This window comes from Tamandua tetradactyla, chromosome 11, assembly GCF_023851605.1.
Source record: "Tamandua tetradactyla isolate mTamTet1 chromosome 11, mTamTet1.pri, whole genome shotgun sequence".
In the NCBI taxonomy this organism is placed as follows: Eukaryota; Metazoa; Chordata; class Mammalia; order Pilosa; family Myrmecophagidae; genus Tamandua; species Tamandua tetradactyla.
The window spans coordinates 39,843,881-40,078,590 of record NC_135337.1 but is presented as its reverse complement, the minus strand read 5'-3'; the positions used below and the strand labels follow the sequence as shown (position 1 = coordinate 40,078,590).

General features: G+C 38.0%; 4 protein-coding genes and 1 pseudogene across 20 annotated transcripts; 3 read left to right on the top strand and 2 right to left on the bottom strand.

Annotated features, from left to right (window-relative positions):
* Window positions 1-21,829: 21,829 nt before the first annotated feature.
* Window positions 21,830-58,774, bottom strand: MCOLN3 (mucolipin TRP cation channel 3). Of its 5 annotated transcripts, XM_077120426.1 has the most exons (14): window positions 58,394-58,774; window positions 57,465-57,535; window positions 55,493-55,722; window positions 42,070-42,237; window positions 36,969-37,143; window positions 36,060-36,144; window positions 35,886-35,982; window positions 32,199-32,298; window positions 28,775-28,887; window positions 28,545-28,694; window positions 26,108-26,209; window positions 25,888-26,010; window positions 24,803-25,009; window positions 21,830-23,054 (listed from the first exon to the last, which is right to left on the bottom strand). In XM_077120426.1, exons 3-14 carry the CDS (start codon window positions 55,718-55,720, stop codon window positions 22,920-22,922), a joined length of 1,683 nt encoding a protein of 560 aa, XP_076976541.1. In that variant the 5' UTR covers window positions 55,721-55,722; window positions 57,465-57,535; window positions 58,394-58,774; the 3' UTR covers window positions 21,830-22,919. The 5 variants fall into 5 exon arrangements, with proteins under 5 accessions (XP_076976541.1, XP_076976539.1, XP_076976540.1 ...); XM_077120424.1 differs by lacking the exon at window positions 57,465-57,535 and having other exon boundaries at window positions 58,394-58,771; XM_077120425.1 differs by lacking the exon at window positions 57,465-57,535 and having other exon boundaries at window positions 36,969-37,122; window positions 58,394-58,592.
* LOC143650095 (uncharacterized) lies at window positions 58,662-64,968 on the top strand. 8 transcript variants are annotated; one of them, XR_013159361.1, is made up of 5 exons: window positions 58,662-58,905; window positions 61,888-61,976; window positions 62,861-63,035; window positions 63,697-63,752; window positions 64,502-64,968. XR_013159361.1 is itself a non-coding variant. In XM_077120429.1 (3 exons), the coding sequence occupies exons 1-3, from the start codon at window positions 58,928-58,930 to the stop codon at window positions 64,651-64,653; spliced, it is 363 nt and encodes a 120-aa protein (XP_076976544.1). In that variant the 5' UTR covers window positions 58,662-58,927; the 3' UTR covers window positions 64,654-64,968. The 8 variants fall into 8 exon arrangements, 1 of the variants encoding a protein (XP_076976544.1); XR_013159358.1 differs by having other exon boundaries at window positions 58,662-59,575; XR_013159359.1 differs by lacking the exon at window positions 62,861-63,035 and having other exon boundaries at window positions 58,662-59,575.
* Window positions 64,969-66,102: 1,134 nt separating this feature from the next.
* On the top strand, window positions 66,103-66,548 carry LOC143649114 (protein FAM136A pseudogene; annotated as a pseudogene).
* Window positions 66,549-80,204: 13,656 nt separating this feature from the next.
* Window positions 80,205-168,730, top strand: DNAI3 (dynein axonemal intermediate chain 3). Of its 6 annotated transcripts, XM_077120418.1 has the most exons (23): window positions 80,207-80,731; window positions 92,152-92,250; window positions 92,661-92,699; window positions 104,861-105,042; window positions 105,641-105,745; window positions 107,596-107,745; window positions 108,361-108,560; window positions 114,640-114,756; window positions 117,017-117,207; window positions 120,483-120,607; window positions 122,585-122,674; window positions 126,649-126,735; window positions 127,592-127,720; window positions 134,658-134,731; window positions 138,535-138,679; window positions 139,524-139,611; window positions 147,429-147,547; window positions 151,256-151,319; window positions 156,010-156,140; window positions 158,009-158,213; window positions 159,975-160,066; window positions 161,726-161,848; window positions 168,438-168,730. In XM_077120418.1, exons 2-23 carry the CDS (start codon window positions 92,166-92,168, stop codon window positions 168,579-168,581), a joined length of 2,685 nt encoding a protein of 894 aa, XP_076976533.1. In that variant the 5' UTR covers window positions 80,207-80,731; window positions 92,152-92,165; the 3' UTR covers window positions 168,582-168,730. The 6 variants fall into 6 exon arrangements, with proteins under 6 accessions (XP_076976534.1, XP_076976533.1, XP_076976535.1 ...); XM_077120419.1 differs by lacking the exon at window positions 114,640-114,756 and having other exon boundaries at window positions 80,205-80,731; XM_077120420.1 differs by lacking the exon at window positions 161,726-161,848.
* Window positions 168,731-192,101: 23,371 nt separating this feature from the next.
* Window positions 192,102-234,238, bottom strand: SYDE2 (synapse defective Rho GTPase homolog 2). Its single transcript, XM_077120417.1, has 7 exons — window positions 233,494-234,238; window positions 223,171-223,860; window positions 217,489-218,585; window positions 213,098-213,224; window positions 204,744-204,925; window positions 202,326-202,557; window positions 192,102-195,729 (listed from the first exon to the last, which is right to left on the bottom strand). Exons 1-7 carry the CDS (start codon window positions 234,221-234,223, stop codon window positions 195,230-195,232), a joined length of 3,558 nt encoding a protein of 1,185 aa, XP_076976532.1. The 5' UTR covers window positions 234,224-234,238; the 3' UTR covers window positions 192,102-195,229.
* Between the last annotated feature and the right edge of the window lie 472 nt (window positions 234,239-234,710).

Below are 234,710 nucleotides of genomic sequence, written 5' to 3'. Positions count from 1 at the left end.
GCACGGATCCTGATGTGAGCGCACAGGAAAAGAAAAGCTAATGGCCTTTCTTTCGTGTGGGGAAGCTCGAGGCAGCCTCGTCTTCCGGGAATGAGTCGGCCTGGCTCCGGGCGAGGGTTCCGAGGGATGGCGCGGCCCGCGCTGCGCGAGTGGCGGGACCGGGTGAGCCCGGGCGCGCCTAGCCGCAGCCGTGGCTGCTCTTGGCTCTCGGCTCAGGCAGCGCAGACTCCCGTCGGAACAAGACTATGGTTCGCCGGGTCCTGAATCTTGGAGATAAGGATCGCGTGCACGTGCCGAAATGCCACATTCGGCTGAAGGTGATGTCGACTTAGCCGCTTATTTACGACGAGCAGGCTCTTCCCTAAGGAGTGGTGTCCCTACTCTTCACCTGGTGAACAGTTCAAGGCTGTCTGGCTCAGCAGGTATTTGAAAGGTCTCTGGGTTTAGCTAGGCCAGAGAATTATTTTAAAATGCATCTCCAAGTAGAAGCAATTGGACAGAACGATGGTTAAAAAGCATATATATATTTTTAAATCTTTACTTTGAGACATGATGGAGAACTTTACAGTTACACGTGGGAAAATAAGACATGATCACGATTTAGAATAAAAGCACATGTTTGACCTTCTTTGGAAATTCACTTACAGCGGGCTATCAGGCAAACATGCCTTGTTTTAGAGCGCCTTTCATCAGAGGTGCCCACTGGGTAGAGACAGGCTTGGAAGATCCCTTTTGCGTAGTCATCGGTCCTGCAGGTTGGCGACACAGTGATGTGGTTAGTTTCCTGTTTAGAAAAGCAGGGGAAATATTAAGTGCTGCTCCTGGGAGGATGTGGACTCAAGATGGAGAGCAGTACTATGGCTTGATTGGGGAGTGTTGGAGATATGATTTTGATGCTGAAGAATTTTTAAAAGGCTTTTTCCTTCAAAGGAAAGCCACACGAAGGGACATACCTATTAGATCCAAAATTCCTGTGCTGTACTGAGGACAAACAAGCCCTTTAGAAGGAGATTATGAACTGGGATAATGTTCTTTGTATCAGCAAACTTCACTTTATGAGAGTCTTGAAAAACCAGGCCAATTCTAGTGAATAACTTCCCAATGAATAGTTAAAAAGTGACTTCATAGTGAACGTATTTATTAAGAACATCTACCATGTGTAACATTCTGTGCTTCAAATGTGTCAGAAGTAACCCCAATGACTAGGTTCCTGGGTTGATGTATTATGTTATCTCACTGAATGCTCAGCATTCTGTGTTCTGGTATATCCCCTTAGAAATGGCGAAATGGTTTCAGAGAGGTTTAAATCACGTCCCTGAGGTCACTCCCAGTGTATGTAGCAGGTCAAAGATTTCAATTCAGGCGTGTGTGTCTCCAACGCCTTTATGCTCACCACCCTAACACACTGATACACACATGATTAATAAACACTACTTCCATTCAGTAGCTTTCAGAATCTAGTTGAGGAGAGATTCACGTACCTCAATAGCTGTAATTGGAGATGCACATACTAAAAGGTATAAAAGTATCATTTGGAGGAACGCATGATAAGCAAATTATTATAAAATACTGAAGAGGGAGAAATAGTTTCAACAGCAAGACCTGGGAATCTCAGACTTGAAAGTACACTCCCATCATCAGGGGATCTTATTGAAGAAACTCTGATTCAGAGGGTCTGGAGTAGGATTTGAGATTCTGTGTTTCTCACATACTGCTGCTGCTGCTGCTGCTGTTGTTACTTGTCCATGTACCACTTTTTAAAATTTATTAGAGAAGTTGTGGATTTGCAGAACTTCTAAAATATAGGATTTCCACACCCTACCCCACCACCAATACCTTGTATTGATGTGAAAGATTTCTTACAATTGATGATAGCACTTTTTAAATAATTGTGCTATTTTTTATAAGAGTAATAGCCAGCATCAATTGAGAAATTCTGTGTCTAAGCACTGCATGAGGCAATTCACATGGATAACCTTATTTAAAACGCCCAATATATAAGCCTGTGAAATATGTCCTATTCAAAATTTTTGTTTAATTAGTGAAGTTGTAGGTTTACAAAAAAAACATATAAAATGTACAGCATTCCCACATACCCTTGTGCTGATTTGAAGTTCTTATGTACAGAAAAAAGCCATGTTTTTTAATCCATCCCTGTGGGGCAGGCCTATTGTCAGTGGGACCTTTTGGTTCAGTTGAGATGTGACCCAGACCATTCAAGGTGGGTCTTAATCCTATACTGGAGGCTTTGATGAGAGCACAGAGAGAGAAACACCAGGACACATTTAGGAGAGAGCTTAGAAACACCCAGAGATGCTAAGAAGGACCCACAGGAGCTGAAGGAGAGAGCCTCTGAAACCAGAGCCAAGGAGACAAGGACCAGCAGCTGTTACCATGTGCCTTCCCATGTGACAGAGGAACCCCCGATGCCAGCAGCCATTCCTCAGAGAAGGTATCTTCCTCTTCCTGCCTTAATTTGGACATTTTCATGTCCTGAAAACTGTAAATTTGTAACCTAGTAAATCTCCATTGAAAAAGCCAACCCATTTCTGATATATTGCATTACAGCAGCTTTAGCAAACAGAAGCAACCCACTATGGTTGACACGTTGCATTAGTGTGGTACCTTTGCTACATTCGATAAAAGAACATTAAAATTGTACTATTAAGTATAGTCCGTAGTTTACATTAGGTGTTATTTTTCCCATATACCACCCTATTATTAATACCTTGTATTAGTGTTGTACTTTTGTAATAATTCAGGAAAGAACGTTCTTATACTGAATTATTAACTATAGTCCATCTTCTACAATAGGGTTGCCTGTGTTATACTGTCCCATGTTTTATCTTTTCATTTTCATTTTAGTAAAACATCTGAACTAAAAGTATCAGAAGATAGAATGAGGTTAGATAATGGGGGAACTGATGCGAAATTTGTGTAGAATTTTTAAATAAGGGTGATTGGAAATGTATAGAAGTAAGTGATTGTAGCAGATTATTGTGTGTATAAATAACAGTACTTATTTATGTGTATAAATAACAGAATTGTCTGCATGGTGATGGTTGAAAGGGGAAGTTCAGGGACATGTATATCACTAGAAGGAATGCTAGAGGATGGAACAAGGAACTGTTTAACATTGTAAACCCTGTTGTGGATGATGAGGGTGCAAATATGGGAATGTTCTTTCATGGATTAGAACAAATATATGTCACAACTATAAGGTGTTGGTGATAGGGTGGTATATGAGGGAAAATGAAACTAATACAAACTATAGGCTATAGTTAACAGTGATATGTTTTGTTTGTTTGATTTGGTTTGGTTTTTGGTGGAGTTGCTGGGGAGCAAATATAGTTAACAGTAATATCTTACTGCATTTCCATCAGTTGTCACAATGGTACAGCACTGAAGCTAAGTGATATGGGTAAGGTATATAAAAGACATGGGGTTTTCTTTTTGGAAATATGAAAATGTTCTAAAATTGATTTTGGTGATGTTAGCACAGCTCTGAGAGTCATTGATTGTATACTTTGGATGGACTGTGAATAAAACTGTTTTTAAAAATAAGAAGAATAAAAATTGGTAAAGTGAATTAGTAACTTTAAGATTTCATATTTTTTCTACACACTTGCAAACCGCCCCCCAAAGTTTTTCTTTACAGTGGTATACCCATAGATATGCTTTTGGTTGCATTTCTAATTTTCTACTTAAAAGTATTATGATGTTTTACTTTGGGCTTTTTGTTTCTTAAACAAATGAGTGCACCTCCTCCAGATGTCTACTCAAATGTTATCCTCTTAAAGAGACCTTCCCTGACTACACTATTTAAAATTGCACCCCCTTCACACACACATCTTTCTCTAACCATTCCATATTTTTCTTCTATGGCATTTAACCATCTGTAATAGCACAGAGAGGCAAACTGATGGGAACTATGGGAAAGCACTGAGAGGCATGGCGAATAGAGTAAGAAAGTTTGATGTCTAATCAGAGTCCCAGTAAAAAAATCAGAGAGGGAATGGGATAAAGAAAATATTTACTTGATAATAGCTGAGAATTCTCCAGACTCGATGAAATATACCAACTCACAGGTTGAAGACACCCAGCAAATCCAGAGCAGATTAACATCAACAACTAGGGGACCAACAACAGACCTACACTTAGATTCCCCATAGTGAAATGAGATAATACCAAAGAAAAAGAGAATATTTTAACAGCAGCTAGATAAGCTTTATGATAGATTGGATTATTGTTCTCAGCTCTTCATTGATTCCCATTGTAAAACCATACACCATGTATTCTGCGGGTTCTCTCACTTTAGGCAAAGTACACTTCCCTGCTTCATTGATGTTGGGTTTAACCACTAGCTTTAGAGGTCTTAAGTGTACTTACCTCATCAGACTTGCCCCTTGAACTCCAAGTAACTGCTGGCCCAAGGAGAATGACGAGAAGTGTGGAGAAAAGCTGAACTCAACCTGTAACCTGGACCCAAACCTAGCCAGTAGCCTAAAACAGAGTTTCCCCCTGAACCCACAAGCAAGAAAAGTAAACATTTGTTTTTTGAGTCGTTGGGTTTTCGTGGTGGTTTGTTACACAGCATTATTGTGGGTGAGGAAACCGCTACACCCTGAAAAAGAGCAATGAGACTTACCCGGATCTCCCCAGCGCCACCCTAGCAACAAGGCAGGCCGGTGGAATACATCTTCAAAGTGCTCTGAGAAAATTATTAATCAACCTAGAACTACATCCTGTGAAAATGACCTTTCAATAACACAACAAAATAGATAAATAAAAGCAGATTTGGCAACCAGTAGACCCTCACTATAGAATATTCTAAAAGAAGTACCTCTGGACAGAAGAGTAGACATGCATCTCAGAAAGGTCTGGAGGGATGAGGAATACAGAAAGTGGTAAATATGTGGATAAATGTAAACAAATATTGACCACATAAAACAATAAAAAGAACATCTTGTAATGATCAAAAAGAAAACAAGGAAGTTTGAATTAAACATACATGATTGCTAAAGCATATAATTCAGAAGGGAATGAATGGAATTTACATTCTAGAATAAGGTAAAGATATTGATTAAATTTAGAAAGTAAGTATACATGTTATAATTAGTAGAGTAGCCCCTAAAAAATAAAATCAGATTATATGAATTCCAAATTATAAATGAGAATAAATAAGGTAAAGAAAATATACAGTCAATGTAAAATAAGGCAAGAAACAAGAGAAAAAGAAGTAGAAAAGGCTGGACAAATAGAAAGCAGAAGAATAAAATGGTAGCTATCCAACTGTATGTTGTTTATAAGAGACCCATCTAAATTAAAATACAGAAATGTTTCAAAGTAAATATTCAGAAAAAGATATGCCAGGCTAATTTTAATTAAAAAAATTGATATGGCTCTGCTAATATCAGAGAAAATAAACTTTAAGGCTAAAAAGCCTTACTATCAATAATTTTACCACTAAGACAGAAACATGTTATATTTGAGTACTCAGTAATAGCTTCAAAATATATATTCTAGTTTGCTAGCTGCCAGAATGCAATACACCAGAAACGGAATGCTTTTAAAAAGGGGGATTTAATATGAGGCTAGTTTACAGTTCTAAGGTGGTGGAAATGTTCAAATTAAAACAAGTCTATAGAAATGTCCAAATTAAGGCACCAACAAGAGGTTACCTTTACTCAAGAAAGGCTGATGACGTTCAGGGCTTCTCACTCCACTGGAAAGACACATGGCGAACATGGTGATGTCTGCTAGCTTTTTCTCCAGGCTTCTTGTTTCATGACGCTCCTCCAGAGATGTTCTGGCTATGTGGGCTCTCTTCAAAATGTTTCCTCTTTTGAAGGAGTCCAATAAAATAATCAAGACCCACCTGGAATGGGTGGAGTCATTTTTCCATCTAATTACAAGTTAATATCGACAATAAGGTGAGTCACATCTCCATGGAAATAATTTAATCAAGTTTCCAGCATACAGTACTTAATAGGTTTAAAAGAAACAGATGCTCCCACCAGATGGGATCAGGGTTAAAACATGGCTTTTCTAGGATGTAAATCCTTTCAAACCAGCACATACCACCCTCTGGACCCTAAAAAAGGCATGTCTTTCCTATATACAAAATACATTCATTCCATCACAATATGAGAAATCCTTAAACCATTTCAGTGACAATACAAACACAATACAAGGTTAAAACAAGTACAAAGTCTCATTGAAGTCAGCTACAGGCATGGATAGTCCTTACGCAAAATTCTCCTCTCTGGCTCTGGACCTGTAAAAACTCAGAACAAGTTATCTGCTGCCAAAATACAAAGGGGGAACAGTCATATATATTTCCATTTCCATAGGGAGAAATTGGAAGGGATACAGGGATCATCAGACCCAAGCAGTTTTGAAAACCTGCAGGGCGAAGTCCATTAGAATTCAAAGTCTGAGTCATTTATCTTTGGGGCTTTAGAAAGCGGCAGCCCCACCCTTTCCAAGGGATTACACAATGGCCGGCCTCTCTCTCTGAATGCAACCTTGGGGGGCATTGGGGAGACCGCTTTTTTTCTGGGCTCCACCTTCTCCAAGCCTCGGGCTGCACCCAGGCTCTCTACCATCTCCAGGACACACACTCTACACTTCCATGTGGTGGCAGCCAGGCTCTCCCCAGTCCCCAAGGAATGTGCTCCACCCTCTCCAAGGCCTAGAGGCGGTACCACTCTTCCACAGCAATGAGGTGGAAGACCCATCCTCTGCTTTTGGGGCAAACTCACTCTCTCCAAGTACTTGGGTGGGTCCACTCTCCTGGTCCAAGGTTTCTTGACTCTCGATTTTAGCTCCCATAGTTCTGCCTCTGAAGTTATTTTTCCTCCAGTGTGTCCCTTCTCTGTCCCTCTCAGTCCCAACTGGCAGTTGTTCTCTTTATACAGATCCTGCAACACTTTCTTTGGCTTTCTATGCAGTAGTCTTGGATCGTGCCCATCAGCCAGTCCCATGGGTATTATCAGGTCACTTCCCAACAAGTCAGTAGGTTTGAAAATGGATACTTTAAATCCTTCCCCTTTTACCCCCCAAATTGTGAGGGAGCTACTGGAGAATTTGATCTCCTTTGGGATGTGGTTCACAGAAGATCGGGCTGCCCCAGTGTCTACCAAAAATGTTTCCAAATTTGATAAGAGCTTTTTCACACTCCTCATCATAGGGATCTCCCTCTTGAAGGGAGTGCAAATTGTTTTGCCTGAACAGGCATTTGCTTGGTTAAGGCAGCATCAGTGAGTCTCTGAGCTAGCCCTCTGGGACATGGGATAATGTAACATCCAAGTGCTGTGAGTACACCAGTTACGATAATTAAAGAAATTAACATAGACAGTGCCACCCCTTTCCAATTCCCAAACCAGCTTTCTAAGCATCCTGTGAGCAGGTTAGAATTTTCCACCGATTCTTCAGATAAGGCCATTAGGCCTTGCAAAGCTTTGGTGATATTTACATCTGGGATTGTTTTATAGGGGATAAATGTACAACACCTACCCCCAACCTTGACACAAATTACCTCCCGTTTCAGCTAGCATCATGTTTAGGGCCTTCCTATTCTCCCATGTCATTTGGCTAGTAGCATCCAACTGCTTTGCTATTCCCTTAACTATTTCCCTTTGCTATTCTTTGGTGTTATGGGTAAATCTTTGCTGATCCACATTTTTGTTGATGGTGACTCACCAGAATAAGCATGATTCAAACCCTGCAACTACTTGATTCTTAGCCTTAAACTCATCTTGGATTCCCTGTGGCACCCCTATACTGTCTAACTAAATTCAGTCATCAAAGGAACCAAATAAGATTTTTTTTCTTTATTTTTCTTTGAGTTAGAACTTCCTCCTCCTTTTCAAATGTCAGGGCAAATGGGATAATTTAATCCATCCCACCCAGGCATTTGTATCTCTATATCCTGTCTCTATTTCTATGGTTTGCTTCGAATTTTCTACCCTGACCATCCTGACAATTTTGGGATCGGTCTGTATTGGGGAACTAACCTCCAGCTAAGTGTCCTTAGGCGCTACTGAAGAGTTAATTGGAGAGGGCATTGTAGGTGTCAGGGAAGGGACTTGTATCCTGAACTTTCCCAGAGGGTCCCTTCCAGTCTGCTCAATCAGGGGAGGTGGCCCTGTTTGAGCCCAAATTGAATTTCCCACCCTGAGTGGTGATATTGATTTTGTCTGCCTTCTTGATCATACAAGAAGTTACATACAGGGTTGTACTGAAGATCTTGGCAGGCTGGTGGGAGATTTCTTTTGTAAAAGGTTATTTTTTCTTGGAGATGCCACCATATTTGTGAACCTCAACCACCGGCTGCAGTCCACCCCTTATACTGGATAGTCCACCACACAAAAACCCAGGAGTGGCAAGGCCCTTGTGACTGAGGAGAATATTTGGGATCGCTTACTGGATCTGGACACAGGTACTTGTTTTCCCAACTCAATTGCCATTGACTTTTTAAATATCTGCAGTTTATTACTTGGCAAACATCAAACTGTATGGTTTGGGATTCTAAACCTCAGTTGCATTCACTACCAATTTAACAAGGCTTGTTTCATCCCCAATTTGGAAGATTAAGACTAATATAACTATCCTCATTTTAAAATTGGGCCTCAGATCCCTCCTCGGTCTTCCTTGGGTAAGACTCTTCTTCGACCAGGGTTACTATTAACTATGTTAGATTAAAATACAGAATCCAAACCCCAAATCCCAAAGCCCCTTCTACCATTGCAACTATGGTGTCTTTAACATAATTTTTAAAAGTTCCAAAGTTGTATGTGAACAGCTTAATTGAACACCACAAGTACATGGAACCTTGAGTAGGGCGTGGGATTTTGCAGGTTTGTCCAGAGTGATACCTCAATAAATTCCAGAGGGATTTGAACAGTGAATAAAAAAGTATTTGCAAAGTCCCCTTGGGGAATTGATGAGAAAGGGGGGAAATTCAGCTTCCCCAAGTGACGAATTCTTGATATTCTAACAAGCAGTGGGGACAACAAAAGCAATATGCTGAGCCCCCAACCTTGGGGTTTCTTCATATGAAACTTAACCACACAAAGGATAGGCTAAGCCTACTTAAAACTAAGCCTCTTTTGTTGCTCAGATGTGCCTTTCTCTCTCAGCCAACACAACATGCAAACTCACTACCCTCTCCCTCTGTACGTGGGACATGGCTCCCAGGGGTGTGGATCTTCCTGGCAAAGTGGGACAGAAATCCTAGAATGAGCTGGAACTCAGCGTCAAGGGATTGAGAAAACCTTCTTGACCAAAAGGGGGAAGAGAGAAATGAGACAAAATAAAGCATCAATGGCGTAGAGATTCCAGAGTCGAGGGGTTATCCTGGAGGTTATTCTTACGCATTAAATAGTTATCACCTTTTTAGTTAAGGTGTTACATAGAGGTTAGAGGGAGCTACCTGAATGTAGAGCTGTATTCCAGTAGCCATGTTTCTTAAGATGATTGCGTAATGATATAGCTTTCACAATGTGACTGTGTGATTGTGATAACCTTGTGTCTGATGCTCCTTTTTTTTTTTTTTTTTTTTTTTTTAAAGGAAAGACAGAGAGAAGGAAGGAAGGATAGAAGGAAGGAAGGAAGGAAGAAAGGGAAACATCTTTTTAAACATTTTCTTGTTTTATTGTATTTTGTTTTTCCGTTTTTTGTTACATGGGCTGGGGCCGGGAATCGAACCGAGGTCCTCCGGCATAGCAGGCAAGCACTTTGCCCGCTGAGCCACCGCGGCCCGCCCTGATGCTCCTTTTAACTACCTTATGGACAGATGAGTTAAACATATGGATTAAAAATAAATAAATAGGGCGGGCCGCGGTGGCTCAGCGGGCAAAGTGCTTGCCTGCTATGCCGGAGGACCTCGGTTCGATTCCCGGCCCCAGCCCATGTAACAAAAACGGAGAAACAGAATACAATAAAACAAGAAAATGTTTAAAGATGTTTCCCTTTCTTCCTTCCTTCCTTCTTTCTATCCTTCCTTCCTTCTCTCTGTCTTTAAAAAAAAAAAAATAAATAAATAAATAAATAAATAAATAAATAATAGGGGGAACAAATGTTAAAATAAATTTAGTAGATTGAAATGCTAGTGATCAATGAAAGGGAGGGGTAAGGGATATGGTATATATGAATTTTTTTCTGTTTTCTTTTGATTTATTTTTCTGAATTGATCCAAATGTTCTGAGAAATAATCATGATGATGAACATACAACTATGTGCTGATAAAAAAATAAAAATATAAATAAATAAATAAATAAAAAAGCTCCAAAGCTGGGGTTATTTCCCAGGAATCAGACTGCATAGTTGGGTACTTACTGCTCAGGCACTGTTCTTTTCACTCTGGTACAGTGAGTCCAGCCTCTCTCTGCCATCGGGGGGCCATCTCAGCTGTCAACAGAACTTGATAGGGTCCTTCCCAGACCAATTGGATTTGGACTCTTTCCACAATTTGATGAAGACCCAGTGCCTGGGTTCATGTTGATTCACCAACCTCAACAAATTCAGGTGGTGGGATCTGGGCCAGCAAACCAAGGTGCCTGAGGGACGACAGGGTAGAGGACAAAGCCAGTACATAATTCTTAAGGGAGAAGTCCTTTGCAAAGTCAGCTACTGGGCCTTAGTAGAGACTGAACGCTAAAGCATGGACCACCAAATTACCGTGAGACCTGAGTTGCCTATCATGAGCTGGGTTTTGTTTGACCCACCAAGCCATAAAGTTGGGCATGCACAGCCACACTCCACCATAAAATGGAAATAATAAATAGGAGATAGAGCCAGAGCAAATCCTGAAGGCACAGTAAGTTACATGAGGAAGTGGTCCAAATGCCCATAGTCTGCACTCCTACCACATTACCTTCTCTTTCCCAGACCATAGCTATGGCATCTTGGGGAGTTCCTTACCATGAGTTGACTGAGGATGAGAAAACTTGGTCCTGGCTTACAGATGGTTCTGCACAATATGCAGGCACCAGCCGAAAGTGGACAGCTGCTGCACTACAGCCCTTTTCTGGGATGTCCCTGAAGGAAGTGGTGAGGATAAATCCTCCCAGTGGGTGGAACTTGGAGCAGTGCACCTGGTTGTTCATTTTGCTTGGAAGGAGAATTGACCAAAGGTGTGTTTGTATACTGACTCTGGGCTGTTGCTGATGGTTTAGCTGGATGGTCAGGAACTTGGGAAAAGCATGATTGGAAGATTGATGACAAAGAGGTCTGGGGAAGAGGTATGTGGATAGACCTTTCTGGGTGGGCTAAAAAAAAGAAGATATTTGCGTCCCATGTGAATGTGCACCAGAGGGTGACTTCAGCAAAGGAAGGCTTTAATAATCAGGTGGATAGAATGATCCGTTTTGTGGATACCAGTTAGCCTATTTCCCCAGCAAATATTGTCATTGTCCAATGGGCTCATGAACAAAGTGGTCAGGGTGGTAGGGATGGAGGTTATGTATGGGCTCAGCAACATGGACTTCCACTCACCAAGGCTGATCTGGCTACATCCACTACTGAGTGCTCAATCTGTCAACAGCAAAGACCCACACTCAGCCCCAATATGGCATCTTTCCCTGAGGTGATCAGCCAGCTACACGTAGCAGGTTGATTACATTGGATCACTTCCATCATGGAAGAGGCAGTAATTTCTTCTAACTGGAAAAATACATACTCTGGATATGGGTTTGCTTTCTCTGAGCACAATCCTTCTTTCCAAAACTGCCATCTTTGGACTTATGGAATGCCTTATCCATTATCATGGTATTCCACACAGCATTGCTTCTGATCAAGGAACACACTTCCTTGAATGAAGTGTGGGAATGGACACATGTTCATGGAATTCTCTGGTCTTACAATGTTCTCCATCATCCAGAAGCAACTGGATTGATAGAATGGTGGAATGGTCTTTTGAAAACTCAATAACAGTGCCAATAGAGGTGACAATAGCTTGAAGGGCTGGGGTGATGTTCTCCAGGAGGCCGTGTATGCTCTGAATCAGTGTCCACTGTATGGTGCTATTTCTCCTATAGCCAGGATCCATGGGTATAGGAATCAAGAGGTGGAGATGGGAGTGGCACCACTCACTTTTACCCCTAGTAATCCACTAGGAAAATTTTTGCTTCCTGTCCCTGCAAACTTGACCTCTGCTGGTCTACAAGTTTTAGTTCCAGAAGGGGGAGTGCTTCCACCAGGAGAAACAACAATGATTCCATTGAACTGGAATCTAAGACAGCCACCTGATCACTTTCGACTACTCATGCCCCTGGATCAACAAGTCAAGAAGGAATTTACTTTACTGACTGGGGTGATTGACCCTGACTATCAGGGGGAACTAGGACTGCAACTACACAGTGGAGATAAAGAAGAGTTTTCCTAGAATATAGGAGATCCCCTAGGATGTCTCTTAGTTCTACCATGCCCTGTGATTTAAATCAATGGAAAACTGCAACAACCTTGTTCTAGTTTGCTAGCTGACAGAATGCAATATACCAGAAACAGAATGGCTTTTGAAAAGGAAATATAATTAGTTGCTAGTTTACAGTTCTAAGGCCAAAAAAATGTCCCAATTAAAGCAAGTCTATAAAAATGTCCAATCTAAGGCATCCATGGAAACATACCTTGGTTCAAGAAGGCCGATAAAGTTTAGGGTCTGTCTCTCTAGTGAGAAGTCACATGGTGAACACAGTCAGGGTTTCTCTCTCAGCTGGAAGGGCACACGGCGAACACGGCATCATCTGCTAGCTTTCTCTCCTGACTTCTTGCTTCATGAAGCTCCCCGGGAGGCGTTTTCCTTCTTCATATCCAAAGGTCTCTGGCTGATGAACTTTCTGCTTCATAGTGCTGCAGCATTCTCTGCTCTCTATCTCAATCTCCTTTATTCTCCAAAATGTTCCCTCTTTTATAGGACTCCAGAAACTAATCAAGACCCACGCAAATGAGTGGAGACACATTTCCCCCAATCGAGCTTGACAACCACTCTTGATTGGGTTACATCTCCAGGGAGATGATCTAATTACAGATTCAAACATACAGTATTGAATAGGGATTAGTCTGCCTTTACAAAATGGGATTTAGATTAAAACATGGCTTTTCTAGGGGGCATACATCCTTTCAAACCAGCACAAACCTAATCCAGGCAGGGCAACCAGTCGCTCTGAAACTTCGAGTGAAGGTTTGGATCACCCCACCAGGCAAAGAACTAAGGCCAGTTGAGGTGCTTGTTGAGGATAAAGGGAACACGGACTGGGTAGTGGAAGAAGATAGTGATAAATGTGAACTATGACCATGTGGCCATGAGAAACAAAGACTGTAGTGGTATGAATATTCTTCCTTGCTTTGTAATTAGTATCTATGTATTTACACATGAATCAAATATCTGTTTCTTTTTTTATTTTATCCCCTTTATCATATGACAGAAGCTGTTTTGTTCGTGGTATAGTATTTAAGTTGTAAGATATCAAGTTTAAGAGTGAATATTACCCAAGGACTTGCACCCTATTCTGGAGAGATGTAATGCATTTCTAGTTGTATGCAGGGCAGTTGAGTATTGTTAGGCAAGGAAAAAAATGTGTCTGTTATTGTTTCTTATTCAGAGATTAAGTATGGTTTAAGGTGATGTATATAGCTGCCAAGTTGACAATGTCATGGTGGACTGTCATGGTCAGGTTCATGTATCAACTTGGTCAGGTGGTGGTACCCAGTTGTCTAGTTGGGCAAGTGCTGGCCTTCTGATGCTTTGAGGACATTTCATAGATTCAAATTATGACAATGTTGGCTGCATCCACAGCTGTTTGCTAATCACTGGAAGGCTTTGAAGAAGGATTCAGAAGAGACAATCACTCTTTCTGCTCCAGCCAGCCAGCCTCTCCTGAGAGTTCCTTGAGGACCTTCTTCGGAGCTGCCAGCTTGCAACCTGCCCTACAGATCTTGGACTGTTATATCCCCACAGTTGTGTGAGACAGTTTTATAAATTTTATATTTACATATATCTCCTGTTGATTCTGTTTCTCTAGAGAACCCTAGCTAATACTATATATGAAGCAAAAATTGGCAGAATTACAAATTGCAAAATCATAGTATGGATTTTAACTCAAAATTATCAAATAAACAAATCTTCCTTCCCTACCCCCACCCCCACCAAAAAAAAAAAATCAGTAAGACTGTAAAAATTCTAAACAGTACAATGAACAAACTTGACCTAAAGGATATATTAGAAACCAACTATGAATACACATTCTTTTTAAGCACACACAGAACAAACATCCCAATAGAAAAATGGGCAAAAGTCTTCAATCGTCACTTCTATCAGGAAAATGTGTTCGGCCGATAAATAAATGAAAAGATGCTCAGCAGCACTGAAATCACATAACCACCAAATCAGCTAAAAGTTGGAAGTCTGATAATATCAAATATTGACAAGGTTGTAAAATAATGAAAACTCTCAGAAACAGCTTGCAGAAGTGGAAATTGGCATCTCCTTTCAAAAGTAGTCTCACATTTTACAACATTCCCTGCCAACTCTAACATGCACATGCAATTCTACTTCTAGGTATTTACCATAGAGAAAATCTTGCTCAGAGGCACAAGGAAACACATACAAGAATGTTCAGAGCAGCATTGTTTGTAATTGCCAACATTGCAAAAGCATGGAGCTGTGGAATGAATAAATAAATACATCTATTCCAAACAATGGAACAGTACACTGACATGGCAATGAATAAACTACAGCATACATAACAACAATAAACTACACCACAACAAACTCTTGAACAATACAAATAAAGTCACGCAAGAATACATACATTGTGATTTTATTTTTATAGATGTCAAAAACAGTAAGGACTTAATATTTTGTTTAGAGCTATATACAAAGGTGGCAAAACTATAAAGCAAAATGAAGGAACAATTATCACAAAGGTCAGGACAAACTATGGTGGGGAAGGAAAGGAAGATAATCCTGTAAGGATCCAAAGAGAGTATGAAACTCATTGGCAAAGAAAAGTCTATTATATAACCTGGGTGGTGGTTACATTGCAATCAAGGTAATGGAAGGAGTTAGAATCTTCACTGAATTCCCCAGTGAACAAGTTAGAGTCTTTAAAACCATGTGCACATTACCTAAACAATAATAATAACAACTATTTGTAAGACATCCTGCTGATTTCCCAAAGCTGTTCTGAAGACTGGACAGCATGGTATCTGTGAGGTTGTTTTGCAATGCAAGTATACTCTGCAGGTTCAGGATGAGATCAGAGCCACATCTGAGGTCAGAACCCTTGAGGAGGTGAAAGCTATAGGAAAAGAAAGAATGAAATAGTCATCTTGGCCAGTGAGAGAATGAAGAGACAAGGAAACAAAAAAGAATCTCCAGGTAGTTTGAGTGACCATTTGAGGTTTGTGGCTATGAAACCAGTCAGATGCCTTTGTTTTAAATTTTTCAACAGTAATGTTTAGCTGCTCAAGTTCAGGTGAGGAAGAGGCAACTAGTTGGAAGACAGTAAATAAATTTTTTTTCAGGAGAATAAAGTGGAGAGAAGGGGATAGGGCTGCAAATGGTATTTGTAAGGGAGTGATTGTGATGAGCCAGATATATGTGAGTATGGTTAAGGCGGGTAAGGATGGGAGAGGGATGTACAGTGAAAATCGTGGGTTGATGTTCTGAAGGTTTCAATGAGAGCAAAGAATTGTTGCAACGTGTATACTAAGTAATTGAGATTAATTATAGAAAGTGGTGATCAGAGGAGAATGCACAAAATTGCAATTTGGGAAGTGATATGGATGACATTGTGCAAGGAGTGCCTGTGGGAGAAGTGAGGTGGGGATAGAAAAAGGATCTTCAGGAAGCCAAGTTCTTCAGAGACTCATCCTCAGGCTTGTGACTACAACTGACAAGGAAGACAGTGAGCGCCAAGCTCAAGTTCTCATGAAGGAGGTGTAGGGCCCAGAGCTCAGTAGATACAGGAACAAAGGAAGGCAGATGGCAATACAATTATTTGTACAAAAGAACCAGAAGAGCTGGGGTATTTGAAGGAAGAGTAAAAAGTTGATTTCAAGTGACAATGGGCACTAGTGATTGCAAAATCAGAGCAAAATGATGATACAAGTATTTCACATTTATCATTTAAAACTGAAACACTGCTATCAATTCCAGAATGTTATTAAAAATTAGCTATGGCTGCCATTGACTTCCACATTTGTGCCAATGATGTTCCATTTGGGAGGGGATAGAGCCAGGGCTGAGGTTCCTCTCTTCTGAATTCTTGAGTCTCTTCAAAGGTGATGGGCATGAGGGCTCTAGTTTAAATAAACTGTCCCAGGGAAGGGAAGTTCAGGGCTTAAAAACTGGAGCTGGTCTTACAGGAGAAAAGGAGAGAAAGGAAAGAGTTGTAGATGGAATCTAGTCCTGGGAAAGGGAAGTAGTTGGGCTCCAGGGGAGGGATTGCCGATTGCATTGGAAACCTGTTTTCCTTTTTCCCTCCTTTCATACACCCTATGGTAGCTTTGGAAGAGTAGGTCATTTTCTTCTCAGGGTTGAACTTTGTCTTAAAATATTATTAAGAAAACAGAAATTTGTTAAGGCTTCACAGTTCTGTAGAGGGATTAATATCTATATTTAGCTTACTTCCTCTTCATCTCGTGGTAATCCAATGATCTAGTTGCCTGGACTGTGTTTGCCTAATTCAAGATTTTCCTCAGTCGTTGGATAGTTGACAGTTGGTCTGAAGTTTCTGTGCATGCATTTCACACCATCAGCCCACGTAAAATACAGGGAGGATGACAGATCATTCCTGAATGTCACGCAACACTCTGATGGGAGCTACATGAGAATAAGTATAACAAAGACTCTAACTCCATTTTGTGATGTTTGACTGATGACAATTTTTAAGCCTTACCCTTCTCTTGTGTCCCGTATCTGGACAAACTGATAAGAAAGCCAGACGCTCCCTCCCATGGTGTCAATGGGAAATTCAGAGAACTCAAGTCCCTGCCCACAAATGGGAATCCCTACCCTCGCCCACACCTTAACCACCATAAATCCCAATCCTACTCTCTCAAGCCATTTCTGGACGAGCTCTCCCTGGAAAGCCTTATTATGTAATTAATAAATCCTCAATATATGTTCGGTGTCACCGGTCTCAACATCTAAGCCAAAAAAAAAATTTGGGGGGGTGGGTCTCTACTAGTTCTGAAGAATGACCCCAAAAGTAAGCCTAAAAATGAATTAAAAAAATAGAATAAATGGCATACAAAACAATAATCCAGCAGGAACAAGACCCCTGTCTACCACCCCATCCCCACTCCAGTTCCCAGCAGCAACTAACTGCCGTCACCTCACTCTAGCCAGCGTAGATTACCTAAATACTTTGAGCTGTCCAGGTGTAACTTCGTAGCTGAGTACGAAGGCAAAGTATTTAACCCCCAAACCTTTGTTTCCTTTCATGTAAAATAAGGATAACACCCCAACATCACAGAGTTTGTTGGGATTAAATTTTATAAATCAACATATATTAAAGCACTGAGCCTTGTACTTGAGAGTAAAAGTGCTAAACAAACTAATAAATAAATATTCATTTCACTGAAAGCATACCATGAAACCTACTTATTTTCATGACGGATGATTACCTGTATACCTTTTATCACCTTACATGATTATTATTGAAGTCTCTGTGATACACTGAATAGCAGCTCCACAAAGATTTCACATCTTAACCCCTGGCCCTGTGAATAGGTTACCTTACCTGGGAAAAGGGATTGTGTAGGGTAGGGACGATGAAGTTAAGAATCGTGAAATAGGGAGATTATCTTGGATTATCTGGGTGGGCCCAATGTAAATACAAGGGTCCTCTAAAGAGGAAGGCAGGAGATCAGAGACAAGAGATGGTGAGGTGTCTGCGTGGGACATGACTCCCAGGGGTGTGGACTTTCCTGGCAACGTGGGACAGAAATCCTAGAATGAGCTGAGGCTCAGCATCAGAGGATTGAGAAAATCCCTAGAATGAGCTGGGACTCAGCATCAAAGGATTGAGAAAACCTTCTCGACCAAAAGGGGGAAGAGTGAGATGAGATAAAATAAACTGTCAATGGCCGAGAGATTCCAAACAGAGTCGAGAGGTTATCCTGGAGGTTATTCTTACGCATTATATAGATATCACCTTTTAGTCAAGATGTAATGGAGAGGCTGGAGGGAACTGAAAATGTAGAGCTGTGTTCCAATAGCCATGTTTCTTGAAGATGATTGTATAATGATATAGCTTTCACGATGTGACTGTGTGATTGTGAAAACCTTGTGTCTGATGCTGCTTTTATCTACCTTGTCAACAGACAAGTAGAACATATGGAATAAAAATAAGTGATGGGGGAACAAATGTTAAAATAAATTTAGTTTGAAATGCTAGTAATCAATGAAAGGGAGGGGTAAGTGGTATGGTATATATATATATTTTTTTGTTTTCTTTTTATTTCTTTTTCTGAATGGATGCAAATGTTCCAAGAAATGATCATGATGATGAATATGCAACTATGTGATGATATTGTGAATTGCTGATTATATATGTAGAATGGAATGATCAAAAGTTAAGAATGTTTGCATTTGGTTTTTTTGATATTTTAAGAAAAAAAATTAAGATTAGTTTACCAGAGTTGCTTTGATAAAGTACCACAGACTAGTTGGCTTAGAAAAAAAAGTAAAAAAGATGGTGATGGCAGGAGTAGAGATTGCAGAGATGTAGCCACAAGCCAGGGGATGCCAGCAGCCTTGAGATGCTGGAAGAGGCAAGGAGCAGATTCTCCCCTGAGATCCTCAGGAGGGACCAGGCCTGCTGGCACCTTGAGTTCAGTCAGCTAAGACTCGTTTCAGACTTCTGTCCTCCAAAACTGTCAAATAATAAACTTGTGCTGATTAAGACACCAGGCTTGTGGTAATAGAAAACTAATATAGTCTCTATCTGTAGTTTCTTTGCATTTGAGTCTTCTCCAATCATTCTTTAGATAACATGTTTGATATGTGTGAATATTCTATATTCAGCTGCTTACTAGAAATGAAAGTTATACCACCTTCATTCATACTGTTTACAATCATGCAGCCAAAAGTCAATCTTAGTATCTCCTGCACGGGAAACTGAGCCTGAAGCTAATACTGCCACATGCAGCTCTGTAAAGAGGGACCATGGCCATTACTCCACAGACCACATCTTTATGCTCTCCCCCACCCCTCAGCCTCACTCCACAATTCAAAGCAGCATCATTCATCCTGAAAGTACTAAAACATTAACAGAATTAGATAGAAGTGTCATCACTCGAAGTCTGATCTTCTTCTATGAGGACTAGAAATTTGAAGGAACAGTCTTTGGTCACACATCAAAAAGAAAATACTAAAAGGAAAGTTAAAATTCACCAAATTGAAATTCAAACCACTTAAAAGTTAAAGCTAATTTATTCATGAAAATCTGCACACTGGCCTTTGATAATTGTAATTTCTTCCATAAAGTATAAGGAAATGCTTAGAAATGTGTTTTCTTACAGAGTAAAAGCATTTTTATTTCATTGAATATGTCAATAAAATGTTGTTACTGTTAATTTTTCTATTCTTTTCTAGCAAAAGAATAAACTAACAGTGGGAGGAGAATCAAGTAAGGATTCGTGAAATAGGTTTCTAAATTTAATATTTGTGCATGTATATCTGAATTTAAATATACAATTTTGATATGGTTATGTACTTTAAATGTTAGTACTTAACATTAAAAATGAAATAAAATACTGAAAGATCCAGCTAAGTTAAGATATGAATTTAATTAAAATGGTGTGCTGGAACAGAACAGATTAAAACTCAGTATGTATCACATATCTTAGAGCTTTATTAAAGTGATAGAAGAAAATAGCATTTGAATTGTTTGAAGAATATGTGGCATCAGCAGAATCAAAGATTATCTAAAAATGATCATAACAAACAACAGAAATCCTAAAATGTCTGTGTTAATATCTATAAACCTACCTATGTGGGGTTTTTCTTTTGACTAGTGAGCAATAGAAGGCCAACTTGAACCTGATCCTTATGAACAGTCTTGAACGTGTAGCCCCAACACCAGGACTTATCTGCTCTTGGTCCAATTCTGGGCCATGCCACCAACATGGGCCACTTGCACCAGAGTCAACTCGTGTGCTTGCTAAAAGTGCAGATTCCTGACCTCCACCTCAGACTTGACAGGTTAGAATCTCTGGTGGCATTCACTAGAAATTGTGCACTTTTGATAAGATCTCCCAGTGACTGTTATGCTTACAAGTTGGAGAATCATTATGTGGGGTGGATGGGGCAGAAAATCTGACTTCCAGACAAATTGGCATTACCAATGAAAGTCCAGAGGCCGGTCTATCCTGAGAGAAGAAATGCCCTCCATTCTCATTTCATTCTTAACAGCTACCCCAACATTCCTTATGCTACAATAAGAAGAACACTAAAATGACTGGACCATAATTTATCTGCCTACCTCGATCAAACCAATGTACTGGTTTGGGGACGTGCTGGATTGCAAAAGCTGCCAGGTTGCAATGTACTAGAACTGAAACGACTTTTAAAAAGGAGCATTAATAGGTTACAAGTTGACAGTTCTAAGCCTATAAAAATGTCCAAACTAAGGCATCCAGGAACAGATACCTTGATTCAAGGAAGGTCAATGGGTCAGAAACACCTCTGTCAGCTGGGCAGTCATATGGCTGGCATCTGCTGGTCTCTTGTTCCTAAGGTTTGATATCTTCAGCCTCTGTTCTTGCGGGGGTTCCTCACTTTGCTTCTCCACAGCTGGCTTTCATTTCTTGGCTTCCCTTGGCTCTCTCCAGTTTCTGGCTTGCTTAACATCTCATGGCAATATCTGCTCAGCTCCAAGCATTTCCAAATATTTGGGCATCTGTGTCAGCTCTGGACTCTCTTGGCTCTAAGACTTCTGTCATTTCTGGCTCTCTCCAAAATATTTCCTCTTTTAAAGGATTCCAATAAACTAATCAAGACCCACCTGAAATGGTGGTGTCATATCTCCATCTAATAAAAAGCTCACACCCACAATTAGGTGTGTCACATCTCCACAGATATAATCTAATCAAAGGCTTCCAACCTACAGTGTTGAATTAGGATTAAAAGGAATGGCTGCCCCTACAAGATTGAATCAGGATTAAAACCTGGCTTTTGTGGGGAGCATAATATTTTCAAGCCAGCACATACAGTTCAAAAAAGTTAGTGTAGTGTCTTTCAGGAAATAGTACAGCTATTCTTTCCTGGGCATCATTACTAAAAATTATACCATGGAATTTATCAGGGACACCTGCCACAATGAGAAAGCTTGGAAAATCAGGAAAGAGACATGAAGGCACCAAGCTTCTGGTCGTAATTCCATAGCAAAAATATAATGACTCCAGGGCAGAGCAAAACTCCAGCCCCAACACGTGGTCACTGGTTTAATAATTCCACTGAAGTATTAACACTATTCTAAAATTCTCACAAGGAGTCAAGAAAAGGACTTCTCAGATAACATGATTTCAAAATTCACATTGCATACCAGTAAATTCTAGAAATGATTGTGCTACGAATATTAGAACAAAGCCAGAAAAATACTCACCTTGCGTTAGATTTTTTTAGTTTTTAAAAGCCACAGGTAATACAAAAATAGCTTTCATCCATTGTAAAACTTCAGATTTTAACATCTGAAGTCATTTTTATGAACATTATTATTATTAAATACTAAGATTTCAGTGTCTTAGGCCAATGTTCATTTGGCACTTAAAACAGAGATTAAAAAATCAGTTTTTTGCCAAAAAAAAGAAAAGAGAGTTTGTTTTATGAAAACCTTTATTGCACATCATTGAATTTGTTTCTATTTTGATAAACTGCACCCAAAACAAAGACTGATGTTGTCAAAATCCCTGCAACTTCCAATCAGCAGCCTGCAAGGAAGAGAGATTAAGAACTTTGTTTCTGGGTCATTTTAAGGCACACATTGCCCACTTCTTCAAATGTTGAACATAATCATTTTCCAAAAATGTTTTCTATGTAAGTTATACAACATTTCCCTGTGAAACGACAGCCTCTGGCCCAAAGTGCTACTCCCCTGTGCCCTGAGACTGAACGAGCCTACAGAGGGCATGGTACAATACATGGTTTTCACAAGACTAATTAAATAATCATTGTTGGAACAAATATACAATTGGTATGCAGTTTATTTCCATATAAATATAAGATACACTTTCAAATTGGTACTTTTGAAGTACTGAAAGAAGATAAAACTTTTATAAATGAATACTAGAAAACCTGATCCCCTCCAGAACTAAGAGCAGAACCAAATAGCAATTGTCCTTCAGAAACAAATACTGGACAGTTAGCTGGTAATTGTTGTTTCTTTCTTATCCTATCCTTTAAGATATGATTTTATCTTAAAAATCATTTATTTTTAAAAATGCAATGATTACTAGATTACAGCAACCACCCCACTCTCTCAGTGACTTATCTGAAGTCACTATCAGACTGTGGATTGTTTTTACTGATGGCACAAACACAATCAAGGGAATAGATGGACGCTAGAGTGTAAGTGCCAGAGTAGAGATGGATAAAGAACATATTCTAAAGCTATGACAAACAAGAAAGAATAAGAATCCAGTAGATCTCACCAAAGTTTTTTAAAAACAAATCCAGGATAAAGTTGTAAAGACATTAAATATTGCTTTCAAACATATAAAGAGTTCGAGATGAAATCTAGATATCCATTGGTTCAAAGTGAGAGTTGGTCTTTGAATATATTATACCTGATTTTAAAATATTCATATAATCTCCCAACTCAGCTACACATTATATTGTTCTCTAAAACACAGATAGGCTTGATGGCTTTTTTTATTTGCATGGGCAAGCACTGGGAATCAAATGATAGCTATTTTTTACAACAGCAGAATATGGATACTGCATGGTCGTTTTGTAATTTGTATTTTCCAGAGTTGGGTAAGTCTTTGCACTCTGACATAAACATACGAAGTTCAGACTCTGGGAAGCCATCTTGTTGGTAACGCTGTACAGAAGAATAAAAATAAAAGGCTCTCATTAATAAGTCCCTTGAAAACAACATTACTTCGAATTCAAAATGGTTCATTTGGCAAGGGAGGGGATCATACTTGTGGGATAGTTTAATCATATCCAAGTATTTTCAGGCAGCTGTACCCACTAGAGCCTGACTTAGGTTTTGGCTGAGGCAAAGTGGGTCTGAGATTCTGCAGTTACCTCTTGGGTTCTTTTCTCCAGGTGTGGTTCAACTCCAAATAAGCATACTGAGTCTAGGGCTGAGCCCTCCTCCTGGGGAGAATCAGGCCCATCCCATCCCAAGAAGCTCATCACCGCTGTGCCCCACAGCCCTGAAACACTGAGACCAGTTTGAGGTGGGCACCTCGAATGGAACCTGGTTCAGGCCACAAGAAGCCCAGATGATCCAGGTTAACAGTGGTGGGGCGAGGGGCTGGCAGGTGGGCTACCCAGCCTTCTCCTGAAGACCCCAGCCCAGCCTATGAAGCTCCTGGCCTGTTCTAGCTGTCTTGACAAAGATGTAAAGGTCGCAGAGGACATTTTCAGCCTGAACAGGCTTTCAGAATCTCTCTTCTGAGCTGACAGGTTGGTTTTAGGGTCTTTTAGGGCATGCCCTGACTAGAAAGGATCAGAAGTAATTTAGCCTACCCATTTGCCAAGTGCTCTGAGTCCATGGAAAGAGGTTAACATCCTAACTACAACCATATGAGTCAGGTTTGTGTCACTGAGAGCTGCCAACTATGACTCTTTTAGAGATTTGGGGTGTCAGCCACAAATAACTTATAGTCTTCAACACACAGAACTATTAAAGCACCATGCGGAGGGATGTGGACAATTACTACTCTACTCTTTTTCTTGCCTTGGTGACCTGGAGCACCCATCCACCAGGCAAGCACTGAGGAGAGGGAAGGGGACAGTCAGTCCTGGAAGTCTGGCTCAGGAAGAATGAAGACAGGCCCTGGCACCATGAGTAAGGTTTTCATATTAGCTCCAAGCCATGGCCTTCTCTTTAACCCTGGAGTCGATCACATGGCCTCATGTTTCATTCCTTCTCTCATACCCAGAAAGCAAAGTCCCCAAGTAGAAGTGTTTATACCAGCATTATATCTAACAGTGTTAGGTTATAAGAAATTTAAATATATAAGGACATTTATCCTGTCTTTTCATATTTCAAAGGACTCAAACTGATTTTTAAAAATATCCCATATTGAATACAATCTGAGTGACAACAGTTTCTCAAATCTAATTTATTTCTGTATAAAGCATGCAGGATTAGTATTTGGCAAGGTGATCTCTTTACTGTTCTGGAATCTGACCTTCTTAGGGTTAAGCCATGCAGGAACTTGGCAAAGAATAAAGGTTCATTTACAGCACATAACCAAAGGAAAAGGCAGATTTTTCTTTGTAAAAATTGGACTAAGAAGTTCCCCACAAAAAATTTGGACTTGTGAAATGCCATCTGTTTTACTCACCCTATTCCTATTGACCCTTATAATTCTATAAAAAGGTTAGAAAGCTTGTTTGAAAAAGCATACCTGCTTAGAGACAAAACTTTCAGCATTGTAGAAATTATATTTCTCCTTAATTTCTTGTTTCTCAGTCTCTAAAACTGAGTTACTTTTTCCCTACCTTGAATAAATTTATATTCTATAAACTCTTCCCCATCTTAGGTACTAAACTTTATCGCTTCTATACAAATTCTAGAAGACTACTGCTACTTATGACTCTTGATAAACCTACCTTAATTGTTTCATATGTGTCAGTGATTAGTGCAATGAAGAGACTTAAAATCATATATATAAAGAGGCTGATGAACGAGTAGAGGTAAACTCTGCTAAACAGCCAAACCAAGTAACTTTTTTGCTGCATATTTGCAAATGTGGCAAACATGTCATCTCCATTTATCAGAGAAAAAAGACACTCGGAGACTATGTTCAGAGAACGGAACTGGAAAAAAAAAAAGGGAGAAGTTCATTTCAATCTACATTCCTTCCATAGGAGACTTCATTCACAAAACCATATAAAAAATAATGGGACCCAGTATCCCATTAACTTCTTTCACATGAAACCATATAAAAAATAATGGGACCCCAAATTCCATTAACTTCTTTCAAACAAATAACCTCAGGCACATAACATGGATAAGCCTACTATTTCTTCTCTAGACAAGCAACTCCTTCTCGATGCTTCTAAGAAGAGTCTGAACAGAAGGCAGAAAGGGTCAGCTTGAACCTGCAGCACTTTTCTGAGTCAAACCTTAACCTTCCTCTTTGCCCCCATAGAAAACACTTATACTGACATAGTTTCTACAAAAACATCCTAAGATGTCTGTACATTTATTGTGTTAAAGTTCATTCCTTTAAAGATAATTATTTTTGAGACAATAATTTTATGCTAGTGCAAAATTTTTCAAGTATTCTCAAAAAGCTTTTCCCTATATTGTGTTTTTTATAAAGTCACATTTTGTGAAGGCCGATCTAAATAACCTGTTTTAGAATATATTGATAAATCACGTGGCCTAAACTTGATTTCGCTTGTAATAAAAAGTATTTAATCATCTGACATAAACCAAAAAGTATGTGAAGCAGTTGTGTGGATCAATTATTCACTCAAGTTGGTCATTCCTAATCAGTTTAAAAATATGGTAATTTAAAATATGATTTTAAAATTAGTTTTAAACTGGGTTTTAAAAAAATCAGTTTAAAAACATTTCAAGGGAAAAAAAAAACATTTCAAGGCTGAATAACAAAACAGAAGTTCATTTTTAAAAGCCACCAGCATGCTTTTAAGAGTTTAATAGTATCAGGAAAAGAGTTTCTCTGTACCTTCTCGTGGTAAGGCCCCAGCACAATCCATCCACAGAAGCAATATCCTAAATAAATCATAGCCACACAGCAGCAGAATCTGACAACGATGGGCAGTGCTACCTGGAGGGTCAGAATAAGGAGCTGGGGAAGTTAAGAGAGGTCATTAGAATCGCTCTCTCCTCCAGCCAAGGCAAGTGTGGTAACTCTGAAAAGCTTGGAAAGCCATGGAATGCCTTACATTGTACTTCTGAAAGAAACTGAGGTATCGGATGACTCCAAGCCACACAAGCATGGTAGAGGTCCCAAGAAGTATGCTACAGACATCATAACTTGTTAGGCTCTGAAACAGAGTGGGGGTAAAAATCAGATTATGTAGTGGAAATTCATTCAGGCAAGAAATATTGAGAAACTATGGACCAGGCACTGTTCCAGGGAGAAGCAGTGAACCAAGAGACAAAACTCCCTGACTTCAAGGGGCTTACAGTCTAATGGGGCAGAGAGAGACAACAGAAATAAATTAATGAAACATTCGGTACACTAGTTGGTGATAAGAATTGAGGAAAAAGTTAGGTAAAGAGATAGGGAAGGGTTATAGGTTTTTCAGTCTTAAATAGGGTAATCAGGAAGATCTCACTGAGAAGGTGGCATTTGAGCAAAGACCTGTGAGAGTGAAGGAGCAAAGCAAGTAAAAATCTAGGGGAATCCAGGAAAAGGGTTCAGCAGGCACAAAGTTACCAAGACAGAAGGGTGTATGGCAAGATAATGAGTTTGGCAGATGTGGCATGAGTGATGGGAAGAACACGAGGTGACAAAGGTTGAGAGGGCCTTCTGTGTATGTTGACAACTTTGTCTTTTACTCTGAATAGGGTGAGGAGATTTGAGAACTTTCAACAGAGGAGTGAAAAACAGTTGGCTGCTGTGGTTGAGAATATTATTGGGGGAGTGATGATGATAGCAGGGAGGCAAGTGAAGAGGCCATTACAATGATACAGGTGAGAGCTTATGGTGGCTTGGAACAGGCTGATAATAAGATGATTTCTGGAGGCAGACTGACAGTATTTCTTCTTAGATTAGATGTAGGGGAGAGGAGACTAGAGAAAGAGATGTGTCCAGGATGAATCTATGGTTTTTTACTTGAGCAACTGAAAAGAGTTGCTATTAATAAAAATTAGAAAGCCTATGGGAGAGGTGGGTTTGGACTATGGAAGTGGGGATTTTAGAAGTTCTGTTTTAGAGATGTTAAACTTGAGAGGCCAAGTAAACATACAAGTGGAGATGTGGAATAGACAGTCAGATATTTGAATCTGGAGTTAGGGAAGAATTCCAAGCTGCAGATATAGATTTGGGGGATCACTGGCATATAGATAATATTTAAACCATCAGATCACCGAGACAGTGAGTGTAGAGAGAAAAAGAGAAGATTTCTATGAACTATCATGTTAAGAGGTTGGCAAGATGAGGAAGAACCAATAAACAGAACTCGGGAGACCAGCCAGCAATTTGTGAAGATAACCTGGTAACTGTGGTAGCTAACTGAAAAAGGTCCAAAAAGGGAGTGATCAACAGTGCTAAATGCAGCTGATAGGTCAAGATGAGGATAAATAACTGATTATTGGAGTTAGCAACATGGAGGTCCTTGGACCTTGATAAGAACACTTGGAATTGAAAACTATTCCGATGATACACACTATAGCCACATGTGGTGGCAGCTGCTTGATGTTGACCTAAACCCTTTCTCTCCTTCCTGGGTGCATGTCTGGGCTTCACTCCACAACTCCCCTTGAAATTAGCAGGGACTTAGTTCTTTCCAGTGGGATATGAACAGAAGTGCCGTCTGCCGCTCTTGAGCCAATGCCTAGAAGACTGTGGAGAGCTTCTGCCACACCGCATTTCTCCCTCCCATGGGTGGCAAGAGAAATGAGCTCCTATCTTATTTGAGCCATTGCATTTTGGGGACTCTGTCCAGGAATCTGAGCTATAACAGGCTCCTCAAGTGATTCATACTCATACTCAGGGACAGTCAAGGCTAGTCACATAACATTTGAACAAACAATTAGTTACCTGATCTTTGTTTTGGGGGCGGGGGGGAAGGTTGATTTCTGGGTTGGGTTAGTCCCAACCTAAAATTGACTTTCTGTAAACCTACCACTATCATAATAAAAACAAATTTTTAAAATAGGTAACCCTGTAGCACATCAATAGAAAAAGTGAGAAAATGGGGAACATTCTTACATTGAATTACAGAGGAAACAATTGCAAGCACTCACATTTGTACCTTTACTTCACTGTGCATTCCACTCCACTCTTTTTGTTGAGACTCTAACATTTCTTGTAAGAGTTAAAATCCTCTTACCCTAGTCAACCTTGTAACTTGGAGAGGTGCCAGAATTCACAGGCCCCACACTCAGAGCTCTGATTCTGTAGGTCTAGAGTGGGGCATTTCTAACAGGTATCCACATGATTCTGATATAGTAGCTTGTGGATCACACTGAAAAATTCCTCTTAAGAAGCTTCTTGGCCAGATTTGAGAAAATTACTGCTACTGATTTTCAGGTTTACTCAGTACAAGGTTTGGAAGAAGTCATTTACTCTGAAAATTCTCAGACTGTGGAAAAAAATAATTACTATTAATCTAAATCTGACACCAAAATGACATGAACAGAACAATATTTTACCTTAGCTTCAATTTCCATTTTCAGAATTGATCCAATGATTGTCAACATATCACTAACAATAATCATAATGTACCATCCATTGACAAATTCCATTTGATCAGAAGCAGAAACTTCTTTCTTATAATGCAGGAGGAAAAATTGGACAAATTCCTTTAGAAAATAGAGGAGAACCATAATAAATTTCTCTGTCCATCAAAATGTCAGAATTTCTAGAAAGCAACACCCCCTACCTGCTGAAGCTGGAATCCTTTGATCACAGATCGAAAGCAGAGCATTAAGGAGGCCAAGCACGTCAGGATGACAAAGCCATCAAAGATCATTGTGTAATGAGTGTTCTTCTGAGCTGGAAGGAAAAAAGGATTGCCTACTATGTAGTGGGACCTCAATAGGGTGACACCTTGTTTTTAGGATAATTTAGGTTATGCAAGTATTCTTTTCACAAGGGCGGCACATAGAAGCAGCACACTGATAACCACTCGAATTTTGTATTCAAGTTAGTATTTAGAGAAGAATTTCAGTCCTTCTTGTAAACATCACCACAACCATCAATCAAAGATCTAATTATCAGCCTCTAGTCTTTCTATACCCTACCGAAATATATCTATGGAAATATAAAATTTTGTTAAGCACCCATTCTACGCCAGACTTCTTTCTAGATTCTGATGATACAGTAATGAACAAGAAAAATAAGATAAATAAAGCCTCTAATTTTATGGAATTTCTATTCTATGAAGAGAGACAAAGAGGCAAATGAATAAAATACTTTCAGACAGAACTAAGTGGAATAAAGAAAATGAATAATAAGAACTAACATTTTTGTGTTGGGTAGTTAATATTTGCCAGGCAGCATTCCAAGTACTTGTATTAACTTATTTAATCCTCCACAAAACCAGTGAGAGAGGCAGGAAAATCCCCAACTTGAAGGTGAAAAAACTGAAGCACAGAGAGATCATATAATTTGCTCCAGGATAAACAGCCCGGAAGTAGCAGAGTCAGGAATGAAATTTTGGCCACCTACCTCCAGCATCCATCCCTCTTTATCAGTGGTTCTCAGCATCCCTTGGGAAGGTGTTAGAAATGCAAAATCTCAGGCCCTACCCCAGAACTACTAAATTAAGAACTCTGTTTACAAGTCCTCTAGATAGAACTAAAGTTTGAGAGCCAATGCTTTGTATAATGGAGGATGGCGGGGAAGGGAAGAGAGCCTCATTTACATTGCATAGTAAAATAAGACTTCATTGAGGAGAACTAAGTTTTAACTGAGACCTGAGTGACAAGAAAGAGCCACTTTTGCAGTAATTCTAGAGAATCACAAGTGCAAAGGATTGGCTGGCTGGCATGGGGGTAGCCAGGTGAAGAGAAACAGGCAGATACCTCAGCCCATCATACACTCTGCTACTGAGCTTGGATTTATTTAACGAGTTAGACTGCTCTATACTGATAAATAAAAGGAGAAATACTTAAGTTTATTTCTGAAATGAAGCACCCCTTTCATGTTTGCCAAGTGGCATCTAACTGCTACACAAATGTCTAAATCTACTTTAGAAAATTTTAAAAACCAAGAAACAAATATTTGAGGGCAAGTGTGTGTGCCAGGCTTTCACACGTGCTCATTTTCCTACTCTATAGGGTATGGGAAAATAGTACAATTTTTACAGCTAATGAAACAATCTGGGCAAAACAAAAGTTCGTGATTAGGGGGATAAGAGGTATGGAATGTTTTAGGTTTTATTTTTAATTTTTATTTCTTTTTCTGGAGTAACGAAAATGTTTTAAAATTGATCATAGTGACGAATGTGTAACCGAGAAATCAGGATCTAAGGGATGATTGCGATTGTTGAATCATTATATAGATATTTCTTTTTGCTTTTTGGTATTTTGGAGTAGACAAAGGGAAATAACCTGAAACCTCTGAACTGTAATCCAGCTGCCTTGATCTCTGACAATGATTGTATAACCCTTATCTTCTGCCCCTGTGATTGTAAATACCTTGTTACTAACCTTCATTTGTACCCAGATATCCAGTTTTTCAACTTAAGAATCTTGTAATCACTAAAGACAGCCCCGAATATTTATTAATGAAGGGTCTTGGGTCAGCCCAGAACTAATTTACCCCAAGTCCAAAGTTATTCTTGAAAATGGAGACTGGATCTAATCAAAATGGGCCCACCTGACATGCACAGGAGCTTAGACTTTAACCTACAAGTCACCTATACCTCATTATAATACTCCACCATTTTCTTACCTGTGACTAAGCATGTAATCAATCTGTGAATGCTCAATAATGAGATCATCTCTAATTACATCATGTGGGGTCACTGTGCTCATTATCCTAAACCCTGCCCATCTTATCTCTAATAAAACTAATAGAATTACTGCAGTTTGAGAAACAGATTTTGGGCTGCTAGGCCATCTGCTCTCCTACTATGAGCCTAGTAATAAACTCTTTCTCTCTTTGAAACCCAGGTGTCTCAGGAATTGGTTATCGAGTGTGTCAGACAAAAGAACCCACGGCCTTTATCTGGTAACAAATGCAACTATGTGATGATACTGTGAGCCACTGATTGTGTTCTTCTGATGAATTCTATGGGATGTGAATATATATCAATAAAATTGCATTAAAAAAAGTTTGTGGTTCAAGAGCCTCATATATTTGAAGTTACTCATTAGTGAAAGAAATATGACAATGAAGACATTTCATTTTTATTAACTCTTACTATCTCATTAATACTTCTGAACTTGGCAAATCAATTAGTAGGAAACCCTAAAGCTAGGATTATCCAAGTCTGGTCTGAATAAGGCTTACTTATCCAATTTTAGGCCGTATCCCAGACCAACTCATTATCTCATATTCAGTTGAGAAAACTGCATTTTAACAGGTAACCAGAATAATTCTTCTGCTCACCACAATCTGAGGACCTAATCTTTAGGTCCAGAGCAACATACCATTAAGTCTTATATGAAGGACTAGAAAATAAGATAAATTCTATTTGTTTTTTCCAGTTGAACACCAAAATTCTCAACTGTATTCAGTCAATACCTGAATTCTTGTCTATTTCTAGGAATAGGCCCTTTCCTCATCACTCTACTTTTTAACCTGGATGGAAGGCAATTATAATATGTAGGATGCTTTAAGGTCAAATTCTACTTGACTTCTCCCTGGCTGTATAAACGAGGCTTAGCTTCTGAGCCTCAATTTCCTCATTTGTAAAATAAGGATACTACCTATCTTGAGGATATTCTAAAATATTAAATGTAGATGGTGGGCAGACCACAGTGGCTCAGCAGGCACAGCTCTGTTCCCGGTGCCTGCCCATGAAAAAAAATGTAGATGAAAATACTTATACAACATACACTCAATAAATATTGGTTTGGGTGTGTATGTTTTTTTTAGTGAAGGACTCAGTATTTTTTGGTAAGGAGTGGGAAGGTGAGGCACATGGAGGAAGTAGGGAAAATTATTTCAATTACTAATAACAGTGTATTTCCTGGAACGGCAAGTATCTACAATGAGTTAATCCATTTATAGAGAATTGGGGACTTGGGAAATATAATTATTTCATTTGATGTTTCACATTAACCTGTGCAGTAATTTAATAAACATTTTACATTACTTAATAAGCATTCTGAGAAAAAACAAAGTTCATCACTTACTTGATCCAGACACATGCCAGTCTTCACATTCTCTGATGGAAACATCACTATCTAAACTTATTTTAATTCTTCCACTATGAGCCATATTGTCAAATATGATCTGTGAAGAACAGAAAATGGGTCAAAAACACATCATAGTTTTTGAAGTCAGTATACCCTGTGCATTAATTAGAAAGCAATCCTTTCAAGGGAGCAGAAACTCCTCATCCTGACCTGTCGCTAACTCTATTCAATAATTGGTGGCTCCTTTTACTTCTCTGTGAAATGAGAAGGTTGCTAGATCTTGAATAGAAACCCTGTGTTTTGTACCAGTCCTGGGCACTTTATAAAAACAAGGGTTTTGTGGGTTTTTTTAGGCTAAGTACTCTTTTCTAGGCTGAATACCTCTAGATGCCCATCTGGCATGAGCAAGAATTGACACAACTACTTTTTGCCAGCACCCTGCCTGCTCAGTAATGAATTTTTAGAGCTATTGTACTTCTTACTGACTCAGAGTTTTATTATTTCAGTCTTGAACTTCTTCAATTTTCATTCTGAGTCTAGATTTCTTAGTGTCTGTTATAGATTGAACCATGTCCCCACAAAGATCTGTTCAAGTCCTAACCCCCAGTCCAATGGATGTCATTTGTAAACAGGATCTCCGAAGATCCTATTAAGAAGAGGCTAAATTGAATCAGAGGAAGCAGAGGAAATATGGGCACAGGAGGAGACAGAGAGATGGCATGTGAGGAAGACAGACACACTGATGCGAGCAAACCACCATCAGAACACAACAGACTTCAGAGAAAGCATGGTCCTGCCAACACTTTGATTCTGGACTTCTAACCTCCAAAACTGTAAGACAATAAATTTTTGCTGTTTAAGTCAGCCAGTCTGTGGTATTTTGTCACAGCAGCCTGGCAAACTAACACAGAAACTCTGGCACTACATGTATCACAAAGGACCTAGGATCTTTTTCCAAGGATAACCTCAGGACACCAGGAAGACTATCCTGCTTCTTGTGCCAGGCACCAATCAGGACAAAGCTACATGAGGCCACCTCCCATAGGCCTTCTAGTGTATAGCTCCCCTCCCTTTTCCCCACACAGGAACAGGGAAGACAAGAAAATTACTCTTTTCTTTTTTTTGCCTTTCTTGCTCAAAAATGACCCCCAACAGAAAGCATAGAATTGATAGGCAGTGATATTGAATGTCATTATATCTGATTCTCATTTGCTCAGGAAGCTAAAGGAAAGACCAAGCCCCCCAGGGCCAGTGGGCATGTGAGTTCTGGTCTCCAGGCTCTGCTCCACCAGGCCGGAGCCGCAAAGGACAAAGTGCCTTAAAGCCCAGTCCCCCAGAGGTGCAGCGGGAGGCCCACTGGCCCTGGGTGCACTAGCGCCCAAAGGAACCCCGGGCCTGGCCTGGCCTTGGGAAGCAGGCAACCTGAGGACACCCACCTGGCAGGACATGCCCGCCCCCGTGGGGCCGGGCTGGAAGGAGGCGGGCACCATGCTCTGAGGCAGTGGCGTTTGGTTGGGGGGCTGGCTCCCATCATGGTGGTCCCTGCCCTGCCTTTCCTCGGTGGTTTGGGGGCAAGGACAACATTGTCAAGCAGGTGGGTGTTAATTTTGCTTCACAGATGACAAAACTGAGGCTCAACCAATTAAATAATTTGCCTAAAATCCCATAATCAGTTCAAATCTAGGTTCTTCTGATTCCAAAGTCCCTGCTTTTTATGTCAAATGTATTATCTCTCAGTTGTTTATTTATGACAATGAAGTTACACCAATGGTTTTCACTGTTAAACCACCTTTTAGGATATAGGCTCTACCACAATTCTATGACATGCACTGTTAAATCTACAATGCCAGAGAACTAGCTTAGGATGATTCTACAATAATGGTGAAAATATTTCAAAGCTGCATGAGGCTAACAGGCCAGGTTCCTTATATCAGTGTATCGAGTCATCTGAAAGGGTCTGGATTTCAAAATTGTTTCATTTATTTATTCAACAAATATGTGAGTCACATTTTTTGAGGGATGCAAAAATTAATAAAACAGACCCTGCCTTCAAGGAGCTTCCAATCTAGCAGAGTTGACGATAAACACCTAGAAACCCCGAAAACAAAGGAGAAAGTGGTAAGCCCATACAAAATACAAAAGCAAACAATCAACCAACAAACAGTGAAGTTCAGAGCACATGTTTTTTTCTGAGGAATCATAAAAGGGTTCATGAAAGAAGTAACAGTTAAGCTAAGCTTTGAAGGATTATAAAACATTCAAAAGGTAACCTGTCTCAAATTCAAGACAGAAAAAGATAGAAAGTAAGGAGATGAGATGAGACTATGAGTGATAGCTCAAGTTTTAAAAATCATATAACACTGATAATTTGATCCTGGCTAATATCAGAACCAAAGTGCGTAATCTAATTTAAAATAGTTTTAGAGTATCAAGATAAAAAATAGCTTTTACTGCCTAAGTGATATGCATTGTTATTAGGTTTACTGTGTTCTGAATATTTTTTTTTAATTTCAATCTTTGAAAAGTTTATTTTTCACATCCAGTAGTGAGTATCAGGGACAGAGTTTTTATCACAAGCTACTGCTGACATACTAGAAATCTGGATCATATGAAGGCACGTTGGATGTCCTGCCTATGACCAAGCAGTATTAGGTTACTGTTCTGATCCTCATGAGATGTTGAGCTCACATGAGAGGCATCCTGTACTCTCTAGAGAGCATTAGGAGCATTTGCAAGTCCTCGGAAGAGGTCTGGTGGGCTGGAAGGGGAGACCCAGAGCATTTAGAGGTGGTACAAGGAAAGCACTCTGAACAATAACCCAAGCATGCAAATATCTAAGTTGAGGGAACTTAGTAACAAGCACTGCTGGCAATGACCTTAAAGCCACGGGCTGCAATGAGCAGACTAGAAGAACATACAACCTCTGTTCCTCGTATCGGAACACCTACTCTGTGCCCAGTACTGTTGTTGGTCCCAAAGACACAGCAGTGAACCAGACAAGGTCCCTGCCCTCATAGAACTTACACTGTGGTACAGAAGACAGATGATTTACAAGTAAGCGAGTCCTTATAATAAAATAGAGCTAGCTATATTGTGGTGGTTGGGAGCTGTGCGTATCCCCAGGAAAAAGCATGTTCTTAAACTTAATCCTTTCTTCTGGGTGTGGACCCCTTGTAAACAGGATCTTTTGATGAGGTTATTTCAGTTAAGGTGTGGCCCACCTTAATTACAATGGGCCTTATTCTTATCACTGGAGTCCTTTATAAGAATGAAATCCAGACAGAAAGCCAAAGTGGGAGCCACCAGACAATTGAAGATCAGTGGAACCCAAAACAGAAGGGAGAAACCAGGAGAAGCCAGCTTGTGCCTTGCCAAGTGACAAGCTAAGGATCAAAGATCATCAGCAGCCAGTCCCAGAATGCCAAAATCTTGGGGGAGAAAGTATCACCTCAGTGATCCCTTGATTTGGACTTTCTCTTAGCCTCAAAACTATGAGCAAATAAATTCCCATTGTGTAAGCTGAACCATTGCATAGTATTTGCTTAAGCACCAAACTTGATGTTTCCATATTCAAGTGGAAACATCCTATGTACCTGATCAAATGTTAATACAAGTGTATGTAACAAACCAGATAAAGCTGCTTTACTCCAGACCAGAACCAAATTCAGCCCAGCCCACACTTACAGTCAGAGTGAAGTCATAACAGTCGGGAAGCTCGTGATGACGGACTGTTTGCAGATTAATGGCCTTCAGTTTAAACTGAAGCTCCACTGTTAAAAGTCTAGAAGACAGGAGACTTTAATACAGTGGAAATACATATACCCAAGCATAAGTTACACTCCCATCTGCTTCCCTCACCTGTGAAAGTCCAACGTTAAGTTGAGCTTTTTTTCTTCTAGTGTTCCAATGTGAAAAAGTTCATCTGGCTCTACAAAGAAACATTCTGCCATAGAAAAGAATAAAAACATCATTAAACACCTAAAATAAAGAAATTAAACAGAATTTTGAAAGAATAATACACTCAAGACTAGATCTTCAAATTTTAGTATTTTTCTGAATTAAGATTTTAAAAGCTAGATATTAAGACCAGTAGTGAGAGGGCTTAGCTTGTTTTTAATGTTTCTGGAGTAATGGGGGGGGGGGCAGGTAGGCAGGGTGGTCAGAGAAAGATCTGAACTTTATCTCATTAATGTTCCATAGAATGCTGCCTTCCTGTCTTTTTAAGCCTAAACATTGAGCCCCCCCTCCCTTTTTTGTATACTAAGCATAGGATTTGAAAAACCTGCAGTGCTGAAGACAAGATTTTCTAGAGTTTAAAGGATCTATTTTTTAAAAAATGTGTTGACGATTTTTCCTCAATAAACACTTTAAAAAAATAGGAAGATAGCAAGCATCTTAGAAAGTACTATAATCCTTTACTATTCCTCAAAACTCCCAGTGCCTATTGTTAAAAATATTTGAAGACTCATTTTTTAACTCAATACGTAAACCAATATTTTAGGTACAAATTGCAAATTAAGACAGGTAATAACAACAACAGAAAAATACTTTTTTTTTTTTCGGATAAAACACTTTTGACTAAGCTTGCCTTGATGAGTTTTTTTGTGAGGATTCATGAGTTATATACAGTAAAGGGCTTATTCCAATGGCTGGGGCATAAAACTGTACCCTCACAGCACAGTCCAAATCAGGGTTTTTAGACGTGTAATTTTTAAGTACAAATCAAGGAGTTAAAGATTGAAGTCCCAGCTTATAGAAGAACATCACCCGTTTCAATTTCTGGATCAATGTCAAAGGTATCGTTGCCAGGGTAGATGTTTCCTCGCTTGTAGAAGTACTGACAGATGGCCATAGCGGACTGCTTGCTCCCCTTGCTCTCATAAGCGTGGTTCCCGACCGAGATGTTGCAGAGCTGCAGGTACTTCAACCAAAAAGAAAAGGGCTATGGGAAGTGACGTCACCGCCCCGCCCCCCAAACGGGAAGGTTCCCACCTCCCCAGCGCTGATGCGCAGAGGCAGAGGGCACAACGCCTCCTAAATGACAGTCCTGGGATCAAGTCTCAATTCTGCGACCCTGGGTAGGTCACAAACTTTCTGAATTTCGGGTTCAGCCATCTCTGCCAAAGCAAAGCCTTAAGTAAACCGCGTATCTCTGAGGTCCTTTCCTACTTTTAAGGAATTGTGTTAAGAGCTGATTTTCACTTTCAGTGTGGGTACAGATTTTACTTGCCTGTGAACTATTTCTTAGAGGGCCTATTGTTCAGAGTTTTGTTTTACTTTAATTACTTTAAGCTAAGAAGTGGAATATAATTGTTCAAACTAACAAAACCTTTTTTAAAAAGTTTATTTAAGTCATTGCAAGATTTGCCTCCACACATTTTTGTCTGCTCTCTGCTCAGATACTACCTTTAAGGCCTTCCCACATCACCTCCAGTCATTTGCTCTACCTGCTTTATTATTTCTTTCCTACAGTGCTTATAACCAGATGACAGATTATATACTTGATACATTTATTTACTGCCTGCCCCTTCCTATTAGAATATGAGGTTAGAGGCTCAGTTTCTTTGTTCATTGCAGTTATCCCCATGCCTAAACGCTGCATGGCTCATAATAGAAATGGAGTAAATATTGGAATGAATTAATGTTGGTCTTTGCTCATGTATCTTAGAGTCTCTCCTTTACCGAAAGCTCTCCAGTGTCTTCCTGTCTCACCCAGAATAACATTCAAGTCTCTCTTCCCTGGCTTACAAGCCCTGTGAGTCCTGGCCCTGCCAGCCTCTCTAGTTCTACCTCCGCCTCCTTCCCTCACAAACGTCCCAGCCACACCTGCCTCCCTTGCACTTCCTCAAACACATCACGTGTTTCCAGCCCCAGGACCTTTGCTGTTGCTATTCTTTCACCCTGGAATATTCTTCCTGCAGACTTCTAGTGCTCAGAGAGGCTGCTCCTGACCACAGCCAGGCCAGAGTTGCTGCCTTATGCGGCTTTGTTTTTCTCCATAGCACTCAACACTATCTGGCTTCCAGAACCAATTTTTTTTTTTAGTTAAACTTGTTTAAAGTCCATCTCTCCCTTTGGAATAGGGCAGGGAATTTATCACATCCACTGCTCTAACTCCAGCTTTTTAAACAATATTTGGCATGTAGGAGAGGCTGAAATATTTGTCAAATTAATGACGATGTAAAAAAAATTATCATGCAATAGTAGTTCTTCATTTACTGGAGCTAATCTATGCACAGCAAGACGGTAAATTTCCAGCATAAGATACATGATTATGGCATTAAGGCTTTCTGTTAGCATTGGGATTGGGGAAATGAGCCAGAAATTGATGCTAATACAATTAAGCCACATCTGTTTTTGAACAGAATTATGTCCTACAATTTGTAGGAGAAAATAATAATATAAGGCCAGAGAGATTCAGTTTTGAGATTTTGGTTTTCCATGCAGGGAAATAAGCATAGTAAGGATTTCTAAAGTTACTCTGAGCCAAATTGGTAGTGTTAATTTTTTGTGTGAGGTAGGGGAAGGTAAGAGGTAAGAGATAATTCATCAAATTAAAAAAGAAGATTAAAAACAAACAAACAAAAACCTGTGTGTTAAGAAAGTACCAAGCGGACTAGAGTGCCTGGAACGTGGAGTGGGGGTGGGGATAAAACTGAAAAGGCAGCAGGGATCACAAAGTTCAGATTCATCCCCATGATGGGGCCCTGTAGCTGTCTGAGTTCCCAGGCTGTGTGCAGCTATCTCCACAGGAATCACTTAAAGATCTGAACCTCCTGAACTCAGAAAATTATGTGGCTTCAACCCTTTATGATCCTGAAGCACAAAAGGTTTGAGGTCCAGGGCTGCAAGTATTTGCTAACATAGTAAGCTATGCTCCAGTCATAGACTTCCTTGCACTCTTAGTAAAGGCTCTTTGTGAAGGTGTAAGAACCTAGCAAGAGCTGGATGTTCTGAACCAAGTGGTGGGGCTCTGTCCAGCTAAAGGGCTGCTTTGGAGCTCACGTCAAAGGATTCTGGGGAAGGACTGTGGTATGAGACTATGACTGTAAGGTACTTGACATGTGGGATTGGCAGATGAGACTGCACAGGGGCACTTAAGAGCTGTGGCCTGTGTGATTTTAGTCAGGGACTAGCCATCTGTCCCCTCTTGCCTCTGTAGCTCTACCTTGCACACAGTTCCCTGGGTCCCAGGTCATCCTTTCAGTGATAATATATATATATATTTAACATTAAAAGTCTTATCTGAGTCATGTGGCATCAAAAGTAAAGCAGACTGAAACCAATTGCCCTTTTGTTATACGTTGCTTGTTTGTGGTCCTGCTGTGATTACCTGATACTAATCCATAAAAAGAACCTTTTGTGCTCATTAAGTCATTCACAAATATCTGAGAGCCTGTTATGTATCTCTGCCTTCACAGAGTAATATATCAAACTCTGTGGTGCTGTAGGTGCATGGGTGGTTCAGTGGTAGAATGCCCATCTGCTATGTGGCCCATGCACCCAAACAAACAAACAAAAAACTCTTTGGCACTGAACACTGTTCTTTCTGTTTATACATATAAATCATGAGCAATACTATGCAATCGGATCAGTGATTTCAGGTGAATTCTTTAGGAAACAGCCAAGAGGTGGTAGGTCATGTGGGTGCAGAAGGAGGAATTTATCAGTTACGCTTGCATTGCAGGAGCAAATTACTCAAGGACCCTGGGGCTTTTAAACCTAAGCAATTGACCAGAGCGAGTAACAGGTCTGGGAAGCAGGTAATAGAGGTGGGGGGTTGCAGGGACGAATATGAACATACTTTGGGCAGAGTTATCTTGAGGTGCCAGTGAGCTGGCAAGCTGGAGTGTGAGCATCTGTGCCAAAGCCACCTCATCCTGTTGATGGCTAAAGCTGTGTAGTGAAAGTACAGTTTCTGCAGGAAAAGGGCAAACCTTTGAGGACTGTCCAAATTGAAGGGGCAGATGAAAGAAAAGGAACCAGTAAAGAAACCAGTAAAAATTACCCAAAAATGACTTCAGAAATAAGAGAACGTCAAGATGCAGTATAAAAATAAAACTAAGTAGGTCAATGACATTCAAATACCTAAGCTTATATAATAAAAAGTGATGCTGTTATGATCACAGTATTGGATCTGGATGAGCCCTGGAGATTATCCATTTATATGACATGCTGGGGCTAAACTCTTCAGGATAGCTAATTAGTCGTCATTCAGATATCTCTAAGGAATGAGATGCCACTGTCCTACTTGTGAATTTCTTTGATGAATGTCACCTTAACTAGCAAGATGTTTCCTTAGAGCAAACAAAGATCCTTCTTGCTTTAATATAAGTTCATGTTTTCCCTTTTCAGTTCTTTAAAAGCATGGAGAATAACTGGCTTCATTGGCCACCACAACTCCTGCTTATTTGTTAAAATTGTGGTCAGGGATATATTTGCCTTCAGCCAAAGGAAGACGGTAGAGAAACACCTGCTCCAGGAAGATCACCCCAATTAATATGATCTCTTTATACACTGGGATGAGGAATCTACATGAGGTCCTGTAAAGAACATGGAAATTTGACAAAACAACATGGTCTTAATATTAAAATTATATTTTATAGACTGAGTTCAGGCCTAGTAATAAGGGTGAAGATATTTTCTAAAGAATTTGGTGGACCATTTTCCTCTTCCCTCTACCCCAATCTCCCAAAACAACAAACTACCAATTTGCCTTAGAGTAGCTTTAGAGAAACATGATGCACTTAAAACAAAAATCTCAAAACTGAATCTCCATCATTATGCTACTTTCCCCCTTACAAATCTATTTAACAACGTATACAGTCTACTTCTATTACTGCATATTTCTGTTGTGTTTTCCTAATCCTAATGCATCAGAAATCCTTGGTGTCATAAATACGTATTACTGGGCGGGCCATGGTGGCTCAGTGGCAGAGTTGTCACCTGCCATGCTGGAGACCTGTGTTCGATTCCCAGTGCCTGCTCATGTGAAAAAAAAAAAATAGATGTATTAATGTATGTCCAGCAGTTTACCATCTTGCATACACAGATTATCTCTAGAAATGAAAAGCCACTATTGCACTATAATTATTTTCGGACAAAAAGTTATACTAATTTTGAAATGTGGTCTGTGAACTAGCCTAAGGTGGGAGAACTGACTTTGAGAACAGTTTCGACAATATTTGCAAGATAAGAGATTTGGAATTTTGAAAAAGTACTGTTTATAGCAAAAAAAAAAAAAGATTAGCAAATCAATACACATTGTCTTGATTTTGTCTTTAACTGTACTAAAAACAACCTCACTCTTTTTGGTCAGTCAATTTTAAATCATTGTAATTTAGGACACGGAAGCCTTACTTATTTTTAAAATGTATTTGCAGGTTTTGGTTGCTATATATATTCTGCAAAGTTAATATTCTCATTGCTTGTTAAAAGCCCCTGAAAGGAACCTAATGATAGCTTACAATTAGCGTCATGGTTAGTGATTTCAAATCTTCGAGGCCCCCCTGCCAAGTCCTAGCTTGAATCCTTTTAATTAAGTCTTGAATGTCTCTGTCTGTCACTGAACAAAAGCTTTTCTCAGATTCTAGTTTTGTAAAAACTTGTTGGCAGTTTTTTCACATGGGCAGGCACCGGGAAACAAACCCTGGTCTCTGGCATGGCAGGCGAGAACTCAGCCTGCTGAGCCACCATGGCCCTTGTTGGCAGTTTTTAGAAAATCTGTTTAAAAATGGTTTTATCCATTAGTCATTTCCAAGCAGCGACGTTCATCCTTTATACTTAAATGTCAGTTTCTACTGTGTACATTGCTAACATTTTCCCAGTCTGTCCCTTCTCCAAAGTAAAGAATGTGCCCCTGGCTTACCTGGTTCACTGCGAAGTTGATCTGATCGTATACCTCACTTTGTGTGTACACTGCGTATGTGTCATCGATTTGGTCTACGTATCCTTTTAGGAAGAGGTGTTTGAATGAGAGAGTGTTTTCTTCTTTGAAAGCTACCACCATCTGATTACTTAGCCCAAAAATGACCAGCTTAAGAGGAAAAAAAGGAAAAAGTAAGCGGGTAAAAATTAGTTAAGATCTCCATAAATAGTGACAAATTAATGATTTGAGATTCAATGTCTAATTAAACAAAAGATCTCCATAAATGGTGACAAATTAATGATTTGAGATTCAGTGTCTAATTAATCCTGAGTACATTCAATAGAAATGAAACTTTTTCTAGCTGTAAATTAACTCGTCTTTAAAGATAAGGTAGTTTTATAGTATTAACACTTAAAAAGGTGGCTTTGTACATTTCAACCTTTATTTTCACATATCATCTCACTTAATACCTGGCCCCCTACCCCCAAAAGCTCATCCTTTAGTTCTTAGAAGCTCAGAGAAACCAGATCACCTTGGCTAAATGGATGGGAAGGGTTCCTTAAGGAAGGAAGCACAATGTAAAAGTCCCATAGGATGTGCCGAAGCTGGGTAGACGGCATTTGAAGAGTGTAGAGTAGAATTTAGCAGTTTGGAGGAACTTGAATTGAACCAGCATGATTAGTAGAAAACTAAGAAAAGAACATGAGCAGAAAAAGTACAGGCTGATGATATAGAGCTTGAATGGTACATAAAAGAATTTAAATCGAATTTTGTAGGACTCTGAGGAAGGTTTTGGAGCAGATGGATAATATACTATAAGAAATACCCTAAATAAGTCCAAACTGTGTTCATAGGTCTAATTACCAAAATTGTGGCCATAGACTAAAAATAGAAACTATCCTTTCAATTCACCTCTAAATTCAAATGTATTTAACATAACACATCCTTAATATTCATGCACATTTGACCTCAGAGTTTTATGTGAAGCTCAGTTGTTCACATACAAAAAAGTTGTTTGACTTCACTGCTGTCATATTAACGTAAGCCCTTTCAGTCATACCCAAAACCTCACTTTACTCCACCTCCCTTTCACATTCTCCTCTCTCTCTCTCTCTCACATACACACATGCATGCACACATGCGCACTGTAAGTTCAGAAAATATGCTCTGACTGAAAATGGATGGTAATTCATATTTTAAAACTTTAAAAAAAAAAAAAAGAGAGTGAGTACACTCTAACTGAAATCCCAGAGTGAGACCGGGTATATTTTACATGGAAGGAGGATACAACAGTGAGCATCTATCTATATGTCATACACTATTCCAGAAGTTTTCCTCATAATAATCCCACAAGTTAGGTCTTCATATATCCATTTTATAGATGAATGCATAAATGCTCCGGGAGGTAAATAATTTTTTCAAGTCACATCACTTGCAAGAGTATGGTCAAAATGTGAACCCAAGTCTGACACACTAATCTAACTCTACTCATCACACTACACAAAATAAACCAAGGCCTGATCAGGGAAAACTTGTGATAGATGACCTGAACCCCGATAGGTCAACTCTGTCCAGCCAGTTTCCAAGGAGCTTCTTTAAGTTAAAAGTCCTCATTTAAATCCCAATAAAATGTAGCTTAATATTCCAGGGATTTTAAGTCAATTGAAACTGGTGACCAAAAGGCCTCCAACGAATTCCCAAATATGTTCTTACCAATTTATTCAAATATATGAGTACCTCCCACATGCCATTAGTTGGTACTGAGGATATAACGGGAAGACAGTAATCATGTCCCTTGAGGGCCAAATGGGAAACACAAGTTAACAATGGCAGAAAGAAATTGCTACAATTCAGACTGAACCAGGGAGTGGCAAAAGGAAATTTTTGGTAGGGTGGCCTATCAATGTAGACATCTTTCATTTGCTGCTGCAGACACAGAATCTCCAGCTTAACAGAGAGACCTCTTTTTTTTGTCCCTGAACAGAGAAATTTGTCACTAAGTCAGCCTGATTTGCTCAATTACAAAATTGCCTTTTTGCAATATTTGCTTTATCATTCAAATATATACTAAGGAAGCATCACAATTAAGAAGCCCTTGGTTCCTTTAAAAAAACTTACCTACTGCAAAGTTTATATTATGGGTAGCACATTACCTAATTTAACTTGTATGGTCAGTTTAGATAAGTCCAAGGAATCCTGAATAGGGTGAGAGATCTTGTTGGTTTGTCCAGGTTTGTGTGATGCCCTGGTATATCTCAGAGTAATTCGGGCAATGAACAAAAAAGTATTTGCAAAGTCCCCATAGGGGACTGGGGTGAAAGGAGGAAATATTCAACTTCCCCATCTGAGGAATTTCTGATATTCTCACAAGCAGTGGAGACAACCAAATCAATAAAGTGAGCCCTTGATCTTGGGGTTTATCTCTATGAAACTTATCCCTGCAAAGGATATGCTAAGCCTACTTATAATTATGCCTAACAGTCACCCCCAGAGAACCTCTTTTGTTACTCAGATGTGGCCTCTCTCTCTTTAAGCTAACTCAGCAGATGAACTCACTGCCCTCCCCACCCCCGCCCCCATGTAAGACATGACTCCCAGGGGTGTAAATATCCCTGGCAATGTGGGACAGAATTCCCTGGGAAGAGCCAGGACCTGGCATCATGGGATTGAGAAAACCTTCTTGACCAAAAGGAAGAAGAAAGAAATGAAACAAAATAAAATTAGAGTGGCTGAAAGAGTTCAAACAGTTGAGAGATTATCCTGGAGGTTATTCTTATGCATTATATAGATATTCCTTTTTAGTTTTTGGTGTATTGGAGTGGCTAGAGGGAAGTACCTGAAACTGTTGAACTATGTCCCGGCAGTCTTGATTCTTAGAAATAGAATAAATGCAAGTAGGCCTACCCCAAGACACATACTAATCAGTCTATCAAATGCTGAAAAGAAGCAGAAATCCTGAAAGCAGCAAGAGAAAAGCAATCTACTACGTACAAGGAAACCACATAAGACTGAGTTCAGACTACCCAGTTGGCACTATGGAAGCAAGAAGGCAGTGGTATGACATATTTAAGATCCTGAAAGACAAAGACTTCCAGCCAAGAATTCTGTACCCAGCCAAATAGTCCTTCAAAATTGAGAGGGAGATTAAAATATTCACAAACAAACAAAGGCTGAAAGAATATGTTAACAAGAGACCGGTTCTACAAGAAATACTAAAGGGAGTTCTGCCAACTGAAAAAAATGGCAGGAGAGGGAGGTCTGGAAGACAGCACAGAATTGAAGAGTACCAGTAAGGGTAACTTAAAGACAAAAAGAGAAAGAGAGAAAAGATATATAAATCTTACAAATAAAATCCAAAGGATAAGATGGTAGATTCATGACATGCCTTTACAGTAATAACTTTGAATGTTAATGGACTAAATTTACCAATTAAACAATACAGATTGGCAGAATGGATTTTAAAATATAATCTAGCTATATGCTGCTTACAAGATACTCATCTTAGGCACAAGGATACAAATAGATTGAAAATGAAAGGATGGAAAAAGATGTTCCACCCAACTTGTAACCAAAGAAATCAGGAGTAGCTATACTAATATCAGATAAAATAGACTTTAAATATACAGGCATCATAAGAGACAAAGATGGACACTATATATTAGTAAAACAGACAATTAATCAAGAAGAAATAACAATCATAATGGTCTATGCTCCCAATCAAGGAGCTCCAAAGTACATGAGACAGACACTAGCAAAAATTAAGGGAGCAACAGATGTTTCAACCATAATACTAGGAGACTTCAATACAACTCTCCTGTATAGACAGAACAATGAGACAGAGGGTCAACAAAGAAATAGAGAACTTAAACAATTTGATAAATTAATTAGACCTAACAGACATATAGAGGTCATTACACTCCAGAACACCAAGATACACATTCTTCTCTAGTATGGAACATTATGGAACATTCTCTAGGATAGATCATATGCTGGAGCACAAAGCAATTCTTCATAAATTTAAAAATAATGAAATTATTCAAAGCACTTTCTCTAATCACAATGGGATGAAGCTGGATCTCAATAACAACCAAAGGAGAACTTTCACAAATATATGGAGATTAAACAACACACTCTTAAAGAACCAGTGGGTCAAAGAAGAAATTGCTATAGAAATCAGTAGCTGTCTGGAGACAAATGAAAACAAGAATACAACATATTAGAACTTATGTGGTGTGGGAAGGACTGTGCTGAGAGGGAAATTTATTGCCCTAAATGCCTGCATTAAAAAAAAAAAAAATCAAGAAAAAGCAAAAATCAAGGACTTTAACTGCTCACCTGGAGGAATAACAGCAAACTACCCCAAAGCAAATAGAAGAAGGCAAACAACAAAAATTAAAGCAGAGTTAAATGAATGGGAGGACAAAAGAAAAATAGAAAGAATCAATAAAAGCAAAATAAGGCTTTTTGAGAAAATCAATGGGACACTACCAAGGCTGACAAAAAAAGAGAGGATTCAAATAAACAAAATCAGAAATGAGAGGGAAGTCATTATCACAGACACTGAAGACATTAACAAAAATCATAAAAGGATACTATGAACAACTACACACCAACAAATTAGACCACTTAGATGAAATGGACGAATTCCTGGAAACATACGAACAAGTCACACTGACTCAGGAAGAAATAGAAGATCTCAACAAACCAATCACAAGTAAGGACATTCAATCAGTCATCCAAAATCTTCTTAAAAAGAAAAGCCCAGGGCCAGATGGCTTCATAGGGGAGTTTTATCAAACATTCCAAAAAGAACTAATACCAATCCTGCTCAAATTTTTCCAAAAAAATAAGGAAAAAGGAACACTACCTAATTCATTTTATGATTCTAACATCACTTTAATACTAAAACCAGGTAAAGATGCTACAAGAAAGGAAAGCTACAGGCCAATTTCCTTAATGAATATAGATGCAAAAATTCTCAAAAAATTGAATCCAACGGCACATTAAAATAATCATACACCATGACCAAGTGGGGTTTATACCAGGAATGCAAAGATGTTTCCACACAAGAAAATTAGTTAATGTAATACAGTACATTCACAGATCAAAAGGGAAAAACCACACGATCATTTCAATTGATGCTGAAAAAGCATTCAACAAAATTCAACATCTTTTTCTGATAAAAACACTTCAAAAGGTAGGATCAAAGTTTACCTCCTCAATATGATAATAGACATATATGAGAAGCCCATAGCCAGCATCATACTCAATGGTTAGAGGCTGAAAGCTTCCCCCTAAGATCAGTAATGAGACAAGGATGCCCTCTGTCACCACTATTATTCACCATTATACTAGAAGTTCTAGTGAGAGCAATCAGGCAGGAAAAAGAAACAAAAGACATCCAAATTAGAAAGGAAGAGGAAAGCATTCATTATTTGCAGATGATATGATACTATATTTGGAAAATCCTGAGAAATCTATGAAAAAGTTAGTTGAGCTAATAAATTCAGCAAGGTGTCAGGTTATAAAATTAATGTGAAAAAATCACTGATGTTTCTATACACAAGGAATGACCTAACTGAGGAGTCAATTAAGGAAAAAATTCCATTCAAAATAGCAACTAAAAGAATCAAGTATCTAGGAATGAACCTAACCAGAGATGTAAAGTACTTGTACACAGAGAACTACATAATATTGGTAAAAGAAATCAAAGAAGATCTAAATAGGTGGGAAAACATTCTGTGCTCATGGATAGGAAAGTTAAATGTAGACGTTAATTCTACCTAATTGATGATCTACAGATTCAATGCAGTACCAATCAAAATTCCAACAACCTACTTTGAGGACTTGGAAAAGCTAGTTACCATATTCATTTGGAAGGGAAAGAGACCCCAAATAGCTAAAAGCATCCTAAAAAAGAAGAATGAAGTGGAAGAATTAACACTCTCTGATTTCAAACTTATTACAAAGCCACAGTGGTCAAAACAGCATGGTACTGGTACAAAGACAGAAGTATCAACCAATGGAATTGAATCAAGAGTACAGAAATAGACCACCAAACCTGTGGTTAACTGATCTTTGACAAGGTCCCTAAATCCACAGAACTGGGATAAAAAAAAGTCTTTTTAATGAATGGGTATGGGAGAACTGGACATCAATAGCCAGAAGAATGAAAGAGGACTGTTACTTTACACCCTATACAAAAATTAACTCAAATTGAATGAAACACCTAAATATAAGGACCAGTATCATAAAGCACCTAGAAGAAAACGTAGAGAAACATCTTCAAGACCTAGTAATAGGAGGTAGCTTCCTAAACTTTAAAACTGAAGCACAAGCAACAAAAGAAAAAATAGATAAATGGGAACTCCTCAAAATCAAATGTTTCTGTGCCTCAAAAGTCTTTGCTAAAAAGGTGAAGAGGCAGCCAACTCAATGGGTGAAAACATTTGGAAATCACAAATCAGACAAAGGTTTGATATCCTGAATACATAAAGAAATCATACAACTCAACAACAGAAGATCAAGCAACCCAATTATAAAGTAAGCTAAAGATATGAATAGATATTTTTCTGAAGAGCAAACACAGATGGCTAAAAAAGGCACATGAAGAGATGTTCATTTTCATTAGCTATAAGGGAAATGCAGATCAAGACTACAATGAGATACCACCTCACTCCTATGAGAATGGCTGCTACTAAACAAACAGGAAACTACAAATGTTGTAGAGGATTTGGAGAAATTGGAACACTTATGCACTACTGGTGGGAATATATAATGGTACAGCCATTATGGAAGACAGTCTGGTGATCCCTCAGAAAACTAAATATCAAGTTGCCCTATGACCTGGTATAAACTAGAAGAGCTGAAAGCAGTGACACAAATAGAGATTTGTACACCAGTTCATAGCAGCATTATTCACAATTACCAAAAGATGAAAACAACCCAAGTGCCCATCAACAGAAGAGTGGATTAACAAAATGTGATATATACATATGATGGAATATTATGCAAGAGTAAGACAAAATGACATCCTGAACTACATGACAAGATGGATGAGCCTTGAGGACATAATACTGAGTGAAATAAGTCAGACACAAAAGGTAGATACTATATGACTCCACTTTTATGACCATGATAAAGGTAAAATCAAAGGCTTATAATACAGAATATAGGGGACCTAGACACACATGGAAGCTTGAGATGGGTGAACAGTTAGCTAATGAAGTTGAACTTAACTGTAAGGGAATAGATGGACATGAAGGTGGCTCACTAGTGGGTCTATAAGTAATATTACCATATTGAAGGTGAACATGATTGAAGGAGGTTGTATATACTCATGTGTCCCCCTGATTAAAACTATAAGTTCTTGCATGAACTACTGCAAAGGTATGAATCTTGTAGAAAGACTGTATAATTTCAGGGTATTTGGGGAAAATACTACTGCATGCTATGGACTGTGTTTAACAGGAAAACAACAACAGGATTGCAGCAATACCAAGGGTACATAATGGGGGGAGGAACAAGAGTTAGGGGGAGGTTTGGATCTTCTACTTGGTGAGGGTGTGTTTATTAGCTATCTTTCTCTTGGGAACAATGCAATTATCTAAAATTGAGAATGTTGATGGACTTGACTTTGGACGTTATACGTGAGTCCCAGTAGATGGAGGTAGCTGAAAGATGCACTGACTGAGAAGTAGATTGGTGAACGATGGTGTATATGTATGACTGAACATTGTGCTGCTACAAAAAGGAACGAAGTTGTGAGGCATGCAACAATATGAATGAACCTGTGGAACATTTGGTGAGGCAAAATAAGCCAGAAACAAAAGAGCAAATATTGTATGGTCTCACTTAGGAAATACTTATAAGAAAACTGGGGCCTAATTGTAAGCTCCTATAGCAGTCACATTTAGCCTGGAGTGGAAATTGTTATTCTAGATTTTGAGGGGGCTGTTTTATATGTATATATATATATATATACATCCTAGTATTTAGAGATAAGAATGAAGCTGATCAGGTCAGGATTAAGGTAATTCACAATACAGGGGTGAGGAGGACATTGCATTTTAAAACTTAATCTACTCTTTGAGACCAAAGAAAGAAGTTTATTTTGTTCAGAACCTAAATTTTCTGTAGTACATAATCTAACTCAGACTGTCTGGATTGATCATTTAAACAACCCAAACACATGGAGCCCAGAATAAGAAGGAGGGCCTTTAATCCTGTATAGCTTAACATAATGCCTGGATATATCCCAGAGTATATTAAGCAGATAATCAGAAAGTATTGGTAAAGTCCCTTGTGGGATGGGAGAAAAAATAGGGAATTAAACTTCACCACCAGGGAAACCCTGAATACTATGTCAAACATTAGGGACACCCAAATCAATGATCTTGAGGTTTGCTCCTGTGAAGCTTATATATGTAGCAGAGAAGCTTAGCCTACGTATAGGTATGTCTAAGAGTCACCTCTGGAGGACCTCTTTTGTTGCTCAGATGTGGTCTCTCTCTCTCTCTCTCTCTCTCTCTCTCTCTCTCTCTCTCTCGCCCAACTCAGCAAATGAAACCATTGCCCTCCTCCCTACGTGGGACATGGTATCCAGGGATGAAAGTCTCACTGGCAGCATGGGAGACGACTCCCAGGTATGAGCCTGGCCCTGCACCATGGGATCAACAATGCCATCCTGTCCAAAGGGGGAAAAGAAGTGTAACAAATAAGATATCAGTGGCAGAGAGAATTCAAATAGAGTTGAGAGGCTACTCTGGAGGTCACTCTTATGCAAGCTTCAGTTAAACATTGCTACCTTTCATAACTTGCCAAACCCTAATCAAGACCATTCCAGCCAATCCTAAAGAATACCTAGGGCATTATATAAGATTCTACAAATTTGCCATGCATTAAGGTAACTTTTCAGAAACCTACAATCTCCTGATGGGTTCCTGGACTAAATAAGTGCTGAAATGCAGAGGGGCCAACCTCTCCATAACATCAACTAGTTCAGTCCCCTACCCCATATGATCAACAGTAGGAATACATGAAATAGTTAGAATGGGCATAGTCCAAATACCCCTAAAGAATGGGAGAAAGATCAAAGTTGATGGTGGAGTTATACAGAGAAAGTAGGGCTTAACAAATGAGTATGAATCATTCTATTGATATTTCTTTGGTCTTCAGTACCTTAGAGCAACTAGATGTTAAAACCTAAAATTGTGGAATTTTAACCCATACTAATCTCTGAAGTCTGTTCTACAACTAATTGTTGTGATATACTATGAAATTTATTGCCTTTTTGTATATATGTTATTTTTCACAAAAAAAAGAAGAAAAAGAGAGAAGGAGTTTACAGAGAAGATAGGATTTAGCAAATGAGTATGACTGCTGAATCATTATATTGGTATTTCTTTTGGTCTCCAGTGTGTTGGAGTGGCTAGAAGAAAAATGAAAATGTAACCCACATCACACTTTCAAATCTGTTCTATAAATACTTGTTAAAATGTACTCAGAAACTTATTGCTTTTTTGCATATATGTTATATTTCACAATTTAAAAAAAGTTAAATAACTAATGGGGGGACAAAATGTAAAATAAATTGGGTAGATGGAAATATTAGTGGTCAAGGAGAGAGGGGAAAAGGGGTACAGTGTGTATGAGTGTTTTCTTTTTTTTCTGGAGTGATGCAAATGTTCTAAAAAATGATCATGGTGATGGATACACAACTATGTGATGATATTGTGAGCCATTGACTACATCAAGTATGGACTATATGTGTATGAAGATTTGTCAATAAAGATATTTAAGAAAAAACTTACCTATTGCCTTTTACATGGTTATTCATACCTGGCTTAATATTTTAAACCATTGGCCAATTTTCTTCTTGACCACACTACATGCATACTAGACAGGAAGATTAGCTGTGCTCCCCAGAAGATTAAGGAGTATTCAGGGAATATACTTAGAGAAAATAATCCTGGATTTTCTCTTTTATCCTAGTCTTCTCCTTCTGGGATGCCATGGTGCATATGTTTATGCACTTCATGCTGTCATTCAATTTCTTGAGACCCTGCTTATTTTTTTCCATTTTTTTTCTCTATCAGCTTTTCTGTGTTTAGGATTTCAATAGTCCTATCTTCTAGTTCACTAATTCTTCCTTCTGCCTGTTCAAATCTGCCATTGTATGCTCCCAGTATATTTTTAATCTCTTCTAATGTGCCTTTCATTCCCATAAATTCTTTCTTTTCATACTTCGAAATTCTTCTTTATGGTCACCCAGCATAAATATCCTTTACCTCTTTAGCCATATTTTCCTTCATCACCTTAAATTTATTTGTTTGAACATCTTTGATTACTTATTTCAAAATCTGTGTCTCCTCCAAAGTTTTAATTTGTTCCTTTGGGCCATATCTTCCTGTTTCTTAATACAGCTTGTAATTTTTTGCTGATTTCTAGGCATTTGATTATCTTGATGGTTTATACTGAAGGTCAGTTTCTCTGGTTTGTCTTGGTTTATTCCTGATTGGCTGTGTGTTAAGGCTCTTCTTTGATACTTGGTTCAACTTATTGTAGACCTGTGGAATTGCATATGTTTAACTAATGAGATTTTTTTCATGTTTCTTCCGATTCTTGTCCTAGGTAGGCATTGCAGTATTTGAGCAATTGTTTTACCCCAAGAGAAAGTTTCCTTTTCTATGTTCCTTTTCCTTTTCTGTGTTCCTTTTCCAGGAGTCTTGATCTGTTCTGTTTGTTTTTGTTTTGCCTCTCTAGTTTTTTGTTTGCTTGTTTTTGTGGTTTTTGTTTTTGTTTTTTTACTCTCCTTTTATTTCCTCTAGCTGCTTTTGCCATGAGGGCAGATTCTGGGAGAAGGGTCACCTGAGAGAAGACTTTCCCAAGTAAGCATTTCCCAGCCAAAACAGGGCCAGGGGCCCATGAAGGGAGTGCAGACCAATTCCAAAGAGCCCTGGGGGGAGAGGGTCAGGAAAGACATGAAAAAGTCTTTTGGAAGCTCCCTGAAGTTACGCTTTCCTGATCAGTCCAGAAGATGACATTTTTTAGCAAACATTTTCTGCAGCCCTAAAAAGACCCTGTGTCTTTACACCTCCACTGCCTTCACGCCTGTCTGGGGGTAGGGTTGAAATAATGGCCACAGCAGTCCCTGTCCAGGGCAAGCTAAAATAGCAGTTCAGCGCTGGGACCCAGTGATCTAAATTAGTTAATTGAAAGCTGTGATCACTACTTAGTCATACCCAATCCCATCCCCCTCCTGTTCTTGGGAAAGAGGGTCCCTCTCCATCTGCAGCTCAACTCAAGAGTGGGGGATGGGTGCTGGCAATTTACCGTAATTTTTTACCTCAGTTTTTCATTTATTTGTCCTGCTTTTCCTTGAATGCTATACAGTGCTTCCCTGGCTTCTGGAACCCCAGAACAGTTGTTTCAGACAGTTTCTGCCTACCCACTAGCTGTTTTTGGAGGACGAGTGATTCCTGGAGCTTCTCTGGAAGTTCTATAATCCTGGATTTTAATCCCAGCTCTATTCTTCTAGTTTCCTGACTATTTTACCTTTCTTTTACCTCAGTAAACTTCAGTGTTCTCATCTGTAAAATGGGGATACCTCAGATTTGCTTTAGAAATAAACATGACAATACCCATAAAATATTTAGTCGGTATGCAGCAAATATTCACGTGGTACTCAATAAGTAAGTAGAAAATGTTCATTGCAATTGATACAGGCTTTTCCCCCTTACTTATAAGAAACAGCACAGAAAACCTGCTCTGTTGTAATGCATCATATTACCATCTGAAAGTTTAGAAGTTCAATTCTAACTCTCCAAACACTATACCAAGAATCAAATGACCATTTTCATGGTGATGCATCAGAAACAGAGTACTTGCCTCTAAAGTCTGAATTCTGCTGTGAAGCATACCCACTGCCATGTGGCTTAATATATATATAAATATGTTTTTTTTTCATTAGAGAAGTTGTAGATTTAGAGAACAATCATGCATAAAATACAGGATTCCCATATACCATGTATTATTAACATCTTGTATTGGTGTGGTATCTTTGTTACAATTGACGAAAGCATGTTTTTATAACTGTACTATTAACTACATAGCCCATGTTTTAAATTAGAGTCCACTGTTTGTGTGGTGTACAGTGCCATGGATTTTTAAAAAATTCTTATTATATTACCATATATAAAACTTAACATTTCTTCTTTCAATCACATTCATATATATATATGTCTGAATGTTTCTGAATGTGATATATATATATCAGTGCAGTTAATTATGCAGTGCAGTTCATTATGTTTAGCCATGTGGCATTTTTAAAACTGTAAATTCAGGTTCTTCCTCTGTAAAATGGAGTGCTTGTATTTATACAGTTGGAATGCTGTTGGAATTAAATGAACTAATGTATTCAAACAGAGGAGAGCTCAAATGTTTGTTTCCCTTGACACAACATCTAGAATTAGGAATTTAAGCAGGAATTCTAACAACTTTATATGATTGTAGAAATCATTTGAACTTCTAACATTTATAAGTATTTGCTCTCCATAAGCAGTTTAGATGAATGATTTCAGGGTTTTTGAAAAACTTGCTCCTTCAATACCAGTTGTTCATTTACTTATGCAATTTTTTTCACTAAGTTATTGCATAAGTAAACTTCCTAAGTTTCTAGGAAGAGAAAGCAATAAAAACAGACCTATCACAACAAATTTTTTCCTGTTTTAAAATCTGCTTTTATTTTTGTCCCTTTGCTTTTAACAAGAAATAACTACTCTCACTAGCAGGAAGACATATCTTCACAAGAGTAAGTCACGACCAGTATGTATAAAGAATCACAAAATATGGTTTCCTCCCAAAAATGTTTGAGATACCAAAGAAATGAGATTCAAAATATCCCTCTGAAGAAAAATGAAATTCAGTATTTCACTAGCTAATGCCACTCCTTTCCTTAATTAACTCTACATTCTTCCGTGGCATGACTCCCATGATCACGTGCCTGTATCCAATCATTTGCCTGTGACAGAAACCTTGAAGTTTCTGAAGAGAAGGAGATTTCCAGGGAACTAACTGGGAAGGAAAAGAAAGTCCACTGGTTGGCCAACGGTTAGTTTCCATGGCTGATTCAGAAACTTTCAGCTACATGTCTCTATCGAAAGCAAAATATTAAAATTTAACTTTTCTTGAAAACTAATAATATTATATGATTAAATTATAATGTAGTGAAAGGTGAGGAAAAAAAGTAAGGAAAAAATACCATCTTCTTTCATCGCTGTTGAAAAGAGAAGAGTTTAAGACAGTATGTTTCCCTGTTTATTGTTTCCCATTATGCACAGTTAAAACTCATAAAACCGCTATTCATATGTCCTCTTTGCTATTAAAAGATGCCTTTGCCAAACTCATGATCTGAAATGCTCACCTGTATTGTCACCATTGCAATTTTTAGAATTTGTATGACAAGTTTCCATGGTTTTCTACCTCGAGCCCAGAACTTCTCACAAGGATTCATAAAAAAGAATTTGAGTTTTCGCCTCATTTGGTCTTCTAATAGGAGCTCCTCAGAGATGGTTGTGGGCTGGTTAAAATTGCAGTGATTTTCCTCTTCATGAGAGCTGCAGTTAGTTATAACTGCCTCAGGATTTGCCATCTCTAGGAAGAAAGAAAAATAGTTTCCATTCAGTAAGTAAAGGCATGCCTCCATATTCTTTGCTGCTGCAGGGTAGTTGAAGAGGCCTGAACAAAAGATTTAGTTTCAAATAAGCGCCATTGTTCTAAATTGCATTTTAGAAATTTATAGAGTCAATTAGAGTTACAAGATATCATTTTCTTAGTTGTTTCAGTTGCTAAGTGAATTTTCACCCACTTGAAAGTTACCAAAATTTAAGGGCTGCTCCTATTAGTAAAAGATTATATATGTGTATGAGTCTGTGTGTGTACAGAGAGAGAATGTATTTGCTCTTCTGATGAATTCAGCAACAGATGTAGTTAGAGCAGAGATTATTGACCTGAGAGCCCAGTAAGGGTTTCAGAGGGTTAGTGGACACTGAAAATGCAACCTTTTGTATTTATGTGGATATAGGCATTTTTTCTGGGAAGAGACTAAACCTTTCATCAGATTAGGAAAAAAAAAAAACCGGCTTCAAATCATTGAGTAAAAAGGTAGCAGGGTGGGCTACAGAATCAAAATCTGGCTTGTTTTCTTGTTCTACTCCTTGCTACATCTGTGACCTTGGGCTAGTTACTTGGACTCTTTGAGCCTCAGTTTCCACCTCTACAAAATGGCAACTACTACCATGCCTAGCCTTTTTATATCTGGAGGAAGATTAAGTAAAAATGCAAATAAAGCCTTTGTACACGGTTTAAAAGTAGGGGTCACCTATGCTAGGGCCATAACAGACAGAACAACTTCCTAAAGAGCCAAAGAGTATCACAAGGGGCATGATGGACCTTGTAGGGCTTAACTTTTCTATAAAGGGGAATGTGGAGTCACAATTTAAGGCAAATTCCAGCCAGCCACATCACTTGTATTTACTTTGTATTAAAACAAATATATATATATGCTTCACTATATATCACATTTAACTTTTCATATCTTTGTACTTCATATCTATTATTTCCTTTGTCTCTTTGAAGAGGGTAGAATGTGATTTTACTGTCTTTACAGTGAACTCTTCCAAAATTACAGAGAAATTACTCCAGACACAGGGAATGTAATTTGGATTTTTTTCTCAGTCTAACATGATACTATGAAAATATTGAAAAATAAAATATGCCAAGCCACCAAGGAGTGTAGAACCCTTCCATACAAAATGGAAAATATATGTGCTATTTTTACAATAATTTGTATTCGGAGGTGGGCGAATGGATTTCAACTTATATTCATACAATATCTAAATCATTGTTTCGGTACCACACTGCTTTCCAAGTCTAGAATCCTAGTTTTTCTTCAGATTCAAATGTTCTTAGCAAACATCTCCAAACAATAGATATTGACTATGAAAACTAGCCATAGAGAAAGTTTTTCTTTTGATTAATAAAAAGATTTATAACATTATTACCCAGTGAATGAAGCATAAGACATCATATACCATACTTACAAAATAAAAGAGTTGTTTTATTAGTGTGTGCTAAAATGCCTGTCAGAGTATGAGTGCAATAACTCTTAGCTAGAAACATGAAGGAGAAAGAAAAAGTTATCGAACCCTAAAGATTTTCACTCAGAGTGTTTTATCCCCTTCTTCAAAATGGTATAATGTTTGAACCGACACTTCAAGAGAGTGCATCTATGGGACTTAAAACGAAGAAGATTTGAGGTCCATTAAGTGCTTTCCATATTGATGTAGGGAAAATTAAATTTTAAACAAATCAGCCACACACGGTGAAACACTAACCTACAGTTGGAACAAAGAGAAAATAGCCGACCGCCGGTCATTTCTGCAGTCCATCACGCCAAGTTGTTACGCTGGAAGCAAAACATTTCATTCACAAGGACGACCACTGAATTTGCTGCGCACGTGAGCTTCGCCGCGTCACAGAAGCCCCTCTGAGGGTGCAGTTTAAAAGCTGCAAGCTGTGGGGATCCCTAGCTGCGAAAGGAATCCGCGCCCCCAGCCCTCCCACGCAACCCCGGGGCGCTGCGCTCACCTGCAGTTAAGACACGGATCAGGAGACTATGGAAGAATTAAGCATACTCTTAGATCCGACAAATGAGTACTCGGAGGTTATTTATTCAGGGTGGTCAGAGTTTTAATTTGATTGCTCGGCAGACAATTAGAGAAGGCCAGGGAATCTATGTAAATAGCCTCACTTTTAGCAACAAAGTCACGCAACCTCATTTCTTGAGAAGCACTTTCCTACTTCAGCAGACCCAAAACTCCAGTTTCTTTTCTTTTTTTTTCCTTTCATACTGAATATAGACTGCTATTTTGTGCCGGAAAGAGAGGAAGGCTGCAGCGATTATCCAGAGAGATCGGCCTGCCACACCCGACCTCTGTACCCAGGGGCTGTCCCTTGAGCGCTTTCGAGGACGGGACCCGGGCTGGAGACTGGTTTCAGTCAGCGCGGGGACCCCGACTTACCCGCCTCCCCCATCTCTAATAAATGGACAATCCGACTCAAGAGAGGCTGACTGAGCCCCCAGCCACTTGAGGGTGGCCTCCTGCTCCAGGAACCCTGTTTTTGGTCTCCCGGTGAGCGGCAGCCTAGGCTGAGACGGCGGGTCGCCGCCCACCCACCGACCGCAGCTTCGGCGCGAGGCTGAGTCCCACGCTGACTGGGCGCGCGGGGCCCCGACCCCCGGCCTGCGCTCGCGGGCACTGACCTTCGGCGGGCTGCGGAGCCGGGGCGGTGCGGGAAAGCTGTATCTCGCAGCCGGCCCCCACCTGTCTTCCTTCCATGGCGCGGACCGGAGGCCCCGACCCTTTCGCTCTGGATCCCGGAGGGCTTGCGACATCGCCGTCCCTCCCTGCGCGCGGCTGGCGCCGTTCCCACGACACCCGATGCCTGCGGGCAGCGCCCGGCGCGCTTGGCCTCGGCTCACCTGCAGGACGCCGAGAGGCCCCGCGCAAGAGCAGCCTCAGCCCCGGCGGCGCGGGAGGCGGCAGGTCCTCTCAGCGACGCCGGGAAGCGGCTTTCCAGAGCGCGGCTCTAGCAGCAGCTCAGGCTCGGCTCAGCCGGACGCCGACGCGACCCCGGCTGCCGCGAGTCGTCGCGGGTGGCCTCTACCCCGACCCCCAGCCCGCAGCCCGCCCCGGCAACGCTCACTCGTGACCCTCCTCCCCAGTTCTCGGGTTCCCTTCCACGCCTCTCTGGGGCTGTCTTTCGGGAAGGCAGGTAGGGCGAGGAGGTCGCCTGAATGAATCCGGCGCTGTCGCGGTTCTCAGGGCATTTCTCCAACCCCATCCCGCCCTTCGCCTTTCCCATGAACGGCCCTCGCAGTCCGCCTCGGGTTTGCTGTAGTTGCTGGGAGAGGCGAGCCTGGGTCTCCCTCCATCCCCGCAAGGCCTCGCGGTGAGGTGCACGTGCGTAGGCTCGGGCTTCAGCCCAGTCAAGGGGCCCGCGGCTCGTGGCGGATTCCTCTCGGACCGACGTGGGGGTTAAACGCGATGTCGGGATGTAAAGCGTCTGGTTCCAGGGTGCCTGCTCCTCTCTTGGAGCCTTATCATTCTGAGCTGTGCGTTCAGAGTGAGATCATGACGGCTGTTTTCAAGCGTTGAGCCTTGTACCCTTCTTTAGGCCTTTTCATTTCAGAGAACTGCTATGGGATTGGTGGACCATTGACTAGACTCTTCTCGAGACTGGGTGCCGGGGTGGAAAGGGTCCTGGAAAGCTCTCAGAAAAAACATCTGTGAATGGAAATACCTATTTCTCAAGTATTTCTATTAGCCTCTTCATGTATTCTTTTAAAACATTAAACCCTAGCTTCTTCTTTATCAGAAATGGATCAGAACCTGATTAATTTTAATTACAACCGCTTTGGATTGAACTGTTTGTCTGGCCACAGGTAAGTTTGTGAAGTCACTAAATTTCCATAGCAAGGTGTTCTAGTCTGTTAGGCTGCCAAAATACAGGTACTGTGAAATCGGTAGGCTTTTACAATGGGAATTTATTAACCTACAAGCTTACAGTTTTGAGGCTGAGAAAAATGTCCATATCAAGGCATCATCAAGCAATGCTTTCTTCCCAAAGACAGACTGCCTGCGACCGTGGACTCCTCTGTCACATGGCAAGGCACATGGTGGCATCTGCTGGTCTCTCTCTTCTCTTCTGTGTTTCTTTGCTTTCAGCTTCTGGCTTCCATGGTTTTCTCTGTTTCTGTCTTCCTCTCCGGAAATATCCTGTCTATAAAGGGATCCAGTAAGAGGATTAAGACCCACCAGGGGCATGTCTCCATTGAAATAATCTAACCAAAGGGTCTCACCCACAGGAATGGAGTAACTTTAAGAACAAGATTTTCTGAGGTGTACCTAACAGCTTCAAACCATCACACAGGGCATTCCTGAAATTATATCAAGAGTTGTAAGGCGTTTTATAAAGCTTTTTCAAATACTAAACACAGTTTCTATGGATAATTTCTAGATGGAAACATCCTTTCTTACATGGGGTACCAGAATTTATGCCATTCATTAGCCTAAATCACAAGTGCTGTGAACAAGCAGGAACTCAAAAGGATGAAACTGGCATACTGGATTCTCAAGTGCAATTTGGAAAATACAACAATCTCTAGTGCCTATATACCTCCACACAACTTAGCACTATCTCCTTACTGCAACAGTGATGTCATCATAGCCAATGGGAGCTTAAGTGCTTGGTTGCTCAGGAACGATCTGAACTTTGGATATGTTTGCAGATATAAATGATGACCCTCACATAACCCTAGTTAAAGTTAAGTAGACTGGGAAAAAATGCGTTTTTCAGGGCTTCATTTCCCTGTGATGTCACTCTGTCACCTGAGAGAGTTAACTTTGCCACCTCCCCATCTCCTGTATAATCTAATAAAAGGAGTTGTGGATTTTAATTCATATGATGCATGTAAACTACCCATTATTGTTTCTAGCATATGCTGTCTGTTTATAAACAGTAACAATTTTTTTTTCTTTTTTGGGAACTAAAAGTTCATCTTGGAAGAATATCCAAGTATATGAAATATTTTAGTTGTTATTTTTTAAAATTTAGAAACCCACTGGAGCTTACTTTTAGCAAAATCGTATTTGATGCATACCAAAAGATGCATAAGTTATAAAGCATAATAATAATTTTACTTTTAGGATGAACTACCACCAATTTGAGAACCAGGACTAATAAACACAGAGCTACCTGTGTTCCTCTCCATTATCCCACACTCTTACTTGCCCACCCAACCTCATATCCCCAACTGCTTTCCTGCTTTTGGTGTTGATCAACCCTTAATTTTTTTCTCTTAGTATTTAATTTCATATATATATAATAAATTTCTTTATTATTTATATGTATGCAGGCTTCTGTAATTTGCTTTTTTAATTTGACATTGCTTCTTGGATCTATCCATTCTGTTGCCATTTTGTTGATTCATTTATTTTCTCACCTGTATAAGTATTGCATAAGTATATAAGGATGGCAGAAACTTCTGCAACTTCCAACAAAAGCTTTTGACACCAACTGAAATTTTGTATAACTCAATTCAATTCAATTCAATTCTGACTTCTAACTACCTGGAGTTAGGCAAGACTCCTCAGAATAAAAGCAGTCCTCTAACGAGGACTTCATCAGTACTTTTATCAGTCGTAGCAAATATCAGACCAGTGCAAGGTGTTAAAAATAGGGTGATAAATGGGAATTTCCTTCCCTTATAGAGCATTCCTCAGACATACTGCAAGACATTATAGGTATTGCAGGTTTCAAGATTATTTTAAATCCTTTGGATATCAAGGCAACCTCAAAGTCCAATATCGGCTAGTAACTCTCAAATGGAATTTTTCTGGACCAAAGTCCCAGCAATTATTGCTTGGAGGCACTCACAAGCTTGTGACATAAGTCCGAGGCTGTGTTCCACACAGGGCTATTATACAGAGAATCTGTCCATGTCAGCACTCCAGTTCCTATTCTGTACTGTTTAAAACAAATGACATAGTGATCTCAAGCTATCTTATCAGTTTCCATTTAGGGTTTCCACTTAATATTGGCTGAAGGGCAGATTTACATGCCTTCTGTTTTAGGGGAAACATTCCTCAGTCATATGCAGCATTCATTCCCAAAATACATTTAAGTGAGGGAGACACTACTACTCTGTGTAAAGTCTGTTCAAACATTCCAGTTTTCACCCTCTTTTATTATCAGACAAAGGCTGTGGATTCTTTTACTTGACGTGCTTCATAACCAATTCCTGAGATACCGGGGTTTCCAAGAGAGAAAGAGTTTATTAAAAGGTTCGTAATAGGAGAGCAGAGGGCCTAGCGGCTCAAAATCTGTCTCTCCAAACTACAGTAATTCTGACAGTTTCACTAGAGAAACAATGATTATGGTTTAGGATGGTAAGTACAGTGCCCCAGATGATATAATTAGAGGTGATCTAATTATTGAGCATTCATAGATTGATTACATGCTTAGTCACAGAATGTATGAAAGAAAATGACAGAAAGAGGTATAGGTCACTTGTAGATTGAAGTCTAAGCTACTGCATGTGTCAGGTAGGCCCATTTTGGTTCGATCCAATCTCAGTTATCAAGACAACTTTGGATTTGGGGTGGGTTAGTTCTGGGCTGACCCAAGACCCTACATTAATAAACGTTAGGGGCTGTCTTTAGTGATTATAAGACTCTAAGGTTGAAAAACTGGACAACTGGGTACAAATAAAGGTTAATCACAAAGTTTTTACATCACAGGGGCAGAAGATAAAAGCTATACAATCATTATGAGAGACCAAGGCAGCTGGATGACAATTTTAGAGATTTCAGGAATTTCCCTCTATCTACTCCAATATGCCAGAAAGCAAAAAGAAATAGCTATGTAATGATTCAGTAGACAAAAACATCCCTTAAATCCTGATTTCTCAATTACATATTCTCCCCAACCACTGCATTCCTGTATTTTCCCAGTCTAATTATAGCTTCCCTTAGTATTTTCCCAACAGTCTTTGGTTTTGCTATACTCAGTTGAAGTATCTTATCTTATTGATAAGATCCATTGCTCTGCTAGGAGGGTGATGCAGGTCTTATTGAGGCATTAGCAAAGTTTGGGAAGACAAATGGGAGACCCTGCTTGTTGCCCAACTTTAAAAGCTCCTAAAACAAGTTTGCTCTATTTACCTTAGTTTGGAGGAATTAAAAAAGCTAGATGGCAAGATAATGAGAAATCCAACCCGGAATCACCTCCCGGAAGCAGTCTGACAGGCTGATCAAGATGACTGACAGTGGATGAGAGTCCTGAGGCTCAAGTCCCAGCCGAAGACCCAAGGCCATATGCATATTAGAGTATAAGATAAAATGGTAAAATTATTAGAGACTGAGAAAAGTCTATGGGACTTCTTAAGAGGAAAACCCCATTTACTGCTATTCTAAAACCTGGGGGTGAAGTCCCAGTCCAAACCTCCAAATGGTTAGATTTGGAGGATATAGAAATCCTACAATTGCTGGGGTTATGAGAATTGATTTTTTTGAAAAGACTCTATGTAATGTGGTTATGTCTCCATATATGAATGTGTTATGGGATTGCATATTTTGTCTTATTGAGAAACAATAAGATATAAATAGGGCAAAAGGGGTAAACAATATGGGGTATGGAAACCAAACCGTAATTTGGTCTCTGCCCAGTGAATCTCTGAACACACAGCTGCCTGCAAACCAAAGGACCCAGTTAATCTTTAAGTTTGCCTCCCTTAGGAGAAAAAAAATATGCAAATGGTTCTTTGAACAAACATCAGACCCCTTAATAGTTTGATGCTATTCTTTACCCTGTATGATTTTCTGAAAAAATAAGATGTTATCACACACTCCTTTGAATTTCCTCAGTTAATCTGTAACCCCTCCTGCATATAGAATGAGTAGTAAGAAACCACCCCATATGTCATGGGACTCCTTCAAAGGGTATGAGCTTTTACACAATGAAATGTCTTTGTTTCAGGCCCCTATATATTTTGCTTAATTGCAGGGAGTGTCCAGTGATTCTCCTACAGGCCAGCTTTGGAGCTGCTATCCCTACCTTGAGTAAGTTTTCAATAAACTTAAAGACTCCTTCGGTCCCAGGGCTACCCCCATACCTGCAGGCCCAGGTCAGAACATGGGGTAAATGGCTCTCCAGCCTCCTTCCCCTCCAAACCTGCAGGCCCAGGTCAGAACATGGGGTAAATCAGTCTCCAGCCTCCTTCCCCTCCAAGAGGCTGGAGAGGTGGACTGATATGGGCAGAGATGACAAGGCTTAAAGACCAACCCCCAGTCACACAGTTCTAGGGTGGCCAGTTCCCAAACCTAATGTTGCAGGCATAGTTGGCGCCTTCTTGGTAACTACCAGTTGTGGACCTAAGCCCATCATGAAGAACAAAAGACACTCCTATCACAGAAAATTCCAAAGATTCAGAGATTACTTCTCTAGGAATCTGTAACAAAATCAGCCATGTTTTTCATTATACTACCACTCATTGTACAAACATAGCACACTTGATATCCATTCACCTGTCAACAGACATTTGGGTTATTTTCAGTCTTCTGCTGTTACTAACAAAACTGTAGTATGAGGACCCATTGATCTGCTGCTTCTCCATCATGTGGTGTTGGTAATTTTGGCAATCTGGCAGATATAAAATGATAGTTCTTTGTGGTCTTAATTTGCATTCCTTTGATTGCTCCTGGGTTATAGCATCTGTGCCAGTTTGAAATTGTTGTGTACCCCAGAAAAGCCATGTCTTTTAATCCTCATTCAATATTGCTGAATGGAATCTTTTTTATTGTTTCCATAGAGACGGAAAGCTTTGGAACCACAAGAACCAACAGAGTCCACATAGCTAGAGACCTGTGGAGATGTATAAAGAAAATTCCCCCAGGGAGGCCACTGAAGAATACTGGAGAGAAAGCTAGCAGATATCACCATGTCTTTCCAGCTGACAGATAAACAGCCTTCTTGAACCGAGGTATCTTTTCCTGGATGCCTTAGTTTGGACATTTTTATAGCCCTTGCTATAATTTGGACATTTTCATGGCCTTAGAACTGTAAACTTGCAACTCAATAAATTCCCCTTTTTAAAAGCCATTCCATTTCTGGTATATTACATTTCGGCAGCTTTCGCAAACTAAAACAGATTTTGGTACAAGAGAAGTGGGGCGCTGCTGCAGTTTGCAAATACCAAACATATTGGAATGACTTTTCAAGTAAGGGGAAGATTTTGGAAGAGTTATGAACCAAATAAATCCACTTATTAAAAGCTGATCCATCTCGGTGTGTTGCATTCTGGCAGATTTAGCAAACTAAAACAGCATCTTTTGACCTTCAGGTTTCCTCTTTTATGAAATGCATATTTATGTCCTTTGCCACTTTTCCATTGATTTTTTTTTCTTATTGAATTAGTTTTACAGTTGTTGATGTTGTTTTGTTTTTAATGTATGTAGATACTGTTTTCATTTCTTAGGGATGCTGTAACAAAGCACCACAAACTGGCTTAAAACAGAAATTTACTATCTCACAGTTCTGGAGGCTAGAACTAGAGGCCAAAATCAACATGTTAGCAGGATCATGCTCCTTCTGAAGTCTCTTGGGAAGAATCTGTTCCATGCGTCTCTCCTGGTTTTTGGTGGCCACTTTAGGAGTTCCTTGGCTTATGGATGTATCTCCCTCCATTCTCACATGGGCCTCTTCTCTCCTTGTGTCTGTCTCCCCAGACTGTGTCCAGATATTTTCCTCCTATAAGAACACCAGTCATATTGGATTATCTTCCCTAATTCCACCTGTAACAAAGCTATTTCCAAATGAGGGCACATTCTGAGATATTGATAATTAGGACTTCAACAGATCTTTTTGGGGAACCAATTCAACTCATAACATGGATCCTTTCTCAGTTTTGTGCTATGGAAAGACTCCTCTCTGTGTGCACCAAATCCCTTTTGAGAGAACAATGAAACTGTAATTCCTAGCCCCTTTGAACTTTAGCAGGACTCTTTGACTGCATTCTGGCTAATTGAATGCAGAAATAATATATACTACTTCAAGGCTGGGCTGGAAAGAATCTCCCTCCCATGTAATCCTCCACTTTATCTATGTTTCTGTCATCAGCCAGGCAGTTATAGAGGATCCAGTGGGAAATGCAAAGTCCAAAGCAGGACTAGCTGAAGGAACTTAGGTCACTAACTAACGGAGTGGTATGGAGACCAAGCCAATGTTGGCTCCTTTCCTTTTGTTATCATCATCATCACCATCATCACCATCCTATGGGTGTGAAGTGCTATCACATTTTGGTCTTGATTTGCATCCCCCTAACTGCTGCATTTTCTTTTAACACTTTAATATTTTACCTAGGCCCATGTGCCTGAGTCCATGTGGGTGGGGTGGGGGTTGCACAGGGTTGCCATGGCGGATGTACAAGAGGGCGTAGACTACATAGTGAAGAGTTGGAGAGAGAGCAACCAGAAGATGAGGGTCCTCATTTCTGGTCAGTACTAGCTATTGGGAGGCCAGCCAGGCATCCATGCAGCAGGTGCATCAGTGCATTGAGCGCTGCCACAGGCCTCTGGCTCAGGCTCAAGCCTTGGTGACCAGCAAGTTGGAGAAGTTCCAGGTCTGCCTGACTGGTTGCACTGTACATTGCAATGATAAAGCTGAAGACTCAATGGACGGCAGCTGGAGAACTATGTGACCAAGTGCATGGATGACCACATGTACCTTATCCATCCTTGACCAAGAAGATGAACGAGTCTCTCTCACCCTTGGAGAAATATGGGTCTGTGCCAGCGCCACCAGTGATTACAGCAGGAATCTTTCCTAAAGAGGACTGGGGATTTTGGTCTTTTAATTGAAGTTTATGAATGAAGAAATTGATGGCAGCAAGGTTAAGGAATATGTCACCTGCCTCTGGACACTGGTTCTTTTGTATACTTTAATCCATAAAAAGTGCCAAAATTTGAATCAGAGATAGCACAGGAGTGTTTTAAAGCCTAAACTTCATGCAGCAAGTGCTTGTCCTGGCAGTAGGAGGCTTCCAGAGCCCTCCAACACACCAACTTCTTCTTGGTACACAGGTACTAACAGGCTATCAGTTTCCTCTAATTTGCCCATTTGAGGAGGGGTATTTCTGTTTATTGCCAACCCCCTGTTTGACCAGAAGTATCATCACATCATTTTCCATAAGTTGTAAAAAAAAATCCATGAGATCACTAATTTAGTAGGGAAAAAAAGTTTCTGAGTCTTTGATTTACTTGATTTTATTGAGATCAAGGAAACATGGCAGCTTCGTGAGGTGTAGAATCCAGTTCATCCTTCAGAGCGGTTAATAAATAGCTCAGAATGGTACAGAAAAACTGCTGAGGCCATATCAGAGCAAACACCAGTCTGACAAGCTGGACCAGCTATGACCCCACACAGAGCTGTAAGTCCCCCAAGCCATGGAGGCCAGTAACCTTCCCCATGGGCATAGCAGCCTGATTCCCTGAGGGGAAAGGAAACAGACTTTACTAGCAGCAAATTCTTAGCTCAACCAAGTTTCAATTGCATAATTAATTAACAAATTCTGACTACTGAAAACAGGCCCCCAGCTTAGATAAACCTGGAATAAGAGCTAAAGGTACTAGGAGTTTTTACCCTGGCAGAGAGGGGGCAGGGATGACGGGAAAAAAACAAGAACAAAAACAGAGGCTTTTTAAATCAAACAACACAAAATACTTGAAAAGGGCTAGACTCTTAGAAAAAGGGGGGGTACATAGAGCCTGGAGATACATAGAAATGTGTACCAACTTAAGCTCTTGATTAACAAACCTGAGGAACTGGGGTCTTCTTCTGAAAAGGTTTTTCTTTTTTTGCTTTGTTTCTACTACTTATCACTCATTAGATAGAATTGCAAGGTTTCTGAGTCTCCAACTGCCCTAGGTAATTGTGGAATTAAGCTTGTCTGAGAGACAAAGTGGCTGGTCCTGTGAAAGGAGTTAATTCCCTGGAGGCTGTGCCTTCCCCAGGAGAGGTGAGGGGCCCAACTCAGGCGGGATCCCTCTTCAAGGAATTCAGACCCCAGGGACTGGAAAACTGAAGCAATTAAAGCCAGGCTACAACTTCTACTATGTCTAAACCACACCCCTGACAGGGAGATTCTGCTGAAATTAAAGGCACCACATCACTTTATGGTGGGAAGCCATGGGCAGACAAGCACTACCTACTGGGCAGGAGAGAAAAAGCACAGAGTCTAGAGGTTCCTTAGGAAAGTCTGACAACCTGCTGGGTCTCACCCTCAGGAAAAACTGATGCTAGCAACCATTTCTTACTGAGAGGAGGTCAGGCCAGTCTGAGAAAATCTGACTGGAGGTCTATAATATCTGAGTAGACCCTTCTTAAAAAAAGGATCTATACAGGTAGGGCAGGAAACAAAAAAAGAAGAACTGATAAATTCTGATCAGTTATACAAAACCTATGCTAGAGGTCTAGAATAAGCTGAACTGAATGCCAAAGAACAGATACAGAACAAAGCCATCCAGCAAGAAATCCTAAGTAAAAGAGTGAAAAAAATCTCCAGAATAAACTAATTAAGGAAATCAAATGCCAAGATGCCAGCAAAATATAACAAGCCATATTAGGAGAATTAAAGATATGGCCCAGTCAAAGGAGCAAACCAACAATTCAAATGAGATACAGGAATTGAAATAACTAATTCAGAATGTTCAACAAACATGGAAAACCTCATCAAAAATCAAATCAGCGAGTTGAGGGAAAATATAAAAAAAGGCAATGGGTAAACATAAAGAAGAAATCGCTAAAAGAAATCACAGAAGACCTAAATAGATGGAAGGGCATACCGTGTTCATGGATTGGAAGACTAAATATAATTAAGATGTCAATCCTACCTAAACTGATCTACAGATTCAATGCAATACCAATCAAAATCCCAACAACTTATTTTTCAGAATTAGAAAAACCAATAAGCAAATTTATCTGGAAGGGCAGGTTGCCCTGAATTGCTAAAAACATCTTGAGGGAAAAAAACGAAGCTGGAGGTCTCGCGCTGCCGGACTTTAAGGCATATTATGAAGCCACAGTGGTCAAAACAGCATGGTATTGGCATAAAGATAGATATATCGACCAATGGAATCGAATAGAGTGTTCAGATATAGACCCTCTCATCTATGGACATTTGATCTTTGATAAGGCAGTCAAGCCAACTCACCTGGGACAGAACAGTCTCTTCAATAAATGGTGCCTAGAGAACTGGATATCCATATGCAAAAGAATGAAAGAAGACCCGCATCTCATACCTTATACAAAAGTTAACTCAAAATGGATCAAAGATCTAAACATTAGGTCTAAGACCATAAAACAGTTAGAGGAAAATGTAGGGAGATATCTTATGAATCTTACAACTGGAGGTGGTTTTATGGACCTTAAACCTAAAGCAAGAGCACTGAAGAAGGAAATAAATAAATGGGAACTCCTCAAAATTAAACACTTTTGTGCATCAAAGAACTTCATCAAGAAAGTAGAAAGACAGCCTACACAATGGGAGATAATATTTAGAAATGACATATCAGATAAAGGTCTAGTATCCAGAATATATAAAGAGATTGTTCAACTCAACAACAAAAAGACAGCCAACCCAATTACAAAATGGGAGAAAGACTTGAACAGACACCTCTCAGAAGAGGAAATACGGATGGCCAAGAGGCACATGAAGAGATGCTCAATGTCCCTGGCCATTAGAGAAATGCAAATCAAAACCACAATGAGATATCATCTCACACCCACCAGAATGGCCATTATCAACAAAACAGAAAATGACAAGTGCTGGAGAGGATGCGGAGAAAGAGGCACACTTATCCACTGTTGGTGGGAATGTCAAAGGGTGCAACCACTGTGGAAGGCAGTTTGGCGGTTCCTCAAAAAGCTGAATATAGAATTGCCATATGACCCAGCAATACCATTGCTAGGTATCTACTCAAAGGACTTAAGGGCAAAGACACAAACGGACATTTGCACACCAATGTTTATAGCAGCGTTATTTACTATTGCAAAGAGATGGAAACAGCCAAAATGTCCATCAACAGAAGAATGGCTAAAGAAACTGTGGTATATACATACGATGGAATATTATGCAGCTTTAAGACAAGATAAACTTATGAAGCATGTAATAACATGGATGGACCTAGAGAACATTATGCTGAGTGAGTCCAGCCAAAAACTAAAGGACAAATACTGTATGGTCCCACTGATGTGAACGGACATTCGAGAATAAACTTGGAATATGTCATTGGTAACAGAGTCCAGCAGGAGTTAGAAACAGGGTAAGATAATGGATAATTGGAGCTGAAGGGATACAGACTGTGCAACAGGACTAGATACAAAAACTCAAAAATGGACAGCACAATAATACCTAATTGTAAAGTAATCATGTTAAAACACTGAGTGTAGCTGCATCTGAGCTAAAAAAAAAAAAGAAGAAATCGAAAGTCTGAAAAAACAAATCACAGAACTTCTGGGAATCAAAAAGCACAGTAGAAGAGATGAAAAAAAATGGAAACCTACAAAGATAGATTTGAAGAGGCAGGAGAAAGGATTAGTGAACTGGAGGACTGGACATTTGAAATCTGACACACAAAAGAAAATATAGGGAAAAGAATGGAAAAATATGAGTAGGGTCTCAGGGAATTGAATGACAACATGAAGCACATGAATATACGTGTTGTGGGTGTCTGTGCTGGTTTGAAAGGATGTATGTCCCCTAGAAAAGCCATGTTTTAATCTAAATCCCATTTCTTAAAGGCAGAATAATCCCTATTCAATACCATATGTTTGAAACTGTAATCAGATCATCTCCCTGGAGATGTGATTTAATCAAGAGTGGTTGTTAAGCTGGATGAGGTGACAACATGTCTCCACCCATTTGGGTGTGTCTTGAGAAGTTTCTGGAGTCCTATAAAAGAGGAAGCATTTTGGAGAATGGAAGAGATCCAGAGAGAGCAGAGAATGCTGCAGCACTATGAAGCAGAGAGTCCATCAGCCATCACTTTGGAGATGAAGAAGGAAAATGCCTCCTGGGGAGCTTCAGGAAAGAGGAAGCCAGAAAAAGAAGCTAGTAGATGACACCGTGTTCACCATGTGCCCTTCCAAATGAGAGAGGAACCCTGACTGTGTTCAGCATGTGCCTTCTCACTTGAGAGAGAAACTCGGAACTTCATTGGCCTTCTTGAACCAAGGTGTCTTTCCCTGGATGCCTTAGATTGGACATTTCTACAGATTTGTTTAATTGGGATATTTTCTCAGCTTTGGAACTGTAAACTAGCAACTGATTAAATTCCCCTTTTTAAAAGTCATTCTGTTTCTGGTATATTGTATTCCAGCAGCTAGCAAACTAGAAAAGTGTCCAAGAAGGAGAAGAGAAAAGAAAAGGAGAAAGACTAATGGAGAAAATTATCACTGAAAATTTCCCATCTCTTATGAAAGACATAAAATTACAGATCCAAGAAGTGCAGCATATCCCAAACAGAATAGATCTAAATAGACATACTCCAAGATATTTACTAATCAGACTGTCAGATGTCAAAGAGAAAGAGAGAATTTTGAAAGCAGCAAGAGAAAAACAATCCATCATAAACAAGGGAAGCCCAATAAGACTATGTGTGGATTTCTCAGCAGAAACCATGGAGGTAAGAAAGCAGTGGTATGATATATTTAAGATTCTAAAATAGAAAAACTGCCAACCAAGAATTCTATGCCCAGCAAAATTGTCCTTCTAAAATAAGGGGGAAATTAAAACATTTTCAAATAAACAATCACTGAGAGAATTTGTGACCGAGAGACTGTCTCTGCAAGAAATACTAAAGGGAGCACTAGAGGCAGATAGGAAAAGACAGGTGAGAGAGGTGTGGAGAAGAATGTAGAAATGAAGACTATCAGTAAAGGTAAAAAAGAAGGAAAAAATTAGATATGACATATAAAATCCAAAAGGCAAAATGGTAGAAGAAAGTACTGCCTTTGCAGTAATAACACTAAATGTTAATGGATTAAACTCTCCAATTAAAAGATATAGACTGGCAGAATGCATTAAAAACAGGATCCATCTATGGGCTGTCTACAGGAGACTCATTTGAGACCCAAGGACAAAAATAGGTTGAAAGTGAAAGGTTGATATGCTGGTTTGACTCTGTGGTGAACACCAGAAAACCATGTCCTTTAATCTTCATTCAGTATTGCTGGGTGGAAGCTTTTTGATTATCCATGGAGCTGTGACTCATCCAATTGTGGGTGGTAACTTTTGATTAGATAATTTCCATGGAGATGTGTCTCCACCCATTAAGGTGAGGTTGCATATTGGAGCCCTTTCAGGGGAAACCATTTTGGAACGAGACACAGAGCCCACACAGCCAGAGACCTTTGGAGATGAAGAAGGAAAACACCCCCAGGGGAGCTGCATGAAACAAGAAGCCAGGAGAGGAAGCTAGTAGACACCACCAGGTTCACCATGTACCTCTCCAGTAGAGAGAAAAACCTTGAACATCATCAGCCTCCTTGAACCAAGCTATCTTTCCCTGAATGCTTTAGATTGGACATTTCCATAGCCTTGCTTTAGTTGGGATATTTTCATGGTCTTGGAACTGTGGACTTGCAACTTAATAAATTCTCCCTTCTAAAAGGCATTCTGTTTCTGATATATCGCATTCTGGCAGCTAGCAGTTGGGAAAAGATATTTCATGCAAACAACAATCACAAAAGAGCAGGAGTAACTATACTAATATCCAACAAATTAGACTTCAAATGAAATATAATTTTAAAAAAGACAAAGAAGAACTCTATGTATTAATAAGAGGAACAATTCAACAAGAGGAAGTAACAATCATAAATATTTATGCACAGAGCCAGAGTACTCCAAAATACGTGAGGCAAACACTGAAAACATTGAAAGGAGAAATAGACACCTCTTACAATAATATCTTAGAGACTTCGATTCCCCATTCTCATCAATGGATAGAACATCTAGATAGAGGATCAATAAAGAAATAGAGAATTTGAATAATACAATAAACGAACTAGACTTAACAGACATTCATAGATCATTACACCCTACAAGAGCAGGATAAACCTTTTTCTCAAGTGCTCATGGATCAGTCTCAAGGATAGACCATATACTGGGTCACAAAGCAAGTCTCAATAAATTTAAAAATATTGAAATAATACAAAATATTTTCTTGGATCTTAAAGAAAAGCAGTTGGAAATCAATAACAGACAGAGGGCCAGGAAATTTACAAATATATGGAGACTAAACAACACACTCTTAAACAACCAAAGGGTTGAGGAAGAAATTACCAGAGAAATCAGTAAATACCTTGAGGCAAATGAAAATGAAAACACAACATATCAAAATTTATGGGATGCAGCATTCATGGTGATGAATACACAACCATATGATGATATTGTGAGCCATTGATTGTACACCATGTATGGAATGTTTGCATGTTAAGATTCATCAATAAAAATATTAAAAACCAAACATCCTCCCTGAATGCAACCCTCTATCATGAATCGGTGTGAATCATTTCAGCCTTTGAAGGTTGTTGAGCAGAGGAGTAGCGTGATTCGACTTATGTTTTGGAGGTATATCCTTCAGGTCTCAGTGTTGAAAATAAATCCAAAAGGATGAAAATTGTTAGCAGAAAAATCAAGAATGACTCTTATGTTTTTATCCGAGTAACTATGAAGATGGAATTGCCATCAATTGAAAGGAAGACTGCAGGATGAGTATTTTGTAAGGGAGAATCAGCTCAATTTTGACTCTGTATTCTCACAGGTTCTCAGACTATCTGTAGTGAAGGGTCAGTTTATTTGTTTCTGTCCGCAGCCGTCTCGTTCGGCTTCTGGTCCCCGGCCGGCGAAGGGAACAGGAGGGGAGAAAGAGACGGACGCAGGCAAACCAACTTAAGTGACAAACACGGGTTCGAGGCACGCAGCGGTTGTGAGCACAGACCTTTACTGGAGTTAAGCTTGCATTCTCTGTTACAGGTTCCACGCGGGACAGAATACCCCGCGGGGGAACAACCTCTATGCGGCCGTCAGGTACGGCTCCCTGTGGGTCGTCTCCACCCACCCTGTCCGGGTAACCTCTTATATACTGTGCCCAAACCCAATAGGTTAGTGCCACGTATACAGAGGTGATTGGAAGATAGGGTTGGTGGGCGCGTACGTCATACGCGGAAACAGGATGCGGGCGCCATCTTGGCTCACTCGATGGGCGGGGGGAACTCTAGAGCAGGCTGCAGCGCGACCACTAGGCCTGACCCGGGAGGCGGCTCTCCACATGTTTCAATCTCTCTCACAAATTGATACTTTTGTAAAATACAATGCAAATAAATTGCTGGAAAAATGAAATATGCATAAAACACTGCCTTAATTTTATGCATACATAACAAATTTACAGTAGCAAATTGCTATAAAGTTACTAAGCACTCTCAGTTTCTGTATTTCTTTTGTTCCACGTGGGTATCAAATGAACTAGTAACAAATATATTGTAAACTGGCACTGATCTGAAGACCACACTTTGAATATCTCTGTATTAGACATCCAAGTGGAAATATCTAGTAGAGAGTTAAATACTCAATTCTACATTTAATTGTCACCAAGGACAGAGGCAATGTCCATAAATTTGTTTTGAATAACATTTAAGATTAATTCTGATTTAACTATCTCTCACTGAGCATATGCTAGCTTTGAAGCACTATTCTAGCATTTCATAGCAATGCTAGGGGCAGAGATCTGTAGGCAATGTGAGCAAGCTCATAATGTTTTTTTTTAATGCTGTATGGCAGGTTCACACTTCATTGTTTCTCCATGTGAGTATCCCGTTATTGCAGCACCATTTGTTGAATTTTTGTTTGTTTGGTTTTTGTTTGCTTGTTTCTTTAATTTGGGGAAGTACATGGACTGGGACTCGAACCCGGTCTCCCACATGGCAAGCGAGAATTCTACTACTGAACTACCCTTGTACCTACAAGCTAATAATTTGATATCCCTTCACATTTTGAATATTTTTTATTATATATTAAGTGGAAATGTGAATAAACTGATTTCTGTTAACAAACTCATATATTTCTTTCTTTATATTCAAAATAAGGAATATATTAAACACAGTTTTCCAATCTAAACAGCTTCTTAGGAACATACTGAACTGTTCAAAATTTAAATATTAAAGCTAGATGAACTCGTGGATGGGTGCATTGCCTTTTGGTTGAATTGTACATTTTTGTGCCCTCACATAGCAAAATATTCAACATAGATTTTATATAAAATCTGAAGCTCAGACTGCTTGGTTGTGAGAAGACAATTTCATCTTTTCCCCAGGACGTAAAAACCGGAACTAACTGGCGACATATTTTTGATTCACTACAGTGAACTTTCAATATCTTTTATAGAATGCCTCTTACCACAACAGTGTGGTTGCTCTTATCCTTTATCTGGTCTGGCTCTGAGGAAAGCATCATCACCCCAGGATTTGCAGATGTTAAAACTTAGATTTAGAGTTTAATAGCTCGCCTGATGCTATTTATACAGAAAATGTCAAATTAAGGCTCCAAAGTATGATTTCCTAACTTTAAGTACAGTATTATTTGAGTGACACCAATTTAAACAATATTTACAGTGTCTTAATGGTAATAATCATTATACATCTAGGCCTGGTATTTCGCTGTTACCAATCTACAAAGACTCTCCCTCCACCAACAGTTTCTGGGTATAAGGTGTGAGTTCTCACCTACGCTCACAAACAAGTCCGATTTGTTACCGTATGGCCCTCCTTTTCCCCCTCAGCCCTTGCATTGTTTCCTCTGGAGACATCTGCTGCCTCCAGACGTAGGGACCTGCCTTCCCTACTGGGAAGGAGCAGCAATTTTGACACCAGGTGTCTGCTGTCTTTAGCCCCCTTAAACTCAGGCTGTGTTACATTCTATTCAGAACTGGTGAGAATGCCTTTCTCCTCACTTTAGTCTTGCACATATCCCAATTTCTTGTCTAAACTTGCCAGAATTGGCCATCTCCTCTAAGAGTTAAAACTTTGTTACTGGGTCAGATTTTTCTGGTCTTTTTTCTCATTTTGAAGTGAGTATTCTTCTGGGAAGCTGTTTAGTTCATCATGCAATAAGCTGTGGCGATTTCCCCAGCCACTTTGAAAGTATGTCTAATCTCAGCAGTTTAGGGCTCAAACAAGGGCACTCTCCCTCCCACCCTTCCTTCTTCTCAGGAAAACTGACGCAGACAAACAAAAGGAATAAGAACTCCTATTTAGGATCTTCAAACTTTAGTTTGTCACTACTCCTTTTTTTATATCCACAAGAGAGGTGGGGAGTCGTGTGCCAAAATAACAAGTAGCAGTAACCACCTCATATCTAAATTGTCAAATTACCCTTGGGTAAATCCAATCTGAAGCTTATCAAGATGTCATTAAATGATCAGAGAGATATTTCCAGTTGTGATGTCCTGACTCTACATTTTTTTTCAACTAACAAAATTGAAGCTAATTTGGTATAAGAAAAAAAAAAAACCTTATGTTTTGGGTAAATTTGATTCACCATTCACTGAAAGAGCATGCACATGCTTACTAGTCATGCTGGTAGTTCATTTCTGACCACTCTCAGGAAAGAACAGATGGCTGGGCAATCGTGACTTTGTAACATGAAGAAATTACCAAACTTTTCCAATTTAATTTCTAACATTCTTGGTATTGTGACTTATGACTCATTCCTCCAAATGGACATTCCCTTCTAAAGAAAAGATGACAGAAAGGCTTAGTGTCATGCCCAAATCACAAGATAATATTCCTTACTTCCTTAAAAGTAATGGTGAAGGGGGGAGGGCCGCGGTGGCTCAGCGGGCAAAGTGCTTGCCTGCTATGCCGGAGGACCTCGGTTCGATTCCCGGCCCCAGCCCATGTAACAAAAAACGGAAAAACAAAATACAATAAAACAAGAAAATGTTTAAAGATGTTTCCCTTTCTTCCTTCCTTCCTTCCTTCTCTCTGTCTTTAAAAAAAAAAAAAAAAAGTAATGGTGAAGGATTATGAATTTGTTTTTTTAAGAAAAAAAGAAATATTTTTGAAGAGTGCTAAGAAGCTTTTGTTAGAGCGTTTCTTCTGGATTTGTCTTCATGAATAGTCAATCAAATAATTCAAGATCTATTTTCTTAAACATACATGTCAGTCACTGTGCTAGAGAATGGGGATACAAAGAAACAACAGCAGTTCACCCTAAAGGAGCTCACAATCTTGAGGGGGAGACGTTTATATAAACAAGCCATTGTGACACAGTGTTATACTTGCTCTACTGGAAAAACAGAGGAAAGAATACTTAATGGTTTGTTAAATCTGCTGGAATGCAATACTCCAGAAATGGAACAGCTTCAAAAAAGTCACAAGTTTATGGTTCTGAGGTCATAAAAATGTTCAAACTAAAGCATCCAGAGAAAGATACATTGACTCAAGGAAAGCCAATATCTGTCCTATCGGAAGTTACGTGGCTGGTGGCTGGTATCTGCTGGTCCTTGTTACTGATTCTGTTGCTTCCAGCTTCTAATGCCAGTGATTTCTTCTCTATGCATCTGGGGGCCTTCACTCTGGGACACAACTCAGAGATTGCTCAGCATCTCATGGGAAGGCACATGACATCTGCTAGTTTTCTCTTGGGGCTTCATGTTTCAAACTGCTTCCCAGGGGCGTTTTCTTTCTGCATCTCCAAGTGTCTCTGTCTGTGTCAGATCTGAAGCTCTTTCCAAAACTGTTTCTTTTAAAGGACTCCAGTAAATTAATCAATACTCACCTTGAATGGTCGGACTCACTTCTCCATCTAATCAAGAAGCCACACCCACAATTGTGTGTGTCACCGCTCCATGGAGACAATCCAATCAAAAGGTCCCACCCACAACTGGGCATATTATATCTTCATGGAAACAATCCAATCAAAGTTTCCACTCCACAATATTGAATCAGGATTAAAAGAAACCTGGCTGTCCCCACAAGATTGGATCAGGAAAAAGATGGCTTTTCTGGGGTATATAATAGCTTCAAACTGGCACAGAGTGACTGGTTCTGTAGGGTACCTGGATGGCTTTACAGAGAAGATGATATTTGAGTTAGGACTTGAAACTATTTATTAAAAAATAATAAATCATGTATTATTTTAACCATTGTTGCTGGTTTGAAACTGTTGTGTACCACAGAAAAGCCATGTTCTTTAATTCTGATTCAACATTGGTGGCTGGGATCTTTTTGATTAAGTTGTTTCCATGGAGATGCGACCCACCCAACTGTGGGTGGGACATTTAGATTAGGTGGTTTCCTTGGAGACATGTCTCCACCCATTCAGAGTGGATCACTTACTATAGCCCTTTAAGAGGGAACCATTTTAGGAAAAATTTTCAGAGCTGACACAGACAGAGACATTTGGAGATGCAGAAGAAAAATGCCCCTGAGGAAGCCGTTTGAAATGAGAAGCATGAGAGATGTCACCATGATGTCACCATGTGCCTTCCTAGCTGACAGAGGAACCCCGAACGTCATCGGTCCTTTCTTGAGTTAAGATACCTTTCTCTGGGTGTCTTCGTTTGGATATTTTTATGGCCTTAGAACCATAAACTTGTAACTTAATAAATTTCTTTTATAAAAGCCAGCCCATTTCTGGTATATTGCATTTCCAGCAGCATTAACATACTAAAACAACCAGGGATCAAAAAATGAGGAAAGACATCACAGGTAGAGGTGGAGACAGAAGAAGCAGGATGAGCAGAGGCAGGATTGTGAAAAGACAGGGCACACTTGGGGAGCAGTGGAGTTCAATGTAACCAGAGACCTGCATGTCAACCTGGGACATGAAAACTCCTGGGACATATAACAGAGGCTACGGAAAACCACTGGATAAGCATGTCAAAACTGCCTGGGATTTCTTTGAGTTTGTTCAAATTTATGTTCTATTTTTGGTTAATAGTGATTTTAGACATTTTAAAAAATTAGGACAAACACTATTACATTGTGGAGCAGAATGCAAAAACGTCATGAATTCTTTATATAAAGCAAATATACCTCAGTTGCAGAAGTCTATTTCAAGCTACAACTTCCCTATTATCAGCCCTCTTTAACTCCTGACCCCTGCGGTTTCAGGTCTCTTGGCTTTTAGGGGTCTTCAGTGGAGAACCTTGAGAAGTACTGGACTAAATTGCGGGTTGGACAAGGGAAAGAGGCAGGAAATGGGGTTACAAAAAGAATTCATTATCTTTCAGGTATCTTTCAGAACTCTGTTTGTAGGCCAGACAGTAGAAGGGTAATATCACAATTGAACCTCTGTCTCTGGCAACTTGGGGAGTGGACAGAACAAGTCAAGAGACTATTAGTGCCATCCAGGTGTGATATGAGGCATACCTGAGTTAAACCAGGGGCCCTGTGAGGTTGGTGAAGAGGAAGTGTATTGTTTGTAAAATATTTAGGAAAGAAAAATGACAGGAATTAGTAACATTGGCTGTGGGCAGTAGAAAAGGAGGTAAGGATGACTCATATTTCTATCTTTGCAAAGTGGTGGACAGTGATGCTTTTACCTAAGATAAGACATAAAGGAGAAAAAACAAATTCCAAAAGATAATGAGTTGACTTTTGGCTCTATTAAGTTGTGGTGCTCCTGGTACAGTGATTCATTAGCTTACTCATCCATTTAATATCTTTCGTTAGAACTATTAAATGCATGGACATGTAGTTGGAAATGTCCAGTTGGTAGCTGGGAATTCAGTTCTGAAGATTTAAAGGTATATTAGGTTGAGATTATAGAAATGTAAAGAATGGTTGAAATTAAAAGGGATAGATACACAGGAGAGCGTGCAAGAGTGAGAAAAGAAGTCTGGAGACTGAGCTCAGGGGAAAAATAATCTTTAAGTGTCAGGGATGGAAAAGCCTATGAAAAAGTTGTCACACTATTTAGATAAGATCTCCTCCTAATAGGATTTTTTTAAAATGATGCTTACAGTACAAATAATTTGCATTTTGCAAACACAAACTCTCCAAAAATTTAAAAGAATCTACATGACATTCCCATACATCGTGTAAAAATCTTATCTCCACTCAGGATCATTCAATTTTAGAAATGTTATAAATCCATAGGCCTCTTCTCAAGTAAATGTTTTAATTTGTGTGAAAATATTAATATAGATCAATTACAGCAGCTTACATATTAGGTAGTTAAATTATCTTTTACAGGAAAGGAGAAAACTGTTCAGACAGATGAACTTCACTGTATGAATCTCATAGGACTCAATCACAGATAAAATGAACCTTGGAGTTACTCGGGCATTTAATCATCTTCCCCAGAGTCTCATACTTCCACCTTAAGTCAAGCTCTGTACAGGTTATTTTGTCAAGAGGGAATTGTAACACATTAGAAGTTTTGGGACGCCCACGTCACCCAACCGAACCGGACTTCCTCTCCCTGACACCGAACCCTAGGGCAGGTTCGCAGGAGCGACCCGCTCACGGCTTGGAGTAAGCAAGACAGCCGCCCTAAAGGATTCCTACCAGGCAATCTCAACATTCTGCTCCCAGAAAGACCCCACCCAAGAAAGTTGTCCTTCGGGTGCGAAGCGTGGACCGAACTTGTAAGACTTGGAATCAGACAGGGGCACTCGCATTATTATATGTCTCAGATTCGCAACTCTTTCCCCTGAAATAGGAAACTCGGATTTAGCCAAGTCTAGCGTTGGGTGACGTCACAGGATAAGCTACCAATCATAAGCTAGCTCTGAAAGAGACGGTTAGGAAGTCGACACTTTATTGGTGACAGCGCCTTGTCAATCTTGCCGGAAGTTTCGCCTCTTTTCTCTTAGCAACCGATGCGTCTTAGCGACAGCCGGCCAGGGAATTACGGTTTGTAAATTTGGGTGATTTTTCAGAGTGAGAAGAATTCAAACTCCCAACTCCAGTTCCCGAGGGATCTTTACTCCAGGACACCTCAGAGAGTCTTCTCTTCCCTTCAGTTTAGCAGTTTCAGGTAAGGGAAACTCTGAATGGGAAAGGGGGCTAGGAAAATTTATTTTACTCACTCAAGGCCATATCTAAACGTAGTTAAAAATACAAAAAAGCACAAGACCTTCCCTGCTTGCAAAGAGATCCTAGCTTAGCCGGGGAAACAAAAAGAGCAAGGAGAGAGGAAAGTACACTTGAGAGAAAGGAAAGAGACTGTGCCTTGCTCACAGGTTGTATATCCCGTGTCTAGCACATGGCCTGGCACAAAGTAGCTTAATGAAAACTGAATGAATGTATATGAAAATAGCATGACACCAATTCTTCAATAGTAGACGGGTCAAAGAGGAAAAAAGATTCATGTGGGGTGAAGCAGTGAGAGACGAACTCAGGACCGTTAATGAAGAGCTGGAGTAGATAAAGAGAGAGGCAGATGAAACGGAACATTAACTCCGTGAAACAAGGACCTTGTGTTGTTCGTCTAGGGACTAGTCTACACAGTACCTAATTGCTGTTCATAATAATTGTCCTTCTCTTCCCCAAAGTATATTAAATGCTGAGTGAATTCACTGAAGTCTTCAGGCAGCTCTGAGTTTGAAGACCTCTGCTTTTGTGGAGGCCTGGAATACTTAACTACTGGATATCGTGTGATTAGAAAGAGTTGGGGAGAACATGATTGTCTGAGTAAGCAATTCCCAGAGATGGTCATTTTGGAGTAGAGCCCTGAAAGATGTGTTAAACAGCAGAGAAATGTATGCATGGTCTGGAACAAGAGGAGTGGGGAGTGAACGGGCTTCTGGGGGGGGGGGGGGTGGTAGAAAGTATCTCTACTGTTTGAGAACGGATGTTAATCCTATTAATCCTATGAGGCTGGAGGAGAGCTGGAAGGGTGGGTGCTATGAGGCAGATTGTGAAAGGTGTTCAAGGCCAGGTTTACAAGTTTGAACTCTATCCTGTTTTGCAAAGTGCAGTCTGCAGACCACCGAGGCAAGACTACCTTGTAATGCTTTAAAACTGCAGAATTTGGAGCTCATCCCAAACCAGCAGTATCAGAGAGGGTACAGGAAATCTGCACTTCAAATGAGCTCCATCTCTCCACTGCTGGAGGAGAATGTGACTTTGGACAATAGAGACCCATGAAAGCCACTGTATCAGGAAGTGACTTTGTAAGATCTGCATTTTTAGAAAGAGAGCTCAGTAGGCCTTCACTATGGGTGCTTGTTCTGGTTAGAACAGAGGCAGAGAGGCCAACTAAATTTCCATGATCTAGGTTAGGGGAAGTGTGGATAGAATTCAGGTAGTCTGAAATTACATGTTTGTTTTTGCTAACTACTAATTGAAATTTATTCACTTGATAACAAACTACAATAGTATTTTGTAGTAGTAATAGAGTTAAGGTATAGCCCAGCCTAATCAGGATAGGGCTTAAGTGTATTACTAGAGTCCTTTATAAGTAGAATGAAATTCAGGCAGAGAGAAAGCCACAGAGGAAGCAGCCAGAAGCTCAACATTAATGGAACTCAGAAGAGAAGGGAGAGATCAGGAGATGTCACCATCTGCCTGGCCATGTGACAAGCTAAGGACCAAGAATCACCAGCAGCCAGCCCCAGAACACCACAGTCTTTGGGGAGAAATCATTGCCTTGATGATGTCTTGATTTGCACTTTTTTCCTAATCTTAAAACTGCAAGCCATTAAATTGTATGGTATTCACTTGAGTAGCCAAGGAAATTAAAACACATATCAATTATAGTTTGTATCACTTATCTTTTTAACTGTCGTAGTTATCCTCTTGAATAAATAGAGGCATCATTAAAGGATGTAGTCCAGAAAAATCTGGAGAGTTAATTTGGAACCACATCACCGATGGCTCTGAGTACATTGTTTCTTATAATCAGTGGAGTGCTAGCATACATTTTGAACTGTTTCTCAGAGGACTTATCCTCTGTTACTGGTCTCGTTTGCTAGCTGCTGGAATGCAATATACCAGAATCAGAATGGCTCTTTAAAAGGGGAATTTACTAAGTTGCTAGTTCACAGTTCCAAGGCTGAGAAAATGTCCCAGTGAAAACAAGCCTATAGAAATGTCCAATCAAAGGCATCCAGGGAAAGATACCTTGGTTCAAGAAGGCCAGTGAAGTTCACAGTTTCTCAAGTGAGAAGGCACATGGCGAACACAGTCAGAGTTTCTCAGCTGGAAGGGCACATAGCGAACACGGCGTCATCTGCTTGCTTTCTCTCCTGGCTTCTGGTTTCATGAAGCTCCCCAGGAGGTGCTTTCCTTCTTCATCTCCAAAGGTTGCTGGCTCGTGGACTCTCTGCTTTGTGGTGCAGCATTCTCTGCTCTCTCGGAATCTCCCATTCTCCAAAATGTTTCCTCTTTTATAGGACTCCAATAAACCAATCAAAACCCACCTAAATGGGTGGAGACATGTCATCACCTAATCCAGCTTAACAACCACTCTTGACTAAATCACATCATCCAGGGAGATGATCTGATTACAGTTTCAAACATACAGTATTGAATAGGGATTATTCCACCTTTATGAAATGGGATTTTGATTAAAACATGGCTTTTCTAGGGGGCATACATCCTTTTAAACCAGCACAGTCAACTTCCAATGTCTTTTGTTATTAGCATGAAAGGTGGAAAATGTGTCCTTTGTACATCAGAAGGTAAAAGGTGCGTGGATTCATTTACAAATTTCTTTCACAAATTCTATTGAAATTGAACCAACCATAGTGCTTTGAAAGCTAGTAACACAAGCCACTGGTTAGGTATAACTTTTATTTTAGAGTTAGATGAAATATCTCCTCTACTATTCTTAATAGTCATGATTTGATTTCAGTTGGGTAAAGGAAAAATGTAGTGAGCATTTCAGTGTAATCTCAGTCAAGTGATATCTGGGTATTTTACAATTTGCATGATCTTTTACTAGTCAATTCAATGGGAAAAATAAGATTTAGAAAATATAATACAGTGCATTCGCTGATTGAAATATATAATTAACTTTATGAAAAAATTTGCAGTAAGCCCTGCTATCATTAAAAATTTTTCCTATTCATTATGTTTTTCTCTTGACAAAAATATATATAATATCGGGTGGGCCATGGTGGCTCAGCAGGCAAAGTTTTTGCCTGCCATGCTGGAGACCCAGGTTCGATTCCCAGTCCCTGCCCATGTTAAAAAAAATATATATATATATATATCACAAAGATTTCCCATTTTAACCATTTTTAAGTGTACAGTTGAGTTGCTATTAATTATATTCACAAAAGTTGTACCACCGTCCATTACCAAAACTTTTTTATCATCCCAAACAGAAATTCTGTTATACATTGAGAAATACCCATTCCCTTCCCTTCAGCTCCTGTTAAACTCTAATCTATTTTTTGTCTCTATAAATTTGCTAAGCCCTCTTATAATTAAAAGCAATATATTTTATTTTGGATTTGTTTTTAAAAATAAGTTCTACATAAAAAACAAACCTTGAATAAATGTGCATTATTTAATTTAGAGATTTCCAATTTAGAGTGATTTATTTTCCAGACATAAAATCAGTAGGTTTTTATTATTTTCAATTACTAAAATAAAGTATAAAATTTTGTCTGAAGAACAAATGTAGATACCCCTAAAGTAATAATTTTCTTTTCAGTTTAGACTATATTCACCAGGCTGTCCTCAGCTAATATATTTTTCCGTCTACGGTCCCTAGAAACTTAAATACTATGCCTTTTAATTAAGAAGATTTGCAACCACTTAGAACCTATAGAACAACCTGATTTTTTCTTTTTTCTTGGTCACTAGTCCATATTTTAGATGCAGGTGCTAATATTTGTGAAAGTAGTAAAGTATAGCTGTTCAGGTAAAACAGCATGAATTTAATGCATGTTCCAGTTTTGTCACCAAATGTACTGATGATAAATTGACTGCTTTCCCCTGGAAATTAGAAACGGAACCAAATTACCTACAGATTGTTTAAGAGCAGCATTTGAAAAGAACGGAACACATGTTTAACTGTTTCTTAGGATAATTGTATTTAATTAATGCCTATTTTAAAATTTAATCCTAATACAGCACCCCTTTGTTCCTGGAACCTTTTAAAATTTTGCCATACGTGGCAAAAGAAAATTAAGATTACAGATGGAATTAAGGTTGCTAATCAACTAACCTTGAAAGAGAGATTATCTTGAATTATCCAGGCGGACCCAATGAATTAAAAGGTTTTTAAAAGTGGAAGAGGGAGACAGAAGAGAAGGTCAAAGTATGTAATGTTGGAAGGACTCAACCTGCCTTTTTTGGCTTTGACATTGAAAGAAGAGGGCCATAAACCAGGGAATGTGGATGGCTTCTAAAAGCAGGAAAGGACAAGGAAACAGATTCTGCCATAGGGCCTCCAGAAAGGAAAATACTTAGCCCTTCGAACACCTTGATTTTAGCCAGTGAGACCCTGAACTAGAGACCTCTGAACTGTAGAACTGTAAGATAATAAATTTGTGTTGTTTTACACCACTGAGTTTGTGATATTTGTCACAGCAGCAATATGAAACTAATACAGCATGCACAGATAGTTCTACAGACCCTTAATCAAAAGCCTTTTGCTCAGACCAGCTATTCACAGGCTAAGAATTGCAGAAGGGAGGGGAACCAAGGAGTCATTAATTCAATAAATATTTGAGGGGAGGGTATGTACACTGTGGCAGTTTCTGGGGTTTCTTTTTCTCTGAAAAAGCAAACAATCATCCTCTCAAAGTTTACAGTCCAGTTTCAGTCTAATTTCATATGCCCCAAACTGACTTCTGATCTTCCCTTTCCAATCTGTTCTTTCAGTGGGATCCCATCTGTGCTGGTTTGAAGCTATTATGTACCCCCAGGAAAGCCATGTCCTTTAATCCTCATTCAATATTGTTGGGTAGAAGCTTTTTGATTGTTTCCATGGAGATGTGACCTACACAATTGTAGGTAGTAACCATTGATTAGATGGTTTCCACGAAGATGTGTCTCCACCCATTCAAGGTGGAGTTGCTAACTGGAGCCCTTTAATAGGTAACCATTTTGGAAAAAGCTTTAGAGCCACCAGAACCAAAAGAGCAACCAGAACCAACAGAGTCCACACAGCCAGAGACCTTTGGAGATGAATGCCCCCAGAAGTACTTCATGAAACAAGAAGCAGGGAGTGAAAGCTGGCAGACATCCCCATGTGCCCTCCCAGCTGAGAGAGAAACCCTGAACTTCATTGACCTTTCTTGAGTGAGGGTAACCTCTTGTTGGTGCCTTGATTTAGACATTTTCATAGTCTTAAAACTGTAAACTTGCAAATTATTATACTCCCCTTTTTAAAAGTCATTCTGTTTCTGATATATCGCATTCCAGCAGCTAGCTAACTAGAACACCATCTCAATAAATAGCAACTCCATCCTCTCAGTTCCTTAGGCAAAATCATTGGCATCATCCTTAATTTCTTTTGATCAGATCCCATATTCAATTCATCAGCAAATCCTATTAGCTCTACTTTTAAAATAGACCCAAAATCCAATCACTGGTCTCCATCCCACTCTCACTTCTTGATCTAAACTGCCATCATCTCTCCTATGGATTGTTGTCTGTCTCTTCACTGGACTTCCTGCTTTAGTCCTTTCCCTTCTGCAATTGAAAAGCTGGGTTAAATTTTTCAGTTGTTCATTGCTGAAAATTTTTAAAGTAGGAATTACTAAATTTAGGTTGTCAGAATCATAGATCACTGATTAAATCATAAAATCATGCCTTCCTAGGTAAGGTCAATGATTTTAAATAGCATCACTTTTAATAAAACATAGTAAACAGTTATGATTCAAATGTGAAGGATAGCCTAGTATGGTTAAGATGGTCTAGTACAGGCTCAAACCCTGACTCTACCTTTGGCAAGTTACTTGACCTTAATGCCTTCATTTTCTTCTCATAAAATGGGGATGAAGATAATAATAATACTAGTAATAGTAATAAATGGGAAAACACAGACCTAAAAGCAATGTGAAGATTGCACTTAAAATACACATAAAAATTTAACTACACACCAGCACACAGCACTCAACAAAGGCTGGCTATCATTACTATTTGAAAAACTGCATGTGAAAAATCTGAAAGAAAAAATGTGTATACACAAATACCCAGACACACACACACTTAGCTCAAGATTTTGTTATCAAGGGACTAGTTTTAAAATAAAGTGAGGGGCAGGCCATGGTGGCTCAGCAGGCAAGAACGCTTGCCTGGAATGCCAGAGGACCTGGGTTTGATTCCCGGTGCCTGCCCATGTATATAAAATATATATATATATATTTTAAATAAAGTGAGATGACTTCTGGGCCAAGATGGCAGCTAAACAATGTGTGCATTTTAGTTCGTCCTCCATAACAACTACTAAATAACCAGAAACAGTACAGAATAACTCCTGGGGCCACGTCAGTGACCGGACACACAGCGAGCACCCCCAGAACCATGAGTTCCCCATGCCTTGGCGGCTGGCACCCCTCCCCAACAGGCTGCAGGAAAGAGACTTTAACAGCAGCAGGGGCTGAGTCCAACCAAACACCAATTTTGAAATTAATTAACAAATTCTGACTACTAAAAATAGGCCCCCAACTCAGGTGAACCTGGTCAAAACCGAGGTCGCTCATTTTTGCCCTGGCACCAAGGAGGCAGGGCTGATGGAAAAAGAAAAAAAAAAAAACAGAGGCTTTTGTGGCTGTTTCTAAAAAGGTTTGACTGCCTTTGGATACAGCGGCAGGGCTTCCCAGGCTGCAACTGTCCCCAGCATAGGCAGAAACAAGCTCGTTTGAGGGCTTGTCTGGAGCCTGTGCCTTCCCCAGGGGAGGAGTGAAGCCCAACTCAGGTGGAATCCCTCCCTCAAGGAATTCAGACGCCAGGGCTTGGTAATTTGAAGCCATTAAAACCAGCCTACAACCTCTCCTCTGTCTCCACCATGCCCCCAGCAGGGAGAGTCTGCCAAAGTTCAAGATGCCACATCATCTTATGCTGGTGGGACCTGGAGGCAGACAGGCACCACATGCTGGGCAACATAAGAAAAACAGAGTCCAGAGACTTCACAGGAAAGTCTTTCAACGTGCTGGGTCTCACCCTCAGGGAAAACCGATGCAGGTGACTTCTTCCTCCTGATAGGAGGCCAGTGTGGTCTGGGAAAATCTGGCTGGGGGCTATAATACCTAAGTAGACCCTCCTAAGTGTAGGGGGGGCAGAAAGGCACCATGCAAGCAGGGCAAGAAACAAGAAAACAAGAACTGAAAAATTCTCCTCTGTTAAACAAAACGTAAGCTAGAGGTCCAAACAAAACTGAACTGAATGTCAAAGAACAGATAGACAACAAATTCATCCAGCAAGAAAACCCTAGGTAAAAGAAGTGCAAGCAATCTCCAGAATAAACTAATTAAGGTAATTAAATGCCTAGACGCCAGCAAAAAATAACACATCACATTAAGAAAATTGAAGATATGGCCCAGTCAAAGTAACAAACCAACAATTCAAACGAGATACAGGAGCTGAAACAATTAATTCAGAATATACCAACAGACATGGAAAACCTCATCAAAAACCAAATCAATGAATTGAGGGAGGATATAAAGAAGGCAAGGAATGAACAAAAAGAAGAAATCAAAAGTCTGAAAAAACAAATCACAGAACTTATGGGAATGAAAGGCACAGTAGAAGAGATTGGAAACCTACAATGGTAGATTTTGAGAGACAGAACATAGGATTAGTGAACTGGAGGATGGAACATCTGAAATCTGACAAGAAAAAGAAAATATAAGGAAAAAATGGAAAAATATGAGCAGGGACTCAGAGAATTGAAAGACAATATGAAGCGTATGAATATATGTGTTGTGGGTGTCCCAGAAGGAGAAGAGAAGGGAAAAGGAGGAGAAAAATAATGGAGGAAATTATCACTGAAAATTTCTCAACTCTTATGAAAGACTTAAAATTACAGATCCAAGAAGTGCAGCGTACCCCAAAGAGAATAGATCCAAATAGACATACTTCAAGACATTTACTAATCAGAATGTCAGAGGTCAAAGAGAAAGAGAGAATCTTGAAAGCAGCAAGAGAAAAGCAATCCATCACATACAAGGGAAGCCCAATAAGGCTATGTGTAGATCTCTCAGCAGAAACCATGGAGGCGAGAAGACAGTGGGATGATATATTTAAATTACTAAAAGAGAAAAACTGCCAACCAAGAATTCTATATTCAGCAACATTGTCCTTCAAAAATGAGGGAGAAATTAAAACAATGTCAGACAAAAAAATCACTGAGAGAATTTGTGACCAAGAGACCAGCTCTGCAAGAAATACTAAAGGGAGCACTAGAGACAGATACAAAAAGACAGAAGAGAGAGATGTGGAGAAGAGTGTAGAAAGGAAGATTATGAGTAAAGGTAAAAAGAAGGAAAATTAGATATGACATATAAAATCCAGAAGGCAAAATAGTAGAAGAAAGTACTACCCATGCAATAATAACACCAAATGTTAATGAATTAAACCCCCCAATCAAAAGACATAGCCTGGCAGAATGGATTAAAAAACAGGACCCAATTATATGTTGTCTCTACTCAAAGGATATGAGGGCAAGGACACAAATGGACATTTGCACACCAATGTTTATAACAACATTATTTATAATTATGAAGAGATGGAAACAGCCATAATGTCCATCAACAGACAAGTGGCTAAACAAACTTTGGCATTTACATAAGATGAAATATTATGCAGCTGTAAGACAGAATAAAGTTATGAAGTATGTAACAACATGGATGGAACTTAAGGACATTATGCTGAGTGTGATTTGCCAAAAACAAAAGGACAAATACTGTATGGTCTCACTGATATGAACTGACATTAGTGAATAAACTTGGAATATTTCATTGGTAACAGAGACCATCAGGAGATTGAAATAGGGTAAGATATTGGGTAATGGGAGCTGAAGGGATACAGATTGTGCAACAGGACTGAATGTAAAAACTCAGAAATGGACAGCACAATACTACCTAACTGTAACACAATTATGTTAAAACATTGAATGAAGCTGAGTGTAAGAATGATAGAGGGGGGAGGGCTGGGGCATAAATGTAATCACAAAGAAAGATGATAAAAATTGAGATGGTATAATCTAGGAATGCCTAGAGTGTATAATGATAGTGACTAAATGTACAAATTTTAAAAATGTTTTTGCATGAGGAAGAACAAAGGAATGTCATTACTGCAGGGTGCTGAAAATAGATGGTAATTAATATTTTTAATATTCAACCTATGTGTGAGACTAGAGCAAAAAATGTCTATTTGGTACAAAATTTATATCTTGACTAGTGCATCCTAATATAACTTATGTAGATAGTTGGTTGAACAACATAATTACATGGAACCTTGGGTAGGACATGAAATTTTGTTGTTTTGTCCAGAGTGATGCCCTGATGAATCCCAGAGTGATTTGATCAGTGAGTGGAAAAGTATTTGTAAAGTCCCCTTTGGGAAATGGTGAGAACGGGGGAAAATTCAACCTCCCCAAGTTGAATTCTTGATATTCTCATAAGCAGTGTGGACAACCAAAGCTATAGGCTGAACCCTGAGTCTTGGGGTTTGTTCATATGAAACTTAACCGCACAAAGGATAGGTCAAGTCTACTTAAAATTAGGCCTAAGAATTACCCCCAAGAGAACCTCTTTTGTTGCTCAGATGTGGCCTCTCTCTCTAGCCAACACAGCAAGCAAACTCACCACTCTCCCCCTGTCTACGAGGGACATGACTTCCAGGGGTGTGGACCTTCCTGGCAGCATGGGACAGAAATCCCAGAATGAGCTGAGACTCAGCATCAAGGGATTGAGAAAAACGCTAGAAATGAGCTGAGACCCAGCATCAAGGGACTGAGAAAACCTTCTTGACCAAAAGGGGGAAGAGTGAAATGAGACAAAGTGTCAATGGCTGAGAGATTCCAAACAGAGTCGAGAGGTTATCCTGGAGGTTATTCTTATGCATTGAGTAGATATCACCTTGTTCTTCAAGATGTAATGGAGAGGCTGGAGGGAACTGCCTGAAAATGTAGAGCTGTGTTCCAGGAGCCATGTTTCTTGATGATGATTGTATAATGATATAGCTTTCACAATGTGACTATGTGATTGTGAAGACCTTGTGTCTGATGCTCCTTTTATCTACCTTGTCAACAAACGAGTAGAACATATGGAATAAAATTAAATAATTGGGGAAACAAATGTTAAAATAAATTTAGTTTGAAATGCTAGTGATCAATGAAAGGGAGGGGGAAGGGGTATGGTATGTAAAATTTTTTTTTCTGTTTTCGTTTTATTTTTCTGTTGTCTTTTTATTTCTTTTTCTGAATTGATGCAAATGTTCTAGAAATGATCATGATGATGAATATGCAACTATGTGATGATAATGTGAATTACTGATTATGTATGTAGAACGGAATGAGCATATACTAAGAATGTGTTTCTTTCCTGTAATTGTTTTTTTAATTAATAAAAAATTTAAAAAATAAAGTGAGATATTGTGACTGTGGGCTATAAAATAATTTTGAATTTGTGTTCTGTTTATTAAAATGAGGCAGAACAGTCTGGGATGACTGAATTGATAATAATGATGATTCTGAAATATTATCTCATTAAATCTTCACAACCACCCTATGACATCGGTTTTATTATTATTCCCATTAAGCCGATGAAGAAACTTAGAAACGGTGAGTAAGTTGCCCAAAATCATGCGGTTAGTAAAAGGTAGAGTCAATGTTTAAACCCTGTTGGTCACTCCTGAAATCACACTCCTTAACCATTTAACAAGCCAGGAGCCCATGGACAAAGGTGAAAATTGAGGCGGTCTGGTGACCCTTGACCTGTATCTGTCCTGTCTAAATTTAAGAGCAATTCTACAGAAAACTTTAGAAAGATATTCTATGACAGGGCAAATAAGGGCCATAGGGGTGACATGCACATTCTAGGACTCAAGTCCTATTTATAATTATGTTAATTTAAATATTGTGTACATATATGCATGTTTTGTGCCTGTCTGTCCACGGGGACTTTAAGCTCATCTTTGTAGCTCGGGCACCCAAGGGAATGGACACTGCTGTGAGAACAGGTTGGGGCCTGGGCAGGGGTGGGGAGGGACCAGTGTTTTCCATCAGGCCCCATGGCAGGGCTTCAAGCTGAAACCTTGAGTTTTGGCAGGTCACCACCCGGTGCTTCAGCTGACTGATTCTCCTGGAACAGCAAGATTTTATCAGGAAGATTTTTGTTTCACTAAGCCTTTACTCACCTGTTCCATGAAGGTACATGTGGATATGGCTGAATGTAAACCATAGACAATATATTCTTAAGTTTACAAAATGATGATGTTTAATATTTGAAATTTGAAGCCAAAATTCACTAATGATGTCACCTCTTTCTGCAGCCCAAGTCTGAAACATGGCTCCAAAAACTCAAAAACGAAAGAGCCCAACAGGTGGCCGCAAGAAGCAAAAGCATGGCAAAAAACCCCAGACATTACCTGGTATGAATGGTTTTTCATTTAATGAAATTTTTAATGGATTTAATATTTGCAAAGATATTAACAGCCAACATGATTGAAATTTTATGTATCAAGTAAAATGAAGTGTTTTTACTGTCGTAAAGTAAACCCCTGCTGAATTAAATATATGGAATTAATTCTTACTTTTGATTCAGTTTCATAACAATATCAACTAAGTGCCATATAATGAATGCCATAACAAATATATTAGTAAGAGAGAATTCTGTGAGAAAAACAACTCTCACTGTTTCTCCATTTAATTATTAATAAAATACTTTAAGCCCTCATTGAATATCCACATTTATTTTGAGGTTTGGTAAAGGATTGCAATAAACTGAAAGATATATTTGATTCTAAAATGTAAATTTGACATCTTTTTTTTAACATTCTAGATCATGAGGAAGAGATGCCTGTATCTATGGAGAGTCTGGGTAAGTGGGAAGACAATTTAGAAATTATGTCCCAGTATGATAATATTTTAATATGAAATAATGAAGAAAGTATACTACAAAATGAAGAAAGTATACTACAGAAATGTACATGGGCTGAAATTATACTGTTTCATTTAGAATATAAAGTGAATATTTTTTTAAAAAAGAATAAAAAGAGTAGAAAACAGTTTCAAACTGAGAAATAGACTTGAACCTAGAAGCCCTTTAAAAACCCAATATTATATGATTGTTGAAAGACCATTTGTATCTATAAATTCTGCTAAGTCTGCAAGTTACTACTTTCATATTCTAGTAGAAGTGTTTGTCAAGCAATTTATTAGTACTTTGTGGTGAGGTTTGTATTACATTTTCTGCGGAGGTGCTATACCAATGCTGAGTGTCAGTATTAGTGGGGTGCAACGGGCATGGAAGTTTTCTTTTTAGAGCAACAAGAAGGTTCTCTAATTGACTGTGGTGATGCATGCACATCTCTGAGATTATACCTCTGAGATTGTGATTATATCTCTGAGATTGGTTTTATACTTCGGTGTGTGAATAAAACTGTTTTAAAAAAATCTTTTTTTCTGTGGACTCCTTGTTCCTTCCTTATTTTCACTTCTGGTATCCCTTGTCTTTCTGAGCTACTAGAGCTTCTCACTGGAGGTTCATTTCAGGGAAAATAGTAATGTAGCAAATGCAATTAGAATAAAAATAGAATCAAATAGAAGTCCAGACCTCATGGGGATGAGGAAAGGGCTTTATCGATGACTTTACGTTTGTTGTCACATGGTGACAGGGTGATGAAACTGGAACCATCATCTAAAATGCATGTTCCCAGTTTTTCCGGCTTTCCATTAATAAAATGGTCAACTCTTAAATACTCTAAGTATCCAGCTTCCAAGAAGGTGTTCTTCCCCTCTGTGCCAAAATGTCCACTCATTCTACTCTGGAAGGTTGTCTTGCTAAAATTGAGGTCCATGCCACTACTGTCTTCAAGAAAAGTGATGATACTGACTTTTTATGAATGGTTGAGGGGCTTTCCATCATAGCCCTTATTCCACTATTTCAATGAAAGAGGCAGAATTTAAAGCAAATAAATTAGACAACCTAAGTCGTGTTGCTACTACTTTTAGAAGCTAAATTCTAATTTCAAAGGATTTTTTAAAAAACTTTTCTCTTGGAGTTAGTTTAAGGGATTTACTTTTAGAAGCAGAGAAGAGACAGTCAGTGGGTATGGAGTCAAGGAAGATTTAAAGTGCCTTGTAGACCACAGCAAAGATTTCATGAGAGTGAGGTGGGGAGTTATTGGTGGTATTCAAGCAAAGTGAGTTATGATTTGTCATATGTTCTCAAAGGATCATTCCAGCTACTCTTTTGAGAACTTCAGGGTCAAAGGCAGATGCAAGGAGACAAGTTATGAAGTTGTTGCAGTAATCCAGTGGAGAGGAATGGAGACTTGGGTAGCAGGGTGTGGAGACAGTGAGAAGGTGGGAGGATGTCAGGTAACAGTGCATGGCACTGCCATCAGCATACCTGGAGCGGGGTTCAGTGCCCACTAAGTATCTATTGAATTAATGCATGTACCACCCAGAAATGTGGGAGTTGTATTCAGCTCCTCTGTAACAAATTACCACAAATTTGGTGGCTTAAAACGACAGAACTGTGTCAACTGTTCTGAAGGCCAGAAGTCCAAAATCAGTTGCAATGAGCAGATGTCAAGGTGTCAACTGGACCACATTCCCTCTGGAGTATCTAGGGGAGAATCCCTTTCTCACCTCTTCCAGCCTCTGGTAGTTATCAGCAATCCTTAGCTTGTGACTATATCCCTCCCCAATCTCTGCCTATGGTCACATTGCCTCCTTCTCTTCTGGGCATGTCAAATTTCCTTCTACCTCTCTCTTATAAGGACACTTACGATTGACTTTAGGATCCATCTGGATAATCCAGTTTAATCTCTCCATGTCACAATCCTTAACTTAATCACATGTGCAGAGACCCTTTCACCTTATAGGTAACATTTACAGGTTTCAGGAATGAGGACCTGAAATCTTTGGGTGATCAAATAATGATCTACTATAGAATTCATCCTAGATTCCTTTCTCAACCTCGACAGATTCCCATGCCCATCTGAACCACCCAACTCCTCTAAAATATGTCTCAAATCCATTCACTTCTCAATATCTCTGCACCTGCAACCTTAGTCCAAGTGTCCCTCAACTTAGCCTCTTAACTGGTTTCACTGCTTCTACTCTTGGCCTCCTTCAATCCATTCCCCACACAGGAGCTTGACCATATCTCTTTCTTGCTTAAACCCTCTCATGGCTTTTTATTTTTTGCAACTGGGAACTCCTTACAGTGGTCCATGGGTCCCTCCATGCCCCAGGTCTGCCTTCCTTTCAGACCTTGTCCCTCCCCCAACACCTATAGCCCACCAGCCATGCTTGGCACAAAACATACCAAATTTATTCCTGCCTCAGGGCCTTTGTTCTTACTTCTCCTGCTGCCTGGATAGATCTTCCCCTAGATCTTTATACACCTACTTTCTCATCACGCACATCAGGACCTTTATCTCTGCTCCCAGAGAGGCATTCCTTGATGTCTCCTACACCTCCGGTTATTCTCTATCCTTCTGTTTTATTGCCTTCATATCACTTGCCATAATTCTGAGGTTAAAGTATGTATCATTTACAGTCTATTTACATGCATATATATGCTTTTGCTCACTTTTTCTTTCTCTCTCTCCCACACACATGTACCCCTACACACAGACGTTCCTGAGGGAAGAAACTGTCTCCTTCACCATTGTGCCCCAATGCCTAGAACAACTCTTGACACATACTAAGCACTCAAATATTGATTGATTGGTTGAATGAATGAATGAATGATTATCCATTGAAAAAGTTTCGTTTTTTTTCAATGCACAGGACAATATCCAGGTAACCTGTGATTTATATTGCAGGGCCCTCTTTCCTGGGCACACACTAGGATTCTGAGGAGTGAGTTATATAGAGTTCAAGTTTGTCTTTGGCCCCATTCTATCAGGCTCCTCAGTAAATAATTGTATGAAGGAACAGCATCCTCTCCTGTGCTCTGGTTTATTCACACATAGTATAGTTTGGAGGTTAGACTAAATGAGTTAATAATACACATAAAGTGCTTCGAATAGTGCCTGGCACCCTGTAGCTGGTCCACAGAAGTGACTCTAATTGATATTACTGTTTCCTGCTCGTGTTGTTGGGCCTGAGGCCCACCCCAGTCAGTGAGGCCCACCCTACCCAGTGGGCCTTGCCCTTGTAGCAGCCACTTCTGATCTCATTCAGGAGGGCCTGGAGGTCTTCCCCTCTGTTTTCATACCTTTCCCGCTCTGCTCAACACTCAATCGAGCCCCTCTCGCTGCTGAGCGCCGCAGCCTCATTGCTCTGGGCCTGAGATGCTGTCCTCGGTGTAGACCTTAAAGCCGCCCAATAAAGAAATTCTTAGTCAAGTTAGCCAGAGACCCTTCGAGGTCACTGGAAACATTAGGCCTCGCTCTGTTTAGTTTGGCCGTAGTGCTGGTGGGACAGGAAGGTACTAGACTGTAAGGGTTTTGTGCAGTCTTATTGGCTGCCAGTAGCCTGCAGCTATTTCTGATTCCCAACCCCAGCTACAAATAGTCTACTGACTTTCCTAACTTTTAGGTAAAGGAATTTTAGATCCTATTTTAAAGTTGCCTTGAAAATGTCCGTTTACTGTGAAAAGATCATTTTTGTACAAAATGCTAAGCTAGCAGAATTTGAAGAGTGTGTGTGTAGTAGAGACAGGTCATATGGAATACAATCTTTGTCACTGTCTTTCCGATTTCTTTGATGACAGAAGTTTTCTGGTTTTCCTGATGCCTCTGTTTAAAAGCAGGGGTGGGGTGGGGGAGACGCCTCCTTCTTGGCACTAGCCCAGTGTGAGTCTCACAGCTCCACCTAGTGGTAGAGCCTAGTGCAAAAGTACAGAACTTTTATTATGCATTTGACACTATACAGAATTACTATCGACAGTAAAGTTTTGAAGGATTGATTAGTTGTATGCAATTCAACTCAACGGTTGCTTATTGAGCATCTCATATGTGCCAGGTGTTAAATACTGTTTTGAGGGAGATAAAATGAGAAGTTTGCTTCTAATTTATGAATGACTTGTAGTTCATATATTTGTTATGCCAACTGATTTGAATATATTTCCTCATATAATCAGTAATCAGTGTATGCATACAATCCTTTAAAAAAACAAGAAGAAATTGCTTCGGTAATTGTACCATAAAACCACAGGGGTAGTGTGAGCTTCTATGGGAAAATAAGCTGGAAATTCCAACTTGAGAGGCCATGCACTCTTCTCCCCTTGCTGGCCATCAACTGAGAGATGAGGGGAGGTGTCAGGACATCCAAGTATACAGGGGCTGCAGAGCAGAGGTAGTGTGCCCTGGGACCCTGGGAAAGCAGAGGAGGGAGAGGGGATTCTGGGGGCAGATGTGGAGCTGAGACTGAGGTGGTGGGAGCTGATGGTGATAAGAAGGATGAGAAAACGAGAAAACTTGAGAGAGGGGAGAGAAACAGGCAAAATGCTATGTTGTCCCCTATCACCCACTGTCCCAGTGCTTACCGCTGCTGAGGACTGTCCTGGGGTGGGGTGGAAGGGGACAGGAAGGACAGTGATGGAAGTCTCCTGTGCCCCTCTTCCCTCCTCTTCTTCTAAGGGTAAGGCAAAGACTGGTGAACCAGAGGGAAAAAGGGGAACTTCCCACTCCACCTTCTTATCTTCTTCCCTACTCCCAAGGGATTATTGGGAAGGAACTAATTAAAAGATGTGACAAGTCCAGTAAATTTAGTTTGACTATGAAAAGAAGGAGCCCAAAGAAACAGAGATGCCTATATAGGAACAAAGGAAGTTTCCTTTAAAATGGGAGACGGCTGAACAAGTCAAAGGTTGCGTGGCAACTGCATTCAAGTAGGAAAGTTTGAAAGGGGAGGAATAGTTGATGGGGCTAAAATCGCTGTGGAGGCTGGACAAGAGCACCGCAGAGCCCAGGCAGAGGGGAGGGGAGGGCGGGTCTCCTGATGGAATGAATATAAGAGCAGAAAGGCTGTGCCTTTGTGGAGCAGCTAGCGGACAGGGTGACAGGTAGGGGCAAGATTTTTGGGCCCTACAGACCCTATTCCCTCTGTAAAGGAAGCAAGGCTGCCTAGTGAAAGGAAGCGGCTGGCAAGGCATGAGGTTGGAGGTGTTTTAGGAAAGCAATTCTGATTTGAAAGAGCCTAAAAAGATGACCTTATATCTGGATCCATCATTTCACTTTTTAAATCTATTCTAATAGTTGAAATGTGATCAAATGTAGACACTTGATATTTATTTGCAGCATTTGTTTTTTAAAATAATTGGAAACAAATGAGAAAGAAATGTGCTTGCCAACGAAAGTGGCTTAAAAATTATGCTACAGAATTAAATTAATTTAAAATGATGTTTGAGATTATTTAATGACCTAGTAAAATACCTGTGACATGATGGTTAATGTTAAATGCAGGACTTAGAATTCCTTGTAAGGTACAATATATAGATTTGGTAGAGATAATAGAGCAAAACATTAATAGAAGTTCTCTATGCAAGATGGTATCATAAATCATTGTTAGTTTCTTCTTTTTACCCATTCCACAAATTTTTTTTTATTAATTAACGGAAAAAAAAGAAATTAACACAACATTTAGAAATCATACCATTCTACATATGCAATCAGTAATTCTTAACATCATCACATAGATGCATGATCATCGTTTCTTAGTACATTTGCATCGGTTTAGAGGAACTAGCAACACAACAGAAAAAGATATAGAATGTTAATATAGAGAAAAGAAATAAAAGTAATAATAATAGTAAAAAAAAAAAACAAAAAAACAAAAAAACCCTATAGCTCAGATGCAGCTTCATTCAGTGTTTTAACATGATTACTTTACACTTAGGTATTATTGTGCTGTCCATTTTTGAGTTGTTGTATCTAATCCTGTTGCACAGTCTGTATCCCTTCAGCTCCAATTACCCATTATCTTACCCTGTTTCTAACTCCTGCTGGACTCTGTTACCAATGACATATTCCAAGTTTATTCTCGAATGTCCGTTCACATCAGTGGGACCATACAGTATTTGTCCTTTAGTTTTTGGCTGGACTCACTCAGCATAATGTTCTCTAGGTCCATCCATGTTATTACATGCTTCATAAGTTTATCTTGTCTTAAAGCTGCATAATATTCCATCGTATGTATATACCACAGTTTCTTTAGCCATTCTTCTGTTGATGGACATTTTGGCTGTTTCCATCTCTTTGGAATTGTAAATAACGCTGCTATAAACATTGGTGTGCAAATGTCCGTTTGTGTCTTTGCCCTTAAGTCCTTTGAGTAGATACCTAGCAATGGTATTGCTGGGTCATATGGCAATTCTATATTCAGCTTTTTGAGGAACTGCCAAACTGCCTTCCACAGTGGTTGCACCATTTGACATTCCCACCAACAGTGGATAAGTGTGCCTCTTTCTCCGCATCCTCTCCAGCACTTGTCATTTTCTGTTTTGTTGATAATGGCCATTCTGGTGGGTGTGAGATGATATCTCATTGTGGTTTTGATTTGCATTTCTCTAATGGCCAGGGACATTGAGCATCTCTTCATGTGCCTCTTGGCCATCCGTATTTCCTCTTCTGAGAGGTGTCTGTTCAAGTCTTTTTCCCATTTTGTAATTGGGTTGGCTGTCTTTTTGTTGTTGAGTTGAACAATCTCTTTATAAATTCTGGATACTAGACCTTTATCTGATATGTCATTTCCAAATATTGATTCCCATTGTGTAGGCTGTCCTTCTACTTTCTTGATGAAGTTCTTTGATGCACAAAAGTGTTTAATTTTGAGGAGCTCCCATTTATTTATTTCCTTCTTCAGTGCTCTTGCTTTAGGTTTAAGGGCCATAAAACCGCCTCCGATTGTAAGAGTCATAAGATATCTCCCTACATTTTCCTCTAACTGTTTTATGGTCTTAGACCTAATGTTTAGATCTTTGATCCATTTTGAGTTAACTTTTGTATAAGGTGTGAGATACGGGTCTTCTTTCATTCTTTTGCATATGGATATCCAGTTCTCTAGGCACCATTTATTGAAGAGACTATTCTGTCCCAGGTGAGTTGGCTTGACTGCCTTATCAAAGATCAAATGTCCATAGATGAGAGGGTCTATTTCTGAGCACTCTATTCGATTCCATTGGTCGATATATCTATCTTTATGCCAATACCATGCTGTTTTGACCACTGTGGCTTCATAATATGCCTTAAAGTCCGGCATCGCTAGACCTCCAACTTCGTTTTTTTTCCTCAAGATGTTTTTAGCAATTCGGGGCAACCTGCCCTTCCAGATAAATTTGCTTATTGGTTTTTCTAATTCTGAAAAATAAGTTGTTGGGATTTTGATTGGTATTGCATTGAATCTGTAGATCAGTTTAGGTAGGATTGACATCTTAATTATATTTAGTCTTCCAATCCATGAACACGGTATGCCCTTCCATCTATTTAGGTCTTCTGTGATTTCTTTTAGCAGTTTTTTGTAGTTTTCTTTATATAGGTTTTTTGTCTTTTTAGTTAAATTTATTCCTAGGTATTTTATTCTTTTAGTTGCAATTGTAAATGGGATTCGTTTCTTGATTTCCCCCTCAGCTTGTTCATTACTAGTGTATAGAAATGCTACAGATTTTTGAATGTTGATCTTGTAACCTGCTACTTTGCTGTACTCATTTATTAGCTCTAGTAGTTTTGTTGTGGATTTTTCTGGGTTTTCGACGTATAGTATCATATCATCTGCAAACAGTGATAATTTACTTCTTCCTTTCCAATTTTGATGCCTTGTATTTCTTTTTCTTGTCTAATTGCACTGGCTAGAACCTCCAACACAATGTTGAATAATAGTGGTGATAGTGGACATCCTTGTCTTGTTCCTGATCTTAGGGGGAAAGTTTTCAATTTTTCCCCATTGAGGATGATATTAGCTGTGGGTTTTTCATATATTCCCTCTATCATTTTAAGGAAGTTCCCTTGTATTCCTATCCTTTGAAGTGTTTTCAACAGGAAAGGATGTTGAATCTTGTCAAATGCCTTCTCTGCATCAATTGAGATGATCATGTGATTTTTCTGCTTTGATTTGTTGATATGGTGTATTACATTAATTGATTTTCTTATGTTGAACCATCCTTGCATACCTGGGATGAATCCTACTTGGTCATGATGTATAATTCTTTTAATGTGTTGTTGGATACGATTTGCTAGAATTTTATTGAGGATTTTTGCATTTATATTCATTAGAGAGATTGGTCTGTAGTTTTCTTTTTTTGTAATATCTTTGCCTGGTTTTGGTATGAGGGTGATGTTGGCTTCATAGAATGAATTAGGTAGTTTTCCCTCCACTTTGATTATTTTGAAGAGTTTGAGGAGAGTTGGTACTAATTCTTTCTGGAATGTTTGATAAAATTCACATGTGAAGCCATCTGGTCCTGGATTTTTCTTTTTAGGGAGCTTTTGAATGACTAATTCAATCTCTTTACTTGTGATTGGTTTGTTGAGGTCATCTATTTCTTCTTGAGTCAAAGTTGGTTGTTCATGTCTTTCCGGGAACCCATCCATTTCATCTAAGTTGTTGTATTTATTAGCGTAAAGTTGTTTAAAGTATCCTGTTATTACCTCCTTTATTTCTGTGAGGTCAGTAGTTATGTCTCCTCTTCCATTTCTGATCTTATTTATTTGCATCCTCTCTCTTCTTCTTTTTGTCAATCTTGCTAAGGGCTCATCAATCTTATTGATTTTCTCATAGAACCAACTTCTGGTCTTATTAATTTTCTCTATTGTTTTCATGTTTTCAATTTCATTTATTTCTGCTCTAATCTTTGTTATTTCTTTCCTTTTGCTTGCTTTGGGATTGGTTTGCTGTTCTTTCTCCAGTTCTTCCAAGTGGACAGTTAATTCCTGCAATTTTGCCTTTTCTTCTTTTCTGATATAAGCATTTAGGGCAATAAATTTCCCTCTTAGCACTGCCTTTGCTGCGTCCCATAGGTTTTTATATGTTGTGTTTTCGTTTTCATTCGCCTTGAGGTATTTACTAATTTCTCTTGCAATTTCTTCTTTGACCCACTCGTTGTTTAAGAGTGTGTTGTTGAGCCTCCACGTATTTGTGAATTTTCTGGCACTCCGCCTATTATTGATTTCCAACTTCATTCCTTTATGATCCGAGAAAGTGTTGTGTATGATTTCAATCTTTTTAAATTTGTTAAGACTTGCTTTGTGACACAGCATATGGTCTATCCTTGAGAATGATCCATGAGCACCTGAGAAAAAGGTGTATCCTGCTATTGTGGGATGTAATGTCCTATAAATGTCTGTTAAGTCTAGCTCATTTATAGTAATATTCAGATTCTCTATTTCTTTATTGATCCTCTGTCTAGATGTTCTGTCCATTGATGAGAGTAGTGAATTGAAGTCTCCAACTATTATGGTATATGTGTCTATTTCCCTTTTCAGTGTTTGCAGTGTATTCCTCACGTATTTTGGGGCATTCTGGTTCGGTGCATAAATATTTATGATTGTTATGTCTTCTTGTTTAATTGTTCCTTTTATTAGTATATAGTGTCCTTCTTTGTCTCTTTTAACTGTTTTACATTTGAAGTCTAATTTGTTATATATTAGTATAGCCACTCCTGCTCTTTTCTGGCTGTTATTTGCATGAAATGTCTTTTCCCAACCTTTCACTTTCAACCTATGTTTATCTTTGGGTCTAAGATGTGTTTCCTGTAGACAGCATATGGAAGGATCCTGTTTTTTAATCCATTCTGCCAGTCTATGTCTTTTGATTGGGGAGTTCAGTCCATTAACATTTAGTGTTATTACTGTTTGGATACTATTTTCCTCTACCATTTTGTCTTTTGTATTATATATATCATACCTGACTTTCCTTCTTTCTACACTCTTCTCCATACCTCTCTCTTCTGTCTTTTCGTATCTGATTCTAGTGCTCCCTTTAGTATTTCTTGCAGAGCTGGTCTCTTGGTCACAAATTCTCTCAGTGACTTTTTGTCTGAGAATGTTTTAATTTCTCCCTCATTTTTGAAGGACAATTTTGCTGGATATAGGAGTCTTGGTTGGCAGTTTTTCTCTTTTAGTAATTTAAATATATCATCCCACTGTCTTCTAGCTTCCATGGTTTCTTCTGAGAAATCTACACATAGTCTTATTGGGTTTCCCTTGTATGTGATGGATTGTTTTTCTCTTGCTGCTTTCAAGATCCTCTCTTTCTCTTTGACCGCTGACATTCTAAGTAGTAAGTGTCTTGGAGAACACCTATTTGGGTCTAATCTCTTTGGGGTGCGCTGCACTTCTTGGATCTGTAATTTTAGGTCTTTCATAAGAGTTGGGAAATTTTCAGTGATAATTTCTTCCATTAGTTTTTCTCCTCCTTTTCCCTTCTCTTCTCCTTCTGGGACACCCACAACACGTATATTTGTGCGGTTCATATTGTCCTTGAGTTCCCTGATACCCTGTTCAAATTTTTCCATTCTTTTCCCGATAGTTTCTGTTTCTTTTTGGAATTCAGATGTTCCATCCTCCAAATCACTAATTCTATCTTCTGTCTCTTTAAATTTATCATTGTAGGTATCCATTGTTTTTTCCATCTTTTCTACTTTATCCTTCACTTCCATAAGCTCTGTGATTTGTTTTTTCAGTGTTTCTATTTCTTCTTTTTGTTCAGCCCATGTCTTCTTCATGTCCTCTCTCAATTTATTGATTTCGTTTTTGAAGAGGTTTTCCATTTCTGTTTGTATATTCAGCATTAGTTGTTTCAGCTCCTGTATCTCATTTGAACTATTGGTCTGTTCCTTTGACTGGGCCATATTTTCAATTTCCTGAGCGTGATCCGTTATCCTCTGCTGGCGTCTGGGCATTTACTCAGACTTCCCTGGGTGTTGGACCCAACAGGCTGAAAGATCCTTCTGTGAAATCTCTGGGTTCTGTCTTTCCTATCCTGCCCAGTAGGTGGCGCTCGTGGCACACGTTTGTCTGCGGGTTCCACCAGCAAAAGGTGCTGTGGGTCCTTTAACCTTGGAAAACTCTCGCCGTGGGGGAGGTTCGCCAGCCGAAGCGGCTTGGAAGAGTGCCAGCTGGCCCGGGGTCCGAACGCGGGGAGGGTCGCCAGCCGCTGCAGCCTGGGAGAGTGCCTGACCAAATTTCCTAGTCGGCCCGGGGCGCCAAGCGTGGCGGGAGGGCACCAGCCACTGCGGCCCAGGAGAGTGCACCGTTCCCAGCCTGACCGGGGAGTTACGTGTTTGGAAGGGACCCCCCCGGTCACCGTTCTCCGCGGTCTGGGGATTTCTGACCCAACTCTCTCAGTTGGTCCGGGAGGCCTCGCGTGGTGGGGGCGCCAGCCGCCGCGGCCCGAGGGGACCGCCTGCCCAATTCTGCCAGCTGGCCTGGGAAAGAGGAAGGGAAGGACTCTGGCCGCTTGCCGTCCTCCCCGGGAAAGCCCACACCCCTCGGTGATCTCACCGGAGCTGGTTCTCCCAGACAGTCAGCCGTTCCAGGATGGGGTACACCGTCCCTTTGATCTCAGTCATGGCTCTGGGAGCTGCTCTGTATTGTCTCCACTCCCCCAGTAGCTGTTCTGGATGAGGAAAGGTGAGGGTGGCAAGGCTGTCGAGGATAGTGGCGGAGGAGCTGGTGAAGGCGGCAGAGGGCACGGTGGTGGTTGGAGAGCCACCGGAGCAGGAGGAGAAAGGGAAGGATAAGATGGCGGATGGAGCGCCGGAGCAGGAGGGGAAAGAGAAGGGCAAGATGGCAGCGGGAGCGCCGCCGGCGGAGAAAGAGGGAGAGGAGGGCTGGCTGGCTGGCGGCGGGAGCACCGCCCACGGAGAAAGAGGGAGAGGAGGGCTGGCTGGCTGGCGGCAGGAGCACCGTCTGCGGAGAAAGAGCCCATTCCACAAATTTTTATAATGAATATATTTACCTTTAAAATAAGTACAATTTTACATTTTAATCAAGAGAATATTTAAAGCAAATAATAGCATGTTTCCTATTGTTATTATTTTAAGTGGTTATATTTAATGTCCAAATTTCCCTTTGTCATTACTAGGTCATCCAGAAATTTATCCTTTAGTATTAACTACCAAAACCCAGGAAATATTTAACTGTCGGATAGATGAAGATATCACTGATAAACTACCCTATAAGCTTATCAAAAAAGAAGACATAATTGAGGACTTGCTTAACAGAGCTGCAGTATCTGACTTCCACCCAGTCAAAAAAATTGTCCAGGTAAGCCCAATATTCATCTTTGTTTCTCAGTTCTACCTCAACAGGTTCCTGTTCTCTGTACATAATAACAAAAGTTGGAGAGACTGGTGAGTTCAAATCTGCCATTTGCATTACCCTGGGCAAATGATAGCTTATCTGTGTCTCCTTTGGTATCCTATTCGATGATCCTGTGAAAAGCAAAGTCCTATCCATGACTAGTCATCTTATCCCACACCCAGGAAAGCTCATCCTTGACCATTTTAACTAGATTAAGAGTCTACCTTCTCCCGCCCCATACTGATTTAATTAGCTAATTTTGGTTCTGTTTTGTCTCTAATGCTGTAGAGCACACCACTAAATAAAAGTAGTGCTTCTCTTTTCTCTTCATAAAGGAAATTGCATGGTAAATTTTCCTGGCCTATTGCGTTTTAAGAGATTTTTCTGAAGTAAATAAAATAAATTTTCAATTTGACAATCATTATCCATATATTAGCACAATGGTTATCTTCTATACCCTATGACTGACTTATTAGAGAAATATTAATTTCATATGTCAATGTTTGAATAAATAGAATGACCACTGAACATTAACTTTCTCTGTTGCGTAATATTCCTGAAGGAATATCCTGGAGATGAACTTCTGCTCGTTTATGATAAAGACTTCAAATTCGGACTTAACTTTTATCTCATTGGAACTGAAGAGGGCAAGGAAAACTATTTAAATGTAAGTGTACCCCAAATCCTTGCAATTTGTTGCCTGTCAGAAGGAAGTTGTATCCCCGAGGCAGCCCTATACATGGTTATGACTATTCTCATTCATTTCTGTTTCCCTGGGGCCCAGATCAAGTCATGATGTCTAGAGCAACTGTGCTTTAAATGTAGGATGAACTAAATCAAATACCTCAGGGTAGCAGATATTCCATTTATTTGTCTGTCACTGACCAATAAGAGAGGAAATCTAGAGCAACAGGCTGTTGGCCACTCCCTGACCAAGACCCCTGTTCTCCTCCTGTCTTCACTGTGGGTAAGTCATTGAAACTCTCATATGTAAAATGGTGGCACAAATAACGTCCATTTCCAGGGCAGTCTGAGGATTATCTGGGTTAATACAGGTAAAGCTCTTTGCATAGTGCCTGGAACAAAGCTAGGTGCTCCATAAATATTTACCATGATTATTTAAAAGCAAAGTTTAAAATGACAGATTGGTCGCTGGGCAGTTGAAAGAGCAGGAGGTGTCAGAGATGAGCAGAAAACAAAGGAATAGCATTTTCCAGGGAAAAATAATAAGTTCACCATTGGGATGTTGCATTCAAGGTGGTCATAAAAGGTAAGGAATTGATGAGACTTACCTTCTGATCTCTCATCCTTGTTGGGAGGCGAGTAGCCACATATGAAAGATTTGTTCAGATTGTTTGAGGCAGATAGAGAGGTTTGCCTGGCCATCCATAAGCAATAAAAAGAAAGGAAAATAAAACATTTAACAATATTTAAAAGTTTTTAAAAAATAATCTTGTACTTAGCCTTAAAATTTACAGTCTTATTTTTATGGCTGCTTTTCTGCATATGTTTAATTTTGTATTACCAGGAAATATTTCAAATATATAGAAAAGTCAGAAAGTAGTATAACAAGTAGCCACACAATCACCATCCAGAATTAACAAATGCTAATATTTTATACTTACTTCGAAACCTTTTATAAAAAGGAAATAAACTATTATTGATAGTGTTCCAGTTCCTCTTGCATCCCCAATTCATAATCTTCATTCATCCCTATAGGGAACCATTATTCTAAAGCTGTTAAATATTCTTCCTGTCCACGGTTTTATACTTTTACCCTATAAGTATGCTCCACAAATAAAGTGTATTATTGTTTTGTTCATTTAAAATTCACATAAAATAGTATCATTTTGTACAAATCATTTTGCTACTTGTGTTTTTCACTGAATTATAAAATTTTAAGATCTTTTCATGTTGCTTTATTTAGATACCACATACATATAGATCAAGTCTGTTCATTGTAATTACTTTACAGGATTTTATTGCCTGTTTAGGCCACAATTGATCAATCCATTCCCCTATTTATACTCATTTTGATTGTCCATTTTTTTGCTATTACAAAGTAGCAGTGAACATCCATATATATGTGTGATCTTTTTGTGGACATGTTGGCCTAAAAATATTCACTCAAAATTTAATGAATAGCATAGCTATTTGTATTTATGGTCCTTTTCTCAAACAGCATTACATTAATTTAGAGGAATAGTTTTATATTTGATCAATAAGTTTTAACATTCTACATATAAGTAAAGATGTGCAGTAAATGCTTTTTGCTTATCACATATCTTTTCCTTATTTTCCTCTTCCATTTTTTTCGTCTTTCCTTATATCTCTCTCCTTTTTTTTTTCTTCATGCTTCTCTTTTTTGTTTAATTTCCATCTTGTAATTCAAAAGCATGAGCTGATAAGGAAAAAAAAATAAGGAACTACTTAATGCATTTATTTAAAAGTTAAGTTTATTACAAAAAGTGTGCATGTCTGGCCATATACATTGGAATGCTATTTATTTTACTCCAGCCTCCAGAAGTACCAGAAGAACAAGAAGAATATAAAGAATATATCCCTGAAGACATATATATTTATAAACCACCTGTCCCTAAACCGTGGATTTCTCTGGGCAGTGAAAAAGAAATTGAGGAAGAATCAGTTAAGGAATCTGCAAAGCAGGTCAGAGGCTTAAATATGATCTCTGGCCCTTACTTCCCTGTGATTGAGCAGCAGTTATTCCTGAGGATTCCAGAAGGTTGAATTGCGTGTTTGTGTTGGGGATACGGTTCTTTTTGAGGGAAGAATAACCATTGTCTTAGGTGGGGCTCCAGAGGCTGTCCCTGAAAGGAGGATTTGTGTGTGAATGACTTATTGTGAAAAAGTCCTGCAAGAGGATAGGAGAGCAAAATGCAGAAGGCTCTGCGAGGGTGCAGTGTCACACAAAAGTCTGGCAGAAGGAAGGCTTCTGCCTGAACCCATGGGGAACTCGGGATTGTAAATTATATCTCAGACTTGTCCAAATGGAAGTTATCAGTCCAGGCTTACATGTCCCTCATGACAGCCTGTCAAGAAGTAAACTGACAGTCGCTTCCCATAGCCCTCAAGGTGCCCTCCAAAGAGGAGCAGCGGCAGGCGCTGGCCATTGGAATCAAAAGCACATGGAGTTTCAGGAGTGCATAGAAAATGTACAAATGGATCCAAGAGTCTCTGGGCAGAGCACCTACATTGTATACCACGCATCCATTTTTCTCCAGAGATTTGATTTCGTCATCTTTACTGCTTATTATGTTGCAGATTACATATAGGATTTCTCGAAAACGAAGTGAATTTGGTTCACCAATTAAGTTCAGTGACCAAAATGCTTCCAGTGTAAAAGATGGCTATATTGAATGTACAACCTACCCAGATAAAAATTTTATCATTAAGCAGCTTGAGAAAGATGTTGGCATGCAAGTAGTCCCTCAAATGAAGGACACAAGTACTCAGACAAAATGGTAAGTATGTGGTGGGTTTGTGTATTTTTAAAGCAAATTACAGTAAAATCTAGCAACTTCTATGAATATTTTAAGAGATCTTTTATAATAAATAAAAACAGATTGACAACGATAGCACAGATCTTCACAGAGTCATTCAGTTCGAAAGATAAACTCTCTGAAATCTGTTCAACAATCTCCTTAAAAGTCTTAATAAGAAAATGAGAGCTAAGTGTCTTAGACTGTAAAGATAATGAAGTGGGAAAATGAGTTCTATTATTAATTATAGTGTGGCTTTCAGAGAAGGGGTCCCGGTCATCTCACTTGGAATATTAAAATTGAAATTGTCTCCTAATTAATTTTCTTTCCCACCGGAGTATGTGTTCTCTTCTACTATCTAGGTGATCATTCTTTTTCTTTTTTAATATTCTTTTTTCTTTTTTTTATTGTATAATATAACATATATGCAAAGCAAAGAAAGAAAACAATAATTTTCAAAGCACTCTTCAAAAAGTAATTACAGGACAGATCCCAGAGCTACCATTCCATCATCTCAGATTTTTCCTTTTGGCTGCTCCAGAACACTGGAGGCTAGAAGGAATATATAGATAAATATATATTTAATCATCACAACAGACTTTTTTCTTTTTTGTGAAAAATAACATATATACAAAAAAGCAATAAATTTCAAAGCACATCGCAACAATTAGTTTTAGAACAGATTTCAGAGATTGGTATGAGTTACATTCCGCAATTTTAGGTTTTTACTTCTAACTGCTCTAAGATACTAGAAACTAAAAGAAATATCAATATAATGATTCAGCAGTCAAACTCATTTGTTAAATCCAACCTTCTATGTATAACTCCACCATCACCTTTGTTTGATCTTTCTCTCACACTTTATTTGGGCCATGGCCATTCCAAATTTTCATGTTGGAAGAGGCTGTCAATAATATGGGATAGAGGAATGTAACTAGTCGGTGTTCTGGAGAGGCTGGCCTCTCTGCATTTCAGGACTTATCTGATCCAGGGACCCATCTGCAGGTTATAGGTTTCCAGAAAGTTACCCTAGTGCATGGAACCTTTGTAGAATCTTATATAATGCTCGAGGTGTTCTTTAGGATTGGCAAAGATGGTTTTGGTTAGGGTTTGGCAAGTTATAGTATGTCTAACTGAAGCTTGCCTAAGAGTGACCTCCAGAGTAGCATCTCGACTCTATTTGAACTCTCTCGGCCACTGATACCTTATTTGTTACGCTTGTTTTCCCCCTTTTATTCAAGATGGCATTGTTGGTCCCATGGTGCCAAGGCCAGACTCATCTTTGCAAGTCATCTTCCACGTAGACAATCGTTCTTATACATGACATCAGTTTCATTGTGTAAACCTCTTAATAAGCTCCCTATAACTTACAGAAATATACCCAGACCCCTTAGGATGGTATGCCAGGTCCTCCCTCTTCCTTGATAAAGCACCATCCACCTTTCTGTCCTCATCCCGGACAGACCCTCTAATTGCCAGCTGTATAAGCTGCTTCCAGTTTTTGCCATATTTTTACTTGGCATGAAATGCCCTTCACTGCCTTGCCACCTTGGAAACCACTATTCACCCTTTAAGGTGCAGGTCAGTGCCCACTCCTCTGGGAAGAGTTCCTAGAAATACTAGGTAAAGTTGATCACTCCTTCCCCTGGGTCCCCAATACTTACTTAGAGGTATCCTTATTATAGGACTCATGAACCATATAGTACTTATCAGTTTATACTCTCTTGGCCCTAAACCCAGAGCATCTTGAGTGTATAAAGCAAGCTATTGTCTTGCTATCCATCAGAATTTATTCAATGAATGAATTGATGTGAAATGGATTGTTGAGGGAATATTCAGTGGGCTTGAACTAGATTTTGAATGCTGTATAATATTTAGGTAAACCATGTAATTTTAGGATTTTAAAAAATTGTTTTATTTTTAAATAATTTTAGATTTACAGAAAATAACCATGAATTTTGAACATGATTCAGAGACACAGAGAAAGGGAAAATGCCCAAGATGGGGGAATAAAGCAACCTAAACAATTCAAGGAGATGGGGAGAGCAAAGTTTGTGTGGGACTGTGAAGAAACTGGCCTGGTAAATTGAAGGGAGTAGCTGAAGATAGGCAGAGAAGTGGGTTCTCTGTGGTAGGCAGTAGAAAGCTTTGAGAAGTTTTAAATCAAGGGAGAAGCAGTATGAAAGATTATTAAAATCAGATGAGCCAGGCAGTATGGACTGGAGAGCAGAGAAGAGAAGAGAGAGCCTGGAATTGAGGAGACTGGCCAGGTAGGAGCCTATTGTAATTGAACCAGATGAAGTGTTTAAAGTCAGGTGGTGAAGGTAAACAAAGTAAACAGGTGGAAAAGAAATATATGTACATGCAAATTGCTATAACTCCTATCATTAAAACAAAAAATGGAACTCTGTAGATCCCTCAAGCTCTTGTCTAATCTCTCTCTGCTTTCCTTTGTTAAAAAAATAAAAAAACCTCATGGTAGTTGTCCATATCTCTAGCTCCACTTTCTCTTCTGCAGCTTTCTTGAGACCACTCCAGACTGCCTCCACAAGATCACCAAAGTTCTCCAGTGGTCCTGTTGCTAATCCGATGGTCAATCTTCAGGACTTCTCTTCCTTGATTTCTCAGCATTAACTGACATGGTGGATTATTTCTCCTTCTTGAAACACTTTCTTCACTCAGTGTACGGGCAACAGTCATTGTACCCCTCCTAACTCAATGGCAGCTTCTTCTCAGACTCTTTTACACTAATTTATTCATCTGTTTACTTAGGTGTCTCAAATTTAACATGCCCCAAAACAAACTTCCAAACCTGAAACTTCCTGAATCTTCTCTTTCTCAGTAAACAACAGTGACATTCTTCTAATTAATCAGACTGAAACCTTAGATTTTGTTAGATCTATCTTCAAAATATGTCCACTACTATCACTTTGGACCAAACCATCATCACCTCTTGCCTGGATTATTATAATGCCTCCTATCTGGGCTTCCTGTATCTATCCTTTCCTTCCTACATTCTGTTCTCCATGAAGTCAGATCATGTCACCTATCAAAACCCTCCTGTGGTCTCCCATACAGAAGGAGCCTACAGGCCTTTATATGGTCTGTGTTCCCCTTCCCCCTCTGTTCTCATTGCCTGCAACTCCTCTTGCTATCTATTCCAGCCACACTAACCTCCTTGTTCCTTGAACTCACCAACCACACTCATACCTCCTGGGTTTGTACCTACAGATCTTTACATAGAATGAACTTCCTTCAGATACCTGCATGAGTCATTCCCTCTTTCATTCAGATCTCTGCTCACACAAGGCCTTCCCTGACACTCCTATATAACAGCAACAAGCTCTATCACCCTCTACTCCTTTTCCCTGTCCCTGTTTTTCCTTGTGGCACCGTTGGCACTCAATATATATCTGTCATTGTCTTTCTTCTCTCATCCTCCCCCCTTAGAATTTAATCTCCATGACACAGGGACTTTATCTATTTCATTTACTGCTATATCCTCAACACCAAGGAAAGTTCCTGACACATATTTTTTAAATGGAGGGGAAAAAGAAAGAGAGGAAGGAATGGAAGAGGGGAGGGAGCAAGTTAAGGAAAAGCATTCAGAATGTTGGCTAACTCAAGATCAGTGTTAACATAAGGACTGTGAAATACTCAGTGAGAGAAGCTGTGCCCAGGAGTCAGGGGTTACGGTCCGATATGCAACACAAGCATGCGATGAGCCAGGAACCACAGATGTGCATGTTACAAGTCAGGGCACATGTGTATAGATACCAGGATCAGGTGAAAAAAAGGTATCAGACACTAGGGAGGCAGATAGGCAGTGAGGCCAGAATCAGAGGCGCTGAAGAAAAAGGCAAGGGGATTGGTTGTCAAGTCCTGGCAGAGAACTAAGACAGAGATTCATAAAAAGCAAGAGGTGAGGGAAAGACAGGGAGAAGAGAGGAAGTATGGTACAGTAGTACCAAAGAAACTTGGATTTGGCGACAAATTCCTAATTCAAGCCAGTCGGAGACTTTGTCCATGATCTTCTCAGGATAGAGACCAGTCCCAAGGACAAGTGGCCCAGGGCAGCCTCCGCAGGCAGACTCAGCAATGGGGAGAACACTTCCAATAACAGGGACCTAGCCACAGCACTTTGGATACTCTAGGCCCTCAAGGAATGTTGGCTGAAAATAAGGACAATAGCTGTTTCTATATAGAGAAAGTAAATGGATTGGAAATGAGGCCATGACCACACACACAAAAAATATGAATCTAAAAGAACTCAAAGGGTTCAAACCTTGGTGACTGGGAGAATGCTGGTACCACTTACAGGAAACTGGGAGGGGCAGCTGCACTGAGGTGGGGAAGTTGGGATTTATGATTGTGACAGATGAAGTCAAGAAAAATCAACAATGAGACTCAAAGAGTAATAACAGTGAAAGCAAGAGTGTGTGATGGTGCGTGGTGTAATGTCTCACCGCCCACCAGGCACTGTTCTCAGCACTTTGCGTGTCAGCACCAGTTCTGTTAATCCTCACAGTGGCCCTCTGGGTCTGAGGTGGGCACCCCCTCTCCCCCATTTTACAGAGAAGGAAACTGAGGCCAAATGAAAGGAGTTAAAAATTGAAGGCTGAATATTTGGAACTTAATTTGAAATTAAAGCAGTAATGAATAGGAGTGCTGAGAAAACACCACATTTTAAAAATAAGTGACTTTTAATCATGTTACTACTTTGCCACTGTATAATCTCTTACTTAATCCTTCCTGGAGGGTAATAATGTGGGGTAGGAATTAAAAGGAGAAGCAAAAATTTATGTGCAAGTCTCTCTGGTTCCAATATCAATATTTTTTCTATTTTACCACTCTGCTTTCTGCTACGGATGCAAATCTATCAGAGAAAAAAGAATGAAATGTTCCATTGAATATGAGCAAAACTCTTTTTGCCCTTCTGATGACTCTCCATGTAATGTATTTTGTCTCTCACAGAGATCTTTTACTGACATTTGTTCCACAAACACAGATTAAATACTACCTAATATTTTAGTGACCACTTAACCTGTGCCAGACACTGTTTTAAGAGCTTTGCACATATTGACACATTCAATCCTTATAATTAGCCTGTGTGCAAAGTAATTTAAGAATTCCATTTAGAAACAAGAAAATAGGCACCGAGAGGTTAAATAATTACCTCAGGGTCTCATAGCTAATAAGTGACAGAAGCAGGTTTTAAAACTTAACAACCTGAGTCTAGAATCCACACTCTTAAAGACAACTATGCCATATGACCTTTCCACAGCCCCACACTCCAAGATCTAGGAGCTCCTCGAGTCTAGTGGGTGAGACTAACAAAGAAGCCAAGAGGCACAATGCAGCGCAATATGTTCAAAGGTACAGGTGGGGCAGGATCCTGAGGACACACAGACTATTTCTAGAGATGGTGCTGCCATCACTGCTGAAATGTTAACTCTGCTTTGCTTTGTATATTAAGGACAGAGTTTCTCAACCTTGGCACTATTGACATTTTTGCTGGGTCATTCTCTGTTGGGGGTAAGGGGTACAGACCTATTCACTTGAGGTGTTTAACAGGATCTCCAGGTTCTACCCACTGGATACCCCTAGGACTACCTCCTGCAGGATGACAACCCAAAATATCTCCAGACGGCGACAGATGTGCCCTAGAGGGCAAAATCACCTCTATTAAAAACCACAGCTTTAGGGAAATTAAGGGAAAGTGATGAAACAAATATGGCAAACTGTTAATAATTGGTGAACCTCTGGGTAAAGAGTATATGGAGTTCTTTGCACCATTTTTACCACTTTTCTCTAAGATTAAAATTATTTCAAAATTAAAAATTAAAAAAATAAGAGCTTGTTAATGAAGTTGCAGGGAAAAACACCTGGACTTTGAATGACAATCAACATCAATTGTCTAGAATAAAGAAAGATACATACTCAACATATAAAATAATATCCTAATAGCATTGTCATAGAGATAAACCTTTGATATGTCGTGGCATGCATTTACTTTTCTTTGATCTAATTTTTGATATTCAATTTTCTTTTACTATATTAGGGCATATCCCAAAAATGCTGCTACACAATATCATCCAAGAGAATTCTCAGAAGAGGAAAAAGAGGCACAAGGAAAATCCAAAAATTTGACTGAGTTTCTTAACAATGTGTCTGTAAGGTAAAAACTGTATAGCAAATTTTTTAAATAAAACATAAAATGTGTATTTTTACTTGTAATGACAGGTCTTAATTCATTCCATATATGGTACCTAAATAGTAAATGTGAAGATTATCTGATACGCATGAGCATATGACACATTTCTACAGATTCTCTGTCAGACTTTCCTTTCTATTGCTAAGCGGTATCCTAGACCTCTTCAGCTAGGAAGGGCCACACCAAACTCAATATGAACCTCGTTTCCCAGTACCTGCCCATGTGGAAAAAAAATTAATAGAAGCCTGGTTCTATTTTGGAAGAGAGACCTTTTAGAAATTAATTCTAAAGATCTTTTTCATAGGATTTTATCCAAAACAAATCTTAAGGAACCATTATTTGCAAAATCAGAAAATGATATAAAAGGAAAGAGAGGAATGTCACATGGATTTGCAAAGCAACTAAGAAATTTTCGTGTTGAGGTTTCAAAAATTGATTCTCGTGGGTTTTAACTCAGACCATGGTTTCACCAGCCTCCAGTGCACGTGGTAGAGTTGAGGGAATCAAGAAACAGAAAGCCAGAGAAATGGTCTGTCTTCATTTCTCCCTTGTGAACTATTTCTGGTTAAGAAGGAAGAATCAGGAGACCAAAGTAAAGACCTTATCTTTAACTTCTTTCCTGAGAATTCCTTTTCCATTTTGGCTGAAACATAAAAGAAATGCATTTACCTGAAACTGGGCTTAAATTTTGAAGCTTCAGGGTTGTGAATACACATTACACAGGGCTTTTCAAATATGATGTGCATGTGAGCCACCTGGAGAGCTTGTTAGAAGGCAGGTCCTTAGTATGTCTGGAGGTGGGGGCGGTCCAAGACTCAGGATTTCTATCAAGCTCCCAGGTCAGGCTGATGCAGTTGGTCAATGGACTGTGCTTTAAGTAGCAAAGTTTTTGGATATGCTTCTATTTTGAAAGATGGAGTACAAAGAAGAATTCAACCAAAACAGTATTCAACTAAACAGTGAGTGATCACTGTTAATCATTAATGACAGAGGTATCCTTTAATTACTTTTGTTCTTAGGATTAGCTACTGTTATTTAGTGTTTATATATATAATTGTCTAAATAACTTGTTTTTCTAATTTTAAGAAATTTACAATTGGGGACCACTTTTTAAGCTACTACAGCTATAAAAATTTAAAAAAGATATTTGAATTTAGGTCATTAGGGTAAAACCTTGGTGCCATTCTAGCAACGCCTAAGAGGCCTTGATAGTGAGCTGAGTTTTCACCCAAACACGTAACATAAAGGGACAATAAACATTAAAGTAACTATCTTAAGACAGAAGCCCATTAAACCAGGGAGGATCCCTAGACTATTAAGAGTTGAGGCTAGCACTCAGATCACATCTTAAAGACGCAATATTAGCATTTTTAGCTGGGTAATTCTTCATTTTAGGAACTTTCTCATGCACTGCAGGAGTTTTAGCAATAGAATTACATACAGTAGCGACTTCTGGGCATTGAGTCTATCAAAACCAACCCTTCCACACCACACATTTCTAAAATCCAAATCTACCCTTTTTGAGAAGCTCTTATTTGTTGTTTTGAAATATGTACATAACTATAAGCATGTGTATATATATATATAACTTTCAGATAGATATTTATCAGTAGATAGAGAGATTTGAGCTACACTTAATTTAGTTTAAGTAATCATTTAGAATGGAATATGTCAAAGAAAATTGCCTTTTGTGTTAAGTTGGATTTTCCAGGAAGTGAATGAGGAGACAAGATTAGAAGTAGAGGTTTACTGAGGATTGTACTGTGCAAAAAAAAAAAAGAGGAAGAAGCGGGAATGGGCAGGTAGTGCTTCAGACAAACTCTTAGACAACCCAGCAGGGAGATGCAGAGCGGAGTTGGTCAGCTGCAGGAATCCTGCACAGGGCAGAAGCTGGTCAGTCCTGGTATCCCACCCAGAAATGGTGTCGGCTGGAAAGCAGAAGCAGATGATGAGGGTGCTAGAGGCTGTCAGCTGTTGACACTCCCTGCATCTGAACAGCAAGTTCTTTGTCAAAGAAGTTCTAAGTCGTGAGTCAATCACCACCATTACTTTTTTTTCTATTAAGTCAGTTATTCCAAATGAGGTTAATCATTAATTACCAAATATAACTGAGAATAATTTTTCTTTCAGTATAAATGAAATAGGAGGAACTATTGACATAGTCATACCATTGAATACTAAAAATGAGCATCTTAACTTTTTTTTTTTTTTTTTTACAAAATAGTGTTGAAATAGCCCTGCAGCAAAATGAAATCACGAATGCATTTATCGATGACTGGAAATATCTGGCTGAAGAAGAAGGCACCTTTGGGGACAAAACTGACACCCACCTGAAAGAGTATCAGTCTTTCACTGACCTTCACAATCTCATGGAGAAAACCATTACCTGTGTGGCTTGGCATCCAACTATCTATGGTGAGACTGAAATGACTGGGGTTCCCGTTTGTGATGGCATTGAAACAGTCTGCTGTTTTTATATGTAAAATTAATCTCAAGCTCCATTTCAATAAGACAGCTTCCAATGGTTGAGTGTCAGTCACCTACAAGCACCTCCCAGTGTCTTCTTTCAGTCACGTGTCCTCCCAGCACAAGCCTCCCTGTGGAACAGCCTTATGATCTTATTTTGCAATGGAAGACTGAAGTTCAGGACAGGGAAGTGCTGGTTCAGGTCACACAGTTGGTGCAGGGCAGAAGCTGGACTCATCGCAGATCTGTTGGACTGCTAAGGATAAATTTATTCCTTCTAACACTCTATCTCTCTGATTACTGGATCACATAGGAAACACACCTCCTTTAAGAGCTTAGGAAATATTGAGACTGGATAAGCAAGAAATTGCTTGGGAAACTATATATATTTTAATACCTGTGCATTAAAATCCCAAGTCTATGCTCTGTTTAAACGTATGAAAGATTTGTGTTTTGTTTTTTGGCTTTGTGTGTGTATGTGTAAGAAAAGGTTCAGGGTAGGGAGAGAGAAAAAAAGGAAGATCCTTCTCTCTTCAGTGGTCCAACCTTCGCACATTTCTTGGCTGTGGTGCCCTGTTGATGTGAATGCCCAGTTAGAGCAAAGACATCGGTTTCTTTGACACCAGGCCTTCACTCCATGCAGAAATAGTCTCCCTCCATGCTCTTGCTGATTTTGTATCTTATTTATTAAAGTTTTTATTTTTACCATTCCATTGAAGTGTAATTTATAATTGACATACAGGAAACTGCATATATTAAAAGTGTACAATTTGATAAAGTTTTGACATGTGTACACACCCATGAAACTGTCATCACCACAATCAAGATAATGAACATATCCATCATACCCAAAAGTTCTCTCTATCTCCTTGTACTTGGTCCCTCCCCTCCCCAGGACCCAAAGTAACCACATATCTACTCTCTGTCTCTATCATTAGTTTGCATTTTCCTGTTAAAGAGATCATACTGTATGTACTTTTATTTTTCCATCTAGCCTCTTTTGCTTGGAATAATTATTTTGATATTGCTTCATGTTGTTTCAACAGCTCATTCCTTTTTATTGCTGAGTAATATTTCACTGTAAATCAATTCACCTATTTTTGAGCATTTAGGTTGTTTTCAATTTCAAGCTGTTATAAATAAAGCACCTATGAACATTTGCATACAAATATTTGCATGGGTATGTACTGTATTAGTCAGAGTTTTCTAGAGAAAAAGAACAACAGAATATATGGGTGGTTATATTATAAAGAAATTTATTTTAAGGAATTGACTCCTACAATTGCAGAGGCTGGTAAGTTCGAATTCCTTTGGACAGACTGGGAATTCTAACAAAAGTGATGTTGAAGTTTTGAGTCTGAATTTCTTAAGAAAGCAGCAGGCTGCAAATTCAGAGAGGGGTAGAGGTATAGTCTTGAGACAGAATTCCTTTTTCTTCTGGAAACCATAGTTCTAGGTCTTAAGGTCTTCAACTGATTGGATGAGGCCCATCTGCATTATTGAGGGTAAACGTCTTTACTTAATGTCGACTGATTGTAGATATTAAAAACAGTCTACAAATATACCTTTACAGCAACATCTAAGCCATTTTTTTCACCAAACAACTGGACACCATAACCTAGGCAACCTGACATGTAAAATTAGCCATCACAGTTCACCCCTTGTCAATTTGGATTGGTACACATCTCCTTAAACCGTACTTAACCTCCAAATAAAGACAATAACAAAGTCATACTTCCAATCCTACGAAGTTGACACATAAATTTAACTATCACATATGCCTTCATAACTCCTTGGTAAATACATGTGAGTAGAATGGTTGGGTCATATGGTAGGTATGCGTAGGATGACCAACTATCTGTTTACCTGGCTTGGAGTGGATGTTCAGGACTGAAAAGGTTCCAAAATTTTAGGTTTTAAAATTGGAAAAGTCCTGGGCAAACTAGGAAGAGTTGACTACCCCAGCTGTATAATTAACATTTCTAAAGAAACAGCCAAGCTGTCTTCTAAAGTGGTTGCACGATTTTGCATTCCCACTGGCATCTCTGAGAGTTCCACTTGTTGCACATGCTCCCCAATACCAAGTGTGGTCAGACATTTTAATTTTATCCCCTCTAATAGTTATGTAGTAGCATATTCTCATGGTTTTGATTTGCATGTCTCTAATGAATAATAAGATCATCTCTTTTCAAAGAAAGTTCTCAGAACAAGCTTACAGTAGACATAACACATCATGTGCACAAAAATAGCTCTTCTTTTCCTGAGCTTTTAGATGCAGAAGGAAAGACTTGCTGCTAATGTAGTTAATAATAAGACGTCCCCCTACTGCTATGCAACATTAGTTCAGGAAATGTGGACCACTAAGAACAACTTTATTTTACTTTAAACAGTATATTCTGGGGGGAAAAGGTAAATGAGGGAAAGCAGGGGTTCAACAAATACTAGTTGAACTGCAACTATTATGGGTCTCTGGCAAAAATGACAAACAAATGATACTCTGTGTTGTTGATAATTTATGCATCTACCTAAGGGTTTGCATAAAAATGGAGGTAATAATTGGAATATTGTGAGAATTAAATGCCATGATTATAAAGCACTTAGCACATCATAAGCACTCAATCAATGTTAGAGATCCCTTTTATCATCATTATTATTGTTGACCAGGCCCACTGCCTCTTTTTCCTGTATGACACTGTTGCTCTGGTTATCAAACTGACAATATTACACATCTGTTTTGTACTTGAATAAGCAAAGTGACACCTTGCTGATCCAGCTAAGTCAGTACTATCCAAAAGAAATAAATGTGAGTCACATACGCATTTTTAAATTTTCTAGTAGCCATGCTAAAAATGTAAAAGGAAACATATGAAATTAATTTTTATAATGTATTTTTATTTAACCCAACATATCCAAAATCATCTAATATGTAATCAGTATAAAAATTACTAATGTGATCATTTACGTTCTTACTAAATCTTTGCAATTCAGTGTGTATTTTAAACTTACAGCAGTTCAGACCAGCCATGTTGTAAGTGCTAAATAAACACGTGGTTAGACCATACTGGACAGTGCAGCTGTAGGAAAACTTTTGGTCTCCTATGGATGTTTTTACTCGAATTTCATCAAAATGTAAATGAATAGTGACTATGCAGGAAAGTAGAAGCTAAATTTACTTCTCAGTGTACAATTACTATGGACTTTAATTTCTAATTTTTCCATTTCAGGGCTAATAGCCGTGTCGGTGGCGGTGAGACTCTGCTTTGAAGACAGAGTCCACTTTTCTGGCAAGTTATTGCTGCAACCATCGCTGATTCTTTTCTGGAGTTTCTCCGATCCCATACATCCGCAGGTATTTAGGGAGAATCATCCAGAGAGTCTAATATTTTCAAATACTTCTTTCACATAGATCTTTAACAGTTTTAATTGCAAAATAGCTTATAATCAATTAATATCATAAATTCCCATCAATTTAGGCTTTCTTCAATTCCGAATTTGTCGTCATTCAACTTGAGCAAAACTGAAATTTACACCTAGTTTATTGAAAAGGTTTATGGAACAAATCAGCACATTAAAAAGAAAAAAAGATGGTCATAGGAATGTTTAATCTATTTTAAAAAGTACGCTCTTCTGTGGGTTTTGTTGAAGTGCTGACTGTTCAAATGCAAACTAATTTTAGTTTTTCGTGAATTTCCTCCCTTCCAAGGATCACCAGCAAGGGTGGAGGCAGTGGGTGAAGGTGATTGCCTGGGTACACCACGGGAGTCAGGGGCGGGGGCAGCTGACAGGCATCCCCTTAGCTCTCTTGTAGCCAGAAGGTCCGCTTGCCGAGAGAATCTAGAAATTTGTGATATTGTGCGAAATCTCCTAATTATTACATAGCTCAACTAAAACCAAATCAAAACACACACAAAAGACACTCAAACCCAGGCAAAACAATTAGCATTAGCATTCCAAATGAAATAAGGCTGAAGGTTGGGTTTGCTTGGCAGGGTTCCAGTTTCCATATCTGCTTAACAGGAGTTTTTCATAGGGGAGAGTGTGCTTTATATTGTTAGATCAAATTATTCAATGTCCTTAAATATAATATTTTGTATCTATAGAGTATTAGGAATACTTTTCCCTAATAAATTCCTAGCTCACCTTCTTTCTTCTTCTTTAATTCATGTGAATTAAAGCGGTCTTACTCTAACAGATCCCAGATATTTTAACTATTTTAGACCCAGATCTCAAAATGAAAGATCCCTAGCTCTTTCTTTTTGGCTTATTTACCAGAAAAATGGTGGCATTCCCTCAGTGTTGTTGTTTTTCTTTTTAACTTTCTACCCTGTAGAACTACCCTTTGCACTATGCCAGCTGTGCAAGTTTGTCTAATTTTCAGGCAACTAGGAAAAAGAAAGAGATACGTCTTTCCTTTATTTTGAAAAATAGCTTTGAAAAAACAAGCAGATAATTCCTTAAACAAATAATGCAATGTTTTCTTTTGGTTTTTTTTTTGTCTGTTATAATCAAAAGCATAGGACAATATTAAAAAAGATTTATTTTATTTTCAGAAGTGCAACATTCTATAGAATCCATAGAGTACAAAATAAGCCAAGGTAATTCACCGTAATTCCAGTTTGAAACCTTTAGTTAGACATGGCAAACCAGCGGCCTATGGGGCCTTTTTCTGTTCTTCTTTTTTTTTTTTTTGCCATTCTTCTTGGGCCACACGTTGTTTAAAGAGGAGCAATAAGCAGCCAGATGCTTTGCTTGGTGGAACACAGCAGCATAGGTGCTAACTATTGTTTCTGTAGTTATTTATTCCTACCTTTGTAATCCCTACAGGCACTTGAATATTTTCCCTCTCTCGGGCAACTGTATTATGTTAACATTTTAAATAGGATTACTGGCAATAATTCCATCTTCTCTCATTCAGTGGTTTTTTAGTGCCCATTATATGCCACCCTAGGGATACAGCAGAGAACAAAACAGACCAGAATCCCTATCCTCACAGAGCTTACATTCTACCCCTTTAAGATAAATTAATTTAATAATTTTTTGTAACATCCCCTGACAATGATATGCCCTTTGCTTCCAACGGAGGGTGGGAAGACGGGACCTGGTTCCCCATTGAGACATAATGCTATGCTCTGATACACATGGCCAACATCCACAGTAAAATTCAACTGAAGCAGCTTCAAATCCAGAGGAAGAATCCTGCAAATGGGGTCTGTATGCATGTTTCTGATCATTAGCTAGTAAAGTTAGAATTTTGACTGCCTTAATATTTTAGCCATGAACTCAATGTTTTTTTTACTCTTTCTTGAATTTGCACATTTTGCTTTAGTTAATGCTGGAGAGCCCAGATGACATCTTCTGCTTCAAGTTCTGTCCAACCGACCCTAATATCATTGCTGGAGGCTGTATAAATGGGCAGGTACTTAAGGATTTTTTTTTTTAGCTATTTATTAATTTAGTTAATAGTCCCTGATAAGGTTTGATTGGTAGTCTTTTGAACTTAAGAATTCAGTTCACCAGAAGGAAGGAGTGCTGACTATGTGCCTTTCCATACCAGGAACTAGGGTATAATGATGTGTTAAACATGATATTGGTGCATGTTAGGGATAGACGTGTCACCCTAAAAGATATGTTCAAGTCCTAACCCCCAGTCCCATGAATGTGATCCAGTTTGGAAGCAGGGTCTTTGAAGATGTTAGTAGTTAAGATGAGGGCAAACTGGATTATTAGAATTGGACACAATTAGGACAATTAGAATTGGACACAGAGAGGGAAGATAGCCAGGTGACAGAGGCAGAGACCCAGTTAGGCTGCAAACCAAGGAATGCCATGGATTGCTGGCAAGCCACCACCAATACCCTACAGACTTCAGAGGAAGCATAGCCCTACGGACACCTCAATCCAGATTTCTAGCCTCCAGAATGCTAGAAATTCTGGAGGCTAGAAATACATCTCTGTGCTTTTAAGCCACCCAGCTGTGGTACATTGCTATGGCAACCATAGGAAAATAAGACAGTGCCAGAGAAATTCAAAGTGTAACTCAGTTATGATAAGTGAAAACACCAAATCAGGTCAAATCTATTTGTGTTGCTGGAATAGAACCACAAATTTGTGTAAGAGTACGTGGAAGAACAAAAGTTACAACATTAACACCTTTTGGGTAAGAAGGTCAATAGGCCTCTTCAGAAATTTCCCTTGGGGGATAGTGGTTAGGGTTTGATCCAAAATGTAAACAGAAAATCGCTGGAAAATATAAATATATTATTGAATATATACATGTATATGCATATACACACACATATTAAGAAAACTTGATACCATATTTGACTTTTCTCTTCTTTTCCCTTTTATATCAAATTTAGATCTATCCTCCTATAGCCCACTTCTCTAGTAAAACAAAACAAAAATCTGAAAGTTGTTTTTTGATCAGGGTTTAAATTTATTGTGATCCAGTGGGTTTGACCACTACACAGGTATATGATCCTGCTTTTTTTCCTGTGTGAACTAGGAAAACATGCTTGTGTTTGAAATTTAAATGTCTGCACCTTCCATTCCTATTTATCTAGAACTAAAACAACCAGAAAACCAAATATTCTTTCCCAATTTTGGCCAACAGTGACTGATGGTCATAATGATGACCCAGATCCCATCCTCCCAGCCTGGCAAATCCTGAAATGCCTTTTTTGCTCATTACAAAGGGAACATGACTTTGTTTTAGAATACTTTAGAAGAGAAAGTGATGAGAATAAAATCACTCACAATCCTGTCACCCTGACGTTTGTTATTATTTTGGTGTGCTGAATTGGCTTAATCATGGCAATTTACTTACTCTAATTTAGTGTGGCATATTCTACTGTATTTTGATTCTTCAGAAAAAGGCCAAGCAGGTATATACAAATTTGGAGTTCTATTCAATTAAATAGAAACCATCATTTCTTAACTTTTTCGGACAATTGGATATTTGTACTTAACTCTGGAGAGCAGGCTGCTGGCCACTGGGTCCAAAGCAGCAGTCCCCCAAATCACAGCATATTTCCAAGGGCAGAGGAATTACATGATGTTTACCTTGTATTTTAAAAAATACTCACATTGATCAACCTGAGCCAAAAATCAATGTGCTGAAACACTTTTATAATAAAGGAAACATTCATTTTTTTTTACAGCAAAATAATAGGATGATTTTATTCTTGTAAAATGGAAATAGAGCAAAGTACAACATTTTTGTGTGTGTTTGTTTGGAGTCAGAGCTTGTCTGGAAGATGGAAGGCCAACATTCTGAAAACTTTCCTTTGGCTCCTCCAGGCTTGCAGCAGGAGCAGGCGACGTGAGACTGCTACTAAAAAATAGTCTTCACGGTCCCTTGCATCCTCACTGCTGTTTCTCCCCAGAGGTGCAAATAGATTCAAAGGTCATCTACTTCTTAATATCCCATTTGTCACCTTTTCGAATGGTTTCATTTTGAGTTAGAGGCATTAAGATGAGGCAGCTCCCCAGTCAATCCAAGAGAATCAAAAGGGCCCTTACACCTGCTACAGAGTCCTTTGCAATCCTCTGGGTCTTTTTTTTGTTTGTTTTAATATTTTTATTGAGAAATCTCCACACACAGACAGTCCAACCATATTATACAATCAATGGCTCACAATGTCATCACAGAGTTGTGTATTCTTTACCATGATCATTTTTAGAACATTTGCATCACTCCAGAAAAATAAAAAGAAGAAAAAAAGAACTCATACATCTCATACCTCTTACCCTTCCTTCTCACTGACCCACAGTATTTCATCTGCCCAATTTTTACCCTTTATCTCCCCCTATTATTTTTATTTTATCCTTTTTTTTTTCACTCATCTATTGATACCCTGAATAAAAGGAGCAACAGACACAAGGTTTTCACAATCACATGGTCACATTCTAAAAGCTATATAGTTATACAGTCTTCTTCAAGAATCAAAGCTACTGGAACACAGTTCAGCGGTTTCAGGTACTTCCTTCTAACCACTCCAATACACCATAAACTGAAAAGGGATATCTAAAAAATGCGTAAGAATAGCCTCCAGGATAACCTCCCGATTGTTTGAAATCTTTCAGCCACTGAGACTGTATCTTTTTTCTCTCTTCCCCATTTTTGTCAAGAAGGCTTTCTCAGTCCCCTGTTGCCAGGTCCCAGCTCATCCCCTGTAGTCAGGTCCCAAATTTGTCATGGAAATTTACATCCCTGTGAGTCATGTCCCATGTAGGGAGTGATCTCACACCCTATTCAAGATTCCAGAAACATTCATTTTTAACATTAGCTTTAAAAGTTGCATTGACACTGACAAAATGTAGGCTAAATTCAATTATCCCTCAAATTGACTGATGTATCAGATTGCATAGCAATAGTAAGTAAATTATAATATTGCTAATTTTTATATTGATTACATGTTAAATGATTACATATACTGGGTTAACTAAAGTATAACATTGAAATTATTAAAATTACTTCATTTGTGTTTGTTTTTAATGTCGCTACTAGAATTTAAAAATATGTACATAATATTACATATCTTTTACACAGTGCTGATTTAGAGCAATTCAGCAAAAGTCACTTTTAAAAATCCTCAAGACCTATTCTAGTTTGCTAGCTGACGGAATGCAATGTACCAGAAACAGAATGGCTTTTAAAAAGGGGAATTTAGTAAGTTGGCAGTTTACAGTTCTTGGGCTGATAAATTGTCCCAATTAAAGTAAGTCTATAGAAATGTCCAATCAAAGGCATCCAGGGAAAGATACCTTGGTTCAAGGAGGCCAGTGAAGTTCAGGGCTTCTTTCTTATGTAGAAGGGCACATTTTGAACACAGTCAGTTTCTCTCTCATCTGAGAGGGCACATTTTGAACACAGTCAGAGTTCCTCTCTCATCTAGAAGGGCACATGGTAAACATGGCATCATCTGCTAGCTTCTTCTCCCGGCTTCCTTTTCATGAAGCTCCCTGGGAGGCATTTTCCTTCTTCATCTCCAAAGGTCACTAGCTGGTGGACTCTGCTTCTCGTGGCTATATCGTTCTGCTCTGCTTTCTCTGAGTCTCTCTCTGAATCTCCCTCATTCTCCAAAATGTTTCCTCTTTTATAGGATTCCCGTAAACTAATCAAGACCCAACCAAATGGGTGGAGACACACCTCAACTTAATCCAGTTTAACAACCGCTCTTGATTAAATCACATCTCCAGGGAGATGATCTAATTACAGTTTCAAATATACAATACTGAATAGGGATTAGAAGAAACAGCTGCCTTTACAAAATGGGATTAGGATTAAAATACGGTTTTTCTAGGGTATATACATCCTTTCAAACTGACACAAGACCCAATTAGCTATTTTTCGAAAATATGTTGAAATAACATTTATCTCTGTTTTAGATCGTCCTGTGGGATATTGCTGCACATGCAGATCGCATAGAAAACGTGAAGGCAGGTGGTAGCAGAAGTAAAAAAATCACACTCAAGGTTAGTTTTTTGTAACTTTTCTCTTACAAGTTTTTTTTCCATTGAGGACTTTCAAGAAGTACCTAACGAAGTTGCTAAAAATTCAATAGGAATAAAAGGGTATTATTTCTCAAACCTTCACATCTGTGTGTACACATGTTTTGTATCACTTCGATGTGGACCCTTAATTAGAAATACAACAAAACAAGTTTCATTGTCTATCCCAGTGTGTTATGGTCTTTCTTTTCTTTTCTTTTTTTTTTTTTTAATAAAATGAAAGGACCAAGTAGTGTTCTTGGAAAGAGAAAGATACCTGAGTTCCAGGTCACAGTCCTGTGAATTTAGACATATTAATGTCACCTCATTTCTGCAAGAATCGGTTTTCTCATGTATAAAGCAAAGGAGCTTCAATTCTGACAATAATATACTAAGATTTGGTGAAACTGTGGATTCTTATGTTAAAAGGTTGGGGAAAACATTGCTTTACTCCCAACTCAGCATATACCTACCATATTGCAATCCCTTCCTCCTCCCGCTCTTCAGTCTTAAGATCAGCAGGTCCCTCACCAAGGGAGAGTGGGGTTTATTTAGTCCTCAGAGTACACATAAACCAGTACTCCTTCAAAACCAGGATGTCTTATTGATTGTTTAGGGAGTGGGTCAATATACTTCTTAAGTTTCGAGATAAAGTCTTAGACTAAACTGAAGAGTAGATAATCCTATTACCTAAATATATGGTACATAGAAACACTAATTTATGTTTTTATTTGTACTAGCATTTCTACCAATTATTGATTTTAATAAGAATGATGAGTGAAGTATGAGTTCCATCAGTTCATTGAAATTAGCTCATAACTTCCTTTTAACATTCTTCCAGCCCATGTTTCTCCTTGAACCAGATAGTAATAAAGAAACTATGTACATCAGACATTGTGCTGTTTCCTCAATAGAAAATGGACATAGGAAAGTAATTACAGATATACACTGGCTGTCTGACACATTCGAGGTGAGTTTTCATGGCTTCATACTTTTCTCCTGCCAGATTGTAAACTTCCAGAAGATTTTATCCAAAGAGAATGTTTCAAGTCAACAATTCATTCACATTTACATTGTAACATAACCAGGAACAAAATATCAAATTATTGGTCACTGTTGTCAGACCAACATCTGACCTCAGGATGAGAAAAAGGCCAATCTTTCCATTTAGATTTTAAAACTTTTTTCTTGTGGTAACATTGTGCTGGTTTGAAAGGATGTATGTCCCCTAGAAAAGCCATGTGTTAATCCTAATCCCATTTTGTAAAGGCAGCTGTTTCTTCTAATCCCTGTTCAGCATTGTATGTTTGAAACTGTAATTAGATCGTCTCCCTGGAGATGTGATGTCATCGAGAGTGTAATATAAACTGGATTAGGTGACGACATGTCTCCACCCATTCGGGTGGGTCTTGATAAGTTTCTGAAGTCCTATAAAAGAGGAAACATTTTGGAGACAAGAGATTCAGAGAGAGCAGAGCAGAACAACATAGCCACGAGAAGCAAAGTCCACCAGCCAGTGACCCTTGAAGATGAAGAAGGAAAACGCCTCCCGGGGAGCTTCATGAAACAGGAAGCCAGAAGAAGCTAGCAGATGACACCATGTTTGCCATGTGCCCTTCCAGATGAGAGAGGAACCCTGACCGTGTTCACCACGTGCCTTTCCAGATGAGAGAGAAACTCTGATTGTGTTCGTCATGTGCCCTTCTACTTGAGAGAAAAACCCTGAACTTCATCAGCTTTCTCGAACCAAGGTATCTTTCCCTGGATGCCTTAAATTGAACATTTCTGTAAACTTGTTTTAATTGGGACATCTTCTCGGCCTTAGAACTGTAAACTAGCAATCTATTAAATTCCCCTTTTAAAGAGCCATTCTGTTTCTGGTATATTGCATTCCAGCAGCTAGCAAACTAGAACACATATATACACATAACATATTCCGCTTTAAGTACTTTCAAGTATGCAATTCAGTGGTAGTGTTTTCATTCACCATATTGTGCTACCATCACCACCTTTCATGAAGGAAAATTTTCCATCACCCCAAACCGAAACTCTGTACCCACTAAGCACTAATTCTCCTCCTGCCCTGCCCCCCAACCTGTAAGCTACTTTCTACTTCTATTAATCTGCATATGCTAGTTATTTTATATAAGTGCATTCAGACCAATCTGTCCTTTTGTTTGTGGCCTATTCCACTCAATATGATGTCTACAAGGTTCACCCATGTTGTTGCATGGATCAGAACGTCATTCCTTTTTACAGCTGAATAATATTCCATTTTATGGATATAACACGTGTATTTCCATTTGACTTTGTGGTCATTTGGTTGACTATAATCTCACAAAATGCAGTGCTTGTGAGTATGGGAATTCATAAAGCTCCCTACATGTTTCCCTCAAGGATATCATGGGTCTATTGTGTACTTTCAAGAATGATCAAGTGAGCATTTCAAAGAATGTTCTGAAAACTTAAGAGTTACAAAAGATGAGTAGTCCTTCCATGCATTCAAGTGAATTATGCAAAGTAATAATTTTTAAAATATTAATGGGCCAAAATAAGTATCCCAGATACAGTTTCTGATATCTATAAAAATTTAACAAATAATAATGGAAGTATCTCAACAGAAGCAAAGGAACTCCACTTTATCCAATAACTCACACCATATACACAAATTAATTCCAGGTGATTTATAGATTTGATTAAAAATTTAATTAGGTTACGCACACCCAAATCAATAGTCCAAGCCCTTGATCTTGAGGCTTACCCTTGTGAAGCTTATGTAGGTAGAGGAAAAGCTTAGACTACCTATAGGTATGCCTAAGAGTTACTTCCGGAGGACCTCTTTTGTTGCTCAGATGTGGCCTCACTCTCTCTAAGCTCAACTCTGCAAGTGAAATCATTGCCTTCCCCCTACATGGGACATGACAGTCAGGGGTGAAAGTCTCCCTGGAGACATGGGAGATGACTCCCAGGGATGAATCCAGACCAGGCACCATGGGATCAACAATTCCATCCTGACCAAAGGGGGAATAGAAGCATAGCTAATAAAGTATCAGTGGCAGAGAGAGTTCAAACAGAGTTGAGAGGCTATTCTGGAGGTTGCTGTTACTCAAGCTTTTAGACATTGCTACCTATCATAACCTGCCAAACCCCAACCAGGACCATTTCAGCCAATCCTATAGAATACCTAGAGCAATATATAAGATTCCACAAGGATTCCATACACTAGTGTAACTTTCAAGAAACCTACAACCTCCAGATGGGTCCCTGGACCAGATAAGTCTTGAAACCTAGAGGGCCCATCCTCTCCAGAAGAATATCTGATAGTTCCATCTCCCTACCCCATATTAGTGAAAAATCCTTCCAACATGAAAAAGTTGGAATGGTTATAGCCCAAACACCCCTAAAAAGGGGGATAGAAAGATCAAAGGTGATGGTGGAGTTATACAGAGAAGATAGGATTTAACAAATGAGTAGATAGCTGAATCAATAAATTGATATTTCTTTTAATCTCCAATATCTTAGAGCACTAGAAGTAAAAACCTAAAATTGTGGAATTGTAACTCGTGTCAAAATCTGAAATATGTCCTACAACTAATTGTGGTACTGTGCTTTTAAAATTATTGCTTTTTTGTGTGTATGCTATTTTTCACAAAAAAGAAAGAAAAAAAGTCGATTGTGGTGATAAAAAATATTTATGCCTTCTAGCCTCCTATATTCTGGAGCAGCTAGAAGGAAAAATTTGACAGGATTGTATGGTAGCCCATGAGGAACTCTGGGATCTGTCCTATAACTACTTCTTAAAGAGTGCTTTGAAAACCATTGCTTTTTTGCTTTTTTATTTCTTTGCTTTGTATGTATGTTATACTATACAATAAAAAAGTTTTAAAAATTACTGGAATAAGGATAGTTTTCTATGCTTATTAATGATGAACAAAATCATTCAGCCTTTCTAATATAAAAGAAATTAATAATAAGGCAATAACAATGTACCGTTTTTGACCTATTTGATTTTTAAGTGAAATTTCAAAACACTACCTTATGTTAGAATGAGCAAGGTGGTGAAACTGGTAAACTCTAACAATGCAACACATGACTACTTTAATGCTTTTGGAATGCAATTAGTCATTCCAACTTTTGGAATTTTTGACCAGTAATTCCAATTTGGGGGAATTTATGTTAAGAAGTAATACAATTTGTGTCTCAAGATACAAAACTACATACAAACCTGTTAAAAATCATGTCAAAGTGTATCCATGAGAGAAGTTCAGAAAGGATGTGCTGTATTCGCTTTTTAAACCTTCTATTTCAAAACTTCTGTAATATTGTCAAGTTTTTGTTGTTGTTTTAATGGAATGATGCCCATCCTTCCCCCCTTTTCTACTGACATTGGAAGGTCCCCAGATGACACTGTCCCCTCCCCTAGATGGAGTCTCAACCTAACCAGGAATCCCGGAGCAAGCACGCTCTGGGGGCTTCCTCTTCAATCAGCCTCAGTAGAGGGAGGAGGCAAGTGGGTTCATGGGTTGTTTGTCAGGTGAGAGGGGAGGTTGGCAGGACTGCCCTGCCTGCAGTGGTGTCAGCTATTTTGGAGCTTGCCAAGCTCCTGCGAGTCCTACAGGTGAACCACGTTAATCCTTCCTCCTACCCCTACTTTCACTCCTTTCTTTGCTGCTGTGAGTCCCATCTCTGTGTACTAGTATATTCATTAGATGTGGAAATGGGGAGGGACAGGATTCCTTATTTGAGAGTGATGCCAGCTGCCCTTCATCGCCTGGTTGCCACAGGACCTTTCCCCTCATTTGCGAGCTGGTTGGCTAGAATTTTGTAATTCCTAGGACCCTGCAGCACCATAACTTCCTCAGAGAACCAGGGTTCTGCTGCTAATTGCTAAGTGGATACAGGGGTCACTGGGAAGCACACCCACATCGGTGCTGCATTTAACTTGAACCTCTTTTCTATTGCTCTTACCTGTTTAACTTCTTGTAAAAGTTCCTATATTTGGCTCGATGATTAATAGTGAAAAAGGAAGGAACGTATATTTCTGATAATGGATGAGTAGATTATGCTGAATCATCCATATTATGTAGTGTTACAAAGTGATCAAAATGATTTTTTGGAACACATGGGTAAATGCTCAAATTTCTCTAAGTGAAAAATCTCAGGATAGAAAGTTATATGCATTCTGATTGAAACTATGCAAATATGTTTCCGTGAAACAAGACTGGAAAAGAATATATGTAGAGAGGACTTCCGGAGAAGATGGCGGCTTAGTAAGACGCGCGGGTCTTAGTTCCTCCTCCAGAAAAGCAACTAAAGAAACAGAAACAATACGAAACAGCTCCCGGAGTCACGACAGAGACCAAAAAGACAGCGTACCCCATTCTGGAACGGCTGAACGGGCAGGGAGAATCTGCTGCGGTGAGATACCCGAGGGGCGTGCGTTTTCCCGGCCGGGCGGCTGACGACTGGGATCCCCTCCACGCAGGTGGCTCCCCGGTCTGACTGGGAACATTGGATAGCGGGGCCCTCCCGTCACGCTTGGCGTTTCGGGCCAGCTGGGCAATTAGGACCGGCACTCTCCCAAGCCGCGGCGGCCGGCGACCCCCACCTCCACGCGCGGTTTCCCCGGCCGACTGCCGTGCAGACAGACGAGCGCCACGAGCGCCGCCTACTGGGCAGGAAAAGAAAAACAGAGCCCAGAGATTTCACAGAAAAAGCTTTCAACCAGCTGGGTCCCACACCCAGGGAAATCTGATCAAATGCCCAGACACCAGCAGAAAATAATGGATGATGCTCGGAAAATTGAAGATATGGCCCAGTCAAAGGAACAAACCAATAGTTCAAATGAGATACAGGAGCTGAGACAACTAATGCTGAATATACGAACAGAAATGGAAAAACTCTTCAAAAACCAAATCAATAAATTGAGGGAGGACATGAAGAAGACATGGGCTGAACAAAAAGAAGAAATAGAAAATCTGAAAAAACAAATCACAGAACTTATGGGAGTGAAGGACAAAGAAGAAAAAATGGAAAAAACAATGGATACCTACAATGGTAGATCTAAAGAGACAGAAGCTACAATTAGTGAACTGGTGGATGGAACATCTGAATTCCAAAAAGAAACAGAAACTATAGGGAAAAGAATGGAAAAACTTGAGCAGGGGATCAGGGAACTGAATGACAATATGAAGCGCACAAATATACGTGTTGTGGGTGTCCCAGAAGGAGAAGAGAAGGGAAAAGGAGGAGAAAAACTAATGGAAGAAATTATCACTGAAAATTTCCCAACTCTTATGAAAGACCTAAATTTGCAGATCCAAGAAGTGCAGCACACCCCAAAGAGAATAGACCCAAATAGGCATTCTCCAAGACACTTACTAGTTAGAATGTCAGAGGTCAAAGAGAAAGAGAGGATCTTGAAAGCAGCAAGAGAAAAACAATCTGTCACATACAAGGGAAACCCAATAAGACTATGTGTAGATTTCTCAGCAGAAACCATGGAAGCTAGAAGACAGTGGGATGATATATTTAAATTACTAAAAGAGAAAAACTGCCAACCAAGACTCCTATATCCAGCAAAATTGTCCTTCAAAAATGAAGGAGAAATTAAAACATTTATAGACAAAAAGTCACTGAGAGAATTTGTGACCAAGAGACCAGCTCTGCAAGAAATACTAAAGGGAGCACTAGAGTCAGATACGAAAAGACAGAAGAGAGGTATGGAGTAAAGTGTAGAAAGAAGGAAAATCAGATATAATATATATAATACAAAAGGCAAAATGATAGAGGGAAATATTATCCAAACAGTAATAACACTAAAAATTAATGGACTGAATTTCCCAATCAAAAGACATAGAATGGCAGAATGGATTACGACCCAGCAATACCACTGCTAGGTATATACTCAAGGGACTTAAGGGCAAAGACACAGACGGACATTTGCACACCAGTGTTTATAGCAGCATTATCTACAATTGCAAAGAGATGGAAACAGCCAAAATGTTCATCAACAGACGAGTGGCTAAACAAACTGTGGCGTATACCTACGATGGAATATTATGCAGCTTTAAGACAGACTAAACTTATGAAGCATGTAATAACATGGATGGACCTACAGAACATTGTGCTGAGTGAGTCTAGCCCAAAACTAAAGGACAAATACTGTAAGGTCCCACTGATGTGAACCGACATTCGAGAATCAGCTTGGAATATATCATTGGTAACAGAGACTAGCAGGAGTTAGAAACAGGGTAAGATAATGGGTAATTGGAGCTGAAGGGATACAGACTGTGCAACAGGACTAGATACAAAAACTCAAAAATGGACAGCACAATAATACCTAAGTGTAATGTAACTAGGTTGGAACACTGAATGAAGCTGCACCTGAAATATGGTTTTTTGCTTGTTTGTTTGTGTGTTTGTATCTTTTGTTTTTGTTTTTTTTCTTTTTCCTTTTTATATATATATATAATTAGTATTATTATTTTAATTCTCTTCTCTATATTAACATTCTATATCTTTTTCTGCTGTTTTGCTAGTTCTTTTCCTAAATCGATGCAAATGTACTAAGAAATGATGATCATACATCTATGTGATGATACTAAGAATTACTGAGTGCATTTGTAGAATGGAATGATTTCTAAATGTTGTGTTAATTTCTTTTCTTTTTTTTGATTAATAAAAAAATTAAAAAAAAAAAAAGAATATATGTAGAACTAAAATTATAGGACTGTCTGTTTTCCAAACTTCTGTGCTAGTGTCGTGCTCATCTCATAAGAATGAAAACAAAGAAGAAAAATACATAAATAAAGATTTTAAAAGTACTCAAAAGAGGAAAGTCATTGCCCTTCTAGTTATATGTTTGTTAGTTAGAACTTACTTTTCTTGCATTTTTTTTTAAATAGATTAACAGAATGGGTTCTGTCTTTGAGAATCGAAGTGGAAAATGCTGTCAACTTGTAACGTGTTCGGCAGATTGGTATGTCTTATTTTAAACATTTCCAATACAATATATTGTTCATACAATATATTCCTTCTTCTTACATGCTCTTGAAAGCATTGTCTCCTTCTGTCCCTTAATCATTATTGTAACAATTAAATCTAATAAAAGACAGAAAGTTATATATTGTTGCTGGTTTATAAAAACCCTTTTTTATAAATATAAACATATTGCAAAAAGAAGAATTTACTAAGTTTCATGGAGATAATATCATACAGAATTATCCACATTACTCTGCTTCTTCACTGCCTCAACTTTTAAAATACACAATGTGTTGCTCATATTTAGTTTATCTCACAGTTATGAAGATCATAGCTTTTTTCTTACCTCAACAGGTTTTTTTAATTTATTCGATTGTTTTTTGTTGTGTGTGTGTTTTGTTGTTGTTGTTGTTTTTGCTTAACAACAGAAACTTATTGGCTCGTGGTTTCAGAGGCAAGAAGCCCAAAGTGAAAGCGTCAGCAGCCACACTTTCTCCCTAAAGTGTGAGGGGTTCTGGGGCCGGCTCGCCCCCGCCTTTGGGCTTCCTTGGTTGGCCCCTCTGCCTCATGTCACTTGGCGAGCTCTCTGTCCGTTTTACCTGCTTTTATGGTCTCTGCTGACTACTGGCTTCCAGGCCTTCTTTTTATTGTTTTGTTTTGTTTTTAATAGAGAAGTTGTAAGTTTATGGAAAAAATCATGCAGAAAATGCAAATTTCCCATCTACCTACCTTCAAGGATTATGGCATTTAATTGGGAAACTTCTCTTAAAAAGTGGAAGACTTTTACATTTTTGTTGCATATTATTTTTTAAATGCCTTTAAAGACAAGGTGGTAGCCACAGTGAAGAAATGTCCATTCAAGTAAAATTACTTCTCCCAATTTTACAGAACTGAGAATTCATAATGAAATAGGAAATATGAGCAGAAATAGTATTTATTTAGCACCCATGAAAACTTTTACCATTCCAAATGGCTTTGTCTCCAGTATTAATGACACCTTAAGCCATGGAAGCACAACTGTGAAATGGCAATCAAAAGCATAAGTAACATTAGCAGTGGCCAAGGGCAAGGGGTCAGGGAGACATGACTAGTCCTGTGGCTATGCATTAGGTAAGGGCCTGTGATTACAAGCAACAGATAGGACTCCAGATAACTTAAGGCAAGAAAAGAAGTTTATTGGACATTTATGTCAAATATTGTACTAATAGATTATTTTTATATTCACAAAAACCCCTGAAAATGCTTACAGATAGAAGAATGAGACTCTGATGCCAAATGCATTATCCACCTATAGCTTACTATAGCTATCATCCTGTGCTGTAGCTAGTAAGTAATGACATTGCTGAATCAAAGGAAACTACTGAGGCCTCTAAAAGAGCCCCAGGGATTTAAGAACAAACGGTCAGCTCCTTTCATCTGGATGAATCTGTTCCAACCATTTGGTATCTTTAGTTCACTCTGCTCAGGATTCAGTGGCAGAAGAGTTTCTGATTGACCTCTGTTACATTATAAAAGATGACTGAGTGACAATCATGACATAACCGCATGTACTGGGGAAGGGGTAATTCCCCAAAGAACAATTAGAATGCTTTTGCCAAAGAAAAAGGGGACATTTTTGCCCAAGCTAAAACAACAGATGTCACCTATAGGGCCATATGGAACATTATGCAACAAAATTGTATCATGATTTCATGGAGAAATTCTTATAATGTTGATTGTAAAACAAGAGGATGTATTGCTATACTGTTCTTCAGGGAACCCTGGAGAACATTTAAAAGCACCGAATAGACTCAAAATATCACGTATTTTAAATTGAAGACATAGCTCATTCATTGTTGTTTCTAATGATGGCCCTTGAGTTAGGAAGGATGGAGTGAAGGAAAGAAGGGAGGAAGGAAGAAAGGGAATGAGGGAGAAGGGAAAGGAAGAAAGTTAGTTGGTGGTTGGGTAAATTATTATTTTTATGCATGAAAACATTTTACTATGTTTCTATGTTTATTAAACATAGGATACTCTGCAAATATTTTCTTCAAAAATTGTTAACATAAAAAAGTTTATAAATTTAGAAAACTAACTTTTAGTTATCTGAAAAACTCATCAATCTTAACTTTTAGACATCAGCTATGCTAAGCGTGTTTGAACATAGAATGTGACAAACTTGGGTTCTGTTAACTGAGAATGTGTGCTTGATTTATGCAGAAAGTTCAACTGAAGTTATCTATATTTAACAAAACCACTTCATGACTGATGCAAATTAATGTCATAAATAAGATTCAATAAGTGCTATATGATTTTTTTTGTATGCTGTATGGCAGGGTCACACTTCATTATTTTTCAATGTGAGTATCCTGTTATTACAGCACCATTTGTTGAATTTTTGTTTGTTTTTGTTTGTTTTGCTTGTTTGTTTTGTTTTGGAGGAAGCTCATGGACTAGGAAATCAAACCCGGGTCTCCCGCATTGCAGGCGAGAAGTCTACCACTGACTATCCTTGTACCCCCATTAAACCAATTATAAATATGTGTTTTAAAATGATACAATGGGGAAAGAATAGTCCTTTTCAACAGATGACGATGGACAATTGAATATAGGCATGCAAAAGAATGAAGTTGGATGCCTGCCTCACACGTTTACATAAAAATTAATTCAGAACTATTCAAACACCTATTTGTAAGAGCAAAAACTATAAACACTTTTAAAAGAAAACACTGGTGTAAATCTTCATGACCTTAGATTAGGCAATGGTTTTTTTGATAGGACACCAAAAGCACAAGCAAATGCAAACGAAACCACAGTGAGATATTATTTCATCCCTGCTAGGATGGCTTTAATAAAAAAGACAAACAATAATAAGGGTTGGCAAGGATGTCAAGAGATTGGAACCCTCATATTTTGTCCCATAGTGAGCTGGTGAAATGGTGCACTCACATTGGAAAACAGTCTGACTGTTCTTCAATAGTTTAAACATAGAGTTACCATATAACCCAACAATTCCACCCTTTAGGTATATACACAAGCTAAATGAAACCATTTGTCCACACAAAACTTTTGCAGCATTATCTATAATAGTCAAAAAGTAGAAACAACCCAAATATCCATTCACTGATTAATGGATAATAAAATGTGGTATATCCATACGATGGAATATTATTTGACAATACAAAGGAATGAAGTACTGGTACATACCACAGCATAGATAAACTTTAAAAACATTATGCTAAGTTTAAGAAGCCAGTCACAAAAGACCACATATGTATAATTCCGTTTATATGAAATGTCCAAAACAAGCAAATCTGTAGAAACAGAAAGCAGATTAGTGGTTGCCTAGAGATGGGGAGAAGGGGGTGACATAACAGCTAATATGCCCGGTATTTCTTTTTAGGGTGATGAAAATGTTTAAAATTGATAGTGGTGATGACTGCATAACTCTATAGACACATTAAAAATCATTAAACTGTATGCTTTAAATGGGTGAAGTATGTGGTATATGAATTATATCAATAAAGCCATTATAATAAAAAGTTTATGCTAATCTCTGAACTCAAATTCTCTTATATGATAATATTATAATATATACAATATATCTCTTATATGATAATATTATATTATAAGAAGGTTTTTAAACAATTTTATAAACAGTCTAATCCTGTTAAATACAAAATGGAAAAGAGGCTCATGTCACAGAATCTTCATTTCAGAGACACCAACATATGGCCGTGGCACGCTACTAGCAGACAGTCGCACTAAAGGTCATCCCTAGTTTACAGCTCTTATTTATATATATATACTTTCCTTTTTTAGTACAATATGTTTTTGGGATATCAGACCACAGAAAGCTTTAACTCCCCAGCCAACGGAGAGAAAGAAAGAAGAAATGATTGAAATTCCTTTTGATGTGCCATCTACATTTTTGCATCTAGATCTCTCCTGGAAACCTCTTACTAAGGTAAGTAATGTGAGATTTAGTCCACCTTAATTTGCTTGCATGTATTATATCATATGTATGCATAGACTTTTAAAAGAAAAGCAATTCAAATTAACATAGGACATTAAAATTCATGTATTCATTCGATCAATAATGCTTTGAATGGGAGTTGTTGTGATGCCTGCCTGGAACAAGCCAGAAATCCCAATCTTTGTGAGCTTGAGATTGATATTTCTTCATATATAAGCTACAATTTGTGACTGGTTTGTTTAATAATTATTCAGCTACATATCAGTTGACTGAAAATTGGAGGGGTGAGAATGTTCCTAAGGTATGTGGAAAAGAATTAGAGAAGATTAGAAATTTTCTGAGGTAGAACTCACTGAGCTGTAGATTGATGAAACAAGAACAAAAAAAACGAGAATAATTGCATGGCATGTGAATGAACATCCTGAAGGAGAAAGGGAGTCAGGGGGGTAATGAGAGAAAAATGTAAAATGTGACCATTTCCCATTCTGGTCACCAGGCTGTAGTACTGGCCCAAAGCCCCTCTTGAGACCTGGGAGCATGAGTGTCCCTGACGGGACTCAGAGGTGGCCAAGCAGATGCCAGGTCACTGCACAGCTTCCTATAGCTTCATTTAGTTGAAATGAATTTAGTTCTCTAAATCTAGAGAACAGGGTAACAAACTATTATTTTCATGTTAGAAGTAACAGGATATATTACAAAATAGAATATAAGACATTTTCAGAAAAAGAAAAACACTACTGAGATTTTGGGATTTGAGAATATGCCCCCAGACAATTTAATTTAAGGATAATTTAAGGATTTATGGAAATCATCTTTCTACATATTCTCTCAAAAGATAAGGTTGTCTAAAGGTGAGACAAGTTTAGACCACTGCCCAGTGAAGATAAGCCTGAATGAAGAACACCTTCTTTACAAAACACAAGGTAACTGACGTTGCTTTATTAGAAAGTCATTTAATACATTGTGTTAGTAGCTGAGTAAGCCTAAGGTGAGTTGCTTGACATGATTTAGCTAATTTGTGAAAAAAACAAAGAAAATCAAACCCCCCAATATGATAGCTACAGCCAACACATCACCTATAAAAATGAAAAGGTTTAACAGAACTTAATTCAATTCTGTTTCTCAAATGTTTACTGAGAACATTTATGTATTTCTGAAAATTCATCGCATAAAACACACTTTATGAATATGTACATGTGCAAAGAATAAGTCAACAGAATGGAACATAGTTGAGGTCTAGCAAAACAGGTTATGAAGTACCAAGAAACAAATCACCATTCTCAGTCAGAATGTAATAGAAAAAATCATATTGATACACCATGATAAGATTGAATAAAAAAAGAACAACTGATTTTTAAATCCAAGTCTGATTTAACCCATACTCCTTTATTGAAGCAATTGAAGGGTGCGTATATAATCTGTCAAAACTATTAAACTTGAGTGTGAATATTTCACCTTGAGAACAATGCATGATGAAAATGTACAAGAATAATTAGTAACAGAAACATTTTCCAAACATTTATTTTATCAAAAGGAATACCATTTATAAATGTTTCAATATTCAATTAAATGATAGGATATCTAACAGAAAACATATTTTACCTAATACCCAGCTTGAGCAAAATTTCACTTTGAAGTGATGGGTTTTGTTGCTACTATAACTCAAGACCCCATTCTAAAAGAAAAAACACAATCACTAAATTTTTATAGACATTTTCAAAGCAGGAAACCATTAAAACATTGCATAATGTGCTTTTTAAAATTTATTTATTTGGTTTGCTCCATTCCAGAGGGAATCTAAGAAGAGTTTTCTCCTCTTCCTTCATCTCCTCCTCCCTTGTATTATAATTAGTTGCAATTTATTGAATTCCAGCCATATGATAGGTACTATTAATATTAGTAATATTGCACATGCTTTCTTTCATATAACATATATTTATAAAATGCATATTTTGTGGTAAACTCTGGGAATACAATAGTGAGTAAAAACAGAGGCTTGTGATCACAACAAACTATCAGATAAAATAAACTTTATTTCAAAAACTGTTATGAGGGACAAAGGTCACTATATTCTGATAAAAGAGTCAATTCAATAAGACATAACAATCATAAATTTTTATATACCTAATGACAGAGCCCCAAAATAGATTAAAAAAATGTTAATGTGTTGAAAGGAAAAATAGTTTCACATTAATACTAGGAGACTTCAATACATCATTTTTGATAATACATAGAATATCTAAACAGAAGATCAATAAGGAAATAGAAGATTTGAAAAATACTATAAACCACCTAGACCTAAAAGACATATATAATAGTCCCATGTTTTTTCTCCTATCCTTCAAGGGACTTTGCCAATATATATATATTTTTAATTTTATCATCACAATTCACTTCTTTTCTTTTTTGTGAAAAATAACATATATACAAAAAGGCAATAAATGTCAAAGCACATTGCAACAATTAATTGTAGAATGGGTTTCAGAGATTGGTATGGATTACAATTCTACAGTTTAAGGTTTTTACTTCTAGCTCCTCTAACATACTGGAGACTAAAAGAAATATCAGTATAATGATTTAGCAATCATGCTGGTTTTTTAAACCCTACCTTCTCTGTAAAACTCCACCATCATCTTTGATCTTTCTCCTATTCTTTAGGAGTGTTTGAGCTATACCCATTCTAACTTTTTTTTTTTTTTTTTTTTTTTTTTTTTTTTTAAAGGAAAGACAGAGAGAAGGAAGGAAGGATAGAAGGAAGGAAGGAAGGAAGAAAGGGAAACATCTTTTAAACATTTGCTTGTTTTATTGTATTCTGTTTCTCCGTTTTTGGTACATGGGCTGGGGCCGGGAATCGAACCGAGGTCCTCCGGCATAGCAGGCAAGCACTTTGCCCGCTGAGCCACCGCGGCCCGCCCCCATGCTAACTTTTTCATGTTGGAAAGGGCTGTTGATAATATGGGATAGGGGGATGTAACTTCTCGATGTTCTGGAGAGGCTGGCCTCTCAGCATTTCAGGACTTATCTGGTCTTATTTGGAGGTTGTAGGTTTCTGGAAAGTTACCCTAGTGCACGACACCTTTGTAGAATCTTATATGACACCCTAGATGTCCTTTAGGATTGGCAGGAATGGTTTTGGTTGGGGTTTGGCAAGTTATGATAGGTAGCAATGTCTAACTGAAGCTTGCATAAGAGTGACCTCCAGAGTAGCCTCTCGAGTCTATTTGAACTCCCTCAGCCACTAATACCTTATATGTTACACTTCTTTTCCCCTTTTTGGTCAGGATGGAATTGTTGATCCCACGGTACCAGGGCCAGGCTCATTCCTGGAGTCATCTCCCACACTTCCAGGGAGACTTTCATCCCTGAATATGATGTCCCACATAGAGGGGAGGGCAATGGTTTCATTTGCAGAGTTGGGCTTAGAGAGAGAGAGAAAGAAAGGGAGAGAGTGAGGCCACATCTAAGCAACAAAAGAGGTCCTCCAGAGGTGACTGTTAGGCACACCTATGGGTAGGATAAGCTTCTCGGCTACATACATAAGCTTCACAAGAATAAGCCTCAAGATTAAGGTGTTGGCCCATTGATTTGGATGTCCCTAATATTTGACACAGTATCCGGACTTTCCCTGGTGGTCAAGTTTCGTAGTTTCCTATTTTTCCTCCCATCCATCAAGGGACTTTGCCAATACTGTTTGACTCTGCTTAATATACTCTGGGATATATCCAGGCATTACATTAAACTATATAGGATTAAAGGCCCTTCTCTGAATTCTGGGCTCCCTGTGTTTGGATTGTTTAAATAATCTATCCAGACAGGTTGAGTTAGATTATAGTACTACAGAAAATTTAGGTTCTGGACAAAATAAATCTTTCTTTCTTTGGTCTCAGAAAGTAAATGAAGTTCTAAAATACAGTCACTTGTCTTCCCTACCGCTGTATTCTGAATTACCTAATCCCAACCTGATCGGCTTCATTCTTTTTTTTTTTTTTTTAGCTCAGATGCAACTTCATTCAGTGTTTTAACATGATTACTTTACACTTAGGTATTATTGTGCTGTCCATTTTTGAGTTTTTGTATCTAGTCCTGTTGCACAGTCTGTATCCCTTCAGCTCCAATTACCCATTATCTTACCCTGTTTCTAACTCCTGCTGGACTCTGTTACCAATGACATATTCAGGCTATACATATATAAAACAGCCTCTCAAAATCAAAAGTAATAGTTACTGTGGAGTCCCGTATTGTTCTATTGGTTTACTTGGTGGTGTCCACAGGTCTCTTAAGCTCTCCAACCTACAGCATCTTATGCCACCATCCTGATCAACTAGAAGCTCTAATTTTACTTTTTAATCAAAAGAAAAAAGGTGGCCATGAGGATGTTACTACTTTTTTCCAATTTATATTAGTGATATCATTGCATGTTTTAAATTCTTTTTATGAAGATACATATTTATAACTCAAAATTTCCCATTTTAACCACTTTCAAGTGAACAATTCAGTGGTATTAATTTTCTTCCCAATATTGTGCTCCATTCATCAACATCCATTACCCTAATTTTTTTATCACCTAAACAGAAAATGTGTACCCATTAAGCAATACTCTGCCTCCAGGTAACCAATAATCTACTATCTGACTCCATGAAATTTATTTCTTCTAGGTATTTCATATAATGCTTGTCTCTTTGTACCTGGCTTATTTTAATCAATAGTTGCATTTTTTAAAGTGGGATCCATCACCCCCACAAAAGTTTTCTTAAATAGGAATTCCCTTTGTAATCCCTCCTTCCTGTATCTACTCCCCTCACACACCAGGGCACTCCAGATCTGCTTTCTGTCATTACACATTACTTTGCATTTTCTAGAATTTCGTGTAAAAATAATCATACATTATTTACTCTTTTACTTTTTTTGCTCTGACTTCTTTCATGCAGCATTATTATTTTGGGAACCATCAATGTTATTGTCTGTATCAATAACCCATTCCTTTTTAGTAGTGTTCCATTGTATGAATATACCACATCTATGGGACTAATTTTGTTTTCAAAGACAGCTTATATTTTATTCTACTCTAAGAAGCTAACATTTGGGAATAGGTGCATAAAGCTATACGCAGAAATATTATGATCCTTTACTTCTGTAAAGAATCATGCTTACACTATCTCCATATTTATAACCTGTGTTTATTCAACAAATATTTATTAAACACCTGCAAAGTTCCATGCTCTAAAGATATGGCTATGAAAAAGACAAGTCCTTGCTTTCACAAAGCTTAAGTGGAATAAACACTAAAATGAGTAACAGATGCATATCTACATCCACTTAAGGAAGGGTCTGTTTAAAATGAAGATCCTTGCAGATGCCCAAATGTCATCAAACAGAAATACTCCCCACCAAATGCATGTTCTCTTTCCAGACAAGGTCAGTTTGCAGATATTTCATACAGATGGGTGTTATTTTGCTAAATCAGTTCATAAAGGAATTAGAAACATATTTTTAGATTCTTATCTGAGGCCTTAGTTGACCATGTCCCCTAATGTGTGCCCAGAGGCCATGTTGCAGGCAATTCCACTGGTCCTGGAGAGAATTAAAGCTCACTTGGTAATTCCAGGGACTTGCTAACAGATGCCCTCTTGTCTCTAGAGGCCATTACTGTGGCCATGTTCTGACTCCTATGTGTATGGCCAGCTCTGTGGACCACATTTGATTGAACTATGATATTTCAGATCTTGCTCAGACCCACTGCCAGCTATCCACCTACTCTGACCAGGTGTGGACCTGCTGTCTAGAATATGCTCATATGCTTCCCCACCACATTTTGCCTATTGACCTTATACTCGTCCTCTTTTGACCATGGATCAAAAGTCCAGGCTATTCTGTGCTCAAAATTCCACTGCCACAATCTCTCAGGCCTCGGTCAGTCTCACGGTCAATGTCTAGTGCACTGTTGCCATCTAGTGGCCTCAGCCCACTCACCTCTGCCTGCCGTGACAGCCAATGCCCTTCTAATAGTCACTTTAAGAAATTCTTACGTGTTCCAATGAGGGCGACTTTGTTGTCAATAACTTTGAAATTCCCCGTTTGGACTTGCCTTCAGGGCCTGCGTTATATTCTTCTAAGCAGTGTAGCATTGTGTTTAGAGATTCTGGAGTCAGTGGTCTGGATTAAATCTCAAAATCACAACCTAATATTTGACTGGGACAGACTACCTCTCTGTGCCATATTAAAAACAAATTCTTTGAAAAGAGTGAGAGAAGAGGGAGAAAGTAACAAAGGTAACTCCCTCACAGGAGTGACAATAACATGAGTTATATATGCAAAGCAATAAGAGCAGCGCATGGTCAACTCACAATAAGTATCAGTATGTATGAGAGCTTGAGTAAGCTCCTTATTTCCCCGAACATCAGTTTACTCATCCTAGAAGGAGGATTGATGCTTAACCATTTCAGGAGTTATTGTACAGATTGAAGGAAATAGTTCACATGAAGCCCACAGTTTAGTGCCTGGCATGTGATAAGTAACCAATAAATATTAGCTGTTGTTATTATTTACTATCCCAATGATGGCGAATCCATGACCTGTGTGTATGACTCTGAATTTAGTAAATATGCAAAAGTTATTTGTCATGTCTGAGTAAATATAGTTGATAATGACATTTTTCCCTGGCCTCATCTTTTTTGTCTCTGCAATGGCAAAAACTATTGACAAAGTCCCTTTCTTTGTTTTTTAATATTTTTATTGACAAATCTTCACACACATACATGTTATACTTAAGCCCCTTTCTTTGGAGGTTATATCTTCCTTGGCTTTTGTGATTTTCCTGTTTATCTTGCTAGTTCTTTAATTTCTCCTTCTTTTGTCTCCTTTCCTGGCTCCATTTCACCTTGCCCACACGTTGTCAGTCTGTACATATTTCCAGTCTCTACAGACCCCTGTTCGCTTGTACTAGTGGAGTCATAGTAATTTTGTATAAATCCCTCCCATCTAAATATATTCAATGACATTCTCCCTCCACCAGCCACCCCCTCCCCCACCATTGTGTCTGAGATTTTCTATTCTCACCCCCAGGATCATCTACATAATTTGCAAATGAGAGATCCATTGTGTAAAATTATTAGGCATTTCAAGATGCTGACAGCAAAGCATTAAACCAAATATGCGGGGCCCTTCTGGGTACCAGGCCGTGTGCTACTGCGTGGATCACACACCCGTGAAGCCAGAACCCCTGAAACCCAAAGTGTTGGAACTTAATACTGCCCTAGGAGGAAAAGGCGCTCCGAAACTCAGGCACACACATCAGTGCCGGGGCCGGGGGGGGGGGCGGGAGCTCCGGCCTTGGAAACCTTCTCACTCACCTCCTGCAAGAGCTTAGGGTGTTGAATGTCAGGGTCCTCTTTCAGCTCGTGTCAGGTAGATATTCCAAGTGGTTAGTATATATTTTTAGTACAGCTGAAATTTTCTTCACCAATTTCAGGTTTCATTTGTCTGTTTGCTGGTTAGTTTTTGTGTTTGTTTTCCAGTAATTGAGGAGGTATGGTGGGGGAGGACTTTGTGAGCATACATTTCTATCCATCTTCTCCAGAAATTTAAAAATCACAATTTTGGAAAACTGTAAATGACCTGAGAAAATGCTCAAGATATATCTTTAAGAGAACAGAAAAACAGAATACAAAACAAAAAGAGAATATTATTCCATTTAAAAATATATGTGTTTAGAAATTCATCCTAAAAGAAATGGATAAAAAAAAAAAGAAATTTGTCCTAAAACAAATGGATAAAGCAAAAATAAAAAACATAATATATATAAAATTCATTTTTCGGGAAGAATTTCCAATATATATGTTTAAAAGCATTCACAGAAATGTAACCAGAGGGACATATATCAATATTTTAATAATGACTATCTCATTATTAAATGAGATGTGATAATGGTCGATATTGCTCTTTTCCTCATACTTCTCTGTATTTTCCAAAGCTTTAATAAATAAAATGTATTAATTTTAGATCATAAAAAGACTTCTGTTGTAAAGCAAGGTGACATTAAATACTTTTAAAAAGAAACAAATTCTAGGTAATGTTCTGAGTTTTAACCCCCAGGTTAGTTATGTTCAATCATTGATGACCGTAAATAATAAAACTAGCTAATTGTCAAACTTTAAATTGTGTTCCACACACTATGCTTATAGCAAACAAGTAATATATTTCAGATGGATTTTTTATAGACATTAAAGGATTTTTGATACTTCCAAAGCTAATTTTGAATTATTTGAAAATTTCCCTGACACCAACTAAATAAAAATGGCACAGGTTTCTAATCAGAGTATCTTACTGAGAATATCAAAGGTGATATAATTCAGAGAACATCATTTGTATCTAATTTTTACTGGAAATAATTCTAAAATGACATACAGTCGTGGTTTTCAATCCCGTGCTAAGAAACTCTTTAGCACCCCTGAAGGGATCAGGGATCAGAAGGCAGGACTCTGGGTCTCCCCCTTCTTGCCCAGGAACCCCTCAACCAGAGTAACACAGATCTGATGAATTTTACATGCGGGAAATTCCACAGAAGCTTTGGTTTGAGAAAAAATTTCTACTGTTTCACGAGAAGGCTAAAAATGTGTGCACTTGTGCCCACTGCATTGGGAGGTAAGGGAAAAAACTGCAAACTATTTATATTTTTAAAGATTTTTTACTAATAAATATGTGTTTCTTCTATCCATGCTTCCCTGGGAAAAAAAAATTTTAGCCCAGAGAAAAGCAGAGAATACAGGGGAAATGGACCCATACCAGAATCTGGAAGCTGGGCTAGCTAATCCTCTTAAACCAATAGATGATTTCTGCACAAAGTTCTTTGTGGGAACAGAGGTGAGTTGGAATTACCTGCTATAAAATTAATATTTTAAATTGCACTAATTATATGATTATAACCCCTATTGTACATATTTGCCTTATGAGAGCTTGCAATATTTATGTTCATACATATTCATATTTTACTGTGCTTGTCTGCATTTAAATTTTAACCTTGATTCCCATCATTTCACATTTGAAATGTTCCTGAACAAATCTGAGAAAACTTCTAAATTAGGGATGAGTCTTTTATCAATTTATTCCTCAAATTATAAATATTTATTAAACACTTAACACCATATGGAAGACACCACGTAAAGTGTTTGGGGTTTACTAACAAGATATATTTTTGGTTGAATAGCCCAATCTATAGGAAAAAGTAAAATAATTCACTCAATTCAAAAGGTAAATAACAACTGGATGTAATAACAATAATTACAATAATAGACACAATTTTCAGCATTAACTGTAACAAAAGATGAGCTCTCATTTGTTGGACATTTACTATTATCAGAGTCTGTCTTAGATATTTTCCAAATTATATCTTACTTTATCCTAATAATTTCTATAAGGTTGATATTATTATTCCCATTTTACAGATGAAGAAACTGAGTGGCTCGTCATCCAGAGGCAGAGATGCTTTTTTCATTCATGGTTCTATTTCCCTACAATAACCCAGGCCACCATAGGAAGATCCATAGCTCAGCCTCAAGGAAGTGCAGTTTGTATTCACACTTAAGAGTTATGAAGGGATTGATCAAAGCTTACAAACCCTCAAGGGGAACCGTCTGCCTCTGCCGGGCTTGCACTCGGCGCTGGGATCAGAGATGAAGAGCACAGTCCCTGTCCTCGCAGTGCCCGCTTCCTAGTTAAGGAGCAGACACATGGATAGCAAGATAAATGCCATGCCAGAGGCTACGTGGCCTGGAAAGGGCATGCTGGGATAAGCTTCACAGACAAAGCGACCTGTGAGCTTGTTGGGCATTAGAGATTGTAAGAAGGTACCTAAAAGTTCAGGGTGAAAGGACACAATTCTAAGCAGAAGTAACAGCCCAGCCAATATTTTGGAGTTAAGACAGTCTAGGATTTGTCTAGAGATTGTGGAATAGTTTGGTACTAGAGGGAAGGAACAATAAATTGGGGTTAAATACCGAAGGGCCTTTTTTGGCTGTTAGGCAATTTGAATTTCATTTGGTAGGCAGTGGGCACTACCAAACAGACATGTATCTTTTAAGTTGGGTTTTGTGCCAAAGGTTTTTAAGCAGAGTAATGATACACTCAGATCAGCTTTAGAAAGATAAATGGACACATGATCTTAAAACAGAAATTGAGGTGTGACACCCTTGCTTAAACTGTTCAGTAGTAACTCAGTGTAACATGAATAAAATCTAAACTCCTCATTCCATGGCCTAGACCATTTTGCATATTTTGGATTCTGCCTCTTTCTCCATCTCTATCTGTCTATACCACTCACTCTCCCACTCTCTCCGGCTGCTCTGACTTTTCTCTCCTTCCTCTTACACACCAAGCTCTTCCCCATCTTTAGAGCCTTTGCTCTGCTTGGAGTTCCTTTGCTGGCAATCCTCTCATCCATTGTTCCACATATTTATTGAGCATTTAATATATGCTAGCCACTGTTGGTTCTGGGGATATAGCAGTGAACAAAACACATGAATTTCCCTGACCTCATGGGGCTAACATGCTAGCGGAATGCCCTCTACTAACTGCTGAAGTGACTGATCCTTCTGCTTTGGACAGAATGATTAAGGAAGGCCTCTCTGGGGCCTAAACAGCTGGGGGAGGGCTGAGGTAGGGGGGAGTGGGACTCTGGAGGCTGAGAGGTGAGGCAGGTGGTGGCTTCAGTCGGACCAACCAGAGATGAGGAAGACCCAGGCAGTGGGGCCAAGAAAGTCAACCCATGCAGAGACATAAATAGAATTGTCAGGACTAGCTGACTAGATGGGGAGGAATGCGAAGGTTTCTAGCCAGGTGACTGAGTGATATGATATGCACTCAAATCCAATAAATGGTTTAAACCGCTCCTCTGTGATTTGATTCACTTTCAGTGTTCCACAGACTAGTGTTGAGACCCAGGAGCTATTAAAAACACCCTTACAGGACTTTGCTGAGGGTAGGGGATGATGTACATAAACCTACTAACAAGTCTAACAAGCACAGAGTGCTCAATAAATGGTAATTATGGATGATTCACACAAAAAGTTAAACACAGAATATTCATATGACCCAGTAATTCTACTTCCAGTTGTATACCCCAAAGAATTGAAAACCGGGACGTGAGCTGACGTGGGCACACCAATGTTCATAGCGGCATTGCTCACAATAGCTAAAAGGTGGAAACAACCTAAGTGTCCTTCAATAGATGAATGGATCGACAAAATGTGGTCTATCCCTACATAATAATTATTTTTTAATCATAGGAAGGAATTAAGTTCTAATACATGTTGCAACATGGATGACATTTGGAAGCATTACGCTGAGTGAAATAAACCAGACACAAAAGACAAATATTGCTTGGCTCCACTTGCAGGAAATATCTAGAATTAGAAAATCTGTAGAGACAGAATTAACAAAACTATAGAGGCTGCCAAGGTCTGAGAGAAGGGAGGAGAAGGGAATAGATGTTACTGCTTACTGGATAATAAGAGGAAAACACAGAAAAGGGTGTTTTAAAAGGAGGAGGAAGACTAGATATATCGTCTTAAGAGCCTACAGACTTTCTGTCTGACCTCCTTCTCCCTTAGACTGAGTATATGAGTGGACAGAGGGCTTGTCCTCAGAATTTCCAACACCAAATGCAGTTCTTGTTTGTTAAATTAAACAGATGGATGAAAGCACAGATGAGTGTCGTCATGACACTCTGCATGAATCAAATGTTTTCCCACCTCCTCAATCCATCTAGTCTTCCTCCTCTTCTTAATACACCCTTTTCTATGTTTCCCTCTTATTCTCCAGTGAAAATAAATATATTGTGATTAGGAGAACTTTGTATCTGAGTGATGAGTAAGTCGTTTGATCTCTGAGTCTCAGTTTCTCATCTATAAGATGGCAATGTGGAAATGAATTTTTTCCCTAAACCTCTTCCATCTCTGTCATTCCTTGATTCTGTCCTGTCTTTCCCTTTTTGTGGCTAGCTCTGCCTCTTCTTTATACCGTGTCCTTCTGCCCTTTCTCTGTCCTGAAAATGGCCCTAAGGTAGACCTGAAATATATCTTATTTTGTTGTTTTATTTGATAGAACTTTGTTTACCACTCTCAACTTTAAAAAATGAGTACTATCATATACATTTATATTCTGTTCTCTTTTATTCACAAATATTTGTTAAATACATGGTTTGTAACATGCTGAGGATAAATCACTGGATAAGACAGACTTGATCCTCCCCTCCTGGAGTTTTCAGTACAGTCGTACAATTTTCTGTTAACAACAAAAACTTTGGAAACCTAGCATTTGGGAATCTTGTACATAGATTATCCCCATATTAGCCTATGTTCTTTTTGTCACTATATGTAGATGAAAACAAACTCTTTTTTTTTTGTTCAATATAAAAATCAAGTAATCATTTTGAACCTCCCTCCCAACTGAATCGAAGTAGTATTTGATTAAATTGACCTATTGTTTTGGTCACAATCAGTCTGAGCCCATGAATGTAGCTCTTTTGTCTCTTACGTTGTCATTGTCCTCATCAGGAATCTATCATATTTTTAGGAAGGTGAAGTGATATACGCAGATTGGAAAATGGAAAGAGACCATGAAACTGGGCGCTTGATGAGTAAGTTTTAGCGATTACTCCATTATTAATAAGAAGTTTCTTTTTCTTTAAACTACCTGAAAGAAGTTTGCTAAGTACTGAGTAACTCCAGTCTTGGATCCTACCACAGGCCTACTGCAGCTGAATCGTGATTTTAGTATGATTCTCCAGGGGATTTGTTTTCACACCAAAATTGAGGCACACTGGGCTATATGATGCTTAGATGACTAAGGGAGTTAGACAACTTAATAAAAACATAACAACTCTGTCTCAATAATTCAAGAACCCAGTAGCTCCTTGGTATGGAAACATCTGAATCAGTGTGAAATGACAAACTAAATTTACAATGATCTTGAAGGCCCCAGTACAAGGAAGAGGCAATGCTGTCCCTTTGGGCTGAGACAGTGGTATCCATCTGTTCCCCTGCTCCCAGGCCCTGATACTTAGGGCAGCTGAGCAGAAATAACCATAAGCAAAGGAAGGGGCAGCCCCTGGATTGCCAGGAAAAGACTGGTAATTGGGTTTCAGAACACATTGGTGGGAGCAGTGTGCTGGAGAAGCCAGGCTGGGTTCACAGAAGGGGAACTGGTCAATACTGTGGGGGGATGGAACAAGTGGAAATATTATGGGCTGACTGAAGTCAGAGGTCAGGGTCTCAGGCCACAAGGAACAGTGGCTGGGGCTGAGGTTTTCACCCCTTAAACCTCACTCCCTTCCTTCCTACCATGGAGTCTGTCCCAGGACAAGAGTATACCTTAGACTTGGGAAGACTGTTTGCAAGCCTTGCCTTCAAGTTAGCCATTTTCCTCTTACTGAAGCCAAAGCACTCCTACTTTTCTTACATAGCATCACCTGACCAGAAACCCAAATGTATGTGGCCCAAATAAGTGTTATGGATAAGAGTGGGGCATTGAAAGAGGATTAGATGGAACCCAAGGTACATCAAGTACATAAGGAGTTCAGGCTGATTTTCCACTTTCTATTCATGATTTAAAGTTGAACTGCTCAAAATTATATATTGGATGTAATTCCATTCAACTTCTTTTATGCATCCTCATGCATCTATTTATCCAGCAATTCATGAATGTTAATTGTGAATCTACTGCATACCAGGTAGTATACAACATGGCACCTATCTACACCACACCTCTGGGGCACAGGCTGAGAACCAGATGCCACAGCTTGGTTTGCACTGGTGGGCACTGGTTCTCCTTGTTATCAGAGATTTCCTTGGAGCACTATCTCTTCCTGCAGATAGCCTGCTTAACTACTTTAAGGAAGTATTTTTATTGAGAAATATCCACACATGTACAGTTCAACCATATCATACAAACACAATATCATAAACTATTTCAAAGGGGGCCTAAGACTAATAAGTTTCATTATTTATTTTGACTGGATTTTGTTTCATTTATAAAATAACCAATAGTAGCCTGCCCCTGCTAAAAAAAAAAAAAAAAAAAAAAAAAGGAATAACCAATACTGATAAACTTTAAACCCGTGAGCTGTATGCATCAGCCTCACTGATATCTGTTTGTTCCTTCTTTCTTACTTTCACTCATTCATCACTTGATTATTGAGAACCAATTTATGTGCTAGGTATAGTGCAGGTGCTGGTGATATAAAGATGATGAAGATAATAACCTTCATCCAGGGAGTTCCAAAGTCTATTAAAGTCAGCCACATAAACACATGGTGACATTACAATATCATGAGTACTGTTGTTGAAAATAAACACAAAATGACATGGGAGCCTGGGATTAGAAGGAAAGGGGGCTTCTTAAAAGCTTGGGCTGTTAAGAAAAGGTCCCAGTTAATCTGGGTCTCAAAGGGTGAAGAGGAGTTTTGCAGAAGGAGAAGATATGGAAGGACATTCCAGATGGAAAGAGTAACAAGTGCAAAGACGTGGAGTCCCAAAGTGTACCACACAAGTAGAGAACATAGAGGAGATCTTATGATTAAAGCCCAACAACAGTGAGGGCACAGCAGTAGGTGACAGGAAGGATATTTGGGTCCAGAGACCAAAGAGCCATAAGCATCCTACTAACAGCTTTGGTCTTTAGGGCCAAAGGCCTAGGGCCACCAATATAATCAGAAAATCCCTCTAGCAGTAGAGCAGGAATGGGATTGATTAATTAGCAGGACTTATAATGGAAGCAAGATGACCAGTCTCATTAGCTCAGATGAGAGTTGGCAAGGACTGAGCTACAGACATGCAAGGCTATATAGCAGGGGAAAAAGGAGAAAGACATAGGGGTTAACATGCCAGGAACAATGGAATATGGATGGTAAGGAAATCGAGGATTTGCTTTAGATTTCTTGGAACTTTGTTCATTCACAAAAATGGGAAATAGCTTTAACCACTTGCTCTAAAAGTTTATGATAATTTAAAAATAATTAAGCAAGTATTTTGAATGATGACAGTTCACATAATTATTTCATATATTCTACCTTCAAGTCATCGCATGTTCTGCACCAGGCACTCTTCTAAGCACTTTCCACAAATTTATTTACCAAACCCTGTTGGGTAGCTATTGTAAATGGTATTATCAGCATTTGAACCTAGACCTAGTCTGTCTTCTCAGCCACATCACTACACTTAATCCCTCATTAGATAATGACTCTGGAAGAACAACTGGTTTATTGTAGTTTTTTATGCTAATCTGTCTAGAAGGCTCTGGCACTCCATTAGTAAAATTAATAACTCAAGGGCTGCTCCATTCATTGACAAATTCCCCGAAGGTCTTTTTTTTTAAATCTTTTCATGCATGGGCAGGGAAATGAACACTAAGGTATTTTAAAGTACAAAAGGAAGGAAAAGCTTTTAAAGTTGAAAACTGAGTATCAAGTTTATTTATTGTTATTTTGGTAAAAGATGCATGATATACAATTTTTAATTTTAACCACTTTAAAAAGTACAATTCACAATGAAAGGGTGGGTAAGTGGTATGGGATGTACGAGTGTTTTTCTTTTTTCTTTTTATTTCTTTTTCTGAAGTGACACAAATTTTCTAAAAATGATCATGATGATGAATATTGTGATGATATTGTGAACCATTAGGTATACACCATGAATGGATTGTATGTGTGTGAAGATTTCTCACTAAAAATATTTTTAAAAAAATTGTTAAGGGCAGTGCAACAGTGGCTCAGTGACAGAATTCTCATCTGCCATGTTAGAGACCTGGGTTCAATTCCCTGCACTAGCCCATGCCCCCCCCCCAAAAAAATCGTTAATTGCAAAAAAATAAAATATATACATTCACAGTGTTGTACAACCGTTACCATCGTCTAGTTCAAGGGCTTTTTCTTTCACCCCAGAAGGAAAGCCTGTACCCATTAAACAGTCACTCCTCCTACCCTCCTCCTCCCAAACCCTGGCAACCATGAATCTGCTTTCTGTATCTATGGATTTGCCTATTCTGGATATTTCATATGCATGGAATCATACAATATGTGGCCTTTTGTTTCTGACTTCTTTGACTTAGCATAATGGTTTCAGGTTTCATCCATATATTGCATATACATATATATGTAGCATATATTGGTACTACATTCTTTTTATGGTTGAATAATATTCCATTGTGTGGATATACCACATTTTAAAAATCCATTCATCAGTTGATGGACATTTGACTTCTTTCCACTTTTTGCCTATCATAAATTGTGCTACTATGTAATTTCTCATACAAGTTTTTGTTTGAACACCTGTTTTCAATTCTTTAGGGCATATTCCTAGTAGAATTGTAGGGTCATATGGTAATTCTATGCTTAACTTATTGAATAACCACCAAACTGTTTTCCACAGTGGCTATACCTTTTTACAAGTTCTGTCAATTCTAGCTCCCCCAAATTTCTTGATGATCCACTCTTCTCCACTGTACCTAATCCAAGCCATCATCACCACTCCCCAGAACTAGTGTGGGTGTTCTAATAGTCTACCCTCTCTGCTTTTGCCCACCTCCAATTCATTTTCCCCACAGCAGCCAGAAACTCTTTTGAAAATGTCAATCAAATCGCCTCCGTTCTAGACTTACAGACTCATTAAGACACATTACACTTGGAATCTAATCTACAGTCCTTTCCTACAAGGCCTTGCATGATCTGTTCCTGCCTACTCCTCATTTGTATCATCTCTCACTCTGCAATTTCAAGCCAGTCCTATTGCCTTCCTCAGATTCATGAAAGGCACAAACACCTCTCCTCCAGGCTTTGGTGTGCGTTTTTCCCTCTACCTGGAATACTCCCCCACACTAAAATCTTCCTATGCTGAATTGCTACTCAGGCCTAAATGATTGATCTTCAGAGAACTCTTTTCTGACTGTTTCTTCTAAATTATGAATGTCTCTTGTTATTCTTTCTTGTAATTTTTTTCTTTCTAACGCTTCTCACAATTATTAGCATATTCTTTGGGGTTTGTTTATTGACTGTGTGTCTTTTCCACTGAGTGAATTAATGAATTAGTAAATTACTAAGAATATGAACAGTCCCATGAAGCCTGAAAAGCAGCTTTAATTGGAGCTCCCTGGACTTTCCATCTAAAGAAGAGAAGCAATCCCTTGTCAGTTTTTATTCTCCCCAACTAACTTCAGGTTCTCCTCTCTTGGACCTCATTAATCTAGTCCTCTCTGTCCATTGAGACCTGTCCTTACTTCATTGTGGGAATCTAAACCATGTTATAAAGATGAAATGGTCTTTTTCACTCCAACAGCAAAGAAGCCAGTAAACCTCTACACTGTCCATGATGGATCTGTCCACACTATTCAGAGATCACCATTTTACAATGACATTGTCCTCACCATTGGGGGATGGAACGTGGCCATCTGGAAAGAAGGCATTATGGTAAATTTCATGCAAAATGAATGAGTGGGAGCGTGGTCCTTTGTTATTGAGAAAGACAATAGGCACAATGGACTGTTCTGACATAAGACTGCCTTTGGGACACTTCTTAGGAAAATTAGATGGCCCGGGTGTCAGCTTGTCAGCAGAACCACTGTAAGCCTTTTAAAAACAACCATTTGCTTTTCTTTCCTAAGGGAAGGAAACATTTCCAGGTTCCTTGTTTTCTGAAACCTAACGGTCACTTCTTTGAGATATATACTGTGGGAAATTGCCTTGCTTTGGGTTTTATCCTCCCTTTAAAATAAGAGATGGGATACTGATTATGGTATGAAGTCTAAGGAGAAACACTGGGCTCATCATCTTTGCTTTTGCACGAGGAATATATTCACAGTTTCAGAAAGTGGGTTTAATAAGGTCAGAGGTCCATCACCGGGCAGAACATCACATGTCCAGAGACATAGTTGGTCAATGGGAACGGTGAGCAGTGACAATCTGATGGTCCACACTAGGACAGGGCTAGATCCAGGCAGATAAGATGGAAGCTAAACTGGCAAAAGATTGCTAAAATCCAGTAAAGTAGGGAATCCAGTGCTTTTGATGAGAGTATAAATTGACAAGTGGACAATTTGACAAGAGCTATCAAAATCTGAAACATATATATATGGAGCTGGAGATTTATATTTATACTTTGACCTTACAGATAACAGTTAGACTTCCGGGACTCTGGCTTACACCAATTCTTAAAGAAATGTGTGTGGATATAAATGCAAGAGTGTTGACTGAAGCACTGTTTGTCATTGAATAAAAATTGGAATTTATGTAAATGTCCATCAATAAGAAAACTTCTACTTTATACCATGTGCACCTCTTTAATGTTGGAGATTCTTTTTTTTCTTTACAACGAGCAAGTATTTGTTTTGTAGTTTAAAAAAAGAAAAACTAAATTCTGGCGAGATTGTCCAGAGTCTTTGCAGGGGTCAGGTACTTGGTTATCCACAGAAACTGAAGGAGCAGGGCAAAGGAAACAAGCAAAACAGGTTTGAAGTACTGACACTAAGGTGTCCATGAATCTGTGACATTCTTCAGTTCCCCCATAGGAAAGTTTCCCATGCTTGTATTGCAGCATGGGAGACAACTTATGGTATACTTTAGTTACTGCAGATCTAAGTAGGTAAACGAGTACACTGGATTGCCAGAGGGGAAGAAAGCACATTGTAATCTTCTTTGTCTATGAAGACCTCAAGGAAGGCAAACTCCTGCCCCATGGTAGAGAAAAGGCAAGATGATCTCATGAAGCTTTGGTGGTCTAAAATTCCTTCCAAATAATATTTATAAGCCTTTGGATGTTTCCATCTGACGTTACTTAACAAACGTTTGCCAACTCTGCAGTTGATTTTCAACATCCAGCTTACAGCTGGAATTGACATACTTTTCATTTGCTTTTCCTGGCCACCAGAGCTGTTTCCATGGGAGGTAGGCATCTGATAGCAAAATAAAGGTCTACAGTAATGATTTACTTATGATCTTTATTTATCTAATGCCCACCAATCTCCACAGAAATGACAATGGACTTTAGCAGCCGTTACACTGTAGAAAATATCACAACTCAAATTGAAGGTTTGATCTTTTCTAAAATATAACTAAAATATTGAAAAGGGTGTTATGAAAGCACATAGGGAAGAAAAGAACTGATATTATATTAAAACCCTACCACAAAAAAAGTAAGACTTCTGAGTGGGCATATTTTTGTGGTTATATAATCATACCCATTTGTGTTATTCTTAAAGAAATTTGTTTAAGAATTGAAACTCATGAATTTCCCTTGGATAACAATTTTGAATCTGTCTTTTTATTATTCCTTTTTTAAGACGGGACCCCTCCTTCAGTCATGCTGTGCACCAAAAAGGTACACTTCAGGTCACTGGTCCCTGACAAGGCCCGGAGTTTTCTACGTTGGCCGAGAAGATGGATACATTGATATCTGGGACCTTCTGGAGAAAACTCACGAACCGGCCCACTCACAAAATATTTGTGTAACGATGATCACCTACATCATCCCCTGGACCTTTTCTTGTATGTTCTTTTTGATCAAATGAGCCAACTCATTTTGCATTTTTGAGGGAACCAAGGAACATTTTGATATTTATCTGGAAAGCTTACAAATGTTTTCACTCAGGGTATTTTTCTCCTTTCCCTTCCTCTTCCCTCCCCTCCCCTCCCTTCCCTTCCATTTCCTTTCCTTCCCTTCCCTCTTGATATCAAATCTTGGATACAACCTGAGCTTCTTTCACTGTTTTGCTTGATTAACAATTATTTCTAAGAAATGTTCAGTATGTCAGAGGCTGATTTCAAACCACACAATGAAATGTGTCCTCATTTTCTCCAGGCCATAGAAGGGTGAGCCCTAAATCTTTATTACTTTTTATCTCTTTTCTTGATAGAATAGTTTTCATTTATTTAACTTTTCACTATAAATCATTTTTTCCCAATATTTTAGCACTTTTGTGGTTCTCCCCTGGACAATAGCAAACAGTTCCTCAAAATCAAATGACTCCCTGGGGTTATAGATCTATTTAACTTTCATTTTTTGAATTAGTTTTGAGGAAAAAATGATATAAAACAGGCAAGCTGGAATTCAAGGATATATCTATGGAAAAGGAATTCATTTTTTTCCTCGCAATCTTTCTGTTTCACCCAAGTCCTGCTTTCTGTATAAATCCAATATAGCTACTTTCTTAAAAAGAACAGTTTCCCTTTGTTTCCAAAAACATGCATGCATAAAATTTCCTTTTTATCCATTTCTCTCTCAGAAATGTTAGATTTGGAAACTGAATCTTCAGAATCAGAGCTGCAAACTGGCTGCTGCTTAGCCAGTGTGTGTCACCAAAGTGTGTTTCCATCTTTGGTGCAAAACATTGCTTTTTCATCCTACAGAGAGGGAGAGTCCAGAATTTAACAATTTAAACCAGATGTCTACAAATGAGTAGGAAAAATATATACATTGTGAGATAGAAAATGAAAGTTTGCCAACACATTTGCATATTATATCATTTTAAATATCCAAAGAAAGCAATTTAATTTTGGGGGGGGGGGAGGGTGAATGGTCTGGGACTTGAACCCAGGTTTCCCACATAGAAGGCATACATTCTACCACTGAACCATCCATGCACCCCTTATTCTTTATATATTTATTCATTCATTCATTCATTCATTCATTTCTTTGCATGGGCAGGCTCCAGGAATCGAACCCAGGTCTCCTGTATGGTAGGCAAGAACTCTGCCACTGAGCCACCATTGCCTGCCCTCTAATTTATTTTTATAATAAGAAAAATGTGGGTCTGGCTGTGCCTTTAAAATTTATCTGGATAATTGTTTCCTTAGACCTTACTCTGTGTTTGGTGAAAGTATGCTTCATGACTTTTCTTTGAAAATCTTTCTATGTGCTTACTGTTCCTGCTTTCTTCTCAAATCTGCCCAGTGGGCCCAGCCACAAAGAGGATCAACCTCAGACAGAAGCCACACTCCTTATATAGATGCCAGGAAACCAAGATTTGAGGACAGTAGAGCGATTAACAGAGGCTCAGGGTTTCAGCTTTCATTTCGTCAACTGGAAAAAATGACTTTTACATATCTGTATGGTCCCCAGGCCAATACAAAAATGCCAAGATTGTTGTAACCATAAGCAGGTCTTATAAGGACCCGCCAGCCAACCTCCCCCCAACGTGGTATATTGCAGACAGCACTTCTGAACAACACAAAAACCCATTTCATGGTTAACCTCTAAGATGACTTTCTAATTATTGATTTTTTCCCCACTTTTTTTTAATCTTACAGCTAAACAGCAATTTTTAGCCATAGCCGATTATTATGGAACACTGCATATATTAGAAATTCCTTGGACATTAAGTCACCCTTCCAGCAATGAGGTTAGTAACTTTTGGCTTTTGGTGATTTATATAACAGCTATTACTGAAACATATCTCAAAAGCATGCTCAGATATGATAGTGTTTTTGTTTTAGACGAGAACTAAAGAATCATACAGTAAAAAATAAGATGTATTCCTATTATGTGAGCTAAATAATTTGAAGCTAAAAACAAACATGAAATGGGAATAAGGCCAAGTGCCAAGTAAAAGGAACCCAGATCTGAGAAAATAATTGATTTGAGGATTCATAGCCATAAGAGTATTATTTTTAGGTCATAACTGAAACATGGGACCCTTATTTCAGCCATGCCCTTCCCTGAGAGTCCAGTGAGGTGTTAGGAATCTCTCTACCACTCACCACCCCTCCAGCCAACTTCCCCCAACTTGGTATATTGCAGACAGCACTTCTGAACCAGCAGTATCCTGCCCCTCCATACTCATCACCTGAAAGTTTCAAGCAATGTTAATAATGAGGTAATAAAAAGAAGATTGATGAGTAGAAATACCTAAGTATATATGCAGCCAATCTTAACTATATAGATTGAGATCCTTGCAAGCCTCAGCATCATCGGCCTGGTTCCTGGAAGACAAAATGCTTTTGCTCCACTTGTTGCCTTCTTAAAACGCTTTCCTTCCCTACTACCACCCTCTGGGAACCAAAACTCAGGTCTGCCTCTGTCTCTTTAGGGTCTACTTGATACTCTCATATGGATTTCCAAATCTGACTGATGACATGACCCCTTCCTGGGTCTTAGAACTTAGGACAAGAGCAATCCCTGAATAGTTCTACGAAATTGCAACTTTTACTGCTCTCTACTCCCAACCCTACTCCTTTCCTAGAAACCTCCGATTCATAGGACCCTAAATCTCGTCACCATAGCCCCCAAGTTGAGCTGGTTTCTCAGCCTGTGGACCCTTGGACCCATGATCCCAGCTCTCCCAAATATCTCATTAACCTGTATGACATACTGACCCAGTTTTTTTTGTTTGTTTTTTTGTGTGTTTTTTTTTTTTTTAACATGGGCAGGCACCAGGAATCAAACCCGGGTCCTCTGGCATGGCAGGTGAGCATTCTTGCCTGCTGGGCCACCGTGGCCCGCCCCAGGCCCAGTTTTAATACAACTACCACTCTTGATGTTACCTGAACTAAAAGACCATTGCCAAAAGCTTATAATGGTAAAGATAGATTTTTTCTTAAAAAAAAATCATCATTGTTTTCCACTGTTTGTTGAACTGCCCCAAAATCATGCACAATCCAGGACCTCTGAAATTACATTTTAGGATACAATCCAAAATCATTTTAATCTTAATATTAAGAAGTCCCTGATTAGCACAGGCAGTGAAGACAAGTCAAAGATGTGACAATTTTGAAGGTTTTTCTTTCCACTCAGCACTGCTAAGAAATATTAAAAATCCTTGCAAATCGAAAAGAGAGAGGGGGACCTTGGAAATCACTTTATCAGGTATTGATCTGCAAAGACCCCCTTTCTGGGATTTAAGCAGTTTAGCTTCCAAATTAAATTCATCTAAAAGATTAAAAGTATCTCAAATAATAACCTACCTAACGAGTCACAAGCAGCAGAAATTCCACCAGAGCCTTGAGGAGAGCATGGCGATTTCCTCGTGGGTCACCCTCTTGAGGGATCTCGTTTCCAACAGGTAGCAAGTATTAGCCACTACTTTGAAAGAGAAGTCAAGCATCTGGGATACGTGGAGCAGCGCAGAAAGATTCGTGAGCAAGAAAAGAAAGAAATGGAGCTGGAAATGGAGAAGAAAAAAATTGTAAGTTAAATTTCAGAAACGAAAATTGGTTTCTTCCTAATAGCGGGGGAAATATTTTTGTTGGATTTACTCCACATTTTTTTTTTTAATTTTTTTATTAATCAAAAAAAAGAAAAGAAATTAACACAACATTTAGAAATCATTCCATTCTACAAATGCACTCAGTAATTCTTAGTATCATCACATAGATGTATGATCATCATTTCTTAGTACATTTGTATCGATTTAGGAAAAGAACTAGCAAAACAGCAGAAAAAGATATAGAATGTTAATATAGAGAAGAGAATTAAAATAATAATACTAATAAAATATATATATATATAAAAAGGAAAAAGAAAAAAAACAAAACCAAAAGATACAAACACACAAACAAACAAACAAAAAACCATATTTCAGGTGCAGCTTCATTCAGTGTTCCAACCTAGTTACATTACACTTAGGTATTATTGTGCTGTCCATTTTTGAGTTTTTGTATCTAGTCCTGTTGCACAGTCTGTATCCCTTCAGCTCCAATTACCCATTATCTTACCCTGTTTCTAACTCCTGCTGGTCTCTGTTACCAATGATATATTCCAAGCTGATTCTCGAATGTCGGTTCACATCAGTGGGACCATACAGTATTTGTCCTTTAGTTTTGGGCTAGACTCACTCAGCATAATGTTCTCTAGGTCCATCCATGTTATTACATGCTTCATAAGTTTAGTCTGTCTTAAAGCTGCATAATATTCCGTCGTAGGTATACGCCACAGTTTGTTTAGCCACTCATCTGTTGATGAACATTTTGGCTGTTTCCATCTCTTTGCAATTGTAGATAATGCTGCTATAAACACTGGTGTGCAAATGTCCGTCTGTGTCTTTGCCCTTAAGTCCTTTGAGTAGATACCTAGCAGTGGCATTGCTGGGTCGTAATCCATTCTGCCATTCTATGTCTTTTGATTGGGAAATTCAGTCCATTAACTTTTATTATTATTACTGTTTGGATAATATTTTCCTCTACCATTTTGGCTTTTGTATTATATATATCATATCTGATTTTCCTTCTTTCTACACTTTACTCCATACCTCTCTCTTCTGTCTTTTCGTATCTGACTCTAGTGCTCCCTTTAGTATTTCTTGCAGAGCTGGTCTCTTGGTCACAAATTCTCTCAGTGACTTTTTGTCTATAAATGTTTTAATTTCTCCTTCATTTTTGAAGGACAATTTTGCTGGATATAGGAGTCTTGGTTGGCAGTTTTTCTCTTTTAGTAATTTAAATATATCATCCCACTGTCTTCTAGCTTCCATGGTTTCTGCTGAGAAATCTACACATAGTCTTATTGGGTTTCCCTTGTATGTGACAGATTGTTTTTCTCTTGCTGCTTTCAAGATCCTCTCTTTCTCTTTGACCTCTGACATTCTAACTAGTAAGTGTCTTGGAGAATGCCTATTTGGGTCTATTCTCTTTGGGGTGCGCTGCACTTCTTGGATCTGCAAATTTAGGTCTTTCATAAGAGTTGGGAAATTTTCAGTGATAATTTCTTCCATTAGTTTTTCTCCTCCTTTTCCCTTCTCTTCTCCTTCTGGGACACCCACAACACATATATTTGTGCGCTTCATATTGTCATTCAGTTCCCTGATCCCATGCTCAAGTTCTTCCATTCTTTTCCCTATACTTTCTGTTTCTTTTTGGAATTCAGATGTTCCATCCTCCAGTTCACTAATTGTAGCTTCTGTCTCTTTAGATCTACCATTGTAGGTATCCATTGTTTTTTCCATTTTTTCTTCTTTGTCCTTCACTCCCATAAGTTCTGTGATTTGTTTTTTCAGATTTTCTATTTCTTCTTTTTGTTCAGCCCATGTCTTCTTCATGTCCTCCCTCAATTTATTGATTTGGTTTTTGAAGAGTTTTTCCATTTCTGTTCGTATATTCAGCATTAGTTGTCTCAGCTCCTGTATCTCATTTGAACTATTGGTTTGTTCCTTTGACTGGGCCATATCTTCAATTTTCCGAGCGTCATCCATTATTTTCTGCTGGTGTCTGGGCATTTGATCAGATTTCCCTGGGTGTGGGACCCAGCTGGTTGAAAGGTTTTTCTGTGAAATCTCTGGGCTCTGTTTTTCTTTTCCTGCCCAGTAGGTGGCGCTCGTGGCGGTCGTCTGTCTGTGGGGCAGTCGGCCCGGGAAACCGCGCGTGGAGGCGGGGATCGCTGGCCGCCGTGGCTTGGGAGAGTGCCTGTCCAAATTGCCCAGCTGGCCCCAGACGCCAAGCGTGACGGGAGGGCCCCGCTATCCAACGTTCCCAGTCAGACCGGGGAGCCACGTGCGTGGAGGGGACCCCAGTCGCCAGCCGCCCCAGCTGGGAAAACGCGCGCCCCTCGGGTATCTCACCGCAGCGGATTCTCCCTGCCCGTTCAGCCGTTCCAGAATGGGGTACGCTGTCTTTTTGGTCTCTGTCGTGACTCCGGGAGCTGTTTCGTATTGTTTCTGTTTCTTTAGTTGCTTTTCTGAAGGAGGAACTAAGACCCGCGCGTCTTACTAAGCCGCCATCTTCCTTACTCCACATTTTAATAGTAAAATTATACATTTTCATGTTCTTTCCTTGGTCGACAAGAGTCAAGAGACCATTTGTTTCTTTGCCTAACTCCCCATGAGTGAGAATTTCCTGTTGCACACCTGGCGAGATGTTACCAATTTAAGTTTTCTGGGACTTTCTACAATTTCAAAGTGCTTTAGTATATTTAAATCATACAAAATTTGAATGCTTTTATTATATAGAATTTCAACATCTGGTAAATAATATGTTAAAACAGTTAGTACAAAAAGAATGAAATAGGGAGTCAAAACTTGTGGGTCAAATTCCAGCTCTGCCATTTACTAGCTATGAGCTCTTTGCTGAACTTCCATTCTCTCAACTTTAATGTAGGAATAATAGTAACTGTCTTCAGGGTTATGTGAGGTTTTCTGTTAGGTAACCTGACAGATACTAAATGTTCTTTAAATGATAGCTCATAAATCTTTAACTGTATGTATGTATGTGTATACATATGTATATACATGTGTACAAATATTAATATAATATAATACACTAGAGCTATGAAATTTGAGAGAGAGGAGAATTTGGTATGACACATCCATGTGAAACTACTAAAAAGAACCTAAAGTTCTAAAGTCTCCCACCCTCCCCTTTCTCAGCCTCTCTCTGTTTGATATGAATTCTGTCTCTGTTGGTTTTCCCTTCTTCATCGGGAATTTGGACCTTTAAATATTCTGTGAATCAGCTCTTGTCTCTTTCTCACTTGAGGTTATCAGGTCCATATTTCTGTTTTTCTCTTTCTTGCTTATCTAGCTCTGTTATCACTCCCTCCCTTTGCCCTGTTGTCACCACCAAGTTCATCACTGATCCCATCTCTAGTTTCCTTGCAGCTAAATGTATAGCATCATCCAACCTAAATATTCATGCAAGACCCCAGGTCTCAATTAAAAGCATCACATATGGGAATTTTTTAACGGACTGCATTAGCAAATAGAATTGCATTGTCATTTATCAATAGATACTAATTAATGTAGTAAAGGCAGGGGGCCTCATGCCAGAAACAATGTTTAGTGGTGACAAAGTATAAAAGAATGCCAGTTAATTAACTTTTTATTGTTTTCCCTTGCTACAAACAAATTGGTCTTGGTTTGTTGTTTTGCACACTCAAATGGTGGAAATTCTGTTGCAGGCGATAATGTGCTGCCCTTCTCCTACCCCAGCAATTATGTATAATTATTATAAATGACAGCTCTTAAGTATCTACATCAGTGGAAGCAAGTAGAATTATGGATAATCCAAAAACAATTTGCATTTTAATTGCTTTTAATATAATAATTAAAATAATTATTATAGGGCGGGCCATCGTGGCTCAGCAGGCAAAGTTCTCACCTGCCATGCCAGAGACCTGGGTTCGATTCCTGGTGCCTGCCCATGCTAAAATAAATAAATAAATTAATTATTATTATAAGATAATAATCATATCTTAAAATTGCTTTGTGGTCTCTGGTTTCCAAAACTTTTCCAAAACCCTTCTTGCAATTTCCTTTCCATTTCAAACTTTGTACCCTCTCCTATGTACCATTTCTCAAATTTTCTCTGTAGTTAAATTTTGAATAAGTGAATGCATTTAAAAGAGCTCTTCTGCTACATTTAGAATACGAAAAAGGTCACCAAGGGAAAAGAACCAGGATGAATGCAAAACTCTCTTATAAGCAACTGCTGATAAAGGAGAAAATGGGAATAGCTATAACTACCTCAGAAGATTGCAGTGGCCATTAATGAGTTAAGATATTTATAGCACTGAGACAGAAACTGGCACATAGAAAGTGCTAGCAAGTTTACTGTTAGTATAATTGCAGAGGGCAGGAGAGGATCCCGTCTGTGCACCAGGGCTGCTCTTACACATGCCCACCAGGGGTCAGGAATTAGGTTGTGCACTTCAACCAGCAGATCCAAGGGAAATCATACACCTGTCTGTTTGCCAATATCAAGTCTGGCTACAGTTCCCTTCTTGAAGGTTAACAGTAATTACAGCTTTAACAGCCTGTGTAATGGGAGTTTTCCTAAATGTGATTTCAGTTAAAGACCCAAAGCTGGAAAAATAGTAGTTACCATATATTTTCATAAGCTATACTGACTTTATGGGACTTAGAAAAAGCGAGAAAGGTATTCAAAATAATTCTACAATCTCTAGCCAATTACCCATTCTTCAGGCTACATGAGGGAGGAACTAGCTCTGGGGAAGAAGACTGGGGGAGCACCATACCTTCTGCAAACCCCCCCCCCCCCCATTCCCCAACACAGCATATTCTATGAGCAGACCTTCAAGGAATACACTGTTAGAGAGAGGTATGCTGGCTGGGATGGACAATTAACCTCCAATACTTAGGTGGAAGCTTGCTGAGCAGCAGAAATTCAAGGAACCAAAGCAAATGTGGGGTGAGAGCTTAGTGGGAACCCAGGAACCAGGCCCTGACTCTTGCCTGGGAATATGTGCAGACAAGAGATTGGCTTAAACTGCTCTGAGAGGAGAGATAAGTGGAGCAAGAAACTTCTACCAATGGAAGAATGAGGACGGCAAGTTTTCCCGGAGTCGGTCCAAGTGGACCCTTGAAAAGTAGCCAGATTTAAATTGGATGCCCGAAAGGACTATCTAATTGGGTGACGTGACCTTGGCAGGAGGCCAGAGGAGCACAGTGTGAGGTCAGGAGGCCAGAGGAGCACAGTATGATGCAGAAGCTGGGGGCTGCCTCCAAGCAGCCAGCCAGGAAGTAAATGACCACACGTGTCAGGGAGCAGTGCAGTCTGGCAAGCCTGAAGGTTCAGTCTCCACTTTGACATTAATTTGGCCTGGATCTTTAAGTACCTGAAAATGACACTATTCATAATACCTAAAAGTGATAGGAAAAGCTATGGGATCTGCCACATATGTTACAAAGAACAGTGGTTAGAAAAAACAGACTTTTCTACTTGCATACTTTTCTGTTATGGAACTCTCCTATGTTTGCAAATTGGTTAAATACTGTAGCTAACATGCATTAAGTACCAGGCACAATTCTGAGGACTTGACATGTTAAATGATTGATTTAATCCTCACAGTGCTATGTAGTAGATACTGTTTTTACAGATGAGGAATCTGAAAATCAAAGATATTAAGACAAAAGAGAGAAAAAGTAAGCATATTAAAAGAATACAACAAAGGGAAAGAGGCCATCAATCATTGTGAGGGGTCAGAAGAATAAACTAACTTTTTTTAAAAATTAGATACAAAAAACCTAAAAGTTTAGCTAACAGGCCCCTTTAAGGATTCCCCAAAGAGAAAGCATGGTGTCACAGGAGCAGAAACACACAAAAAGGAAAGAGAACAGGAAAGGACAAGAGAAAGGGAAACAAAGACCAAACAAGGACAATACTCCAAGATAAAAATGATTCTGAAGTTCATCTGAAAGAATAAACAGATGGAAAAAAATTCTCAAAAATCATAATGCCTGGGGGCCTTGCCCTATTGGATATTGCAGTGAATTAAATGTCAAAATAATTAAACCAGAGTGCCACAGATGCAAACACTGACAGATCCCAGAGCAGACCACCTAGTCCTGAAAGTAATCCTGGACTATGTGAGGGCTCCATGACGGAATCATCACTAACTGATTATCCGGTAAGCAGTGTTGGGTAAACTGGCTGAAAAAGGACTCCATGTTGTTATCCTTCCCCCTTTCAAAGTCCTCCTGCCTCAGTCAGCAGCAGCGCCCTGTCCTCTGAGCCAGGAGCTTGCAAGCCATCCTGGATTCCTCCTTTTCCCTGAAACCCCACAGCCAGCCAGCCCATTGGTAAATTTGGTTGGAGCTCCACTTGCAGGACATATCCAGGATTTGTCCACACTGGGCCACTCTGTTTCCGTATCCCCTATTCACAGGCAGCAACTCTTCTCCCTGCCTGTGGGAAGGGGTGCCCCCCCCCCGACTGACTTCTTCCAGAGAGTAGGAGGTGGCCTAATTGTTCAAAAAGAGCCCTTCCTCATCCTGTGGTGCTTTTAGCTGTTAGTGTCTTAGATGGATGTCTTGCTTTTCTTCCTAGAAAACCTATCAGAAGACAAAAGAACAAATGGAGGCGGAATTGAGAATGGACTATGAAAGTTATTTGGAAATGGAAAAGAGCATCCTCATCAGCCTTGGACTAATCAAAGTCACAGAGAATGTGTCATACCTGGACATGCTGTAGAAAATCTTTCTGAAAGGGTATTTGGGCAACTTTATGGGACTTCCCCCCGTTCATGCTCATTACTTCATGTAAAGTTAACTAGAAAACTAGTCGTAAATAGGGTATTTATAAATAGAGCTTTTCTTTCATTACCAATAAAGCTTTTGAATTACAACAATTAGAATCTGTTTCCCTTTTTGTACAAGGCTATTGGGCTGAATATGAAAATGTTTAATATTGACATGTTCGTTTTCCCATAGTAATGTAGCACTTCAGACATCCATTCCAATCCCCCATCCATTCAGAGGCCTAATCTCAGAAAAAAGTGGAAATCTAACTTTGCTCCTATCAAGTTGCTTTTGGTGACCTCTTTAAAATAAAGGACCCCTGCACACACAATGTAGGGCTCTATGCTAAGCAAAACATGGGTAAATCAAATCCAGAAATACATGTGTGTATATATATAAAGGATAATAATATATGAAGACCAAGTTGGGTTTATTCAGGGAATGCAAGGTTAATTTATTAGTAGAAAATAAATCAGTGATTGATTTTAAATATTGTGATGCCATTTCAATAGATGCAGAAAAACTTGTGATAAAATTCTACATCCATTCATAACGGTAGCAACATCACATTCTTAGCAACTACAAAAGGGAGGGAGCTTCCCTAACCTGATGGAGGATATCTAAAACAAGCCTAGAACAAACATCATACTTAATGATGAAAAGTTGGAAGCCTTCCTCCGAGATGAGAAACAACACATGGTGCCCACCACCACGCCTTCCATGGATGTACCAAGGTAGACGTGACAAGGAAACACGTGTGAAACGGCAAAAGCACTTGGTGAGTAGCAGTAAGAAGCTCAGCATCACGGGAAAGTGACGGGACGGGACTCAGAACGTAGGGGGAAAGCAGCAGATGAGACTGGAAAAGTAGCTCAGGAGCCAGATTGCAAAGGCTCCTGTAATTCAAGCTGAGGAAGCTGGATTACATTTTGTAGATAGTGGGGAATTAATAGAAGGGTTAAGCAGGAAGGTGACACGATCAGCTTTATTTTTTCTTTAGGAAGATAAGGAATGGATTAGAGGAGGGGGGAGAATCTCATGGCAGGAAATCCTATTAGGAAGCATGAACAATGGTTCAAGGTAAAAGATTAGGATAGCCTGTACTAAAGCTTAATGTGAGAATAGAAATGAAAAGCTGATTGGATGGGAAAGAGAAGACAAAGGATGATGCCAAGGTATTATAAGCTAGATTGCTGGAGGGAAGAAAACTTTGAAGTCCGTTTAGCACACACCATCTGTGTGTCTTTGAACAAATGATTTATCTCTGTGAAAAGGATTTCGCTTCTATGAAATTAGATTGAAAGTAATGAACTTGCAGCATTTTTATGAGGGGTAAATGACCACTGCATATATATATAAGGTGTGGTGCCCAGAACATTATCATTACTGAAATGACCCAGGCTTCTCGTCTGTTCTTTCCTTCTTTCTCTTTTTCTTTCTCTCTCTCCTTTCTCTCTTTCTTTCTCTATCTCTTTATTTCTTTCTCTCTTCCTTTTGCTTTCTTTTATTCTCTTTCTTCCTTTCTCTTTTTCTTTCCTTTTAACCTACACTCGTGTCTTAGGTGAATTGGCCAGTCTCACGGCTTTAAATCCCACCTATATCCCTAGCTTGAACTTCTCCCATGAATCAAGACTGGTATATTTATCTGATTACTTTTATCTCCATTTGGAGGTTTATTAGGCATGTCAAAATTAACATGTCAAAAACTGAGTGCTTGATTCCACACACCCCCTCCCGGACCCAAACCCATTCCATTCCCATTAAGGAGATGATCAACCTTTCACTTAAACTGCATATCCTCATGCTTTCCTTCTCGTTTGTAATTATCACTACCTAATATCATATAGTCTTAACTATTTTATTGTCTCTCTCCCCAGCTTCCATGAGGGCAGGTATTTTTGTCTATTTGATATATTCCTGATTCTCCAGTGCCTAGAACAGTGCATTGCATACTATATAATGTGCCAATAAGTATTTGTTGGGTTATATAATTTATTATATGATTACTATGTGCTAAGAACACAAAACAAACAAGAAAAATCATATCTGTTAAGTAATAATACTCTACCTGATATTTGATATTAGGAAACTGAGACATGGTGAGGTTGTCACAGAATTTTTAACTCATGAATTTCGGAGCCTATGTCCTTGTCACTTTGCTATATACTCACCTGCACTTTGAGGCTATAGGGGATGGAGTAGTTTCGGGGCTGGGGTGATGACAGTGTTCTGTTGGGATATGTTAAGCTAAAGGAACCTGTAGCTCTAACCGTTATCCCTGAATATAAAAGCTGGAGACCAAAGGAGGGGCATCAGCAGTAGACAGATAGTAGGTGGGGTCATAGCAGTGGTAAGGCCACCAGAAGCATGTAATGAAAGAAGGAAGGACTGAAGATGGAACCCTGGGGAACCCCAACATCTCAGGGATGAGTAAAGTAGGTCAAAGCAGTAAAAGAACCCAAGAAGGAATGGCCAAAGAGATAGAAAGAAACCACTCAAGAGTATGGCCACAGGACCCAAAAGAGAAAGAAGGGATTAAGGAGAAGTCATGGCCACTTATAGTACATGCTGGAGAAGGGCAAGCAAGAAGGGGCCTGGAGCCTTTAGATCAACACTGTTAGATAAGGACTCTGCCTCACAGCCAAACAACTTTTGTTTTGTGTTTGCACTGTATATTTTTCCTTGTTTTAAAAATTTATTTTCAATTTATATATTTGCATTTATTTAAAGATTACTTCTTATCAACAGCATATTATTTTAGGTCTCCTATATTTTTTGATCTACTTCAATAATCTTTGTTTTTATAATTGTTCTTTTATAATAATTTTATAAAGTTCATTTCATATATATATTTCATATATATTTTATAAAGTTCATTTGCATTTAATTGGGTTTCTATCTATGTCTCATCTGTCTCATATTTTTTCTATGAGATAAATAAACTGCATTTTTATTTTAAATAATTTTATTTTAATTAATTAACTAATTAATTAAAAGGAAGTGACCTAGAAAACCCTCCCCTTTGAATTGTTAGAATGTCATGGAAGACTGTCATCAAAAAAGTCTCAGGAGGGGTGGTGCAATGGTGGCTCATGGCAGAATTCCCACCTGCCATGCCAGAGACCTGGGTTCAATGCCTGTAGCCTGCCCATGCTAAAAAAAAAAGTCTCAGGGGCAGCTAGGCCCTCATAGGCCAAATGGCACTTTTCAGGATGAGAGAGACAGACAGAGATAAAGACAAATTCAGAAGTCTGGGGAAAGAAGGGTCCTCTTCCAACTGAGTAAGAACAGAGGCAGGAAGGGTAGCTGGTTCAGAGAACAGCCATAGGTGGATACCCTGGGACTCCTCATTTGCTTAGAATGAGATCTCTGCAGGATGGTACCTCAGTCCTCCATTGCAAATATTCTTCTTGGTATTAAAAGGCATGAAAATGCAAGGGTGATTCTTTGATTTTTTTTTATTATAAAAAGTTTCACTGAATAAATAGGAAAAGAAAAAAGAACAAAAACTACTCATCTACAAATTAAAAGTAATTATCACCTCGTCCTTATTTTGTTTAAGTGCACCACTCAAAAAAACAACAACAACAACAAGGTTTAAGTACTCTCTATGTGCCAGGCTCTATAATTCTGATAGGGTGGTGAGGACAGGGCTTATTGGGATAGTGACGTTCAAGCAAAGACCTAACGGGGATGAGGGATTTCGCCGTGTAGCCTTTTATTTGGGGGAGGAGGGACGGGGCGCATGGTCTGGGAATGGAACCCTGGTCGCCCACATGGAAGGCGAGCATTCGACCACTGAACCACCTGTGCACCCCCACCCTGTAGCCTTTTAGGAGAAGCGTGTTCCAGGCAGAAGAAACAACCAGCACAAAAGGCCTAAGGTAGGTGGTGTCCAGTACATTGAAAGAATAGGCAGGAGGCCAGGGCAGTTTTTGCAACAACCCTTACCACGCCCGACCTTTCCCACCAGATCTCTCTCTTATGCTCTCACTGTCCCTTCAGTTCATATGGCTCCAACCATTCAGGTCTCCTTGATATTACTCAACCACTATCCCACAATCTTTGATCAAATGTTACTGTCTTATTTAGGGACTCCTCTGACCACCCAATTTGAAATTTTAACTCCCTCCTCCTACCCCTCCTTATATCACTTACCTTGCTTCATTTTCCTTTTTTCTTAAAGTACTCAGTCCCCACTAATACATCATGGTTCTTAGTAGAAGTGATATCACTGCCAATGGGGTAAAAATTGGTTCTTGGAGGGGTTGAAAAAATCTTAGATATTACAGTAGTTTGTGGCTCTCCACAGGGCTACAGTACATAAACAGACATACAATATACTGTGCAATTGGGGAAAGTCTCATAACGGGAGTCATAATTTAAAATGTTAAACACTAAAATACTATATCCATTTACTTATATCTCACTCTGCTAGAATAGAAGCTCTAGGAAGGCAGAAAATTTTATCTCTTGTCCACAGATATATACACATACCAACATCAGTGCCTGGTGCATAAGCCTTCAGTCTTTTTTGAGTGAATGAATGCTTGGTTCTATAGCTTGAGTTCACCATGTACTATGTGAGTGACTTTAGATAAGTTCATTTTCTCCCTATCTGATGCAATCTCCTCATTTATAAGATGGAAATAATCATAATATTTACATTATGGGGTTCAATAAGCAATACAGTCACTTACGAGCAAAAGAAAGCCTACAAGGGTAGCTTAAACAAAAAGAAGTTGATTTTCTCACATTAACAATGGAGGTCGGCTGGTGCTGGTGCTGGTGCTGGGTCACTTCTCATTGATTCTGTCATGGATCAGGACCCATCTTTCTTCTCTGAGAGGTGGCCCCTTAGAGAATTGACTTTAATCCCAGAACCCAAATCTCTCCTTGCCCCTAGCAAACTTCTGCTTAGGTCTCCTGAACACTGGAGAACTGGGTTGTGTGGCCACCACTCAATACAAAAGAAGCCAGGGGTACAGAGAACAGGAGTGCCATGAGTGCGTGACATAAGTCATTACCTGGGGCTGGGCACACTGTTGTCCCAAACAAAAGCAGAGTTTTGTTAGCATAGATGAAGGGCAGAATGGAGTCTGGACAAGCGTCTGCCTTAGGGTTATCAAGTAAAGAGTTTAATATAGTATCTGACATATAGTCAGCACTGAATACATTTTGCTTTGATTTTATCTAATTTACCAACAGAAAATGATTGTAACATTCTTGCTGTAGGAACTACTCATGGGGCTCATCACGCTTACAAAGGCAGTATTATCAGTTCAGCACAATATTTCCATTGCATTTATAACCCCAGTTTTTCCAGGTCTCACAACCTCACCAGCCTATTGTCATGCATGGGGTCACACTAACAGCAATAGCCCAATTTCATGGATCCAAATCTTACCTTCTGCAAAGTGCCCAGAATTGTGTCCAGGATTCCTGGGGAGCAGGGTGACCCCATCTGGCAATGGAGGCGCATAGGCTTAAAAATGAGCCCGCACCACCAGGCAATCAAGGCATCCTACCCTCAACTTGCTAGAGCTGCTGTTGGCCTATAACAAAGGGGAATGTGCTATAACAATGTCTCTGTGCTAGCTCACGTCCACCAAGAAGCAAACATTGAGGCAGATGAGATGTGCAAAACATTTATTGGGGAACGTGGCAAGAGAAGCTGGGTAGAAACTTCAGACTTCAACACAGGTTTCGTACCTATGGGGTAAGGGAGGGAAGGAGGACTGGGTAGGATGATTTCCCTTGGACATTGAGGCTTTGGAACTCAGGCAAACTCTCTGTGTTGTTCCCCTCTTCCCTGGATTGAGTTCTCTCTGGGGCTCTTCAACCCTTCCAGCTAACATCCTTTTCCCCAGCCCATCCATTTGGCAGACCAGGCATACTGAATCATAACAGAGAACACAGTTGAGGCTGTGTTAACTGCCTGTAAGGGAAGATGTAGAAATATTGGATATGAATGACAATGGAGTTGAGTGTGTCTCCTTGCAATTCCCACAGTTCTGACCCTCTCCTCTCCTGCTCATTCCTTCTGGTCTGCACTGGTGTCAATCTAGTCATCATCTTCTGCCCTTAAAGCCTTTGGTCTGCCATACAATGTAGTAAAAAGAAAGGCAGCTTTAGATCCTGGCAGATCTGGGTCCAAATCCCAGCTTTATCACATTACACAAGCTGCACTATCCCCAAAGTCTTAGTTACCTCATCTGTAAAATGGGAATACCAATGATACCTAACCCGTATAAAAATAATGTGTGTGAAGTACCTGGCACATAGGAGGTATTTAATAAACATTGTCTCCTTTTCTTGTTTGGTCTCAAGAATGTACGTACACCAGAGAAACCCTAGGGTCCTCTGTAATAATCTCTGATTTTAACATTTATTACTTATAAAAAGGAGAATATCTCACTAGCAAATGCGACATAAGCAGTGGCTATGCTTGCCTAGTTTTATATTAGCCTTTGACCATTTAATATGAGATCAGAAACTGTTGGACATAGCATTTAAAATTTGAACAGTAGCTTTTTCCTTTTTGCAGAACTTAAAAAGAAAATTACCATTCTAATATTTTGTTTAAATTTAATTATCATTCAGCTTTACAAATTGCTTTTTACCTCCCAAGAAATTTGTGTAATTAAGCCAGCACATTTTCGCGTCCTCAGATAAATATATCGTCTGCATGGGCTCCAGATGAAAAAGCAATTAACTCCAGTAGACAGTGGCTCTGTGTGTTCTTCCACAGCCTCACTAATCCACTATTGTAAATAATTAACGTCTCCCCATGGTTCTTCTGCCCTGAAGACTGCACAGGGCAGGCAGCATCCTTGTCTGTTGCTAGGTTGCCAATACCAGGTCAAATACTATGCAGCCGAGCAAGGGCCCTCAGATGGAAATTAAATATCTCAGTGAAGGGCAGATTAAACCTTGTGTGATGAATTCACCCCTTCCATGGGTGGTGAGCTGTTGTGTGAGGGTCAGGTCACAGGCTCATGTAAAACAACAGTACAGAATCAGAGCAGAATCCCAAACATCAGAGGAACCAGCTGAGAGCTGTTGCTGAAAAATGCTGGCACCTTGGAAGTTTATTGGGAAATGATTAAAAAAAAAAAGTTGATACTTGATTCCAAATACATTAAAAAGATGCTCAGTGAGTATGGCAAATAGTTAGGTTGTAACAATGCCAATGCTCCAAACTTTAAAAAAACAGAAAAGAAAGTTTCCCTTAACTCACTTGTATACACGACATTGGGCTGTTTTTTAAAAAGCAGTTTTATTGAAATATATTCACACTCCATACAGCCCATCAGCAGTGTACAATCAGTAGCTCTCGTTATAATCGCAATGTTGGTTATTCATAACCACAATCAATTTTAGAGTTGATTTCATTACTCCAAAAAAAGAAAAAAAAACCTACCCCTTATACCCCCCACTGTACAGATGTTAAAATTGGTGAAAGAATATTAAATCATCACAGCTAACTATAGTCCACAATTTGAATTGGGTGTGTTTTCTCCATATACCACCTTTAAAAAAAATTTTTTTTAAACATAACAGACAAAAACGAACATTCTTACCATATGATCATTCCATTCTTGGTATATAATCAATAACTCACACTATCATCACATGGTTTTGTATTCATCACGATGATAATTTCTTAGAACATTTGCATCAATTCAGAAAAAGAAATAAAAAGAAAAAAAAACTCATATGTCTCATACCCATTACCCCTCCCTCTCACTGATTTTAGTATTTCCATCTACCCAATATATTTTAGCCTTTGTTTCCCCATTTTTTCTATATTCCTGATCACTCCCTTTCATTGATCACTAACATTTCAATCTACTAAATTCATTTTAACATTTATTCTCCCTATTATTTATTTATTTTTAATCCATATGTTTTACTCATCTATCCATACCATAGATAAAAGGAACATCAGACACAAGGCTTTCAACAATCACACAGTCACATTGTGAAAGCTATATCATTATACAATCATCTTCACGAAACATGGCTACTGGAACACAGCTCTACATTTTCAGGTAGTTCCCTCCAGCCTCTCCACTGCACCTTAACTAAACAGAATATATCTATATAATGCATAAGAATAACCTCCAGGATAACCTTTCGACTCTTTGGAATTTCTCAGCCATTGACACTTTATTTTGTCTCATTTCGCTCTTTCCCCTTTTGGTCTAGAAGGTTTTCTCAATCCCTTTATGCTGAGTCCCAGCTCATTCTAATATATACCACCTTTTAAATTAATACCTTATAATGGTGATTTATATTTGTTACAGTTCATGAAAGAATGTTCTCATTTTTCATTATTAACCACAGACATCATCCACAACAGGGCTCAAGCTGTGTTAAACAGTCCTGTGTTTTTTTCCTCTAGCTTTACTTCTAGTGACATACACGACCCTAAACTTCCCTTCCAAAAACATTCACATGCAATTAAGCCCTGTTAATTAAACTCACAATAATGTGCTACTATTGCCTTTATTCATTTCCAAATGTTTACAATCAAACTAATTAGAAATTCTCTACAGATTAAACATCAGCTCCCCATTCTCCACCCTCATTCTGTTTCCTGGTAATCTGTGTCCTAGATTCTAACTTTATGAGTTTGCTTATTATAATTAGCTCATAGCAGTGAGATCATACAACATTTGACCTCTTGTGTGGCTTATTTCACTCAAAACAGTGTCATCAAGTGTCATTCATGTTGTTGCATGCATCAGGATTTCATTCCTTTTTATAGCTGAATAATATTCCATTGTGTGTACATACCACATTTTGTTTATCCATCCATCAGTTAATGGACACTTGGGTTGCTTCTATTTTTTTGGCAATTGTGAAAAATGTCACTAAGAACATCAGTGTGCAAATGTCTGTTCACATTCCTACTTTCAGTTCTTCAGGGTATATACTGAGTAGTGGGATTGCTGGATCATATGGCAATTCTACACTTATTTTCTGAGAAAATATCAAACTGTCTTCCACAGTGGCTGCACCATTTTACATTCTCACAGAAGACTCTTTCTCCACAGCCTTTTCAACACTTGTAGTTTTCTGTTTAACAGTGGCCATTCTAGTAGGTGTGAAATGATATCTCATTGTGGTTTTGATTTCCATTTCCTTAATAGCTAGTGATGTTGAGCATCTTTTCATGTATTTTTTAGCCATTTGTATTTCCCCTTTGAAAAAAATGTCTGCTCAAGTCTTTTGTCCATTTTTCAATTGGGTGATTTGTCTTGTTCCTATCGAATTGTAAGATTTGTTTATATATTCTGCACATTAAACCCTTATCAAATCTGTGGTTTCCAAATATTTTCTCCCATTGAAGAGGGATGCCTTTTCACTTTGTTGGCAAAGTCCTTTCAAGCCCAAAAGTTGTCAGTTTTGAGAAGCATCCTATTATCTATTTTTTCTTTCCTTGCTTGTGCTTTGGGTATAAAGTCTAAGAAACCACTGCCTACCAAAATATCTTGAGAAGCTTCCCTACATTTTCTTTAGGAAAGTCTTTGGTCCTTTTTAAATTAATTTTTGTATAAGTATGAGATGGGGCCCTTTTTCATTATTTTGCATATGGATATCTATTCCCCAAGCACCAATTGTTGAAGAGACTGTGCTGTCCCAGTTGAGTCCCAGTTGACCATAGATGTGAGGGTCTATTTCTGAACTCTCAATTCAATTCCATTGGTCAATATATCTATCTTTATGCTGGTACCATGTTGTTTTGATCACTGTGGCTTGTAATATGCTTTGAAGTCAAGAGATGAGAGTCCTCCAGATTTATTCTCCTTTCTCAAGATATTATGGATATCCATAACCTTCCAAATAAATTTGATAACTGGCTTTTCTGTTTCTGCAAAGTATGTTGTTGGAATTTTTATTGGGATTGTGTTGAATCTATAAGTCAATTTGGGTAGAATGACTTTATAAGAAATATTTAGTCTTCCAATCCACAAACACGTAACGTTCTTCCATCTATTTAGGTCTTCTTTTAACAATATTTGTAGTTACCATGTACAGGTCCTTTACATCCTTGGTTAAATTTATTCCTAGATATTTGATTATTTTGGTTGCTATTGCAAATGAAATTTTTTTCTTCATTTCCTCCTCATATCGCTCATTATAATTGTACAGAACTACTACTGATTTTTGAGTGTTGATCATGTACCCTGCCACTTTGCTGAACTTGTTAATTAGTTCTAGTAGCCTTTTGTAGATTCTTCAGGACTTTCTATATATAGGATCATATCATCTGAAAATAGTGAAAGTTTTGCTTTTTCCCTTACAATTTGGATGCCTTTTATTTCTTTTACTTTCCTAACTGCTCCAGCTAGATCTTCGAGCACCATGTTGCACAGCAGTGGTGACAGTGGGCATCCTTGTCTTGTTTCCAATTTTAGAGGGTAAGCTTTTGATCTTTCACCATTGAGTACAATGTTAGCTGTGGGTTTTTCATATAAGCCTTTTATCATTTTGAGGAAGTGCCCTACTATTCCTATCTTTCCAAATGTTTTTGTCAAGAAAGAATGCTGGATTTTGTCAAATGCCTTTTCTGCATTAATCAAGATGAAAATGTGTTTTTTCCACTTTAAATTGTTAATATAATGTATCACATTAATCACATTAATTGATTTTCTTGTGTTAAACCACCCTTGCATACCTGGGATTGTAGCCACTTGGTCGTATTGTTTATTTCTTTTAATGTGCTACTACATTCGATTTCCAAGTATTTTGTTGAGGATTTTTGCATACGTATTCATTACAGAAACTGGTCTGTAATTCTCTTCTCCAGTAGTATCTTTATTTGGCCTTGATATTAGAATGATGTTGGCTTATACAATGAGTTAGGGAGTGCTCCCTCCTCTTCAATTTTTTTGAAAGAGTTTGAGCAGTATTGGTATTAGTTCTTGAAATGATTGGTAGAATTCACCTGTGAAGTCATCTGGTCCTGGACTTTTCTTTATTGGGAGGATTTTGATGTCTGATTCTATCGCTTTCCTTGTAATTGTTCTGTTGGTATCTTCAGTTTCTTCTAGAGTCAGTGTATGTTGTTCATGTGTTTCTAGGAATTTGCCCATTTCACTGAAGTCGTCTAATTTGTAGGCATACCACTGTTCATAGTATCCTCTATCGTGTCTTTTATTTCTGTGGGGATAGTAGTGATGTCCTTCTTTTCATTTCTGATATTAATTATTTGCATCTCTTTTTTTTCTTTCAGATTAGCTAAGGGTTTGTCAATTTTATTGTTCTTCTCAGAGAACCAAATTTGGTTTTAATTTTCTCTAATGTTTTTTATATTCAATTTCATTTATTTCTGCTCTGATCTTTGCTACTTCTTTCCTTCTGCTTGCTTTGTGGTAAGTTTGATGTTGTTTTTCTCGTTCCTCCAGGTATGCAGTGAAGTCATTGATTTTTGCTCTTTCTTCTTTTTTAGTGTAGATATTTAGGGCTCAAAATTTCCCTCTCAGCACTGTCTTCCCTATGTCCCATAAGTTTTTAAAGTTGTGTTCTCATTTTCATTCTTCTTGAGACATTTTACCAATTTCTCTTGCAATTTCTTTTTTGACCCATTGTTTAAGAGTGTCTTGTTTTACCTCCATATATTTGTGAATTTTCCAGTTCTCTATTTGTTATTGATTTTCAGCTTTATTTCATTGTGGTTGGAGAAAGTGCTTTGCATAATTTCAGTCTTTTAAAATGTACTAAGATTTGTTTTGTGACCCAACATGTGATCTTGGAGAATGATCCATGAGCATTTGAGAAGAATGTATATGCTGTGGTTTTGGGGTGCAATATTCTGTATATATCTGTTAGGTCTAGTTCATTTATCATATTTTTCAAGTTCTCTGTTTCCTTATTGAGCCTCTGTCTAGATTTTGATGAAAGTGGTGTATTGAAATCTCCAACTATTATTGTAGAGATGTCTCTTTCTCCCTTCAGTTTTCCTAGTGTTTGCTTCATGTATTTTGGGGCACCCTGGTTAGATGAATAAATATTTATGATTAGTATTTTTCCTGATGGATTGCCCTTTTTATTAATATATAGTCCTTTGTCTCTTATAACAGTTCTGCATGGAAAGCGTATTTTGTCTGACATTAGTATAGCTACCTGTTCTAGTTTGCAAGCTGCCGATATGTGATATACCAGAAATGGAACCGCTTTTAAAAGGGGGAATTAATTATGAAGTTGCAAGTTTACAGTTCTAAACCTGTGAAAATGTCCAAATTAAAGCAAGGCTATAGAAATAACCAAATTAAGGTACCAAAAAGAGGTTACCCTTCACTCAAGAAAGGGCAATGAAGCTCAGGGTTTCAACTGGAAAGGCACATGGCGAACGTGATGATATCTGCTAGCCTTCTCTCCAGGCTTCCCTGGGGGTGTGTTCGTTCTTTATCTCCAAGGGTGTCTGACTACATGAGCTCTGGTCCCTCTCCTGGCTCTGAAGCATTATCCAAAATGTCTCCTCTTTTAAAGGATTTCAGTAGACTAATCAAGACCCAACTGGAATGGGCAGACTCACATCTCTGTGGAGATAATCTAATTAAGTTTTCAACCTATAGTACTGAATAGGGATTAAAAGAAATGGCTGTCTCCACAGATGGATCAGGATTAAAACATGGCATTTCTAGGGCACATAATCCTTTCAAACTGGCATATCACCAAGCTCTTTTTTTAGTTGCTGTTTGCATGGAGTATCTTTTTCCAACCTTTCACTTTCAACCCATTTGTGTCCTTGGGTCTAAAGTGAGTCTCCTGTAGACAGCGTATAGATGACTCATATCTTTTTATCCATTCTGCCAATCTGTGTCTTTTGGTTGGGAAATTTAATCCACTAACATTGCTATTACTGTAAAGACAGGACTTACTTCAATCATTTTATTCTTTGGTTTTATTTTTGTCTCCCTTTTTTTTACCCTTTTAGTTATCCTTATTGATAATCTTCATTTCTATATTCTCCTCCAAGCCTCTTCCTATTGTCTCTTCCTTTTAGCCTGCAGAACTGCCTTTAGTATTTCTTGTAGATCTGAAGATTTACATTATTGATGAACATTCTCAGTTTTTATCTATGAATATTTTAAACTCTGCCTCATTTTTGAAAGATAGTTTTGTCAGGTAAAGAATTATTGGCTTACAGTTTTTCTCAAGGGAACCCACGCTCCTCTGCCACCCTAACTATCATAAGATAATGCTACAGAATTTAAGGGGAAAATGTTTGATCTCTCAAATCTGTGTTCAGCCAATCAGTCATTCTTGTATGAAGCATTAATAATATATCCTCAGAAAAGTAAAAGTGGCAATATATATATATTTCTGTCAATCAAATAAGAGAAATAAAAGTACAAGCTTGAAAATAAAAATTATGATTAAAAAAGTGGTGAACGTTGAAAACAAACACAGAAATTAGTCTAAAGCATTGTCAGATGGTTTTAACAAGCAAATACAAATAGGAAAACAAGTGTTCTTGAAAGAGTAGACTTATTTTAAATAAATTTAATAATTTGAAACCTCTTGGTATGGCAGTAAAACAGCATACTTTTCACAGGTGTCCTAAGAGTATAATTTAAGAAGTTTATACATATTTTAAGAAAATATATTTCCACTATGACATTTAAATACAACTTTGCCAGTTATATATTTTTAAATCCTAAAATAGAGTACCTATATTTACTACTAAAAATATGATGCAAATTGAGGAACAAGTGATAGCCTTTTCAACAAAGAATATTCATAGGCAATAAAAAAAAAAGTAAAGTAAACCTTAACCTAAAACTCACATCTTATTACAAAAGGTAACTCAAAATGAATCATAGACATACATGTAAAACATAAAACATTTCTATGGCCTTAGAATTGTAAACTTGCAACTTAATAAATTTCGTTTTAAAAGCCATTCCATACCTGGTATATTGCATTCTAACAGCTTTGGCAAACTTACACAAAGTTAATAGTGTTACTGATATATAATTTACATAAAGTGCCCTGTACATATTGAAAGTGTACAACTGGGTACACTTTGACAGATGTTTGCACACATGACACTGTCACCAAAATCACCCCCAACATTTCCTCATTCCCCTCTTTAATCCTTCCTTCCGGAGCCCTCTCCATTTCCAGATAAAAACTGATCTGCCTTCTGTCACTATAGATTAGTTTGCATTTTCTAGAATTTTTTAATAAATGGAATCATACATCATGTGCTCTTGTGTTTATTTGTTTGGCTTCTTTGACTTTTGGGACCCATTCATGTCGTCTGTATGAACAGATCATTACCTTTTCTGGGTGAGCAGTTTCTTTCGTATGGATGTACTACCATTTGTTTAATGGACATTTGGATTGTTTCCAGTTTGGGGCTATTACAAATAAAGGTGTTATGGATATTAATGCCTTTGTAAGGACTTATGCTTTCATTTCTCTTATATAAATAACTAAGAGTAGAATATCTGGATCATATGGCAGGTGTATGTATGCTCAACTTTTTAAGAAACTACCAAATGTTTTCCAAAGTAGTTATGCCATTTTAAACTCCACCAGCAGTGTATGAGAGTTCCATTTCCAGCATATTCTTGCCAGTATGGTCTGTCATTTTAATTTTAGCCATCCTAGTAGGTGTGTAGTATAATCTCATTGTGTTTTTAATTAGCATTCCCTAGTGACCGCTGATGTTGAGTATATTTTCATGTGTTTATTTGCCATCCATACATCCTCTTAAAGTGTTTGCTCACAGATTTTGCTCCTTATTTTATTGGATTATGTGTTATCTTATTAATGAGATCTGAGAGTTCTTTATATATTCAGCATACAAAACTGTTATCAGATATATGATTTGCAAATATTTACTCCCAGACCACAATTTATCTTCCCAATTTCTTAACAATATATTTCAAAGAGCAGAAATTTTCAAGTTTGATGAAGCTCAATTTATCAATTTATTCCTTTATGGATCATGCTTCCACTGATGTAAGAAAGTTTTGTATAACTCAAGGCTTTCATTGCGAAGTTTTATAGTTTTATGCTTTACATTTAGATCTATAATCCATTTTTAGTAAATTTTTGCATATGATGAAGTATGGATTAAAGTCTATATTTTTTACACAATTTGATAGTTAATTTCATGAGTCAACTTGGTTAGGTTATAATGTCCAGTTTTTTGGTTATGCAAGCACTGGCCTAATTATTTCAGTGAGGGGATTTTTCAGATGGATTAGGATCTACATCAGTTGATTGTATCTATAACCAGTTGAATCTGTAGTCAACAAAGGAGAGTCTCCTTATCCAATCAATTGGTGGCCATAAAGCCAGAACTGAGGATTTCAGAAGTCAGAAAGAATTCTCGCCTCTACCTCCACCAGCTAGCATTGCCTGGGAATTCAACTTCACCTTCATTAGAGTTTCCAACTTGCAGCCAACCCTATGGATTTTGGACTTGCCAATCCCCAAGGTTACATGAGCCAATTCCTATAATAAATATCTTAATATTTACATATATGTCCTGACTGTTCTGTTTCTCTGGAGAATGCTAACATGCATATGAATATCTAATTGTTTCAGCACCAATTTTTGAAAAGACAAACCTTTCTCCACTGCATTGCCTTTGTCAAAAATATGTTATCCATATATGTGGGATTCTATTTGTGAACTCTCTACTCTGTTCCATTGACTTGCCTCTCTTGATGCCAATACCATACTATCTCGAATCTGTTTGTAAGTCACTTTAAAATCAGATATTGGGTGGACCATGGTAGCTTAGCAGGCAGAGTTATTGCCTGCCACGCCAGAGACCCGGTTTGATTCCTGGTGCCTGCCCATGGGGGAAAAAATCAGATAGTGTTAGCCCTCCAACTTTGCTCTTCTTTTTCAGTGTTGTTTTTGGCTATTCTAGGTCTTTCATGTGCATACTTATGTTAATTTACATTTGAAATTCTGACTTTTATAAAATTCCCACAAGGTGATTAGTTAGGAGCCCAACAACCCCTTTGTGATTTGAGCCCTTTGTAAATATCTTCAGGACATAATTGATAATAGTCAAAGTATTGGTCAGTGGTGACCGAAGATGTAGGTAGATATGGGGGGCTGAAATGGTTAATACAAGATCAGACAGTCTTTCAGAAGTGTTCATGCTATGGAGAGCATAGAACTGGGAACTGTAGCAGCAGTTTCAAAGGAGTCCACTTTGATAGAAAGAATGAGAGAAACTAAGATGTTCATTTGATGCTTTTTAATGCATATTCCTTAGTGGGGATTAATAATCTCCTATTTAAAAATAAACCCTCTCTGGGCAGTGCAGTGGTGGCTCAGTGGCAGAATTCTCGCCTGCCATACCAGAGACCCAGGTTCAATTCCTGCAGCCTGCCTATGTCAAATAAGAATAATAATAATAACAATAATAATAAACCTCATCCATCAATACCCTAGTATTTTAATCAGACCATGAGACTGAATTCCTCCTAGGTAAGATTGTATAGCTTTATGGAAGGCAAATTTTCCCTGGAGGTAGGCAAAGAGGAGGAAGATTCTGTTGGGTATGGGAAAAAAAGGCAAGACTGGATGGAATTTGGTGGTTCTTCAGAAAGTTAAGCATAGAATTACCATATGACCCAGCAATTCCACTTCTAAATATATACCCAGAAGAATTGAAAGCTGGGACTCAAACAGGTATTTGCACACCAATGTTCATAGAGTCATTATTCACAATTGCCAAAAATGGAAGCAACCCAAGTGTCCATCAACAGATGAATGAGGAATGGATAAACAAAATAAGGTATATCCATACAATGGAATATTATTCATCTGTGAAAAATAATGAAGTTTTAATACATGCGAAAACATGAATGAACCTTGAAGACTTTTTCATGTTGAGTTAAATAAGCCAGACACAAAAGGACAAATATTATGTGATCTCACTGCTATGAAATAATTAAAATAAGCAAATTCATAGAGTCAGAAACTAGAGGATACAGGGGCCAGGATAGAGTAGGGAATGGAGAGTTAATTCTTAACTGGTCCAGAGTTTCTGTTCGGGATGTGGAAAAATTTTGCTCATGTGTAGTGGTGATGTAACACAACATTGTGAATATAATTACCACTGGAATATATACATATATATATATGGGGGAAAATTCACAGTATGGGCAGATGAGTAAAAAAACAAGAAAAAAATAGATAAAAAATAGGGAGGGATAAGGAGTAAAAAAAAATTGGGTAGATTGAAATACTAGTGGTCAATGAGAGGGACAGGTAAGGGGTATGGGATGTACAAATTTTTTCTTTTTTCTTTTTATTTATTTTTCTGGATTGATGCAAATGTTCTAAGAATGATCATGATGATGAATATACAAATATGTGATGATATTGCGAGCCATGAATATATACCATGGATGGATTGTATGTGCATGAAGATTTCTCAATAAAAATATTTTTTTAAAAAAGGGGGTGGAATTTAGGTGGTAAGTGTGTTGCTAGAATAAAAATTTAAAAAGCAACAATCATAGGACTACACAACATAAATAGTGAATCCTAATGTAAGCTTTGGGTTATAGTTAACAGTACAATTATAGTAATATTCTCTCATAAATTGTAACAAAGATACATTAATGCAAATGATTAAAACGGGGGTGCAAATGGGGGTGCTTTATTTTCTGCATGATCTTTCTGTAAAGCTACAACTTCTTTAATTAAATAAAAAATTTTTTTTTATTAAAAAAAAAATCCAAAATGGTTGGGATATTTGAAGCTCCCATAGCCAGAGCTGGCACGTGGCCACAGTGGCTTGAGAAGGAGGTGAAGCATCAAGAGAGGTAAAAATATGCCCACTGTATCCACTTTGCAAATAACTGAGGTGCTCAATGGCAGCAATTGCCTAGCAAGTACCTGGAAAACATTTGCATGTTGTTTTTGGCTGCCAACACGCAGTTCAGCATTTCCATTTCCTGCTCCATTTGAAGAAAGATTTCAAAGTCCATCCTTTGACATTTGGTCATTGTAGAGGAAAGCAATAGGAGGTAATTGTTTGGAGGTAACATCCTGCACTTCACATGCCTCCAGAGACAGGAAGGAACTTCTCCACCACTTCTCAAGAGGAAAAGAGTACGGGAGGATAATTTTCAGCTTCCCTCTGCCCACTCACTACTATTCCCCAGGGAACAAAGGCACAAACTCCCCTGATTGGTGGGTCCGAAAGGGTCTGAGCCTCTTGGCCAGGAGACTTCTGGGCCTGTCACCTGCAAAGCTGGCCTGCGGTAATATGCATATTTTCTGTAACGCAACTGGCTCTGTCCCCTGCCAGGGTAGGCCGGCTTTTGACCACCTCTGCCAGAGACTGGGTGGGAACAGTCAGATCGCAGGGATGTACAAAAAGCCCACTTGGCCACAGACCCAAGCTGCCTCCTCCAGCTCAGCTTTTTTAGTAGTAAGCCTGGCATTTTGATCTCCACGTCTGCCTATGACGACGTCTCGTCTCAAATGTCAGGAGAGAAGGATAGGTGTGTTGGTCTCCTATGAACTATCCCCATGATAAGAGGTAGTTCAGGGGAAGATATGCTGGCAGGAGAGGGTGAAAAGTGGGAGAGGGGGTAAATGTAAAAGAAAACACGGTCAGGACCACAGCACTAAGATGTCCTTTAAGCAGAAACTCAGGCTGCAAGGATTGGACTTTGGCTCAAACGCCGATTCATAACCTAGGACAGACAGCAATTTATGCGTTGACATTTCTTATCTGCCAGTTCAGACAAGCTGTTTTCACTTACCTACTGATTTAAACTTGCTCTTTGGTTAAAACATGGGTTTTACAATGGCAACAGGGGAAAATACATATCAGGCAAGAACAGACGCAAACAGGGTGACAATCTGTCCATTTAGTGGACAAAGTTCAAGAACGAGGGGTCATGTTCAATATTTGCAGCTGTGAAAAATGTGAGTGGCAGGTTTGCAGTCTCATTGCTTTCACAAAAGCATCATGAATTCAAGGGACGTTTTTGTGAAGGTCCCTTTACTTGATTTTATATCCATTGTACTTTTTGAAAGGTAGAATTTTAAACTCTCTTTGGAAGTGTTTATTTTGAAGAATAGCATTTCTAGTCAAAGGAATACATAGGATGTTGAGACCAACACCAAGTTTGCTCTGTATGTACATCTTCATAAAGCTAAGAGGCAAGATTAATCCAAATGAGTTAAAAGCATGCCAAGTGGCTTTATTAAGCAACTAAGGATTAAGTTACCCCAATCCAAAGGCAATGTGTAATATTTTTCTCACTTGCTTAAAACAAAAACTTGACATTGGGAAATATAAAAACGTTGAATGTAGTGCCTGGTGCCTGAAGTAGTCACTGATATCCTTTCTAATAAAGAAGATTTCTATTTATAAGAGTTCATTCATCTCCATGAAAATATTACTTTAATAATATGAAGAATAAGTTTTTCCAGTTCTAGCAAAAAGGTACAAACTAAAGTGAATCAGGCCCAAGCTAAGACGACATAGTTCAACCATGATTTCTATAAATAAGTAAATAATACATTTCAACAAAAGCTTTCATAGAGACTTTCCTTCCTTAGGTAAGATGCACCTGTTCATTCACATCTCATTTAAATAACTGTTTTTGCAGCACTGCAAAAAATTACCCAAAATTTACCAACCAACTTTTAAGTCACTAACTTCCCCAAGAAATGTAAGTAAAATTCTATTCTTGGAATTCTAATATCACTTTCTTAACCACAAATAATTTATTACTCAGGAGTGAATATTTTTTAAAGAGTCTTTGTCTCTGACAAAAAGACAACCATTCTCTGAATATCCCTTTACATTTACTCATTAGCAATTAATTGAACATCTTCTACATTATAGTCCCAAAGTATATGGCAATGAATTAGTTATGCAACATCCATGCTGCCATGGAGATTTATCTAGTAGGGGAGACACAGATGAGTTCATTTCAGAGAATGGTAAATACCATGATGAAAATAAGTCAGGGTGATATGACAGTGACAGTGTATGTGGTATACTTAAAATCAAAAACAAAAAATTACAAATATTGGAGAAGTTGTGGGGAAATAGGAACACTTACTCATTGCTGGTGGAATTGTAAAATGGTGCAGCCACAGTGGTAGACAGTTTGCAGTTCCTCGGGAAGAAAAGTTTAGAATTGCCTTATGATCTGGCAATCCCACTACTAAGTACATACCGAGAAGAACTGACAGCAGGGATGCAGATATTTGCACACAGATGTTCATAGTGGTGTTATTCACAATTGCCAAAATATGGGAGCAACCCAAGTGTACATAAACTGATGGAGAAATAAAATGTGATATAAACATACAATGAATATTATTAAGCCTTAAAAAGGAATGAAGTCCTGATGCATGCAACATGGATGAAACTTCAGGACATTAGGCTGAGTGCTACAAGCCAGGCAAAAAAGGACAAATACTGTATTATCTCACTGATTTGAACTAATTATAATAAGCAAACTCATAAAGATTGAATCTAGAATATATGGTACCAGGGGATAGAATCAGGTAGATAATGGGGTCTCGATGCTTAATTTGTAGAATTTTTATTTAGATTGATTGTAAAGTTTGGAAATGGATGGTGATGTTGGTAGCACATTATTGTGAGTGTAATTAACAGTGCTGGATTATGTATGTGACTGTGGTTGAAAAGGGAGGTTTGGGTTGTATATGTTACTAGAATGAACATTAGAAGAGAAAACATGGGACTGTATAGTACAGTGACCCCTGTTGTGGATGATGGACTGGGGTCAAATGTACATGTAGAATGTTCTGTCAACTACTTGTGCTGTGCTTTGAAAGTTATTGCTTTTTTTGTCTATATCTCATTTTTACAAAAAAAAAAAAGCCGATTGTGATGATAAAAACAATATTTATTCCTCCTAGCCTCTATACTCTGGAGCAGCTAGAAGGAAAAATCTGAAATGATGGTATGGTAGCCCATGACAAACTCCGGGATCTGTCCTGTAACTACTTGTTGAAGAGTGCTTTAAAAACTATTGCTTTTTCCTTTCTTTGCTTTGTATATATGTTACATTATACAATAAAAAAGTTTTAAAAAAAAGAGGGAATGTTCTGTCATGAATTATAACAAATGGACAACACTGTTACAAGGTGTTAATAACAGGGTGGTATAAAGAAAAAATACACCTAATGTCTTTAATTATGGACTATAGTAAATAATACTATTTCAATAGTCTGTCATCAATTGTAATAAAGATGCTACACTAATGCAAAGTGTCAACAATAGGGGTATAAGGGAATGTTGTATTTTTTACATGACTTCTGTAAACCTACAACTTTTTCTAATTAAAAGTAATAATTTTAAAAATATGCTAAGTGAAAGAAAGCAGACACAAAGTACTACGTATTGTATGATTCCATTTGTATAAAATGTAAATATAGATACTATTGAATTTGTTCAGAGTGCTTTCAACTCTTATTCTACGAGTCCTGAAGTATATCCTTATCTTTGTTTTTTCTTTGAAAGAATAAATTATCTTCTTCACTATAATCCCCACATCATTTTAAGCTTCTTAATCAAATTAATCACATTCAGGCAAAGTGATTTTAGCTATTACCCTCGGATGTATTTTCCTTGCTTTCAGTGCTTCTCCATATATTCCTAGCAGTGGGATTGCTGAGTCATACGGCAATTCTAAACTCCACTTCCTGAGGAATCCCCACCCCACTGTCTTCCACAGTGGTTGCACCATTTTACAATCCCACCAGCAATGAGTGTTCCTATAACCACATCCTCTCCAATCCTTGTAATTTTTTGTTTTAAGTATACCACACCCACAGAAATAGACTAGTGGTTATGTAAGGCTGGGAAGTGATAGAGAGATTGAGAGGTGACTGCTAAAGGTTATGAAGGGTTTTTTGGACTAATGAAAGTGCTCTAAAATTGATTGTGGTGATAAATGCACAACTCTGTAATTATACTAAAAACACTTAATTGTACACTTTGGATGGATTATATGGCATGTGAATATATCTCAATAGAACTGTCTTTAAAAAAATCCTCCATTTGGCACTTCAGTATTTATCAAATATAAATAATTCAGTAAGAGCCTTACTGAATTCAAAAGCAAAATAGGCAAGAAAAAGAGCAAAGGAACTTTACTCTTTGTACCAAAGTCCCCAAGTCAGTAAAACTCAAATTAGAACCTATTATTAAACATAAAACTTTGTCACCATCTAAGTACCCAAAAATTAATATTTTAAAATTATAAAACCCTAAACCTCAACCCCATCCTATGATTAGTCTCTAATTAAAAAGCTACACAATCTGAAAATTTCTGGAGACAGTTATGTGGGACATTGCCTACACATCAAATGGAGTCTTCTTGCTTTCTTATTCTCACAGGGACTTTATAGGCATCATCACCAGGTGTGGGCACATTAGTTAACAGGAATTTTGTAGTGGCATTATAATAGCCACTCTCTTAATAATAACAGCATCTAATACCAGGAACTCAAGTTTAAAATATGATGACATCATACTCTCACTTGAGGGCAATGCAGCCTGGGGTTGCCCAGGCCTATTCCTTTCTCTCACAGCCCACTGGCAGATAGATTCCTTTGGTTCCTACTTCAAAGTATATCCAGAATCTAACCACTACTCACCAGTTCTTCAGGATTTCTACTCTGGTCTGAACCACTGTCATGGTCAGGGACGTGTGTCAACTTGGCCAAGTTGTGGTACCTGTTTATCTGGTTGGGCAAGTGCTGGCCTGTCTGTTGCAATGAGGACATTTCATAGAATTAGATCATGATCACGTCAGCTGCATCCATAGCTGATTCCATTTGTAATCAGCCAAAGGGGAGTGTCTTTTTACAATGAGTGATGTTTAATCTAATCACCCGAAGCCTTTTAAGGAGAATTCAGAGGAGACAGGTCCCATTCCTGCTTCAGCTGGTGAGCCTCTCCTGTGGAGTTCATCCAGACCCTCCATCGGAGTCGTCGGCTTCACAACCTGCCCTGCGGATTTTGGACTCTGCATTCCTGTGGTCACATGAGACACTTTTATAAATTTTATATTTGCAAGTGTTCCCTGTTGATTCTGTTTCTCTAGAGAACTCTAACTAATACAACCTACATCTTTTTTCCTGGATTATGGCAAAAGGAGATGTTTAAAGATAAAGGAATGCCTTCAAAGTTCTAAAGGAAAGTGACTTCGAACCTAGTACTGCAGAGCCAATGAAAATGGAGTGTGGAGGCAAAATAAGGGCCTCATTAGATAAGCAAGACTCTATGCAAACTTTCTGAAAAACAAAAACCAGCCTAAACTTCAGCAAACAAACGTACAAATGCAAGAAAAAAATGGGATCCGAGAAAAAGTGGAACACAGTTCAACGGAAATACATCCCAGGGTGATAGCTAAAATCACTTTGCCTGAATTTGATAAATTTGGTTAAGAAGCTAAAAATGACATGAGGATTATAGTGAAGAAGATATTTTTATTCTGTCAAAGAAACAACAAAGATAAGGATATACTTCAGGTCTCTTAGGATGAGAGCTGGAAGCAGTGAACAAATTTGGTAATTCAGTAGTATAATTAAGAGAAACTTAAGATGATCTCAGGGTTATAGAGTTATAGTGAAGAAAATATTTTTCTTCTGGCCAAAAAAAAAGCAATTACATGCTGCAGGAAAAAAAAAAATCCATGATCCAATTATGAAGCAAATAACACAAAGCATGATTTTGAGAATTTGATGGCCATACAAGAATCAATTTGACCTTTATGCTTGAACATTTTGCTTAAATCACCATAGAATTAGACAGAAGACTGGATATTTAGAAGGAGTTTTAAATTACCTGGTTTACCTGTGAATAATGTTGCATAATCTAACATGACAATTTTTTTTTGAGAATCAATATATAAAAGAAAAACATAAGTCAATTATAGTTTTCTCAAATAATACACATTTATAAATGTTGACTACTTAAAATAATGGCATAGCATACAGAAGTTAAGAGGTAAAGGGCAGTGATGATTGAAAGGGACGTATAGGTTCAATCATTTCCTCAATGACAGCAGGTCAAGACATGCTGTTAAAAATTGATGGGTCAAGAGGCAAAGGTTATAAAGTTATAAGGGAAACAAATATAACTAACAAAAATTGGGCAAAAAAGAAGAGATGAACTGCTTATCATTTAGAATGGACAGTGCACAGATACTGCTTAAATGACAAAGCAAAAAACAGCAGGAATAAATTTATGAAAGTAACGGAGGTAGCAAAAGTTACCTCTAAGACGCGGGGTTGGAGTGGATGACAGGGAGGGGTACTTTTACTTATTATTTTCTATCCATCTGAATTATTTAAAATTGTTATTCAGTTACATGAATTAAAACTGTTTTTCATCCTAAAAAATATTAGTGCTGGCAAGCTCAGAAGGGAATCACAGTAGGTAGTCTAACAATGTTGTAAGATTCTACTAAATTGTAGAAAGCAGGTATTAAAAAACACAAAATTTTTTTGAAAAGGCCAAGTAAATAAAGGAATGAAACTGTTCTAAACTTGATTGTGGTGATGCACACTCTGTGATGATACTATGAGTCACTGACTGCATTCTCTGGATGGACTGTATGGTGTGTGAATATATCTTAATAAAATTGCATTAAAAAAGAAAAAAAAGGCCAAATAAAGGCATTCAAATTAATCAGAACTACTGACTACAAGAGAGTCAATAAAATAGGTTCAGTCTTAATGATGTGGTGATTTAGACAATAAAAAATGTTTAGAATTCTCTATTTAAGTTGACAGATTATCTTTAAAGCTATTCCTATTCAAAATAATTTAACAAAATAAGTGTGGTCCTTAAAAATATTTCAGATTCTGGAAAATTCAATCTTTAACAGATAAATGTTATTACATATGGATAATACTTTAACACCATTGTTTAAAAGAATAATATTAAAATAAGTGATCTTTAAAATCAGTATGATAATTAATAGCATGACAACAAGGTTATAATATTTTAATAAAATTTTTACATTTCTGGAACTTATTCAACTTATACAATATACCTGATATAGCAAACAAAATGAAGAAAACTGAGACAAGTCTTATAAAACATTTAAAAATACATTTCTTTGAGTGTTCACTCAATACATATATCTGTCACATATTCTTTTGGTATTTTGAATCAGTATACACAAAGCTTTAAAAAAGAAAAATTTCTTATAAAAAAGTTATTCATCTGTTTTTAAACACTTGGGTGTTCAAATTTAAAAATAAAAAGGCATTCTGTTTATGAGTGCATATTGTATAGAATAGTTAAATAACTTAATATTTAGAAAAACACCAAGAAGTAAGTTTTTTAATGGCTGCTACACCTTTAAGTTGGTAATTCAAATTTCATTTATAATTTTTAGAGTACACAATTCATAGGTATAAAAGTTAAAAAAATACATTCCAATTTAATTTTTAAAAGCTTTCTACACATACATTTCCACTGTGGTGATTGCTATAATGACTACTTTCTAGATATACTTAGCCAAAATAAATTAATTTTTAAAAATCAATAATATGGTGTACTGGCAAGATTTCTTTAGAAACAAATGGCAGTAAAGTCAATGTTATAAAGGTACCACTGCAAATAAATTTTTAAAACAAAGCAGAATATAAAAATGCACAGAATAATGAAGATGATTCTTGTTTTAAAATTGAAGTCATCTTTGCAGAAATCTGGGTATTAAATCCCTTACGAATTTAGGTAGGGGATTTTAACATAAAAGATAAGACTTCATGGGGGATATTGAGATTTTCCATTATTTCCATTCAGATGCTTCTAGAGTAATAATTTATTTTTTTGCTCAAGTTTTTCTATATAGATCCTCCTTTAACTTAAATGTTCTTTCCCTGAAAAAGATATATTTAAGCTAATATTTTGGCTTTGTGACATATATTTCAAAGATATATGTGTTTATACAGTTACCTCTCCCCATTCTAATACCTAAACATATAAGCACTTCTAAATATATACATATTTTCAGGATTATAAAAATATTTAATTTTTTATGAACTTAAATAATTACTGAATGTTAATACAAAATACATTAATATTTGTATAATTTTACGTTTATTTATAAAAGGGTTTTTATAGCCTCACTTGCACTGCACATGAAATGTGACTAAATGATGTTATAGTATACATTGATTCGTGCTGCAAATCTGACTAAGAAGTTATGATGTTTCTCTAAAAGGAACATCTCTCTCAGCTACAGAAGAGCAGTTCCTATAAAATACAAAAATCTTGAGGGGCTAAAAAATTATCTGAATCTTATAAGTGCATTTAAAAGTTGCATCCATACAACTGGCAAGATTTATTAAAATATCCAGAAGGAATCCAAGTTATCTGTATCCCCAGAAAAAATTTCTAATGGGATAAATAAAAATTAGACTGATGAATAGTTTGTAATATATCATATGAACTTATTAGAAATTAACTGAAGGTTTCAAGAGTAAATAAATGAAAATATCACTGTGGAAGGAATAAGAAAGTGAGAAAGATTGATTTGAAACTTTAAGACATAATGAAAAAACTAAAAATAAAACCCCTCAATCTCAAACACTAATATTAAGCTTATTTTTGTTGAGCTCACGTTCCAGATTTCCAATCAAAGTATCAATACTTTCTTGTAGGTCTTTGAGATTGACTTTTCGATCCGCTGTAGACTCAATTGTCTGCATTGTCAAATATGTCTGAAATGTGCACTCTTTAGTCTTGGAGATTGGCTGTTCAATCATTATATCTGGTCCATCCATTTGGCTATAATCTTCTCCATTTTCTCTATCTTTTGAAGGGACATCATCATAATCTACATCATTTACATTTTCTTTTGTATTTAAAAAGTAGCTTTCTCCACAGCTGCTCCAGTCACCTGCATAACGATTGCTAAGTGGGCTGTCTAATCTGGTTTGCCTTGGCCTAAGTACTCCTGATGTCTCAGTATCACTCAAATTTAATACGTATGGCCGTTCTTTCTTCCTCCTCAAATAATTCTGGGAAGATTTCTGCTCTGGGAACAAATTGTCTGTTGATTCTTTGACAGTTAAATGTTTCACTAGAAAGAAACAATAAATTTACTTTAGTGACAGTAATCCAGCTGGCCTTAAAAAAACAGAGATAAAGATAAGCCATTTAATAATCAACTACAAACATGCATTAAAACATGCACACTATAAAAAGAAAGCATTCCATAATTATTTTTTCTATTACCAGACATACTCAAGATTAGAGATAGAAGCTTGTACAATTTTTAGTGGTGCTGATTCATGCTCTATCATAATATCCCCAAAGAAATCAAACTTCAAATGTTGACTAACTTTCTATGCAAGTTAATTATCATCTAGCAATAATTCAAACAGTAGCTAAGCTGACAGCTTCTTCTAAATTAAAAGCTACAGCAAAAAGCAGGCAAGGCATGTTGGTGTACAAACAAAATTAAACGGTCCTTCACAAACATCTAAATGAGGTGAATGCATATCAAATGACTACTCCCAGAGTTCTTGTTTTTTTTGCAATTCTATTAACAGGAGCAGTGCCATAAATTTACTTAACCAAGCAGCCCAAATTTCACTGTAATAAAATACATAAATACTAGACTTGACCATTTGTTACCTGAGTTTGATTATACAGCATTACTTACTAATAGTCTTCATTTATTGCCTGAAAATAGCACAAATATTTTATTTTCCCATTCTAGTTAAGTATTTAATAAGGAAATAACATTTTCCTCATACTTAGATTAATTTCTTCTGATATGAATGAAGCTGATCTGAATAGGACTAAGGTAAATTAGAATACTGGGTAAAGAATGATATGGCCTATATTTTCAAACTTCAACTTCTGTGTGAGACCAAAAGGAGAAAGGTTTATTTGGTGCAAAATTTATATTTTGGGCAGCATATTACCTAATTTAACTTGTATGGTCAGTTTACTTGGACACCAGAAGTACATGGAATCTTGAATAAGACATGAGATCTTGTTGGTTTGTACAGGTTAGTGTGATGCCCCAGTATATTCCAAAGTAATCTGGGCAGAGAATAAAAGAGTATTTGCCAGGTCCACTTTGAGGACTGGGGAGAAAGGAGGAAATATTGAACTTCCCCATCTGGGGAATTCCTGATCTTCTCACAAGTAGTGGAGTAGTGAGGCATCTCATTTAATAGGCTGAGCCCTCAAACTTGAGACTCACCCCTGTGAAGCTTATTCCTGCGAATGAGAAGGTAATTCTACTGATAATTATGCCTAAGTCGCCCCCAGAGAACCTCTTTTGTTGCTCAGACGTGACCTCTCTCTCTAAGCCAACTCAGCAGGTGAACTCACTGTCCTCCTCACTATGTGGGACATGATTCCCAGGGGTGTAAAGCTCCCTGAAAACATGGGACCTAAATCCCAGGGATTAGCTAGAACTTGTCATCATGGGAATAAGAAAGCCTTGAGCAAAAGGGGAAAGAGAAATGGGACAAAATAAAGTCTCAGTTGCTGAGAGATATCAAACACAGTCAAGAAGTTATTCTTATGCATTTCTCTTTTTACTTTATGGTATACTGGAGTGGCTAGAAGGAAGAACCTGAAACTGCTGAACTGTGCTCTAGTAACCTTGACTCTTGAAGATGACTGCATAACTATATAGCTTTTACAATGTGACTGTGATTGTGAAAACCTTGTGTCTGATGCCGTTTTCCAAGTATGGACAGATGAGTAAAATAAATAAGGATAAAAATTAAATAAATAGGAGAGAAGGATAAAGGGTAAAAGATTGGGTAGATTGAACTACTAGTGGTCAATGAGAGGCTGGGGCAAGGGGTAAGAGATGTATGAGTTTTTTCTTATTCTTTTTCTGGAGTGATGCAAATGTTCTAAAACTGACCATGGTGATGAATATACAACTCTGTGATGATATTGTGAGCCACTGAGTGTATAATATGTTTGGACTATATGTGTGTGAAGATTTCTCAATAAAAATGTCTTAAAAAAAAAAAAGACTAATTTCTTCTGAAGCTATGTATTGTGCAGGCCATATGGAACATTATCATAGAGCCACACTTTGCCTTCTAATAAACAAGGTTTTGTTGGATGCTCTTTAATGTATACTGAACAAAGCACATGTCTAGGGCTCTTCTGTATATAAAACAAAGCTTAATTTAAAATGCAGAGACACAGTTATTAAAGATTCCCTTATCTTTGTTTTTTTATTAATAAACAAATAAGTTCCTCTTTAATAAGTACCTCTCCATTTCTATGCCCCTTCATTACCCTTCATTAACATAAAGGGAATATGAATCAATGATAACACACCAACTTATTCTCTCCAACGCACAATGAATACATGTTTGCTGTTGTACAAAATTAACGGAAATTAAAACACTATACAAATATGTTTATGGTTCTAGTTTTCCAGACTCACAGTGTAATATTAATAACATTTTTCAGAGACCACATTATTTCTACTTAGCTTTTATTAAAACGTTTGAAAACTGTATATTTATGTTTTTACATTTTTATCTGCAACATTATCAGGGTTATAATATACCAATACTGATAGCTAAAAGATCTTATACTAAAATTTTCAGAAAATAATGGTCTGATATTTACTTTAAATTGATCTTTGATGTCAGTATTAATATAGAATGTCCCAGGTCATTACCTAATGCAATTAGGAAATGGATATCTAAATTTTCCACTATTTAATTATTCATATTCCATTTTCCCCTCTGGCTGCTTATCTCTATTAGGTCTCCTTCATTCTGCATGCTCTTCCTGTTCTTAGTTCTAAGCTGTCAGGCCTGTTGTTTTCACCAACCAATTACAGAACTCTGCTAACCTTCAGCTCATCTGATCTATGATACAACCATACATCTTTTGACTGTGTTCTAAGATTGTCATTGTTTCTACATTTTCTGACATTCACTTGTAAGAATCTAGATTCATTTTGCTGCCAGTTGCCTCAAGCTGTTTGACCAAGATCCTATTCAAACATTATTTTTTGTATATTTTCTTGGAAAATATTTATAAAATCCAGTTAAATTGATATTTTACTTCTTTTACATTAAATTTTCAGTTTCTGAAAAATCAACTGCACTGACTTTTTAACTGCTGATAATGGAATAGTATTCTATTACATAAGCAGAGAAAATGGCTAATTTTAACCCCAAAAGAAAATATCTAGTTTTAATAACACTGTTGACCTTCAACAAATGGGGGAAAAAATGTAATTTATAATGTTGATGGAAAAATTTCAAAACTTAATGACAAGTACTAAGAAACATAATTTTTCCTCATCTTGTTTTCTACCAATAGATTGATGTTTTCCATCACCAGTTTATTAGCCTTTTATAGTGTATTTATCTTATTTAACAGAATATATTAAGTGCCTAGTTAGTGTCAAGTACGCGGCTAAAAAGGGAACATGGGATGAGCAAAATACAATCCCTGCCCACATCATGCTTACAACTGAGTGAGAAAAACAAAAAGATTTAGAGAAAAAATAGCTTTTCAAAAAAACCCATCCCAAATCTATTCATCACGGAAAATGTGATACAGCAAACAGCTGTACTAGGAATCATATTCCCTCTATGTCTGTAAAGTGAAAGGGCGGCCTATCACAAATTTTGAACATTTTTAAAACAGCAAATCCATCTTAAAAAGCAAAATTTTTGTGAAAACCTTACATACAAAATAGATGAAAACAAAAATTGTTCTAGTTAAAAAAAAGGTGGGGGGTTGTTTCCACTTTGTTCACCAACCCCTTGTCAACTGACTCCAAAGTTGCTTCCAAAGAACCCTAAGGCTTGGCAGAAAACAAACTGAAAAACTCTTGGCAAAATGATTTTTATACTTGCTGGTGCTAGGGTTCTAATTAATCACTTTGAAGACAAGATTTTTCAAATTAAAAGCTCAGAGCAAATAATAATTTTGCACAAAATTAAAAAACAAAAACAACACACACAAAAAAGTTAACAGAGTAAAAAGGAAGGGGTTGGGTGAGGAACCCTTCTCTTTTTATCTCTGGAGAGGGAAAATTTCCAAAAAGAAAAATAAGAAAGATATGTAAACAAAGAGAGTCAAAGACTTGCTATTAACTGCATGGAGACTGCCATTCACCAAGTTAATATGCTACAGCCCACTTCTCATCACATCCTTAGGTCTCTATCAATTTTCTCAGGCCTAGTAACATTTACTTGATTTTTGCCTCTTCTTGAATCCAATAGCAGGTAGGTTAGAGGATAAAAGTAACTGTTGTTTACCATCATCCTTCTGCCCTGTTCTGTTCTTGGTCTGAGGTACTACAACTAAAGAAATATAACAGGTTATGGAAATGGGGTAGTTATTTCTAACTATAGACATATTTATTTCTATTTTCTGCCAAAAACAACAACAAAAATCTTTGGAGTGAGTTGTGGTACTATAGGACATTGTTTAAGGTTGTCATTAAGTACAATGAATATGAAATCTGAATCTTCTTTTTCTACTAACAGGATAAAAATTGAGTTTTTGCTCCCAAACACATAACTAAGGTAGCTATTGCAAGATAATAAACATTATCCTCTGATACAGAATTACTGACCAAGAACTCAGATACTGATAGTAAATTTAACATTGTATCTAGGGAAGCAAGTTTTCATTTGTAATTATAATGATGAAATGGATCATCTCCCAAACCCATGAAGTTTATTAGAATTAAAGCAATTCTAGGTCAGAGCTAAGGAGCAGAAAAAAAGTCAGACAGCTTTAAAATGAAAAAGAGATTTGACTGGTCATTACTGAAGAAGATGTGGGGGAGGTACGTGGAAAGTATGAGAAAGAATGGGGGCAACTTTTAGCAGCAAAGAGGAGCCTTCCACTGACAACCATCAGGGAAATGAGGACCTCTGTTCTACAACTGCAAGGATCTGAGTTCAGCCAACAGGGAGGATGAGCTTGGAAGTGGATTTATCCCCAGAGTTTCCAGAAAGGAGCACAGCCCACCCAACAACTTAATTTCAGCCTTGTGAGAGCCCTAGCAGAGAATCTATCCAAGCCACACTATACCTGGACTTCTGAAGCAGAGATTATAAAATAATCAATGAATGTTGTCTAAATCTATTATGCCAGCAACAGAAAACTGAAAGAGCCATTCTTGTGGAAAGTGACATTGGCCAACTCTAGTTGGTTGAAGGGAGGGAGGCATTACAAGTATGAATTCAGTGTGAAATTAAACAGGAAAAGGCAATAGGGAAGATTAAATGTTTAAATGCAATAAAAATTTATCAAAATATAAAAAAAAAAGAATTAAAGCAGTTCTAGAAAATGCTAGAAATCACACATAGGATTCCTAACGTTGGATGCCACACATAGAAATGAGCCAAGTACCCAGAGAATCTTATTTCAGGATTTTAAAATAATTAATAAATACTTTCTAATTCAGTTAAAAAATAAATCAGAAATTTAAAATCTTGTGTTTAAAACACCATAAAAATATTAACTTTCCAAATTTAAAAGTTGGAAACTCTATTAGCTTAATTTTAATTTTGCTTTTAAAAACTAAGTCAATTTATTTTTAAAAACTAAATCAAGATTTCTTTTGTACTTGGGATATCCTTCTCATATAATACAAGAGCAACAACAACATTTACTGAGGGCTTCCTTTGCGCTAAACACTTTGCTCACGGCCTTAGATGTTTTATCTCAATCTTTGTAACAGTTCTTTAACCCAAGTTAAGGTATGAGTCTGAGGCCTCACTGCCGCTGGCTGGTGGCGCTGTCAGGTTCTGAATCCTGGTCTAATCTAGGGCCCAAGTACTTTTACTACCATGCTCCACGCTATGCATCTAAGTACCCTCACACTTGATGCTAGGCAGTACTGGGGGAAGGGAGAAGGGATTACCAGAGGATAAAAAGTTTTGGAACTTAAATGCAGACTCCTTTATAGAAAAACTAATTATATACATATTCCTTTTGGTTCTAAACTTTTGTAGGATATTTTAGGAAAATAACTATCATAGCCTTTGGTTATAAGTTAGAATAAGACATGGATAAAAAAAGGAAAAAACAAAGCTAATTGTCAGTTCAAGCTTGGATCATCTGAAAAATGAACATGAATATAGTAAAGATGTCAGTAAGAACTGATTTAAGGAGAAAATGAATTCTGCTTCATTGAGGCTGAACTAAAAATGAGAACAGTAAAGAAAAGAATAATTACTAAATGTCTACTATATACCAAGAGCTGTACTGAGCACCTTATATATATATATATATATATAATTTTTCATTTAATACTCACATAAATTCTATAAATATATTATTAAATTCATATGAGAAAAGATGATACCAAGTTCTCTATGATGTTACGATTAACTTGTCCAATGTTAGATTGCTAATAAGTGGCACAACCAGAACTCAAATCCAGATTGGAATGAATACTAAATGTGTAATTTATCTTTATGTTATCATAAATGTTCATTATAATGGACATTTCTCTTTATGTTATCATAATGATATTAGCAAAGGCAGAAAATTTAAATGAAGAAATCTAAAATACAGATATCAATTCATATCTATTTGAAAAAGCAAAATCTAGAAAATAATTTCTTCAATTACATGTGCATATTCAATAATAAGCTAATCCAAAAATCTTACCATTGAAACAGAAAAATATTTCCATAGATTCATTACCTGGCCAGAGTTGGAGTAAGTAATGAAGAACTTCTATATGTTTTTTAAAATCCAAAGCACTTGCAAGTTCTTCTGAATCAGTAAAGACTCTGTTGTTATGAGTGGAAGTTTCTTGTCTCTGACTTAATAATACTGGTCCAAAGCACACGGCCAAATTCTGGCAGGTCATCTTATTCACTTCATGATAAGAAGTTACCAATTTCAAATGATCCAACAACATCTTTAAGGTTGCCTAAATTAAATTAAGTTTAATTTCACTTAACATAGTTTATAGGGGGAACTCAAAGAAACAATTCAAAACCGAAAATATAGGTAGATAGCTTGTCAATTTCAACAGGGTTGTCGAAATGAAAGAAAAAATTTAAATTAGAAACTAATAATGGATTTGACTCAAGAGGTAGAATGGTTAGTAGTATTTTATTTAGGTTCCAGCAGTTATGAGAAGGAATGTTTTTGTTTTTTTGAAGTAGTGTCATATGATTAATCATTAAATAAATGTGTAATTTCTTAATCATAATTGTATTCAAGAAATGAATGTCAAGAACTGTGACATTAAAATCATACAAATAAAGAAGAAATCAAAATGATCTATTATTTCTGGTGTCAAAAATAACAACTAGGTTTGGTGATTCTAAGGTCATCATAATCTTGGCAAGAACAACTTCAGGGAGATGAGACAGGCAGCCATAGTACAATGGGTTGAGTCCTAATGAGTATTTTATTTACGGTAACATTCTTTCAATGTTTGGCCATCAAGGGAGGGGTTGAAAAGAGAATGAAAGCTAGAGAAGACAGTAACAGGTATTTTGAAATCAAAGAAAGTGAAATATGTGAACTATAAAACAATGTAAATAATAAATATTTGTTCCTATCTTTCATTCACTATACATTTCCTAATACAAGTAGGCCTCCACATACCTTAACACCCTAAGGCTATTATCTGCATGTTATAACTGACATACACACATACACAAACATACAACCAATTAAATAAATTAGAATCAATCTTAATGAAAAACAAAGAAATAATCATAAGATAAGATAATTTTTGTCTACTGAGATGAGCCAAAAATATAATTATGACCCTTTTGAAAGGCAATGTGAACATATGTATTAAAAGCCTTAAAATAATTTCTAATAAGCAGTTGTACTTCTGAGATTCTATCCTAAATAAATAGATATCTCTAGGTACAAATATAAACAAATAGGTTCAAAACTTAAACATTACATAATGGTAATAGTGATAAATAATGTCAAATCCATCCAATAGAATATTATGCAGCCTATTTAGAAAGGATTTTAACAGCATGGGTTTTCGGGACAAAAAGACCTACATTCATGGCAGACTACAATATTCACAAGCTATATAACCTTGGATAAGTAATTTGAATTCTATGACACTCATTTTCTTTACCTGTAAAGTAGCACTTAAATTTCACCTAGTGTTAGGAGGGAATATTTCTACCCCTTCAACCTATCTTTCTGCATCTGCCCATCTCTTTGTAGCTGTTCCTCTCCCTCTAACAAATTGAGGAAAAAATGCTAATCTAATTGGACAGAGCCCAGGACATTCAGCAGACCATTAATAAATTAGTGGGCAAAGCTGTTGGCCTTAAATTTCTGCCCACTCATTCTTGTACTTGCTGTCCCCATGTGGTAAACAAATCCAGGAAGTCTGCCTCATCTGGGCAAGCCTAGCCACTTCTCTTTGATCTTCCTTTTTGTTCAAAGGGGCAACAACTAAAATTAGGCAAAGCCTTATTTTGTAGACCCAACCATAATTCTAAATCTCCTGAAGGCATACCTGAGAATGCTAGTCCCAAGATTTAGATTGTGGGGAGGAGGCAAAAAGGAAGAGGCAAGGAGGAAGGAAATGGTGTGGGGAGAAGGGGCCTGCCTAAGTCTTGAGGCTAAGACATAAACACCAACACAATTTTTCAACTAAAACACTTATTTTATAATGCTGTATTTTAAAAACCAATTTCTCCAAATGGTTACAAAATTGTATATAAAAGGTTCACAACCATATCTTAAATACTAAAAGGAAATACTCCAAAATATCAATTACAGTTGCCAATAAATATTGATCATTGTTAATTCCCACTCTTTTTGTCTATATCATTCTGGCTTTTATAATAGGTATATATTACTTTAAAAAGAAAAAATAAATACTCTTTAAAAATTTATAGGGAATTTTCATGTGTAGGTTACAATCACATAGGGGAAAGAAAAAAAATTATTTTCTAGATTATATTCAGTTTAAGAAGTAGTTTATGTTTATTAAGAGGCAGAAGGTAAAATAAAAATAAATCCATGAGTACCACAAATGTCAAATACCCAGAAAATTATTTATAGCTCTGAAGCAAAATATTAACGCATAAGCGGCTTTCAAGAAAAATGTATACCAATTATATTTACCTTCTCAACATCAGACAGACAATCCAGCAGGTCAATGGTGTACTTAGAGTCTCCTGGATCATTCTCACAACCATTTGATGAGATCTTCAAAGGATTTTTTGTCATCGCCTCTAATACAGCCTCATAAAGCTGCTTTGTTATCAGAGCAGAAGGAAGTTCTCTTAAATAATCCTTAAGAACACCTTCAGAAAACAAACAAACAAACAAACCAGAGACGGTTGCCAACTGGTATACAAAATACTTAAAGTGAAATAAAGAATTGTGATGAGTTTTTAAAGTTTAAGTATTTTGGTCAACTGCTTTAATTTCCTGAAAACAATAAAAGCAATAACATAAAAAAAAAAGTATGCTAAAACATCCACATTTTGTATTCATTGTTTTGAAAGCATGTTAAAAATATATACGCATAATAAAAACGAATGCTAACCAAGAATTTCATATGGGGTAAGAATGACTGTCTTTCAAAAATAAGGGAGAAAAAAAAGCGAGGGAGGAAAAAAAAAAAGAGGGAGAAATTCAGACATTTCCCGATAAAGAAAAGTTGAAGGAGTTTGTACTACTAAACTGCCGTAAAAGCAAAGATAACAGGAGTTCTTCAACCTGAAATGAAAGGACACTAGACAGTGGATCAAAGTAACATAAAAAATATATATACATATTTCTTTATATATATATAAAGACCTCCAATAAAGGTATTTATATGGATAATCAAATGGGTAATAAAAAAATCCATATGGGTAAATAAATGCTAGCACGATTTTTGGGGGTATGTTTTTTGGCATATTTTTGGGTATGCAACTCCATTTTTTACTTCCTACAAGTTCTGAAATGCAATTGCATAAAAAATAATGATAAATCTATGATTTCAGATATACAATGTATAAATATATCATTTGTAACAAGTACAACAAAAAAATGAGGGGGTTGGGGGTACTGGAGCAAAATAACGTCAATGCTGTTGAAGTTAATTGGTGTCAAATAAAAAATCATTGGTATGTCAGTGGGGACAATCAAAGCAATAGGCTGAGCCCCCAGTCTTGGAGTTTATTCATATGAAACTTAACCCCACAAAAGATAGGCTAAGCCTACTTAAAATTAGGCCTAACAGTCACCTCCAAGAGAACCTCTGTTGTTGCTCAGATGTGGCCTCTCTCACTCAGCCAACACTACCAGCAAACTCACTGCCCTCCACCTCTCTACGTGGGACATGACTCCCAGGGGTGTGGACCTTCCTGGCAATGTGGGACAGAGACTCAGCACCAAAGGATTGAGAAAACCTTCCCGACCAAAAGAGGGAAGGGAGAAATGAGACAAAATAAAGTAACAATGGCTGAGCAATTCCAAAAAGAGTCAAGAGGTTATCCTGGAGGTTATTCTTTTTTTTTTTTTTTTTAATTTTTTCTTATTAATCAAAAAAAAGAAAAGAAATTAACACAACATTTAGAAAACATTCCATTCTACACATGCACTCAGTAATTCTTAGTATCATCACATAGATGTATGATCATCATTTCTTAGTACATTTGCATCGATTTAGGAAAAGAACTAGCAAAACAGCAGAAAAAGATACAGAATGTTAATATAGAGAAGAGAATTAAAATAATAATACTAATAAAAAAAATATATATATATAAAAGGAAAAAGAAAAAAACAAAAGATACAAACAAACAAACAAACAAACAAACAAAAAACCATATTTCAGGTGCAGCTTCATTCAGTGTTCCAACATAGTTACATTACACTTAGGTATTATTGTGCTGTCCATTTTTGAGTTTTTGTATCTAGTCCTGTTGCACAGTCTGTATCCCTTCAGCTCCAATTACCCATTATCTTACCCTGTTTCTAACTCCTGCTGGTCTCTGTTACCAATGACATATTCCAAGTTTATTCTCGAATGTCGGTTCACATCAGTGGGACCATACAGTATTTGTCTTTTAGTTTTTGGCTAGACTCACTCAGCATAATGTTCTCTAGGTCCATCCATGTTATTACATGCTTCATAAGTTTATCCTGTCTTAAAGCTGCATAATATTCCATCGTATGTATATACCACAGTTTGTTTAGCCACTCTTCTGTTGATGGACATTTTGGCTGTTTCCATCTCTTTGCAATTGTAAATAACGCTGCTATAAACACTGGTGTGCAAATGTCCGTCTGTGTCTTTGCCCTTAAGTCCTTTGAGTAGATACCTAGCAGTGGTATTGCTGGGTCGTAATCCATTCTGCCATTCTATGTCTTTTGATTGGGAAATTCAGTCCATTAACTTTTAGTGTTATTACTATTTGGATAATATTTTCCTCTACCATTTTGGCTTTTGTATTATATATATCATATCTGACTTTCCTTCTTTCTACACTTTACTCCATACCTCTCTCTTCTGTCTTTTTGTATCTGACTCTAGTGCTCCCTTTAGTATTTCTTGCAGAGCTGGTCTCTTGGTCACAAATTCTCTCAGTGACTTTTTGTCTATAAATGTTTTAATTTCTCCTTCATTTTTGAAGGACAATTTTGCTGGATATAGGAGTCTTGGTTGGCAGTTTTTCTCTTTTAGTAATTTAAATATATCATCCCACTGTCTTCTAGCTTCCATGGTTTCTGCTGAGAAATCTACACATAGTCTTATTGGGTTTCCCTTGTATGTAACAGATTGTTTTTCTCTTGCTGCTTTCAAGATCCTCTCTTTCTCTTTGACCTCTGACATTCTAACTAGTAAGTGTCTTGGAGAACGCCTATTTGGGTCTATTCTCTTTGGGGTGCGCTGCACTTCTTGGATCTGCAAATTTAGGTCTTTCATAAGAGTTGGGAAATTTTCAGTGATAATTTCTTCCATTAGTTTTTCTCCTCCTTTTCCCTTCTCTTCTCCTTCTGGGACACCCACAACACGTATGTTTGTGCGCTTCATATTGTCATTCAGTTCCCTGATCCCCTGCTCAAGTTTTTCCATTCTTTTCCCTATAGTTTCTGTTTCTTTTTGGAATTCAGATGTTCCATCCTCCAGTTCACTAATTGTAGCTTCTGTCTCTTTAGATCTACCATTGTAGGTATTCATTGTTTTTTCCATTTTTTCTTCTTTGTCCTTCACTCCCATAAGTTCTGTGATTTGTTTTTTCAGATTTTCTATTTCTTCTTTTTGTTCAGCCCATGTCTTCTTCATGTCCTCCCTCAATTTATTGATCTGGTTTTTGAAGAGTTTTTCCATTTCTGTTCGTATATTCAGCATTAGTTGTCTCAGCTCCTGTATCTCATTTGAACTATTGGTTTGTTCCTTTAACTGGGCCATATCTTCAATTTTCCGAGCGTCATCCATTATTTTCTGCTGGTGTCTGGGCATTTGATCAAATTTCCCTGGGTGTAGGACCCGGCTGGTTGAAAGGTTTTTCTGTGAAATCTCTGGGCTCTGTTTTTCTTTTCCTGCCCAGTAGGTGGCCTCGTGGCGCTCATCTGTCTGTGGGGCCCACTAGTAAAAGATGCTGTGGCTCCTTTAACTTGCCAATCCGAATCTCGCAGTGGGCCCGGGAAACCGCGCGTGGAAGGGGGGTCGCCGGCCGCCACGGCTTTGGGGAGTGCTGGTCCAAATTGCCCAGCTGGCCCGAGACGCCAAGCGTGGCGGGAGGGCCCAGCTATCCAACGTTCCCAGTCAGACCGGGGAGCCACGTGAGTGGAGGGGACCCCAGTCGCCAGCCGCCCCGGCCGGGAAAACGCGTGCCCCTCGGGTATCTCACCGCAGCGGATTCTCCCTGCCCGTTCAGCTGTTCCAGAATGGGGTACGCTGTCTTTTTGGTCTCTGTCGTGGCTCCGGGAGCTGTTTCGTATTGTTTCTGTTTCTTTAGTTGCTTTTCTGGAGGAGGAACTAAGACCCGCGCGTCTTACTAAGCCACCATCTTCTCCAGAAGTCTGGAGGTTATTCTTATGCATTAAATAGGTACCACCTTTTCAGTTAAGGCATAACAAAGAGGCTGGAGGGAACTGCCTGAAAACGTAGAGCTGTGATCTAGTAGCCATGTTTCTTGAAGATGATTGTATAATGATATAGTTTTCACAATGTGACTGCATGATTGTGAAAGCCTTGTGTCTGACGCTTCTTTTATCTACCTTATGGACAGATGAGTAAAACATACAGATTAAAAATAAATAAATATTAGGGGGAACAAATGTCAAAATAAATTTAGTAGATTGAAATGTTAGTGATCAATGAAAGGGAGAGGTAAGGGGTATGGTATGTATGAATTCTTTTTCTGTTTTCTTTTTATTTCTTTTTCCGAGTTGATGCAAATGTTCTAAGAAACGATCATGATGATGAATACACAACTGTGTGATGAAAAAAAGAATGTTCATATCGTATATTGATTGGTTTTATTAATAAAAAATTTTTAAAGATTTAAAAATCACTGCTATGTATTTAGGATGTTAAAATTAAGCCCATGGTTTTGTCCAGAGTGATGCCCCAATGAATCCCAGAGTGATTTGATCAGTGACTGGAAAAGTATTTGCAAGCCCTCTTCGGGGAATGGTGAGAGCGGGAAGAAATTCAACTTCCCCAAGTTGAATTCTTGATATTCTCACAAGCAGTGTGGACAACCAAAGCTATAGGCTGAGCCCCCAGTCTTGGGGTTTGTGCATATGAAGCTTAACCCCACAAAGGATAGGTCAAGTCTACTTAAAATTTAGGCCTAAGAGTCACCCCCAAGAGAGCCTCTTTTGTTGCTCAGATATGGCCTCTCTCTCCAGCCAACATGACGAGCAGTCTCACCACCCTCCCCCTCTCTGAGTGGGACATGACTCCCAGGGGTGTGGACCTTCCTGACAATGTGGGACAGAAATCCTGGAATGAGCTGAGACTCAGCATCAAGGGATTGAGAAAAACCCTAGAATGAGCTGAGAATTAACATCAAGGGATTGAGAGAACCTTCTCGACCAAAGGGGGAAGAGTGAAATGAGACTAAGTGTCAATGGCTGAGAGATTCCAAACAGAGTTGAGAGGTTATCCTGGAGGTTATTCTTATGCATTAAGTAGATATCACCTTGTTGTTCAAGATGAAGTGGAGAGGCTGGAGCGAACTGCCTGAAAATGTAGAGCTGTGTTCCAGTAGCCATGTTTCTTGATGATGATTGAACAATGATATAGCTTTCACAATGAGACTCTGTGAATGTGAAAACCTTGTGTTTGATGCTCCTTTTAGCTACTATATCAACAGAAGAGTAGAACATATGGAATAAAAATAAATAATAGGGGGGAACAAATGTTAAAATAAATTTAGTTTGAAATGCTAGTGGCAAATGAAAGCGAGGGTAAGGGGTATGGTATGTATAATCTTTTTTTTTCTCTATCATTGTTTTCTTTCTTTTTTCTGTTGTCTTTTTATTTCTTTTTCTAAATTGATGCAAATGTTCTAAGAAATGATGAATATGCAACTATGTGATGATATTAAGAATTACTGATTGTATATATAGAATGGAATGATATCTTAATGTTTTGTTTAATTTTTTTAATTAATAAAAAAACTTAAAAAAAAATTAAGCCCATGGTTACCACAGAGATATATGAAAAATATACACAGAAAGAAAATAGAAGGGACTCAAAATGGTACAATACAAAAAAATCAAATATGAGAGTAGGCATTAAAAGAAAAATTGAGGGCAAAAACGGTGTAAAACTTACAAAAACCAAACAGCAAAATGGCAGAAGAAACCTACAATAATCAGTAATTACTTTAAACATAAATGGATTAAACGCTATAGTCAAAAAGTGGAGAATGGCAGAATGGATAAGAAAGCATACTCAACTGAATGCTGTTTATATTCTTGCGTACATGTTCACAAGTAGGTTGAACATGAAATGCTGGAAAAAATTTACCACACAAATAGTAACCAAATGAGAAGTGGGATAAAAGAGATACCAGATGTAACGGATAAAATAGCGTTAAGTGAAAAATTGTTACTTGGGACACAAAAGATCACCATCTATTGATAAAAGAGTCATTTCAACAAGAACACATAAAATAATAAATGTATTTGTACCTAATGGCAGAACCCCAAAATAGATGAAGCAAACACTGAAAGACATGAACGGAGAGAGAGACAGCTCTACATTAATGGTAGTAGATTGCAAAAGACCACTTCCAGTAATACTATCCACCCAGACAGAAGAGCAATAAGGAAATAAAAGACTTGAAAAATAACCACATAGATCTATAAACCAACTAGATCTACCAGACATATATTTAAAAAATCATACAACAGCTGCAGAATACACCTTCTTCTTTACTGCACATGGATCTTTTTCCATGATAGACCATATGTTAGGTCTCAAAAAGAGTCTCAATAAATCCAAAAATATTGATATCATGCAATATATCTTCTCTGACCATAATAGAAATCAATAATAGAAGAACTGGAAAATCCAAAAATATATAAAAATTAAACAACACTTTTAATCAATGGGTAGAAGAAGAAATCACAAGGGAAATTAAGATAATTGAGGCAAATGAAAATGAAAAAACAATGTACCAAAACTTATGGGATGCGGCAATGGCAGGGCTGAGAGGGAAATTTATAGCTTTAAATGTTTACATTAAAAAAGAAGACCTCAAATCAGAGTCCTAACCTTACAACTGGAGAATATAGAAAAAAAAGAGCAAACTAAACCCAAAATATGCTGAAGGAAGGAAATAACAAAAATAACAACAACAACAAAAAAACTACTATGAGATACCATTTCATATCCACTAGAATTGCTATTTAAAAAACAGAAAATTACAAATGCTGGAAAGCACGTAAAAAAACAGGAACTCTCATCCATTGCTGGTGGGATTGTAAAATGGTGCAGCCACTATGGAAGACAGTTTGGCAGTTCCTCAGGAAGCTAAGTACAGAATTACCATATAACCCAGCAATCCCACTTCTGCATATATACCCCAAAGAACTGAAACAGGGACTTAAACAGATATTTTCACACTGATGTTCATAATGACATTCACAATTGCCAAAGGATGGAAGTAACCCAATCAACTGATGAGTGGATAATACATATTGATATATACATACAATGAAATATTATTGTTCAATTCCGGACCATGCACCCCCCCAAAAAAAACTGATGAAATTTTATTAAAACATAAAAGAGGATGAAGGAAGGTCTGATATATGTGACAAGATGAAGGAACCTTGAGACATCATGTTGAGTGAAAGAGGCCAAACACAAAAGGACAAATATTGAATGATCTCACTTATATGAAATAATTATAATAAGCATATTCTAGTCAGAATTCATAGTCAGAAACTAGAACATAGGTTACCAGGGGTCAGTTTGGAGGTAGGGAATGAGGGGTTTATGTGTAATTGGTTATGTTTGTGTTTAGGGTGATGGAAAAGTTTTGGTAATGGATGGTGATGATGGTAGCACAACATTATGAAGGTAATTAATACCACTGAATTATATAATTGAATGTGGTAAAGGGGGGAAATTCTAGGCTGTATGTGTGTTACTAAAATAGAAATTTTTAAAAAAACTATAGAACTGTATAATACAGTAAGCCCTAATGTAAACTATGGGCTACATTTAATAGTATAATTACAGTAATATTTTTTCATCAATTGTAGCAAAGGTACCACACTAATATAAAGTCTTAATAATAGGGAAATTGTGTGAAAAAGAGATACATGGGAAATTTGTATTTTTACATGATTTTTCTAGAAACCTACAACTTCTCTAATTAAAGTAATTATTGGGGAGAAAAAAATAAGTCCATTTGTAATGCAGAGAAAACAAAACAAAACATTCTTTCAGTAGTTAACTCTCTAGCACTGTAACGTTAGCCATTAGTAATTTTTAAAAGATCTTTGTACTACATACACAGGAATGACAAAAAAAAAAGGTCATTGTAGAATTATACACACTCGCCTCAGGGTTAATATGTCACCAGCTCCTTCTTTTTCAGCTCTTCTAGCTACCTGCATGTTTCAATGTAAAAGTGCTATTATACCATCTACTAAAAGGAAACTCATCCAATTTCATGGGGAAAAAAAAAAAGAAGAAAATAAAAGAAAAATATTAAAATGACCACATGAACCTCATTCTGAGTTCTGGGTTCATCTGAGAGAGCATTCTAACTATCTCTCACCACCTCCTGTCTGGTAGTTTGCCCTTTAACAAGTACAACACAATCACATAGTTTCCCACTTCCAAATTTTGCTAAGAGATTACCTTCTTCCAATCCAGAACTGCCGAATAAAACCAAATTAAGGTTAGGCTACAAAGTAGAATTTTTTTCTCTTTCCTGCATTAAGCATTCTTTCCAGGATGAGTTTACATCATTAAAATAATTTATTTTATTAAAATAAAATCTATATATTACCTGTTATTACATTTATATCGGGGTATTGGTTTTCACACAGATTCACAGCTTTGCTATCCTTCTCAAAAGCCTCTCGAAGCTCTTTCTTAACTGCTGCAGAGCCACATAATCGGTACAGGCCTACTACCTGTAAATAAAATTACAGCCACATTATAGTAAATTTAATAAAGAGAAAATATGATAGTACAAGTATAAATCATATGAACTTGGCGATCAACTATGTTCTGCTGGCATTTAACCAAAATACCTCGAACAGCTTTTGAAATCTCACTATAAACTATATGATTACTTTAATAAAAACATTCTCATTTAAATTCAAACAATATAGTATGACTTCTATAATGCTGGTTATTTTATCTTAAAGATATAATTCTTTCTTTTTAGTTATATATGCTCAACCAATATCTCCACGCCCCAAAAATAGTGCCTTTTCATACCTTTTTTTCTAGATTCAGGTAAGATAGTACTGAGGTTAAACAGGGGTTCTGAAGTCTTAAAACTCCACTCTACCACTCCTTGCTTGGTGAACTTGGGTAAGTTATTCAATCTCTTTAAAACTCAGTTTTTTAATTCATAAAATAAGTGTATAGTTGAAATAGGATTCCAATGTGCTATTTATATAAAGCCATCTTCAAAAAAAAAAACACATTTCAGGAAAAAATAAAAGCTAATCTGGGTTTGATTTTTATTAACTTGTCAAATTAATTGATTATAAAGTTATGGAAGAAGTTTAATTTAAATGATATCTTGAAGGTAAAATAAATCCATTAGTTCAAAATTTATATAAGATATATAGACTCCTTGATTTGAACAGTGAATAAAGAAGTATTTGCAAAGCCCCCTTGGGGGAATGGCAAGAAAGGGGGAAAATTCAACTCCCCCAAGTGGAGAATTCTTGATATTCTCACAAGCAGCGGGGACAACCAAAGCAATAGGCAGAGCCCTCAATCTGGGGGGTTGTTCATATGAAACAACCCAACAAAGGACAGGCTAAGCCTACTTAAAATAAGGCCTTAGAGTCACCCCCAGAGAACTTCTTCTGTTGCTCAGATATAACCTCTCTCTCTCAGCCAACACAACAAGCAAACTCACTGCCCTCCACCTCTCTATGTGGGACATGACTCCCAGGGATGGACCTTCCTGGCAACGAGGGACAGATATCCTAGAATGAGCTGGGACTCAGCATCGACGGACTGAGAAAATCTTCTCGACCAAAAGGGGGAAGAGAGAAATGAGACAAAATAAAGTATCAATGGCTGAGAGATTCCAAACAGAGTCAAGAGGTTATCCTGGAGGTTATTCTTACACATTATATAGATATCACCTTTTTAGTTAAAGTATAATGGAGAGACTGGAGGGAACTACCTGAAAATGCAGAGCTGTGTTCCAGTAGCCATGTTTCTTGAAGATGACTGTATAATGATATAGCTTTTGCAATGTGACTGTGTGACTGTGAAAATTTTGTGTCTGATGCTCCTTTTATCTACCTTATGGACAGATAAGTAAAACATATGGATTAAAAATAAATAAATAATAGGGGGAACAAATGTTAAAATAAATTTAGTAGATTGAAATGCTAACGATCAATGAAAGGGAGGGGTAAGGGGTATGGTACGTATGAATCTTTTTCTGTTTTCTTTTTATTTATTTCTTTTTCTGAATTGATGCAAATGTTCTAAGAAATGATCATGATGATGAATATACAACTATGTGATATTGTGAGTTACTGATTATATATCAAGAATGGAATGATCATATGGTAAGAATGTTTGTGCTTATATGTTGTTATGTTGAATGAAAAAAAAGATGATGGGGAAAAAGAAAAAAGATATACAGACTCTTCCCCAACTTACATTCAATAGATTTGTTTTTTAATCACTGTAAGTTGTTACACTTTCTAAAATACTAAGTCTTAAGAAGTTCACTATAAATTAACTGATGGGAAACAGACATGGTCTCTGTAAAGAGAAAGTATGCCTGATTAATCCATCAGATTCTTTGAAAGATTAAACTGTCAAGAAAATTAAGAAGACTATGTCACCTATAACTTCCACATAAAAGTCTATGTAGGAAGCCCAATCATCTTGAATTGAAGAAAGAGTTATGGATAAAGAAATTATATCAAGACAGGAACAAAATAGAAACAATAGGAACCACTTTAAAATACTATAAATGAACTAAAGAAAGGAGTACAAATGAAATTTCCAGGTTTGCTTATTGCACTAAGCTTTCCTGAGTCATTAAATAACAAACAGAGTGTACTACAGAAACATTTTACAAGACCTTGTAGGACTCTAGATAAGTGGGGCAGGTAGGTGTCCATATAGAAAAGTAACAACAATAGATACAGGGAAATGTTATCTAAAATATCTGGGATAATAAGCTATTATGTATTAGCTAAGAGATAATAAAGTACCTTAAACTATTTCTAAGAGATGGTAATAAAAGGCGCTGCTACATTCAAGAGGATCAATATAATACAGGAAACCAAGGGATGTACTAGGAAGAAAATTCAAATTTCAAACTGTTATCCAAATTTATGGTGCATTCACATTGGGAATACTGTGTGTTATACCATCTCAAGAAAGACACAGGAGAACTGCAGGGGGTCCAGAATGTGAAACTAAACTATTATACAGAAAGAAAGGAAATGCTACCACAGTATACAAAAATTGATTAGAGTCCTTCTAAAGACTAACTGGTACATGCACACTTAGGTGTCTCAAAATCCCATAATACCAAAATGAAGATATATCTCCTTGAGGGCAGTGCAAGAGTAGTTCAGGGGTAGAATTCTCACCTGCCATGTGGAAGACCCGGGTTCGATTCCCGGACCACGCACCTTCCAAAAAAAAGATATATCCTCCCTTGAACTTGAGGAGGTGAATCTAGAACAACTGTTTAAAATAGTGACTTCAATAGTACATACATTTGGCCTAAAGTTGGATTGGAAATTAAAGGCCTCGATCCCACACAGACAACATAAGGTACACTTGATAGATTCATATATCTGAGTTACAAGAGGTTTCAAAATTTTAGTTGTCCTACCTCTTAGCTTCAGGAAACTATTGCATCTATTTTTATAGATTTAAGCACACAAGGCCCAGAGAGATTATGTAACATGCTAACATTATACAACTAATTAATAATGGAGGAGAAACCAAAACCCAAATCTTCTACATCTCATTGCAAAACTTTGTAACTGGGCGGGCCACGGTGGCTCAGCAGGTAAGAGTGCTTGCCTGCCATGCCCAAGGACCTGGGTTTGATTCCTGGTGCCAGCCCACGTGGAAAAAAAAACCTCTGTAACTTATGCTGTTTCTACAGTTTCTATGTTAAGTTCAAAGTGAGTTATTTTTAATTTTTTTTATACATGAAGAAACCATATTTCAAATTTTGTGATGTTCACCCTCAAAATCTTTTATCTTTTTAATCGATGCTGTAAATTGTGATAGTTTTATAGCAGAAATTATTCAGAACAGGTTTTAGGCTTAATTTATGTCACATAATGAGTATGAACAATTACTCATACCCCAGAACAATACCCTCAGTAAAATGCTGTTCCTCACTCCCATAGTCTGCATGTATTAATGAAAAAGGAAGGCAAGGTGTACTAACTGGCTAACATTTACATATCTCATAACACAAATAGCACCACCTTTTTTGTTTTAATGGTTGGCTTTCTCTTCTTATTTCAAAGGAAAAGAGAATGAGATATGTTCTCATTAATAGGGCCTCGCCTATCTCTCATGCTACCCCAGAGTATAGATAAGCTATACCTTTCAAAGACTGGAAATGATTGAAAAACTTTGGAAATGGACGGTAGTGACAGTTGCACATTGTGAATGTAATGCCACTGAATTCCATACTTAAAAATGGTTAAAATGGCAAAATTTATGCTATATATGTTACCACAATAAAATAATAATTTTTAAAAAAGAGGAAGACCAAGGGAGGATTGGGTATAAGTGCAGGGAGTTAACTTGAGAAGTGAAGCGGGGTTACAGGATTCACTCTTTACTAAAACTTTCTACCACTGGAATGTCAAACCACACAGGAACATTCCTTAAATGAGTCAGTCCTTGCCTACATACTATCAGCTCTGTGTTTTCTTACGTATGCCATCAGAAAGTAATCTTGATGTCTAGGTATCAGACCATGGGGTGTGCATCATGATACAGACTGTGGAACCATCTTGCACACTCTCAATCACTGACAACTTAGATTAAGGTATAAATTATATCCTAAACAACAATAAAAAAAATGAGGAATAAGAATGGGAAAATGTTTTGATTAGATTTTTTACCTTACCTTGAATTCCCCCCCCCCAGACTTACTGTAATTAATTAGTTAATAATAAAAGAGGCAGGAGAGAAACAGTGAAATAATACCTGACAACCTCTCTTTTCAATTTCCATAATACATTTCTGTATCAGGAGTGGCACCATCAATCCTACATTTTCTTTCTCTACAACTTTTCGAATATCAACTCCAAATATTACTGGTTCTCGATTTATATCTAGTCCATGAAGAGAATTCTCCCACTGCTCCATAAGAGTCACTTTCACATAAATAAGACCTCTAGGTTCAAGTTTGACGGCCAATTGATGTGTCTTTGTCACTCTGAATAAGGTGGGGAGAACAACAGTTCCATGACAACACACTCGATTTTTTCTTGGAGTGGGTTCCCAGCTGAATACTACTAGTTTCAAATGCTGTGCATTTTCTATTTCAATGTTGAAAGTGTGGTCCATGTCCAAAAAGGTTGTCCGACAGGTGAGCAAAGCTGTCCTTGCTTTGTTTACCGAGTCTACCTGAATTGCACAAAAGACATCTTTTGAATCTATCCGGGGTGGTTTTAAATCTTCAGCACCATAGAAATGCACACTCATGAGTCCAGATATGTACTGTGAACACTTAGGTTGATCAGAAAAGCTATAATGTCTAAAAGCATCAATGTCTATTTCATTTTTGCTACAACCATTTGGAATTATTTCTTTTCCTTTTCCAAATTTGTTATCAGATCCATGTTTGCTAGATTTAGCTATAAGTTCAGGTGAATCTCCATCACTGAGGTAACCACTTTTGCAGGAATACTTGGAACGCATAAAGGTTTTCTTCTGGTAGCTGTGCTGAGAAGATACACTGGTATCAAGATGGTACCGACTTATAACATTTCTCCTGGCAGCTGTGGTTGTGTTCCCAGAAGGAAGAATGATGGTATGATGAATTTTGTGACAGTTGCATTTAGACAAAGATGGAGTATTATCTGGACTGTTTAGATAATTCAAGGTTCCTTTAACACTCAGCTTTCGGCTAAGTTCTGGTAACCTTTTCATTTTCATAGAAAGTTTCCTCACAGTTCGCGGAGATTTTATTTTATCCGGAAAAGACCAATTAATTGAACCACCTTTTTTCACAGGGTTAGGGGAAGATGGTTCTAGAACTCCCAATTCAGTATTATTTGTAGCAACCAGGATCTCAGGACCTTAAAAGAAAAAAGATATTATGAAGTGATATATTTTGATTCCTAATTTTATTTTGATGCCACACACTTTAAACAAACTCGCACATGGATAGAAAGTCTTCTCTTGTCTCATTTAAAGGGAAAACATGCCATGCTCAAGCAGAATACTAAGGATTTCTAAATGGCTTATAGTGGAAAGAAGAGTCTCCCTGTCCATTCCTCTCTATTCTGAAGATTTTGAGAAAGGGTACTATAGGTTCCTTTTAAACCTTTCTCATTCCAACATACTTCAGCAAGTATATTGTTTTTGTAACCTTAAGCAATGGTTATCAGAGGAAACTAGGAACACTACCTATACTAATATGTTCATTTTACCTACAAATTCTATACTAATATAAAGGTGTTTCTTCAATATTTATAATCCTCTAAAAACTAAATTTTATCCCATAGTAGTACTGATTTTTTAAAAAAAAAAGAAGTTAAAAGTAAATAAATGTATCATTTTGATACCTAACAGCCCTCCTTGTTCTAAAATCCTGCAATAGCATATCATGAAAGATTATATAAAATGAACTCTTAGTCGATCAAAAAAGGTGAATATTGAACGCCATAAATCTAAATGAACAATTTTCAAAAGTCTTAAGACATTTTCTTTCTTGTATTATTTGTATACAATAATTCCCTAGAATCTCAAAAGCTAAATTAGTGGCTTTTCATTTCAATTTCAATATATTAAACAACAGTATAGGTGTAAGTAAGGTATTTAAAAATAATTTTCAATATTCACAAAAAGTAAAGCATCGAAATCCTTCTGATCTTTTCTCCAAGTGAAAATAGCTTTATTCTTTTCTGAATGTCAAAATTCTTTGGGCTTATTGTAAAAAGTTTTTTAAAAGCACGAAACCTCACTACCCAGAGATTAACCATTGTTAATATTCTGGTGAAAATATTATTAAAAGAAGTGCTAATAATACCAGCCAACATTTACTGAGCAACTTAATATATACAGACCTTCATTTACTTCTCACAATGACCCTATGAAATGATACACCTTTAGCACCCCATTCTCCAGAGGAGAAACCACAGGCACAAAACTGTCTAGTCTGGCTAAGATCACAAAGCCAGTAAGTAGCAATACCAGGATTCAAATCCAAGCAAAGGCTTCAGACCCATGCTCTCAAACTACTATACTTTCAGTCTCTCCATTTTTCTAAACATGTTTCCATCCATGCATTTACAATAAATGGATTCTTGAAGACCTTTCCTCAACTCTTATTAAAAAGTTAAAAATAGTCCATTTAACCTTAAACTTTAGCTCTGTTAAAGTTTTATAAGACCTTTTTTAAAAAAGGTATAAGTACAAACTAATCAATTTCCTTTATAAACCTGAACTCATTCTTAGTAAGTTTTCAAACTAATAAAGCAAAATGAAAATATCTTATAAAATCTAACAATATATAAATTTAAACTGTTCATTTAAAGAAAAAATTCTAATATTATTTCACATTTATAAAATTTAAATAATTTTTATACTTTGTCTCACTTTCAGAGGATGATCCCTGCTATTATCAGAAGCTAACCTATATAACACATTTCACAATTAAATAAGAAAAAGCCTTTATTCAGGTCAAAGGTCTACATGAAATGAGCTTTCTTTTAAGTATTAATATACTATTCCACTCTTTATGTGTCCAATGACACAGAAGTGGTTTCTTTATAAAGAAAGGACTATTTTAAGCATGCCTGCTGGGTTTTTATGTAAGCAGTTAATAAGAAATGGGTGATTGATAAAATGGACAAAGCATTCCTTTGTACTGCAAATTCTACTGTTTTACTGGTCTAAAACATTCTGTAGTAATAAGGATCCTGCTTCAGTCTACAAACAATCTACCTTTTTCTGTCACTGCCTAGAAAAGCTATCCAGTATACTAAACTGCTCTAGGTTTTATTAAATTATTAAGGATTTACTAAAACAAAATGCTTTGCTTTTAAAAGATCCAAGAATTAAAATATTACCAAATTCAACAATCACTTAAAATTAAACCACAACAATACTAGTCAAATCACAGGCTGGCTATAAAAACAAAGCACAAAATAAAAATCTTTAAATGATTTATGAAATAGGTTAGAACCACATGAAACCGTATAGTCCCTTCAGCACCTTGAACAGTAACTAGTAATTAGCAGGAGCTCAATATTTATTGAATCAGTGATTGATTAAATGAATGAATGACCCAACCAACCAACTATTAATTATCCTATAATTTATAAACCCTTTAGAAAATACCAATAGTAACCAAGTAGGAATCACAGGTTATAAAGACCCAACAACGATATTAAAAATGGATCCTAACACAGCCTCAAAGATCATGATTATAATCATCGTAACAGCTGTGGAAATAATCTATTAACCCCCAACATTAGAGAGAAGGGCAAATAAATTAAGGCGCATCAGCCCAACTAAATATTATAAAGTTTGAGAAACAATAAAGTTAATCTACATGTAACAGTACAAGATGAAGACAACAGTTGAAAATAGCAGAAAATCAAAAATGGTTCAAGAATACCATAATTGCGACTAGATAAAAGATACCATATACATGTGGAAGTTACTAGGCAAAAAACAAATCCTAATTATGTTGGGACAATTTTTAAAATGTCATTCACCTTTAAAATATTTATAAATCATGAATTAGCTTTCAGAGTCCCTGATCAAAAAATTATTTTGAAACTCAACCGTTCTCTTTGCCAAGTTCTCAACAACTTTCTGCCAATATTGTTGAAGAAAACAGATCACTTTAAGTAACCTTCTTTCTGATCAAACTAAGGAAAAAATATATATATATAAACAAACTGTCTCTGAATATTTTCTTTGGTTAATTTAGGATTGTGCCCATCATATTTTAATGGTATGTTTAATACAGGAATGAGAGGAAGAAAGGAGATATAAATGGCTCCTGTACTGTATTTTTAGTCTTTTTTTAATATCCATTATTCTTCCCCAGTTCACAAGAAAAACTATAGACAATAACTTAAATCAAACCGTGTGTTACTTCATGGACACTGCCGCTCTAATGTTGCTCTTATTTTTATGCCCACTCGCCTTTGCAATGCCATTCCATGCACAGCACTACCTGCAATCCTCCTGCAAGCCATCCCTATCACTTCTCTCTGTATTTCAAACTAGTATTTTACATAGAGTTTATTCCTCTTCCCATCAAGATCACAAAAGAAGCACACATTCACTCGAAACAACAGTGTACAATTACAAATGCACAAAGAGAAAAATGCTTTTAATTATCTCTAATCCTAACACCCAGGACAATAACAACAAAATTTTACATTTTTGGCAGGGCTCTTGGTGTTTTTCAAAACTGTATCATATAGTACACACTGTTTTGTAACTTGCTTTTTTTCTTTTAACAACATTTACTCCATGTTCCTATGTCCCTGAGTTCCAGCAAAGAAGTGAGGAAACTAGGGAAGAGAATGAAATATAAAGGTGAATAAAAAGGCAGATTATCAAGACTGCTACCACTATGGACAAATGGTGTTAAACCTCATGAAAAAATTCTGGGAAACGTACAATATTTGTGACACAATTACTCCACCCAAGGGATGAGGGAGCAGGTACAGTCATATACCAGCCCCTGCCAGTCTGCGGGTGAGGGGCATTCCCAGGCTGCCCTGCTGAGAGACTCCCTGAGACTTCAGGAGTCCCTCAGGAAGAGATGCAGACACTGGAGGTTGGAAGAAGGCTCCCCTCAAATAAGACAACATCTGCTAAACCCCAAATCTTCGACTATTCTGCATCATTTGAAATTCTATGAATTAAATGACTTGAATGAAAATAGAGCTGCTATCTATTTAATTAACATATGATGCTTGCCACTAACACATGCCTTATGCTCTGTCTCCTGGATAGTATGTCTAAGACTAAATTTGAGAAGAAAAAAGTACATTAGAAAATCAAAGGCAAATGAGGAAGAAAAAAGCCATTAGGTTTTTCAACCATATGAAATGCTGTTGAAATAGTTGAATATCGGCAACTTCATATGGTACAACTAAGATGTATCAAACTTCAATTATTTCCTTTTTGAGTTCTACAACTATTGCAGCACATATTTGTAAGGTCTTTACTTCTCCCTCTTATTTCTTTTTCTCTTCTTCCTTTCCTTTGCCCATGACGAAACAGGAAAGGAAATGAGGCAAACTGATGACTACCGGTACACTGAAAATATAACTTCCTCAGCTGTGGCCAGGTCAGGTATGAAAGAATAAATTAATGAAGCAACATAAGATTTACATAATGAATATATCTTTTTTACTACACTCCATGATTTCATTTCTACTAAGAGAAACGTAATTACTGTCTCAAAGGAACAACATACTAAAGCACAATAGATTACAAAACCAAGTCTGTGGTGGGAATAAACCACCAAGTATATAAAAATGTTTATATACCTTTTTCAGTTTACTCAGCGAAAACACAGTCCCTTTTTAAAGAAAAGTATATAAATAGATCTCTTCTAAATTTAGTTTCAGCTACTGCCAGAGAATTGAAAACGGGAAGAAAAAAGCTAAGGTGACATAGGATCATCTTTACCTGCAAGGGAAGATTTCAACATGGGACTGTCCTCCGTCATTATACCTTCTTGAATCTTGTACCCAAGCCTTTGCTTGTACTGCTGCAAGAAATCTGTGGAACAGACAGAATCTACAGGATTCACTTCAGTTGACCACGTGGTCTGAATATCACCTGTGTGTTCTGAAGAGCACAAATCTTCAGGGTGCTGCTCTGCTTTCATCAGGTTACTACGGGGCAATACTCTCAAACTAGTAGCCGGAAACTTCAAAACAGCAGAGTTTACCTCCCCAAATCTGGAGGCAGTGGATATTCCAAGATCATCATCTTCAGGAATGGGGTTGTACCATATTTCTCCTTCATCATCTGCATCATTTTCCTCACTAAAATCTAAAGAACAGTTTCTTGATAATGAAGAGTTCATAGCATTACACATCACATATGGACAATATACTTCAGACGATTTAGGGAAAGTTTGTGATAGTTGATGTTTAGGTAGAGAAACAGGTGAGATGGGTAAATGACTCATATCCTGGCATTTCTTATTTTCTTCTAGATCAAGAGATCTCAGAGTACTCTGATAAAGCCAATTGCGTTTCTTTGAAACAGTGATGCTGTTAAGCGGTTTATGACTACTGAATTCAATATTATCCTTCAGATCTTCAAGTTCTCTTCTCTTCATTGAAGACCCACAGACATTTTCAAATATATCTGTTTCAAAAAAGAAAGGAAAGTAAAATATAATGCCTTGTTCACTAGAAAAGACATGTTACTTCAGACCAGTTATCAGAGTATTACTTTAAAAACAGGAAAAAAGTTGATTAATCACATACAAGGACTAAAATTGAACAAGAAAAATTTTGGATTTTCCATTTAAATATGATTTCTCATTATTAGAATTCAGACAGTATAAGTGTTACAAAAATTCTGAGAAAAACGCACAAATTCTGGGACTGCCTTTATAAAAACTATAGTGCTAACAATGCCTCATCCTAAGCAACACATACTTTTGTAAAAAGCTTCTATAGCGTGCGTTGTACACAATATGACTTAGTGATGCTTAGTAATTTTCAACTATTACAAGGACCAATAAAATACAAATAATATTACACTTTGTTCATATAAAGACTAATGTTAAATAACCTTTCAAAATAGTGGGCCTTACCAGTTATTGAAATTTCAACATAACATTGGTTTCCAAATCATATAGTAGGGTAGCTTCTTATGGAGGGTTTAAGTTCTAACTATCTAGGGCAAAACTAATCAAAATTACTCTTGAAAATTCCTTAAGAAGACCCTAGGTTGAAACCAGGTATATTGTCTCACAGTACACACAGTAGGGCAAAAATAAAAAAATAGTCAAAATTACTTTTGAAAATTCCTTAAGAAGACCCCACATTAGAACCAGGTATATTGTCTCACAGTAAGCACAACACAGCTAGTTCTTCTTCAACCATCAGAGTACTTAAGTTTCTTTGTTTGAGCCCCAGACCAAAGTGGCTTGTCTAATATATTGGGCCATACTGTATCATCCAGTCGTCCATCCACATCTACCTACCTACCTTTGGTTAGAATGCTCACCTTCTATGTGGGACATCCAGGTTCCATTCCTGGACCATGCACTCAAAAATAAATAAATAAAAATAAAAAGGAGGATCACATTAAGAAACTCAAGCTCCTTTCGGGGTGATGCTCAATCATCTATAAATGAATCTGATCTAAAATCTGAATGTTTTTCTCTTTCTTTGAGTGGGCACTGTTAAATTTGCATATTAAAAGCTCATGATGTTGCTACTCCACGGTAATTTTTTTATGTAGTGTTTTTTTGGTTTTTTTTTTTTTGGCTCCAGTAGTCAAACCCAGGTTTCCTGCATGGCAGGTGAGAATTCTACCATGGAGCTATCCTTGCACCACCCCCACTGTAATTTAATCTAAATAAAATAAAATTTCACTTACTCTTTCCCAATTTGAAGGCCTATCCTAATTCTATTCATCTTTCAAATCCAATTCAAAGGCCAACTACTAAACAAAGTCTTCATTCAATCACTATTTCTATGAGAAACTAAATAAAGTTTAGTTTATAATTAGAATCAGTATAGCAGAGTGATTATCAATTGTAGCATTGAGGGACAAACTGCTTAGTTCCTAAACCTAGATCTATCTCTACTAGCTTAACTTTGAAAAGTCACTTAACTGTTCCAAACCTGCTTCCTCAACCTCAAAAGAGGAGAGGATAATAATGACTCTATTTCACATGATGTTCTGAGAAAAAAAAAAATTAATAATGCATATCAAGATGAAATGTTGAGCACATTTCTTAACACATAATAATCACTGGGTAAGTGTTAGACACTATCAACATCATTAATAATGATCAACAATATTACTATTATTATTATCCAGGCACAAATTAAAACAGAAGGAAAATAAGAATGAACAAAATAGTCCATGGCCTTGAGGAGCTCACAGTCCAATCAATAGGCGATATCAAATTCTTAGATAACTACTAAACTGTGACAAAAGACTCTAAAGATAATGTATGCCTAATATTAGTTACAGTTAAGGAGGAAATTTTTTGCACTTCCAAAGAGTTGCATAAAACAGGATTCAATGGCAGTCAATAAGCAAAACATGTAATCTACTATAATACAAGTTCACTGCACATAGAAAATTCAAACAAAAGCACATTTGCGAAAACCCTAAAACCATATCAGGTTTTTAAATTACAATATTACGATCTTAAGCTACTTTGAGTGTGTATATAGTTGATTCACCTAAGTAATACAGCAAGCATGAAATAATGGTCTAACAATTATTCAGAGTGCTAAAACACATTACACTATAAGGAGCTTAATTACAACCAAAAATAACATTCATACATAATCAAGGGATTTAGTAACTTCCCTTCTACTGAAAAAAAAATGCTTTAGAAATGTAAATTTGTCTTTTGGGTTTTGTATCCTAAATATGTACCTGCCCAAGCAGATTAAAAAAAAAACTTTAGTACAAATTGAGTTTCAAGTTCAATTAGCACCAAAGAGACAGGAATCAAACTAGGAATTAGAAGGGAAGGAAGCTCCCAAGAATTCCTACTATGCTAGGCATTTGCTTACTCAAGAAAGATTTAAAATGAGTGCCTATTATATGCCAAGCATGAGACGTGAAGCAGTTAGCAAGCCCCTACACTCATTTAATCCCGCAACAATCTTCTCAGACAGGTATAATTATCTCCTTGAGCCTAAAAGAATATGAGGAATATTTTGAGGTGCTAGCCCTGGGATTCAATATTAAATGTGACTAGCCCATAAACTCTTGCTCCCACTCCTACCCCCACACAATGCTACCCACTAACAGTAGGGGAGTAGGTGCCCCTCTCTGAATATGGAGATAATGTCAGTCCAGTTTATTGGGTTATGGTTATAATGATTAAATGAGACAATGTTCAAAAAGACCTTGAAAACTCCAAAGTTAATCAGTTAAGACAAGTAACTTGCCTAGGAATATCAAGTTAGTAAATGGAAGAGGCAACATTCAAAAAAAATTCTGCACACTCTAAAGTTTGTAGTAGTATATCTGGACTGCTACCGCTGAGGGATATCCATCTCCACCCCTCAGGATTTAACATATAAACATAAAACAGCTATTCAATAAATACCTTGAATTGATTTAGTTTAATTAAATCAATTGAGGGATTAATTTAATCAGTTAATTAACTAATGAAAACCTGAAGATTTCTTCATGAGTCTTTCTTTTGTTCTGTTTCCTTTACAAGTAATTAAAAATTGAAATTCAACACATACTCAAGAATCACTGGGGCTGTGAATTCTTAATGATCACATCTTTATGCCAAGTGTGCTGAAATCTAAATCTATTTCACATATTATTTAATAGCATTTCAGATTTCCACAGGGTATTATATATAATTGTAATCCAATTATAAATTTGAATTAAAAAATACATAATTAACTCAGGTGGCTATGAACCACATCTGATTTTATCTTTTTCTCAAAAGCCCTCTCATGACATCCAGATTTTATATAGCCAGACACATTATTTTACATCCTAATGGAGTCTTTTGACATAAACTACAAATGATTCTTTAAACACGCTTCTACTTGTACTACATTCCAAGGAACTGAAATGAGAAAAATAAAGCTACTAGCATCCCCTATTTAAGCAGGTTGATGCTTCTTGATATAAGCATTTAATGAGTGAAGAATATTAAAAAGAATAATTATACTTGTAAGACACACTGCAACTATTTTTAATAAAACTACAAACTACAAAAACTTGAAAACATATAGTTTGATTGATACTGATGAATGTTTCAAAATAACATGATGCTGAAGTTTAAATTTACAGATGACATGAATTATAATTTCTGGTAAAGGCCAGATTTATTCAGTTCTTAAAATTTAATATAAGCAGGGCAGGCAGAGGTGGCTCAGTGGCAGAGTTCTTGTCTGCCATGCTAGAGACCCGGGTTTGTTTCCCGGTGCCTGCCCATGTAAAAAAAAAAAAAAAAGAGTAAATAAATAAAATAAAATTTAATTTAAGCAACACATTATCCAGGGCAGCAAACTGTACTTGGGCATTTATTTATAAGTGACTCAAAAGATTTCATTTTTATCTCAATTAATTAAATGGAAATGGAAAGCACTTTGCAATCTTCCTTTCCCTTCCCTTTTATGCTAAAATTAATGTTTAACCCTATTAGCATAAATTTTGAAGTTACCTTTAGCCTCAGATTACATATATATGTTGAAAGGAGGCACCAGTAAAAATATAAAAATAAGTGTGCAATGTTGCAGGGAAAAAAAACCTTATTCTCTTACAACTACAACTATAATTTTCAGATTTTAATTAAAGTCCTTTAAAAATCTGTAAGAGAACGCAAAGGTAGCAATTAAAGTTTTTCATCATTTAAAAATTTCTACTTCATAAACTGTTGCTTTTGCTTATTTCTCTTAAAAACACCTAAATAAAAGTATTCATTTGAATACATATTAAAGTCCTGAACAAATACAAGCAGCCCTGCTTACCGAGTCAAGCCTGCCAGCCCAAATGAGATATTCAAAATAAACTTAAGCCTTAGGTTTACATACATGTGTGTGAGCCGGTGTGTGCGTGCGTGTGTGTGTGTGTGTACCTTTATCTTTCCCAGATGAATCTAAAGGAGGGTGGAGAAGGAAAAGGAAAAAAGCACTTTTTCTATCTTGTAATTTTCCCCTTTCTTACCAGCAATAAAAACCCTTGAAGAAAAAAAGCTGCATGCTTGCTTTTGGGACAAGAAAGCAGAAAAGAAAACTTTGAGACTGTGTAGGTCCACAAAAGAAATCAGGAGTAGGAAGGGAAAGAAGCACAAAAGAAAAGATGGCCAGAATGAATAGGTGCCCAGGAGGGGTTTACTCTGGCTCAATTTCCAATGCTCCTCAAGGCAGTACTCCTCAATTCTTCAGATCTTTGAGTTCTTCATTCAGAATCCTAATGATCTGGCGCAAGGCTGCATTCTCACAAAGCTTGCTTGCCTTGATAACAATAGCTAACTAAATGCCAGGGACAGTGCCAAATGCTTTAAGCGGATTATCTTTTTTTCATCCTTATAGCAACCTTAGGAAATACATACTATCATTATCTCCATTTTACAAATGGAGAACGTGAGGACTGAGGCTTGCAAGCTTGAGTAACATGTCCAAGGTCACAAGCAAGGTAAATGGTGGTGTCTGATCAGAAACGCGGACAATCTGTCTCCAAAGACTGTGTTCTGTTAACCACTATAATATATGGCCTCCTCTCTTGAAGATTCCAAAATCTCACCATTATTTATTGGTGCGAGATGAGGTCAACATGAAGGAACTAATTTTATTTATAAGTGGTAAGTATAAATTCATTTATATAAAAGTGAAGCAGAAGGAGATTAAGTGCTTTGTTCTAATGGCAGTTAATTTAAGTATCAAGTATCAAAATAAAGTAGAATGTGTTTTCAAAACTACAACAAATATTATCAAGATGGTGAGTGACACTGCCCTCTCCCCTATGTGGGACATGACTCCCAGTGGTATAAATCTCCCTGGCAACATGAGACCTGACTCTCAGATATGAGCTGGGACCATCATGGGATTGAGAAAGGCTTCTTGACCAAAAAGGGGAAGAGAAAAAGGAGACAAAGTCTCAGTGGCTGAGAGATTTCAGGGTCAAGAGGTTATCCTGGAGGTTATTCTTATGCATTATATAGATATCCCTTTTTAGTTTATGATGTAATACAGTGGCTGGAGAGGAGTACCTGAGACTGTAATACCGTGTTCCAGTAACCCTGATTCCTGAAGACGACTGCATAATACATAGCTTTTTCAATGTGACCATGTGACTATGAAAACTTTGTGTCTGAAGTTCCTTTACCCAGGGTATGGACAGATGAGTTTAAAAACAAAAAAGGATAAAAAATAAAAAAATAATAGAGGGAGATAAAGGGTAAAAACTGGGTAGACTGAAATATTGGTGGTCAATGAGAGGGAAGGGTAAGGAGTATGGGGTGTATGAATTCTTTTTTTTCCTTTTTCTTTCTTTTTCTGGGGTGATGCAAATGTTCTAAAAATGATCGTGGTGAAGAATACACAACTATGTGATATACTGCGAGCCACTGATTGTATAATATGAGTGGACTGTATGTACGTGAGGGGACATGACAACTCTAGAACCTCACTACTCAAAATGAGGTCCACCAAACAGCAGCATAGGCATTAGAGTTTGTTAAAATGTAGACCCCATACTTTTGAGTCTGCATTTTAACAAGATCTCCAGGGAATTCATATGTATATAAAATTTGAAAAACACTGCTCTAGAACTATGAAACACACTTTGAGTGGCAAAGATCTAGAAAGTAGCCTTAGTGATTCTCAAAACATAAATACTACATATTTCTTGGGAATCACTGATCTAGAAATGTAGGACATTTAAATCAACACAACTATTTTCTGCTGAATTTGTAGTTTTCAAAAGTTTTCCAGCTACCAGCAACTCCAATGTTCTATGGCACTCTTCCAAAAAAAAAAAGCAACTGCACTTGCTACTTGCTTTTAAGGCCATAATGGCAGAATTTCTCAGAGAGGGTTTAAATTTAGAAGACAGTAAAAAATTATATGCCTAAGAGGATCAATGCATAAAAGGATTTGCTGAAAAATACAAAAATATAATGTAGCTCACAAAGATGAGAAATGAGAGCTATAAATACTTGAGGAAAAGACAAGAAATGGGAATCTATATCTAAGTGTCAAGTTCACTTTAAGATAAAAGCATAAGATCATATTAGTTAATTAATACTAGTTTAAAAGAATGTCTAAAAATTTTAGACAAAAAATAAAAATTACATGCCCCCAAGTTTTTCTTTCACAGATCATGGAACAGAAAAAGTGGTCAGAATAGGCCAATTACTTTTTAAAGCAATAAAATGCCAAAATAGCTCAATCTGATGTTTAGATTTCTGAATATTATATGTTAATTAAAACTCATTTATAAAAACTTACAATGAAGTATAGTTGGAAAACAGATTAAAATTCTTTCATAATCCTAAAGCTTGTAGAAACTTGACAATGTTTACTATGTATAATGACTTTGAATTTCTTAAATAATTGTCTCAATTAAGAACAAATTAGCCAGTCTGTGAATACTAAATATCTAACTGCATCACACCACTGACATTACAATGTCCTAAAAGTTTCAGTGGTTCTTAGAAGCCAGAAATCAATTTGTCACATGGTCTCAAAATTTTTCAAAATACCTATGTAGATTAATTATCTCTATTCTGTTATTCAGTTATTCTGCATTGTAAATTCTAAATATAATTTTATATTGGAAGAAAATATTTCCATGGATAACACTTTAAAGAAAAAGTGATATAAACCTTTTAGTCTATTTAACATCTTTATATAATCAAGATTGTACAGCTTTATCTGGACTGTCCAGTTAATTTTTTTTAGAAAATGTGTCTTAAAAGTAGAATCCAAGTAATAACAGTTTGAATTTACTAAGTAAACGCTTAAAGATATAGGTTTAAAATGGAATCAGCTATTTGATTTAAAAAAAATGTCTTAAAATTTTTTCTAGGATTCCCCTGTTTACTGTCACTTTGAGCAAGTTACTCATCTCTCTACACTTTATTGAAATTCCACCCATATCCTCAATCCAAGCAATTTAGTAGAATTAATTGGATCAAGCTTCTGGAAAACTTTACAATCTCTCTGACCTCATATAAAGGGGCTTTGGAGTCAGAGAGACGGGAGTGTGAATCCAGACTCCACAATAGATTAGCTGAGTGACCTTGCGCATACACACTATTTAACCTCTCTGTTGCTCAATGTTTATTGTTGTTATTGTTAAATGACAATTGTCATATCTCCATTTGGGGATATATAGAGTATATGAGAACTATAGAAAGTATCCAGTATTATCTAAATGAGTTCAAATAAACTTCATGAAAAATAGTTTAAAGATACAAACTCTTCATATCTATATTAGACACGTAAACATCATACAGACTATTTTCATCTTTCCTAAAAGATAAATAAGTGACTTAAAAGGAAATAATACCCTAAACAGTTGTTTTAACCAGAGTTTATGGTACCTCTTATTTAGATTTCCTGCAAAATATCTAAAATATTTCACATATTTAATTCTAATGCGTCATTTTAGTTTCAAGTTAGCTTTGTTAGTTCCACTGGTTTCCCAATAGAAAAACCAACTAATTCATTCCTATATTTATTATTACTTTTTAAATCTTTGAATATTTACACTACAACAGAGCACATTACAACCATCAGCTGGTAAATATTTCAATTTTGTAACAAAAGGTAAAAAACATCTGACTACAGTTTTATACAGATTTTTGTATTGGCTGAAATTTTACTATCATACAAAGTGTTAACTGAACCTTGAAAGATACTGTGGGAAATAAAATCTAATAAATGATTACTATTACTTTACTCCTAGAAATGAGTTTAGTATAAAGTATACCTCTTTTTACAAAGAATGTACATTCTACTATCCTTTCATTCAAGTAAACTGGAATACTTAAATTTGAGGGAAAGGTTTGACAGCTGTGTATCAGAGATTTATACTTTCAAAATATTTTCAAGCTTGCACGCACTTTAATTCTTTACTTTACATACAAACAAAATGAATCATTTGATTTGTCTTCATTGTGTGACCAGAAGGTTTTTGAACTTTGTTTCTCCCCATTGTTTTGTTTTTATTGGTTAAATAAAGTTAATGTGTATCAACCCAATCCTGTAAGATTTGTAACTCTTACCAGAGAAACGGCCAAGTACTTTGAATGCTTTACAGCATTTACTATTTTAAAAATCATTACTGATATATGTCTTTATGCTCACTAAAAGTCTAAAGTCTTTTGTACTGTTGTTCAAATGACCATTTTACTTCTGGCTCAGTTTAGAAGTATTACAGTTGTTTAAGAAAAGTATTTTTGCTATTTACAACATAATTAAGAGATTTCTAGAACTGATAGCTTAGACTTACAGTGAAAATTTAAAATCATGCATATAAATGTTCTAAGAAATGATCATGGTGCTGAATATACAACTATGTCATGATATTGTGAGTTATTGATTATATACCAAGAATGGACTGATCATATGGTAAGAATGTTCATGTTTGTATGTTGTTATGTTCAAAAATAAAATTTTTTTTTAAATCATGCATATACAAACTAGGGAGCTAAAGCCTATTATAAGAAAAGATATGCCTTTTAAAATTAATTTACTTCGAACATAATGAGGATTTCCTCAGTTTACAAATTAACTGATCACACTTTCTTAAACAGTTCATGAAAGATATCTTTCTTTTGATTAAAATACTAAAAATTTTACTGATGAGAGCTTTTGGGGTATATTTTGGGTTGTGTGTCTGTCTGTCTGTCTGTCTCTGCTGCCACTACTCCATAAAAGTCTATGGATATCCCTAGGGCTACAGAGAATAAAAACCAAGGCAGCACCACCCATCTTTAAACCTACTAAAGTGTGGTAAACTTAATCTTTACTCATAGCTGTGCTTAGAAGCAGACAAACTGATTCTCTGAGAAGTGAGGTGGTAAAAAAATAAACCAGGTTCCTCATACCACTATCTTTAAAAAAAAAAAAAAAAAGGCAAAACGAGTGAAGGCAGCACACTAAATAACTGCGAAGTGGCTTTAAGCTACCACTTACATGACGCTTATTTTGCCACGGTCACGTTCCTGTCTGCAAAAACATTACCATTCTTCGATCTTAAGACTCAAGCCGAGTTGGTAAACACTGAGGCTCGCAGTGCCAGCATTTTGGTTAAATACCCTACCTGTCAGCGTAATTCTTTGGTCTCGAGGCACCGCGAGGGCTTGGCTTTCATGCACTTTCAAAGCGCCGAGATTTGGAGATGCCTGTGCTGCTGTGACTTTGGAGGGTGTCCCACGGGCGCGACCCTTTATTCCCAGAGACAGCAGGCGTCCTTTGTACATCCACTTCTGCAGCTTCTTGACTGTCACCGCGGGCGGCCTGAGAAAGGGAAGCCCCTCCTGGCCGTCACCTTTGCTGCGTATCACAGACGACCCCGCAGGATCCCCGAAAGGGCGGCGGGAGTCCCCGGCGCGGCGAGGCAGGAGGCCCACCGGCACCGCGACCCGAGCGCTGCCCCCGCTCCAGTTGTCCATCCCGCCTCCACGTGGCGGGGGTGCGTCGCGGTCCCCGTGCGCGCCGCACCTGATCCAGCTGTCGCTCGGCCACCGCTGGAAGGAAGGAGGCTTGACACCCACTAGGAGGCTCTCGAGGCTCCTGCTATAGCACAGCCGCATTCGAGGAGTCCGCGAGCGGCTTCCCCCTGCCTCCCTTAGAAGCGATCCTGGCGGGGACACCTGTTGCCGAGGGCGGTCGCCGCTTGCCCACTCCCAGACTCGGGGGCAGGCTCGGCGGTCCGCTGAGCCGCTGGGGGAAGGCGGCTGGCCCGGAGCACTGGCTCTCGCCAAGGAGCACGGATCAGGCAAACCCCCGCCGCCTCGCTGCGCGCCCGAGTCAGGGGGCAGGTCGTGCATGGCCTGGATCAGCAGATAATAGGCCTCTCGCAACTGGGTCCGCAGCCTGCCCGTCTCCAGGCGGCCGCCCTCCGCCCCCGGGGAGGAGCCCGCCGCTGGGGAAGGCGGGGGCCGCCGCTCCGCCTCCGCCCCCTCAACCTCGGGTGCGGGCTGGAAGCCTCGGGGCAGGTTCTCGTAGTAGTCGGCGTCGGCGTCGTTGTTCTCTTCTTCTCCACTGCTCTCCGAGCTTGGCGGGGCGTTCAGAGAGGAGGCGCGGGTGAACTCACTGCCCGAAGGAGCGTTCTCCTTCCCGCCGCGCGGCCGAGGTCCCAGCGCCCACGATTGCGCCAGGTGCCCTCCGGGGACCTGCGCCTCGGGTCCCCACCGCTGAGCCGAGGGCGGGGGCTGCTCCGGGCTCGGCGTAGCTCCCCCGGAGTCTCCCTCGGCAGACGAGGCAGCCGCCACCGTAGCTACAGCAGCCGCCCGGAGCCCGAGCCCCCCGGCGCCG

Excerpts from the sequence above, each read along its gene's own strand:
- MCOLN3 (XM_077120424.1), bottom strand. The coding sequence starts at position 58,469 with ATGGAAGGAAGACAGGTGGGGGCCGGCTGCGAGATACAGCTTTCCCGC. Across the intron at positions 36,145-36,968 it reads TGATCCAGAAATTGAAACGG|AATGTTTCTTTGTAGAGCCA; the intron begins GTGATGTTCTTC and ends TTTCTATGGCAG. Across the intron at positions 26,210-28,544 it reads AAATGGAAATTGAAGCTAAG|AGCCTAACAAGTTATGATGT; the intron begins GTAAAATATTGT and ends ACTCTGTTTCAG.
- LOC143650095 (XM_077120429.1), top strand. The coding sequence starts at position 58,928 with ATGAATCCGGCGCTGTCGCGGTTCTCAGGGCATTTCTCCAACCCCATC. Across the intron at positions 59,083-63,696 it reads CATCCCCGCAAGGCCTCGCG|GGAGTGTCCAGTGATTCTCC; the intron begins GTGAGGTGCACG and ends GCTTAATTGCAG. Across the intron at positions 63,753-64,501 it reads AGCTGCTATCCCTACCTTGA|AGACGGAAAGCTTTGGAACC; the intron begins GTAAGTTTTCAA and ends TTGTTTCCATAG.
- DNAI3 (XM_077120418.1), top strand. The coding sequence starts at position 92,166 with ATGGCTCCAAAAACTCAAAAACGAAAGAGCCCAACAGGTGGCCGCAAG. Across the intron at positions 139,612-147,428 it reads CCTTCTTTACAAAACACAAG|CCCAGAGAAAAGCAGAGAAT; the intron begins GTAACTGACGTT and ends AAAAAATTTTAG. Across the intron at positions 156,141-158,008 it reads TCTGGAAAGAAGGCATTATG|ACGGGACCCCTCCTTCAGTC; the intron begins GTAAATTTCATG and ends TCCTTTTTTAAG.
- SYDE2 (XM_077120417.1), bottom strand. The coding sequence starts at position 234,223 with ATGCACGACCTGCCCCCTGACTCGGGCGCGCAGCGAGGCGGCGGGGGT. Across the intron at positions 213,225-217,488 it reads TTGAAAAGAGAGGTTGTCAG|GTAGTAGGCCTGTACCGATT; the intron begins GTATTATTTCAC and ends TTTTATTTACAG. Across the intron at positions 204,926-213,097 it reads CGATATAAATGTAATAACAG|GTGTTCTTAAGGATTATTTA; the intron begins GTAATATATAGA and ends TGTTTTCTGAAG.